We start from the raw sequence: 209,339 nt of genomic DNA on the forward strand, positions 1-209,339 counted from the left end.
GGACCTTTTTTCACCAAGCTGCTTGGCAATTTCCCCGTAGCCCTTTCCAGCCTTGTGGAGGTGTACAATTTTGTCTCTAGTGTCTTTGGACAGCTCTTTGGTCTTGGCCATGTTAGTAGTTGGATTCTTACTGATTGTATGGGGTGGACAGGTGTCTTTATGCAGCTAACGACCTCAAACAGGTGCATCTAATTTAGGATAATAAATGGAGTGGAGGTGGACATTTTAAAGGCAGACTAACAGGTCTTTGAGGGTCAGAATTCTAGCTGATAGACAGGTGTTCAAATACTTATTTGCAGCTGTATCATACAAATAAATAGTTAAAAAATCATATATTGTGATTTCTGGATTTTTTTTTTTAGATTATGTCTCTCACAGTGGACATGCACCTACGATGACAATTTCAGACCCCTCCATGATTTCCAAGTGGGAGAACTTGCAAAATAGCAGGGTGTTCAAATACTTATTTTCCTCACTGTATGTGTGTGTGTGTATGTATGTGCGTGTATGTATGTGTGTGTATGTATGTATGTATGTGTATATGTATGTGTATGTCAAGTTAAACTAAATAAAAAAACAAATGCTGAAATCTAAATAAGCAACTATAGCTGGAATAAAATAAGTTTTTGGATTTTTTATTTGTAAAAATTGTTAGTTTTAGAAAACAAATAAATGATTTGTTAGTTTTAGAAAAAAATTAATAACAACAGAAAATGTTATCAGAGCAGCATTGCAAACCCTCTTCTCAAAAAAATAAAAGTCTCTTAAAATATCAGATAATTTAACCTTTTATTAACAAGACAAGGTTAGTTCTCAAGTAGGAACTTTTCATGTGGTGTGACTCCCCCTCAAAATTGTAATGATATTTAGGAATTATGAAATTCATGTAAAGAAAAAAATATTTTTTTCAAATTCAAAACTATGGAGCACATTCTGCAACAACTGCTGCAACATCATCCACAAATACGCCACTAATGTGTGCATATGCAGTTACAAGATCAGTGAACGTGCAAGAGATGCTTATAAAGATATAGTTAAATATATAATGGAAAGGAGATTGTTGTTGGCGTCAGTTTGTAAGTGCATGTTCCACTGATCTTGTTTTACCATATGAGGTTGTTCATTCTCACTTGATGTCCACTGACTATGTCCAGATGGATTGATGGGTGACATGCCCATTTCCTGTCCCAGAAATCCACTTCCACATGGACAGAAATCCTGAAAGTTATTCAAGTGTGTTTTATCGTTTAACACCGATAAAGCCCATGCACTCCAACAACTTTGTGAAGGTCATGCAGGAACATTTCATTAAAAAATTATAGAACTCATCCATTAACGTCATCTTCTGTATCTGCTCATGGAGGCCTTAAAGAATGAGCAAAAGACAAGATGTTCTTAATTTCCAGCCCACTAATGTTATATTAAAATCATATTTCTCACAGACAGGAATGTATTGCCAGACCCTCCTGAATGTGACGATGAGAAAAGGCTCTGAATTATGCATGGAACACTTATGACTGTATTACTCCAACCAAACTCCACTGTGCCAGCCTTTCTGAGTTAAATGGTATTCCTTATACTGTCCTAAATGCCCTTAAAATTCATCAATGCTTTGCGTCATGAAAGTTTCATCGTTTTAATGTAGGATCCCAGGGATAAAAGAAAACTATAAATAAAAGAAAAGAAAATAGTACAGAAACCGTTCAAAAGTTTGGGGTCAATAAGAATTTGTCATGTTTTTGAAATAAATCTCTTATTCTCACCAAGGCTGCATTTATTTGTTAAAAAATACAGTAAAAAGTGTAATATTTTGAAACGTTATTACAATTTAAAATAACCGTTCTATTTGAATACATTTTAAAATGTAATTTATTCTTGTGATGCAAAGCTGAATTTTCAGCATCATTACTCAGTCTTCAGTGTCACATGATCCTTCAGAATTTTTTGTAATATGCTGATTAAGGGTACGTTTACACAACAACGATGTACTAAAAAACGGAAATATTTTTCCTTTGCGTTTTTCGCGTACAGACGACAATGTTGTGAAAACGATCCCCGCTCACACAGTTCCATGAAAATGACTAAAAACCCTGCATTCTGCTGCCAGGCCAGTAGTTGGCAATGTCACTTAAAGAAACACTAAGCGCCTATAGACTGAACATGTAATACGCATGCGCATCGTTTTTGTAGTTTACACGGAGACGATAACGGTATAGTTTTCAAAAACGTACACTTTGAAACCTGTTTTCAAAAGTTTGCGTTATCGGTCCCCAAAACGCCGTTGTCGTATAAATGAACGGTCAAAACTCAAAAAGTTTTACGTTTTTAAAACGGTGAAGTGTAAACGGCCCCTAAGTGATTGAGAAACATTTCATATTACCACCCATGTTGAAAAAGTTTTTCCAGCTTCCATTTTTGTGGAAATGTGATGCACTAAAAGTTGGGGGTTCGAAAGTTTTCAAAAATATATATATATATATATATTTTATATAAATGTTGTTCTTTTGAACTTTCTATTCATCAAAGTATCCTGAAAAAAATCTATCATGGTTTCTGAAAAAATAAGCAGTGCAGCTATGTTTTCAACATTGATAATAATAAGAATTTTTTCTTGAGCAGAAAATCAGCATAGAATGATTTCTGAAGGATCATGTGACACTGAAGACTGGAGTAATGATACTGAAAATTCAGCTTTGCATCACAGGAATGCATTTTAAAATATGTTAAAATAGAAAAGAGTTATTTTAAATTGTAATATTTCACAAAATTAATATTAACTTTTGACTGGTATATATACAATATCAAACTTGTCAGCTTTTCTGACTGTTATGCATATCAGCATATATCAGAGTAGCGTTAAATCGTTTGCATATTTTGATTTTTGCCAAATGTTTTTTCGAAGCATCTGGCAGTGAGTTTGAGGTTTGCCTCAGAGATGAAGATTTACCATCTGTGTCTGATAGAATTAGCTTGACTTAAAGTGTAGGAATAAACCTACAGTTGCCTACAGTAATCAGATATCATGTATGAAACCTTCCTCCTCCTCAATGCATGTGAATACTGTACTTGAGTCATATTTGCAGTGATAATATGCTCTTTTAGAGCTTAGTTGAGAACGAGAACCATTAATGGGTATGGAATTAATAAATGATGAGGATAAATGATGCCATGTTCTCTCATCCAAAGCAGGGGTCAAAGACAATAATTCTGAGAACCTGACACCATTATTATGAAGGTCTTGCTCCCGAAACACATTACTTGAGCATTATGGGATGAGATTGTGATCAGAGGTCAGGGCTCGACAGTGTGAGCATTTCACTTGCATTCAACTAAAAATAGATGTGAGCAAAAAATGGAATGAAAATGAAAATGCACATTCACTCTCTGACATGCAGTCGTTACACAGGTATCCATGTAAACAAAGCAGGCTGCGCTACTTTCTGTTTCTAAACAGTACTTACAATAAATGTTTCAAACAGCCATTCAGATTTATGTATTTTCTATCACCACAGCATTAAATACTTAATACTTAAAGACTTAACAGGCTATTTGTTTTCAAACATTTTTACATTTCAATCTGACCTAAAACATGCCCTGGATATCGACTGAAAATGTCTGATTCTTTATTATTGTTCAGTATACTTTACAATAAGGCTCCATTAGTTAACAAGAAGTAACAATGAAAAATCAATTATTGTAACAATTATAGTAACAATTATTAATCTAAGTTCATGTTAATTTCAACATTTATCCTAGGTGTTATATGAAATGCTTTACTCAATGAGTTATTGTGTGTTAAGTCTATTGTATACTGCTTATTGCATAGAGTGAAATAGAGCTAATGCATGTCGTACCAAAGTGTACGTCGAGCTATTTTTACGTCTAATTTTATTAGCGTTACTCAGTTGAATTATGTTTCTGCTACACAAACTATTTGAGTTGTGTTTACGAGGGAAATTGAGTTGGCATTACTTAAGTGTGCATGTTGAAGATATGTGTTTGACTAAATAGACTTTACATAAGTTCAAAATACTTAGAAGTCTGATGCAAATAGTTGCCTCAATTTATTTTGAGTAAAACCAAGGTGATATTTTTTTACAGTGTACATTATTAAAATCCAAAGTTGTAACTGCTAATATTAATGGACTTGCGCTAAAATGAACAGTTGTATTTTTATTAATTAACGTTAACAAAGAATAATAACTACTGTATCAAATGTAGTTATTTCTCATTGTTAGTTAATGTTAGCCTACTTAATGCATTAACTAACGTTAACTATTGGGACCTTATTGTAAAGTGTTACCTATTGTTCTTTATAGTTCTTTTGCACTTTAATCTGTTTGAAACATTTGTTTTCTTTATACATTTGTGTGTGTGTATTGTTTTATTAAATGTTGATTATTTTTTGAGTTATTTTTATTGTAAGAAAAAAGTTATTAAACCTGTTAGAAGGACAACACTAACCTAATTAAATACGTGATACAACATAGAAGCTCCAGCAATTATCGATAAATGAACATTTTATACCGTCACATGCCTATATACATAATTACATAATTATTCAAAACAGTTTGAAGCAGAAATATTTAAAAACCTTGTGTACTTTGTGTATTCTCCTTATAATGTCTCTTTATATCCACTTATTAAGCTAAAACACATTTGAAAAATTTGCATTTTTGCAAAAAACAAAGTTCTTAATGTGCTCCTAAATTTTTCAACTTAGGAGCTCATGTACTCCTAGGGAAAAATGTAAGTGTCAAGCCCTGCAGGTGTACAGACCTGGAATTAGGTCACCACCTGTTTAAAGCAAGCACATAACATGCTGGAAGTGATGCAGAGAACTCATTATGTCATCATTTGTCTTATTGTAGAGACTGGAGTCAGAGAGAAGCTTTAGTGTCATTTATTGTTGCTGGGTAGTAACTGATTACATGTAATCAGATTCCAAAAATGTTGTACTTGTAATTCTATTATATTATGGTTTAAAATGCTCATAATCAGATTAGTTACTTTTTTTATGGATTACACGTGATCATATATTATTCACTCAACGGAAGTAAATAATTGTCCCTCATTTGCTCGTTTAAATTTTCTTGTTGTGTTTCATATCGTTTAGCTTTGACTATATTCACAATATAGAATGGCCATGTACTAAATGTCATGTAAATAAATGTGTGATGCTTCTAAAATTGGGGACAAAAGCACCTCTTGCCACGATGTTGCTGTAGAGAAACGCACGACGAAAGAGTAGAATCAAAAAGAGTCTTTATTATAATCCTCACAGAAAACTCAGGAGATCGTAGGAGATAAACCAGAACTCAACCACATTCAACATAAATGATATTGGACAAATGAACTAGGGAAACTAATGCCTGCTACAGACTGTGCGATCACAAATCACACTGTACAACATGGGTCTAATAAACTTGGGTACGACATATGTAAACAGTACGATGATGACACCTATTGAATCGCAGACTACGACCAAGCTAATATATAGAAAAATAAAACGCCATCAGGATGAGCTAGTGGTAAACAAATAGAGCAGAATGAGTCTCACTTTGGCAATTGTGGTTTTTATGTGGAGGAAGAGGAGGAAGTGAAAGAGGAGAATAATGGTGTGGCCATGGCTAGGGAAAAGAGGCCAATTTGGCATGCTAATTTGGCAAATGGAGCTTGAGGTACAGTAAGTAGTTTTAAGTTTTAGTGCCATTTCCATTTTAGTGATTTGTCATCTTTAGTCTGGGACAGCCCGAAATCATAAGTTTGCAAGATGTCTGTTAAAGATCACTTCATCTGGAAAGCATCTGCTGTTTACAAACATCTGATAGACGTCTTTAAGATATCAGTTTTACATACATTCTCAATCATAAACATCTTAAAGACATCTTCTAAACGTCTATTTGACATCTGACAGGAAACGTCCTATAGACGTATTGCAGATGAGCAAACACTAAAATATACGTCTTCCAGATGTAAACACTCACATCAAATAGACGTCTCTGTAATGTATGTGTGCTATCAGGGACCATGTGTACCGGGGCATAAGGATATTAACGAGTAGAACAGAAACGTGTGTGGGAACTAATGAACAGCTAGGGAAACTAACTAGGGAACTAAGGAAAATGGGAAAAAAGCAGAGTGAAAACAAAACTAGAACAGAACACGTTACACTTTACCCAATTATCTAGCCTTCTAAACATAAAAATATATATATATTTTCACCTTTAGCCTATATATTTTTAGAGCAGAGCATTCTCCGTGGCTTGGGAAGTTCATAGATTATTATGTCAAACCTGCCAATCAAAATGTGACATTGCGAAACAGACTATACACTTGGCAATTGTGATTTTATTTTAAATAGTCTATTCTATATTATCATTAAAATCCATGTTCACATTCATCTTGACTGATGGGGACTTGACAGTCCGGGTGGGTGAGGCGACATGGCACCGACCCTAACTACAATTTTTGTCATGATATTTGTACTACAATTTGCAAGTAATCTGCCCTGCGCTGTATATTAATATGACAACTCAACACCTGATGTGATCAGACAGCAGCTGTCAGCTGCTCTTCAGCTATTGTGCTCAATGAGAAAACATTGCAGCCTTACAAATATGTCTTGGGAAAAAAATTCAAACTTTATGTCTGAGATTTTAGATCTATCAAGTTTAACAGAAGACATTACAGCGGACCTGGGACTCTATGGGTTCGTGTCCAACTGCACAGATGGCTGTTTCGGCGAAGGCTGGATTAGTTTGGTGCTTGAAGATGTGTTCAAAAAGAAGTTGTTATGTTGCCCTGTCAGCCTGCTATTATTTTTATAACGAGTGTTATAATTAATCAGTCATCCACTGACATAAAAACAAAAGCTTGTGTTTTTGCTGCTTTACTGACAGTGAAGAGTTAGGATGAGAGCCAGACTCGAACCTCCTTTAACCATTTGAGCTCAATGGCTCTACGTGTCAGAAGCAAATACATTAATCTGTGACACCGCTGCAACAGATCAAGTTTTCTATGAATACAAATATGCACTTTACATTGCAAAAGCATTTAGAACAGGGTTATTATAGTTTACTAAAACCAAAGACATAAAAACATTTTTTGTGTGTGTGTCTGAGAATCAACTGAAATAAAACAACAACCTAAACTCATTTAATTTTGTACTAAACAAACGAAAGAAAAAAATAATAATAAATACAGTTAAAACTGTAATAAGAATAAAAATATATATATATATTTTTAGATACTAAAAAGAAAAAGGTAAAAAAGGTAAAAAATCACTAAAAATGTGTGTAGAAATGTAAAATAAAACTGATTCAGAATATAATATAGAAACATTCTATGGTATTTTTTAAGCACTCACTCTTAGAAAAATGCCTTAATGGGTTTCTATAGAAACTATGTATCTTAACTAAATTCTAAAGATGTATACCTTCATGTTTAACATTTTATTTCTATTCATTTCTAGTGATAAAGTATGTTTACAAGCAGTTTAGTTAATAAAATCTCATTAAAAATGAATGAAAACAAAATGTGTGCGTGTGTGTGTGTGTTTAAATCCATAGTAATTGGATTTAATCCATGGTTTCATTTTAATTATTCATAGACCAATTGTAAGGTAATGGTGACTTTGTTAGGGAAATATATTTGTATCAACCTACATTACATTTGTATATTTAAATATTGATTGTATTGTATTGTATTGTATTGTATTGTATTATATTATAATTATTTTATATCATATATATTATATATATATTATAACACATCTGCTGCCAGGGACAACCGCAAATCATTTGATTTTCATTTTGGTCGTCGTTGTTTTCAATGCTAATTATCTCCAGCTGAATTTGACCAACTTGTCAGAGCGTTTGGAGAGCCAGAAAGGTTAAATGAGCACGTTTGAGTGAAATAACATCTAATGCTAATTGAAAGATTTCAAGTCAGCTGCTTGCATCTCATTCTCATGTGTTTCCCTCAATGCCATGTCCACATTAACTCCCATATTCTGCGTTTATGCCTCGGTCCTCAGTTACGTAAGCTCATCACACTTGATAGCTCAGACATTATCTTCTTAGTCTGCAGGCTACAATCCCTTGTACGCACTCACTATACAGTACAGTCAAATGTGGGATGGAGTCAGTGAATTACTGCCTTCAGCAAATGGAGCCAAATCCTTCTTTATCCTCTTGTCTGAAAGACATAAACTTTGTCTGGATGCTTAATTTCTCCTGTGAGGAGTTTTGCCCTCCTACGTGTTCACCAACTCCTCATTTCCTTTCACCAGCATTTCATTATCACAGCTTGGGTTGTAGACATTGATTGCTGATGTTTAATTTATTATGTTAATTATGGTTTCAGGAAACAGTTTAATGATGATATTACACTGTTTATTCTTCTTTTAATGGAAAATTTCTAATATACAAATATTGTTAGATCATTATTACAATAGAATAACTGCACAACATCTTGAGCAATACTGGTAAAATAGTGAAGGTACTGTATATTCCAGAGACTGTGTAAACGCCAGTTATTGCCATTCGAAACGCTGTCAACAGTGTCAAATCCCATCTGCTGGATTCTGAGCTGTCTTTTTATATATATATATATATTTTTATTTTTTTCATTTTCATTCTCCATGAAACAGTAAATCAAGCTGCAGCGTGGCAGTGTGTTCTCAGTACTGCCACTTGTGAGTAGCAAGCCTCAAACTGAAAAGGCATAGTGGTACGGTTGGCTATAGCAGTATATCATGCTATAGTAGTATGTTAGATCAAAATTCTAGTTCAGTGTAAATGTTACTGCTGGATCATACAATATACAGTGGCACCCCAAAGTATCTGGATACTGAAAACCCACTGTATGAATTTTACTGCATTAGATACAAATGTTGAAACAGGTCCCTTTAAACTAAGGGTTACCTCACCTTAATTTATTCTCTTTATACTTTTGAAATTACTTTGTATTAACTGGTCTAAAGTGTGAATAGCAGAGTCACCACGTGTTTGACAATAATCTGTGTGGTGTGTAGTCATTAATATTTTTAGTCAAATCCCATTGTTTTTTTGTTTTCTTTTTACAAAACTGTATGAGTTTAGCGCAATATTTGACCGAAAGAACAGTTATTTTTGTCAGTTAGTAAACAGCTCAGCCACTTAGATATCACCGCGTTATATCATGTCAAATCAAACTTGAAATGGCCTGAAAACATGATGACTGTGGGGTTTAGTGAGCAATCAGCTTGGTGAAATTAAAGATTCATCTTCGTGTATGTGACCAGCAGTGTTTACATGGCTGTTGATCCAAAAATAAGCTGACTATTAAAACGAACAGCTGAGCTTCAGCTCACAAATAACATATTGTTTAAATTTGTGCTGCCTTTAGTTAGTCCTATTATTTTGGAATAAATGTAAAAATGCTTAAAACACTAGCTTGATTTATACTTGTTTTGAATAAATAGAGCATTAATTAATTTTTTTATGTAAAAATACAAAATAGAATTGTATTTTTTATGTAATGTAAGGTTGCCTAATATTTAACCAGGAAAATGAGACAACATTAAGTGTAGCTGGGACATGAATTTACATTTGATTTATAAAAAATAAAAAAAATAAAAAATAGAAACTGTGAGGGCAACACTGCATGCATATATTTAAGCAGTTGAACATCTACATGATTTATGATTTAAAAAACAATACGAAAAAAATCTAAGTATATCTTTTAAAAAATAGCCCTTTTAAAAAGTTGACTACCCAAATGAAAACAACACTGTCCGCGAGAGCGCGCCTGACCGGTGACGCGCATCCTCACTGCATCAGACAGCAGCATCAGCTGAAGTTGTTTAACGCTGAACAGAAGAGCAACAGTCACAGTCTGCCCCTCATAAGTGCGCTACACACGGAGACACAACTGGAAACAAAGACTATTATTACAATGGAGAAGAATCTCGACAGCATCTCATCTCGAGTGGACTCGTCAAGTTCGTCGAGTGGTAGGACTAAAGGTGCATGAATCATGATTATTCTCTCGCGCACCTTCACATTTTATCATGCATGTCTCGCATGTGAGTTTGGCAACCTAACGGTCATGTTTGTACTTTTGCCGTTCTTTGAATGAGAGGTTCTTTATTACAGCTGCTGGTACAACGAGTTGGGCAATTCAGGCCACCTGTTACTTTACATTGGCCATAGATTTGAAATATTTATATTGTCATGGCATCTAGATGAAAATCGTGATATTGAAGCTTAAGTTCAGGCTTTAAGCTGTGTAATAGCCTAGGCTACTTTGTAGAGTAACTAGATGGACTAAAATGAGCTGTTGTGTTTTAAACATCAAGGTTTGTTCACTGTTGACGTGTTTCAGCATATATACATATATATATATATATATATATATATATATATATATATATAAAAATGTTTTAACGCATCCTTAGAAGCAGCTAGCAAGTGGGATGAAACTCACTGCCTGCGGACACAATCCCTGACCATGATACAGAGAATGTCTATAAAAAACTTTCTACTCTTATAAACTACAAACCCTTAATATTTATAGAACATTATGGGCTTTGCCATCCAGCAATCACTGTAAATCCAGCTTTACGTTCTTTTATATCAAGTCGATTTCGATTATTAATAAAATATTAATACCACTTCTGTCAAAAACCCTATTATTTTATGAAGTATATAGCCATTTAACAGAGAACCTTTTAGATCAAATCTGCCTTCATTATATAATTGACTCTTGCCATATGCATCCCAATGTGTCTGTGAAAACACAACAGCATTAATATAACCTATTGTGTGTTGCTGATGGTGGAATGACCTCAAGTGCATTGGTACTTTGTGCAAACCTGGAAAAATGTTAATTTCCCATTATCTTGCGTAGTATAAAAGATTAAGTCCTCACATATCACTGATTTCTTTGCAATAATAATGGCAGAACAATTGCGGAAAAGCATGTGATGGTTATCTCTGCAATAACAGGATTTGTACTAATGGTTTGTTGTCCAATAGTGACTTTTTATCCCCTGCTAGTCCATGTGTTCTGTACTAAATGACATAGCCTATGTAAAGCTTGTTTGTTTAAATGGAAGGAAACAATTTGATTCACTACACAATTACTTGCATTTGCTCTCTACTTCACAAACAAGTTATTAACATAGACAAAGAGAATAATTAGCATTTTCATGGCAAGGAGATGATATTTAAATCTTGAATCTGCAATGACATTAATGTGTTTTGCTCGCCTATAATGGATCTTAACATTCACTCTTTTACATAGAGAAATATTGTGTTTAGAGTGCTTTCAAGGGTAATGCCATTTAAACTTGTCTTTTAAGGTGAAATTCTTACAGCTGCTACAAATTAATCTTGTGAGAAAAGACACAATCAATGCAGGCATTAGTCAAAGGTTAACGAGGATGAGGGATATAAAAATGAATGTGAACTATTGTCTGATGCCATCAAATTTTAGACCTATTTCTAACCAGTAGCGTGGGAAGGGGGGTGCTGATGCTATGAGGAGGGCAGCCCCCTCCTCATAGCATCAGCACCCCCCTTCCCACGCTACTGGTTAGAAATAGGTCTAAAATTTGATGGCATCAGACAATAGTTCACATTCATTTTTATATGAATGTGATATAAAGTGGGGGGCTGTGGACTAACATAATATTGTACTTTAAAAACGTGAAATAAAAATAAATAAATGGACAGCGTTAACTAACTCTCTTATGCCTAATGTAGTGAGTGTTCAAGCTACTGAGAAAATGAAATAAAATTTTAATTTGTCATGCTTTGTTCCGATCAGAGCACGTGAGTGGAGAGCGCATTTCTGAATATTCCACTCCCTCGCTCATTCCACTCAGGGTCGCTCGCTCAACCCAGAATGGCCTGCTGGTTCGGAAATATGTGTAATAAGGGCTGCCTCCGACTAAAGTTTTTTTCTAGTCGACTAGTAGTTGTTCATTTAAGACATTAGTGGACAAATCGCCCCTTTATATTAATTTTATTACTTAAATAGTAATAAACTATAAATAACTATATACAGGATAATGAGCGTGTGTAGCCGCACTCAAGCGCACGGCCGCATGCATTAAGCTTGCCACAATGAACCGGCAAAAGTATGAATGTGTCAAAAATAGCAAGGAGACATTCAATTGTTTATTAATAAACTGCTGTTTTCTGTGTTGCTGCAAAAATGAAGTTAGCGATGCGGACTCGACGCCAGAGAGAAATGCATGTGAAATGCACATTGGATTACATAATCAGAGAGTAGCCTATTTCTTTTCGTTTTGAATAGTTTCGTTTAAAAGTATACATTTCAAGCTTTCTATAATATATAGCCTATATTTCTAAAATCTGTGAGGCACAAGCTGAGTTTCGGCGCCCTCCAGTTCACATGCAATGCAAGTGATTGTGCCAGCGCCTTATTACATTGTCTGCTATATATTTGCTTCTTATTTATTAAATACAGGCAATTGGTTGATAAAACATTGATTAAAATTAAGATACAATTTATACAAAACGAAAATCTTAAAAAAAAAGTCTTTCTACAAAACAAAACTCAATGAAGTGGTCAAAATCATGTCTTACCCACTCCATGTCTCCAGTCATATTGCCATCTCATGATGTATCTTTATCTTTCTTATGCTGCTTATGCTCACTTTTATAATTAACATTGATTAAATTAAAAAATAACATTAGCCTATAATATTTAAACATAAATATGAAACTAAATGTTTTCTTTAATGGCTACAACACATATACAGTACAGAGAAATGTCATGTTGTCAGCCACAACATAATGACGTCACATATTTTCCAACCCAGCCCTCAGCCCCCAGCCCCCCTCGCATGAAACAGCTTCCAGCGCGCCTGTTTCTAACTACATCATTGCCCAGTGTGAAAAGTGAATTAGTTGATTAGAGTAAATTATGTTTACTCGAAAACGATGTACTAAAAAATGTTCCTTTGCTTTTTTCGCGTAGAGATGACAATGTTGTAAAAACGATCTTCATTTACGAGGATCCGCGAAAACCATAGACAGTTTAAGAAGTGGACAGAGCCATCTCATTGGAACTCAATTGAGACAAGTGAAGCCCATTTTTAGCGATTTTTTTTTATTTATTTTTTTTAGCACTTCCGTTCCTGACACGCAGACTCAAACCGACTCAAACTAAGCTTGATGACGTGAGCAACCTGTCTGACAGATGTAAATCTTCTCGTAGCTGTGCGTGCAAACTGCCAACGTTAATCTTGCAGAGACGGCGAGCTTGAGCAAAGAGTTCTTTGGCGTGAGTGAGCAGGAGTAAGTATTCTGATTAATTATTTTGACAGTATAATGTATCTATGGGCTTCTACCTTGACGTCCCCCCGATTGCCTGCGAGCTTCTCCTCCTGTCTGTACGGTAATTTCTCTACTGTGCGACAGAGAGTCGAGTGGTTATGACGCAATCGTTAGCCTATTTTTACAAAAACTGTTTCTACGGGGCCATAATGTAACATAGAAGGTAATGGAGCCCTTTATACATTGTCGTGTTTCTTTAGAAATAAATAATGGACAAATGGAGTCTTTAAATGCCTCAGATGTAAAGTTATTCGCTGTCAAAGTGACGCCAAAATGAATGGGAGTCAATGGAATGCTAACGCAAGTGAAGTTCTGCTACAAGATGGCGGCACGCGGCCGGCTTCAACTTCCGGTCGATGGATTACCCGCCTGGCGAAAACTAAAAACGTTTTATTATGCTGCCAGGCCAGTAGTTGGCGATGTTATTTTGTAAAGAAACACTATGCGCCTATAGACACATATTACACATGTGCATGATGACACAGTTTTTACAAATATGCAGGTTTGTTTTTAGAGGAGAAAATAACGTTATCGGTTTCAAAAACTTGCACTTTGAAACCCGTTTTCAAATGTTTGCGTTTTCAGGCACCCAAAACGCCGTCGTCGTGTAATCGAACAGCCAAGATGCATTAAAGTTTTATGTTTTTAGTTGAAAATGGTCATGTAAACCCCTTAGACACCTGTAGCTTAAAATGTTTTATAAAGCTTTAAATAAAAAAAATTATGTACAAAAAGGTTTTTTGTTATTGACTCGCTCTCATGTTGTTCCAATCTTTTTCTGCTACAATTCTTCTGTGGAACACAAATGGAATTTTTGAAGAATCTTCATGCAGTATTTTAGCGTCCACACTAGTGGATGATATCATTCTGTTTATTCTAAGCGCGCACTTGTCTGTCACTTACAAATACAAATACTTAAATGCTCAAGCTCATTCCAGCAGGACGGATTCTGATTGGCTGTCAATGTTTTTATTGTTCTTCAGCTGGATAAAATCATGCTGAAAGTGATTCCAACAATATCGTTTCTGTGGCGTAAACTCTGCTATTCTATAACTATAACTATATCTTTATCGTTATCTTTATAGTTAGCGTCCTTTGTGTGAATGGTAGTTCTTACAGCTCCTGCGCTATATTTTTAGTCTTCTGAAACCGTATGATAGAGTCATGTGAGGAACAGACTGAAATGTAAGCCATTGTTCACAGAATCTTTTTGTAGCTCTCTCGTCTCATTCATTATCCTGCATATTCAAATGTCCTCAATGACTTCAAACCAGGTATGATGCGGCAGGGCGACTTTTTTGGGGGGGATCTGAACATGATAAAAACTATCAATGGATTATTGGTGGAAAAGAGCTGCGTAAAGATTTTTCGAAATATCTCCTTTTGTGTTTTATGGGGGAAAATAACATTCAAATTGGAAATAACATGAGGATGAGTAAATAATGAAATATTCCTTTTTTAGGAACTTGATATAAAAGGAAAAAAAACATGCAAACATTGATCATGCAGAGAAAGCAATCTGGCACAAATAAGAAGACAGTGCGTGCCAGTATTAGGTAGGCGACAATTTTACTTTGCAAGTTACTTAATTCTTAATTCCAAACCCACGCTTTGGAAACTAGCCACTCAGTTGGAAATGTGACTGTTGTGGCTTTGAACAGTGTTAATCTTTAAGTACATATTTACATATAGAAGAGTGTGAGTCTGCTGAGCTTAGCATGTTGAATATTTAAAATCCCGAATGGTAGACGAGACGGAGGAAGTAGGCTATTTTACATTTGGCATGCTGACTACAACGTATAATGAGACACTTGTTTCCAAATGTTGAGGCTTGAAAACTGACTATCATTTTTTTGCTTTTTTTATTTTCAAAAGGTCACACACTGTGCTCGTTTCATTTGCACTTGGTGAATGACTCAAACGGTGTGTTTGCTTTAGCATTATTAAATATATTTTGATCGGCTGATGACCTTGTGGCAGAGTGCAGCTTTCATCTGAAGCCAAAGGTCTGGTAGCCTTTTGTACGCGAGTCATTACCTTTAGATCCTTTAGTAATGCATCACCGGCCCTCTCTGTAGAAGTGTTGGCTTACGAATGTCCGTTTCTCAATGTGTCTTTCTCTTTTATTGTCACGCAGTTTTGTGTTGCATAATCAGTGGGTGGTACCAAAGACTTGCCAGGTGGACTTTGCTTGTTACTTGGGAAAGTCTTTATTTTAAAGGCTTAACATTGCCAACCAGCCGTTCATAATCAACATTGTCTCCATACATTTATAAATTCCTTGAAAAATAAATGTTAAACCAAGTGCGAAGTACAAGACTGAAGCTTTTCCCCTTTTTTTGTGCGACTAGATTGACAAAGCACCCCAGATCATCAATGAACATCATTGTACATGAGCATCAATGAAATTACAGTAGGGTGAGACAGCGGGGAATGGGAGCCAAGCAAAGCATAACTACAGTTATGGAGGAAAATGATCTTTTAATTGCTCTAGTTGGCAATTAGCTGTGCACCATAAAACAAGAAATTGTCGGGGGGGAATTCAATAAGAAATTTATAATTGTTTACATGAACACACTGTTCGTGTTTTAGCATCTTATTCACCAAAGGAATTAAGAAATGCTCTTTACCATAATTCACACTGCTTGTCTGGATGTGTTCTTGTTTATAATATTTTCTCTATCATTCTTCATGTTATGTTCTGTCATGAAGAGCTGTGTAGTTATTAGAGGAGGAATAGGCATGAGGCGGATATTCTATCTTGGATTAATTAATCTCATGCCTATTCAAGAATTATTCTCGTCTATAAGTACAGTAAGCAACATGATGACCTTTCATACAATGTTTTTACATATGTTGGCAAAGCAAATGCGCCGATTACGCACTGAGGTGCCATGCTGAGTTGCCAAAATTCTTTAGGAAATTCTTTAGATTCTTGTTGCAATGGAAACACTGACACAATGCTCATATCTTCACATGCACATACATTTTCTATATAATTTAAAATCTACTACTACTAATTGTTTATTTTCAGTGATGGCCACCGAATCTTCCTTTGGGTCACTATTTAACAGGTTTTTTCAAAATACAATATTTTTTTTCTTTTTAACCATGGCATTGCCTCTTACAGAAACAAATAATTTGTGCCATTATTAGTCTTCATTCTGTTACACAAAGCTTTTCTTGGAAAGCTTTTCTTTCTGGATGGAGATGGTGACCACATATGGAGCTTTATGCTCTGTTAGCTGGACAGCCTGTAGCTGTAGCGGTGATGATGAATATACTTTGCCCTGAATCTGTCATATGCTGGAGGTGGAGATCTGCTTTGGAAGTTGATGGTGATAATAATATGTCTGAAATTCAGATCGATGTTTGGAGGTCTGCAGTGTGCACGCATGGATATATACACACCAGTTTCACAGTTAATTAACTGCCGAATCATCACAAAAAGTGATAACCAGGCTATAAAAGTACCAGTGTAGTACTCTCAACTGTTTAACACTTTTTTTTTTTACAGAACAATTCTACAGAATTTGCTCTAAAAATCAGTGTAGATCATGTAAGTAAAGCAACCCAGGCTCATTGAAAAATACGACTTTGGCAATATCCAAAAGCCAATATGTACATTTTCACTGCAGTTTTGCTGCTGAAATGAACACTAGAGGCAGTATCACCAACAACTTTTATTCTTTTTTACACAAATTATGATTATATGGACAGATTATTGATTAATACAGACTTGGTTATACCATAGAACCAGAATACATGTTTCCTTGCACAATACCTCAAAACGCTTTTTACCAGTATGATTTGTAAACTAATACATGTTGACATTTACAATACACAACCAGCTCCATATGCATGGCTTTTCTGACAAAATAAACTTGTTACAGTGATGTGGAGCGCTTGGGTACGAGACCTATGAAAAACAAATCACGATAAAAGAGCTCAAAGCCTTCTAAATGGCATGGTTGTATTACAAATGTATTTTTATCTCACGTTTGCTTTTGTTAACACTGTCAGTTAGGTCTAGTGTAGGGTTTAATGTAGGTGTTTTTTTGTGTATTAACAACTGTAATAAAATATTCTCATTTAACATTTCACTTTTAAAATTCAGTGAAACATGTTACAAGCAATGCATTATCATTTAGCAAAGATTTTCCTACGGGCACGTTTTTTTATTCTAGGCTATAATGTAAACCCGCATCGTCAATAGAGAAAAAGACCTTCCGGCAGCCATAACCCTGTGGCCCAAGACTGGTTGCCCACTGAAGCTAAGCAGAGTTGAGCCTGGTCATTACCTGGATGGGAGACCTCCTGGGAAAACTAGGTTGCTGCTGGAAAAGGTGTTATTTAGGCCAGCAAGTCTGTGCTCACCCTGTGGTCTGTGTGGGTCCTAACCATGAAAGTGCATATCTATAGCACAAATTGTATTTATCGTGCAATTTATACGCAAAAAAGAGATTTTATGTGCATATGATTTTCAAAGATTTTTCTCTTGCATATGATGCGCAGTTTCCGCGTGCATATGAATACGCACTTTATGCCGTGTAATATGCACGTACTCCACACCACTAATCCTACCCAAGGGGTTTACAGTGCGTATCATATGCGAAAATAGATTCGCATTTTCATGAGATTGTGTTGGTCCTAATGCAACGTGTGGGTCAAAAAAGCACTGTCCTATGGATGAGATGTTAAACTGAGGTCCTGACTCTCTGTGGTCGTCATAAATCCCTGAATGTCCTCCGAAAAGGAGTAGGGGTATAACCCCGGCATCCTGGCCAAATTTGCCCATTGGCCTCTGTCCATCATCATGGCCTCCTAATCATCCCAATATAAAAACTGATTGGCTTCATCACTGTCTCTAATGTCACCAATAAGCTGGTGTGTGGTGGGCATTCTGGCACAATATGGTTGCCGTCGCATCATCCAGGTGAATGCTGCACTGCTCCCTTCCATATGTAAAGTGCTTTGAGTACCTAGAAAAGCGCTATATATGGTAAATGTAAAAAATTATTTTTAAAAAATTAGCACTTATGTGCTAGTGGACGAGTCACTTGATAAGTGAGCAACGTATACGTTTTGCAAAATTGTTGCCAGAATCCTGTATTTCCAATGAGAAAATAAAGTCATTCAATTCTTTCTTGGCCTGGTAATAGGCTGTGTTATGGCGCTTTTCCATTACCAGTACCAGCTCAACTCGACTCGCCTCGTCTTGGCTCGGCTCGCTTTTCGCTCCGTTTTCCATTGCAGATAGTACCTCCACAATAGTACCTGGTCGCCATAGTGACACCGCAGGAAACTGCCGTGACTTAATCTTCTACACGACACACACCCGCTACCCACACACACAGGACAATGGAGGAAAGCTAAGCAAGGAAAGGCTGTTTTTTATTCAGGATACTCCGTCTGTCGCGTGCAATGATGACGCAGTGAACAGTGACGATTCTCTCTGACCAATCAGCAGTCTGCCGTGATTTCACGTCAGATTTTAGTAACGCCTCAGCTCGCTCAGAACCTCGCCGGAGGTGATACGAAAAAAAGTACCTGGAAGCAGGTACAGGTACAACTTTAACACAGTGGAAACCCAAACAAAGGCGAGCTGAGTCGAGTCGAGGCGAGCTGGTACTGTGTAGTGGAAAAGCGCCATTAGAGAGAAAACAATGCTCCATAAAAATGTAGTACAAGAATCAGATTTCATGACGAAACACAATATTATTAAACAGCACAAACTCAACCTCCAAATCTTGGAATTGTCACCTTAAATATATTTATGCGGCTTTGAGCCCCAATATAGTGTGTTCATCCACTTCACACCCTTGGAAAATCAAGGATTAATTGCCACGAGTAATTCCCGTTGGTCTATCGGGCTTTTTCCACCAGGTTTTGTTTGCTGTGAAGCCAACTTGTGTTTTTCCCGTCGGGAGCTAGCGATGAGCATCTGCCAGGATGGCGTCCTGCCGTCGGAGCGAGGACAGGCGTGAGCGGCGGAGGGCCGAGAGCCCGCGGCAGAAATAAACTCACTGGGTAGAGCCAACAGAAGGCGTTTGTTTATGAACGCCTGGGGCCAAAAGGAGAACGGACACGCTTTCATGTTTAGAAGCTCCCTCCAGGCTTGTTTATGCCACATATTCTGCCATATATGTCTTCTTAGCTTACTCAAGTGTAATGCCAGCGATCGCGATGGAGAGCAGTTTCTCAAACGCACACTTCAGCATCCGTCTGCTGTGGTTTGAATGAATGTTAAGCTGCCATGAAGGTTAATGTTTCGGATTGGTCTTGGTTTCATTACTTGCCTTTTCCTTGTGAATTTGACCTGCACTTCATCCTCTCAATCGCAAAACCTTTGGGTGGTGTCATAAATGTAATTTATAATCCCGCAGCTCTCATAGACTTTTTGCAGCACTAATTGTCTCTGATGGACATATCAATATCATTGATCTTTTTTCTGATCATAAACTGTTAAGTTTTGATGCCTTCATATCTTTCATTCTCACTATCTACAGTCGAAGTTATATAATTCATAACTGAATTGGCCTATTGTAAGATCAAAGATATGACAGAATCTAAAGACAAGCGTGCAAACAGATCCGTCACAGATCAAATGCAGCCACTGATGCAACTCTCTTATCACCTGAATATATTAGAGCATCACTAAAGATTCCTTCCTTTTCTGTCACGATCAGAACATGTGCCCTCAAATCCACAAGATTTGAAGCCATATAAAGGAAGTTTTATAATAATTTAAGACCATATATATATATATATATATATATATATATATATATATAATATAATATATATATATATATATATATATATATATATATATATATATATATATATATAATATATACTGTACACACACACACACAGACACACACACACACACACACACACACACACACCGTATACGCAGTATATAGATAGATATAGTTCTATAGAAAACAAAAGATTTAGAGCCATCAGCATTAAAAATTAGTGACCTTTTATAACAGGTTTTTAAGCAAAATTAGTCCGAATTGCTTTTGTATTAACCAAGGTAACAGAACTGATATCTCTGCACTCTTCTAAGCAGTTTACCTTCCCTACCTGTAATCTCATGAAGTGCCAAATAGTGATTTTTGCATAAATCATCACCAATCTGGATAATGAAGTAGAAGCAGATGTGGGATTTTATTGGGCTTCGCAAAGCAGTAAAGTGTTTACTCAGAGTAATTTGAAGCTCATTCTGGTTTTGAATGTACTGATATACAACACTGGCATCTAGTGGCTAAATTTCAACATCATTTTATATAGTGGAGACCAGGGGGAAATTGTAGCACACTAAATTTCCTTGGGTAGGATGAGGACTCTGCACAGGCTCTGTAAAGTTCAGTCTTTTCTTGAGAAAAAGGAATGAATATTTGAAAAATATGTGCACATAAGCAATTCTGGTATTTTTTAATTGAAGCTTATATCTGTTTTATTAGAGTGTTGATTAAAATGTAACATGAATGATAGATGTAGATAACATACAAGATTTTATCATGGCTGTAAGTTTTGGACAATCATAATACATGCAATAAAAACTGTATAAGGCTACTGAAATGAAAAATGTAATCATTAAAATGCATTACAATTTTTTTTTTTTTTATCCTGTAATTGGGATAAACAATTTCACTTTTTATATTAAATTCAATATGATCTGTGTTTCCCATTATTAGCTGCTTTTCACAATTATAAACCTTTTTTTTACACACAAATGTTCCAGAAAGGATCTCCAGAATCAAATGTGAAATAAAAGTTGCATTTTACCTTCAATTCAATTTCTTTAAGTTTGATTTATGACCTGTATTTTATTTTGACATGCATTTAAGTGCAAATAGCAATAGACTCTATTTACACTATGTAAAAATAGCTGGGTTTTCTTTGCAGTAAGTGTAAATAGTGGTCAGATGCTATTTATACTTATAAATAGTGGCAGATACTATTTGCCCAACCAGACGTCAATGGGCGGAGTTTATGTAAATAGCCTCTGCCAACAAGTTGGGATATTTGCACTTTGCTTAAATCTACCCCGTTAATTTTAAATACTTCCTGCTATATTCAAAAACATTTATATGGCTAATAAAAATAAAAGATATAAAACAGAGCAGCGTGGTTAAAGCAGCGTTACATCATATGGCAGTAGGTGTCGACAAGTGTCTTTATTAAAGGTGCCTTATGTAAAAATAAATAAATTCATACTCCACATTCCATACCAGATGGGGGCAGTATACCTCCAGAAAGTGAGTTGGTCTACTCTAGAGTATGAATATCTTCAAGCTACTCCCCTTCACCTTTACCAGTGAATATGTTCATATTCGTTTTGTTCATATTACATTTTTATTGTTAGTTTGAATTACATTAATTTGACAGACAGCATTCGCTGATGTTGACCAAGCTAGCGCCAACGTAACCAGAGCTTCCAACTCTCACGCATTAACCGTGAGACTCACGCAAACACTTTTCACACGCTCTCACCCCACACATCAATTTTCTCACGCACAGAAAAATCGCGAAGCAAAGAGGACACGGAGACCGACAGACTAGACGGAGCAGGTTAGTTATGATATAAAAAAATCTCAGCTCTCAGATTCTGTCAATTAAATACCGTTTTGGCGCTTGTAAATGTTACACGACAGATCCCTAGCGCATGTGAACCGATCATCTCTACTAGCTAATAGTAAAAAAATCACGAACACTGAAAGATACAGTAACGTTAGGCTACAACTTACCAAAATGTATTCCTCATACATAATATCGACCAATCAGTGTTTTTTATCATCGTGAAGAGGTCAATAACACAGCTGGAGAACAATTATGTCAGATTTACCTCAGGAAAGCCATTTAATATACATAATATAGGTCACGTAGTTGGCAAGAAAAAAAGAGCAATAGAGATTGTGCTATGTGTACTATATTACAATACTGTATTTATGAACGTTATATACGTTTATCGAACAGCCTTCGATACATTTCTATGTTATAACTTCCCGAAAATCTACACAAACATATAAAACAAACTTCTAACGAAATACTAACAGCATCTTACTTACCAATCCAAACGAAATGTTGCAAGTTCGAAGTCAAACCTCATTTTTTTCATGTCCATTAGTTGTCTCCAGCGATGGAAAGCAGTGCCAATGTTTACTCTGGTTCTGTTCCTTTTTTATCATATTTTATTTGAATGTAGTAGTGGGCAGTAGGCTACTTTCCACACGATTGACATCAGGTTCAAGTACGCCCACAAGCCGTGCGAGTTATTCGTGTATTGCATGTTTGGCTGGTGGTTATGTTGCCGGCATACCGCCTCCCATGGCCGAAACTGGTATTACGACACCTGTCGGGCCGTGGCTATTAATGCTAATGCTAATTGAGGTTGATATCTCTGCAGCACTATAACTTGACATTTTTTTTAATGACATCATCGCCCTTATTTCTTCTCATTCTTTTGATGCATGTAGCTCATTTTTTGGATATTTTTACCTCAATTTTTACATAAGGCACCTTTAACGAGTCTCAGAATCATTTATTCAGCAGGCTGGTTGCTGGAAACTATTTCTTCCTTAGAAAATTATGCTAAAAATAAATCATATTCATTTCAGCAAATCGTCTTCATGAATGAGTCATTGAATTATTCATGGATTCGTTCAAAAATGCCGAATCGTCCAGGAACGGTTCTGCTTATGTCTGGATTTTGAACTGTTTTCCTCGGCGAAGCAAAAACTGATTTACTGATTTTTAAACTGATTGATTAACATATTGTTCATTGCACTACAATGGCCTACTGCACAATCGGACTGCCTCTGAAAGACGTCGTTGCCAGTTGAAACATGTCATGTTTTTGGATTAGTAATGGAGACTCAAGCAATGGTTGATTGATGTTCTGTGACTTAAATTCACAGAAGAAAATAGGGTTCAGCTTCTATTATGAATTGGCTATTTGAATTTGTATGTGATCTCTCAGGAACATGCTTTATATCATATATCGCAAATGAACAGGAGGGTCAGTTTAATCAATACATTTTTAGTCATATATCAAGAGTACTTGTAGGAGTAAATATTGTTTTACATTGAAGCACTAAATCAACGTCACTGAGTGTGTTTTTTGGGTTGTTGAAACAGGTTGACTGGCAGTATGTTGGATGTTATCTCTTGTTACTCGGTAGATTAGCTAAATAATTGATGTGGACATCCCCTCACATCGGCTCACAGTCCCCTTCAGGGGAAAGCAGTGGGACGGTGTGTGTGTCCGAGTCTATGAGCTTAAACTACCATTTGTTAGGGTTAAAACTGAACTATTATATTTGGTCTACAGTACACAGAGAAAGAAGTATTCAGAATAGATGTCAGCAATGCATTAAAAATCATAAATGTGTCTGTAACAAGCATGGAGATTATCCATTGTGCTTTATCATTCCCATACAGTAAACATCTAGTAAACACAGTGATGACATATTTTTGTAGGCAAACCCCCCTGGTTCTCTCAACAAAAACCCAATTAGATTTTTCTATTGGCTTTTGAATTATTGCAGAAAACAAGCTCTGTGACCAACAATAGTTTTCTGATTATCACATGTTTTGTTCATCATTATAATCTTCAAAAATGAATGCAGATATAATGAATTTTGAAGGCTAAATACTACTGGCAGACGTAAAAAGCTAAATGTAAGCTATAAATGAAGCCATTTTCCAAAAGCCAGTTTGAGTTATAATAATTTGCAAGAATTATTTTTGCGTTTTGAGGCTGTAAAAGCGGACTTGTGTGAAGATGAGTTTACTGATGACGTGTATTATCTCCGACAACTTCTATGGTCCCATTTAGCCACTTTATAACAACTGCCTTTTTGAGAAGTAAAAGCCTTTATAAAACCACAAAGGGGGTATTACTTGTGTGTTTTCTGATGTTGAATTAAAATGTGAAAATATCTTAAACTTGTGTTCATCACAGACCTCATTTCAGGCATTTAAAATCCCATTCAAAAATCCCATTGATTTTGGGACGATTGGGAATGATGGAACTGAACGTGCTAAAATGTTAACTTGTTTCTGGGTTTTTGGCCTACAAAAATACATCATCCCTGCAGTGCTCTATTAGATCATTAATGCAACGTTAATTTCACTAGAAGTCTAAGACTGTGTTTAAATCTCAAACTTAAACTCAACTCGGCTGATGAAGCTTTTTGCTCCACATTCACACGCCAGGCTGAAACAAATGGCTTTGTGCCATTCGCTGCTGTTTTGAAGGGGACCAAGGTTGCTGTTAATGGCTGCGCAGCGTTCAGCTGATGTTCACAGTTCTCCGTCTAGACCTGCTGAGTCCATAGACGGCAACTGTCAGACTCATGACCACAGTGACTTTGAAAGAGCAGTAGAGGAGGGACTAGAGACCTCCACTGTTCACAGTCATAATGAGTTATGATGAGACCTCAGAAAATTAGGGCAACACTGTGCAAACTCTTTGCAACTACATAAACAACGTGAAAACTTTGTAGTCTTAATGATTTCTTGTAGTTTATCTTGTGCTTGCAGCACTTTTTTTTCTTACCCAGTAGGCTTCTTCTTTTTTTTCTTACAGCATTATTTATTATAAATATACTTACTTAGTTTGGTTCATGTTTGTTCATATTACATAATCTTAATTTAGACAACTAAAATGTTCAAATTAATTAATATATTTTGATGTTAACATTGACCTATAGATTAATAAATACTGTAATTGTTTATTGTTACAAAATTGTATTTAACATGAGATAACATAAAACATCATAGCAGTGTTGTGGCTCAGTAAACAAATGATCTTTTTCTTTTGAAGATGTTAATGCAGACGGCATGCTGTTATCTTCTTATTTTCAGATAAACAGGCCCCTTTGGATAAGAGGAATGTATCACATTTTCAGTTAAATCCGACTATTGTGTTGTAATGGCACAGGATTTTGCTGTCTGTGAGTACTGGACTAATTAACTCTCTCTTTGAAGATATGTTGCGGTGATCCATGTTTTGCTTCTGAGTAATTGCAAATATAGTAAATACTGTACCAGCTGACTCTATAGAAATTTCTTGTTATCTTAAGAGTGAATATGTGCCAAATCTTATGTTTTTCGGCCTGATTTTACACATATATAGCCCTGCACTACTGAATGAAGACTATAATGTATAGATAATAGAAACAAACTAAAACACAGGTGGAGGCAAGTAGTGATGGGATGTATAGAACTAGCAGTTAGTTAAGCGGCTGTTGTTTTGTGATTTGAAAGGTTTAGATGAACACATTTTTCCAGAACTTTTGTTTAGAACTTTAGTGTTTGTTTTTTGATCATGTATAAAATTTAATTCACTGTATTTTTGAAAACAATTGATCATGTATTTAGATTAGTGCTGTCAAATTGACTTATCTTGATTAATCGCATCTAATCATTTTTGTTTATATAATATATGTGCATATATACATAGTTGCAATCGAAATTATTCAGCTCCCATTGCAAATCATGTTTATTGGCAAAATTTACAAACTTTCAGCTGTTTGCAATGAATAAATCAAACAAAAGTAATTGAAATAGCTCAACACAACAAATGTTTTAAGTTCCCCAAATTTAACTGAAAATGCAACTTTTAATGACTGCAGTTTCAAAATTATTCAACCCCTGAATAGAATCCCTCACAACAGCACAAATCTGGAAAAAAAGGTGGTGTTAAGCATCCTGATGCAACTAATCAAGGGCTTCATTAGTTGCAGCAGGTTTGCTTGAGCAAGAACACATGAAATATCTGAACTGGCTAGGTTTGTTGAGTGTCACGTTTGACTGCAAGTTAGAAATATGGCTAAGTCAAAAGAATGGTCCAAAAAGTTAAGAGAATATATCATCTCCCTTCACAAACAAGGAACAGGATACAAAAAGATGACACAGTTGGAAGCATAGTTTACAAGTTCAAAGTTAAAGGAACAGTGGTTACACTAATTTTGAGACTGCAGAACTCATTAAAAGTTGCATTTTCAGTTGAATTTGGGGAAACCACTTGAAACATTTGTTGTGTTGAGCTATTTGTGTGAACTTTTGTTTGATTTGTTCATTGCAAACAGCTGAAAGTCTGTAAATTTTGCCAATAAACCTGATTTGCAATGGGGGTTGAATAATTTCAATTGCAACTGTGTGTGTGTAAATGCGCACACACACCACACACACACACAAAATCTGAGATGGGTTTCAATTGTCTGCTATGTAGTGCATACAGAGGCAGCAGTTTTCAGCTTTCTGAAGCAGCCTTAAAAAACTGGACATTTTGAACGTCCAGAAAACATTCAGAAATAACGTTTTCATGACTTAATGGGATGGTTAGCAAAACGTTTGTAGAACATATTTTTGTTAGCTGGTGTGGTGGGTCAGATAAGAGGAACAGAGGAGCCTTAACACGGGTCAAAGCAACAGAATTCCGTATTCTGTAAAACAGGTTGCGTCGCTTCGGGTCCAGATCTTTTGTATGTGCTTCGTTAAATATAGAACCATTTTACTTGATGTCTTCAAAGAAGCAAGCAAAGATGATCGTAACCGATGCCCATCGCATATGCAGATTTCCCCCGTCTTCTCACTAACATTCAGATATTAAAATTGAATAAAACGGCAATAATAAAAATAACTATCTAGGTTAGCTGATTACCTTAAAATTCCATAGATATCATACCATTGTCACGTCTTGTTTGGGTCATGTTCATGTCAGTCATGTGATTCCCTTGCCCTCACGTGTTCCCCATGTGAATGTCATGTTGTCATTGGTTTAGTGTCTGATCATAGTGCACACAGGTGTCTCTTGTCATTAGTCCTTGTATATTTAAGCCCTCATGTTTCCCTTGTTAATTTGTCAAGTATTGTTACCTATAACCACTGTTTGTAAGTCCATGTTTTTGTTTTGAGTTTCATGCCATGCCTTTGTTTTATATTTGATCTTGTTTTGAATAATATTAAGCTGCACTTTCCTCCAGTGGACTCCATGTTACAACTATGTACTGTTAACACTTTCTCCGACAAGCTTATGCGTTAAGACCCGTTTTCCTGTTTGTTCATGTAGCCTTCTCTGCTGTGTAAAGACGCCTGCCTTAACAATACATTGTTGGGTGTCTTTTCAAAATGCTTAAAAATCTTGATTTAGTGCTTGAAATCATATTTTCAATAACATCAAGCAGAATTCACTGCAGTCTGTCTTTATATGTAGTATAACAGATGTGTGGTATCTATTGATTTCTCTGGATCAGGGTTCGCTTCATCTTGAGATCAATACAGGTTTCTAACTAAAGAGCAGTGGTGCATCATTTAGCTTGCATTTTCAGTTTAAATCACAGCACTAAGTGAACCATATGTCATAAATATTGTCGATTTCATTTAGTTAAAGGGATACTTCAGGATTTAGCATTAAGCTTTGTATTAGTAGAAAACCTGTAGTATTTTCAAATTGTTGTGCTCTGAGTTAACAAAACGCACGCATCTGATGACATTTTTGGTAAGAATATGTGTACCGTTAGACCCCTAGAGGCATATATATATATATATATATATATATATATATATATATATATATATGATCATGAACAAGATGACAGATACAGATGAGCAAGATAGCGGTCTCTGTCACAATCCTTGTGCTCTTGAGTGCCACTATCAAGGACATGAATGAGAATGAATGAGCTGATTAAATTACTGTGCACTGTGACTAAAATCGAATTGAAATAAATGGCAAGAGCCAGCGTCAACAGTTCAGTAAGAGACCATTTCAAAGAATATGCACATCTTAGTTTATTTGAAATGTTTTAATTAATATAGTATTATTCTTACTGCTGTTCTGCAGAAAGAATATTCTTAGTCAGGTTTTTGTCTCGTTTTTGATAAAAAATATCTTGCATGATAAATTTACTAGAGAAGCAAAATTGCAGGAAATATAAAGACTAGCACTTTTGTTAATTCATGTTTGTTCATAAGACATTACTGTTAATTTAAACAACTAAAATGTTAAACTGAATTATTATCTGGAGATACTAATTTTAACCTAAATTAATAAATGCTGTAAAAATACTGTTCATTGTTATTTGGTGTAAATGAATGTTAATTAATAGTACCGTATAAATTGTTATATATTTTTTTTTAGTTAGCTTTTTTCAGAATAAAGTCTTAAAGTTGTCATGAAACGGAAGTTGTGATAGGCGTTTCTTCTCTATTTGGACGCATATTCAAGTGAAACGGCTTCTCAAACAAGACAACATGTAGGACAGGCCTTGATTTTATCCATTGGGAATTGGTTTGGTGGTTGTGGTTTTCTATTGGTCAATCTCATGTGAGTGACAGGTTGCCCCGCCCCCATGCCAATAAACACGTCATTATAGAAGAGAAGAGATTTTGCTGCAAGAGAGAGGGGAAGCTATTTTGATTAAAGACTGAGGCACATGAATAGAAAATAATGATGTGTATGGCTAAGTCATTTATAAAAAAACACTGCAATATTCCATCATAAATTGTAAATAATTATTATAAAATTATTGTATAGCATCTGAAACGAAATCATTGCTGACAGGATCAAGTACGTACAGGGTGCGAGTATTCTCGGTATAGTTGTCCTTGTTGATTTGTGAAAATGCAGCATGCTGAGTGATTTTATGGGAGGTTTGGTTGGGGCGGGGGGTCTAAATGTTGCTAAATATGGCAGCAGAGCAGCAGGGGAATCTGTCTGTGATCCAACACTTCATTATAGGCTCTGTTTGTGTGTGCACATGTGACACGGGTCCTGTGAGTAAAATGTCCGTCATTTGCATGAATGATCATGCCGCTCTCTGATTGGCTGCTCTCAGGTGCAGATTCTGATGATGTTTTGCTGTCCCCTATAGTGAGAGAGGGGCGGATAAAGGCTTGAGCCCACCAGCAGACAGTCTGATCACCTCCCCTCCTCTTTTCTCACACGAAATAAGAGAAAGAGTTCAGTTGCGTGAAACCTGAGCATCTTTGTGTTTCTGTGAAGCCGGTGAAGGTCCAGCAGCTCCTCTAAGCCACAAGGTAAGAAAATACTCTCACTGGAGGAGAGAGTGCAGTACTCTTTTGTGGGTTAATTTTGCTGCTTCATTTAAAGCAGAATTAAGTAGTTCAGTTTGACCCTAAAGTAGAACAGGAGCTTTTTGCCTCGTGTACCTGTAGTTTGATGTATTCTTCAATGTTAAGTTCATCTGTTGCTAAACTCCTACTAGTTGCTATTATATTGAAGAGGATATTCAAACCCTTCTGGCATAGAACATAGTTTTGGGATCTGTATTGTGAATCCATACTAAGATGCAATTTTGCTCACACTTTATATTAGGTGTCTACTATGTACTTTCATTTATTTTTTACTTATTGTATTAATGTTGTATTGCTAAACACTTGCTGCTATTGAGAGGGGATTTGGTATGGTTATGGACAGGTTTGGTGGTTAATGGTAGGTTTAAGGTTGGGTTAAGGGGTAAGGGAAAGGTCAACAGTGTAATTAAATATGTAATTACAGCCGTAATTACATGCAGATATTTTAATGTAAGTAAAATAATGTATGTACACCAGTGTTTCCCAACCCTGGCTGTTCCTAGAGACGCATCAATTTTGGATGTCTCCTTTATCTGACACATATATTTCTGGTCTTGCAGTCTATACTAATGAGCTAATGAGTTTAATCAGATGTGTTTGATTAGAATGTGTTCAAAAATGTGTTGTGTTGGTGTGCCTCGAGTCGAGGAACAGGGTTGAGAAAGTATCATTTGATTCACTTTAATGTTTGTACATACTAGTTAAAGACACTCAATATAAAATGGGACCACAATCTCTCTGTTGGGTGAAGGCATAGTTGAGCAACCATATAATGCAAAGCGTAATAATATTTGGGAAGTGTTGTTATAGGTTTTTTTTGTAAATTAGTTATTATTGTAGAAGTTTCAATGACCGAACAGTAATATTTTATTTAGCCTCAGCCCACTGGGGGGGAAAAGAAAGTATAAAGTCTTAGGAAGAAACTGTAGGATCCAATGGCATCATTTTAACAGAAGCTACCGGATTTGAATAGTTGTAGTGTGACCATGTCCACCCCAGTCAAGAGGACTCAGTGGGACGAAGACCTGTCTCAGTTTGGCAAGGATCACGGCCTTTCCAAGAAAGTGCTGCTCAACTGCTGTCTGTTCAGACGGATCATCTCCTGGGCTTCCTCCAGCAAAAAAGGTAAATCTCTCTTCAAGAAAATGACTCGTTGTATAGTAGGCTACCACCCAGAATGAGAATGCTAAGTTTAGTCCATATGGGTATTTGGGAGAGTCTGATTGAACTAATGGATTTTTTAAATGTTTTTAAGTACTGTACTAAACAAAATTGCATAAGACATTAAGACTAGTTATTTTTGCAGCTGATCTTATTGTATATGCATTTGTAGGAGTTTCCCTTTTCAGGAGAGTGTTTAAATGAATCACGCGAGGTGATTTACTAAGGTTTGCTCTAGTCAATTTACTGGTATTTGTGCCATTTACCGCCCCAAAAAAAGTCTAAACGTCTTAAACCAGAGGCTAATTTGGAGTCTAGTGGAATTTTTAAAGTAGTGTACGACACAGTGCAGTGCATTTCTTAAAACCAGGAAAGTCCATCAGTTATTTTCTTTACACAGACTACATTTGCTTGAAGCCTTTTTTTTAAAGAACTGAAAACACATTAAAAGTGTATTTCAAAGGTATAGTTCACCAAAAATGAAAATTCTGTCATCATTTACTCACCCTTATGTCGTGTCAAACCTGTATGACTTTCTTTCTTCTGAGGAACATAAATGAAGATATTTTGAGAAACGTCTCCAAATTGTCCATACAATGAAAGTTGTTCATCAACATTGGGTGTGTTTAGCTCCACTTTTAGACATACACTCGCAAATTTCCCTAAGCACTTCCTCTCTGGGGAAATCTGTCGCCATTTTGAAGTGTGTTCAACTTCAAGTGGACGAAGGAAGTTTATTTGGACAGACACTCGACCCATTGATTCTGACCGAGGGAGCGAGTCTACTCATATACTTAAGACAGATCCATAGACCACAACACCTTTTTTAACGTGACACAACAGAAACTCGCATTGCTCGCACTTAATTTATCCATGAGTGATCAAGGGCTTAGGGCGTTCCATTTATAACCATTGCAAGGGTTCCACCAGTAGTGGGCACTCGTGCAACGTAAGCAATGACGTACTTCCTAGTGAACAAGGAGGGAAGTTGGTGAGGAAAGGACTTAACCACAGCCATTATTCAAACTATCTTCTTTTGTGTTCCACAGAAGAATGTCATTCAGGTTTGGAATGACATGAGGGTGAGCAAATTAGGATTTTTGGGTGAACTGTCAAGATCTTGCACCATATTTCCCCTGTCCTATAGGCATAGCATTTTTTTTTAAGTTCCGTTTTGTGAACCAGTTTGTTGTTTCCATGAAAAAATAATGAAAACACATTTATTTAGATTTTGAATCCAAAAAAAAAAAAAAAAAAGGCTACAGTTTGCAGTCAGTTAGAAAAAAAGGATGAGGATGAGGCAAATGTTTACTTCTGATGCAAGTTGGCTCAACAGCTGGTGATCTCATTTCAGAAAGCGACACTTGGAGCTCTCTGAATGATGCTAAAACAAACAGTATCATATTCTTCAAATCTCATTTGAAACTAATATTTGGCACCAATTTCACTCTTATAGACTGAGTTGGCTGAAAAGTAGAGTTTTGTTTCATTAGAAAACCTGTATGTGTCCTATACTCTTTTCAAACACTCTGTTTTACTCCTTTCTATTTTACCATTAAAATGATAGTTCACCTAAAAAAGAAAATTGAGTCATTATTTACTCTCAAACTATTTAAACCTGCCTGAATTACCTATTATTTACCCATTATTTTTTTTTATGAATTTTGGCAGAACCTCTTATGTTATGCTAAATAAAGCAAGTCATATAGGTGTAGAACTATATAAGGGTGAGTAAATGATGGCAGAATATACATTTTTGGGTGAACTATCCCTTTCATAGAGGGAATATTTTATAGTAAAAGTACATAATCTTTCAGATTTGCTGGGAATCTTTAGAACATTCTTCCTTCCTCTGCTTTTTGAAGTCAAGCCCCTTGACACATTTATGTCTAATCTGCTGAAAGAGCGACCTCGGGGTGGTAATGCTGATGTGATATTGATCATTTTACTGCTGTGTGTTGGATTTATGTTGTGTTCTGTGTTTCGAGTGATCAGACTTTATGGTCTCATGTGAAGTGACAGGCATATAAATCATTATATTACAGTGAAAGGGATATCGATGAATTTTTAGAGTTGTAAATTTACAGTTTCTCATTTGTTAAATGACTTTGTGGTGTTAGTCTCAAGCTGTGGTTTGCTTTAAATGTTACTGCGTTGGTTTAAAGTGGATTATTTCCATCTCATTCCTGATTACGGTCTCCGTACAGTGTGAAATGATGAAACTGCTTCTGAATGTAGCTCCAAACTACCAAGTGAGTGTTGCTAGCTAAAAAAAGACATTCTGGCAAAGTCCATGGAAACTGTAATGGAAACGATACTAATGAAAGTAAAGCAGATGCTGAGGGAATGTTGTTCAAAAAGATTTCTGAAATTCTCAAGTGGGGGTAATTCAGTATGACATGAAAAGAAATGGCATGCTTTATATAGATCCAGTATGTGGTTCATTCCAATATTAGATGAATATGTAGATCAAATTATTTGTGTGTTTGAATGTTTATGTTTGCGTGATGTAAGTGCATCCTGTGTTTTGTATGTGTGTATATGTATTTGTGTCTCTATTCATAAGACAGTTATTATCTAAGGCGCTGTGTAGCTGTAATCACACCGGCTCGGGAAACAGCTGGGCCCTTTATAGTGTCAGATGCTGCTGTCAGTGTCCAGCCTCGCTGAATGGACAAACTCAATGGGTTTATTTGGCTGGCTCAACACTGGCCTGTCTCTGTGCAGCATAATCTGCTTTGACTATATAATTGTATTCAAAAGCATAACCTTCAAGATGGATTAAACTGACACGGCAGAAAAATGCATTATTAAAAGTGGTTTTAGGCATCTAGCTTGCTCTGGATGTTATATATCTGCAATACAGATGCATTTCAATGTATTTGTATTTTATGAAGCTGTTTAATTGCAAGGCAGAGAAGGTTTATGGTCATTGCATGATCTCTTTATTGACTATTTTGTTTCGTTTTACAGCTGCAGATTTCCTTTATATTTATGTTAATGGCGATTTTAGAGTTAAACGGGTCTTGCAACAGAAGGGGCCTCCGTTTGCACCGAGCAGCAACCTTCCGGTCTCTCTGAATCCAACACGGAAGTGGCTTAAACTGCAATTCATCAACTGGCCTCTAGAGACAGCCTCCAAAAGAGAGTCAATCCCATAGCCCCCCCATGTTAATATGCCCAACTTTATAGGAGGAAAAAAGTTGTACAAAAGTTTTTTTTTATATAACTCATCCGTTTAAATTATATTAAGCTTTAAAGTTCTGCATAATTAAGTGCGTGGCCACTTGAGTGACAGGTGGATTGCCGCTGCTATCACTACTAGCCGTTTGTCTGCTGTCCGTTAGCCGTCACGTCACCTCAGCTAATCCCGCCTCTTTACCCATTTTTGGTTATCCTGGAGTGACTCGCTGCCAAGATGGCGACGGCTGGCTCCGCCTACTTTGGGCTTCAAAAATGCTCCTCAGAAACCTACGGTGATGTCACGGACACTACGTCCATAGTTTTTTACAGTCTATGGGTTACAGCCACGCACACACCAAAGGCCCTGTCCCAAATGGCACCCTAAACGCTCGCGTCTTCCTCTGAGTCCGCACTTTTGTGACGTCTATCGAGAAGAAGTCTGCTGCGGAGCTTGCATCTAGGGTGCATATCGACCGCAAAGGGAGCGCTCGCGAGCACCCTTCTGAAACCTAAAATGACAAATGGGACACCCTCCGGTCTCATGGACTTAATGGACACGCGCACGCAGCAGCCATTGTAAGAGCGCAAGACCGAAAATGCATATGAAGTGTGCCATTTGGGACAGGGCCAAAGTATGAAATTCATGGGGGCTTGGGGCACCAAAATTAATAAAAATGCCCCCAAAATTTAAGATATGGGCAAAAAATATCCCTGTATGAGTTCTTGTTTTTAATGTTTGTGACAGGATCATTTAGCAATACCACACAAGAGGGAGTGCTGTTTTCCCGAATATCAGCATGATTGCAAATGTAACTGATTTTATACAACAGTTCAATAAACAAGAAGTTAATTTTAGACTATTACATTTTAGACTATTAGAACATTGTCTGTTTTGCCAACGAGAATATATTTCCAAACAGATCCACAGTAGTAGAGCCATTGCACGTCTCCGAGCAACACAGTGATGTTTCGTTACTGAATGAATCTGCGTATTTGAACAAATCTGTGTAATGATTAATGACTCATGATTGCATACTCTCTTGGTACTTATTTTGAAATAAGTAATTACTTCACAACCACTAAGAAAATATGTGTTTAGAATGAAGGTACTACATTCTCAAAGTTGTCATTATCATGTGACCTACCAGTGTCAGGTGCGTCGCTTCACTTCCATTCATAAATCCTCTCCGGTGGCAAAAAGTGTCCATCATATGCATGAATCTTGCCGGAAGAAGTAGGTCATCCGGGTGCTTTTTTCCTACTCTTTTGTAAGTACCGTGAATTTGGACATAGTCTTGTTTTTTGCATATAGTAAGGAAGTATGTGATTTTTGGATGCAGCCAGTCGCTTGCTTCGTTTTGAACGAATTGTTTATCTGAATGATTCAATGACTCGCTTGTTAAGACAATGATTGTCTGAATTGCAAAGGCTGTCTTTGGTCATTAACCCATTATTTCATTTATGAGTAGTCTACTTACATGGATACTACATTGCAATATCTATTTGAAATAATTACAATGTAAAACAAACAGGACTTAAAGTCGGCATGACATTAAATTCACCTGTTTTGTACATGCATGTTATAGGTATTACTGTATTCATCCATGCACTTTTTTTTAATGACTCAACTCAATCTTCCATTGAAAACATCTCTAGTGATGCTTGCTGGAATTCTCCAATAACTTGTTCTGCTTAAATCCAGTCAAATGTAAAAGTCAATGAAGAGAAAAAGCAATATTGACAATTTGTCAGTTGTTCTTTGATGTGAGCTATTTTCTCTTGCTTTGTCAAATTGTATTTATTAATCAATTTAACACTTCAGAGAGAAGAAAAAAATGTAACAAAACGTGACAATGTTTTGAAGATTGTTCAAAAAGATTTTTAACATCTGGTACAGAATTGGTTTGTCTAAATCAGCTGTTCTCAACCTTTCTGACTAGCCCTATAGCCCTGGTTTTGTTTTCAAAACGTATTATAAATTATGGGCACTCCTATAAAAAGTTTTTTTTTTTTTTTTTTTTTTTTTAAGTCATCTTAAGGTCCCCTTGAAAGTTTGCTGAGGGCTCCTGATTGAGAAGCACTGGTCTATATATACTTATAAATACTGTACGAAATAAAGTCTAAAATGAGTCATTTGTGCAATTCAAAGCATCCATGGAATGATTTTTAGAAAGTTCAGATGACTGTGGTACAACTCTGACCACTGGATGGGGCTGTATCCATACGTTTCCTCATCCACTCAGCCATAGAATATATGACTAAACTAAACCAACAGAAAACCGAATACAATAGGGCTGTTGTCAGTCTGTAAGCCATACTGGAAGGCTAATTCACCATGGGTTCCATAATTCGCTATTGAAATGTCCCATGGATTTTTATGGGATTAGTGGTTAACATTACTAGAAAGATTTTTTTCTTTTTTTTTTCTTTTTTTTTCTACTATAAATAACATATAGTCATACTTGTACCTCTCAAACCACAAGTTACAAAAAGTTGTCCAGGTCATCAAGCTGATTTATTAAAGCTCAAATCCTTAGTTGTATACTTTATATAGCAACTTTTGGAGTTATTTGAATTATTATCATTATTTACTCAGCCTCATGTTGTTCCAAACGTATAACTTCTGTTCTGTGCATCACAAAAGCAGAAGCTGCTCTCTTCCATATGGTGAAACTATATAAAGAAGGAATGAAGGTGCCCTTGTGAGAAAGAAGTGTGCTTAATTGTATTGAATATGCACTTGTAGTGTACTTCAAAGATAATATAATAAGGCCACTTTCATGACTTTCCTAACACACTTTAAAAAGTGCACTTTGTAATAATATCAAGTTAAGTTTTACTTTAAAGTACATAGAAATCACTATGTTTTAAGAATATTTTGTCATACTTTAAGTACACTTATTTTGATGTGTTGGCTAACATGCTTAAGATGTGCTTTAGAACATAATTTCAACTCGTGTAGCCTAAATAAAAATGTATATATTTTAAATGTTCTAATTTGCAACTTCTTTATTACAAATACTGAAATTTACCATAAATGCTTACCATAAATGCTTGTCAATGCATTGGGCAGTACACTTTCACCACATTTCAAAGACAATAGATGTCATTATGATAAACAGATGAACTTAAGACCTACTTTAGTGGGTCAAAAAAGCACTCTGAAGTTTATTGCATGTAATATAAAATTAAAATTAAAATATAAAACATTTAATTGCAATTAACATGCAAACATTTACATTCAGTTTGCACTCAAGTATATTCCTTTAAAGTATATTAAGTGTACTATTTTCCACAAGGATATAAAGCTAAAAAAAACGCACAATAAAAGCATCATAAAAGTATATCATGATTCATTCAGATTATCCCTCTTCTGAAGCCATGATATGCTCTTTGTGATTAACAGACATACATTTAAGTTGTTATTCACAGAAAAGCTTGACCTCTTGCTTGACAGCTGTGGTCACCTTTCATTTTCATTGCGTTTCATTGTGTGCTATATGCTACTCTTGTTGCATGGAAGAAATTCAGTCATACAGGTGTCGAATGAGTTTTTGATATAATCTTTAACATTACATTTCTTTAAGTAGCCTCCCTTTCTAGGATATTTTGTATTTTTTGCCCACTAGTAGGCAATGTATTTATAATACAACTACAGCTTAGATATGATTCTAAACTGATTCTGTTCTTTTATAACTGTAGTGTACTTACATACTTTGCAGTGAATAAAATGTGGGAAGAAGAAAATGTTTAATGCATGGGTTGGTTTAAAGTGAGTCATTCATCATCTAAACCAAGGCCTAGTTAAAGTTCATTATTTACAGCTTTCTGTCTTTAATATTGCGTTTAGTAATGTATCCACTGTAACAAAAGTGGATTATTTTGTGAATACTTATTTGTGGAATGGAAAATCTGAATACTAATATACTAATGGTAATACGCACATGAATGTGTAAGGGAGTCATTCGCAGCTGGTTTTCATTTCATTCGACAGATTTTATCACACAAATGTATACTTTTTTAATTTTATTTCAAAGATTGAAAAAATATATATATTTTATGTATGTATGTATGTATATGTATATATAAAATTTGAATAAAAAAAATAATTTATCCTTGATATATTTATCTTTGATAAATATTTAATAGTCTAGGACATATTTTGCCATATGCTTTTTTCCCCTGCTATCATCGAGCAACTCTTGCAAGACAGACCTGAGACCCAGTTTGGCTTCACAAACTACTGGTGGAGAACCACTTGTATAATACAGTTTGCTTATAAAAGTCGTATTGTAACGTTACCAGATACTCAGTGTTGTTCTTTGCCCTGAGGTACATTGTCAATGTGCCATGTCACAAACGGCCAGGCACCACATGATTAATATCAGTATTTTTATGCGGTCTCTGCTGTCTCCCCGATTCCCCAACTACTTCTCAGAGCTCTTCATGTTGATGAATGTCCTTTGTGTTCAGATTAAGCTCAGTAGCACAAAATAATTAAATGATGCCATGAATATGGAGATATCATTGCCAGCCGTTGTCATTTACTCAACTGACATAAAGTGAATCAGTAATATTTAAAAAGTTAGGTGGTTAATTAGAATCAAGATCCTTTGGTCACACTTTATCTTAGGTGTCTTTACGATGTTGCATTAAAAATAATAATTGTAGGTACAGTGTTCTTATTGTGTTCATGTTGTATTGCAAAACACTTTTCTGCTATATATACTGAGGTGGGATATACGGGTGAAGTTAGGGAAAAAAGCTGTTAAGAATAAATTAAATGTTCTTTTTGTCAACTTGAATACAATTGTTAAAGCAAACAGGAGCCACTGACCTTTCGTCTCAATGTTTTTATTGACCACAGCACACAGTTAATGTGATTTATGTTTAACAGCAGGAGCTGGACTAGAACAGTTTGAATTAACAGCCAGTTCATTTTACAAGTATAATACTAGTGCAATGATTTTAGCATACTTGGAAAATATGCTTTAACTTTTCTTAAGTTTATTATATGAAATCAACTTGAAGTATACTTCTATAACTTTTTTTCATACTCCACTAAAAGTATGCATCTCATAAGCATCTGTTTTATATTGGTTTCTAAAATTCATAGAATTTATCTAGATTTTGTTAGTTAAATGTGTTGTTGGAGAATCTCTTGCAAATCATGGTAAATAGTCTGCTGATAAGTATTTGGGCACAGCGGTGCATGTAGAAGTATTCCCTCATGGTGTCTTCTTCATATCTTATCTTGTTTAAATGTTTATTGAATTATTTTAGTGTCACATTTGTTACCATAATGGTGTTTTGTATTTGTGGGTCTTCAATAGTATTTACCTCAGCTTGTGGAGAAGCTACTTGTGATGAACTTTTCATTGTCAATATATCATAAAAGTAAAAAAACGATTTTAGATCGGTATAGGTAAGTTTAATTTGAATCTATAAAACCTAAAATATTGCTACCATATTTTTTTACAGTAAATGTTTTTTTTTGTTGTTGTTTTTTTACCATAAATTTTCACTTTTTTTCATGTATTTATTGTTACAGTGTAGTATGATTTATCATTCCTGTCAATTAAAACCATGCCACATGTTATTCTCAACAGATCTGGGTAAAAATGCTGTTAAATACTTAACTACTAAAGTTATTATTATTTTAACATAATATAACTGACGAAAGCACAGTAAAGATCAGTATAGTGTCCCCATAATTAGCATTGTAGTTTAAACGTAGCCTTGTGAACATTAGCTGCCGTCTGCTGGAAGACTTAGCTAATGAATTTTCCATTAGCTCGAATGGCCTCATATGGTGGCAGTTCAATCTCTACAGGGGATGTAGTGGAGATGATGGATAGTATTAGCAGTTAAGTGTGGCTGTTAGCCAAGCATTAGCCCTGAATGGGCAAGCTTGAAATCGGCCTGTTGGTTGACAGACGGGATCCGTTGTCGGTGTCATCTGATATGTCACGCTACATGTCTTAAGGAAACTTGACACTGGGGTTGTGCACATCTATGACAACTGAAATGACCATTGACCTTGACATTGATCCTGTAAACATTCTTTTATTTGACATGAAATGTCAAAAATGTGTGTAAAATATGTATTATTTAATTAAATAATGTACACTCTACAGGTCAAAAGTTTGGAGTAATGAATTTTTTTTAAGGCTGCATTTGTTTGTTCAGAAATACTGCAGTCATTTTGTGAAAGATTTTTTACAATTTAAAATAACCTTTTTCTTTTTGAATATATTTTAAAATATAATTTACTCATCTGATGGCAAAGCTGATTTTTCAGCATCATTACTTCAGTCTTCAGTGTCACACAATATTATTATAGAAATCATTCTAATATGCTGATTTAGTGCTCAAATATTATCAGTTATTATTGGTGCTCAGTTGAAGTATGATTTTTTTTATTATTATCAATGTTGTAAACATTGCTACTTCATTTCATTGCTACTACATTGGTACTTCATTTTTTCAGGATTCTTTGATGAATAGAAAGTAAAAAAAACAGCATTTATGTGAAATAAAAATCTTGTGCAACAGTATAAATGTCTTTACTGCCACTTTTGATCAATTTAATGTGTCCTTGCTTAATAAAAGTATGAATTATTTTTAGTTTACAAATCCCCCAATACCCCTACTTATTTCACCTTGTTTCCACACAAGTATTAAGCAGCACATCTGTTTTCACAATTGATAATAATAAGAAATATTTATTGAGAAGTAAATTAGCATATTAGACTGATTTCTGAAGGATCATGTGACACTGAAGATGACTGGAGTAATGATGCTGAAAATTCTGCTTTGCATCACAGGAATAAATTACATTTTAAAATATATTCACACAGTTCTTTTTAATTGTAATAGTATTTCACAGTATTACTGTTTTTACTGTATTTTTGATCAAATAAATGGAGCCTTGGTGAGCATGAGAAGAAAATATTACAAAAAATGTAATTATTCCAAACGTTTCACTTGTATAATATAATATAATATAATATAATATAATATAATATAATATAATATAATATAGGCTAATATAATATAATATAATATATTTTGTGTATAACCTCCAAAGCATTTTCATTTAGCATTCACTATAGACTTTGACCTATAGGTTATTCATCTGTCAGTTTTATACTAGATCAAACCCTTACTTTCTGAAGGTAACCTACTTCAGCCATTTTTGTATTCCAGTGATGGCTCTGCGATCTATAAATAGTAGGAATGATTGATATGGCATATGGTGAACCCTTGTAAGTTCCCTTGCCTGCAGGCAGAGATGACTTTCAGCATTAAAGGTGACGTTGTAGTCACCTGTGCCTGTCATAATCTTCAATACTGGCCCAGCATCAGTGTCATGCAAACACAGCGCAGGCAGAAAACCGCTGTTAACGCACTGAATGGAAGACATGGAAACAATGCTAAGGAAGCAATTAAAAATGCATGTCAAATGTTAATGACAAACTGTTATTTTTTTATTTTGCCATGTAACATTTTTTTGAGTAATAGTAAACTGAATCAGTATTAGACCGAAGAATAATGTCACAATCTAAAATGAAATTCTCAGGGTCATTATTTTGGAAGTACCTGGGAGACTGTGCACCGTTACACTTCTGAACTTGACAGATACTGAACTTGTGGAAGACTTTTAACACCTACCTCTGGACATAAGTGACAAGAACAAGGACTCTGCCAACCTAGACTTCTACAGTCAGTGCCAAGCTACCGCATAAGTGCATGCCAGTCAATGCAGATCTGTCCCAACCACCAGAATAAACCAATATGCCAGAGGCAATGATGCTTCAGATACTTCAAGTTCTTACTTACAATTATGGGTTATTGCTCTAACTTCTAAAGTCAACATAAACTGGTTGAGCTGAAAAGTGAAGTAAAAATCAAACATATTTCAAGAATTAAGAAATGCATTTATAATGGAGTTAATGGAAACTGCTAAACAACTGCTAACAGCACTTTAGAGATATAGCAAAAAGAGCAAGTATGCATCTTTAGCATAGAATTATTCACATCCAGTATACTGTTTAAAAAAAATACAAAAAATTTTTTTTGAAGTTGTAAGTTAAAGGTGCTCTTTTAGGCCAAAACATTTTTTGTCACATCCAGCAAACATCTCCTCGCTATCCGCTAGCTGCCTGTCCCCTGAACACACTGTAAAAAAACGCGGTCTCTGTAGACAGCCCAGGCTCCACAAACGGCAAGAAAAACAAACTGGCCCAGCCTTGGCCACGAAACATAACAAACAATGTTCCAGCCAATAACCAACAAGAATGATTTGGGGGTGGGGGTTGAGTGGTTAGTGCGCGTGCACATGAAGGGGGTGTGGGGAGTGGAGGAGAGAGAAGCATGAAGAGGGAAGTTAGATAGAGCAGAGATGTCCTAACAACGACTAACATTAAAATTGTATATTCTTGAGAATTTTGATATGGCCGACACACGACCAAAGAGACGATGTTCTGATGAACAGATAACAAAGAATAGGGAAAAGGAGAAGGAACGCGAAGTCCCGAATTTACATTGGAAAAGCGTTCAAAAGGTGGCGAGAACTCCGCCGGCAGAAGGGCTTCCAATCCGACATTCAGGTGGCTCTGTTTTTGCTGGACAGGTGGGTAAATCCAGTTTGTTTTTTCTAAATGGTTCATGACTGTTTCAGGAAGCACGGAAGGGAGGGGGACGGGATGAGGAGGAGGGAGAGTCGAGCTAGCCTCCGTTTTGTTTGACAATACTTCGAACGTTAACAAGAATAAACGTCACCCAATATCGCTTAGAGCACCTTTAAACCAAGAGTATGTTTTTGGTCTTTCTACTTTAAATGTCATGTTTAAAGTTACACTATGTACACTAATTTTTTTTCCAAAATTAACCATTTAAAATGTGATTCAATACATCAATCCTTCTTCCAAAATGTGTTTTTGTCTTACCCTGATTCACTATGGTAGGCCTATAATAAGTTTATATTTTAGACCTAGTGGGATGTTTTTCGCAGAAAATTGTGTACATGCGTCACTCGTCCGTGCGTGTCTCGTCATATCCGTAAATGGAGAAAAGTTGCTCCTGCTACTTTGACACATGCGCAATGTGGGAGTTGCGTAGGTTATTTGTCACAGCGAGCGAGAAAGTTTGACATGGTGCAGCTAAATCTCAAACCTCCGGGGAATCACCTGTTTTAAAGAAACGCAGAACAGAGGAGAGTCTGCTGGCAAAGAGAACGTGACAGAGCTCGTAATAAAACAAGAATCAACATTGGCTTGGCTATTCGGATATTGCGAGAACTGAGGGGTTTGAAACGTTTTGAAATGCCGTTTTTATTACTCAGCAGGTCAGTAAGGTATTTGATTGAACAGATAAATTGTCATATGTAGCTCTCTAACAGAGTTCATTGTATCTATTGTGAAAGGACATTTTATTATAGTTATTGTAGCACTGTGCTGGAATTTATTGTCAAGGAAGTACAATGTCTATTAACAACCCGGTCACACTAAATGCGTCTCTATAGCACACATTGTGTTTATCGTGCAATTTATACGCGAAAATGAGTTTTTACGTGCATATGATACGCATGGGTAGGTTTAGTAGTGGTGTGGGGTACATGTGTATTATACATTTGGTTAGGATTAGTGGTGTGGGGTGCGTGTGTATTACACGCAATAAAAAACTTACGTAAAAACTGCATATCAAACGTAAAAACTGCATATCATATGCACGTAAAAACTCATTTTCGTGTATAAATTGCACGATAAACACAGTGCGTGCTATAGAGACGCATTTCCATGAGATCAGGCTGCTATTAAAGGTAGGGTAGGCAATTTCGGAGTGGCTAGCAATAGCAAGCTAGCTTTGAAAGCATAAGATCCCACCCTCCCTTCCAAACTTCTCCAAAGCCACGCCTCCTTCAAAACACATGAACATAAGCAGATTCTACAAAGCGTCACGGGACGAGAGACACCGTTAAATTACATCATGTCTCAAACCACATAACATATTATAATAATGAATGTAAACAACCTACAGAGGTCTAGAAGTACCACCTGACTGCTGCAGATTCGTTTCGCCATTGATAACAAACGAATAAATATGAACAAACGAATAAATCCGAGTCTGACGACATGAACAGATCCAGGTAGAACGTCACGGGTTGCCATCTCGTAATTACAGTTAATTACATGGTGGTGTGAATGCAGCATAAGCTTGTTGTTTTGGTTCAGGAGGAACTGTAAAAGGCTGATGACTGTCTCTCTAACTCTGCATAGCCTTACAGAAGGCGCTGATGACATGTGATGTCTGTGCGAGCAGGTGCGTGGAGGTATGGAAATACATATGTTGACAAGCAAGTTGGTAGGACATCGTATTGCCGCATTGGGATTTAATGCAGTGATTGGATGAAAAAAATTTAAAAAGTATTGATTGCTATCAGGATGTGAAGAGAGTTTTAACAGTATAACAAAAAATGTGTATAAAACAAATTGCCTACCCTACCTTTAAAGGGGTCATGACATGGATTTATTTTATTTTTTTTATGTTGCTTGAAGTTCACTTATAATTTTAATTTTTTTTAAAAATCACAAAAACAAAACAAATATATGCTGAAAAACCATTTACAGATAAAGCATTATGAAATCATTTACTTACGATTTGTGATGCTGTCAGATCCAATACAGCTGACTGCTTCATCTTTCAACAAAAATTTATTTGTGAACTCTCCATTACACTGTGCTTTATTTACAACCCAAAATGCTCAGAACGAACGTATAATAATATGAATAATAATGATAATAGTAATATAAATAATAATAATATGTAAACCATCCACTTGATTATTATAATGGGTTCTATTTGTTTTTGACGTGACACTACGCGATCCTCAAATCCAGTGTAGGCAAATGTCAGCCGTTAAGCGACTGAATGCCTAAAGAGCAAAACATCAATGAATAGTTATACATCATCACACTAGAGGCAGTCATATGCAAATGTATTTGCCCGTGTGTGATGTCACCGATCTCGCAATAACAAAACAAGCCATTTTTGGAGCTTGATTAAATAAATGCTTTGTTTATGAGGAGGATGTTTTATGCTATGAAACTTGCAAGATGTTTTAATGGTACAAAGGCCTCAACGTTCTTCCGCAAAATGCATGCAGTTTTTTTTTTTAACCACTAGAGAGCTAAATAGTTACATAGTGTATCTTTAAGTCTATGTGTTACTTGCTGTTTCTTTATTTATCTGTAAAATTTACTAGCAAGTCCTGAATTGTTTCAATGTAAATCCTTCACCAATTTTTTTTTTTCAGTGTAAAATACATCCAAATAAGTCTGGATGACTGTAAAATTACAACTTAGTTGATCATGTTTTTATTATATAGTTGCATTACATCACAAATAGGTGTAAATATCAGGGCAGCTGTGGTAGCGACAGTACTTTAGGTGTCAACAGGTTACATGGAACGTTTTATTAAGAAAGTATTTGCTTTAAAACCAATTTGCTGTGACACTAGCAGAGGAAAACCGTCCGTCTTTTGTGGCAAAAAGAAAAAACAATTTGTTAGATGTCAAAGATTATTGCTTTTGAAGGTTTTGCAAATAGCATAACGGCAATTATATGAAAGCTTTTTTTTTTTCAGATGACGAGCCACCTTCAGTTCATTGATTCAGTTATTGCCTAATTTTTTCTTGTAATGACAGTTTAATGTGTTGAAATTATGTTTAAAGAGGTTTGTTTATGCGCATATCAAGCTGTTAACCTAAAGCAATCATATGAATGCGAACTTGAACTGGTTATTGCAGTTGTATGCCATTAATGAGTCAGTAAATGGAATGAGAAAATTGAAATAAGTGTTTTAAGCCTAAAGGGATCCATTAATTGAGATGTCCTCTATATAAGACTTTTTGAGAGGAGACTTTTGAGGGTGAGGGTTGCCATGATGCAATGGAATGGAAACTATATTTTCAAAAGAATTCCAGAAGCTCTTGATCAGACTATTTATGAGGGCCCTTGTTTTGCAATTGTCTCAAAATCTTAAAGGAATAGTTCACTTAAAAATGAAAATTTTGTCATCATTTACTCCCCCCTTAAGTTGTTTCAAATCTTTTAAGTGAACTATTCCTTTAAGGGGATTATTAATTCAGCATGACCTGCCAGTGTCAGTGAACTAAAAATGAAGCTGTCAAAATTCCTTTAAATTCCAGTGAACCCAGGCAATTTAATGTTCATTCTCTTTTATGTGTATTAAATGCCAAAAATGCCAGTGTAAAACATAATAAATGACTGAGCATTGGCATTTTTAAGTCACTTGAATCCGAGTTTTTATACGTAGCACTTTTGAAATGTTGAATTAAATTTATGACGCACTACATCATGTCCTTTGAATCTATGAGAAAGTCTGCTGGTGGGAACGTTCACACAAAATTTGGCCTAATTGCACTGAAATCTAATATTCATAATTAAGTAAGGACAGACTCAAATAATTAAGCATCACAATTTGTTTACCCTTGATTACACGCCTCATCAGCACAGTTCCTAATGGAGGAAGGATGTTAACAAAGATGGAATAAATAGTGTTTATGAATGAAAATGAGACCTTGTTTTGAGGTCTTGATCAAGGTTTTCTTCTAAAACAACTGCTTCTTTAAAAAACAGTTATATACGCGCTATTCATCTGGGTATTAAAATATAACCCACATTTCAATACAAAATATAGTAAGTTGCTTATTTCTTTGGCTTATAAGAGAGCAGTACCTTTGCATCACGGCTGTGATTGATGCATTCATGCAATGGGTGTTGCTTCTGAATAATGCATCGCATTAGGTGTGAGCCTGCAATCAGTGAAAGAAGAATATAGAGAGGCAGCTGTTCACAAAAGCGAGACAGTGATAGATGGAGCTGCCGTGTGTGTGTCATTTTCTACAGTGAGCCATGCTGAGCGATTTAAAGGGGTCCATCTTTTACTGACACAATCTGTAATAGAATTTTCAAGTTAGCTTCCCCTTTTTTTTTACTTCCAGGAAATATGTTTGCTTCAGTGTGAAGATGTGAGAGGTTGATGTATGGTCTGTGTGTTTATGGCTTTGCCATGTATGGGGTTCAGGGTCGCTGTTTATGTAAAACTTGCGCTATAGCAGATATCATATCTGTTACTTGTAAAAAGAAAAAGGCAACATGGCTATTTCCCACAGTAAAACAATGTCTTGTTTTTATTATATTTGAAAAGAAGTTCTCTATAAATCCTGAGCTATATTAATTATGGCCATAGATATTGGTTGCTGATAACCACAATACGTATGTATGGCATAAAAATAAATAGATAAAATATTTCATCTTTTTTTTATTGTTTTTTTATTGTTTTTTCAAAGTTCCAAGTTTTCACAATTCCAAGTTCTGCACAACTTGGCCCAAAAATGATATTGTGATTGTACTTTTGCAAGAACTGACTAACATTACGGTACAAGTTACAATAATATTTAGCTTTTATTTTGGCTTAATATTGGTCAAATGCTGTAAATTATATACGAATGTGAACGTAAATAAAGGGAACCTAGTGCGTGTTAAACTCAAAGGTCTTACAGAGATGGAGTTCATGAGAAGCATCATTTGTTGTAAAAAAAAAAAAAAAACGCTATTAAAAGCTGCTCGTGTGTAAATAAACACAGTGCCGCCTTTATTCTGAAATACGCAGCGCAATGGACTTCTTTAAATTGCAGCCTCGTATTTTTTAATTGCGATTTGATAATATATTGTAGTTTAAATTTTACTACAATTAATTGTCCAGCCTATTTATTTATTTCAATGTTACATTCGATTTAAATAATTATTAGCTTTCCATCAACACACAAACCCTTGGGATACCCTGCCCTAGAGGGTTTGAGGTCCACCTGCTACAGTCTCACAAAATCCTGTTGGGGAAGCATGGATTTATGAAAATTTCCTCATAAAATATAATGGAAAACAGTCAAACAGATCTCCTTGGTGTAACACTCCTCCATCTTGAGTAAGCTCAAGTGAAGCGCATGATGAGTTAATAAGATACCTCTCCTGTGAAAGTACCATTCCATGAAACGCTGATAACCCCCAAAGTCCCTTTACTGTAAGTGGGTTCAGCTGGTTGTTGTTTGGGTTCTAGAGGGAAGATTAGTCTTGTGTTTAAGCTCAGCTTGGAGTCTGGTTTGAGGGAATGTAGGTCGACCGACAGCTCCAGACCTTTTTCAAAGGTTCAGCTAAACAAACCAGGCCATGGAAAAACTGTGTCAGCACCATAGGCCTTTGACTGTAGATAATACACGTTCTGTTTGGACAGACAAGTCCATTTTAGTTGATACAGCTGAAAAGGGAAAGGGATTGTGAATATCTTCTTTTAGGCTGGTTTGAACAATTAAAGGGATAGTTCACCCAAACATGAAAATGCCCTCATTCTTCCGTGAAATAAAGTCATTTAAACTACGGAAGCTTGTTTCTCCCGCAGAATAAGAAAAAGGTAATTGCGACTTCTAACTATTCAGTTTATATCTTACAATTCAGAACTGTGGGATATAAATTCGCATTTCTGAGGAAAAAGTCTGAATTGAGAGATATAAACTCGCAATTGCGTTTCTTTTTTTTCTTTTTTTTTACTATGGAAGCTTGTTTCCTCCATAGAATAAAAACATATATAAAGGGTAAAGGTCTGAAAATATAGATTTGTATTGTCTACGGTGCATTTCTTTTTATAGACTGGTCTAGGAGTCTGTCTCCAACATGAGCTGCCTTCTACTAATCTCTCCATACAGCTGTTTTGCAAACCTGTTGGCTTGAGCAGATGGGACCCAGTTTTACCATTGGTTTTGATCCACATTTAGTTTGTAACATTGGCGTCGGAAGAAAAAAAAAAGTGGGTGGGTCCTCCCCCAGAAAAATGTTACTGGAGTAAATACCATTTCATTCTGGTGCCTTTTAATTAAGTAAACTAAACTCCACTTAACGTCGGGCGGTTCTTTGCCTCCACGTCGTGCATTAAATGCACAGCTATCCGTGGATTATCCCCCTAATACGGTAATTTGCCAGCAATGACAACTTAAAGCTGTTATTGATGTTTGCAACGCAATATTTGACTGGAAAGGTACAACGGGCGGTTACTTTCGTCAGTTGCGGCTCGTTGAGAAATATAACGTAGCGATTCAGCGGAAATGGAGTTTAATTTATTAATTTTAATTAAAAAAAATATTTATTTTAATTCCTCAAGTGGAATGGATTTGACTGACGGCGCTCTAAGCGAACAGACAAATCCGCTGAATTAGAGACGTTAAAAGTGAGTGGGTAAAATATCATTGATCTTAAAAAGTGGGTGGGTCCTGTCCCACCCATATACAATGGTTCCGACGCCCATGGTTTGTAATATGACACAATTCTGATACCACATAAAGCAATCATGGCAGAAACATGCATTTAATCCACACACTGTTCTTGGATAATACTCAAGGCTTACAAAGCCACCAAGGTGATTTAAGTTTGTTTAATCACAAACCACTTGAATGTTGTTATTAGAAATGTTCTGTGCCGATTACTGTTGTATATACTGATCTCAACCAGGCCGCCTTCAGAGGTAATGTACAGTATTGTATAGTAAACTCAGATTGTGATTGTGAACGTGTTTTGTTTAAGCGATACATTTTACTGCGCATTAATAAGCTGGAAGGTCTAGGGGACAAACTCTTTCAGATTAATCTTGGTGCAGACTGACAGTTATTTTCTGTAGATTTATTACTTTATAGGACAAACATTTGTTGCAATTATAGTTATGTAACATCTCAGGGGAAAAGATGTTGATTTGCATAATATCCCTTGTGAAAACATGTGCTTGATTGTATTGAATGTGTACTATAAATCTTAAAGGTATATATTTTAGAAAAAAAATACTTTCAGATAGTATAGTGTTAATGAAATAAAGGGCCACAGTCATGAAAAGTGTACTCTGATTAAGAACACATAAGTGGCCTGTTGTTTTTAAGACATGCTTTTTAAAGGTTGCGAAGTAAGTTCAAATTCAAATGTATCTATACTCAGATAGTATGTGATTTTTGGACGCAGGGTTGGTTTGTGTAACATTATCAGCACATTATTAGCTGTTTGAGTGGTCAAACCAAAGGCTAATCATATCGGTTACCGTTGCGTTATATGTCTGACTTGTAGATGATCCTGTATAAATTGCTCTTCCTCTTTTTCTGAATCTGTTTCTGGTTCAAACATATATTGCTGAATTAAACCAATATTTGCATTTGCCATTGTGTAGCGTTTACTACAGTTAAAGTGGATCAGGTAGTCCGAGCTAGTGTGATTGAGTGGAGGCGGAGACCAATTTGCATATTCATGGTTCTACATATACTAAATGAAGCAAGGGTGTAGAGTAAAATTCAAGCTAATTTAAGGCATGAAGAAATTTTTTTCACAGGGGGAGAGAAAAAAACGTTTAAATATTTCATTTTGGTTATCAAAGATTTGTTTGGGATAAAAATAATTGACTGCAGGAGAATTTTAAGTCCTACTTAAGTGGGTCCAAAAAGCACACTGAAATGCATCTGAAATTGCATTTCATTTAAATTTAAGCTATCATATATTTTAATTGAATTTCAATTAATATGCAATTAAGTGTCTTAAGACATTATATTCAGTATATTCTTTTAAAGTGTTAAATCTGTAAAAAGTACTCTTTTATCATGTTTTTTTATTCATAATAGAAACTGAGACAATGCACATATAAAAACACCCTTGTCTCAGCATTTCTTATTCTGAAAATAATAATAAAAAAAGTCCCTCCAGTGGCTTGTGTCTTGATGTGACATTAATGCATTTTCACGATGACAAGACAGGTGAGAACATCAGTTAGCTCATCTCTGTGGGCCAGACATAAATGTCCATCAATCTTTCATTTTAGGCCAAAATGAAAGATAAGATGCTAAATGTGCTTAAAAAAAAAGAACATCTCTGACAGAAGCTTTAAGAAAATGCCACAACATTACATAAAACAAATCTATCCAAATCCAAACAGGCAACAGGGCTTGCTCCATCATGTGGAAAATCATTCATTTTACTATGTTGATGTGATTACAGTTTAATTTTCTTATCTGACAAGTGCCACAATGTGAACACCATTGGGCTATCATGACCTTTGCAGGATTGTATTGTGATGATTCAAATGTATCTTCCAAGACTTCGGTTTCTGACTCTGAGATAGCTTGATAGACAAGTGCCATGACAAACTGGAAACTTCTTAGGAGAACTAAAATTTTACACATCAGTGTTTTACCGGATATTTTATGTCTAGAGAAATGTTTTGTATTTTTTTTTTATTTAGCCCCATAACCCTATCAGTTAGACTTAAAGGACAAGTTCAAAGATTTTCATCCAGCTTTGTATTGTTACAATTTTGGTAGTAAATATGAATGTACAATGTTTACTTTCTCCTTGTTACCTGGACCCAGATACCCCTGTTTATTTGTCAGCAAAAGTCAGCCAAATGGTGGACTTTTGACAGGTCCAGGTCTTTTTTTAAAACTACGGATCAAACTTCATTTTTTTTTTATTGCTGCCTACTGACAATCGGATCGACAGAGGTGCCAAAATGAATAGTGAATTTTATATTTATAAAATTTTATATTTATTTATTTTCTTGGCAAAAGGGAATGCCACAGTCCTTTTTCTCTAGTCATGCAGCACTGGTTTACAAAAAATATTCATGTTTCTACTAGGGCTGTTTTTTTTGTTTGTTTTTATTACAATTATTCATTAATTATTAATTAATTATCTAACTACAAATTAATTGCACATCATATTTGGCTGAGAAATTTTCCCCAAAAGATAATTGAGTCATTATTGCGTTGAATGAGAAAAGCATCAATTAGATATTACAAAAAGTATCTTTAGTATCTTTTATCTTTTTTTTTTTTTTTTCAGAAGCTGCATCTGAATTGATCCAGTTTGGTTACCAACAGTCTTCAAAATAGCTTCTTTTATGTTACGCAAAATAAAGAAAGTTTGAAACGACATGAGAGTGAATGTAAATAAAAGAATTTCCATTTTTGAGCAAACTATTAGAAAAATGTAAACTGCCAGTAGGTGGCGCTACATGTCTAAATGAGTAAGTCATTGAATCAATCATTTGATTTGTTCAAACGGCTGATTCATTCAGTAAATGGCTCTCTTTATGAATGGGCCATTGAATCATTGGTTCACCCGATTGATTCGCTTTAAAATGCAAATTCGTTCAGAAATTAAACACAAGGCACTGCACAGACCAATTTGCATACCAATGTATGACGTCAAAGTTCGACTTCGATGTCGTAAACCGATCGGTCTGCTCAGCGCCACTTCAAGTCGAACACACTTACCGTGTTGCTCGAAGATGCATAACAGTTCTGCCGTGGCTTTATATGTAGGCTAATATTTTCAATGGTAAATTGAGCAAAAACAGTGCATTAATTGTATTAAATATATTTGTATTATTTTTCCATAACTAATTAATTAAATTAACACGTTAAAGCGACAGTCCTAGTTTCTACTGAATAGACGGCCAAGTTTTATTAAAATCCCATCTTGTCAACAATGAATTGCCCACTCCTTCATCAACACCAAACCAGAAATATAATTTACCTTATTTTATGGCAAGAAGAGAAATGGCCTGTTTATTCACTCTTAGAAAGAATATAACCCTTAAAATATTATGAATGCACATTTGGATTAAACCTGTATTGAAACCTTAATTATTGGAGAGTATCATGCCGTGTCTAGACCAGATGTGAGTGACGCAACAAAAGTCAATAAAACGCATTATATCCAGCGATGCTGTGACAAATTCCCGACAGTAAATTGATACCCTTTATTATTTCTGACGCACTCCAAGCGCTCGCGCAACTTCTGAAACAAAGGACAAATAGAGTTTAGAGTTTTATATAGAACCCTTTCTTCTTCCTTTCTGAATTTACAATATACACTTACTAATTGATGATCTACTGTATGATGCATGATTTGTTACATGTACAATCAAGTTACAGTAAGTGAAAACATCTCTCATTTTAATGGCTTTTAAGTCGATAGATTGGAAGGAACATTCATTTATGACAAAAACCTCTCTTTACCTTCATTGCTCTCATAGATTATATTTGATTGCGACCATTCATTATTTATCTGACTGATGTCACAGGTGCTAGTTTATCAGTGTCACAGACAAAACGATCCTGCTAGTTTCACCTCTTGTAACCTTTACTGTCTCCACATTAGACCAGTGATTGACTATGAGAGTTTTAGCTGCTCCTGTCTGCCATTTAATGATGACTTCATTCAGTGTCTAATTGATGGGAACAGAGCGGCAGTCATGCCTAATAATTCAGAAATGTCAAGAGAGCCAACTGCAGTTTTCATAACCTAATATTTTAATAGTAGCACACTGCATTCTAATGTGTTTCTCTATAACATTGCTTTGTAAATCACAAGCTTTTGAAATCTTCATAATTCTTATGCTATAACCAGTGTTGGGGAAGGTTACTTTTAAAAGTAATGCATTACAATATTGCGTTACTCCTTAAAGTAACTAATGGTGTTACTTTTTATGGAAAGTAATGTGTTACATTACTTTTGCGTTGCTTTTTCTCGCCTGGCCTGGGCTGGGCTTACTTGTTTGTTTTTTAATAACAACAAATAACTATTTTTGCCAAATGTAAAGGCCCTTTCACACCAAAAGTGATCTGAACAAGCCTCAGACTGAAATAAATGCAAATTCACTCCTGTACAGAAGAGGGTGCAGTTAAAAAAAAACTTTTCAGCTGTTCTGCCATTCTGAGTTGAAGAAGAATAGGATGCAGGAGAAGAAAGTTCAACACACTTCAGCAATCCTTTATTTTTTTAATGAAACACAAATGTGATGTTCATCTAAAGTCATTTTGTTATGGCTGAAGTGTATCATCGAAGGTCAGCAGCAAAGACATTGGTTAATAGTGAGATTAAATACATAAAGCATATTTGTGTAATTGTGAGATTGCATTTCACTGTTTTTATTCATTTTGAGTAATACTAAATTAAGTAATACTTTTTTTTTTTGCAAGTGAGATGAGTAAATGCCTGCTTACATTTAGTCTAAAACTACAATAACCATCATGTTTACACATTTAACAATACAGTGCCTGTGAACTTAGGATTTTTCTCAACATAGGGACAGGAGAGCTGTCAGTCAGTGAATGGAAAAATGGAAAAGTAACTTGTGTTACTTATTTGAAAAAGTAACTCAGATCGTTTTTTGTACATTTAAGGCGTTACTTTTTATACTTTTTTATCAATGTATCCTTGATCATTTTCATGGCAGCCATAGCAGTTGGTGTTAGCCCAAGACCCAAGAATATTCTGACTCTCATATCGTTCCAAACCTGTATTTAGTTTTATTTCTCTGTAAAAAACAAAACAACAACAAACAAAAAAACATAAGTATAAAAATGTTAAGAATCGTTATTCAGTTCCTGCCGTAAAACAACAGCTCCAAAGAAAAGTATAAAAATGTAAAAAAGTAGCCCATATGACTTCCGAGTGGTCACTATGTGTTCTCCCTTTGTGTTTACCAGGTTTAACAACATGAAGGGGAGTAAATTATTATTATTATTATTATTATTTTTTTTCATGGACCGTCCCTTAAACCCTAGTTTGGATATATAATTTCAAGCGCATTTTTGTAGAAACAGATTAATGAACCCACTTATCCTTTGAGTGAAATTGTATTTAATGTCTTTCATAGCTCAGGGATATGTAAGAGAAGTAGGATATTTGCTTCACATTTGCACTCTTTTTTTACCTTCAGGGTTGAGACAGTGAGTCCCCTGCTGCCACATAAAGAGTGATTTATGAAGTAATCATCGCTATTGCCCAAAGTTTCTCATTACCACCAGACTCTTTCCCTCTCGCTCTCAAACACATTCTCACTTTCTCCTTTTAGAAGCTCCTAACAAACACTAATCTGATTGTTTTTTGTACCTTTTCTTCATGTTGTGTTTATTATAAACAGCTCAAGGCTGAACTCTTTCAGGTCTCCGATGACCTGTGTAATGTGGCCAGCGCAGTAAATGGTCCCTCAGGGCTGTTCATGCTCAGCTGGGATATTCTGCAGTGCTTTCATGGAAAGCTAACACGGGCATCTGTTGAGTTAGTTTTGGTTGAGACTGTTAATTAAAACCACAAGCCATGATAAAAACACAATAATCACCGTTAAAAAAAAAACGTATAAAAGTTTTCTGTAGCATTCACGAATATTAATGAGAAAAACAGTCAGTGTTCCTTTCATTGACGTTATGGTGGATTTACAGTTTTACAGTTTTTATGTTTCGTCTTCCGGTTTTTGAGTCTCCATAAGCAGTGCTTCTATTTAGATAATTTCACGTCTTACATTTTGTTTCGTACTAGATAAGATTTTTTCGACAGAGAGCCTGATGTAACAAATCAGACTTCACACTCTTTTCAATAACTATTTGACATGGCCAAACTATTTATTAATGGTATCTCTCCTTTTTCTTGTCTCATTTCACTTTTGACATTTTTCAGCAAGTATATTGTTGTGTGGTCCTTGAAATGTTTCTTTTTTGGTTTGTCTTCAATTATGGGTCCTTAATAGCCTGGGCGCCAGCCCGAACCCCGCCCACAACATTTTTTGGTCGGGAAGTTCGGTCTGGACTCGATCCGTTGAGGAGTAAGTATGCTCGGCTCCCAGAAGGCTGAGCCAATCAAATTGCCAGGGCGGGCTTTAATCGATGATGGACAGATGATCTGCGGTTACGTAATCACCCACGTCACCAAAGAGCGCTTGGGTTGAATTGGTTTTCAACAGATGACTGCAGCAGGAGAATTGAGATGTTTAGATTCCGCTATCGCGTCTGTTATAAAAGAAATCGACAGCGCATTAATTTTAAAAGACGAACAGAGAACCGCAACCAAGGCATTTGTCGATCGGAAAGATGTGTTTGCCGTCCTTCCTACAGGATTCGGCAAAAGTTTAATTTATCAGCTGACTCCGATGGTCGCTAAGAAGATGGGATGCAATGAAAACCCTGTGGTCATTGTGGTTTCTCCTTTGGTCGCACTCATGGAGTGCTTTATTATTACTTTACTCATTACTTTACTACTTCTTCCTGCGTGTGTGCAGTTGAGCTCTGTTGACAACTATGTGTTGCTCACTGCGTTGCTCTGATTGGTTGTAGGTCTATCCAATTGAGTGCAGAGTTTGTTTTTTTCCTGGTTCGGTTAAGACACGCCTCATAATGAAAGCCCTATGGAGCAGTATCAGACTCACATTCTGCCTAGAATATGAGTATGATGAAGTCAGGCTAGGTCCTTAACTCAATATGCTTGCAATCACATTATTCTCTAGGGCACAGCTGATTGGTTCCTGCTGTAAAAGTAGCCAATGAGCTCGCTGCTTAACCTTCAAATACTTGGTCATTTGCTGTATCAGTTGCAGTGTGCTTTCAGAAACCCTCCACCTTCCCCAGCTCCACCTGCATAGATCTGCTACAGGTAATTATATGCTATATTGTACAGCAGCAGCATATTGTGTATGTATTGGCATAGCAAGTCCTGCACTTGCTCTGCAGCAGTAATCTTTGTTGCATTTACAAATTAAAAAAATATATATTTTTACAGTGTAGATTTCATCATATGACACAAATAATGGCAGATGTTCTGTTAACTTGGAAATTGTTTGTTTACAAAGGGCCTGAAAAATCGTGGCCCCAAAACAGAGGTAAAGTTTCTCAGACAAAATGAGAGGGTTCAATTGCAGTATTAAGCAGGGTTACAGTGAACTTTTCTTATCAGCGTCCTGTTCAAAACCCCTTCGTAAAATAAAGCATGGGCATTATGTCTTTAAATAGACAGCTATGCAGATTCCCACTAGGGAAATTCGGATTCATTACATCTAACTTAACATAAAATGAGAGGGAAAATTAGTTTAGAGAGGTCAGTGCTCAGTTACAATTCTCAAATTGAAGGGCAATACAAAACGTCGGATTCAGTTTTAAGTACTAACATTGGCACAGTGAAGTCATGCAAGGTTATCTACACAGAATGATATTCCCTTATGTTAATTATTTTGTTATGGTTTGTTTATTTCCTGTCATTATAATCAGAACCATTCACATCAGCTGTTTCTTTTGAAACCCCAAAGGAGCTTAAAAGTCTCCAAGATGATTCCCTCAGTAGTTTCTCTTGAAGCTCTCACTCTCTCTGAAAAATGTCTTCAGTTGATGTGAAGTTGCAGAAATTAAGTCACTGACATGGAACTATTGTGGTGATCCTTCACACCAAGTCTCAGCTCAAAGAAATAGCTGTCCTCAAAGCTTTTCAATTATAGACAGGATCTATTCCTGCCTTTGAGCCATACACTCAAGCAAAAAATAAAGATTGTTCAAATTACTTTTCACAAAATGTTCAATAATTGTTGCATCAGCTCATTTTAATTATGTTTAATACACTTACATTTTTTTAAATGAAAGATAACATAATCCTTTTATGTTAGGACTACATGATTTATTTGTGTTGATAATTAACTGGGCAGTGGATCTGTAGTTTCCAGCTATATTATGACAGTAAATTTAGAGATTAAAGGGGTTATTTTTTATAGAATTCAGAAACATGATGAATAATTAATTCAAGAAGGATTTTTGTGTGCTTTGTTAAACAATCAATACTGTTCAGTTATTATACTGTTCAGTTATTAGAATGAGTCTCAGGGTTCTACAGCACTTAGAATAGAGAATACCTTTTACATTCCTGTTTAGTTCCTGAATTTGAATTAAATTTCAAATAAGACAGAAAACAAGATACAGAATTGTGATTTGAATTTAGCGAAGTAAATCAAAAATGCAATGAAATTAAAAGGAATTTAAAGTTATTTAAGTGTACTGTAAACTTTTGCTTGGTTAAAGAACATTTTATTTCCAAGATTTACCCCAAATTGTCATGTACTCTATATAAATAATCACCTGTCCACCCCATACAATCAGTAAGAATCCAACTACTAACATGGCCAAGACCAAAGAGCTGTCCAAAGACACTAGAGACAAAATTGTACACCTCCACTAGGCTGGAAAGGGCTACGGGGAAATTGCCAAGCAGCTTGGTGAAAAAAGGTCCACTGTTGGAGCAATCATTAGAAAATGGAAGAAGCTAAACATGACTGTCAATCTCCCTCGGACTGGGGCTCCATGCAAGATCTCACCTCGTGGGGTCTCAATGATCCTAAGAAAGGTGAGAAATCAGCCCAGAACTACACGGGAGGAGCTGGTCAATGACCTGAAAAGAGCTGGGACCACCGTTTCCAAGGTTACTGTTGGTAATACACTAAGACGTCATGGTTTGAAATCATGCATGGCACGGAAGGTTCCCCTGCTTAAACCAGCACATGTCAAGGCCCGTCTTAAGTTTGCCAATGACCATTTGGATGATCCAGAGGAGTCATGGGAGAAAGTCATGTGGTCAGATGAGACCAAAATAGAACTTTTTGGTCATAATTCCACTAAACGTGTTTGGAGGAAGAAGAATGATGAGTACCATCCCAAGAACACCATCCCTACTGTGAAGCATGGGGGTGGTAGCATCATGCTTTGGGGGTGTTTTTCTGCACATGGGACAGGGCGACTGCACTGTATTAAGGAGAGGATGACCGGGGCCATGTATTGCGAGATTTTGGGGAACAACCTCCTTCCCTCAGTTAGAGCATTGAAGATGGGTCGAGGCTGGGTCTTCCAACATGACAATGACCCGAAGCACACAGCCAGGATAACCAAGGAGTGGCTCTGTAAGAAGCATATCAAGGTTCTGGCATGGCCTAGCCAGTCTCCAGACCTAAACCCAATAGAGAATCTTTGGAGGGAGCTCAAACTCCGTGTTTCTCAGCGACAGCCCAGAAACCTGACTGATCTAGAGAAGATCTGTGTGGAGGAGTGAGCCAAAATCCCTCCTGCAGTGTGTGCAAACCTGGTGAAAAACTACAGGAAACATTTAACCTCTGTAATTGCAAACAAAGGCTACTGTACCAAATATTAACATTGATTTTCTCAGGTGTTCAAATACTTATTTGCAGCTGTATCATACAAATAAATAGTTAAAAAATCATACATTGTGATTTCTGGATTTTCTTTTTTAGATTATGTCTCTCACAGTGGACATGCACCTACGATGACAATTTCAGACCCCTCCATGATTTCTAAGTGGGAGAACTTGCAAAATAGCAGGGTGTTCAAATACTTATTTTCCTCACTGTAGCATGTTAAAGTTGTCAATTTTTGAGGGTGAGCAAAAACGCACCGTTTTTGTGTCTGTTCCTTTAAATGCAAATGAGCTGCTGCTCCGAATACAGGGGGCGGAGCTTCAACAGCTCGTGTCCTTTTACCTCACGCAGACATGCACTGGAAATTTCTAAAACTTTTAGCCTTTTCATGTTCAAACCGAAGTCAGAAAGATGGAGAGACTCAAGAAGAAGTGACAACATGTAGACAACCTTTCTGAATGGTTAGTTGGTGAATTTATGTAGCTTATGTGTAGTTATCTTCTAGTCATTGATTAGCATATTCTGTCTTGATAATCTATAAATCGCGTTCAGGAGGCGGGGTTTATGTAAATTTTAGGGTTAGTGATGTCACTAACCCGGGAGGAAGCTCCTGTAGTCCCTACCAGCCGTTTGTTGTTGTCCTTAATTCCCAATTTCTTTAAAATAAAATATCTCCCTTTGCTTTGTACTTTGAGCATTGTAACTTTGCAGATGTTGTTTATGCTCAAACAGCAACATTACACACTAACTAAAGTTAAAAAAGTGAAATCATATTCAACCACCCCTTTAAAGGGATGTCTGGCTCGAGGTCATGGTGCAAAGGAACCTAGGTTGATTTTACTGCGAACCATCCCTTTAAAAGTCAACTATATGCGCTCTCATATGGCTTTATTTGAATGTTTCAGCGTCACATGCCATAACATACCAGTTGTTAGAAATATATTCTTGACGTCGTTACGCAATGACATAAATGAACAGCTGAATCGGTTTTTGAACCAGTTCATTTAAACAAAAGTTTTGTTCACAGAAATGAATCTGACTTCCAATCACTATTAGCGAACGAGTGGTGAATTAAGCCTTTTTTTCAAATCAACACAGCTAATCATTAAAGAAAAGCCTTGATGGAATCTAAACTGACTCTTTCCACACCCTCAAAATAAATTTTAAGCATTTCTATCCCTACTACTCTTTCTGCCATGCCTTTCCAGAGGATTGCACGCAGTCTGATATACCTTCCTGTGTCATTGAGAATGAATTGTGTCCTTGCAGCTAACCTTTTATGAGCAGCTCCCCGTGTTTTACTTCCCTCCCCATCCCACTTCTGCTGCTGTCTTGCCCAGAGTCTCCTCTCCTGCTGGGGGATTGATGTTATATTAATAGCACAGTTCAGGGTCATGTTAATAAAGTCAGAAATGTTCAAATAAATAAATAAATTCACTCAACTGCACCCCTTTTTATTGAAAGAAATATCTCAGCCCATGTCTCTTGTTTTTTGACCGTCAGGTCATTCTGTATTCTTAATTTGTTATCCACTGTAATTTTCTTACAGGGCTGCACAGATTTTTCAATAGCATCTAATTTTATGTTTTTTTTTGAAACTATTGAGTTTTTGTTTCTTTTTATGTGTGCACTACATCGAATCGGTATGCAATGTCTGTGTTTTAACACCCCATCTACAATGTGAGTGAGCGAAGCAACAGCTTCTTTGATTATAATGAGTTATGCAGTGAGCTCACACTGAACTGTGATTTCAGACAGACGTGTGAATACATTGAAAATGTGCACACTGCATAGACAGTGGTTTGGAGAGTTTTAGATTACAACTGTTTATTGTATCTATCTATCTATCTAGTTGGACAATGAAACTGAAGCACTTGGTTTAGACCACAATAATTTATTAGTATGGTATAGGGCCTCCTTTTGTGGCCAATACAGCATCAATTCGTTTTCGGAATGACAGATACATGTCCTGCTAATTCAACCTTCAGGCTCTGCTCTTGCAGATGGAATGTTAAATTGGCCACCAGGCTGCACATATATGGGTCCAACCTATATATATCTTTGCTTCATGCTTCATTTTCCCCCTTTGAAGTTTGTGTGAAAGACTCAAGTTCCAAGGAAAAACATCAAGGGATAAAAGTGAATTGTTTTTAATATTCCCTAAGGGTTTTGTATGCGTTTATCTAAAGACATTTCACATTGTCCCTTTTATTTTACCCATTTAGTAGCTTATGAAAAGCTGCATGAATTAGTTTTTTTTAATTAGCTCAAGAAGAGCATATGCAGTGCAAAATGGGGAATAATTTGAGAAGAATTATTAAATGTTTTAAGAATGACCAAAAACAACCTTCTTAACAGGGCTAGAAACATTCTAAATGCATAATTGGGTTCAACCCGTGATGTTGGCCAGTTAAGTTCAAATTCCAGCTCATTAATGGCAAAGGGAGCCTGTTGTTAAATTCTGAATTTTGTTCATCCCTGAATTGTTTCAATAAAGTCATCAGATTTGATGAACTCTATCAGCTTTTTTTGTTTGTGAGAACAATTCCATCTCTTTTATCTCTTTTTTTCCTTTGAAAATGGTTTGTCTTTTATATAATACTTTGATACTGAAGTAATTTTATTGAAGTAATTTAAGTATGTTGCTACATTGCATTCTTGGTGTATTTCAAACTGTAATCTCTCAAGTGACCCAAAGGGATGTGAACATGAGGTTGTGAACATTTATTTACGTCACTTTGTTGCTATACATTACAGTAAATGTACATTAATTCTCTGTATCAGAGTACTGTATCAATTACAGTATCCGTAGCTATTGTTCCCTTTACATCATTTATGTCTTGTACTTGGAGATCTGAAGTAGTCTGATCACTCAGTGCGCTCTCTAATGCTCAATCATCTGGCTAATTCCCAACGCATCAAGCACGGTTCCAGCACCAGGAAGCAAACACCATTATTCCTGAGGTTTATGAGGCACCGCAGCATTAAAAGCCTCATCTAATGGTCTTCCTTTCGAAACCAATCTCCATTGTGCTGCTTCCATATACTCTCAAATCGACTTAAGCCCATTTGAGGGCAGCCTTCACATTTTTTCATTAATTTTCATAGAAGTCACTTTGGCTCTGTGTTGGAGATTTATCGACTTCTATAAATGCATGTCACTTGCAAACTGCAAATTATTCTTTATTGTATGAATGTTTTGCCAAATGAATGCTAGTGAGACTGAGTTTTGATGTTGGTAAGTTTCTGCTGTCGATTTTAATATTAATTTTAAAACGCCCTAGAGAGTTGCAGCATTGCTCCTGTACATGTTTTTGTGTCTGCCAGCCATAAAACATGCCTTTTCTCACTCACGACTGAACACCTCAAGGCTGTGTATGTGCACTCACCTAGTAGGCACCAATAAAGACAAGGATTTGAAATAGAAAATGCTAGAAGGCACATACAGTAGAAACCGTATCAATAGTGCTTTGCAGATCTTGCAGAGAAGGGCTGCTCTGACTCCACGGCGTATTGACAGACACATCTTGCATTATGTATTAGAAAATTACGATTTCTCTTGGTGTATTTTGTCCTGGCTTCTTGCCTAGATGTTCAGCTAAGAATAGAGTATATCACATTGACTTCTTGACTTCTAATTGATCACAGCCCACTGATGAGAAGGAATTATTTAAATGTTTTGGACCTGAAGCCTGAACGTTGGAACGTTTAATTTGACATCAAATATCGACATGCAATATTAGCATTGTTATTGTTGCGGTAAAGATATTTCTGGATGTAGAAATTCTTATCGCATTTGTTCTGCATCCCCAGAGAATGTGAAAAGTGATGCAATCAGGCACATTTACTTGCAGATATGTAGTGGCACTTTTACTTAAGTGCGAAGATCAATAAAAGTGTCAGCACATCAAGACTTGAAGCCATCTCATAAAATTTCCATGGCCTGCAGCCTTAGCCGAGGTTTGTTTCTGTGTGGTAGCGTTGACGGTGCAGGATATTGCGATCATACTTGGAGTGCTTTAGCTTTTGGCAGTCAGTTCAATCAAATCTAGTTTTCTGAAAATGTCATAAGGGCTACTCCTCCTGTATACCAATGGGCTCTCCTCCCTACACAATTTGCCAAATGATGTTGACATTTATTGAAGTGCCCCAGGCAAAGCTATGCTATCAGAATGTTTGGCAGGGGAACTCTCTCTTGAGGCGTACAGGTTCATAGACTGTCAAGTTTGAAATTTTCCCCTGAAGTTACATTGTATGACACTTTAAAAATATGTCCTTCAAGTGCTCAGGTCACCCTGGCAATCAATCGTTTTACATTTTACAAAACATGTTTTCGTTGAATAATTAATTATTTTAATTTAAAGAGTTAGTTCACCCAGAAATGAAAAGTATCCCATGATTTACTCACCATCAAGCCATCCTAGGTGTACAGTATATGACTTTCTTCTTTCAGCCAAGCACAATCAGAGTTCCATTAAAAAATACCCTGACTCTTCCCAGCTTTATAATGGGAGTGAATGGTACCTTGTTTTTGAAGGCCAAAAAAGTGCATCCATCCATCATAAAAGTCATCTATACAGCTCCAGGGGTTAATAAAGGCCTTCTGAAGCGAAACAATTTGTTTTTGTAAAAAAATATCCATAACTTTATAAACTAAAATTTCTGGCTTCCAGTAACGGCCTAAGTACGCGAGTCTAGTTCCGGCTGAAGAGGTGACCCGACGTGTGAAGTATTGATGAACGTGGAAGCACAGAGCAAAACAAAATACCAGTCATGATTTAGAAGTCTAAAACGAGAATTTTTAAAGAGAAATGTCGGAGGAGCTTGAGGCGTCTACTCTCACCGAAGTCCTACGTCATACGCCAGAACTCAACTCTCTCGTGAACGCGTTGACAGACATTACAGAAAGCTAGTGATTACAGTTTATAAAGTTATAATTATGGATACTTTTCTTACAAAAATGCTTCAGAAGGCCTTTCCTAACTGAAAACAATGATTTGTATGACAGTGCAGGAACAAAAATAGTGTTCACCAAACCATTTCACATGGGGTCCAATCTGAATCTCAAATGTACACAACTGTTCAAATCTGCTTCTTTTTATTCGATTACTTTAGGAAAACCCTGCTTTTTCTTGCTTTCTCTTACGTGCCAGTCTCATATACTGTATGTATGTATGTGTGTCTCTCCCTGCCCACATCTTGATTTTCCACTATTTCTGAGCATTATACTCCCAGTAGGCCAGTGGTGTCGATGCGAGAGTCCAGCGACACATCTTCAATATTTCAGCAGCATGTTAAGTCAGGGAGTCCTGCTTCCTCTGCTCTGCTCTGCCCTGCGAGGGCCAAAGTGGAAACCAGGTCACACAACACTCAAAGGACACTGAAGGGCAGGCAGGAGATGAGAACACCATTAGCCCTGTGTCTGTGACTGTATCTGCAAACATTGTAGCGACACACGTCACATGCAGAAAATGTGAAATCTGCCTCTGCACTCCCATTGTGCTTGACCTTTGTGAATGTGACTGTTTCTCCTTATCAGCATCATCTGCTAAGTTTGAAATCACAAACAGGAATGGCAGGATTTGTAGAGATTTTTAGACAATTTGTAGACTAGAGTGGATCTGGATTCTGGATTTGTAGACAATTTTTGAATATGGCCCTTTTTTGGACACGAAAGAGTGTGTATGAAATGTATTGCATTAAAAACAAAATACCCCAAAAGAAGCAAATGACATCAGCAAACAAATTATGCTAGAATTTTTCTCTCTTCATTTTTGTATTGATCTGAACTGATTTAGTGGATGCAAAGTCAGTTCTCCTCAAGTTCACACAGAGTAACCACACGTGTAGTTCATCACATTAACTATCAGCTTGATCCACTCGCTAGGCTTTGAGGACGTGAAATAAATTTGGTTCGGACCCCACAACAAACACATTGTGTTTGGCCTGATGTTTTTAATAAATTATCAAATACAGTAAATGGCAAATAACCACAACTTCAAAAGGACTTTAGATACTGTTTGTCAAATGTCTATTTACTACTATATGAGTCAGCAGGTTAGGGTATAACCTGAATGCTGAAGATGAATTTACACATACAGTGTGTGTGCTTGTGCAATCTTTTTTTAATAGCTTGTGCTTATTTTTTGTCCCTAGATGTTCATAAGCATTGATTTAAAAGGAATTGAGGTCACTTTACTGTCCCTATTACTTTAATAATCCAATAACTGACCAACAGATTTGAATGTTCATAGTTTTCTGATGTTGGTAGTCACATGGCATTGGTATGTTTTTTTTTTTTAAACTGTTTTTATTCAACTATGCTCTGATTCAGAGAAAATGAAAGGTAAAAATGTATGTCGAATCAATCAAAAAATCTAAAAACTATTTGCCTCTGTTTCAGTGTTGGCATAGTTATTGTGTTAGGGCACTAAATACAGTAAATGCATTAAGGCCCAGTAAAACGATCAAGGAAGCACTTTCACAGTCCTTTTTAAGGATCAATAACTGTTTTTGTCTTTGAATTCACTTCCTTGTCTTTGTGCAACTAAATTTAAATAGGACTGTGTGTGTTGCTGAGAATAGGCTGACTTGATTTGATCTGATTTGTCCACAAACCTGAGGTACAGCACTGTCCATTGTGCTATTGGCGTCTTTCCTCTATCGCATCATCAGAGTCTTGTCACAGACACCCAGCTCAATGTAAACACAGCGGGCCCTCATGTCCCTTTACTGTATAAGGCTGTTGAATTCCTCTATGTGGAGAATACATTACACCAAACACGAGTTGGACTGCATGGGGAATCCATTAAGGTGATGTATGAGTTGGGTCGCCTGTCTGTAGGGTCAACGGTGAGGGACTGCAGTTGCAGCTCGGAATGCAGAAGACCGTTTCGAGAAATGCTTCCATGACAGTAATGAGAATTGAAGCTCAAAAAATATAATGACCATTGTGGATTGTCATATACTAGTACTGTGTCATTTACATCTACACTCCTGGGCAAAAACAAATTGGGCAAAACCAAAATTGGCAAAATAGTTAGTGTTTTATTAATGGTCTTAACCATTTTAACCACAAATCACTGGTCAGGAAATTAGTAGGGCTGCCCCCTAAAAGTCAACTATCCGTTAGTCAAATAAAAGAGGCTTAGTCGACCAAAATTGTATTAGTCGGTTAGTCTGTGGTAACAGTTTGTCGGGCTGGAAATCCAAGCGTTCGCCTATCATCCATCGGCCTTAAATGTGGATTATAATTTGAAACATGCAAGTAGTAGCAACTTTACTCGGCCGCTCGCTCTAATGTTAACCCAGACAAATGTGCGTTATTTTTAGGCGCATATCCAAGGGTTTTGCAGAGTGTGGAAGCTGAAGTATAGCGCGCTTACTGCATGACATGGAAACAACAGCGGAAACAATCTAAAATATGTTTTTGTACTAGAGTAATACATCTTTCAAAACTGTAAGGGTCTACTTTTATTTGTGTAAACTTACAATAACAAGAAAACGTTGTGCCTTTTGTAGAATAAAGAAAACACGCAGGATGTGCTATCTGCTGTCTCTGTCTCCCTGGCATCACAAAAATGAACCGAAACTTAGCCTATAGGCTACTTGTCTCACAGAAATACATCTATAGAATGCTTAAATATCTTCTTTTAAACAAACCAATTCAAATCTAAAACAAATACTCTCTGCTTATGTTATCCGTATGTTATGTAATCCGTTTCTCTCTATAGGCACGTTCACTGTGGAGATGACGAGTCAGCTTCGCCAGCTTTATCTTTGCAGCCGACATAGAAAACACTAGTTTATTATTTATTTATTTTTATTGTTTTATTCTTAATTAAGCTTTACATAAACAAGGAACAATTAACAGCAATACTTCACATTGCCCTCATTGCTGAATGTTACAGGTACAAGTCATACATGTTGTACTGAATACTCTAAAAAAAGACATGTAAACATATGAATACATAAACGTGAGGAAAGAGAAAAATAAATCAAATTAAATGACAAAATAAAATTTACTTATTATATTAAATTAAACATGCGTATACATGTTATATACATATATATACACATACATAAAGATAAACTATATGTACATGTATAATATACATATGTGCAATAATTATACTTACACATACGTATACACAAGCATATATACATTCATACATCTATGACCACGCATATTCACACACTCCTACCATGTGCCTACATGCAACAATCCACTTACATCTATGTTCATACATATGTCCGTAAAAAAAAAAAAAAAAAAAAAAAACGCTAAATAAGTAAAAGATTATATGAATGGAAAGAAACACTGTAAATGAGACTTCACTTATATCGCAAAGGATAATACTCGTTCCCTGTGACATTAACATGAACAAGAACTAAAACGGAAGGCAAAGTAATCTTTATTAACCCAACTGTCGGATGTACTATAGTTCCTTGTTAAAATAACAGACCATATTATAAGACTAGTCGAAGCAAAACGCTAGTTTATTAATAAATAATTAAAATGTCTCCTTGCTCCTTGAGCTTGTTTCCCCGACACATTCATAATCATTACTTTTTCCGGTGCTTTGCAGCAAGCTTTATGCATGCGCTTGAGCACGGAATAGGCTATATATGACCAGGCCAAAACATGAGCCTGATGGATTTGTTCTCAAGTTGCCACTTGGTTGTCTATGCAATTTGGGCAGGAGCATTGTCTTGTTGAAAAATTACATCTGATCATTCCTCTTTAGACAACAACTTTTCAGTTGTGGGAAGCAAGCCATTCTGCAATATTCTCCTGTACTCCAAAGCGTTAAATTACTTTTCACAATGAAGTAGCTCACCAATAGCAGCAGGTAAAAAGGCTCCCCACTCAATGACACTCTTCCTCCATGCTTCACTGTGCTAGAGATGCATTTATTATTATATTTCTCAGCAGATTTTCGAAGACACCGCTCTGGCGCATCACCATGCAACTTGTTTTATTGTGATTCATCACTCCACACAAATCTGCTGAGCCAGTCTGAATCAAACTTCCCAAATTCTAAAAACAAAAAACTGTCTATAATGTTTTTCTGAGTTTGTTCACTAGCATATTCGCTAACCACTACATATACGTAAATGCAAAAATATTTGCTTATCCTTATGAAAAAGTAGACTTTAGCATACTTTTAAAAAGGGTAATTGTGGAAAATATGCTTTAAAAGAATACACTTACAGGTATAGTTCACCCAAAAATGAAAATTCTGTCATCATTTTCTCACCTTCAAGTTGTTCCAAACCGGTATGATTTCTTTTCTTCTGCTGAACACAAAAGAAGATATTTTAAAGAAGGTTGGTAATTAAACAGTTGCTGGTCCCCATTGACTTCCATAGTATTTTTTTTTTCCTACTATGGAAGTCAATGGGGTCCATCAGTCGTTTGATTACCGACTTTCTTCAAAATAGCTTCTTTTGTGTTCAGCAGAAGAAAGAAAGTCATACAGGTTTGGAACAACTTGAGGGAGAGTAAATGATGACAGCATTTTCATTTTTGGGTGAACTATCCCTTTAAGTGAGAACTGAATGTAATGTTTTTGGACACTTAATTGCAACTAAATGAAAATGTATAATTGTGTGTGTGTGTGTGTGTGTGTGTGTGTGTGTGTACACAAATGTAATATTAAATGACACTGTTAAAATTAGAATAAAACACTTTATATGTGCTTCAGTATGTTGGTCAACACATCCAAATAAGTGTACCAAATAAGTTCTTGTTAAAGAACAACAACAGATTATTAAAACATGATGTTTCTAATGTACTTTACAGTTTAAAGTTAATGTTTAGATTGACATTTCAGTCCTTTTTGAGATAGCGTGTGTGTGTGTGTGTGTGTGTGTGTGCTTGTGTGAGCAGGTGCGTGCGGGAGGATGAATTCAAAGAGGTGCGGAAGCTAGTTCTCACACACGCCGGTAGCTGGCGAATACTCTTCATTCTCAGCAAGTCTATCACTCAAGCTGTGTGTGAAGCATGTCTGCAGCTCCTCAAAAGCTGCCTGGATTTGAATTGAAGGCAGATTGATCGTTTCAGAGGGTTGCGTAGCAGCTGCTAATTGGTAATGAGGAACATTTGCAGTTGCTTGCTTAGGTCTGGTCTGAATTATACAGATCCGCCCTAAACAGATACAGGCTAAAAATAAAGCTGAACTGAGACATTTTCGTAAAGCCTGTATATGGCATACATTTTAAAGCTCTTCCTAATACCCTTAATGCACATTGTAATCTCTTATATTACATAGAATATACAGATTATATCTTGTCATGAATTATTGATTATAACTAGATAATACATCTTTTGAAGTAAATGGTGGTGGTTGCCTGTGCAATCACCTTCATAACTCTAGGGTGTTGGAGATCATAATTTCGATTATTTATAAAGGTAATTTCACATGTCCCCTCAACAAATATCACAATTTGAGATTAATATTATTTTTTAATATTAATGTCAATAAAACAAACAATTAAAGACCATTTCTAAGTCATGATGAATACTGAAGTTTAAGGGTTTGTTAAAGTTATGAGTATTAGTATAAATTTGCCTTGATTATGTTTTAATATTTAGATTAAAAAATAATAATAATTTAAAACAAAATAAATAACCTTAAATAAGTATTGAATTAAAATGTATAATGATGTTTTTAAATATAACACAACAGATTATAAATACTTTTTAATGCATTAATTAGTTCAAAACGCATCATATTAACAGGTTTCATAGAAATTGTTACTATTTTTTGTAATTATATCTAAAGAGAACTTGTGATCTTTCCCTTGTGAAAAAATAAGTGCTTAAATGTAGTTAATTCTAGTGCATTTCAGATATTAAAAGTATAAATTTTACAAAACTACTTGCAGTTATAATATTAATGAAATATTACTTAAAGTCCCCCGTGGTGAAAATCAAGTTTTTAATGTTGTTTATATGTCTTTGTAGTGTTTTCAATATTCTTTAAGACAAACTATGTGCAAATTCACAAGTCAGTATTTTCTCCTTAAAGCGGCGCTATGCAGTTTTGGTAATTTCTCTATAGAGCTCCCCCTACAGCTTCAGAATAGATATTTGACAACACTGTCGTAAAAACTCGTTGCCGACTCCCACCGGCCCAAAGTTGCAAGGGTGTTTTTTCCGCTCACAGGCGCTAGAGGGAAGCGAGACGGCCACCATTCAACCCGAAAAAAGTCATATAACCATTCCAGTGACTCTGAAGCTGTTCAGTTAAGGTAAATTAAGCTAAAAAAAAAAAAAAAACATAGTTCCCCTTTAAAACTGCATTGAATCAAAGACAGTCTCGAAATCGCTGGTGTTTCTGACATAACAAACTACCTTGTAACCAATCAGGTCAACGTGTGATCGTCAACGAGTGGATCTCTGAGCTGGTGTGAGTGAGTGGAGGCAGAGCTAATTTGCATATTCATAGAACCGTGTAGAAATTAAATTAGAGTATGTAGAATTAATTATGAAATTACATGTAAAGAGTCCTATTTTAGTGAGTCAAAATGTAATACATTTTTTTATGTGTCCAGAAACATTATACGTATAAGTGTGAAATGAATGTATATTCTTTCAAAGTATATTATTTTCATAAAAAGGACTCTTTTTAAAAGTGTGTACTTTTTTTATGCTGAATCTACAGTAGTGCATGCAAATCTAATGAAGCTGCTTCATTGACCTTTCAAAGCACCTAGTAATGCTTGATAGTAAAATGCCACATGTCTCCTTAGATTTAAAACATGAAGAAATTAATTTGAGTTCCTGAATTATTATTATGCTATTCATAAGGTCATTTCAAACGTGTAGCTGTGAAGCAGCATTATGAACCATGCACTGCAGTGACAGTGTGCACACATTGTAGCATAATCTGTATGGAAAATCTGTTCTCTTCGCATTCACCCACATTTTTCTCTCTTGTCACAACAACCCAGAGCTCCTTTCAGAACAACACGCCTCTTTGCGGAAACGGCGTTCCTATTTGAGAGCGCCAGGGACAGAGAGGGGTCTAAATCTTCTGCGAGTCACTCGTGGAAAAAAGCTTTTGGTTTTGGAGTGCTCTTCCTGAAATAGGCCTGCCTGAACCAGGAATGACCAATGGGAATCAACTATTCTTTCATATACAAAACAAGCCGTTTCATCTGTCATCTAAATGGCTTGCCTCTACCTAGAGCTGCTATAATGAACCGCAGATTCCACCGGAATGTTAATGAAAGTATTTTACACATAAAAAGATCAACATTTTTTAATTTGTTTTTCACTGTAACAGATCACAGGTCAGAAATGAGGCTTTGATGGATAGATGATTGATAATCGCTAAAAATAGTAGGTGGAGATATTAGATTACCTCCCACACTAAAGAAGGCCTCTTCTTTAGTGTGGGAGGTAATCTAATATCTCCACCTACTATTTTTAGCGAACCAGAATATCTCCTCCTACTCTACCTGATATCTCCACCTACTATTTATACAATTAATTATTTGTTGACATCACAAACAATTAACATGCAGGTTTAATTAATGCTAAATATTAAATATGGTTGAAATCACCAAAATCATCAATTTACTATAAACTTACAATTAAGTATCATCAATCAACCACGTACAATATACACTTTCTAGATATGTTAGTCCCCCAGTCTATCATTTTATCTCTTAAAACTCACCTTTGATCACCAAAATTACATATTTAAACATTCTTTACTTGAAAAAATTCTTAATGTCTTAAAAAAGCTTGACTGTAACTCTACACCCTTGCCTCATTCGGTTCTATGAATATATGCAAATTAGCCCCGCCTCCACTCACTCACACCAGCTCAGAGATCCACTCGTTGACGATCACACTTTGACGTGATTGGTTACAAGGTAGTTTGTGACGTCAGAAACACCAGCGATTTCAAAACGTGTTTTTGAGACTGTCTTTGGTTCACTGCAGTTTTAAGAATACTCAGCAATGGTGTTGACTTATGAATTTTACACATGGTTTGTCTTAAAGCATATTAAAAACACCAGACAAATAAACAACATAAAACGCTTAATTTTTACCACAGGGGGACTGTCGGGGATCACACCCACCGACAAACTGCATAAAACTTTTAGGACACAATTCTACACCAAACTCAACAATAGAGATTCCAACAAACATTTAACAAACACAATTACACTGTCATTATCAGCACAAGTAATTTCCTCCATGTGTAAAATAAAATAGACTGCAAATCACAGCAGAATTTCTGATTTAATCAAAAAGATTTACACACCAAAACAAGACCATATACGAGACGAGATAGCGTGGTGTAAACGACCTTGTTGAACTGCAGTTTAAACAACATCTCACATCATTCATGTTGGTAAATCTCACAAAACCTGTTAAGAACATGACCAAACCATGAACAAATTTTAGCCGCAAATCAAAAGAAATTAATATAAATTGATATTTTGCTTAAATAAAAAAGCCTGTTTGTGGAAAATAGAAGAATTAGTTTACCCCAAATGTTCTTTCATTTTAACTGATATTTTACTTGCCCTCATTGTACAACAACATGTATCTGTCAAGCTCCAAAAAGGACAAAAATACTTTCCATATCTCTGCCAGGGTTGGTGGCTGTAGAAATCAACAAGAATAATCTTTAATAACATATACTCAGGAACACTTTATTAATAAATGAAATAAACACTAGTGATGTTATCCCTGATACGGAGGCTTCGAAGCTTGTGAGGAGAACGTCAGGTACTCCCCCCCCACACCCCCAGAGCTCCTTATTGAGGCTTGCGTTTGTTTCAGTGAAATGACGTCACCGGTGACCTTGGAAGCCTCGGTTGACTGCAGTGCTTCGAGAAGGGGTTCACTTTGGGGAAAACAGGAAAACACAACCACTACACATAAACGCAAACTAGACCGAACAAATCATGGGAGTTGTCGTCTTGACTCTTCACCTCCACAGATTCATGTAAATCGAAAGTATTCGCGCCAAGGACGCCCTTGAGAGTGAATGCTAATCAGAGAGATCTGCGCGAAACACCGGTCTCTGAGCTTTTATTATGCTTGTGCTGCAGTTGCCCGCTTCCGCTCTTTTTGCTGCGTATGTGGGGTAACGCAGCTCTGTTTTACATGGTTAAAACAATCATACTAAATGGCTGGTATGAGAGACTTGTTGCACTTTGCAGTAATCTAGATCGATATTAGAAAATCATATTAATAAAAACCGGATGACTGTTGCAAAGTGACATGCAATTTATTTTATAAAAAGAAAGCTGTCTCTGATTATGCTATGTTACGTGACAAAATAGTGTTGTCTCTGAGGCATGGTAAAAAATCAAGAAAAAAAGTGATTCAAACAATAAGACTAGCCGTGTTGCGCTGTATATCAATGATTAGTTTTCTGTTGATAAATGTATATCCAAACAGTTGCTCCCGTCTAATAAAACACATACTGTATTAAAGCGTCTTTGGTGTTTCCATGATTTCTACGGTAGCTCTGAATATTTCTATGGCATCGCTGTCGAAGAGTAATCAGCTGGTGAAGTGGACTTACTCATTGTAGAGTTAACGAAAGTTATCATGAGCATTGGAGCGGCGGATGTCATAACAAATGCCAATTGACTGGGAAGTCTTTAAAATGATCGCCTCATTCAAAAGTCCGCAAGATCTTCCCTTCATGCTGTGGAAATGCAAACCAGAAGACAGAACACGACGAGCGCAGCTTTGAAAAGAGGCGGGGCTACATAAGGTCTATAACAACATTATTTTTTACTTTTATTTTGGAGTAAAATGTTACCTAGAGCTGTTTTCATGGATGAGTCCCAGTCTTTTGATGTGGCTTTGTAAAATAAGTACCTCGGGCTGTGAGTCATCAGGACTGACCTTATGAACTCCACCTTTATTTCTACCATCTGAACACCTGCCGTTCGAAAATGTCAAGGTGTTTCCCATCAGTTTTAACCTCTCTCTCTCTCTCTCTCTCTCTCTCTCTCTCTCTCTCTCTCTCTCTCTCTCTGCGTTTCTTTATATTGCCTTCAGTCTGTCTGTTGCTTTGCTTCACGTTGCTTTTCACACCTCAGTCCCTTTGTCTTTCTGTCCAGATCTCTTTTCACTTGCTTTCTTGCACCTTCACCTTTATCTTCCTTCCCCATATCTCCGTCCCATTCACTTTCTCTCAGGCAAGAGCAGGCTGTCTCTGTAGTCTCTCTTATCTTTAACCTCGCCGTCCCTCCCTTTCTCCATTTCTTCCACTTTTTTTAAAATCCTTCGCCCTCAATACCGTGACACTCAAGAGATGCCTCACCCAGAGCGTCTCTGAAGTGTTGTAGCATTATAACTGGCAACACGACAGTTCCATAATCGCCTGTCAGTGCTGATTCCTTCTCTTTTTTCACCTCTCCTGCCCCTCCTCCTCATCGCTCTCTCTCTCTCTTGTGCTTTGGCTCCGAGGCCACGCTGGCACCGCCTTCTCAGAAACGGTCGTGGAGGTTGAAACAGCCACAGATGGTGCTGAGACACACAAGCAGCCACTCTACTACAAATGTGTGTGTGTGTGTGTGTGTGACAGAAAGAGTGTGAACGGCTAAAGAGAGGAGACCGCTTAGAAAGGAGCGCTCAGCACCTCTGGGACACACGAGCGCTCCAGAGGAAATATTTATGACCCGACGGCAGTAAGTGACCCCCCTCGCGCAGCTCCGTATGAGCCGACTCTCACAGACGCACGAGCTGAGCAGGTTCGGGCAGGAGCGCAGCCACGGGGAGGAAGTTTTCCTCTGTCTACAAACCTTTTGAGGATTAAACAGCGGGAAGAGAGAGAAACCTCAGCATGAGCAGCTGCAGGAAAAGATGCAAGAGGGAGATTCTGAAGTTTGCTCAGTACCTCTTCAGACTTATTACTGGCACACTCAATGCAGGTAAAATTGGCAATTTCCTCCTCCTCCAAAGTTTTTTATCTTGTAAAAACCAGGTTTGTTTTTTGTTGTATTTGCAATGGTGTATAAAATACTTTGGTGCAATCTAGCATTATATACAGTATTGATGTAGAAGTTGAGGCAGTGCAGCTCAAACAACCTGCAGGCATCTCTTAACCGGGTTTTGACCTTTGATAATCTCTATCTATCTTCTCCGTCCTAATCTCCTTAATCATGTCAATTAATGCCAGTCTACTGGCAATTAGGAGGAGGCAAACAAATTTTCCCCATCATTTGGCAAATATAAATTGATGTGTCAGCTGTTTCAAGGAGAGATGGGCTCTTCTTCGTGGATTGCAGCAAATTTAGTCATGTTGTCCTTGAGTATCCTGCTGTAATTTTCCCAGTGTGTCTTCAAATAATGTCAAATTGTGTGGAGATGATTTGGGCCATATTTCTGAAATGAATAGGCTTGTTGCAGGAAATCAGCAATGCATCAAAACAAATGCATACAGTGAGTATGCTGACCTTGTTAAAGGGTTTAATTGGTCAAGATATGTTTTTGCATTCTTTCATTATTTATTTATATATATTGTGAAAAAACAATTTAATTAAAAATATTTTGAAGAAATAACCTGAAGGACTCATTATTACAAAATGTTTGTTACAGAGAGAATGAATGGTCTAATAGTTGTTCTCTTTGCACTTGTTATGTTAATTGACCACCTCAGTATGAGGAAATTTTGTTCTAGCTAATCCAAGCAAGAAGTCATGGGATTTATCTGATTTGACAAGTTTATTTATTTACTCTTTCTCTTTCTTTATTTCACGTTTATTGATTATCGTGTATCTGTTGTGCTTGTGAGGAATATCCTGTGCATCTCTGCGGCATGTGAACGTGTGTCTGAATGTGTGGGTGCGTTTGACAACAAAGACCACGGATGGCAAAGCTTGGCATGCATTGCTTTGCTGGTCTTATTTTTTATGAATATGATGCATTAGAATGTGTTGTGTACATAATATGTGACCCTTTTGAAAGATAAAGAGACCTGCAGTGAAGACTTGACTACTTCTGGCGGACTGGTTTAAGTAGATTTCTGTAGGCGGGACTGATATAGTGTTTGATCATAATTACTGGCAACGAAAGAAAAACTTTCCCTCATTAAATCTTGTTGATTAGGGTTATGTGTTGATAGAAGGCATGTCTTCTGTGTTTGTGACAGGCTGGCCTTTTTAAGTTATTACTTACTTTTTTTGAGCATACATTATATTAGTCAAGCAGTTCATTTAGATGTCATTGATCGTAATCTGAAAAATCTGTTTTCCTATAAAATGATATATTCTATTCTCTTCGCATTCTCTTTTCAATGATATAGACTATTTCCTATAAAGATATAGGCTATTTACTAAGCAGAAATACTTAAAGGGATATTTCACCCTAAAATGAAAATTAAGTAATCATTTACTCACCCTGGTGTTGTTCTAATGCCATATTGCCTTCTTTCCTTTTCGGACCACAAAAGGAGAATTATTATTATTTTTTTTTAAATGTCCCGCTCACACTTGTCCATATAATGGCAGTGAATAGCGACCAGCATCATAGTTTTTTAAAAAAGAGGCAAAAGTATCAGGGAATGATCCCATGCAACACATGTCATATTTTCTAAGTGTTCTGGGGGTATAGGATAGGGTAAGGCTGGGCGATATGGCCAAAAATATTATCACAATATTTTTTTCCATATCATACGATGTCAATATTTATCACGATAATACTTTACCTACCATTAATGGGGAAGGAAATGTTCTCAACATACAGTACTGTGCAAACATCTTAGGCACGCTAGTATTTCCACCCCAAAGAAATGGTTTTAAGCCAGTTATATATATTGCTGTAGTGTTTCAGTAGGAAATATCAGTTTACATTTCCAAACATTAATTTTGCCTTTAATTGTAATAATCCAGTAAAATTTCTGTATGCACAAGGAGTCTGACAACAGCCGGTATGATCCACACGGAGATCTGATCTCACCATTATTGAGTACGTCTGAGATTACATGAAGAAACAGAATAAACTGAGACAGACTAAATCCAGAAGAACTGCGGAAACGTTTCCAACGTTTCCAAACCTTCCTGCATTTGTGATTTTAAAGGGATCTTGATATGATATCGTTTTTCACCAAGCCCTATGATAGGGTTGATGAAAAGCAAACCAAAATTGAATGTATTATTTACATGAACATCTTCCTTGGCCATTGGCACGGATATGCGAAGATAACACCAAGTGGAATACAATCCATGAACTTTCTTCTCTGAGGTGAATATATCCGTTGTGTTTGTCGTAACAAGAAGTCATTCTATTTTCATAGTTTTCAACTGTCATTCTGACTGTAATTAGACAGAGTTCCGGTCCAGAGATATTTAACTTGGTGAAGAAAGTACAAGGACACTTTTTGGGGATTTCTAGGCAGTATATTTCATGTTGTATGATTTCTCACAAAGAACTATGGCCAAGGTCAGGATTTTTGTTAAATTTTGTTTTTCACCAAACCCTATCATATACCTAGCCTGGAAATCCAGACCTAAATCTAAAAGATTAATGGTCTGGCGTCGACTAATGAAAATCGCCCAGCTCGAGGGGCGGCACCAAGCATGCATTTGAAAATCTCACTGCACGCAACTGGATAACACTACGACCAATCACAGCAATAAACCCCATACGCTTAGCTAGGGCTGGGCGATATATCGCATGACATTGTTAGGCGCATCTCGTCAGTAAAGCCGGTTCCTTGGTTAGTAGTAAATCGCCATCACCTGCTTTCAGATGAAGCGGCATTTACTACACAGAGCCGTAGTTCACTGACAAGCTGAGCCATATCGCATTAATTATCACGGACGTATCGCTGCGATAATTAATGCGATAGGCTCAGCTTGTCAGTGAACTACGGCTCTGTGTAGTAAATGCCGCTTCATCTGAAAGCAGGTGAAGACGCTTAGCTACCAGCGGAGCTAACTGGTAGATTATACTCTTACCGTACTCGGTCAGCAAAACAGCAAAAACGTCTTCTTGCAAAGGAACGATTCGAGCGGCGTCTTCTGTTCCTGTTTTAGATAAAAAGCCAAGTCTAACTCGTTCATTGTAGCGGCCAAAGCCGTTTCAAACAACTGGTGTTCATCCATAGCCATCTTGCAATGTTTACTAATGACTTCGACGTCACAGCGCTGTCGTCATCTGTTTAGCTCGCCTCTGGCCCGCCTATATCAGATAACCCGATGTGATTGGTGCATCTCAGATCGAGGGGCATATTTAATGAACACCATTACTCGACACCAGAGTAACTCGCTGAGCAAATTCAACTTGTGCTCTCGCGAGAACTCTGAATTACCAGGGTATCGTATACCCTCAGAACACTTAGAATATATGACACGTTACATGGGATCATTCTGATATACTTTTGTGGATTTTTAAAAAAGCTTGATGCTGGGTGCTATTCACTTTCATTATATGGACGAGTGTGAGCAGGACTTTTTTTTTTTTTTTTTTTGTGGTAAAAAAAGAAAGAAAGAAGGGAATACAGCATTAGAAAAACACAAAGGTGAGTAAATGACTCAAAAAAAGACATTAAGGTTTCAGAGCAAATATCTTGAATTAAGTTAATGCTTCTTTCTCCTTTGGCAAATCATTTTTCTTGTTTTAAGAATAAAGCTCAATAAATTTGTTTATGCTCATATAAAAAATAATAATTTATGATCAGTTCACTCAGAAATTCATTCTGCCAGTATTTTTGCTCATTATATCTCACATTCAATCTGTTCCATCATTATGAACAGTATTATATCATATTTGTCTGGTGTTGCACACTCTTCCACTGCGTAAATAGCTATATATATACTGCTCTCTTTATTAAAGCTTAACATTTGCCAAATAGTGATTTAATTGGATTAAGGGTCAAAAGCATGAAAAATTAATTAATCCAGATGTCAGCTGTTTTGTGATAATTACCAGGATATATCAAACGTGCTGGAAAGGATGTGTTCTTGGAACGAGCCCAATGTCAGATATTATGCTGAGTCACAGAAAATGACTTTTAATATTGATCGTCTGATAGACTGACAGCTTTTCTGACTCTAAGTAGCTGGAAACCGTCTTTCTGCCTTCACTTGAAATCCTTGTTACGGTGCTGTATTGATTCGGCTGACACAGTAAGACAGTCTGTCCAAACATGGTTGTAGAACAGTTTATTTTAGTCTTTCTTTTCTCTGTTTACACTTAAAATAATAAATAATAAAAAAAATTTTAAAAATACAGATTTCGAACAGGTTTAAATATGGTCACAATATGACATAATTGAGAAGTTATGATGTCACAGGAAATTTGAATATGACCATTAGCAAAGGAAATTATTTTGGTTGAATGCCAAAAACTGATTATCTTGTACTTTTCTAAGGAGCCATTTATAATTTCAATATATTCATGCTTGTATTTCAACCACCCTTGTGAAGGCAAACGCTATATCTCTTATCTTAGAAAGCAATGCACAGACACTGAATGTCAATATCTGTTGCTCAAGTGATCAGGATTGATCGATGACCTGAAAGAATCAGTTTATTCTAAAGTCTGACCTGAGCCTGATTCTAATTGGATCTGATGTAGAATACAGCAGAGGGACACTGGAAATCTGTGTCCTTGGAGATATTGTCTTATTCTGCAATTCCTAGTCAGTTATTGTGTATATTGTATTATTTATTATTGAGGTGGGACAAAGGTCTTTCTTCTTTTTTATAATGACGTGCTATAAAACTCCTGATGTACTTACAAACTTTCCAATGCCTCGTTTTATGAGAACAGAACCTATTTGTACTACTGTATAAGTTTGGTACCATGCTGGGCATTTTTAGTGGGGTAATTTACGAGATGCATCATAGGATCCATTAGTGCCTGCACTAAGCCATTCGGCTGATATCTCTAAATAAGCTCTAACTTTAATTCAAGTTTCAAGTTCATTTTGTTCAACCAAGGGAAAAAAGGCTTCTGGGGGGGTGTTTGGCTTGAGGTCATGGTGGAAAGGACCCTAGGTTGATTTTACTCCGAACCATCCCTTTAATATGCGAAGTGAGCTATGCTATCTTTGTTTCTGAATGTGCATTCACCTTGCAAAGCAAAGATATCATCAGACAACTGTGTTTGACTAGTTGGGCTTTTATGTAGTTTCTAGTAATTCACATGTCTCAGTATTTGTGACTCAAAGATCCAGTGAACTGGAAAATGTATAGTTTCTATTTTTTTTTTAACCGTGTAGTGTCTTTAAAAATGTCTTCTCCTTTCTTTATAGTCCATTGTCTTGATTTAAAGATCATAAAGAAAATTAAATCCTTGTTTTATCTCACCAGCAGTATAACACCTCTTGCGATTTCATTGCTGTAAATTACTTTGAACAACCTACAGTATTACATTTTGTACCGAAATGTTCAAATGTCCCACAGAAAGGACAGTGCGAGCTGCATATTTCTTCAGGCTTTTGGACCCTGAAGACTGTGAATTGAAAGGCTGATTTTCAAGCTACATGGAGCCAGAGGGCTGTGTCCATCTATTTGTCACATTGTGGCCTCGCTCTTACCGCCTAAACGCTCGAAATCTCTCTCTTGTGAACAAATGACATTTGCCTTTTTGTTTCCCCCCAGTTTATTGCTTTCTGCTGTCACACGCGTCCACCGCTGCAATATATCATCCATTTTTAGGGGAACCGGTTGAAATACTTGGCACAGGATCTGGAACAACGTCTGCTTTTTGTCTTTGAGGAAAAAGAGACAAAAATGGCCTTCATATTTCTAATCTTGCCTGAGAGTATCTGGAGAACTTTCTCTTCTGCTTTATCACATTTTATTTCTCACGCAAACCTCTCAGGTGCACATAGACAATTTTAGCATGCAGCAAAGTAGATGGTTATAGATTTCAAGTGATTTGATTAGGTTTGTCAATGCAATTTGCGGAGGTCTCACAAGGCCAAAATCCTTCAACTCGTTGACATTAAGCTCTCTCTTTGAGTATGAGAGAGGATCAGATGCTCTTACCGGTCATAATTCGCAATTAAACAGTTTCTAGCTTCCATTTCTTTTTGTCTGTTTACTTGCAAAACTGTGCGTCTTCGCGTAAGGAAACGGTATCGTACTGCGTGAAGGCTGAGCCTGTAGTCATGTCAGTCTGGTGTGTTTATTCAGACAATCTCTGCGACATGAGTCGTGTAGGTTTCGTCTCTTTGGTTTCTCGACAGCTATTACCAGGTCATGTTCCAGCTGTCCTCTGAGATGCCGTTCCAGGAGCCCACATAATCCTTGACCAAACACTGAATATTTAATCCAAGATGCCAGCTCATTGTGGCTTATTATGCCCTATCACTTCAGTTTGATAGACAGACTCACAGCTGAGCTGCTATTAAACAGTGTTGTCGGGAAAAGCTTAGCTTGGATAGTGGTGCAGTACTTACTAGTTTTTAGTATAGGTTTGTGATCTGAGCATGCATTTCCATTAAAAAAAAGTGGGAAATAGTTCACCCCAAATGATAATCCTCTCATTGACTCGGCCTCAAGGGTGCGTCTCAGAACACTGACTGTTTCTATAGCAGCCGGAGCTTCTAACGGCAGCTGCAGTGATGCAATGACTTTACCAATCGCCAATTGGCTCTTTTATTTAGAAGGCGGGGCTTATTCCACCATTTAGAAGGTATGTGCGTTACGTCACCGTCGGCCGTAGTGACTGCGGATACGCCCACTAAGTGGCAAAAAGACTGAGCGTCAGCATTGGAAAGACAGCAAAATGTGGATTTGCAGTTATCATTTTGTGTCAATATGCTGAATTTAGGAGTAAAATCATATACCTATATATTGTATTGTTATATATTGTATTGACAACTCATCAATTAAATATTTACCATCGTATATTCTGCATAATTGGACGTTTTTAAATGAACACTGACAAAAACGATACAAGTTTTAAGGCTGGATGATATGACGAGAACATAAAACATTGATATAAGTGATCACATGGATTTAGACTTACTTATATTGTATTTATATAAAGCGAAGCGTTCACAGGCAAATGTGCTTTATTTATTTCCCTGGCATCGCAATCAGGCACATATAAATGTTAGGAAACACGATTCCTGGCTGCATGTCAGTATCCATGGATCGCTGGATCTTTGGTAAGTTGTAAGGAACACTATATCGAGTCCAACCTTTAGTTTAAACTGATACTCATTTGTTTCGCAGTTTCCCCTATTAAATCCAGTCACGCAGCAGCTCTTTTGCCTCTCAGTCCGGCTGAGGGGGGTGTATTTGGTACACTTTCTCTCATTCATAGTAATATTAGTGCACTGTCTTTCTATATAATGTCTTTGGTACAAGTAAGCACACTCTTTTTCACAACGGCAGGGCTGGCAAGAAAAACTTAACATTACAAACAGGAAGACCCTGAACGTGCATGAAAATGGTTGTTCCCAAAATATTTTGAATGATGTTGGGGTCCAAACAACATTGGACCCCACTGACATTCATTATATGTCAGAGTCAGAAAAAAAAAAAAAACACTGACATTTTTTTTCAGAATATCTTTTTATCTTCAGAAGTAAGAAAGTCATACAGGTTTGGAACGACATGGAGGTGAGTAAATGATGACAGAATTTCCATTTTTTATGGAACTATCCCTTAAAGAGTGTATCTAAAGATATATTTGATTTAATTTTTACATTTAAAGTGAACAGATGAAAATAACACACCTGTATGACTAATTAAATATTTAATATATCCGCTAGGTTCTGTTCTCTGAAGGTTTTATTTACTTGTCAAATTGTCTGTCATCACTGAAACCACACAACACATTTCAATGAAACATTAATCGTGTCTTTGCTTTTAAACTCAGCAGACACTTTAAATGAACCTCAGGCTCTAAATTCCAGCCGCTCGATATCTGTCTCCCAGACAATGTAGAGGAAGTAGGGCAGCTTCTCCATATCATATTCTCACTTCCACAATATAGAAAATAATCTTCCTCGATCAATGGCTCACAAACATTGTTCCACAATGCTTGAAGAAAGAAGCTGGATGAAAACCAAATGCAATCTCATTGGTATAATTCACTTATTCAGAGACTCTTCGACTTTCCTGCTGTCTTCTGTCTGCATTGGGGAAAAGTCGTTGTTGTTGTTTTTTACTTTCTACTCCTGACAATTTCATTTAGACCTGAAGAGTATAGAGTCACTGGCGGTTTCGCAGGTCACCATGGCAATTATAATGGAGTGTGTCTTACTGCCATTGTGAAGAGACTTCTCTTCTGGCACCACGACATCGATTCTTTGTCCTAAAGAAATGTGTGTTAATTATAAGGTATAAATGTTGCTGAAGATGGCCTGTACTGTAAAAAAAAAGTTTAGATTTTAGTAAACTAGACTTAAAGGTTTAGTTCACCCAAAAATGAAAATTGTCATTAATTATTAATTTCGTTCCATCTTCGGAACACAAATGAAGATCTTTTTAAGGACATCTGAGAGCTTTATGTCCTTTCATTGACAGCTACGCAACTACCACTTTCAAGCCCCAGAAAGGTAGTGAAGATATCATTGAAGTAATCCATGTGACTCCAGTTGTTCAACCTCAATATTATATATAATAATATTGTTTTATCAAAATTTTTCTCAACAAGGCATCATAATTAACCTGACTAGAAAAAATGTTTGCTGGTTTTAGCTGATTTAAGCTGGCCTCAGTTGATTTAAGTTGGCTAGCTTAAAACCAGTAAACAGACCATTTTGGTTTGGCTGGTTGACTGGTTTAAGCATTTTTTGTCTTTGTGTCGGTAGTGTGCATTCTGTACTATATAAAGCCTCCATTGGCAGCTCACAAGGTTTTAAATCCAAGCAATAAAATAGGCTGTTTCTTTTTTCTTTTTTTTTATAATTTGTCTCAATGTGCTGTGTGATCTCTGCATCCCCTACTACTGCTGTACACTTATATGCAATTACTGATTATAATCGCTCAGCTGCAAGCTGACAATCCCATCACATGCCTTTTTTTTTTTCATACAGCATCACTGCTTGTATACTCCCACATGAACTTTTAATGAGTTCAGTTACGTTCTGCCTAGTTTATTTGAGTAAGAGCCTATGGCCTCCAGCCTGTGTCTCATTAGTATCACATCAGTCACAAGCAGTGGTGGAGGAAGTACTGAATCTCAGTACTTAAGTAAAAGTACAAATAACCAGAGACATATTTACTTTAAGTACCACAATGAAAACCCTACTTAAGTAAAAAGTAAAAAGTACCTGATTTTAAATGTACTTTAAGTATTAAAAGTAAAAGTACTTGCATAACAATTTATTCTCTTAATGTCTATATTCTAATAATTAGGGCTGTACCAATATGCTATATGAATCCGAAATCGCTACACTCAGATCTACGAACCGCGGTGTCGCGGTGTGAGAAGGCAGAATCGCGACACACCCCTTTTTTGAAGTTAACATTATACAATATGTAGACCTACACCACAAAACTAGTTGAGGATAAATTATTTAATATTGGGCAATTCCAGCATTATAAACGGGACATTTGCAGTAAAAACTTGAAATATAAATTCTCAGAAAAAGCATTTAATACATATTGAAAAATATCAGTATGCGTTTTATATTTAATATGAGGGAAATAGCCTAGGCTACACATGCGTTACGGGACACAAAAAATCTTTAACTTTTAGGTAGCAAAATATTTTTTTGTAATTCTATGAATTACACTGCGCAAACCAAAAGTAATAGGCTACCCACTGGATGAAGAAGGGTTGGCTCTCCACAGAACATAAAATATTCATTTTATTTTATTTTTCGTGTTCCCATTTATGAGGAAAAAAACAATGTTACAGACGTGACCGCTCTGAAAGCGGCACTAAAAGACTGCTTTAAAACTTTCACAGAAACCTCAAACAGAAAGCACAAAGCCTTTTTTAAAGTGAATTTCGTTTTGTATTAATTGTATGTTAATTTTAATCAATGTTTCGTCAACCAATTGCCAGGATTTAATAAATAAGAAGTAAATATAGTAGAAAATAGATAATCACGACACGTAGGCGCCGGCGTGTAAACTGAAGCGCGTCTCATAAATGAACCGAAACTCAGCGTAGGCTATAAGGTACTTGCCTCACAGACCTGATAAATATATCTTTAGACAGCTTTAAATGTGTACTTTTAAACAGAAAAATTCAAAATCCGTATGAAATGTGCATTTCTCTCTGGCGCGTTCACTACTGCGAAGATCGCGTATCAGTAGCCTATCGCCAACTTCATCTTTGCAGCCGACACAGAAAACACTTGTTTATTAATAATGAATTAAAATGTCTCCTTGCTATATTTGACATATTCATTACTTTTGCCGGTTCTTTGTGACAGCTTTTATGTGCTTTATTGGCAGCGCCAAACAACGCAGCACCGAAAACATGGAGATTTTTTTCAATCTCTGTTTTGGCAGGGGAAAAACTGATCATAAAATGTAACGAAAATGTAACGAAACGTTGTAGAAATTTAGTGGAGTAGAAAGTATAATAATTGCTGCAAAAAGTAACGAAGTAAAAGTCAAAAGTATGCACTACTGATTCTACTTAAGTAAAGTACAGATACGTGAAAAATGTACTTAAGTGAAGTAACGAAGTATTTGTACAGTACTTCGTTACATTCCACCGCTGGTCACAAGTGATGTGAACACTAGCACACTGACCTTAACCTGTGGCCCTTGTGCCGGAGTTCACTGACCTTTGAATCCAGAGCCACAGGAGATGAGTCTGAAAACAAGCATGTGTTGTACTTTTGTTGTTGTTATAGCGTCATCACTCTTTTATGTCTGACTGCATAACACTGTCTTTAAATGTTTTTAATCTTTAAGTTTCAAAACTTAAAATTCGGTCATGTTGTTCCAATGATTGATTGATTGACCGACCTTCTTGAGTATGTGGTCACTTACGTTGTATGTAAAGTTATTCTTTAAATATGTCTACTTTTGTGTTCTATTTCAAAAATGTACATTTTCAAAGTGTGTAGAACTGTATTTGAAAAGGGTAAGAAAATATTTCTTGGCCATCCAGAGCCCATTTTCCCATTTTAATTTCATTTGCATGTGTGTAACCCACATTGCTGTTTCAAAATAGATATTAAACGTAACCTAATTAAACGCTGCATGATTAATAGGATGTACAGTGAATAATTAGAGGATGATGTTGTCATAATAATGTCAGCCTTGCATAACTATCCCTCTTATGAGTCTTATGTACAGTACTTCCTGTACGGTATTTGAGGTTATGAACACTATGAAAGATACAATTAAATAACTTCTTAACTCTTGTTACATCTTCTACATGCTTAAAATGTTACATAGGCTATATAGGCATAGCAATATCTGAGTATTACGCCCCAGGTCTGGGTGTATAGAGAGAACGTTCTAAAGGGCAGTGGTCGTGGAATCCCAAAAAAACAAATCACTCCAGTCGATAATCATACAGATACACAAGAACTAAGCAGAGAGAACTGTAATATTAGAATAACAAGTAGGTAGTGGAATAAGGAGCAAGTCCTTCAGTGTTAACAAAGGCCAAAGTAACAAACCAAATGAATACTTAGAAAAAAGTGATAAATTAAAAAACCTAATAAAATATAAAAATAAAATACAACTAGCTTACTTTACTCCCTATCAAAAACAAAGCACAAACAAGTTCACCAAAATAAAGAGGCAGGAGACCCCTACGCTCCAAGATCTTTTAACATGTTTGTAACATAATTGAACATGATCCACTTGTGTAACAATCAGAACAACTTTCATTGGGACTACACAGGTTTGATTATCGGGATCAAGGAGCTCTCAACTCGATGAGAAATGAGCTCTGTGTCGAGTGCCAGCGGCGTCTTTATAAAGACCATACCTCGGCTGAACAGCCAATGATGGTTGTACATCCCATCATTGGACAACCGTGCAACAGCACAAATACAAGTAAGGCAGGTCTTAATAATACTGCTGTTTCTTACACAGAATGTGATCTTGTTAAATGTGTATGAAGAAGATATGTTTCCATTTTGTTGTTGGTAGCAGCTTTCAGTGGTGTTGCTTGCCATATCCTCAAGGTTATATCTCAGCCAAATAACATTAAGAATGAATGGTACATGCTCTTAGGCTTATCTCAGAAATTCTTGCCGTCTTGGCCACAATGCAATCATCTGAGCCTTTCCCCAGACCTTTGGGAGCCCAGAGCTTTATTGTTTCTCTGCCATTTGATTCAGACTGCAGCTTCCAGTCAGCCCATTTCAGCCGCTTCCATTCCAGCCCCTACAGTTACTGTAATCAGTTTTCTCATTTGCACTAATGTTTGTAAATGAAAATCCCTTCAGTCCACAGAATGGAGAGGGTATTTTTAGAAGCACCCATGCTTTCTGGACTTCATATGAATCCTTACATTGAATAGATTAACCACTTTTAGCGTCCATTTGTGCAGAAATTGTTCTGTGATGGTGGATTCAGGAGACTAAACCGAAAGAAAAAACTCTTAACCTTTACCCAGCGCTTAATGGCTTTCTGAACGCCAAGGCCACTGGTCTGTCAGCAATGGAGGTGGAGTGTTCAGTCAGCTCATAAATTGAGTGCACTTTATATGTCTGTGCGCACTTGGTCCTTTTAATTTCTTTCAATCATTTTATTACTCATCCATAAGACTTGTGTCATTTGTCACATCTGCCTGCCGCATACATTGGAAAATGGTTTGCGACAATCTCTTTAAGGTCATCCGATTTCTGTTTCTTGTTCCTGTAATTGCCCTTTCCATCCTGCTCTGAGGGCGGGGGTGGGACAACCTGTTACTCACATGAGATCGACCAATAGCAAACCAGAACCATCCAATCAATTCCCCATGGACAAGTCCCACCCTCATTTTTAGATGTTACACTCTTAAAATCACTGGCCTCTAATTAGGAATCTTTAGGTACTTCACGATCCGATCTGATTCACAAAACACACGTGTGCATTTGAAAGAAACCGTCTGTCAGTAAGTGAGTTTCATGTATTGAATATATAGGCCTAATGCATTCCAAATGGCATAAACGATGCCTTTGTAAAGCATTTGGAAGGTAAATCTACTTTTCGAACTCTATGGAAGATTATTTTATGGAAGGTTCAAGGGTGTGTGTGTGTGTGTGTGTGTGTTTCAGGTATACAACCCCAGGTATACTGTTAGGTATACTGCAAACCCCAGGTATAAGTGTCCTCACAAAGATGGCAATATCCTAAATCCTTGTCCTCATGGGGTTATTTTTGGTCCCCATGAAGAAAACAGCTTATGAATCATACTAAGTGATGTTTTTATTTTAACTATAAAAACTGCAGAAAGTTTTCTGTGATGGGAAGTTTTTTTTTTTTTTTTCTCCCACCCCTAATTCAGTGCTGAATAATCTATAGCAGATATTATAAACTATAATAGTTGCACGTCTTTTGCTGCCTGCTTCATCAATAGAATTGTGTTCTGAAGATTTTTTTTTTAAAGAAAGTATTATTCATGTTTCAGTTTTTATTGTACTTTCATTTCACTTTCATCTATTTTCAAAGGTATCTGTCTCTTCTCAGGGTGAACACAGGCTTCCATGAATACATTTTCAAGCCGTGTCAAACACAATTTAATGCAGAAAGGATTTTACACTAGATTTGCATTAGTCAGTGCTGTTTAATGTTAATGCCTCTTTTCGGTTTCTTTCTTTTCTCAGCCCTAACTTTTTTTGTTAAAAATAATCATCAATCCTTCCCAAATGTGTTTTTGTCTTACCCTGGTTCGCTATGGTAAGCCTGTTATAATTCTTTATATTTTAGACCTGTCGGGATGTTTTTCGTGGGAAATTGTGTACATGTGTCACTTGGCCGTGCGTGTCTCGTCTTAGCCGTAAATAGTGTATGTGGTGGGGGAGTGGCATAGTTGTCACAATGATTGAGAAAGGTTGACATAAACATGCTCAAACCTCTGGGGAATCACCCGTTTTAAAAATAAAACTCTGTACAGAGGAGAGTCTGCTGGCAAAGGAAACTTGGCTTTTCGGAGATGGCGAGAACTGAGGGATTTGAAATGCTGTAAAAGCGATGTGGAGATCTTGTTTTTATTACTCGACAGGTGAGTAAGGTTATCTTATTGAACAGAGAGTTCACTGTAAAGCATTATCTATTGTGAAGGGTCATTTCATTATGGTTGTTGTAGTGCTGTGCTGGAATTTCTGCAAGGAAGTACCGTGTCTACTGTATTAATGGGTAAAGTTACAGTAACGTCTTCAGCTTTTCAGCTTGAGATTATTTCCATCTAAACTAGTTATATCTCTTAAGCCTAGGTGAATGTTTTATGAGCAGTAGGAGAACCATATTCATCTGCAGTCAAGCAGAGCCGAAGCACAACCAAAACAATGTTCTTCCGCAAAATTCATGCAGTTTTGTTTTCTTAACCACTAGAGGGCCAAAAGTTACATAGTGTATCTTTAAAAAACTTTTTTTTTAAGATAAGATTTTTTATGGTTTTAGCTTGTGTTAGTTTTAGTTATCTAAAATAAACCTGAATTGTATTGTTCTATAGATTGTCAAAGTTTGAGCCGCAATACACACACTGATATACAGTACTGTGGATGCCATGAATGTTGTTATTGCAAAATTTTACAGAAGTCAAGTCACCTTTATTTATATAGCGCTTTTCACAATGCAGATTGTTTCGAGGCAGCTTTACAGTGAGAATTGGAAATTAATGAAACCGAGATTTTGTGAAAGTGAAGAAAGACTAAATGCAGTAGTTTGAGTGAAGAAATTGTAAGTATATAAATTTTATGGTTAGCATTTGATAAGAAGGACACTTGATTATTATTTTGCAATAATGTCGAGCTGACTGTAATTTATCCCTTACATAGAATGTACCCTATTTCAACTACTATCAGTCCACTGACAATGAGTATTTCAAAAACAATAAGAACACATTTTTCACAGCTGAAACATCCAATTGAGGTCAGAAATGTGAACTCCGTGAGACTCTGGAAGCCATTTATTTTACAGTAATGACTCACCTCGGCAAGGTCAGCTGATGTTCAGGGCACAACTGCATCCCTAAGATGTCCAGTGACCTTAGTTTTGCAGTAAAATATATGCTTAATACAGATTTATCAATAAAAAGACATAGTATTTAAATAATATAACCCCCCTATAGACCATGAATCTGAAATAGAGCACATGATCTGAGCCATCCAGCGGCTGTATTAGTAAGGAACAGTTTGTCAAAATTAGACTTTTGAGAAACTAATGCCATTTGCAGATTCAATTTAAATGCAATAATGCCAATAATATGTATTTAGTCGGTCTCACTGCATTAGAGACTCAAGGCTTATGGTCGTCTTCTGCTGAAACACTCTATAACAATGCCAGTGCATGTTCCTGTAGTGAGATTGGAGCATTGACTTTACCTCCAAACTGAAATACTAATTTAGTTTATTGGTTTTATTTGTCTTTTATATCCCCTGTGTGCTGATTTCAGTTTTACAGTGAATTCACAATTGATTTCCTTGTCAGCCACGAAGAGTATCCATTTTTAATCTTGTTCGTTTACCACAAAATGGCTTTTTTATGCAAACCTTTAAGTCTGCTTACTGTATGTTTGAGTGAAGTTAACAAGCCTCCTTTAGCACCACTAGATAATTGAATTAAGCCCCACACCTTCACAACAAGACTCAGTGAACAAGGGAACACAGTGGCACCTGCATCCACACTGATTTTTAAACAAGGGCAGATACATCACCAACAAAGAGATTAGAGATCAGAGATTGATGCGCAAAACCTCATTACATGAGGCCAAATTGCTGATTACATTTTTGACATTGACGCGCCACCTTTGGTCACTGTGTTTTGTGGGGTATACATCTTCATGGTGACTATACAAAGCCACACTAGCTAGCAAGGAATTCACAGCTTTGCTTGACTGCTTAATAATGAGAATTACAGCCATAGATCTCCATGACAGATGCACTGCACCATAAAGACTGCAGGAATAGAATCTCTCTCCCCCATTTTTCTTATTAGCAAAGAAGTATTCTCAAAGGAGCCAGGCAGTCGTTGTAAAACACAGCAATGCTGGTGACAAGGACTATGACCAAGGAGACTTTTTAACTGTGAGTAACTTGTGCCTGAGAGGCCTAAATGTTCCTGAATTTGCAGTAATTTCTGGCCACTAGTTGCTTTACCATGGTCTACCATAATAGCCCTTTTAATTACAAATGAATGACCGTCATAGGCTATACTGTGAACAGGACCATGAAAATACTGCAATATGGAATCACTATGATCCTCTGTGTCTGTACAACAGTCATCTCTGGTATATTTCCATATGAACTGTAATAGTATTGCAGAGCATTACCTACAAAGCTCATTGTGGGTAATGTAAGCCTGTTTCAGCCCTTTTTTGCTAATTTCTGACTTTTTATCTTACAATTGCGAGTTTTTCATAATTTACATTTTATGTCTCCCAATTATGACTTTATACAGTTTCTTACAAAATGAATTTATATCTTGTAATTAAGACTTTATTTGGAGACACAGGCGCGATTGTGAGAAATAATGACTTTATCTACACAGTGTATCTTTATATCTCACAATGTGATTTGATAGCCCCTTTCACACAGTAATCCAATTAAATTACTTGAATGACTTTATTGGTAAAAACACAAATATGCTGTTCACACAAGAAATGGCATTCTGGCGTTTTACTGTTTTTTACACATCAGCACCAAAACAGAGATGGCCTGTCCATGGCTCTACCATTGGCGAAAGCGTAATCGGTAACTTGGGTCAGGTGTGCTTTATTAAACCAATCACATTACATCCTTCACATCATTGAATTTAGTTCAGAGCGACGGTCGACGGTCAATCACTGTTGGCAGATACCATAGAAATGAATGAAAAGTGCACGGAATCATACCTGTCACAGAATTGTCCGTGACTTCTTATGAAGCAGCATTTAAACTCTAAAAATAGATAAATCCAAAACAAATGTTTAAGAGCAAATACGTTAAAGATAAGCCGATAGGCTGTCGATTCATTAAAAAAGCGGTAGTGAATTCAGCGTAGTGAAGCCTCCATTGACATCCATTCAAAAAAACTGCCTCTTGTCAGGTTGCAGGCTTGCCTTCAAGTGGTTTTGACCGAAATACAGGTAAATTCTGTGATGTCAGTCATCGGAAATTATCTTCAAACACGCTGTTTAAAGCGCTGTTGCCTTCATTCGCCCGCATGAGGAGAAGCGCTTTAGAACAAATTCTATCTGTTCAATTTGACACTTTCTTTTTTACTTCTGAGTGACAGGCGTAAGGGGATGATCACACAGAACGTGTTTTTTCCCTTAAAAACAAGAGATGCGCATAATAGTATCCAACTACAGGGTCGAAGCGCTGATGAATAGAAAAGAAGGGAGGTTCTCGAGCGCAACATGCTGAAAAAGCGTCAAGATGCGGCGCAACGGTCAAATATGGCGATCTAGTGCACATTTAGAAAAACTATTAAAAACCAGTTGAACTTACTGTAAATGTAACTGTCATAGTCCAGGTAGAGCTGTGCGTGTAAACGGAGAGCGACTGACGTTAGAGCGCCCGCCTCCCACGCCGGAGACCAAGGGGTTACATTTGGTGCCGTGACCCGGATTGGAGTGAGGTTTAGGGGGGTGAGTGTAACTGTCGTAGGCCAGTATGAGCTGTGCATGTGAACCTCACTCCCCTGATCTCAAGGCGCTCTAGCGACTGGTGTTAGAAGCTGAGATCTTTAGCCTCCTTATTCGAGTGCCAGCCTTCCATGCCGGAGACCAAGGTTTCATATCCTGCTCGGAGCGGGTCGAGTAGAACCAGTTACATAAACATTGCGTAGTAACCGCGTCATCTCTATAAGAACTTTTTGATTGGCCCAAAGCAGTTTCCTTGTTTCCTTGCTCCTCTGTCCTCCAGCCCGTGACCAGGAAACCGATTGAACTCAGCCAACTTGAATCTCAATTCTCTAATTGCACCGCAAAGGAGGCGAGAAAGCTTCCTGAGTCATGAGAGAGGATTCACAGGTGTATCCTTCCCTCGTATCCTAAGGGGGTGGAGCTAAGACGCTAGGAAAGGAAGCAAGGGAAGGAAACAAGTATGCACAAATAAGAAATGAGAAGCCCCCTGTATGTCAGCGCGTTCAGACCTCATACCAGTAATCCTCATTCTTTGTTCACACAGAGCATCATACCAGTAATTTACTGGTAGTCACAACTTCTCAAACTGGTAAATTACCAGAAACAATTTACTGGTATTTTTGAAAAGGTCCTGTTCACACTCTTAACGGTAATTTACCGTTTAAAGTGTGTAAAAGGGGATAATATCTCACAATTGCAAGTGATTTTATGTCTCCCAATTATGACTTTATACAGTTTCCACACTTTATATTTATATTATGACTTAATGTCTGGTAATTGACTTTATTTCTTAAAACCGTGACTTTGTCTCCCAGTTATTATGACTTTATTTTACGTTGTACCTTTATATCTCACAATGCGACTTTTTATCTCAGAATGTGTCTTAATATCTCATAACTGAGACTTTATTTCTCGTAATTGCGACCTTTTAACCCAATTATGACTTTCTCACATTTTGACTGTCACCTATCTTGTAGAGTTATTGAGACTTTGTCTCATAACAGCAACTTTATATCTCACAGTGTGACTTTATCTCAGGTTAATCTGTGACGTTATATCACATAATTGAGACTTCTAATAATTGTGAATTTTCTCCCAATTATGACTTTATATCGCACAATGTGACTTGATATCTTGTAGAGTATTTGAGACTTTTTCTCGTAATTGCGACTTTATACATCACATTTGCAACTTAATATATCACAGTTTGAATTTATTTCTTATTTTATGCTTTTTGATTTTTAATTTTTTACTCTGAGAAACAGACTTCCATAGTGTGAGATAACATACATGTGCTATGTAGCGTATTATATTCCCCCAGCATACTCACAGTGGAACATGTGTTCATTTGCAGTGAATTTAATTATGTTAGTAAAAAAAAAAAAAACTGATTATAAATGAACAGGGTCCAAGTTAATCTCCATAATGGAATTTCAAATGAAATCCAACTATTTACAAAAGAATTACATCAGCAGCACTACCCACAGATCTATTAATTCTAAATAACATCTATTTATAAATCCTCCCTATGCTTTGCCCAAACATACCTAATTAAATTATTCCAGCGCAAGTGCTTATGGGTTATGGGATTCCACAATGCATTTTGTCATTTGTTTTGAAGAAAAAATTGACCTAGCCTGCATCGATTTCAAAGTATTGTACATCCTGTTATTGTGAGAGAGAAAAAAATGTATGATTTATCTGACTATAATGTGAATATGAACAAGATCTACTGAGCATATAGTGAATGCTTTTATCAGCATTAATGGTCTCATTGATTATCTCATACATCTCGAAGAGCTGAGCTGCATCCAATACACTAATTACACACTCTACTTGCTTTTTTCCAATTACTGCACTTTCATTGTCTCAGTGATAATGGCATGTATTTTAATGCTCTCTGGAAGAAAAAAAAATAGAACGATTGTCACTTTTAAGTTTTTTGTCGTTTTGATCCATTGCTCTTTTACTTGTGTGTGGCGCACTTGTTAAAAAGCTTAAAAACAGCTAATGTTTAGCTGGAAGCAACACATCTAAACAAGCTCACCCTGTGTTAATTGCTACCCAGATAATAGCAGCTCTTATATTGCTTTGGCAGAGAGAGGTATTTCAGTAAAGACAATTTTTACTTGCCAAAACAATGATAAAACAACAGATGACCGGGTGAGATGCTATTATTAAACTAGGCATTTGGCCCCTAGAAACTGCATTCTGGTCATTTCAGTCAAATTAATGTTCACATACTTCCATCACCAATTATAGAGAAATTACTATAGAATTGGTATGATGGAAGCGTAAGTGAAAATTTTAATTGGCTTCACAGATGTTGGACCGAACTGGGTGAACTGACATGTTATAGCTAAAAATATTTCTCCCTTTGACCTCACAGAACTCTCAAGTGCTCTCAAGTCAAGGATTCGGTCACATTCACTAATAAAAGTCTATGATGTCATTGGCACAACACTTTTTTTTTTTTTTCACACTGTCAGGCCCTGTGAATAAATGTGGCTGAAGGATATCTGAGTCTTCTACTGTACCTCTTTAGTGACATTGAACAAATTTAGGGGCCTATGATTTCTCTGATGCAGAAAATGCAGATCAAATTGTTAATTGTTATATTTTCATTTGACTACACATTTAAAACATTGATTGTGAAGTTCAATGAATTCAGTTGATTATACAGCTGATTAATTACAAAAATCAACTCTGAATTTGGAAGAATAAAACTAAACCTGAATTTAGTCAAAAATAATACTGATTTTATAGGGCCCTATATATTCAATTAACTTCATTTTGAGATTCAGTTTTACTTCAATGACAGCCAGTCCTCTCATCACTCAAGTCAATTTTCATTTTAAATGCTGATAAAGCTCTTGACCTTGTCGAGGTGTTATCTGTTCAAATGCTTATCAGTGTGAAGTGTTTCAGCTCTAACCTTTAATCCATGATGTAAAACACCAGTCTCGGGAGATATTCATAGTCAGCTTTGCTCTGTGCACAATGGAGCTCAACTGCACCTCCCACTGCTCCATGCTTAATGTAGGAAGCTATTTGAATTGAAAAATATGCCTCCCATGATGATCTGCAAAAACCAAACCAGCGTTTCACAGTGGGCTATAAAAGCATAATCACGTTGCAAAAAAAAAAAGCATTAGGAGAATAGATAATGCCAATAATCATATTAGTCGTTTAGCCTGTGAGGCGCAGTGTTGAGAGATATTTCACATCAAGTGTCGAGCAGCAGGAAACGCATTAACAAACTGTCAATTCTGACGGAAGTACGTTGCGTAAGATCTTTTTTTTTACTACACGACTCCATGATGAATTCCTCTAGTTATTGAGGCTGATCGCTGAATGGAGTCATTTAAAGTAAAGAAACGTGAATGACTCTGATGCTGTTTTACTAACAAATGATGTTGCCATTCGCTTAATATGATGCAATATACTGTACATTAACTGGCTGTTAAAAGTTGAATATTCCACAAAATTGGTTGATCACAAAAGTATTGTTCTCTGTGATTAAATGGTTAATCATTTATCAGTTGTTTACAGGAATGAACTGTAGATTGAACTACTCTGACAAAGAGAATCATATTTTTATCCTCATTGTTTTATTTAAAAACAACTATACCGATCATTATTTTTCTATCCCCCAGAAATACTCTACAAGTTTAAATAATGCTCTTTTCTTGGGTTTGGACCCAGATTCTCCACTTAGATCAAAATGTCTTTCATGTTAAATGAGATTCCGTTTCCATCATTTAATCCAAGAGACGCTGCACATTCAAAAAGCCTTTCATCAATGCAATCAGCATTGGTTTCTTTGCTTAGAAAAGGCAGAATAGACCTATATATCATTAGGAGTGTTCATATTTCCTTTGGGCCCCTCAAGCCCCCAGACAGAGTGATGCTAGGACAAATTGTACTTGATGAAGGCCATTTAAAAGCCTAAGTCACCAACAATTACGTGTTTTTATACCAAGCAATCAATGTGCTCGGCCAGGGAGAGAATGTAGCACTGTTGAGAATTAGACAGTAGATACAGTCTCACTTTTTGGAGAGATGACCAAACCAAGAAAAATGTATCTAGAGTCAGGGGTTTCCCTGGAGGTCTGTGGACAGATGCATAGAACATACTGGATATTTTCTTTAAAAATACACTATATTGCCAAATGTTTTGGGACATCTGCATTTACATGCACATGAACTTTAATGACATTCCATTCCTGATCCATAGGGTTTAATATGGAGTTGGCCCACCCTTTGCAGCTACAATAGCTTCAACTCTTCTGGGAAGGCTTTCCACAAGGTTTAGGAGTGTGTTTATGGGAATTTTTAACCATTCTTCTAGAAGCGCATTTGAAAGGTCAGGCACTGATGTTGGACGGGAAGGCCTGGCTCGCAGTCTCCGCTCTAATTCATCCCAAAGGTGTTCTGTCGGGTTGAGGTCAGGACTCTGTGCAGGCCAGTCAAGTTCCTCGACACTAAACTCGCTCATTCATGTCTTTATGGACCTTGCTTTGTGCACTGGTGCCCAGTCATGTTGGAACAGGAACATCCCCAAACTGTTCCCACAAAGTTGGGAGCATGTAATTGTCCAAAATGTATTGGTATGCTGAAGTATTAAGATTTCCTTTTACTGGAACTAAGGGGCCAAGCCCAACCCCTGAAAAACAACCCCACACCATAATCCCCCCTCCACCAAACTTTACACTTGGAAACTTGGAATATTTAGTCATGAGGAATTTCATGAATGGACTTATTGCACAGGTGGCAACCTATCACTTTCACTGAGCTCCTGAGAGCGACCCATTCTTTCACAGATGTTTGTAGAAGCAGTCTGCATGCCTAGGTGATTTTATACACCTGTGGACGTGGAAGTGATTGGAACACCTGAATTCAGTGATTTGGAGGGATGTCCCAATACTTTTGCCAGCATAGGGTATCTGTATTTCTATTTTCAGGCCAACCCAGGCTCATTGGAAAAATGTGCCTGTGGCAACATTTTTGCAAAATGATATGATGTTGCTTCTTACACGTTTTGCTACACTTTCAAAGTGAAATGTCCAGTGAGTGACGTTAAAAGCGCATTCCGTTGGTCGTTGTACGGAAATGAAATGTCCGGTGAGTGTCGCTTAAAGGTTAATGCTATATTGCGATTGAAAATACTGTACACATAACCACCTCTTTATAGGGAAACGCAGAAAAATAAGTGTTTATTAATTGATAATCTGCCCGATAATCATAATCTGCATGAAAAGGAATAAAAGTTGTTGGTGTTTTACTGCCACTAGTGTTAATTTTTACTAGTGTGAATTGTGTCTGTAGGTATTTGTCAGTGATCCTATGTTGTTTTAAGCATTACAGATTGTGAAAATGTTAGTTAATAACTTCTGTTTAATTAACATTTTATATATGCAAATTATTATTAATAGTGAAAAAAGAAAATGTTTCCTTTGACTATAAAAACTCTACACTAAAGGAACACAATTTTCAAAACACCATTCACTAAGACTTTGGACAAAATATTTAGTAGTTTCACCTGTTATACAATACGTTTACATTGCATTTATTCTGTTAATATGTGCTTTTTCTTTCGTCTCATATTAAGTCAATAAGTGTCCTTCCATTTTCCGTGGGTTTCTTAAGAGGCCACGAGTTTGACTCTGAAGTGTCTATATGTCGTAATTCTACTGATTGCCTGCTTTCACTTTATATTGCAGTACTTGTTTAACCGATGCTGAAGATGCCGCTCCAGGGTTTAGTGACTTGAGTCTACTAAATCACGTGATGTAATGGCCAGTGAAAGGCAGCCATGAGTCATTGTGACAGGACACTGTTTCCCTGCTGATGCCCAGTACGGTTAAAAAGAGAAGAGTGGAGGATTATAAAGTGGTTCATTATAATGTTTGATGTGCAAAGAATGTTTGTTTGTTTTTTCCTACTCATCAATTATAAAAGGAGTATGATAGCTTTTAAATGCGTCTATCAACTGACAGAGTTCTTAACCTTTTAACTACTATATATAGCAGTGTTATTAAATTTTTCATGTTTGAATGTTCTGCACATTTTTAACCATGACTGCACAAATTATGCTTTAAGGCAAGGCATGTGTTTTCCATTTGTAATTCTGTGGATTTTTAGGTTGGTAGTCATATACCATTAGTCACATTAATATATAATAATATTATATTAAATCAAACTTAAGATATTAATAATATATACGATTTAAAAAAAAGTAACACCACATATGCATGATGTGAGATATCTGTAACAGTAATGCTCGGTTTTGGTTTCATTGTGATTCAGTTCCTGTTTTGCCTGTTTTAGTTATCTATTTAGTTTCCTTTTTTCTTAGTTTCCCGCCACTAGTTTGTTACCATGGTTATTCATTAATTAGATCACACCTGTATTCTGTTTGTTATCTTGTGTTTATCTAAGCTCTCCTGATCCTTCAGGTCATCGTCTGGTGTTTGTGCGTAGGCACGGTGTTTCATTGGTTTTGTACCTTTGTACCTTTCATTTTTCTTATTTTGATTTAATAAACAATTATTTTGATCTCCTTCGTCATCCTTCATCTTCGGACCCATGAAGTGACAATATCATTCGTGTCTGTAGCATAAATGTGCAACAGTTTTGGTTGGAAGCATAATAGGTACAGTTTGAGCAATAATAATAGTGATGCTTGCCATAATAAGCATTTCTAACAAATTGCACCTGTTTATTTGGGATTGGTTCCCTCTTTTTTAATCCTAGTTGGCATTCTTAACCTCATTTTAGCCCAGTTCCTGAGCCACAGACGCAGGATATAAACTCCATTAATTTTGAATTGATCTGATCACAGAATGACTCACTCCCCATCTGACCTGTGCACTGCATGATAACACATATTACAGCACATCTTTTGTTTGAGTGATGGACAATCCTGTATACATGGATGAATTATTTAGAGACTATAATGTACAAATAAGATACTATAAATAAGCGGTGCGCATAATTTATGAGATGTGATCCTTGTTTTTATTATATGGTATTGAATAAGAACCTGAAAAAGCAGGATCTGCATTATTGGCTTTCATATTTTTTTTTGTACAGTTTTGAGAGTCTAAGTTTGGAGGTCAAGTCATTTATTATTGTCTAGCAGATGGCACTTTAGCACCTTTAACACCCTCTTAACACCCCGAATGTTTCTTCAGCTCTTGTTTTCACATCACTGCAGACCAAAGGCCTCCAGCTAGATTCCATTGACTTCCATTGAACAGCAACACAAAATATTACAATGCTTATCACTCAAGATCCAGGGATATCACGATTTAAAGAGCCAGTAAACTCAATATAGTGGTGCATTCATCATTTATGACAGGTTCTCCTTTGGGTCCAGGTTCTGTAGAACAGACTTTCTCTGAGCTTTTTAAATCAAAGACTTTTTAAAAGCCTGTGTAAATTCAGCTTAATTATTCAAATAAATTGTTAATTATTAAAAAGAAGTCAAATTCCCAGTGGAGTACTACACAACCCACCACTCAGAAGAGAATTCCACCAATCAGAACACACTGTACTTATACAGAATAAAACTGTACTATAGCCTATTATTTATATACTTATCGCTATAGTGACTTAAAGTCAGTGTATCATCATTGCTGTTTTTGCTCTATACAATGATTTTTGTTTCAGTGCAGTGTTGTGAAATAAAGCTGAAATAAAATAAAATAGAAGTATTAGGTGAAAACTTAAACTTTAACATTTAAAAATGTTGCACTAACTGAAGTAAAAATAAGTTTGAAATGTAATTTAAAAAAGTAAAAAATGAAAAGTTGAAGCACTAATATTACTGAAACGAATCTTATTGTAAAGTGTTACCAAATAAATGAACCTAAACAGAAATAAATTAACCAAATCACACATTTAAAATTCCGTGAGAGATATGAGACCGCTGCGTCGCGCAGGTGTCACTCATCATTAATCTCGCCACAATATGATTAATCACGATAAACACACACACACATATACAGTATATATATATACACTACCGGGCAAAAGTTTTAGATCGGTAAGATTTTTAATGTTTTTAAAAGAAGTATCTTCTGCTCACCAAGGCTGCATTTATTTGATTAAAAATACAAACAAAAACAGTCATATTGTGAAATATTATTATAATTTAAAACAGCTGTTTTCTATGTGAATATATAGTTAAGTGTAATTTATTCCTGTGATCAAAGCTGAATTTTCAGCATCATTACTTCATCATTACTTTCATGAACTTCAGTGTCACATGATCCTTCAGAAATCATTCTAATATGATGATTTGATGCTCAAGAAACATTTATGATTATTATCAATGTTGAAAACAGTTTTTTACATTTTTATTTCATGATGCTATGATGAATAGAAAGTTCAAAAGAACAGCATTTATCTGAAATCTAAAGCTTTTGTAACATTAAACACCACCCTTCAAAAGTTTGGGGTTAGTAAGAATTTTAATTTAATTTTTGGGGGAAAGAAAGAAAATGAAAGAAAGAAAATAAATCAATACTTTTATTCATCAAGGATGAGTTAAACTGATCAGAAGTTACAGTAAAGACATTTATAATGTTAGAAAATATTCTATTTTAAATAAATGCTGTTCTTTTGAACTTTCTATTCATCAAAGGATTTTGAAAAAAAATTGTACACAACAGTTTTCAACATTGAAAATAATAATGAATTTTTTTGAGCATAAAATCAGCATATTAGAATGATTTCTGAAGGATCATGTGACACTGAAGACTGGAGTAATGATGTTGAAAATTCAGCTTTCATCTGAGGAATAAACTACATTTTAAAATATATTAAAATAGAAAAGTCATTTTAAATTGTCATAATATTTCACAATAATACTGTTTTTTTTTTTTTTTATCAAATAAATCCAGCCTTGGTGAACAGAAGAGACTTCTTTTAAAAACATAAAAAATCTTACCGATCTAAAACTTTTGACCAGTAGTGTATATACACACACACACTCAGATAGATAGATAGATAGATAGATAGATAGATAGAATAGTGTGTTGTGTAAATAATTCTACAACATTTCAGTGAGATTTTTGTTCAGTTTGAGGTGGAGAAATGCTGTTGTAGAAGAGGGATGCTGAAAAATACATATCCTTATTATAATGCGTTCACGTTTCCCCAGGAATCTGACACAGTCAGAGAGGTGTGTTTTGGAATGTCAGATATTGCATGTTCTTTATCATGAAGACGTATCGACCTGTTAGTTTTGACGTAATGCACATACTACCCTGAATCTCTTTATCAAAAATAAATAAATAAAAACATTATCTCATCCCCTCCAAAAAATGTTCAAACACATGTAAAGTTGACAGATTCACCCTCACTGGGTGATCAAATGTAACACAGCATCACTTCAATATTAATAAGCTTGATGCATAATTCAGATATGCATTTCTGCCAGTCAGGTTAGCCTCATGATTAATTCATGGCTGGCTTTACATACATCTCCGGCCTCATTTTGTGATCTCACAACTTTACTGTCCATCATCAGCTGGGTGTGCACTGCATTCATTTACTGGATTCGGCTATATTAGTACAGATAACAGCAGCGCCGCACTCTTCGCCCAACTGTTTGCACCATTAATCATCAAAAGGTGTCAACATGTCCATCATGGACGCTTGTAAATAAATTAAGGTTGTGTCATTCTGGAACACACTGTCAATGCAGCCAAGGCTGGAAACACTCCGTTGTCCCTGTCATCTTTTGAGCGTGTCCTGAAGAAGAAGAAAGGACAGAACACAGGCACATAACACATCAGTCTGTGCAGTATGATTAATTTAGTGCTCATAAACCAAGGTTTACCCACAGGAGTACACTAGATGTTTGTATGTAATTAGGGAACCGAATATATTAATAAGATGAATAGACTTTGAAAATGTGGAATATGAAATGGTACATAAATGAGCAAATAAGGAGGTGTTTGGCTTGTAATTAGAGGAATATGGAGGGAGTTCAACTGGACCAATAAGGGATAATCTGGAAAATGAGAACCAGAGGGTAAACCACTATTCAAGATCAATAGCTGGCTCTTTGCTAAGTCTCAACCCAGACAGCAACATAGTGTCGGCCCAGATCCGGCCCACATCTTGTGGACTGCACAGGGTCCGGAAGTGGGCCATATCTGGGACACTATGTTGTCGTTGGGAACCCCCTTGGTTACTGTTGCTAGATCTGACAAGCTTTCTAATTAGCGTTTCTTCAACTGTTGTCAAATGTGGCGATAGTAGTGATTGGAATTTCCTGAGGAATATAAGACAATATGAAATCAAAACTGATGCTATGCACTTTCTTTCGAGTCTTCTTGTACTTTTTTTTTTTTTTTTTTTTTTTTTATCAGTGCTCATTATTCCAAATAATTAATTGTATTACTTTACAACTGTTTTGATCAAAGTGTTATTTTAACTTACTTATCCACTTTAGGTACTACAAATAATAATAATAATAATGTTGTTTTTGTTGTTGTTTGTATTGTATTAATAGCAATAATTCAATATTATTACTATTATTATTTAATTATTATTTGTTGATTGATGCCAATAATTCATTATTATTTATTTTATTATTATTACTTATTTAGGATTAATAGATATACAATTCATAAGGTTATATAAGGTTTATAAAAAAAACCTTTTTACAACTATCCAAACACAGGACTCCCCTAGACTTATGTTAGACAACAATATCTTGTCAGACAATATGATGGATATATGCTTATATATGTATAATAATAATAATAATAATAATATTGTTGTTCTTAAATATTTAATAAGTTTTAAAAAATAATAAGTCATTCAATTTTAAAGAAATCTATTTACAACCAAACACAGGACTTATGTTAGACTTATGTTAGACAACAACATCTTGTCAGACAATATGATGGATATGCTTATACACTCACCTAAAGGATTATTAGGAACACCATACTAATACTGTGTTTGACCCCCTTTCGCCTTCAGAACTGCCTTAATTCTACGTGGCATTGATTCAACAAGGTGCTGAAAGCATTCTTTAGAAATGTTGTCCCATATTGATAGGATAGCATCTTGCAGTTGATGGAGATTTGTGGGATGCACATCCAGGGCACGAAGCTCCCGTTCCACCACATCCCAAAGATGCTCTATTGGGTTGAGATCTGGTGACTGTGGGGGCCATTTTAGTACAGTGAACTCATTGTCATGTTCAAGAAACCAATTTGAAATGATTCGAGCTTTGTGACATGGTGCATTATCCTGCTGGAAGTAGCCATCAGAGGATGGGTACATGGTGGTCATAAAGGGATGGACATGGTCAGAAACAATGCTCAGGTAGGCCGTGGCATTTAAACAATGCCCAATTGGCACTAAGGGGCCTAAAGTGTGCCAAGAAAACATCCCCCACACCATTACACCACCACCACCACCAGCCTGCACAGTGGTAACAAGGCATGATGGATCCATGTTCTTATTCTGTTTACGCCAAATTCTGACTCTACCATCTGAATGTCTCAACAGAAATCGAGACTCATCAGACCAGGCAACATTTTTCCAGTCTTCAACTGTCCAATTTTGGTGAGCTCGTGCAAATTGTAGCCTCTTTTTCCTATTTGTAGTGGAGATGAGTGGTACCCGGTGGAGTCTTCTGCTGTTGTAGCCCATCCGCCTCAAGGTTGTGCGTGTTGTGGCTTCACAAATGCTTTGCTGCATACCTCGGTTGTAACGAGTGGTTATTTCAGTCAAAGTTGCTCTTCTATCAGCTTGAATCAGTCGGCCCATTCTCCTCTGACCTCTAGCATCAACAAGGCATTTTCGCCCACAGGACTGCCGCATACTGGATGTTTTTCCCTTTTCACACCATGCTTTGTAAACCCTAGAAATGGTTGTGCGTGAAAATCCCAGTAACTGAGCAGATTGTGAAATACTCAGACCGGCCCGTCTGGCACCAACAACCATGCCACGCTCAAAATTGCTTAAATCACCTTTCTTTCCCATTCTGACATTCAGTTTGGAGTTCAGGAGATTGTCTTGACCAGGACCACACCCCTAAATGCATTGAAGCAACTGCCATGTGATTGGTTGATTAGATAATTGCATTAATGAGAAATTGAACAGGTGTTCCTAATAATCCTTTAGGTGAGTGTATATGAATAATAATAATAATGTTGTTCTTAAATATTTAAAAAGATAAAAACAATATCTTGTCAGACAATATGATAGATATATGCTTATATATGTATAATAATAATAATAATAATGTTGTTGTTCCTAAATATTTAAAAAGTTAAAAACAATAATAAGCCATTAAATTTTGATATCTTGTCAGAGAATATGATGGATATATGCTTATATATGTATAATAATAATAATAATAATAATAATAATGTTGTTGTTAAATATTTATAGTCATTAAAATTAAGAAGTCTATTTACAACTATCTAAACACAGGACTCCCCTAGACTTATGTTAGACAGCAATATCTTGATGGTGAACAATATGGTGAACGAAGGTGCGATTGGTCAGTAACAATTGTAAGGCATGGATTAAATAAGGGTCAGTTGGAGTCATTTTTACGCAAGAAAAGTCTGAGCCAATTATGTTATGATATTCAACTCATTTGCATGGCAGAGCATACATCATGAGACATGGCAGTGATGTGTAAAAAGAGCGCGACAGGAGCATACCCAGGCTAAGCGCTCCGTTACAGGGTTGAGCTACAGGCAGGCATATTGGTTTCAGTCAGTAAGTTATCTCCAGAGGAAAGGGTTTCCCAAGTGTGCTTGAATTGCACTGTGCTATGAATAGGTAAAAAGGCTACTGTAGCCTGTGAGGTCTAAAAGTACCTGTGGAATTTGTGTTAATTTTCCTGAGAGAGGCTCAGCTGTGCCTGATGGTGGCTGTTACCCTTTTACTGATGGTATTTAGTGTTTGTCTTTAGGTTCATTTGACTTCTTCCATTAAACCTTAAAGCGTTTGACCACCTCTTGGGTATTTCTCTCTCTCTCTCTCTCTCTCTCTCTCTCTCTCTCTCTCTCTCTCTCTCTTTCTCTCTCTCTCTCTCTATCTCTCTCTATCTCTCTCTCTCTCTCTCTCTCTCTCTCTCTATCTCTCTCTCTCACTCACACGCAACAGTTTCACACTGCAGACGACATTTTTCAGTGCAGCTTTGCTTTGTGACAGCTCAAAATCTACAAGGGCCACAGCCACTTACTGTCAAACCCAGTGAATTATACCCATGAAGAAACTGTCAACAGTGTGAGTGGCTCTGTAACACGGTAAACCACGAACGAATGCCGTATTATACTGCAACATATATCATCATGTCTCTGGATATTCCACATGATGGATGTGGCTGTCAGTCGATGTTGTGCTTCAGGTTTTGAATCAAATGAAACTGTAGATCTTTTTTTACATCAGAGAATTTTAAATGGGACTTCTTTTTTTTAATCAAATGCCTGCTCTCACAGATTTATCGGTCAGAAACAAAGTGTAAAAGGTGCAAGATGGTTTAATAAAATTGGACAAAACAGGATTAAAGTGTTTGCGAAGAGAAATAGGAATGGAGATTTGCATTTATTGCTTAGTGCGAAGCTTTCCGTGATGAACAATAACACTAAATTGACTTCTGAACTAATATTGCTGTGGATTATTTAGCTGCAAGAGAACTACGTAATTATAAACGCATTTGCATTTGATATTAGACACAGAGATTGTTCAGGCTTTTCCCAGAACTCATTTAACACCAGACCATGAACTAAGGAACCTGAAGGTCTTAAATACACAGGACAGCAAACTCAAATACAAACAGGTGTGCTCTAATGAATCATATAATGAACAACCATGGTAACTAATGACTAGTGGGAAGAAACATAGGAAACAGGAAACAACTAAACTGACAACTAAAGCTGAAATTAAATTAAATATACATATTAGATTAAAAAAAACTTAAGCGAAAAATTGAAATTTTGCCTTGGCAACTAACTGAAATAAAATACATTTAAATTTTAATTACTGAAATGACTTACAGTAAACTAAAATGGAAATAAAATAAGATAAAGGTAAATATAAATATTTACTGATAAACACTAAAAACGTACTAATGCTTAAACTGATATTAACATGAAAACTGAAAATATAAAAATAAAAATGTATATATAAATAATACAAAATCTAAACGAGTATATTTGTTAAAATATACTTTTAATGAATATTTTTAAAGTGTGTTCGAATGTGATGTTTTGGGCATTACATGTTTATTGCCAATTATTGAAAATGTATTATAGTTTAAATTTATATTAAATGCAATTAGTTTGTACTTTAGAGTGATTTTTGACCCACTTAAGTTGGACTTAAGAACATCTTTATATGGAATTCATAATGACTTCCATTGACTTTGAGATATTGTTAAAGTGTACTTCTGAATATACTGAAAATCTTGGTATAAATTAAAATATATTTTAATATAATTTCTATTTAAACTTGTATGTCATGCATTTAAATATATTTGTAATTTCACATTTGTAATGAAATTGCAATTTAGATTTAAAGATATTAGCTTGTGTATGTCAAGGAACAAACTGCAATTGAAATTATAATGTAGTACTTTACATGTGATTTAGTATGTTAGTCAACATTTTTAAGATTAGTGTACTTTAAAGCATGACAAACAATTAAAATGTACATTAAAGTAAAACTTTAAATTTGACATTACAACAAAGTGCACTTTTAAAAAGTGTACTTAGTGTGTTAAGAAACAGTCATAAAAGTGTACTCTTTAAGTACACTTAAGTGGCCTTTTACAGGTTTTTTAAAATATATACTTTTAAGATTTGAAGTACACTATAAGTGCACTGCACATTCAATAATATACAATTATCTGCACTTCTTTTTCACAAAGGTCATCCTTTACAGGACATTTTGACTTCCCTCAAGGCCTCCATTAGGAGCAGTTGTGGACCTAAACAAAAGATCACGTGTAAAGCACCTGCTTCTGAGTGTGTGAAGTCCCTAAATGTGTGTCCTTTGAAGGCCACTGTCTTAATTTGGCTGTAATTAGAAACAGCAGGTCATTATTCTCATTAGCCAAAGAGGCATCTGTGTGATGGCATAACAGTGTCTGCCTGCCCAGGGCACATGCTGCTGAGAGCAGTTGGCAGTTAATACTAACAGCACTAACACCAGCAATGCCAGTCTTCTGGATTTACACATTGCACTAGCCAGTATGCTAATCATTTCAGAACTTTTCTGCTTGTCCTGTTGGGCAAAGCTCTGTTTGCTGTAAATTCATATTGTATGCTAACAGGTTTCAGCATTTTGTGGAGGTTCCACGAAACAGATTTTAGTAAATAAATATTAAGCGATGTTATAAGCCTTATTATATGTACACTGATGAGCCAGAACATTATAACCATTCACAGGCAAAGTGAATGTCGTTGAGCATCTCCCAGTCCTAATGAGGTCATGTATTAAGGTCTGGGTAGATTAGATGGGAAGCAAACAATCAGTTCTCATAACCAACGTGTTGGATGCAGGAGAAACGGGCAGGAATAAAGATCTGCGCGACTTTGACAAGGGCCAAATTGTTAAGGCAAGTCGACAGGATCAGAGTTCTTCCGGTCAGCAGTGGTGAGAATTTACCGACAGTTGTCCGAGGAGGGACAAACCACAAACCAGCGACAGGGTGTCCAGGGCTGATTGATGCACGAGGGCAATGAAGGCTATCCCGTCTGTCTGACCCAACAGAAGATCTGCTGTGGCACAAGTCACACACAACTTTAATGATGGTTTCAGGAGGAATGTGTCACAACACATAGCGAACTCTGGTCCTGTAGAGCAACAGTCCAGCAGAGTTCAGCTCCAACCCTGATAAAAACTCATCTTCCTGCAGTGTTGGGGGTAACTCATTACAAGTAACTTGAGTTACGTAATCAGATTACTTTTTCAAGTAACTAGTAAAGTAATGCATTACTTTTTCAATTTACAACAAAATATCTTAAGTTACTTTTTCAAATAAGTAACGCTGTAATTTATTGACATACAGCTCTCCTGTCCTCATGTTGAGAGAAATAAAGTGAGGTGTTGTGTGTGCTGTGTAAACATGATGGTTATTTTAGTTCTAGACGAAATGTGAACATGCATTTACGCATCTCACTTGCACAAAAGCGTTCAGTATTCCTCAAAGTGAATAAAAACAGTAAAATGCAATCTCAGAATTTTACGCAAAACTTTTATAATTAACTATGTATTTAATCTCACTTTATTAACCAATGTCTTTGCTGCTGACCTTTTATGGTCTAATTCAACCATACTAATAAGCAAAAATGACTTTAGATTAGATTTAGAAATAAGAGAGTTGAACTTCCTTCTCCTGTATCCTATTGTTCTTTAATAACAGTTGAAAGGTTTGTTTGAGCGGCGTCCTCTACTGTACAGGCGTACATATGCATTTCCTTCAGCCTTAGGCTTATTCATTTCACTTTTGGTGTGAAAGGGCCTTAACATTTGCCAAAAATAGAACTTTTTTTTGTTGTCATAAATATAAAAATAAAACAATCAAGCCCAGCACAGGTGAGAAAAAGTAATGTAATGCATTACTTTTCATAAAAAGTAACTAAGTAACGCAATTAGTTACTTTTTGGGGGAGTAACGCAATTTTGTAATGCATTACTTTTAAAGGTAACTTTCCCCAACCTTTTCCTGTAGTGTTTTAGTAACCTGTCAGACCTTGTTTAGCTTGTTCAGGTGTGTTTGATTAGGGTTGGAGCAAAACTCTATGTATTGCACTCTGCTGCGTATGGGGCTGAGTGCCTGTGATGACCCCTGACCAGCGTCGAAAGCACCTACAATGGGCATATGAGTGTCAGAGCTGAACGTAGGAGCAGTGGAAGAAGTTCGCCTGGTACGATGAGTCCTGTTCTCTTTTACATTCATGTGGACGTAAATTTAACACATGCCACCTGCCTAAACATTGTTGTAGATCAGGTAGACTCCTTTTTGACACTGTGTTCCCTGGTGGAAGTGATGTGCTGGAACCTAGAGGACCTGAAGGAACTGTTACTAAGTATTGGTACCATATACCACAGGACACCTTCAGGGCTCTTGTAGAGTACATGCCTCGGTGGGTTGGCACTGTTGCACGTGGAGGACTAACAGCATATTAGGCAGGTGGTCATAATGTATTGGCTCATCTGTGTACCTAAACCCTCAATTCTTCAAATACGACATGAAGGGCAGTTAAAAAGATAGTAATACACAATAAATGTTGGAGATAGTGAAGGAGGTTTTATATACAGTTTGTATGTTACATATGTAGAGTAATTAAACAGTTTTCATGAAGATCTAGATTAAAAAACAGAAATAACAGGGGAGAAAAGGGTTTTAAATGTATGCATTGGTGTTACAAGACCGCCCTCTGTTGTCTAAACTGAGCCTTGCAGTGATATAGAAAGTGCAGTGCTTTGTTCACCTATTTTTTCCCCATCATGGAATGAGTTTTAACAATAAAACAAATGCTACTTTAGAAATGTAGGTTTAACATGATGTACACAGCCATGAGAACTCAGTCACATCAGTTGTCTATTTTAAATAAACAGGTGCAGGTCTCCTCATGGACCCTGTAGTTATTCGGCTAATACCTCATGCAGAGTTGAGCATATTGATAATAATATAGATTTATTATTTATTATGTTCTACTCAATTTATCTCTGTAACCCTTCCATTACTACACTGTCGTCTGCACATTTCTACAATGGCGTCAGTAAATCATGTGGGGGAAACATTACTTTTTTGTTGTTCCACTGCTTCAACACTAGAACATAACATTTGTTTTAATGGAATTATGAATGTGTACCTAAAATCTCATGAGTTTTTAATAATATTATGACAAAAAGACAGTTGTGGTTAACCCAGTCAATAATAATTCATAGAGCTGTGCTTATGCTTATGTTTATGGAACACAACATGGATTTTCTCAAATATACCACATCTTGTCTCATACTGCCACTGTGTGGCCATATAGTTTAGTTCTTTTCAGCTGTTAGACAATTCCTTGTTGAAATGAAGTAAATAATTTATTCATTCTTCATTCATTCAGTCATTCTTTTTATTTTACGTTTGACAAAATAACAAGGTTACAGATTTGAATATTGTGCTTTTCCTTTATCCTGTGAGGCTTAGTGTTTGATAGCAGCTAACTTCAATACTTGGTTGGGTTTGTTTATTTATTCATTCATTCATTCATTCATTTATATAATCAGCTTATTAAAGAACAGTCTTTTTATGAGGAAAATACTTTTAAGATAATACAAATCTGTTGCTAATAATCAAATTGCCAACAACAATGGCAAACATATTGGTGAAAACAGTGTCAGAAAACACTCCAGGTCTTCTCACTTCTCACTACACTTCTCACAGACTGTACATTATCCTACACAGCCATGTTTTCATTTGTGAAAAATGAAGTATGGCATCTACCTCGACTAAAGTACATGGACAAACATGTATTTTGGTAATGCTAACCAACATTGACCGTCTGCTGGTCACGTACAGTAACTACTGTGCCACTGTCCGTGGTGCTGAAAAAACTAATTCTACCTCCACCACATATGAATTTCCCTGCACACAGGATTAGCTATTTCATCGCATGTTGATTACCATCTCTGTGACTTTGGTTACTTGAAGTAAGAGGATACAACCCAACCAGAAAGATAATAATGATGCCCCCTCATAGAAACAGCACCACAGATTTGATAGGTAATTCAGTTATCGAGTCTTGTGCTGCGTCCCAATTCGCCTACTTATACTACGCCCTAAAAGTATGTACTCTTTTTGTGAAGAAAAAGTACATACTTTTGAGTGTGTAGCAAAAGAGTAGGCAAGCTTTGGGACATACTACTTTGTCATCTTAACGGACAGATCTGTCGCGTGCATCCTGTCACCGTAAACTGCCCTGTCAATCATTTGGTCACAGTTAAAATCCTCCATTCAATCTAATTTAATTTCCTACAGTTTCGAAGAGAAATGTAGTTGCATGTTCATCTGCCAGTCGTGGGTCTTTCATGCGGAGACTCTCCTCGTGTGTTTGCAATTTGAATATAATGATGCATTTAAAAGTTAATTGCTAAACGTATTTTTACAAAAGTTCACAATGCTGCTGCAGATGCAATATAATGTAGACAACATTGAATAAATACATTTTCGTCAGGTTAGATACTGATAATAATCACTCAACCCCCTTTATCTAAACCATAGACAGTAAAAGATCTAAACCTCTCTACATAACCACCGGACTCACGCGTCCTCCAACACTTTTCACTCGTGTTTGTAGTTCTAACCGAATCCTCGTCCAACGCGCGATGGGTTGTGGGCAATATTAGCCGTTAGAGTGCGCATCGATCTGCACTTCGGATTCTGACCGGAAATAGTAGACCAAAAGTGCAAAGTACTTTGACAAAGGTGAGCTGGCATCTGATAGGCTCTTTTCAAACTAGTGCACTTCAGCGAATAACAGACAGGTGACTCAGGGGCAAAACCAATCAAAACTGGGGCGGGGCATTCAAACCGCGCTTTGACATTCAATCACTGACGCTCGCATTGAATCAGTATCGCTAACGTTTCCTATTTTAGTGAATATAAGTGAGGTGAGCTATGCTCATACTCTGATTTTAAATTGTAATTTTGGCCGCTCCTGAAATGGGTCACACCATTGATATACAGAGCACTGAGCAGTTGAAGTAAATAGAAAACTCAGCTCATACAAGGACACAGTTATTGCATGGACGGAGCAAGAACAATGTAAGTGCCTAAAATGCACTCAGTTCAGTTTAATGGTAAACAGGGACGTCGTTAGGCCTATTTTAGGGGGGCTGAAGCTACCCCAAAATGTTCCTAAGCCCCCCTAAATGATAATAAGAACAACAATTCGAATTATCAATAACCGAATCCTCATTCATATTTAGACGTAACATATGAGATATATCCATCTACAAAAAAATAGCCGAAAAGTCGGAAGTTGGATAGAAGTACAAAGAGTAAGAGCTGCTAACTCTCACGCATTCACTGTGAGACTCACGCGATTGACTTTTCACACGCTCTCACGCCACTCATCCATTTTCTCACGCACAGAAAAATCGCGAAGCAAAGAGGACACGGAGACCGACAGACTAGACAGAGCAGGTTATGATATAAAATAATCTCAACTCTCAGATTCTGTCAATTTTATTACGAAATTCAAACAATAAATACAGTTTTGGCGTTTGTAAATGTGACGTGACAGATCCCTAGCGGCACGTGAACCGATCATCTCTACTAGCTAATAGTAAAAAAACACGAACACTGTTGAAAGATACAGTAGTAGGCTACAACTTACCGAAATGTATATTCCTCATACATAATATCGATCAATCAGTGTTTTTTATAAGCGTGAAGAGGTCAATAACATAGCTGGAGAACAATTATGTCACATTTACCTCAGGAAAGTCATTTAATGAACATAATATAGGCTATAGCACATAGTTGGCAAGAAAAAAAGAGCTATAGAGAGTATTTTGCTAAATATGTGTTCTGTATTACATATTTATTATATTTTTACTTTTATCATTAAATAAAGTTGTTATTATATTAAAAAAAAAAACACATTATATTTAATTTGAGTTATTTTTAACCTTAAACAAATACTACCAGCTGATAGGGCTCTCTGTATTTTTACAGCATTAGGTGATTTTTTTTTCCTTGAGAAAAATTAATGCCCATCTTGTGTACCTAATATTTATCCAAATGAGTGAATATTAAATCAAATCACAAGAATTGAATTGAAATAATAAAAAAGCGTAGCTTACCAGAAATTGTACCATGCACCATAACATTTACATATAATTTTACACTTATGCTAGCCTGAAATGGGCACTTTTTGTGACAGCAACCCTTTCATTTTTTATCAAAGATGTGGCTTAACTTCAGAATTTGAACTAACATCAGTATTCTTATGATTGCTCTGAACATTTCTGACTAAGTTCAACAAACATTAAATTACTTATTCATAAACTTAAAAAAAAATTAATAAAAATGTAGGTGTGACGGGTTTGAGACTAGGGTAACGGGGTTGAAGAGACAAATACAGCTAAACATAGGCCTATACATAGTTGTTTTTTACTCAAATTCACTGTAAGATTTTCTATAAATAAAGTTACAAATACCCTAGGGGCTAAGCCCCCCTGGTCTTTCAATCTTAGTGACGTCCCTGATGGTAAAGCTTGCCCTCTTTAACAATGCAGTTAAACTAAATGTACGAAGCAAACTTTATACGAAACTGAAACAACCTCAACATTAGCAATAAGATGGCATGATTTATCTGTAAATCAGATGCACGTATAAATGTAGTTCGTTACTATAGCAACAGTGGGCTCTAGGCACATTTTCGGTAGAACGAAAAAATAGCATTTTATTTAATGTTAACCCACCCCACTTTATTTTTTTTACTGGTACTTTTATATTAATATATATGCAGTATTCAAGATAGTGTGCACGTTCAGGGAACTGCACTTTGGCATTTTTTAGACACGGGACAGTCTTGCGCACTTACTTCCAGTCGAGTGCACATACTCTCAAGACCGCAAGTGTGGGTATTTGGAAAGGCCCTGCATGTTATTCAGCTGTGGCGATATCTGATGTCCATATAAAGGATATCCTGGAACGTCATTAGTTTGATACTTTTATGAATCTCACTTGTCTACTTTCGTGAGGGCGCCCTCTGGCTTCCTGAAACAAAAATTACATGAGTGTTTAGTGCTCCATATTGCTAACATCACCTTGTTTTGGGTAAAAATAGACAAATAATACTAAAGTACTTTGTAACATAGTAACTTGAGTAGTTTTTCAGCAAACTTCTTATTTTCTCTTACTTGAGTCATATTATTTTGCAGTACTTCTACTTGTAATTGTTCTAAATTATTTATTAAGTAGCAATACTTAAGTACAATTTTTTTGTACTCTTTCCGCCACAATGCAAAAAATGTTGTCATGTTCTCTTGCGTTCGTATTCCTGATGTTAGTGAACGCGATCATGTGAAATGCTTCTGAGAGGTCTTTATACCACATCATTTTGATGACAGACTTTGGCTCAGGCATTTCAGACTGACATCATTCAAGATGTTGCTGTGCAATGCGATTGGTCCGCCTGTTAGTCCAGTTATCCAATCACATGCTCTGCTGATGCAAAGTCATATGAGTTGTTTCGTTGCAACTCCAGGGATTTATTTGGTAAATGTGTTTCCATCGTAGTTCATACGCATGTCTTCCTATAGGATAAAAAAAGTATCAGACTCAAATGAGCGCATTTAGGGCCCTATTTTAACGATCTGAAACGCAAGTGTCAAAGCGCAAAGCGCAAGTAACTTTGTGGGCGGGTCTTGGCGCTGTTGCTATTTTCCCAGCGGGATAAATGACTCTTGCGCCAGGCGCAAATCTAAAATGGGTTGGTCTGAAGTAGCTTCATTATTCATAGGTGTGGTTTGGGCGTATCGTGAAATAAACCAATCAGAGCGACATCTCACATTCCCTTTAAGAGCAGGCGCGCTTTGTTCTAAAGCGGATTCCTATTATAACGGCGGATTTGCCAGGCGCGCGCCAGGAGCGGTTCACAGCCGAGGAGAGCAACGCTCTCGTCAGGGACGTTGGGGATGGAGAAACCCACCCAAATTAACTTCGGTTAAAAAGGCGTATGATAATTTGGGTAAATGTGTAAGCTAGATGTATGCTTTTATAACAAATTGTCTATCTATATTTCTATCTATCTATCTATCTATCTATCTATCTATATATCTATATATCTATCTATCGTAATAATATATGATTTGCAAAAATGAAAACTGCTGCTTCTGTGTAGATGAGAGAATCAAAGTGTATGCGCGTTGTGCACACGCTACATTGATTATGGCCAAGCATGCGCCCTTAAAATAGCATATGAATAACATGCGCAACCCGCCACTGACTTTAAACTATTTTTTCCTGGTTAGTGGCGCAATTGTTTTCTAAACCTGCAAAATAGCATGAAGGAACGTTTGCGCCGGAACACGCCTCCTTTTTTGCGCTGAACCGCCCAGGGAGCGCAAGTTCATTCCCTAGTTTAGCGACGTGCTTTTGTGGAGGGAAAAGCGCGCTTTGCACGGTTGCAAAATAGGAATGATACATGCGTCGGTGTACAAAGTCAATTGCGCTGGGTGCAAGATAGGGCCCTTAGAGTTTATGAGCATCTGGGCGTTTCCATCCAGCTTTTTTTTAAATGCAATATCCCAAAATTCACAAAATAATTAGGTCGATGGAAACATGACTAGTGATTGCTTTATCATTTGGGACTACAGAAAGCTGGTTATTTTAAATGCTTTCAACCTATGGAATGAAGGTTATTAAATATTTGCTTTTCCAAGACGTTTTTCAAGCCCTCTTCCCTTCACCTCTGTACCAAAGGAAGCTGTTCCTGTGTTACTGTACTCAGTTTTATTGAAATCTGTCATAAATCTCAATCAATTTTATACAAATGGGCACTGAAAGAAGATCAAAGCGTGCAGAGTGAGAAAGGTGCCTTCGTTCTGTTTTGCAGTGGAGATCATTTCCACACACTGAGCTTACCAAAGTGGCCAGAAAATTGGCCTTTGATGACGGTTCTCTGTATTGAATTGGCACAGGGTCGCTGGGTTCATGGATGAACAGATGTGTGGGTGGAAGAGAAGGATGGTTTGAGCTCTGCATATGCGTGGGACTTACTGTGTTTAGAGGTTAGCTGAACTCTCGAGGTGCTTCAGGGAAAGCTCATTGTGCTTGGTTGTGTTGACAGGCTTGTGATGGAGATTTATATGAAGTTTTGTGGCACTTTTGATAGGCACTGAGATACCTTAGAAACTCAAATATGATAAATATAAATAAATAAGCCAGTGAATGGTGATAAGCCGGTGAACCCATAAAATGGGTCCCGGGTCTGCTCTGATAGGGTTACAATGCTGAATAAAATGCTGAATAAAAATAAGAAAAAGTCATTGAATATGGCCAAATAAATTAAATAAATAAAATAAAAAGGAGGAGAAAATGTTTCCCATGTTTATTTTTGTAGTTTTTGCTGTTGTTGAAGTCAAAGGCAACAAGCGTTGTGATATTTGGAGCCAAATTAGGCAGATGCCAACATGGACAGCTTGTGTTGTGACATGAACAAACTAAGAGAAGATACAACCTGGTTACATTAAAAACAGATTCACTTACAAAATAAGGGTTGCACCAACCATGCTAATCTTAATAATCTTGCATGCTTGCTTATTTACTTTATATTTTAACTTTACACTTTTTTTTATAAATTGTTTTACTAATTTAGATTATTAATAATTAATCTTAATTAATTACGGAGCCCCTAAAGGGACATGGTGATGGAAAAAATATGAGATGGGAGTAAAAAAAAATCAATGCTTTTGCGTTCCCTAGCAAAAACTTTGGCATTCCCCCGTGAAACTTCGCGTTCGCTCACAAAGAACTCTAAATGTTTGCGAGCAAACACAAAGTTTCTTGGGGGAACGCAAAGGTTTTGTGAAAGAACGCAAAGTGTCTCGGGGGAAAACAAAAGTTTTTACGAGGGAGCGTAAAATTTCTCAGGGGAATGCAAACATTTTGTAAGAGAACGCAAAAGCTTTGAAATATTTTTTCATCAAATTTTTTTCCCACCATCATGTCCCTTTAAGTACTTCGTAATTAATAATAATTTATTATTTGTTAAGATTTTTTTATGTTTTTGAAAGAAGTCTTCTCACCAAGGCTATTTGATCAAAATACAGTAAAAACAGTAATATTGTGAAACATTACTACAATTTCAAAGAACAGTTTTCTATTTATATAATATATTTAAAAATGTAATATATTTCTTTCAAAAATCATTGATTTGAACGAAAATGATCAAAACTACAATAAAAAGATACCACCAGGTTACATTAAAAACAAATTCACTTGAAGTATATGGTTTTGCACCAACCACAATAATCTTGATTTTATATATATATATATATATATATATATATATGAGGACTTCAGATGCAAAAGCCTCTGAGTGCCATCTGAAATTTTCTTCTAAAATGAGCATTTTTATCAAGCTTGTATATTTAAATTCAGTAATTTCACTTTAATGACAATTAATAGATAATTATCATTGCCATTAAAGTGAAATAACTGAACATAAACATACAAGCTTGATAAAAATGATCATTCTAGAAGATAGAATGGGGGGGGGGGGGTGATAAACAATTTTGGTACTGTTTTTGGTCACTACTTGATGTCCAATATAAAATCGCAGTCCTAAAACTGCGTCTCAAAGCACAACCAGTTGAGAACCACTAAAAGACACCAGCAGATTTGAAATGTCAAAGTACTTTAGGCTATAGAAAAAGAACTGAATAACGTTTAAGTGGTTCAAATGTACGTAGCAGATTTCCTTTTGTCAGAAATTAGCTGTCATCTTTCAAATGCAAGAATGAGTAGGAAACGGCTTGAACTGTGTCTCAAAGCAAAGGCTCTTTACGTTTGCAATTTGCACACCCACACATCCTCATTTCAGCACTTTGTGCCGGCTAGTCTCTCATCTTAAAGCGACTGATTAGCAAGACATTCTCATGTGAAACACAGTGTTCTAGATTAATTTTCTTGATGCTCAAGAGCCTTTATTTCTGTTCTCCAGCCCCCGGTTTGAGTTTCCATGGAAGTCAGTGTTGACCTCACGCAGCGTTACTTTCTGAGAAACCCCCGTGTGACACTGCCTCCTCCCGGATTCATGATTAAGCGCGCTCTCGGATGCTCACTACTCTTAAATTACACCTCTTGTGATTGCAAGAAAGCAATTACCACGCCAATACGTCTTTGTTGATTAAGATCAAATTGTTGTTTACACCGCAATCTCCAAAAAAACACGATTAATGTGTTTTTCAGAGAAGTCACTTCACTTTAGCAGCAGCCCACCAATTTTCTAGTCGCTGTGCTTTTTTGCATTTCTCACAGGAGAAATATGAGTTCTACCGAAGGGTGTGTGCCGTTGAAAAGACTTATTATTATTCATTAGTCTCTGTCGTTTTAATGAGCGCCGGCTTCGCTTGCTCCAGCGCCAGCGAGCGAACAGAACTCAGAATCGACAGCAACACTCAGTCGTTCTCGGGCAGCAACAGCTAGTGCTCAGTTCACACTGTGCCCTTTTCTCCTCCTCCTCCTCCTTGTTCTGCTCCCCTCCCGCTCTTCCTCGTTTCCTGCGAAGAAGTGTCTGTTGAAAGAGTGGGGGCATGGCAGCGGAGCAAACGACGAGAACTCGCTGAAAGCACAGAGAGCTTAATTAAACTGCTGCTCAACTGTGCCAAAGTGGAGCAGCTTGGAGGCATTGGTTCGAAAGACTCAAAATCTCCACCGGTTCATCTGAAACTGGTGAGGCTGCTGGAGACATCTTTGAGAAGCTCCACGTCCACGACTGAATTATAAAGCAGGACTCGAACTGCACTTGAGGAGAGCTACAGTTGTTCCAGGAGAACTCTGAAGAGAAACATCCACGACTGGATTTCTGAAGCGCTGAGAGGGGGCAACATGGGCGCTTTGATGGTGGTGTTTTCACTTCAAACCAAACAAAGGAGAAAAAGGACAGGTAGGCGGTAAAGAGCACTTTTATTATGTGACGACAAGTCACAAATGCTGAATAGTTTTGCAACAGATACTTGTTAAATTAGACAGAGAGATGCTGTAAAGTGGGGTTCAAATGTCTAAGGATTTAAATTAGTTTAAACCTGGAAAAGAGAAAGTTTCAAGATTTTGAAAAATGCGATTAATCAGACTTCCATTGAAGCTCAAGATGCTCGTTGGATCATCTTAAAGGGTTAGTTCACCCAAAAATTTAAATTCTGTCCTTAATTACTCACTCTCATGTCGTTCCAAACCTGTACGACTTTTTGAAGCGTCAAAGTGGTAGTTGTGTAGCTGTCAGTGGAGGGACAGAAAGATCTCAGATTTCCTCAAAAAGATCTTCATTTGTGTTCTGAAGATGAACAAAAGTCTCACGGGTTTGGGACGACAAGAGGGTGGGTAATTAATGACATAATTTTCATTTTTGAACTATCACTTTAAATCATGCTGGAGAACATGATCATCAGGTTTTACACGCTTGTGCATCTTGTGCTGCTGCCATTCAATTATTACCAAATAATAAGACAATGTCGGGTCAGTTTTTGTGATGTAACAATTAACAACACTTTGTAATAAGGTCCCATTAGTTAATGTAAGATGAAGCATTAATTAACTAACATTGAGCAATACATTTGTTACAGTATTTATGAATCTTTGTTAACGTTAGTTAATAAAAATACAACTGTTAATTGTTAATTCATATCAGCTCAGGTCTATTAACAAATATTAACAGATACAATTTTTGATTTTAACTATGTATTAGAAAAAGGTGAGATTGATCGATGCTTTAGAAGTATTTTTCATTGTTACTTCATGTTCACTAACAACAAATGTTAACAAGGGCAACCTTACTGTAAAGTGTTATACCTAATATTCTGATTTTTTTAACAAATGTATAACATTTTCAAAAGAATTTTCACTAGTCCTCTAAGAGCTTTTAACCCTCACTGTGAATGGTATTTTCAAATATCTTTTTTTTTTTTTTTTTTTTTTATAAGATAGCTTACGTATTCTTCCTCCGGTGGGTGTTTTTTGTCTTTCGCCTTGAGAAAAGAGTACACTGACACACAGTGATGATTCATGGTTTTATGCTTCTTTGTTGTGTGGCCAAAGGACTCCAAATGGAGGGTTTCTCAGAAATGGTGTACAAGGGGCTTTTACAAAGAAGAACAGAGGATTGCTTATATAATAAACAGACAGAGGAAATATTACTTAATTACTGAAGGCTTATCTTTATTTCTGCAGTTTACTCTGAACAAATTTTGGTGTATGATTTATAAATTTCACTTGGCTAGTAAATTTCACAAATAATTACGCAGAGACGACATTACACATTGGATTAAACATGACATTGTGAAGTAGAATGACTGAAATTTTCTCTTTGTTTACTTACAAAATATTCTTTTACAGTGTATTCTTTCATTTTTCAATGTGTATAAGCACCTTCAAAATTCTAAATTCAAAGGCATGAGGACAAACGCTCTCCTGTGTTAACTTAGTGAATGGACCATTAGTGATGTGGTGCTTGATTTTATAGGAACTCTTTATGGAATATCTACCAGGCCATCAGGCTGTGAAATTAAATCTCATTCACCTTCCACATAATCCACATAAATCTGACATCTCACACTCCTTCATGCACTGTGGTCTCATTTCAGTGGAGTTTAGGATTGTGCTTTTACCCAAAAAGATCTTGAAGGTTCTTTCACTGTTTTTCACCAGAACCAGCAAATCGGCACTGTCATAATGTCCTCTTTACTATCTCTTATCTCTCTGTTAAATCTGGTTCATGCCTGTAATGATTAAGGTTAGTCATTCGTACATTTACATAATGCGAAGTAGTAAAAAGGGTGAAAATAGCTGCAAGTTTCTAAAATGCACACCGTCCTGATTACCTTATTTACTGCATCCCAGCTAATCGGGCAGATATTTCGTTTTGTTTGATATCTCTTACATGAAACTGCATGTGTGCCATAGAACGTTCCTGATTAATGTGTACCGGAACATAGTTTCAGCGCAACTGTATCATAACATTTCATCATCGTAGAGAGAGAACACATAAGTACATGACAGTTTTATGTTGTTGCGTGTGGTTCATGAGACCAACTGTACCGACTGTTTTTACACAGTGGGTGTAGTAATAGTTTTGGCAAGAATCTTTTTTTTTTTTCTTTTTTTTTCATTTAAATGTACATATTTGCCATATGTGTAAATAAGTGTACCATTAACATAAATGTACCATTAACTCAGGTATCACTCTTAGAAGAAAAGGTTTTATATAGAACCTTAAAGGGTTCTGTCTGGCACTTCATGTATTGAACCTTTAGGGATTTCAATCATGGGATCATTTAATGGATTTCACAAGTTCACTCTTAGATATAAATAAATAGAATTAAGGTTATGCGTATTTGGCGTGCTGTCCGAGGGGAGGGCTCCGAGCTCAGAATATGGCCCGAACCCAGAGTACTCCCCCATCCCGGGCTGGGATAGGAATAGAAGTGAAGAGATGGGGTGGAGGGATGCTGTAAAACTCATGGAACAGAGGTAACTTTGCTGTATATATATACCTCTTATCTTGTTAATTGAGTTGATTAACTGAATGTGCTCCTCCCATGTTAATTAAGTTAATTTTCTGCTCAGTAACTCTTAGAAGAAAAGGTTCTACATAGAACCTTAAAAGGGTTCGTTCTGGCACTTCATATATTGAACCTTTCGGGGTTTCCATCATGGGATCATTTTATGGATTTAGTTTTAATTAATTTTGTTTCAATTTTAATTTTAATAAAATGTTATGATTTAACACATTATCACTGGAATAAAATTGAAATAACCCATTAAACATTAAAGTATTATGCAATAATTTAAGACATTTCTCCTTATATAGAACATTTTTGGCTTAAAGTGTTCTTTAAAGGTTCTTTAACATATAAAAGGCCGTATCATACACCCAGCGCAATGCAGCGCCAGGCCCGACGCAGTTATCATTTTCACGTCCTGCGCTACGCTGTATGTGCCCATCTGTTCGCCCATGGGCGTGCTGGTCTGAAAATGAGGTGTGTTCAGGCGCATTGCTATTTTGGGGCAACTGAAATAGACTGCGCCATTGACCAACAAAAAACAGTTTTTTTGCACGTTACGCCCAAAACACACCCATTACTCATTAAGAGTATAGGTACCCTTTTAGACCATGCACACCAACCATTTTAGGCCAGTGTTAATTTTGGCAGCCATTTTTGATTTGGTCTTAGTCTTCATCTTCAGATGAAAATGCGTATTGGTCTTAGTCACATTTTAGTCATTTTGTCTTTCATAGTTTTAGTCTAGTTTTAGTTGATAAAGTCTTTGCATTTTTTGTCAACTTTTAGTAATTACTTTTAGTCAAACTGCAGTTACCGACTTTAATTTTGGTAGCTATTTTATATGTAGTCTCTTTAGACAGAAAATGTCATTATAATTATTCTCTCTAGGCCTAATTCAATTAAGCTTATAAGAAATTTGAATCAAGGTAACAGGCAGTATTGACACTGCACTCTTTAACAGAAGCACTTGTGCAATTCTACATATCCCTTTTCCTTAGTTCAGTGGTTCTCTAATTTTTTAGAGTGCCATACCCCCTGGGACCCCCCTCTCTTCCACTTAGACTGCAGTCACACCTTTTCCATTAAGGGACAATATTTGCCCCCTTTAACCGATTTTTCGCGATTACTCATGATTACTTGCCACTGCCGGCAGATTTGAAATAATACAGCCACCATAGGAGTTAAAACGCCCTCGGAATGGGAGGGGCTAGAAAGTAATATTCAGTTGGTAGTCATATACAATTTCACCGCTAGATGGGAGAGAATCATACACAGTTTAGCTTTAATGTATTTCTATTGTTGTTTTTTGCAGTTTTACACCGCTTCCATTAAATGCACTTCAAGTCAACTCTGTCTTAGGTACTTTTTGGAGGAGTGTTAAGCTTACTGCATAGCTATGTATCCGTACACATAGTGAGGGCAGTAAATGTGCAGTAGCGAGTGAGCGTTGATAATGTTTCCTATGCAATGATGTTATCCAATCATAACAGTGGCCGTTTACTGAAAAGCCTTAAAGGAGCTGCCCCTTAAAAACAGATCATTTCAGACAGATGGTCAGAATGAGGGCTGAAAACAAGAGTTTTTCTGCATATATAACTTTATTAACATTATAAGTGAACCTCAAGGAACATATTAAAATAATAGAAAAATCCATATCCCAATCGCGTTTGACCCCAGAAGCGTTATGAAAATCAGAACAACAAATCATAACACCACTGACCTACTGCTGACCATTGAAATGATTTTGCTGTTACGCTTTTGCAGGTCCAAATGTTTTATTTGGATGTCCAGGTAAAATTCTGAAACGCTGTTCTGATATTCCTACAGTGAAAACCTGCATGTCATTTTTCTTCGTAGTTTGAGCTGCTTGGACTTAGGTTGGCGACTTTAGGCTTAAGTTTTTCAGTCTATCCCATCATAGACATACAGATGTAAACATAGGACAACATGTACTGGAATTTATCATAATATTTTAGATGAAAAAATGTCCGTAATTGAATGTACTTGAAACACAATATAGTTACAGCATTAAACTGACGATTGTTTTCCAAGTACACCACTGCTTAGATAAGCAAGTTCTCTCCAGCTTTGGGATATGAAGGTCGAAGAGTAGTGGGTAACTTCGCAGCAGCTATATCTATGGAGATAGTTATATTTAGTGTCTCATTCCCAACCTATATTTTATGGATGGTTTGTGGAACAGGTTGGGAATAAAATGAATGGGCAGCCGTGGTCCTTCTAGTGGGCAATATATCATAAAGAAGACAGTTTTGTGCATTGTAAGCAGAAATTAGAGGAACCCAGATTCCCACACTGAGAGCTGAGCAGTCTGTTTGGAGTTTATTTTAACTGTGTCTAGCTTGTTATTGTGGAGGAATTTGAATGCTAGGAGTATGTTGTATGATTTATTACACGAACAACAAAATACTTAAAGGTACCATGCTTTTAGTATGATCTATACATTGCAAAGGAGGTGTATCTAAGGCGACATATATACCACAAAGAGGTTCATTTACAAATGTTCTACATGAAACAATGATGCCCTTGAGGAAAAGAAGTACACGTCACTTTCATGATACTTTAATTTTGATCACTCCGGTCCAGCTCCACTCCAGGATTTCCATGTCCCTCTCATCCCTCTCTCCACACTCACTGGTGAGAGAAATCCTGAGGGGTGAAGGTTTTTCTGTTTTTCTTTGGTTGGCATGGCCCTAATAGACCCTTCTGTAGATGCCGCAAAAAAAAGATTTAATTTTTTGTAATCAATATTTAAATGACAAAAAAACTCTTATTTTAGTAGATGTTTCACCAGTAATGATGTAATTCTCCAGCAACTCCAGAGAGGGTAGTCAATAGATATGTATACATCGATGCCACATTTGACCGCTCCAGACACGTCGGCGTGCTCGTCATCTTGGAATAATCAAATTGTTGTTACTCACAGTAATCAATGCAACAACATTGCGCAGCTTCTGGTTGTAAAACCGGCAATTTAAATTCCAGAAGAAATGGGATAACTTTTCTCAGGTGAGAATGTGTTGGTTTGCGTTTTTATATGTACTAACTCAATTTACAGGTTTTAACTATGGTACCGTTTTTGCGTTTAATATGGTAACTTTTTTATTTCGTGTTAGCTGATGCCTGTGTTTTGTTGTATTGTGTTAGTTTAGCAAAATAATCTGCTAAAGTAGACATACGAATGACGACGACTTACATATTGCGGCCCATAGAAACAGCTGGTATTGATGCATCTATTTCTATATATGACCTGAACAAACTGTTAATTTAGTATTAAAGCCTAGCGGGGCAGCATTAAATTAACTTCCCTTATGCTTCTCTGAAATCTTAAGTGTCTATAAACATAATTATATGTAAAAGCATGGCAATTATTTGAGACCAGACTTTATGAAAGCCCTTCATTTTTCCATTTTTTGGTCCCCGTTTGTTTGAAACAAAATGGCAGCGGTCCCCTGTGACATTTTCCATAGCAAATTTTTTATATTTCAGAGTATTAATCAGTTTCAGAAGGGCTTTTGTGTGCGTGCTTCTATGAGAGTGACTCATGAGCATGAAGTCCATGTGACGAGTGTGTTTGCATGTGTCCACTTGTGAGGAGTATTTCAGTCCTCAGTGTCCCGGTGTAAGTGTGTATCCAGAGGGCTTTGATGATTGTGCCTGCTTTGCTTTCAGAGACATTGAACAGACGGCTTTCCAGCCACTCCAGTCCCACTCAAATGCTTGCCATTTATTTAGGAGCCTGCCAGTCCGCCATCACAAGAGCTTCTATTCAACCAGCGCCGCTCTGACAAAAGCCTTCTTCACCATCCCAATACATTAGGGGGAATATACTTGTGCTTTTGAAGTGCACTAAGAGGACACAGTCCTACTTCATCCTGATCAAGCGCTGGAAAATTCTTTGATTATGAAGTCCACTCCAGAAGAGCTTGCGTGTTTGTGTGCCATCATACATTGCAGAAGGATCCGGTCTCAGCTTCATCAGGGGACACGGGCTGTTCTCTCACTGTGTTTGCTAATTGATTTTGTGTTTTCTTGTTGTCTGTGGGGGAGTGAATGTGCTGTGCTTCTCGCTCCTTCAGTCTTGGCCCTTCTGGTGTTTACACATATGAACAGGGCAAACAGAAGGAACACGATTCCAAACTCACCGCCGGGAGAGCAGCTGTCACTAGGAGCGGGCGGTGGTGCTACACATGAATCTCCGTATTCACGCAGACTTACGCAGTCAAACATGTTACCAAGAGTCAAATTAACATGTTGCAAGCCACGATGACCTGTGGAAAAGATGTAATCACATCCAGTTTACAACCACACCCAATCCAAAAAGAAAATACTAAAAGGGATTTATTCAATTTACAAATTGTGTGTCACTGCAAACTTGTCACTTAATGCCTGGTTAGGACACAGCGTAAGAGTTTCTCCTCTGTGTTGTTAAAATGAGGCAACACCTGTTCAGTATGACCAATGATTTCTTAATAGCCTGCACCTGTTAAAACTCAGCAAATCCTTAAGCTGGCCACACACTTGAAGTTTTTAAGCCTGATTTTGGGCTTGATTTGCAACCCCCAATGATCTGGGGTGTGTGGCCCGATTCCAGACTTCTCGCAATCGACTTTTTGTCCAAAAAATCCTCAATTGTGTGGTGTCATTAGGCACGTTTCCATTACAGATTTGCGCCAAACTTTTGCAATTTTTTTTTCTATATGTCGACAAAAAACTTTAGCAGAATGACGGCGTTTCCATTAACCGATGTTATGCGACTAAAACTTCATTTTTTCCTCTCGCGATAAGTAAAATCATTCCAAAAACCATTGCAACGGACGTTGGTAGGATTATGTACTATATCCCAGCCACTGCACTAGCCATTATTATTAATCAAAGGAGACGTATGTGTGTTTCCAAGTATTAATGGCAAGGAACAACCCTTATTATACTTGTGAGCGGCACATATGAGGTGTTTCTGGGTGTTTCTCCCTCATTTCTGCTTCGAGGTCTTGATTGTGGCATTTATTTGAGGTTTAGAATCCATTATTCCTGTAATTATTTTGTCTTATATGAATTTAACAAAGAACTCTGTCTCGTATTCTGTCCAAACACACCGCGCCATCTACGTCAGCTGACCTGTAAATGCGCAAAAACTGTTTCCATTGCAGTTTTGCGAAATATTTCTTTTTCGAATTGGCTGAAAAACCTCATGCGAGCGTAAAAACTTTTTTGCGATAAATGTGAGTTTTTGCGAAATTGACGTGTTTCCATTGGGCGTATTTTCAATTCGCAATTTCAATTTGCACAATTTGAAGGGTAATGGAAACGCGGCTATTATTACGATTATTTTATTGCTCCCGATCGCGTCAGAGCTCACACAATCATGCCACAAAAGTGGAGTATTGAGAAAGAAGATCACTCATATTATTTTTTCTCCTTTGTTTTTACTCCTGTTAAACAAAACTGAGTTGTTGACAATGTTGACAGAACAGCTGACAATGTTGATCGTCCTCCATTTGTTTTTTTTCTCAAGTCCCGTTTGATCTCGTGAGTCTCTGTGAGATTTCGTCTTACTCTGAAAATGTTACTACAATCGACAGGTGTGTGGTTTTGCGGTCCGGACGAATCTTCTAGTGTGTGCATTCGGAGGATTATAAGTATCCCACAGTTTTAAAATCGGTTAAGATTTGAAAATTGTCTAGTGTGTCCCAGGCCTTAGGCAGCCTTTGTAAAGTGTTATCATAGTACTAAATGAATACCACATTCATGTATCATGGTATTTTCGTAGCATTCCGAGGCACTTCAAAGAATACCATAGGCATATTTTACCTTTTTTGGGTAATGGGTAATGAATTTAACTATTATGATTTTTTTTAATCATTCTGGCTCCATGAACAATTCTTTTGAATTTGAGAAAGAAATATCATTTCAATAACACTATTAAAACAACAAAACACTAAAATATTTGTATTTTTGTAATAAAAAGTAATATTTTTGTATTTTCTATATATAGTGTTCAATCTAGTTTTAGTAATTTTGTTTTGTGCTTTTGATTTTTATTTGTTTTGGATTTTTCAAAATATTTTTAGATAGCTCTTATTTATTTTTATTTCAATTTTAATTTTAGTAATGTAATGACTTCCACATAAATATATTTCAGTTGGTTGCCATATATTATTATTTTTTTTAATTTATATTTTTAGTTTTAGGTTCAAATGTGCAGAAATCGATTTCTGAGAAATCACATATTTGAGATCATCAAAACAAACACGCCCCTACACAAAAGGATCACACCCCTATCTTGATAGCTCCGCCCCCAAATTCACGACCACTCTATGCAACACAGGAACCTCCCCCCTAATGAGTGTAACCCTTACTGCTGATTGGCTACAAGTGTGTTTTGGCGCTCTGTCTGATCCACTTTCAACAGTGTTTCTCAGAAATCGCTTACTGCAACTTTAATTATCAACACATTTCATTCATTACTTTAAGAACAATATGCTGTAACACATCATCAGTTATATGTATTCTGACATGGTAAAATTCATGACTTGCAGCTCAGTTCATCAACTGATAAACGTCTTTTGCTAAGGGATCAAACCTCACTGGTCGCACTGTATGTTTTTGATTTAAAAAATAAACCTGATCATTCACTCAGGAATTGGACTTCACTGGTCATTCTTGGTTTTTGATTCCATACTAAATGAATAAAAATTTTGGTATCAGACGTTGAGCTATATGTTTTTGATTCACTAAAAGAACAGGCTCATAAGAGCCATTAGCTTTAGAATCAGACAGTGGTGGCACTTTATTGATGATTTCAGATGAATATTAATATAGGCGTAGTGAACACTTTCAGATTGCTGTTATTTTATGTTCCATCCACATCGGTGGAAAACTGCACATGTGAGCGCCATTAACGGAAACCAAATATCATGAAAATCATTCTATTCTGGTATTTTATTTAAATGGTTCTCGGTTTCCTTGTCATGATCCCTTTACCTTCTAACTGTATTTTTTTTTCTAGCTTGCATAACTCTGAAGGTATTGACTTAATTTATCGTAACCGTACCTCTTGTATATATGTTAATGAAGTGGATTAAGAATGTTGTGGTCTAGAGAAGTGATTAAATTAGCATTTAAATTGGGTTGTGCTTAAAGACAAAAGCCATTTTAGTGCTTTGGTTTAAAGCCTGTGTTAATTCAATCTTTTCTTTCCCATGTGACTTTCAAATGTATTTCGTTTTAGAATGAAACATGGCTATTCATAGAGTTCAGATAGAGGTCTTTTAATGATATGTTTGGCTCTGGATTAACGACTGTAATCTCGCTAAAGCGTCCGATCATGTACATATAGAGGGACTTGGGGGGGCTTTCACACTGGGCACGTTTGCTGCGCGATTGTTCCGGTGGACTGGTTTCACTGTGTCTTTTATTAATTTGGTGCTATTATACTCAGCAGAGTGAGCTACACTTGGTTTTACTGTATGTGCATCACGTGAAGGTGGATTTCTGATGCTTGCAAACGGACGCTTTTGATTGCGAGCCATTTGCTGCGTCCCAATTCAGACGCTGCATACTTTGAAGGGTGCATTCGAAGGCTTATTGTGTCACCGTGGCGCGACGAAGGCTGTCCCAAATTGAAGGCTCCTTATGCGGCGTCCAATGCGTCCTTCGTTTCCAGTGAAATGAAGGATACAACAGATCATGGGCTGCATCCAAAATAGCATACTTCTCCACTATATAGTAGGCGAAAAACAGTATGTGACAAAACGAGTATGTCTGAATATGAATATGTGGTTCAAATGGTGACTTATATCTTACTAAGATGCGATTACATATAGTTTGTTTATTATATTATATATTTATATATTTATTATATACAGAAATTGCAAGAACAAGAACAGTCCTTCGTAGGCTAGACCGTCCCATTTAACAATCACAGCCTTCGAAGAAGAAGACCTTCACGGCCTTCGAAGGATGCAGCCTTTGAATTGGGACACGGCCATTTATTTGCCACTCTGATTGCACTCATTATACACGCTTACATTGCACGCTCTCTCTCTCTCTCTCTCTCTCTCTCTCTCTCTCTTTCTCTCTCATTAAAGGTAAATCATCACCACTGTCGTGTCATGTGTTTTGTTAAACTAATGACGTTGTCATCGGCTAAAATACATGTGCATGTTACTTTACTTCCTGAACAAGTGCGCACCAGAGTCAAGGTTTGTTCTTGTAACAATTTACAGACACATAAATCTGGTCTGGTGGGTGCAGAATGTTCTAAAGCGACGCTTGTATCTGGGTTTTAATAAGCCCTGGATCAGTACATTCTTTCTAAAAATGTACAGAGACAGCAGCAGACTGTCCCCTCACAGCTGTGTTTAGTGACTTTGCACTGGTTGTTGTTTGTGTGCAGGATTAAGACCTTTTTACACCACTAAAAGCTTGAAAACCTTTCTAAACCAACAGCAGACATGCTCAAGTAAAACTGCTTTTAGCGTCTTCTCCCTATGTAATCTTTACAGAGCTGAAGGTTTCTCAAAGACTGATTGTATGCAGTGTTCTCTAAAATGATTTATATTATCAAATGATATCGCTCTTCCCTGTATTTGTCACTCGGGGGCAGCAAAGTCCTGTTGCACCAAATCTGAATCAATTCAACAACTGTGATGCTCAATATAGAGTTCATTATATTTGACTGTTTAAGCTCACCTTTCATTCACCTTTATTCATATTGTGTTGTTATTTGTTATTGATGATATTCATTACTTTCTAAAGCCAGCAGACTTTCTGGTTGCAGGCACATTCATCAAGTGTTAAGAATCCAATGCTAAGCTGATTAGGGACCACAGAGCTAGAATAAATCATTTTTGTCTCGGACATTTAGGTGCTATATGCCTATAGAGTATGCTTGACAAATAAATAGTGGCTTCACACAATTTTTTTTTTTTTTCATTTCCCAGAATGTTTCCAGAATGGCCACATATCTGTGTGTTTGTATGTGTGTATGAATATATATGTACGTTCTTGAAACGTCTGGAATCAAAAACTGAATTGTTGTTAATAGTATATCAATACTCCCTTTTTCTGTTAATGGAAAAACGTTTGAAAACAAGCACCTTTGTCATAATTACAGAAGAAATATTTCAGTTAAAATGGTGAACTGGACCTTCAGCCTTCTTATTCTGGTGAAACAATCTCCTGTTAAAGTGGGTGCTGAGTGAATTATGTCTATTAAATGATTCTGCCAATCCAGATTCAGGCTGAACGTGTTATTCACTTAGCGTGCTTCTGATGACGTTTACATCCATTTGTCAATCTTCAGCCTTGCATTTTTTATGATGGAAAAAAAATGTAATCATGTGCTGTTCATAGCAATGACCTCTGTGTAGTGTGCTTGCGGCCGCTGCCATTAGGGTCCTATCTGTTACCATTTTATTTGTAGCAGCTGAGCTCCCTCTAAATATAGCTCAGGGCACTGATGGCAGCCTTTGTGCGGCTCGCTAAAGTAATCATTCAGACAAGACAGCCTGTGTGTGTGTGTGTGTGTGTGTGTGTGTGTGTGTGTGTGTGTGTGTGTGTGTGTGTGTGTGTGTGTGCGTGCGTGTGTGTGTGTGCGTGTGTGTGTTATCTGTTTCTTTCCTTCTCACCTGTGTAGTGAAAGGGGAGTGTGAATGAAGGATTCACACATGAGCATATTGTGTGTATGAAGACACCCCATCTCCGCACTTGTGTATGGATCCTTTTGTTTTCTGTGTTTCTATGGATACCGGACTTTGGAACAACTTGATTTGTAGATGCGTATTTCATGACCTCAGAAAGCCGTCTAAATAAGATCAAATGGCACTGTATGTGTTCTGTCATGAATGCATACCCAGTATGCACATGATGTAACGTACTTGAGCACAATAGGAGGAATAATTAAATGCATTGGGTGCTTGTGGAGCGATCAGAATCTGGTCGTGCTAATCTTTAGTCTCAGTTTGTGTCATTCGCTGCACATGATTGGCTATGTTGGAAATTATTATATGAGTGAAAAAATTTTCATATTTATAGTGTCAGTGCATAAGACATTTATAGTGTCTTGTGCATTTTTGACTTGTGTGTTCAGTTCAAGTGATTCATTGGAAATAATATATATTAACTCCTGTGCACTTCTCTAGTACACTGGGGGGAAAAAACTTGTCTAAATTCACATATATCTAAATTTCTTTAGAGATAAGTATTTTTCAGATTTTTACCCCAAATAGGATGATGTGAAATAGGGTTATTGAGTACACACATGTAATGTAATGTATGTTGCATTCATACTGGAAGCCAGAGGGCGCCCTCGCACAGAAAGTTAAAGGTCCCGTATTATGCCCCTTTTCACAAGATGTAAAATAAGTCTCTGATGTCCCCAGAGTGTGTATGTGAAGTTTCAGCTCAAAATACCCAACAGATCATTTTTTACAGCATGTTTAAATTGTCATTTTTTGGGGCTCAGAAAAACACGCTGTTTTAGTGTGTGCCCTTTAAATGCAAATAAGCTGCTGCATGGCACAGGGGGCGGAGCTTCATTCATTCAGTCTCTCAGGACAATTTCATCTCACGGAATGATGATAATATCAGAAACTCTCAGTAACGGTGTTCATTTCGAGTCGGACAATAATGCCTACAGAGTCAGAGTGCTGTATAGAGATGGAACAGGTATAGTTTAGTAGTTTAATTACGGTTATTATAACGTATTTGTCATCTGCTTGTATGTATCCATTATTTATTAATAGCCTTCAAGTCTGCTGTTTCGGACCAGGTCCGAATGATGATCAAACATATAACGTTACTGATGAGTTTAATAAAGTTTATTGTACATCACACAAAAGATGAAGCGTCAGTTTTACTTCAGAAAATCACCGTAAGAGCTGAGCAAACACAGTAAGTTATAAGAAGTGCGCAAGTACATAAACGAATTTCGGTAGAGTTGAGGGAGCATTCCTGTGGGCGGAGGTTAGTCAAAAAACGGTTCTAGTGACGTCATTAAAGAAGGAAGTAGAGGGATGTAGTCCAAACGGGCCGTTCGATGTAGGCGACTTCTGTTAAATAAAATATCTCGCTTGGCATTGAACTTTGAGCTTTATAATTTTACAGATATTATTTATACTCTAACAACAACATTACACACTAACTAAAGTTTAAAACATGGGATCACGAAGAACGGGACCTTTAACAAGTGAGACTCATAAAACTTATGACGTTCCAGGAAATCCCTTATATGGACAAAGTCATCCAGATATCGCTGCAGCAGCAGCTGAATAAAAGGCAGATAGAGACGTTTTGACCAATGAAACATGAAGACAATAAACATACGATTGCTACAAAATGGTTTATCTGTGTTCAAGGCATCTCAGGTATTTTTATAAGAATAAAGTATATTTATAATGCAATGCTAATCGACATAGTCTTTACCACTGTATAGAATACTATAAAATAATATACTTTCAGACTCTTTCTGTGATAGGAAGCCACACAATGATGCCAAGTCCGCGGTTTTCCCATGGAATTGGGCTACTTTTAAACTGTTGCCACGGGTTGTTTTTTCAGTCCTTGGGTTGAAGCGACAGCACATAAGAACTCGTTTTTTAATTTATTTATTTTTTATCCCCGGAACACAATTTGTACCGGGAAACCCATTTCCTGAATATGATTGTGCTGGTTATGAATAGCAATTGGACTGGTTTTGTTACGCAAACCTGGCAACCCTAAAGCTACGTCAGATCACAAAAGGAAGTTACTTTTTTTTTTAAAACTCAGCTGACGTTATAAAGTGTGTGTGGAGTAAAAACATAAATGCATGTTGTAAGTGACTCAAACCAAAGACTATACAAAGATGGTTCACCCATATTACTCTGAATGGGTAAACTGCAACATGCAACATGGCGGAATAAGTCCCACCTTCTAAATAAAAGAGCCAGTCAGCAGTTACAATCATTGCGTCCCTATAGCTGCCATTCAAGGCCCACTGAAGTGCCTTGACAAAACGCAGCATTATTCAATGTATTGATGTAATTTCCACTAAAACAGGAAGACAAGGCTGGACATATCAAACAGCTCTTCTCCCTTTTTAAAAAAAGCCAATAGCGTTTAGTTTACATCACAGCTCAGCCAGTGCTGTTGAGCTCGGTAAAACCTCAGTTTCCTTCTAATCTCTAACAGTTTCTCCTCCTAATCTCCTTCATATCGCTTTAAAATATACCATTCTGTGAAGAATTCAAATGGGTCCGATACGTTTTCTAGTCTGCATCCACTCGATCATTATGATCCGCTCTGTGCTATCGTGTCTCTGGACCGGAGCAGACTGTGTGTGCGCTGCGGCGGTTCATGTGACACTAACGTTAAACCAGACTTCATTCGCCCTAATGGAAAGCATATTTACACCGTCTGAATCGTTCCCTATCCCCTATATAGTGCACTATGTGCCATTCACTATGTAGAGAATAGTAAATGTGTGAACAAGTGACCGATTTCAGCCATAGCTTCAGCGTCTATTTATAATGTAGGAGGCGGGATGCTTTAGATTCTATAGAGTATTTGATTGGACAGAAAATCTGATGAGAATCTGAAGAGTGATGTCATCAAAATCCTTGATCCATATTGGCGAAAGTGAGAGACTGAAATTTTGAATGCTTCTAAATGCGAATTATGTCATTGTTTTAGAGCACACTATAGCTTAAAGATAACAGTAAGGCTAACATATTCATACTAAAAGCCAAAAAACTCCAAGACTCGCGCTTAGGACTGCACATGTGCATTGGGTAGACCAACCTGAAATAAACAGGGTTTTTTTAACGCCACGTGGGGAACATTTATGCAACGCATTTCAATTTCTCTCAACATGAGGGTAGATAGCTGTCAGTCACTAAATGTGAAAGCAAAGTAACTTGCGTTACTATTTTGAAAAAGTAACTCAGAATTTTGTTGTAAATTTTGAAAGTAATGCGTTACTTTACTAGTTACTTGAAAAAGTAATCTGTTTATGTAACTCGAGTTACTTGTAATGAGTTACCCCAACACTGGTTATAAGTTTTAATATAGTGTTTTATATTTCTATTTCAGTTTTAGTCATTTTAGTACTTCAACTTCAACTTTCAATTAGTTCCCAAAGTTTTTTTTTTTAAGTTTACGTTTTTAATCAATTTTTTTTGTTTGTTTTTTTGTTTTAGTTATAGTTAACAATAACAAAACTGGATGAAACTTTCAAAGCAAGTTTCACTCTTCAAAAGAGCAATATCTAGCCAATTATTTTAGAGCAGAGCAAAAAAAAAAAAATCACCACAGATTTATTTCATGAATCCTATAGAAATATTATTATATGATAAGTATAATATAACAGTATGTTTATGTTATTTTCTGTCATTGTGTAATTGAGGTGGAGAGTTTCAATGCGGTTGGAGATCTGTGAGCACAGGAAGGTGAACCGCAAGAAGTCGTGACTTTAAAATGACCCTTTAATGCTTGTTGGGTTCAGAGATACCAAATCCAGGTAATTCCATCATTCTCTCCTATAAACGCAATCTTCTATCTGGCACGTATTCCAGGTTCTCATTTGTAAAGGAACATTATGTTCTCCTTGGGCTGGTATAATTGATCCACTTAAAGGGGTGGTATAATGCCATTTTCACAAGATGTAAAATAAGTCTTTGATGTCCCCAGAGTGTGTATGTGAAGTTTTAACTCAAAATACCCCATAGATATTTTTTATATACAGTAGCATATTAAAATTGTCACTTTTTGAGGGTGAGCAAAAACGCACCGTTTTTGTCTGTCCCTTTAAATGCAAATGAGCTGCTGCTCCCGGCACAGAGGGGCGAAGCTTCAAGAGCTTGTGTCCTTTTGCCTCACACACTGAAAATTTCAAAAACATTTAGCCTTTTATGTTCAAACCGGAGTCAGACAATGATGGAGAGACTCAAGAAGAAGTGACAACATGTAGAAAGCAACACAACATTTCTGAAAGGTTAGTTGATGAATTTATGTAGCTTATGTGTAGTTATCTTCTAGTCATTGATTAGCATATTCTGTCATGATAATCTATAACTCGCATTCCCGGGGGCGGGGTTTATGTAAATTCTAGGGTTGGTGATGTCACTAACCCTGAAGGAATGTCCTGTAGTCCCTACCAGGCATTTGTTCCTTAAAAAGCAATTTCTTTAATAGAAAATATCTCCCTTTGCTTTGAACTTTGAGCGTTGTAATTTTGCAGATGTTGTTTATGATCAAACAGCAACATTACACACTAACTAAAGTTAGAAAAGAGAAATCATAATCAACCACCCCATTAAAATTAGACGGTTCATTTTGAGTTTTTTTTTTTTTACATTTTTATTCATAATTCAGATGACAATATTCAACATTCCCTCTTTGCCTTAGAATGAAAGATTTGCTGTGCAATTACCAAGAACTCTTTTTTCCACAGACAGCGTTTAGATTAAGCCAGGATTAGACCTCAGTTCAATTAGGACATTTACGTAGCTTTTAAACGTGCCTTAGAAAAAAGAAAAAAAAAACATTCCTGGTGTGCATCTTGAGACAAAACAATGGCAGTGACATATTTATTTCAAACATGAGTTTTAGTCTGGGACTAGGCTTAAGCCTTGTCTGTGAAACCCAGGGTTAGTGTGCAAACCAATCTTAATTCACACCATTCAGTGCATCATGGGTCAGAATGTAGATATTTCAACATGGCAAGATGTTGAAAATAGCATTCAAATGGCATTCAATTTCAGGCATCTCAGCCATTTAAAGTTCTGGTCTATGTTACAAGCCTTTTGTTCGGGACGTAATGTGCAAAAGAAAAAAGATGAATAAATCACAGTTTACTGACATTGTGACCTTGCCATTTCTGGCAATTATGTGCTAGGCGGCAAGCCTAATTTAATAGAAACAATACACCTTCATTAGCAGGCGAATCAAAAGGCCTCTTGTTTTAATCAAATCCTCCACGATAATGTGATTAGGACCATTCTAAAGAAGAAAAAAGAAGCCATTTACAACAATCACTTACCCACTAGAGCCAGTGGCTCAAATAATTCATGTGGATAAGGGGATACCTGTAAAGTTAGAAAGCAACGCCTAAACAATAGAAACGTTTTGTAGTTTTGAAAAGGCCGTATGGTAATCTGATGACTGACATCTCCTCACTAATCAGCTTGATGAATGATGAATGACATGATGAATGAAAAAACATGCTGTATAAAGCTTTGCATAACAATGTTTTTTGACAAAATTCATAATTTAAGAATTGGTTCGCTTTCAGTTCATTTGTTGAGAAATTCATTGGAGTAGTGGCAGGAAAAAGAGATTTATTGCAACTGCATTTTAAAGAATTTCAACTGTCACACAACGTACCATGACGGTTTTAATATTAATTAATACTAACTAACATGTATTATTACAAAGAACAGCTCTTATATGAAATTATTAGGATTTATTTCCATTTAAATTCTACCTCTTTAAATTAAAATATGAAGCTATGTGCGTCTAAATAAAATTTCCTGAATTTAATTGGAATTTACCAACACACTCTTATGGGAATTCGTAACTATTTTACATTTTGACCAATTGTTGGCTAATTCATGTTAATTAGTTCAATTTGTACTAATCTGTACAATCTTATTTGTAAATTTTCATATGATCTGCTTAGTCCCCGCTGATGGTTTGGTTCAAATTTACCTTAATCTTACCTTCTTAACCAATGTCTTTGCTGCCGACCTTCGATGATACAATTCAACCATACTAATAAGCAAAAAGGACTTTATATAAACATTACATTTGTGTTTTATTTTTTAAAAATGTTTTATTTCTATTCTTCTGTGATTCAGAATGGCAGCCCAACTGAAAGGTTTGTTTGAGCTGCGCCCTCTACTGTACAGGAGTGAATTTACATTTTCTTCATCCTGAGGCTTATTTTTTTCACTTATAATGTGAAAGAATTTGCCAACAATAGATGATTAAAAAACAATCAAGCTCAGCCCAGGTTAGAAAAAGTAACGCAAAAGTAACAATGCATTACTTTCCATAAAAAGTAACTAAGTAACACAATTAGTTACTTTTTTAGGGAGCAACACAATGTAACACATTGCAAGTAACTTTCCCCAACACTCGTAGTTACGTTTCCTCGTGAGATCGGGTGGGAATGCACAAGGTTTTGATGCCGTTCTGAACGGTGCACAATTATTTCCGCACACACCTGCTTTTTTGCCAGGAATACAGTCATTGTGTCCTTTTGGGTTTGTTCTTCATGATTTGATATATAAAAAAAACCTGTTTCCTTGACAACATATGGTCTACGTGGCAGAGCCTGGAGGTGTTTCCTCTGACGGACACATGCTGTTTTTGTGTGAAGACGAGTTTCACGGGCCCGGCTATGACGGTTCGTTACATGCGCGTCAGGTGTTATCAGCACAGTGTCTGTCTGTAGGAGGAAGATAACTGGAGAGTGATGTTTCAGAGAGATCTGCTGTTTTTCACCTGCTTTTAGGGCTTAAGATCAGGCTTTGCTTCTCTCCAGATCTTCCTCCCTTTTTCTTTTATTGCCATTATTCATTGATTCCCCTCGTGGTCCCTCCTTCTGCTCGCTTTTTCCCCCCGTCTTTAATTTGGCTCTCCGCCCCCCTCTGCTCTCCTCTCATCTGTTCTCAGTTAGAAGATGCAGACACTTTGAATGATGTTAAGGCAGAGCTCTCTGTCCAGTGCAGCGGTCAGAACATGACCTGACCCAGTCAGCATCATGAACTTGGAGGGACTAGAGATGATTGCGGTCCTGGTTGTGATTGTTGTCTTTGTTAAGGTTCTGGAGCACTTTGGACTTTTAGAAACAAGCTATGATGGTAAGCACAAAGAAGCTTTCTTTATGCTTTATTTTTCCTCTCGAAGAATTTCACAGTAGAGATATTGTGTAAGGTCTGAATCATTTGTAGTTTCTGAAACATATGTTCAGTTGTATGTAGGTCTGGTGCTTAATGGTTCTCTTGAATTTGCACTCTGAATGTAAGTTCAGAATAGAAACTTGCAGGATTCTAAACATAGTTTTATCCTGCACTTTTGTCCATATGGTTTTCAGTTATGCTATTTATTCATTCATTCGTTCGTTTGTATGCTAGCCTGCAATTAAATAAAATTAGGTTACACTTTATTTGGTAACACTATTTTACAGTGTCCTTGTTTCACATTACATGTAGTCTCAATAGTAATTACTATAAATTATGCATAATTACATGCAACTAATCCTAAACCAAACCTAATCCCGGTAACACTTTATATTACAGTGTCTTTCTTACATATGTTACATGTAGTTACTATAGTAATAACTATAAATTATGCATAATTACATGTAACTAACCCTAAACCAAACCAAACCCTAATCCTAACCCTATAGTAAGTACATTAATATCACTCAGTACTTCAATGTATAATTACAGGGTAACAAAGACACCTTCAAATAAAGTGTAAGGCCAAATCCTAACCCTTTAGTAAGTACATGTAGTCAATTAATATTACTCAGTACTTAAATGTAAAGACACCTTAAAATAAAGGGTTACACTTTATTTTAAGGTGTCATTGTTACAGTGTAACTATATATATATATATAAGTACTGTGTAACCCTTTATTTTAAGGTGTATTTTTACACTGTAATTACACATTTAAGTACTGAGTAATATTAAGTAACTACATGTAACGTATGTAACAATGACACTGTAAAATAAAGTGTTACCTAAAATTAAAATTATTTGGTGCTCCTGTGAGTTTTTGTGACAAAGTTTACCCTTGTGAAAAAGTATAGTTATTATGGAAATAATATACTGTAAGATATACTTAACTGAATGTAATGTTTTTAGATATTTATTTGCATATCAATTGCAAATAAATGAAAATATATTTAGCTGAAAATACAATTAGTAAACTTGAGTAGGAATTAAGCATATTTATATGTAATTTCAGAATTACTTCTATTGACTTTGAAATATGGTTAAATTATACTTCTTAATGTACAAGGATATATGCTAACTGAAATATACTTTAATGTAAACTCAAAATATACTTTACAGTACAAGTATTAATTTAAAATGATTACAAAGAGCACTTTCTAAATGTGTACTTAAGTGTGTTAAGAAACAGTCATGGAAGTGTACACTCATTAAGAACACTTAAGTGGCTTTTAATTTAATTAATATTAAGATATTTTAAAATTGAAAGTGCATCAGTGTATTGAATCTACACTTAATTACACTGCAATAATTAAGTCCACTTTTTCATATAGTAAGATGGGTAAAGTTTAGTGTATAGTTTCAAGTTAGTGTACTTAAGTGTTTTAGATAAATTATGCATCATTTATCTCATTAATAATGTGAGATGTATTTCTTTATTTATTTTTAACTAATAAAAATTGTTATAAGTTTACTGAATTGTAATCAAATTAACAATGGGATAGTGGAATAGTGTTTAATATCACTGAAAGATGAATAAATGTTCTAATATTGCACAATAAAATAAAATATCACCTTCTGGATTTGAAAACCTGTTGAAGAAACCTGTTGAAAGTATAATTTTCATGTGCAGTAAAATCCTACCAAACTAAAAGATTGTTCTCTGTTATTTTGAAAGTCTGTTGAGACTATAGACTTTCTACTTTCCTTTTCACAGGTGAGCAGTGTGTTATTTTGGCATGTATTCCCTGACCTTAGTCAGAAGTGCTAGATTCAATTTTTGACAGGAGTGAAAACAGGGCTGTGAGGTTTGGAATAGAATAGTTGTTTAACAACAATTCGATTGTTCATCTGACGAAATGTCTTTTCGAATAAAAAATTCAATATGGCATCTAACCTACCTGACTAAGGTCTAAAGTGTTTGTCATGCAGTAGCTTCGTCACGGACTGTGGCTTGGCTGATTTCTAACCTGCATTTGGGTGCATCACTTTTCGTGTGATTCCGTTGATTTCTGCCATAAATTATTTTTAATATTAGATCAGTCTGTTAACTCGAGGTCTGTCTTTGCTCTGAGCTTGTATCATGCTTTATTTTCACAAACATTCTCTTGTAAGAGATGCTGCAGACTCAGAGCACATGGTTTGTTTCATCATCTCTATTATTAACCTACACGTGCATATGAGTTATTGTGTCTTATTATGAGTGGACTTACTGGTTTGATAGAAAAATGGTAACACTGCTTCATAATAAGTGACAAATTTGCTTCAAAGAAGTTTAATCACTCCCTATAGAGAGATTTTATAAAATTTCTATATTTGTAAGATAAAGTTTAATGCCATACACATACCAGACATTATAAATCAAATGGCATCACTAATAATCAGTTTAAAAAGTGTGTTGAAACAGTTTGAACAATGGCTGCTTATGTTAACATTAGCATTAATACTGTGATTTATAGTCTGTAGATCAAGCTAATTGGACGGTTGCAGTTGCAGTGCATTATTCAAATGAATGTAATGATGGCAGCGTTCCCAAGCCGAATGCATCAGGCTGCCAAAGCCACTGGCATTTCCGCTGATTTATCATTAATGTTTATTACAATGTTGAAATCACATTTCCTCTTTCTTTCAAGCCATGGTGTTTGGTTACCATGTTTGTAAAGACTGGATTTATTATGTTTTATTTATTTTAGATCAGATCATTGTGAACACCATTTTGACACATGACCCTTTATGACCAATGCAATTATATATATATATATATATATATATAATCACTGTAAAAAAGTTTAAGTACAATTAACTAAGTAATTTCAACCTAAATTACATTAAACTGACTTTTTTTAAAAATGAGTTGAACATTGTATAACTTATAAAAATGTTGAAAATTGCTTAACTTATTTTGACGAGTTAAAGCAACGTAATAAAAAAAATGTTGCCATAACTTATTGATTATATAATTTTTACAGTGTTACGTTTTATTCTTTTTTTCTACACTGTAAAAAAAAATTACATCCCCAAGTCAAAAATTTCAAGTGACCGATAACATCTAAATTTTTCAATTAGTCTGAGGTATTATTTCTCATTGAGCCAATGTTAACAGACTATTGCAACAAGAATTTCACTTGGGCCAATTGAAAAATGTAGATGTTATCGGTCACTTGAAATTTTTGATTTGGGAGGGTTAGACATTTTTTACAGTGTACAAAAGATGCAAACATATATTTATAATATATGTTATTTATAACTAAATAACAAAAAATACACAAAAGCTGCAGAAAAGTTATTCAATAAAAAACTACATTAATCTGCCCAAACTCACTCTTACATTAATAACAGTAATTGAGAGAAATGACGATGTCGGATTAGTGAACGCAGGGTCAGATCTTTTCAGTGAATCAAGTTATCCAGTTTTGCAAATCAGACTGAATTAATGCAACTCAATGACTCTCAGTGGTTACTAGTTCACTGGAAGGAAAGATTATCAGTAAATAACTTAAATTTAGTTCTTTTCTGTTCATTTATGGTCCATGAGAGAACTAAAATCGACATGAGGGTGAGTAAATAATGACCAAATCTTTCAGGCTGTATGCGTGGGCAAGCTGTCCCTTTTGGACACAGTTGTGGCTGTCTTTAACTGGCCAAGAGATTTTAGGCTGCAGTACACTTAATTTTGACGGTCCCCTTTAGATATTCTTTTGGCGTAACGTTGGACCTACATGTCAACTAACTCTCATTAGAGTATTAGTTTAGTAGTAGACTGTTAGGGGTATAGGATTAGGGTTAAATCAGTTGACTTGCAAAGTTACTTATAGACAACAGAATGTCTAAAGGGGACCATCAAGACATTTGATTCATCTGAATCTGATTCTGAATCTCGTGTTGTAGTTAAAAATAGATACTTTGCACAGTCAGATGCAAATGGCTTCTTTCACCCAAGTCACCTCGTCTCTGCTGGAGTGACAGTGAGTGAAGGCAGTGTGCCACCAAATGACACAGGCATGATATCAGATGGCATGAGAGCAGAGATGATGGCTCTGACGGGATCTTAAACAGAGGAAACTGAAGCTAGATTTACTTTTGGGATTGCAGCAGATTAAAGTAGAAAGTGAAGTAAGAACTCCCAGTGTGCATGCAGTAAATTGAACATGACAGCTTTGATAACCCTTGTGAAAACGAAGTGCACTTAATTGTTTTGATTGTGCACTTGTAGAGTCCTTCAAGTATATATATTTAAACTGTACTTGCAAGTTTAAAGGCCACTTAAGTGTACTTGAGTACACACTTGAGTACACTTTTAAAGTGCTTCTTGTACTGATGTCAAATTAAAAGTTTTACTTCAAAGCACATTTTAAATCAGTGTTTTAATAAATCAGTGCTTTGAAGAAGTACATATTTTCATGTTGACTATTGCAAATGTGTAATTGACATATAAGTTTCTACAGAAATAAAATTAAAATATATTTTGGATTACCATTAATGCTTGTCAGTACATTCAACAGTACACTTTAACCATATTTCAAAGATTTAAGAACCATTTAATTTCAAATTACATATAAAGATGTACTTAAGTCCTACTTAAGTGGGTCAAAATAAGCACTCTAAACTTCAGCTAATTGCATTTAATATTAATTTAAACTATAAAACTTCTTCATGTAATTTCAATTAACATGCAATTTCATGCCCAAAAACATCAGTCAGTTCACACTTAAGTTCTTTTAAAGTGTAAAATAGTGTAAAATATGCTAAGGTGTCCTTCTTTTTCCACAAGGGAAGGTAAAGTAAGGGGGGAAAAAAGTGCATTTACAGCCATCACTCAATTCTTGATCATTGAAAGCAGACTATTCTGTCGGATGGATACTGTGATGACACTCTTTCAAAAGAGAGGGTCAGACAAGTCTGTTCGTGGTAGTGAAGTGAAGGATTCGAGCAGGAGGGTATTGAGAATGGTCTTAGTCCATGTGTAAATCAGTGTGAAACCAAATGCTCACACACTGGCACAAATCAGTCACCCGTCAGGCCCAAGACCAGCGCTCTCATGGCCATCTGCTGTCCTTCTGTGTGTACTGTACATTATGCTTTCAGAAGTATATTGTTATGACTATGGCTGATCTGCTATGTTTGTAATATTATCTGATATTTTATCTGCACACATGTTGTTATATAGTTATAGACAATACAGTGAGATTCTTGTTGTTTAAGAGAGTTGTTTGAACATTTGTTTTGGGTCGAGATTTGTTTATGAATGGTCTTGCAGTAATTCATTTCTGCCACTTGGTGGCAATACATGTTTTGTTAAAATGGTGATTTAATGCATAAGACTATAATCATGGCAGTCACTCCTCATCTATTTCCTATTCATTTCTAATATTATTTCACAATATGTCCTAAAGCCTGAACTAATACATGCATTAAGGAAAATAGGTAGAAGATAATGATGTCTTGGCATATATAATGTGTTAGCATAAACTACAATTTCACAGCAATAAATTGCATTTTAGGATCCTGGTTTTGACTTCCAGACTAGGATTTAAATTAGGTAGCTAATCAGTTTTTCAACCGCAATGCCAAAAAAGTAGAACAAACTACTTCTACACAAAACATACTTTTATATCCTATTATTTTGTGCTCAAACAGATTCTGTCACAATAATAAACTGTGGTCCCTATTTTAACGATCTGAAACGCAAGTGTCAAAGCGCAAGTAACTTTGTGGGCGGGTCTCGGCGCTGTTGCTATTTTCCCGGCGGGATAAATGGCTCTTGCGCCTGGCGCAAATCTAAAAGGGGTTGGTCTGAAGTAGCTTCATTATTCATAGGTGTGGTTTGGGCGTAACGTGAAATAAACCAATCAGAGCATCATCTCACATTCCCTTTAAGAGCAGACGCGCTTTTTCCTTGGCGTATTGCTATTATAACGGCGGATTTGCCAGGCGCGCGCCAGGAGCGGTTCACAGCCGAGGAGAGCAACGCGTATGCGTGTTGTGCACGCTATACATTATGGTCAAGCATGCGCCCTTAAAATAGCATAATGAACAACGCGCGACGCGCCACTGACTTTAGACTAGGTTTTTTCTGGCCAGTGGCGCAATTGTTTTATGGAACAGTAAAATAGCACCAGGGATTGTTTGCGCCGGAACACGCCTCCTTTTTTGCGCTGAACCGCCCAGGGAGCGCAAGTTCATTCCCTAGTTTAGCGACGTGCTTCTGTGGAGGGAAAAGCGCGCTTTGCGCGGGTGCAAAATAGGAATGAAACATGCGTCGGTGTACAAAGTCAATTGCGCTGGGTGCAAGATAGGGCCCTGTGTGTGTGTGTGTGTGTCTGTCTGTGTGTGTGTGTGTGTGTGTGTGTGTGTGTGTGTGAGAGAGAGAGAGAGAGAGAATATGGTCGCAGGTGTGCTTTTGATGGTGTGGATGCTGTGACTGAAACCAAATGAAAGCGAGATTACTGAAATGAGAAAAAAAATAATCCTGTTAACAGAAGGAAGTTTAGTTTCAAATATTGAGCATAATTGCAGTTTTAAATGCAAAGCTATGGAAATGTGCTTTTATCAGTCATGTTTTATCTATTTAATCAATTTGTATTTGATTTGGCCAATTGATAGCATGAGTGACAATGCTGCCATGCACTTGAATTGTCGGCACAGACATTTAGTTTCCATTCCTGTGGCAAATGAGGCAAGAGTGTAGAGTTACATGCAAGCTATTTTAAGGCATGAAGATTTTTTATTAATTTTTTTCAAGAAAAGATCTTCTTGAAAAGACTTTCAAGACTTTAAGATTTGCAAAGTTTCTGTAACTGTTTGTACGAGCCGTGTATTAAGCACATGGATCATGCATCGACATTTTCAAATGTCTGTCTGAATAGTTACATTGAGAAAACATTTAAAAAGTAAAACTTGATTTGTTGCTCCAGATGAAGAGTCTGAAGCAGCAGCCACAAAAACACACAATCATTATCTCTTGTCATTTTGACTGATAAATCAGTTTTCTGGATGGAAATGCTGCCAGTTGGTAATATGTCAAACTGATTATCCTTCTCATTCTTTGTTTGAGTTTCATTATTAGTTCATCTTTTTCAATCCTTTTGTCTAAAGGCATGCCTTTTTTATTCCGCCCTGCACTAGGTTGTTGTTTTTTCTGCTTGAAGAAAATTATAGTAATTTGATAGGTCATTCATCTTCAGTCCAGAGTTTTTTTTTGACCAATTATTTTCCACAGGTGATGGAATATAAATACTCTTGACATTTAAAAGCTACCCATATATCTGTGTTGACAACATGACAATGAAATGCCATGCAATTTTCTTCAAATGTTCCTGTCTTAGAAATGTCAAAAACACTGTGTCCCAACCAGGTGCAACACGAAAAAGTTTCCAGTGACAAGTAATTTCTGTGCCAATCAGAACATATTTTGTTTAATAAATCTCTTCCTAAAAGTTGGCAAAGTGAACTATTAGCAAATATATACGAAGTTCTGTCATGGAACTGTAGATGGCGCTGGCTGATAGGTCCTTAACTCAATTGGTAGCGATTGCATCATCATCTACATAGCGCAGCTGAGTGGTTGCTGTTGCCCAAACTCTCTACCTTCCCCAGCTCCACCTGTATAGATCTGCTATGGGGGTTAATTCATGTATGTTATATGTGTCTGTGAATTTTTTGGCAGTAGAAAGTCTCTGTACTTTCTCTGCAGCAGTAGCATAGCATATATTCCGCCAAATACTAACATTGCCATATCCATTTCCATGCCAATCTCTCGAGTTGTCATGACAGAAATACATTTAATATTTGCAGTCTTTCTTTTCTGGTAAAATAAACAAAAAATAACATTAACAAAAAGGAAAAAAGTTGACATTCTTATTTGTTGATATTAATATGTTGAGTGAAATATGTTAGACTATTCTTGAAAGGTCCTTCTTATAGTGCACTATTATTTTGTAAAATTCAGATTTACATCTACAACATATTAAGCAAGTAAACTGCCATGTTCTTCTGTCCTTGCTGCTGATCGATTGCTCCTGTCTGCCTTGCTGCTGGTTTGCATCTGTAAGCTCTGCATAGCTTTCTGTTTTGAATCTCTATTTACTATCATTCCTTTTTGTTTATGTTGCAAATATACCTTACTCATCAACATATATTATATATAGTCTAATATTGCCCATCACATTAATCTGACATCGCTAGCTTTTATCTAAATCGTTATCGCTAGCACAACACGGAACACGCTATTATCTTGCTAGCCTGTTAACCTGCCATCTGTGATTGGCTCGCTGTCTTTTTTTTTTTCTAACGCGCGCTCGAGCTTTTAACGAGTCTATCAAACAACTGTGGTAAGTACACTGTAAAAATAAAAGATGCCTGGTGGAGGAACCTTTTTGGGTTCTTCACTTTGCCACACCGGCGGAACCGTCTGTAGATCCTCTTTAGAAAGGGCCGGTTCTCTGAAGAACCACACAGGTTTCCTGAGGAACTCTTATATTGGACACTGTGTGGAACCGTTTTGGGTGCCTCCAGACACTTTTTTTATTATTAATTTCATGTTGTTACTATGGTTACCATTAACTTCTATTATAATAAACAAACTGAACCAAATACAAAATAAGAATTTTTTATTACATATTTTATATTCATTTTAATACATACACTTCCATGCACTTGGGGAAAAAAAGCTAGTAATAGATTAATATCAATGAATAGAATACACAAAAAAATAGTATAATACATAAGCAACATGAATAATCAACCATGTATATACAATAGGCTATACAAGAAAATACATCTCATCAATGCTACCCTAATTAAAAATGTGCATCTTCACTTAACGTGTTAAGTCTGACGTCACTATTTCCAAATCCAAAAGCTCTATCAAATGCCAAAAACAAACAACAAACGGTGCTAATATACACTCATTGTGCTGTAATATTCCTGAAAATTATGATCCTAACATTTATCTCTGTACCGAAAAATCAGATGGTTAGTTATTCAGCTATTTTGAATCGTAAAATATTGAAGTCCGGGATGCCGTGAGACTGGAGACCGTAATGTACTTTGGCATTTGAAAAGCTTAAATGTGTGACTTGAATCAACAGTGCTCATAAATGGTTGTTGAGTATTCTCACTAGAAACAAGATAGAGGAAGTAGAAGTAGAGGCTTCGACCCGGAAACAGAATTCCTTATTTGTCACAACAAGCAGAAAACATTTTCCATTACAGAGTTAAGGTGCAGTAATATTAGCTGTTGTTCTGTGAATGTTCACTGGTGAATTCCTGTCATTTCCATAAGAATCCACACGATCTGCAATTTCGCGTGTGGTCAGAAATTTCACTATGGGACCAAGCTGGTCTCTGGAATCCGCTGGATTTGACCAACAGAAACGTTCATACATTATGTCGCTATACTGCTGACAGTAGTCAATGGACCTTTTTGCCTGTGTAATTTCACGAAATTCACAAATGTGACCGCAACTTTACTCGCTGCAACATAAAATGCAATCAATCAAAATCTTCACAAGGGACATGTGAGGTACTTAAATAGTTAGGAAAGTGAAAAGATGCTGCAGCTTAATTTTCCGTTTGTTTTTCCTCTTTTCTGGTGGATGGTCCAGGCACTTGCAACACCAGGCAGTGATTTTTAGTTCTACAGGAGGATTTTTATTCTTGTTCAAACTTGTACTTCAGCTTACCGAGATCCCTGCAAAGTACAAAATGTACTGTTAGTAAGGTTATTAAAGTGATAGTTGTGAAATTAGAATAATTTCCTCAGCCTTGTGACGTTCCAAACCTGTTTGACTTTCTGTCTGTGGAACCCAAAAGCAGATCTCAGGCATAATGCAACCCCTGTCACCATTCGCGTTCACTGCATTAAACACAAACAGAAACAAATTGTGTAAATCATTCATGAAACCATTCTTATGTACACTTGTCTAGTTTAAGTCAATGCAACAATTTATGTAAAAATTGATAAATATTTTGTTAAGCTCCAAAAATGTCCCAGAAAAGATCCTGAAAATAATCAAATGAGTCCACAACTCGTGTTCTATGGGTTGTGTTGTAAGTCTTCTGAAGCCATATAATAGTTTTTTTTTTTTTTTTTGTCTTATAATTCAGAGTTCAAATGTCTCATATTCAAATGCAAATGATTAAGGTATAAGAAAAAATGCATAGCATTATTGGCGCAGATTCGCCAAACCTGTGATATTATTTTACATGTAAAAATAACATGAATGAGATTTGAGAGCATGAGGGAAGATTTTCAGAGAATAACCGATTAAAAACACAAGTACACTGTCAAACAATACAATTTCACACAGTAAAGTTCATAGTAATAAAGTACTTGCATGTGGTGCAGGTAACTTACTGTAATTCAATGTTGCCTCTGAAATGTTCAGATTATTTTAGAAATGTAGGCCTAATGTTACTGGTTGTTCTGGGGAAACAATAGAACAAAGCTGATTATATCCATTCACAACATAATATTTATTGGCCAGTAAAGGGCTTTAAAATGGTATTTGAGAGAATGAGGGCACCTCTAGTAAATAAACAAAAACAGAACAAACTATATTAACCACTTGTGTTATTCATAACAAACGCCAATGACGACAGCAGGAATCAGCTAAATTAGTTATATCAGCAATTTGAAGACACAGTTGTATATACAATACGTTGAATTGAATGACTAAAGAAATCTAAGTCAGTGATTTCCATTTGTGGCATAAAGTTCATTATATTAGTTAGCATCGCGGCTACTAGTACTAATGCTTTCTTTTCTCTTCTCTTCTACTTTATATCTGTTTAAAAAAGTCAAGTCATCTTCATTTATATAGCGCTTTTAACAATGTAGATTGTTTCAAAGCAGCTTTACAGAGATAAACGTATAATTTAAGGTAACAGAGATTGTTTTGGCTTTATAGCGGTTCTTTAATAAAGTTATTTTCCAGCTAAGGTTAGTTTTGATTGATTCGCTTCCGTCGCAACGATCATTTGTTATTAAATTAGGGGCCGCTAAGACGACACCATTCTCTCTACACAGACTTTAAACGCGAACCTGTGATAAACGCTGATGGCGTTCACATGCACATTAAGAATTGGTTCTATAGTTATGTGCGTTTGAATATATGTGCGCAGGTTTGTAATTCTCTACAAACCAAGCCTAAACAAAGTACTGGTGTTTCCTTATAAATTTTGATACAGAATTTTATTTTATTTTATCACTTCGGGGTAGGTACGCGAAACGAATTTCCCGAAAACGCTTTATCTGTAGAGTGGTAAAGGGATCCTCCATAGGGAGAGACTAGTTGGCACTTCAGCACTGCGTTGTCATCGGGTCCAGGCGAAGGTCCTTCGTCAGATCTGGATACGGCCTGGATCCGGCAGGCTGCGGGAAAACCTCGGGATAAACAAAGACACTAAAATTGGAAGAAAACTAGAGTTTTTTTATTAACTAGAGCATTTCATGGAAAAAGAGCACGATTACGTACAGAGAGGCCTTAAAAACTGCTCGATCTGCTTATTTTTCAACCCTATTAGAAGAAAATAAACAAAAGCCTAGGTATTTAAATGAAGGCCTCCTTCCCTTTACCTCAGTACAGATGAAACGTTGACAAAATAGTTCCGGTTCGAAAGTGATAAATAATTCTGTATTGTACATTTTTAAGGCCAGACAAGTAATTTGTTTATGTCAATTTGTAAGGAAAGACTACACGCCTGCACACAAATATATTCAAACGTGCATACCTATTATTAATTATTATTATTATTATTATTATTATTATTAAAAGCGCTATATAAATGAAGGTGACTTGACTTGTTCTTGACAGATAGATGGAAGTGCCAGTTGTGAGCCATCTGTCTCAGCCAATTGCCAGCAATATAATTCTTTCCAACCACATTAGCCGGCTTTCCTGGACAAAGGCCACAGACTCTCATATCAAACATCAGTTTTAACAACATTGCTTTTCTTACTGAATATTGCATCATTTTCATTGCATCAAATAACATGGCTGCAGCTTGGTATTTGGTCCTCCAGTGTCCTGCTTGAATTAAACCTCAGTTAAACCTCAATTTGAACCATTAAACAATATTGCAGGGATTATAATGAACACTTTGGATAGCAGGTATAGAGCTAGACACCTGACAACTTTTCTCATGGTTTGTGGTCTGTGAGCATAAACTGTTATTTCACCCTCAATTGCGTATTCAGCACTGCTCAGGGTAGCCACGCTTCACAAGCTTTAATTGCTTATATTTCACACAGTGCTTTGGGGAATTTGAGGATATGATGGGCTAATTTTACTGCTTTTTACATATTGGAAACAAACATTGGTTTATGTGGTATAGTGGATATTGCTATAAAGCATGTGATTATAGCCTACCTGAGGCATTACACGGCTGTTTCAAACACCTTTATCACCTTTACACACACACACACACACACACACACACACTTACATACATGTGTGTGTGTGTGTGTGTGTGTGTGTGTGTGTGTGTGTGTGTGTGTGTGTGTACGCAATAAGGTACGAGAGGCTGTGCTGCACTAGCCTCGAGTACCTTAATGCTTTTATAAAATGGTTACCACACAATACAAATATTAAAGCCAATAATATATATCAATGCAAGTTTCATGAAATAAAATCACTAAAAGCCTTCCTTCCACTGGAAAAAATAGTCCCTGACCATGAACAGCAACAGTAGTAAAAAAAATTCGCCTTTAGATGGCGGCAAAGACTGTCTTTATGAGTGAGTCAGTCAGTAGAGAAGACTTTTATATTGAAAGGACTGAAACTTCTGTTGATTGTGAACACTGATAAGCAAGATGCAACTAATAAATGACTAGTGTGTCAGGGCACGGGGAAACCCCAACTGTTAAAAGGACAAGATATTGCAGCGGACATTCAAATGGATTTTTTTTTTTACGAATAGGACTGACCTGAAGGAAAATGCTATATCTACTGTAAATGCAGGTACACTCGTTTACTCCATCTCTCAACAATACTCTCTATAAGCTTCAATGAACAATATTAATGAGAACATAATGTTTACGTTGCTAAGAGTGGTTGCTTGGGGTGTTGTGTAGTGATGCATAGAACCGTTGGGTGAAGCGGAATAAAACACAGCTATTGACCAATCAGAATCAAGGACTGGAACTAACCGTTTTATAAATATATTTATACAACAGTTCTTTCTGGTTCTCGAATCTGATTGGCTGAGAGCCTTTTCCAGCCATGCGATATTCACCCAGTAACAGCACTCTTAACCATTTCACCGTTTTTAATACTCCGCTTGCAGCGACTGTCATGGCGGTCGAGCAGATCCGCCATATTTTTTTTTACAAATACTACTGTTGTTGTGTCACGAAATGTAGTTTTAAGAGGGTGAGAAGTTTTAGTTTTAGTTTTAGATGAGAATGTAGTTATTTATACCTCAAATATGTGACTAATAGATAATCATAGTGACTATTTTATAATCATAGTGCCTATCTTACAATCTGTTTAGGTGTTTCAAACAGCTTTATATCAGACTTTTTGTAAATATATAATATGTGAGTGTGTGTGTGTGTGTATATATATATATATATATATATATATATATATATATATATATATATATATATATATATATATCGCGATTAATAAATTTGACAGTACTGATTTTTATTTAATATTCAATGGGTCAAAAAGCAGTGGCCTAAAATAAATCTCTTTCCATAGATTTTCACTATGGTTACTGAAAGAAAGGTTTGAGTTGCTCTAAAAGGATGGTTTTCACCTCCCCCCGGAAAAAAACCCCCGAAAATCTTTTTTTATTATCATGCAGTCCTTCTTTCATATCGCTCTGTGACTTCAGAGTCTGAGTTCCTCCTGTATTATTCATAAGGCGTTGTCTTATCTTTAGGTAGGTATTTCTGCACATGATGTCATCTACAAGCAATAATCACAAATGTGAATGTGTGTCGGACTTGTGTGCTTCCTCACTGTCAGAGTCTTAAGCTACAGGTCACCGTCGCTACGTCGCTCCTCTGACACTTTAAATGAGGATATTTTTAAAAGGCTGAATTGCGAGCAGAGCTTGTGTTGCTGTGTGAATCAGGACAGGCTTTCCTCACATAACCCTCCGTTGGACAGGCTTGATAAGAGTCCCCACAGGACAGGGAGGCTCTGACCGTGAAAAGAAATATGTAATCTCTCGCTTAAATCGATTTTATAACCAGCAGAAATCGAAGAACAAAGAGCGTTCACATCTGAGGCACATCCTATGCTCGACAGAGATAAGAAATCGACCCAACTAAGCGCTCTCCATCAACACTCTCTGACATTTTACGTCACCTTTAAGATTTCACAGAAAGACAACACAGAACAGGAGGCGACTGCCATTATGACACTTGCTGTAGCTGCCGATGGAGTGAATGCTGGTGTCTGTAGTTTCCTTTGATTTATGTTTGTGGTTTACTGCGGTTTTTGATACAATTTGCAATTTGTTTAACCTTTTGGGCAGAAACTATAAGTTGATAATTATTCCCTCTGATTCCCTAAAGGCTAGTGTCATAGTTTTATTAAAACCATGCTATTATAGGCAGATGGAGGGGGGAAAACACAATGAGCAAAATTAAAAATGGCTGAAGGCATAATCTGAATAATTACATGAGCCACATTAATAACCCTTCACTAAATTATTTGCTCCAAAAAAGGAATAAAATCATTTGGTACGAGACTTTTAAGCAGTTAGAGATATGGGGAATTGCTATATTAACTGTAATACATGCAAATGGCACTGTTTATGAATTATGCTGTATAATGAATCTTGTAAGAGTGTGAAATCAATGAGTTTAGTGTAATGTTACAATCCTTTGGCATCGCTCAACTGTATGTTATGGGCCAGAAGGTGGCAGTAGTCATGCATTTTTATGGAGGAAGCATTAGTAGTAGTTTTAAGGATGCTATACTGTAGTAAATCCACAGTCTCTTTGAGTCAATAAGCACAAAAGTAGTAGCTCTAAGCTATAATGACTTTAATTTTGTTTGCTTAAAGGGAAAAATGGAGTTGAAAGTAATTTGTGTCATTATTTACTCGCCCTCATCAAGCCCATATGCTGTGATTTTGTAATTGTATAGAATTTTCACATAGGTTTTTCCATAACCTTGTGGAAAAAGAACTACAGTTTAACATACCTTTGAAAAGAATACTTTTTACAAAAAATAATATACTTTAAGAATATAATAAGTGCACCTGAATGTGATGTTTTTCATGTAAACTGCAATTAAATGATAATGTGTTATATTTTAAGTTTGTTAAATTCAGTCAGCTGAACTTTGATTTAGATTCAATTCCATTGAAACTTGTATTGATGTATTTAATGACACATTTGTAATGATGAAGCTGCATTTTAAAATATATTAACTTTAAATGTAACACACTACTGTAATCAAGTACTTTATATGTGCTTCAGTATTTTAGTCAACACATCAAAATAAGTGTACTTCTTTAAAGCACAACAAAAGATTATAAAAGCATAATGATTTAAAATACTTTCAAAGTAAACCTTTTAATTTGACATTTTTACAAAGTGTATTGTTTTAAATGTGCTAAGTGTTTGATTTCATTAAATTACATTATCCGCAAGTACATTTTTGTTAAATATACGTTTAAGATTTGAAAATACACTACAAATGCATTCAATACAGTTAATCACACTTCTTTTTCATAAGGGTGTGTATGAATGAATGGTTTATTTTGAGAGTGAATAACTCTGTTCTTCAAACAAATCTATGGTATGACTTCAGAAGGAATTCCATGGTGCTTTCTTAGCCTGTGGTTACTGGGAAAAAAACGTGTATTTATTCTTCACAATTCGCCTTTTGTGTTTATCCTGAAGACCATAGAAGCAGTGTGGATTCAGAAGGGTGAATAAATAAAAAATGACAGATTTTTTAATATGGGGGTGAACTGTCCCTCTAAGGGTTATTTATTGAGTGCGCTTTATTGAACAAGACAGACTTTCCTCTTCAGTCATGTAATCAATGTCTTTCCTTAGAGTGTAGACATTGTGCAAATAAATGCACAGCCAAACTGTTTAAAGGATGAGTTCATTATGCATTGATTTGTCCACAGCATGTTGTGTGTTGAATGTCAGGTCATGTTTCATGCTGGTCTACATCCATAGGAAATGATGCAAATTAGATGATAATTAGTTGAAACTAGTTTTAAGTAAAGGAAGTGAGGACATGAAGAAAGAGCAGTTGAATATTACTCCTCACTTTTCATCTATGATTTTGCTCTCCTCATCTCATTTCCTTTCCCTCCCCTCCTCTCTCTCTCTCTCTCTCTCTCTCTCTCTCTCTCTCTCTCTCTCTCTCTCTCTCTCTCTCTCTGTCCCCCACCCCACACACACTCCGAAACCTCTCGCACATCGGCACACATTTCAAACTCACGCTCTGGTCTCTGACTCTTCTGTGTTGGGAGACTCGCATCCCGAGAGTTGAACCTCAGCCTCCCAGGCTGGATTTGGAGCAGGAGTGGAGCGCTGCACCTCGAGGGTGCCTGGGGCGGCCCGGCCAGTGCATGCTGGGGGCTGGACGGAACTGGAGCGAGGAGTTTGGCACGGGGTCAGGAGAGTCAGGCAGGTGGCATGAGCAGGAGCAGGAACAGGGGGTCGCGGTGAACGCCATGTGGGAAACGGAGGGTCTGCAGACGCTCGGCATTGTGTTGATCGTGTGCGCTTCGCTCAAGCTGCTTCATCTGCTCGGGCTTATCAACTTCTCAGAGGGTAAGAGAGAGAGTGAGATGATGAAGAGTTGATGCATTACGATCTTTTTTTGATGTCCTGTCAGAATGACCTTGACTAATATGCTTCTAGGATTATAAAGCAACTGTTTAGAAGTTTTGGAAATATGTGAGAATTTTGGTGTGCATGGAAAGATATTAAATGGCAAATAGTCTGCTGCTAGGTTTGTGAATGCAATAGAAATATGGCTTTGGAGACAAGTTGTTAGTGTTTATGTGAATACGTCAGGAGTAGTGCGTCTTTTGAGAGCCAGGTGGACACGCATTTGGTTATCCTAATATATTGCTTGGTGTTAGTTGATGCTTTAACTAATGGGACCTCATTGTAAAGTGTTACCAAATATTAGATTCAACAATAACAAAAAACATAACATTTTTCAATAGCATTATTTTTTATAATAACATATGATATTATTTGCTTGCCTTTACCATAAAAGATGCGGAATCAGTTTCTTCTCTTTTAATTCTGGGTTCAGTCACTAAAAACAACATAGTTTCATGTGAAACATGTATTCATTTCTGCATCTGTTCACACGCAAGCTGTACATTTCTTCCAAATTGTAATTTATTTTCATTTTAATTCTAAACAATGTATACAGAATGAAATAGTTATAGTTCTCAAGAAATGACATTCTGTCATAATTTACTCATCTGCAAGATGCTCTTTTACATAAAAAACAGAACTGAGGTGTTCATGCTCCAAATGTACAACAAGAGTAACCCATGTGATTCGTGCACTATATTCATCTGATTCTGAAGTCATTCAGTAGCATTCACATGCATCAAAATCTGGCACATTCAAATCTGGCACATTTATGACACAAGACTGAACTTGCAGAGAACAAATCCTGCTCGCTGGAGGACAAAAATATGCACATGAACTTTACCAAAACAGGAAATTTGAATGTGGAAATCTGAAAAGCTTTACAAAGGTCTTGTAATACAGCATATACCTGCTTTTGTGTTGCACAGAAGAAAAGAAGGGAAATTAAGTGATGACAGTTTCCGTTGTTAAGCATGCCAAAATAAAAAAATCCCAGTGATTAAACTGAAATATGAAAAAAGGGATAAAGAGTGCGTGTATAATGAGGGTATTGACATATTTCTGTTTTGCATATTTGTCCACAACTTTTGTCTAGTATTAGATAGCAAGCTATAGCTGTACATCTAATTGGTTTGTCTCAATGAAAGTAAAATTGTTTGTTTTGTACAGAGGTTTGTCATCCCTGCTGAAATTTCCATCTTGAATTCCATGCTGGTCCAGGCTGGTTTGTGCTGGGTAGAGCTGATATAGTGGTGTTCAAACTGGTGGACCAACGTAGTCATGCTGTTCTCAAGCAAAACTGAGCTGGTATAGCCGGTCCACAAGCAGCACTCCTTCTGCTTCCCATGCTGGTGAAGACGAGTAAACCAGCAACCAGAATCCCATGCAAAATATACCTTATGCTGGTGATCAGCAATTGGGTGTATGTTGGGTGCATCTACACATAGAGATTTAGAACACGTACACACTGTAAAGTTCCATCTTGTTTGTTTGTTATCCGCTGTTTTTGACCAAATAATAATACAGCGATCAAAGACTCATAATGTTCTGCAGTTTTAACTAAACTGCTGTCTACAGAGTTTGCTTTGCTGAGCGTGCACTTGAAGTGTTGCCATGTCCACTTATTATAAGCCTATTTTGGGCTTGTTGTTTGAGCTTGGCTTATAAAGCGCCGCGGTCCAGTTTTTGGAGTTCATAAAGTAGACAGGTTCGGGTTGCAATTTTGGTCCTTTTTCAATATAAAGTATCTGGATTTATCTCGGTTTATTATGTCCTTGTTCGCTGTTTTTTTCTAGGAAGATCTGACAACAAAAATTAGTTGATGAAATTGCATACTCTTAATTTTGAATAATTACTTCATGACCACTAAAAAAAGTATGTTCTATATAGTATGAATGTGTGTAGTATGAATGTAATCTGGATGTACTACATTCACTATGTTGTCATTATCACGTGACCTACCAGCGTCAGTTGCGTTGCTTCACCGCCATTCATAAATCCTCTCCTGTGGCCTCATGGATAGTAAAGTGTCAAAATGCACACTTCAGAATCTCACCAGAAGAAGTAGGTCGTCCAGGTATTTTTTGCCTACACTTTTGAGTACTGGGAATTCAGACTTCTTTTGTCACATACTGTTTTTCACCTACCCTTTCGCATACACCGTAGGGAAGTATGCGATTTCGGATGCAGCCGATGACTCGTACCTCTTTCAGAGATGGTTTTGCCTCTATATCCTGTGATTTTCTTGCACCACACACACGCAGAAGTGAGGTACATCTTTGATGCGTGTTAAAATACGTCATTAACAACTAGTTGCTCAGTTCAGATCCATACACACTGCAGGGATATTTTTGGGGGAGATCATTTGTTTTTAGATTACTGAACAGTACAGAAGGGGATTATACACTAAAATGTGAACTGACAACTGAATTTAGCTGGAGTGTGTACACTGCCTTACAGAGTCACCTTCCACATTGATATCATGCTGTTCCATTACTATGGGAGGCTTCAGAGATCATTCCTTTCTGTGCTTGCTTGCTCTGGTGATACGTACATTTCTGCGATCACAGACTCTGTCCAACAATTGTACGCCTTGCAATCCACTCAGTTTGCTTTTAAAATGCTTCATTTTCCAGGTTGTGTTTTTCCATGTCTCTGTGGGTTCCTTTCAATGGCTCATTTACTGTCAGTATTAGAGCTAATAGGATGTCGGCTGAACAATGGATCTTATTACTAAAGTGTTTCTTTAAGTTTATGAAATGTCAAACACTACAAGCGTTTTAGGATTATATCACGCTGCCTATCTAATGCCACTCTAAATGCCAACATCTTTTCCCAGCTTAGTTTGAGCTTCCATCCCTCTTTAACATAGATGATATCTGCCATGAACCCCAGTCACAGACGGCTACTCTCAGTAAATGTTTTAGCCTTGATCTCAGTTATGAGCTCACAGGTGTTACTGACCCTAGATCAGGGGTCATTTAATCATTAAGGCTGTAAGCACTGTGGAACAAAAGCCCAGATAACAAGAGGTCGCACCCAATCAGTGTGTCCGTGAAGATAAATATTGTTCAGTTGACCTGCACTCACACAGGTGCACATGCACTCGACGAGTGTGACTCAGGGACTCATAACTTTCCCGTGTCAAATTAACAGCGGCGCCAACCATTAACACAGAGAACATCACAGCCACAACTGTGCGGTACCCTCACTTCTGGCCTTTGTCTTTGACACGTATTTGTATGAGATTTACAAATTTATAACAGCTCTGAGGATGAAATTTAGTTCAAAAGGACAGGGCGGAGGTTCTATGATAATTACAGTGCCTTGCGAAAGTATTCGCCCCCCTTGAACTTTTCGACCTTTTGCCACATTTCAGGCTTCAAACATAAAGATATAAAACTGTAATTTTTTGTGAAGAATCAACAACAAGTGGGACACAATCATGAAGAGGAACGAAATTTATTGGATATTTCAAACTTTTTTAACAAATAAAAAACAAAAAAAATTGGGCGTGCAAAATTATTTAGCCCCTTTACTTTCAGTGCAGCAAACTCTCTCCAGACGTTCAGTGAGGATCTCTGAATGATCCAATGTTGACCTAAATGACTAATGATGATAAATAGAATCCACCTGTGTGTAATCAAGTCTCCGTATAAATGCACCTGCTCTGTGATAGTCTCAGAGGTCCGTTTAAAGCACAGAGAGCATCATGAAGAACAAGGAACACACCAGGCAGGTCCGAGATACTGTTGTGGAGAAGTTTAAAGCCGGATTTGGATACAGAAAGATTTCCCAAGCTTTAAACATCCCAAGGAGCACTGTGCAAGCGATAATAATGAAATGGAAGGAGTATCAGACCACTGCAAATCTACCAAGACCCGGCCGTCCCTCTAAACTTTCAGCTCATACAAGGAGAAGACTGATCAGAGATGCAGCCAAGAGGCCCATGATCACTCTGGATGAACTGCAGAGATCTACAGCTGAGGTGGGAGACTCTGTCCATAGGACAACAATCAGTCGTATACTGCACAAATCTGGCCTTTATGGAAGAGTGGCAAGAAGAAAGCCATTTCTTAAAGATATCCATAAAAAGTGTCGTTTAAAGTTTGCCACAAGCCACCTGGGAGATGCTCTGGTCAGATGAAACCAAAATCGAACTTTTTGGCAACAATGCAAAACGTTATGTTTGGCGTAAAAGCAACACAGCTCATCACCCTGAACACACCATCCCCACTGTCAAACATGGTGGTGGCAGCATCATGGTTTGGGCCTGCTTTTCTTCAGCAGGGACAGGGAAGATGGTTAAAATTGATGGGAAGATGGATGGAGCCAAATACAGGACCATTCTGGAAGAAAACCTGATGGAGTCTGCAAAAGACCTGAGACTGGGACGGAGATTTGTCTTCCAACAAGACAATGATCCAAAACATAAAGCAAAATCTACAATGGAATGGTTCACAAATAAACATATCCATGTGTTAGAATGGCCAAGTCAAAGTCCCGACCTGAATCCAATCGAGAATCTGTGGAAAGAACTGAAAACTGCTGTTCACAAACGCTCTCCATCCAACCTCGCTGAGCTCAAGCTGTTTTGCAAGGAGGAATGGGCAAAAATTTCAGTCTCTCGATGTGCAAAACTGATAGAGACATACCCCAAGCGACTTACAGCTGTAATCGCAGCAAAAGGGGGCGCTACAAAGTATTAACTTAAGGGGGCTGAATAATTTTGCACGCCCAATTTTTCAGTTTTTTATTTGTTAAAAAAGTTTGAAATATCCAATAAATTTCGTTCCACTTCATGATTGTGTCCCACTTGTTGTTGATTCTTCACAAAAAATTACAGTTTTATATCTTTATGTTTGAAGCCTGAAATGTGGCAAAAGGTCGAAAAGTTCAAGGGGGCCGAATACTTTCGCAAGGCACTGTATCTGTCTGGTTTAATTTTTTTAAAGGGGTGGTATAATGCCCCTTTTTACAAGATGTCAATAAGTCTCTGATGCCCCCAGAGTGTGTATGTGAAGTTTTAGCTCAAAATACCCTACAGATATTTTTTTATAGCATGTTAAAATTGTCATTTTTTGACAATCGTTTTGTGTCTGTCCCTTTAAATGCAAATGAGCTGCTGCTCCTGGCACAAAGGGCGGAGCTACAACAGCTTGTGTCCTTAGCAGCTCCGCTTACTTCACACAGACACGCACTAAAATGTCAGAAACTGTTCTGCCTTTTATGTTCAAACCGAAGTCAGACAATGATGGAGAGACTCAAGAAGAAGTGACAACATGTAGAATGCAACAGGACCTTTCTGAATGGTTAGCTGATACATTTTAGGGTTGGTGATGTCACTAACCTGGGAGGAATGTCGTGTAGTCTCTACCAGCCATTTGTTGTAGTCCTTAAAAAGTGATTTTTGTAAAAGAAAATCTCCCTTTGCTTTGAACTCTGAGCGTCGTAACTTTGCCGATGTTGTTTATGCTCAAACAGCAACATTACACTCTAACTAAAGTTAGAAAAGAGAAATCATAATCAACCACCCCTTTAAATAATTATTTTAAAGTATTTTTTTTTTTTATGTATTCATTTGTTAATTGTATTTATTTATTTATTTTGGCCCCTTAGTAATCAAAGACTAGCAAAACACCTACACAGTTGCACAATCAATTTTGTTTGTTTGCTTTGCTAAATACTGCTTTCGTATAATGATGAAAAACAGGAGAGCTTACCCACTCAGTAATCAAAGACTACCAAAACACCTACATAGTTGCACACACACACATTTGTTTGTTTATTTGTTTGTTTTGCTAAATGCTGCTTTTATATAATGATGAAAAACAGGAGAGCTTACCCACTCAGAAATCGAAGACTACAAAACACCTACATGGTTGTACACATGTTTGTTTGTTTGTTTGTTTGTTTGTTTGTTTGTTTAGCTAAATCCTGCTTTTATATAATGATGAAAAAAGGAGTGCTTAACTTCTCAGTAATCATAGACTTCCAAAACACCTACATGGTTGCAAACACGTTTGTTTGTTTGTTTGTTTGTTTGTTTGTTTGTTTTGCTAAATACTGCTTTCATGTAATGATGAAAAACAGGAGTGCTTACCCTCTCAGTAATCAAAGACTACAAAAACATCTATATGGTTGCACACACGTTTGTTTGTTTGTTTGTTTAGCTAAATACTGCTTTCATATAATGATGAAAACAGGAGTGCTTACCCTCTCAGTAATCAAAGACTACCATTCATTTATTCATTAATTGGTTAATTCATTCATTCATTTGTTTATTCATTCATTCAAACAAACATTTATTTATTTAAACATTTATTTATTAATTTTGCAAAATAATGCTTTTATTTAATGATGGAAAAACAGGAGTTTTTACCACACTTACCCCAAAAAAACTTTAGTGGCAGCCCTTCAATTTCGATTTATTTTGCTGTAGACAGCGAAAGTCAAATAAAAGTGCAGTGATCTTCAAATATCACTGAACTCTCAAAATTCAGAATGTGCCTTATCTCTCTTTTACCCTCTCTTGAGGGTTGGATAAAATCAGAAGGTTATGACTCTGGTTTAGTGTCTGTGTTCTCAGAGTTTGAATGTCGGACAATTTATTTGCTCATGTTTGTGAATGTATACACCGTTCTCTATTGTGGCTACAGATACTGAACTGAACATCAAGGTTTTATGATTGTTTGTTTTTTAAGTCCCAATTAAGATGCAAGACAAAATGATAATCTACTTGCTTCACAAGCTTTATGTTGTATGATTCAGTGTGGTCTGATCCCAGTGCAGGGAGTTTCTGTCAGTCAGTGGCTGTGATTCAGCACATATACTATTGAAACTTGGATCCAAGATGTTGTTTTTCAAGTCAGTCAAATCTCTCAAGTCATGATCAAAATTTGACTTGCGCCTCAGGTTACATGGTTGTAGTTGAGCCAAGACATAAGACTCCAGAGGGCTTTATGCATTAATCTCATCAAAATATATCATGCTGGTGAAAAATGTGTTTTGGTATAATAAATAGACAATACTGCAAGCATGGGCCAAACTTTGTAGACTCCCATGTGAAAGCAGCAGAAGCTCGTCATATTCCAGTGATCCTGCAGTTTAGTCCCTGTCTGTCCTTGCATCCTTTGAATATGCATAAGTGTGTGTAAGTGTATTAGTGTTGTCACAATACTGGAATTTCCATCTTCGATACGATACCTTGAAAAATATCGATATTCAATACCATTTTCGATACCACAGGGAAAACTGCAATATATACCTGACATTTTGACATCATTTTGTATGTATTTGCTCGTTTAAGCGCAATAAGCCACAAAATAATTCGGCATCTGAGAGAGTGAGAACGTGTAGCTGGTATCGTATCAGTGTATCGATACTGCAGAAAAGGAGTATTGGAACAGTTTCAGATATTTTAGTATCAATATATATTGAAATATCAATACTTTTGACAAAACTAATGTGTATACGCACTTGTGTTTGCGAGAGTACATGAAAGAATAACATTCTGTTAGAAACATTAGCTTATTAACTTGCTTGAGTACTATAACTGAGCACAGGGGCGAATTTGACAGTCTTTGATCATGAGACATGCTTACCAATAGACAAGTTTTTCAATGAATCATTCGCAGACTTCTACAACTGTCTAATGAAGAAACAAAAGAGTGCAGCAATTAATGAAGTGTGTATGTGTTACATTTTTAATGGGTTTGTGTTTCTTGGTTTTAATATATAGACTTTTATTTTGAAGTGTATTTTCGGTTTTCCTTGTTCCAGTGTTTCACTTCCTGTGTTTAGTTCCTGTTTGCCTTTGTTTCCTTAGCCTCATTAGTTTCCATAGTGATTCATTGTTCACACTTGTTCCTTGTTTTCCTGTGTATTTATACCCCTGTGTTTCAGTAGTCTGTTGTTGTCGGCCATTTTCTTTGCATGTCTCTGCATATTTGTAAAGCTGTTGTCACCTCCACCTCACGGCACAAAACACAAAGACAAAACCAGGGAACATGTAGCAGTATGTGTATGTATGAACGACAGAAAGAGACATTGATGTGAAGTATCAATGCTTGTCTATAATATGCAACTTAAATATATTATTTCGCATTTTGTTAGCATTATTATAAACAATTACAAACAACCCTCTGTTCTTGGCAAAGCCCACCGTTGTTGGCAAAGTTGAGATATAATGTATGCTTTGTGGTAAAAGTTTAGCTTCTAAGCTTTAGAACTAGTTAGAAGGAAATGGCAAAAAGTTAAACTTGCGCTTATTTTTAATTTGATGCATAAAATTGTTTTTCATAGTGAGTAATAGAGAATTTGTGTGGTGCATATAGCAAAAAGGGTCTTCCAAATGACAACAAAATTATTAGACATTTTGGTCACTTTATATTAGGTGTCTTTTTTTAAAAGAATAATTGTTAGGTACAGTGTACTTGTTCTGTTGATGTATTGGATGTATTTTTCTGGTTTGGATGGTCTGAGAATCTCAGTTCACAGTTTTGACCTTGTATATGTCTGAGCTGCCTACTTACTCATTTGTCCAAGCCAGGTCACACAGCAGAAAGGACTAAAAGCTTTTACCAGCTTCTATTTCAAGAGGACAGCTATAAGTCTGACCTTTTCTTTTAAGTGCCCATAGTGATCACACAGAAGGAGGATATTTCATGATATACATGATTTTTTCTTTTCTTCCTCTACCTCTGTCAAGAAGAAAATGCAATACTTTGATCAACAGAATTTTTGTATTGTAATCTTATTGAGGGTTTGGGGTGAAAGGAAACATCACATAAGGTCACTTTCAAATCCCTTGTGAAAAAAAGTGCACATAATTGTATTGAATGTGCACCTGTGTACTTGCAGATAGTTTAATATTAATGATTAAATGTTTTCCATTCAAGTATTCAAATCACTGTGTTGTCGTGCTTTTAAAAAGCACGCTTATTTTAAAGGCACACTGTGAAGGAATTGTGTTTTTGTCAAACAGCGACCCCTAGAGTCGCTATGGAATACTTGCACTGTCGTAAATACCCCTCCACCCCCCCACCTCCCACCCTGTACACCGGTACCTGCATCGGGCATGGAATAGGCACAGATAGACTCCAAAGACATGATTATTGCAATTTATCATAATAGTTTGCAAATTGTACTCGTTTACACTATTTACAACCTCTACGTTAGGCTTATTTATGTCCTGATAATTATGTGAGATAGTAAAAACTGTTCTCATGATAATCACAAGAATCAACGTCAACAGCGTCGTCTGATATCCCTCAGGACTACGTGATAAATACACCTCACAACACCTGAGTTCAGCTGGCAAACTAGTTCGTGAGGCAAGCTATAAAACATAACGCAAAAAACACGTAAGAGAAACGAGTGTTTTTTTAGCAAGTCTGTTAACAGCTCTGATAATCGAAAGCTAGCTAGACATATGTGGAAATTATTGGACTGGTCTAATTATCAGCAATAAATGAATGAACAGCATATAAAAAAAACATACTACAAGCAAGCGCAACAATACAACATAGAATGCAAACAAGTTTACAAATAAGAGATTTATTTACTGGCCACTTCATGCGTTTTCTCAGATCGGATAGCTATCTGATTTATCAAAACAATTCAATTTACACCTGGTCACATAAATGTGTTTTTGCGAAACGGATTTAAATCCGATCTTCAATTCTCGCGCTATATGCAGATTTAATGGAGTCCACTTCACCGAAAGCAACAGATATGAACAGCATTTTATTGATCATCAGCTAAAATTTCAAAATCAAAGACCGCAATAAGAGAGAGCAGTAACAGCCCTGGTAAGATAATTTCATTTCTTTACTTTTAATGATGATGATGATTGTGTGTTAAGCGTCTGCGACTTACTTTCACTTTGATTTGCGATAGTTTGCACGTTCTCTTGATGACTATGCTCAGTTGCTCATCTGCGGTGATGTGTGTTCCAGTAGCGTCGTCATATCTGTCTATAACATATAGCCTATAACACGCTCTCACACAGTTTTATTTTTAGCATTTTTGGGAGGAGTACAATTTACATGTGGTTTCAACAACCAGATGCATTTACACTTGTCCAGTTTCGTCTGGAATGCGGCCAGACCTCCTCCTGAAGTGGTTTGAGCGATCGGATTCAAATCCGTCTTGAATGCGTTTCGGAGGGCATTTACACCTGGTCTTTTCACGATCAGATAGCTTGCCCCATGACAAAAACATACGCACGAAAGCCGAAAACAAACGCTGGTTGGCCTCTCACGTCCAAATTTGACGAAGTGGTGGGGGAAGTGACGTATGCCGTAAAGCAGTCGAATTTTGTAGTTCTTTTTGTGCTTGGGTTACTACCCGAACCCCGAAGTTACATAGTGCCAGTAAAAGCGATACAGACCCCGTCAGGCTATGGCAGACGTGTCATTCAACCTATTGTAAGTCGATGTACCATCACAAGGGTCTTGGAAATATATTATGAAGGTTGAAAAGTTTCACAATGTGCCTTTAATAATGAAGAAGCACATGTAAAGGCTACTTGATTATAACTTTATTCAGTATTACATTTAAAGTTAATATTATATTTTAAATGTTTCTCTATTATATTTTTTAAATTCACTTTGCACTGAAGTACATTCTTTAAAGGGCACCTATTATGCAAAATTCACTTTTACATGGCATTTGAACATAAATGTGTGTTGGCAGTGTGTGTACACAACTACCCTATAATGATAAAAATCCACCATTTTTTTAAAATCCCCATAAATCATAAGAACCGTCTCATCTCGAGGATGGAGTTCGTGAGCCAGCTTACAGTCTCTGGAGTGATAGGCCTAACGTTACTGATCACGGCAGAAATGAAAGTGAGAGCGCGCACTTTATCACTGCTCATCGAGTTGTTTTAGCCTACGGATATAACGTTTAGTTGTAACAAGTGTTTTGTGTACTTCGCTGTGTATGTTGATGATAAGAGAGAGAGTTTATGGATAAGACTTTAATGCGCACTTCTTATACTTCTTATACTATACTGATACACACTAAAACGGCGCTTTTTTCTGAGCCCCAAAAATCTCTGTGTGAAATCTGCAATTGCAGTTATTCGAGTAATTATCAACTTTACGTGGGTTGTGCCTCGGCACGTCACAGCGCGGATGAATCCAATGTTTTGAGGAGAATGTGCGGCTGTCAGTCGCAGCGCCGGTGTGGATACTGGCATTTGCAATCACAGATTCTACTTTTTGGAAGTATGACCAACATAAGAATTTTCACCGGAAAATGTCGTCTGAACAAATAACTAACATCCACTTTTGTTCTGACCAACTAAGTAAACTAATCGCACTGATTAAATCTAACGATCGCTTATCACGTCAAACCGTGCAAATTATATTATGTTCTCAAATTATTAATGTTAACAACATCAGCATTGCGTGACTACATTTAATGTGTATTAGGGCTACCTGTAGTTAAGTACAATGTAACTGTATGAATTAAGCGAACAAGTGCACTACGGTTACATAATTGAACCACTGAAATGTCTTCCGATATTATCCTTGTTTTCGCATGGGCCCGGTTGCAGTCTCTTTTTTTCTGTAGCCACTCCGAAGTCTGAAGTCTTTTGCATTTTACAACGGGTGAATCTCCAGTTGTCATTGGTGATTGTCGTTTGAACCTTTCTGGATCCGCCATCGAATTGATAAGTTTAATTATATCAAGTGCAGTGAGAAAAGGCTATAAATCTCCACCTCCAACATCCTCACACTCATAGCCTACTAGCCGAGACTCTTCTTTATGTGTTCAGATGTGACGTAATGACGCAAAGACATGCTCGAATTTCCCGCGGAAATCCACCAGTACTGGAATTAAAAACATTATTACAAGCTTACCATTTTGAATCGAGCTAAAGCAAGCAGATAGTTTTGAACACTGGCTGGTTATGTACTTGCTCAAATTTATTTTTGATCATTTTTAAACCAAAAAAGTTATGGACTGCAGCTTTAAACATGCTGTAAAAAATGATCTGTTGGGTATTTTGAGCTAAACCTTCACATACACACTCTGGGGACATCAGAGACTTATTGTACATTTTCTGAAAAGGGGCATAATAGGTGCCCTTTAAAGTATATTATTTCTGTAATAAGTACAATCTCTGTGTCTCTGGTTATATAGACAGTCTCTGTATTCAAATATCTACAGTACAGATTATGTATATAGAGCTCATAATTTTTCTTCAGTATGAGGGCATAAATGGCTCATATTTACAACATTAAATTGCTTGTGCATGTTTTTTTAAAATATGAGGATTTCTTTCCTTTGTAGATGTAAACTTCTGGATCTGGTTGATGCGACTAAATCTCACATTTGGTAAATAATTGTTTTTTTAGCAAACACCAAACACTTATGATGTGGGAAGCTTTGTTAAAAGACTTTGTAATTAGTGATACTGTTTCTCAAACATTTTCTTTTTCCTATTTTCACTTCATTGCTTTGAAGATGATGTGGTGCATGCAGATGAATACAGACGCAAGGCTCTTTAATTCATTATTTTTCATCATAACAATGCAGGCAAATATCCTCCATCAGCATTTTCATGACTTTAATTAATGAACTGAATTATACCAACTAATCCTGCACCAGCATACTGTATGATTATTCATAACACGAAGATGCACAGCCTCCAATATTTATGAGCTCACATTTTTGTACAATATTTTTTTTCTGCAGTGTGGTTATCATTCTTAAACTTGCGTGTTTGTTTTGTTTAGCTGTAACAAATCCTCCATTTAAAGTTGCTCAGGAAAAGAAAGTCTAATTGTATCCTAGCTTAGCTTTCCAGGAGCTTCCCTTATCTGCCGGTGGAAGCTTGACAGCGCTGACCTCTTCTTGTTAGCAGCGGCTTCATTAAAGGGGGTGTCACCAATGTCAGGCTTCCTATCTTAAATGATAGATGAGGTACATGGAGACTATCAGTGGCACAAAGACAAACTGATAATGTGTTTGATCACAAACAAAGAGATCAGTGATAGTCAAGTGTACCTCATTCATCTGCTTCCCGACTGGCTTTAGCCTCAACATGACTTCAACAATTGTATCCGCCCAGAACTTACACAGACTAACCTTTTCCTTCATAATTGCTTATCAGGTTTTTACAGCAAGGAGCACATAAATCATATTGTCACTCTTGAAGCGGTACCAAGAGAACAAATTCTTTAATTAAAGCATGTTCACCATTATGTAGAGCTGGATGGGGAAATTGTGCTGGCGGTGTTTCAGATATCAGGGGATTGGCTGTAACTGTGGGGCCAATTGTAAGGCTAATTATCCACTCTCATGAATCAATACGGTTTCATTCAGGGTAACAAAATATCACTTTAAACATTATATTCATTAATTAATGCCACAGTCTAAAATAAAGTTTCTGGAGGATAAAACCACAGCATTGTGCAATATTCTGTGTCAAATCTGCTCCTTAATATCTGGTTATAGAATTGTGTTTTGACCAAGCGGCAACCTTCCAGTCTCTCTCTTGAATCCAACACGGAAGTGACATAAACTGCAATTCATCAACTGGCCGCTGTAGACCACCCAACTTTACAGCCGAAAAAAAAATATGTTTACAGCCTGGTTTTGGTCTATATAGCTAATTTTGCCCCTCATGACAACTGTGAGGGGGGTGAATTTGTTTTATAACTCATCCGTTTAATTTATATTAAGCCTTAAAGTTCTGCATAATTAAGGGCGTGGCCACTTGAGTGACAGGTGGATTGCCGCTGCTATCACTACTAGCCGTTTGTCTGCTGTCTGTTAGCCGTCACATCACCTCAGCTAATCCTGCCTCTTTACCCATTTTCTGTTATCCGGGACTGACGCAAGGTGACTCGCTGCCAAGATGGCGACGGCCGGCTCCGCCCACTTTGGGCTTCAAAAATACTCTTCAGAAACCTACGGGTGACGTCACGGACACTTCATCCATAGTTATTTGATGCTATTAAAATGGGGAGTACTGCGCAGACTCGGGCTCCGAACGACATAACGAACGACCGTTACTGGGATATTTTGGCTTAATTTTTCTACAGACGAGCTGAGCTTTTTTTTACAGTCTATGGTTGTGACACACTCCATAACCATCCAGAAAATTTTGTGTGACTTGAGCCACAGTAGACCTTCTTTTGGCTATGACCAGACAGGATAGCCTTCGTTGCCCTCATGCATTGATGAGCCTCGGCCGCCCGACACTCTGTCGCCGGTTTGTGGTTTGTCCCTCCTTGGACCACTGTTGGTAAATTCTCACCACTGCTGACCAGGGTCAACCCACGACTATTGCTGTTTCTGAGATACTCTGACCCAGTCGCCTTGCCATAACAATTTGGCCCTTATCAAAGTCGCTCAGATCTTTATTCCTGCCCGTTTCTCCTGCATCCAAAACGTTGGTAATGAGAACGGATTGCTTGCTTACCATCTGATCTACCCAGACCTTAATATGTGGCCTTGTTAGGAGATGATCAATGATATTCGCTTCACCTGTGACTGGTCATAATGTTTTGGCTCATCGGTAAGATTATAATCAAGTACTTTACATGTGTACTTTATCAAGTATGTTAGTCAACACCTCAAAATAAGGGTATTTCTGTCATGACAACTCTCTGAGATATTGGCATGGTAATGGATATGGCAATGTTAATATATTTGGTCTTGGCATAGTTGATCTGCTACGCTGCCACAGCAGCCAATCAGCTGGGCTATGTAGATGACGATGCGATCGCTAAAAAATTGAGTTTCATGACAGAACTTTGTATTTCTTTAAGCATTACAAGATATTATTAAAGCGTAATGATGTAAAAGTAAAACATTTAATTTGACATTAATACAAAGTGCACTTTTTAAAAGTTTTAAGAAACAGTATACTCTCTTTAACCCTCTGGGGTCTAAGGTGTTTTTGAGGTCCTTGAGATGTTCTGACATGCCCTGACATTTATGCTTTTTTCAGTTGCTTATAAACATATTAATGGCAAAGGTATAATTACACTCTATTTAGCACAAACAGGGCTACCATAATATGTGAGCAACATGTATGTACATGTTTGTATTTTTGAGAGAATAATGTTTATGCATGGTTATTGAAAAAACTAAAAACTAAAGTTTCTGAAATAAGGCCACAAAACACATACTAAATATGTGTCCACAAGACTTTTGACTAATGGATGTCGTCGCCTAGCGTGACTACGTCAGACTTCCTACTTCCGCTCAATTTCATTTCGCTTCTGTATTCAGTCTGAGAAAGCGTAATAGCTTTCCGTTTTCCTGAAAACAGCCGGCCAATCAACGAACAGAGGGCGGGCTGAGAGCCGTGACGTAGACGCTGACTGTACCGTGGATGCGTAGATTTACTTCACATAATCTGCAAAAGTCGTTCACAGCCATGTTCACTCCGGTATTTCGCTCGATGGTTTTGTTTTCGCATCATACATGTGTTTACAGTGGAAGTTAGATGCGGCTGAGCATGCGCATAACACACGCCCTAACCAAACGTTATGTGATTGGCTTACGGGTAACCAATGATTTTAAACCTCCGACAAGCGCCATGCATATTGAGTGGTTCACACCTGAGGAGACAATGGCCCGCATAATGGGGCTGCATACATAATGAGCCATTCATTCAGGTGTGTGACTGAGCCACAAGAAAGAATGCAAGAGCAATATATATATATATATATATATATATATATATATATATATATATATATATATATACAGTATATTCTACCAAATTGGTTCACAGTTGGAAGCATCTCAATTTCTTTTATTTTTCCACAAATTGTGCTTGCAAATTGTATAATATCCAAGGTAAACATGTCTAGTAATTGTGCAGTTAATTCTCATACTGTATTTTCAGTTTTGGAATATGTATCCTCTCCCCAAATTTGTCACTAATAAAACACAACAAAAATTATTTAAAGAAAAGGCTTATATTTACCTTTTAATAGTTTGTTTACATCTACCTTGTAAATATATATTTTTTTTATTAAAAATGTTACAATTACAACAACAATTCAAGTGTAATCTTTCTTTGTAAAAACTAAAGTATACATTTTATCATACATATTTCAAAGTTAAGGATTCATTACTTTGAATATAGCCTACATTGGAACAAACACTATAATAACATATTATTTGATTATTTTTGAAAAAACATACTATATTTAACATATGACCAAAAATTGGCAAACAAAAGCTTATTTGATGTGGCAGTCTATTTTACAGTAAAAATTTATAATCTATCCAAAACTAGTCAATGAAATGTTGTGTTTCATATGTCTGTAACATATGTCTATCGTTTTTATTATAGGGAATATAAATGTTAATTTGCAGTTTAATACGTTGCTTATACAAATACATTTTATTTCAACATTTTATTCGATTTTTACTCATCTCACTATAGCAATATAGTTTGCTAAAAGCGGATCATTCATTCACACACAGAAACGCGATTCAAATTTAAACCGTCTTTTTGCAAGCTGTGGTAAACAGCGCGCATCTCTGCCGTTCATTCATTCACACACAGAAACGCGATTCACTTGAGAATGAAAAAAACTTACTACAGTATTCCTCAGCTCAGCTGGATCCGTTGCTCCTTGAAATACCAGCACTTCTGAGGTACATTTTCCATTATTATTATTACGATAATATTATTCCTCACAGCGCCGCGAGACGGTGTAAACAAGTACAATGATCTGAATAAACTTGATGTGTTTTCTCGAGCTGATATGGGGGCGTTCACAGTTTGCATGGATTAGCTCAGATCATTTGCGTTTGAATAGCGCGCGCTCTCCGTGGGCGGGGTCACATTAAAAATAATTAGCTGAGATGAGAACGACTGACATCTCTCTCTTTTCATACAGATTACATAAACAGAGAATATTTGATTTAGTTTTGAATTAGATAATTTAAAAGTACACACTTGAATGATTATAAAGATATATTGCTCGTGCCTGGGTGAATAGTATTCGCTGAGTTTTGTTTAAGTTTAGAGACGTGCTCCAAAAAAAGTTCACCGAGACGGACAGACAGAAAGCACACCCTGTTTATTTTCTTTATTTTACAAGAACACAATGTTTTTTTTTCGCTTGTAAGTGGACACATAAAAAAGTAGACATTTAACAGTTTATTTTTTTCATATTTCTTAAGTCTGTATGACCATAAATGACGGAGTATTTTAAGTTTATTTTGCTGCTATGTGAAAAAAATCTAGCAAAATGCGCAAAATACTTCAATGTACAAAATCTCCTTTCAGTTCAATTTAGCTTAGCTTAGCTCATTTTCTGTAGAGCAGTGGGTAGCTACATTTTTGTGTAGCTATAGTCCATCACTAGGCTTGTTCCATTACAAAGAAAGCAGCTATTTTAAAGCAGTCTCTTAGACAGCTCTCAGAGAAAAGCAGACTGAATAATGGCAAAAGGAGACATGTTTAGTCAGACTCGGTGGCTCTGTATTACAGCAGAATAGCCTGTGTCAGAATCCAGTCTTTCTAAGCACATGATTGCAAAGAATTGCTTTAGAGATCATCCATCTCCAGCTGAACTCTTCAAACAAAATGACCAGAAATGATCTGGACATAGATGACTGTATGTGTTGTCTTTTCGTTCTCATTATCTTTCAAAAAAGGCTGTCGTTTCATGTCTTCTTTTCATGTCGTTGACCAAATCACAATGAAGGTCATTCAGGAGCTATTCACAGTTGTTTTGATGCTGCTCTCTCCTAGTAATGCCGGTCTTGAGTGTGTTTGTGAGAGTATTGTTTGTCCCCGATTATGCTGAGGGAAGAAAGACCTGTCCTTTGTGTCTACTGGCCATCTGTGCTTCATTAGTGTTTCCTATTTGGCTGCTCTTTCAACTTTTCAACTTGAAAAGCCTTTCATAAAACACCCTGAATATAAATGTGGAGAGGGAAAGTCATTTATACTGGTGGGTTTACTGGGTTATTTATTGTGTGTACCTCATTACACACAATATATCAGATATTTATTCTGATGGTCTAACCAGTACTTATACTAATTTTCACATTAGCTGTTTCCATCCAAAGTTGCGAATGTAACTTGTGCACAAAATCAGAATATCGCATAGAAAATTTGTAAATAAAGCACCGTGTTCAAGAGAACAAAAACGTCACTTCCTGGGAAACTGGCCCAAAATATCTGTAATATCCCCAAACCTGTTCAACGGAAGCTCCGCCCCACAGCTGATTCTAAAGATTTCATTGGTCATGTCAAACAAAATGATTGCCTACACCAAACACTAATCTCTAAGGGTGACATGACAACGATGCTTAAAACGGAGTTTTTCCTTAAAATTTTCCACGTACAGACGACACCATTGTCAAAACGATCCCCATTCACACGCATCTGCGAAAACGACTAAAAACACTGTTCTGCTGCCAGGCCATTAGATGGCGATGAAACACCATAGATTGAACACGTAATATGCATGTGCATGACGTCATTGTCTTCAGAGATTCGTGTTTTCGCTGTTTATATGGAGACCCGTTGTCAAAAGTTCCCGTTTTCAGGCACTAAAAACGCTGTTTACGTGTAAACGAATGACCAAAACGCTTAAAAAGTTTTACGTTTTTAGTTGAAAACAGTGTTGTGTAAACAGCCCCTTACTCTACCCATCACCCTTAACCTTAACCAAAGAAATGAGCTGTAGGAACGGAATTTCGCTGCACTGGTTTGGAATAAAAAAATCACACCAATGTGATTGGTTCACTGTTTAGACAAACCACATCCACTGTTGAGGCAAAGTCATGTGAGTTGTTTGTTGCGCATCAAGGGATTTATTTAGTAAATGTGTTTCCATCATAGTTTACATGCATATCTTCTTTTCTTATGCACATTTTTAGAATTTGTGTGTATCTTAATGTATTTTCATCCAGTGTTTTTTTATTTTATCTTATTTTTTTATGTGATAATAACCCAAATTTATCATAAAAATAGGTGGATGGACACAGCTATTGAATTATTGGACAACCATTGGACAACTGTGGCTGCCTCATTCTGCCTGTAAACCTAGGCAAACAACACAAACCATTCATTCAGAGTGTGGAATAGCATAAAATAAGCCACCAATTGTCTCGGGTAGATTCAACCAAACGGGAAGCAAGCGGTGTGCTTGGTAAAATGGTAAATGTGATGTCAGGTTTGGTTGGTGTTGAAGCCAAGGTTTCTGGCTGAAAAGCAGACAAAGAAGATATCCGAAGCTTCGTTTTATTAGCATCTAAACATACGCCTCACAGCAGTGACCTATAATAGAGACTGAATGCCTCTGAAAAAGGTATTGACGTTAATAGTTAGTGTCATTACAGATGAAAAGGGACAGCTATTTCCCCACAGTGTTGCCATGTGCAAAATAAGAATACAGAACAGCTGGATTGCTGATGTATCTAACAAGCATACAGATGGGTTTGGAGTATATGTAGATATTAGGGCTGTCAGTTAAAGGGATTGTTTATTCCGAAATGAAAATACTGTAATTATTTAGTCACCCTCATGTCATTCAAACTAACTTTCTTCTATGTAACACAAAAGAAGATCTGTTCTGTTTTGCTAACCATTGACTTCCAACGTATAGACAAAAATACTGATACATTCCTGTAACACAGTTGAAAGAAATTCACAGTTTTTGAGTGTGAGAGGGTGAGTGAAGACTTTCATTTTTCATTTCTGGTTAAACTATCCCTTTAAAACAGACTAAACTCAGGATGTGCCTAGTGCCATATATGTTCTGTAAGTTCTTCTTTAAGTCAACATGTCAAGTAGTCTGACCTCGTAATGTAAGCATGAAACCGGCTATTGTCATCATTGGACACGTCACATGAACTTTTCACTGTTAGTTCGAAATAAATATTTTTTCAAGGTTTCATTCTCTTATCTGATCATTTATTCATGAAAATATGTATTTATTCCTGTAAAGCCTATTCAATATGCAAATTAATTCTAAGGTCTCTAAATCATCAACATGATCAAAACGTGTACACAAACTGCATGCCTTCTGTCCTCTGTTTGATAGTTTAAAGTTTTTTTAGCAAATAAAAAGCCTTTAGTATCATTCTAAAATTGTGGTGTCTTTTTGCTGTGAAATCTTTGCTGATTTGCATAAAGTAAACATAATAACTTTTATATTGTTAGTGATATTTCAAGATGAACACTTACTGACTGAAGCAACGTACATTTACTTGATTAGCCATACATCATTATTTAGAAAAATCATGTTAAAATGTGAGTATCAAATATGATTAGTACACAAATATGACATTGATTTACATTACAAGCTAACAGAATTTCATCTTTTCTGCCATATAAATATCAGCATTTGCACAAAATTACATATTTTAGTTTGTGCATCTGAATAAAAAGTAGATTAAGTTTTTGCTTCTAGTATGAGCTCCATATTGTCCTATATCATACTATATGAGCCATAAAAGCATGATGTATCAAATAAATATATATATATTAGGGATGGTAAGATTCACCGATTCGCATCGGTGCATCGGCACAAAAGCTAACGATGCGATGCATCGATTTAAATAAGTGTGCATCGGATAAGTTGGCATTTGTATCGCGATGCATCGTTCCTAACATATTTGCATCGGTAAAAAACGATTTATTCATTTATATTTATTAGTAGATGCGCTATACTTCTACTATTTAGAAAGTGATCAATCATTTGTGACCAATATTTTATTGTGTAACTGCTGCGTCCACAACGAACGCGAATAGAGCGTCTGGAGCTAGTGGTTTCCATGTTAAAAAGACGCGTTGACGCGCGTCTGGTGGTCTTGCGGCGCGATAGACACGTTTAGCACGGCGCGATGGACGCGATTTCCTATGGCAAGCCAAAGTATTCATAAACGCCTGGTCAGGCGTCTGATTGCACACTGACACGTCAAAAGTGTGCGTTTTGACAGACAAACTTTGCCAGATTTGCCATAAAAGCGCGCGTTCTTATGGTGCGTTCACACCAAACGCGAATATGCGTCTGGCGCGAGTGATTTCAATGTTAAGTCAATGGTAAGACGCGTTTACGCGCGTCTGGAGGTCTTGCGGCACGAATGAGGCGTTTAGCGCGGCGCGGTAGACGCGAATTCGCCTCATTTGCGCGAACTAGACGCGAATTGAGCGTCTGGCGCGTTTCGCGCGTTAAGCGCGAATTGTGCTTTTTGTGCATCATGCGTTTGACGCGAATTCGCGTCTGCCGCCCGAGTTGAAAAATCTGAACTTCTGCGTCAATTCGCGCCGCGTTAACCAATCAGGAGCCTGCCTGCTTGCTGCTGTCACGTGGTGAACTGACAGTTTAATGTTATTTTATGTTTGGCCTCAATAAATTATTTTGTAATATGACTAAAATGCACAACAAAGCAAATCTTTCACATAAAAACTCGATTTCAATATGAGAGATAGCCTACTCATTTGTATTTAATGCTATTTATTCCATATCTATTCTAGATTAGCCTATATGAAACTTTATTAATCTAATGTAAAGACACCAAACACAATTAAGTGTATAATTAAAAAACAAGGCAATTTTATTTTTATCTAAATTTTGATAAAACTGCAATTTAAATATATTATTTCTATAAGTTCTACAAAAAAGGACAAAATAGATAGGCTGAATAACCTGGGCTGCGTTCAGCCCCGACAAAACGTTGCACAACGTTTTTTAAACAGAAACGGTGATGCGTTGAACACACTGTTCTGATGACGCAAGAGTTGCAACTATGGCAGCTGAGAAGGCCATTCTTTGTGTTTTTTGTGAAGAATTTTCGGAGCCTGATGAAGTCGGTATAAATATGTGTTTAATACTACAAAATATGCCCGATGTTACAGTTACTGCACTTGCCGCCCAGAACAAAAGAGAACATCCCGAGTGAAGGGATGGTTGAAACTGAAATGGAAGCACACATCTTACCTAATTCAGACTAAAACACATCTATTTAGCCTCACATACTGACTTTATTTGTAGTTCATACTGTTTTAATACCCTGTATTTTCTTTCTCATTTTTAGGAAAAGCACTTAATTACCATTGTTTATTTCTATATCAAATGTTATTTGCAATGAAGCTAAAAATATAAACAACTAACATCATTATGTTGATATCCTATATTTTTACAATAAAACTTAAGACAAACATGTCTTCTAATATCCTCAGTTGTTGCGTATACCGAGCTGCATTGAACACATTTGTAAATTACTTTCCTTGAACCCATTGTGCGAGTTCACTTTAAAACCGCGTGCTTTATATACATGTTGCTGTTGATTGGACTGCAGTTCTGACACACCCACCAAACAAGAGAAAACGCATCTCAAACCCCGTTGCACACCGGTGCACGCCGTTTCCAGGAAACATGACGTTCAACCCGGAAACCGTAGCAAAACGTTGCGCACCGTTTTGAACTTGAACGTGCCCCAGGCGTTTATGAACACTTTGGCTTGCCATAATTTCCCCTCATTCGCGTCTCATCACCATCACTCAACTGTTGCTCAAGCGCGTTCTCTCATCACCACTGCTGCAGCTGCTACGTGAATATGACGCATCACAACACTACGGAGTGCGAGGCGTGTCATGAGAGTCACCTACAACCTTAAAGTAGGATATATATTTGCATTTGAATACAGTTATGAACGTTTATTTTTTTATTATTGTTTGTTAAAACAGCATCTTCTTTCAGCTGAAAAAAAAAAAAAAAAAAAAATTGTTAAACTTTTGTTTGTGAAAGAGCCATTAAAAGTCAGGCACTTAAGCTACTTTATGATTTGCTGTATGTCTGATATTTATTTTAAAATAAATAAAAGTTAACTATCTATAATTGCATAGCATCATATTACATTGAATCGCATCGTGCTGAATCGCATCGAAATCGTATCGCACCGCATCGTAATAGTAGTGAATCGTATCGCATCGCATCTGTAGCTGCTTATATGTATCTTTAATGTATCGTATCGTTGGCTATGCATCGAGATGCGTATCGTATCGGCCTTATTATGGAGATGCCCATCCCTAATATATATATATATACATACTGTACAATGTATATTGTCTAAAGGTTCAATAAACTTTTTTCTGCCTATTATTTTATATTCCAGGCTTTGTATAGTTAAATATGTTACAATATGTTGTTAAATACTTGAGCTGAAGTATATTTCTGCGGCATTAAACAGAATCACAAAAATAATGACGCATATATGCCATAAAATGCTTTTGGTTACAGTTGAATTGAAGCACTGAAATTGAACCTTAACTCACTGTCGTTGTCCATCCATCGCTATCATGTTTGCCATTTTCTGCGCCATTACCTGCTAAGGTGTCTGATGCCATTTGTGTTGCTAAATGTGCAGAAAACATATTCAAGTCCATCTTTGAGCAGCAGCAGATGCGTTTCTGAGCGGTTCATTACAGCACATCTGCACATGTGTCCATTACTGCCAGTGAAGTTCAGCAGGTGGATGTGATGGGAGGGGAAATGTGCTCACATAACAGCTTTTAAATCAGCACTGCCAAAACCAATGAAATATGCTGGTGAACTTTTCATTGGCCTTCGGAAGCATTTGTTGCCTGAGTCCTTTAAACTTTATGATTTTCTGGTTGTCTGCATGCCAGGCATAATGAGAACATGAGCCAACATTGTCAAAACTGGGAAAAAAAAAAAAAAAAAAAAAAAAATGTTTTGCTTATCTAGTGTTTCAACTCTTGTCATGACCATGTAAATCTGTAAATCTTGTACAACACACACAAGGATTCCAGAAAAAGTGTACATGAAGAAAAATCCAATGGAATTACAGTATTATTACAGTACTATATTATAACAGTAACGCCGCTAAAAAGATAATTTAGACATCTTTACAGTTCAAATAACACACATGTGAATTAAAATATAATATGAGCTTGTCGCATAGACTGATGTTGTAAGCGCCTGACGATACAGGGTTACAGCATGGTTTTATTTTGTTTCTGCAAACTGAGCGATTAATCAGTCACTCTTTTCTGTGGTAATTGACAGCAAGGCACAGATGTTTTCAAAAGAGTTTAATGGAATACTCCAGGTCCAACAGAAGTTAGTCTCCATGATATCAAAATTGAAGGGTTTTTTTGCTTTTAGTATGAATATGTTAGTCTTATTGTTGTCTATAAGCTATTGTGCTCCAAAACAAAAACTTTGTATTTAGAAGATATTAACATTCAAAACTTACAGTCTCTCACTTCTGCCAATATGGATAAATGATTTTGATAACATCTCTCTGCACTTCAGCTTCTCATCAGATTTACTGTCCAATCAAATACTCTCTAGAATCTAAAGCATCCCGCCTCATACATTATAAATAGACTCTGAAGCTACGGCTGAAATCGGTCACTTGTTTACACATTTACTATTCTCTACATTGTGAATGACACATCGTGCCCTATATAGGGGATAGGTAATGATTCAGATGGTGTAAATATGCTTTCCATTGGGACAAATGAAGTCTGGTTATACAATAGTGTCACGTGAACCGCCGCAGCGCACACACAGTCTGCTCCGGTCCAGAGACACGATAGCACAGAGCGGATCATAATGATCGAGTCGATGTAGATCAGAAAACGTAACGGACCCATTTCAGTTCTTCACAGAATGCTATTTTAAAGCGATGTGGAGGAGATTAGGAGGAGAAACTGTTAGAGATTAGGAGGAAACTGAGGTTTTACCGAGCTGTGATATAAACAAAACGCTATTGGCTATTTTTAAAAAGGGGAGGAGCTGTTCGATATGTCCCGCCCTGTCTTCCTATTTCAGTGGGCCTTTTAGCTCAATCCCCACAGTATTTGTGGTTTATAATGCTTATACATGTTTTAAGAAAACGAGGGACAAGTCAAGGTCAGTTGAGCTTAACTTGTACTGAACCCAAACCCATAGTGAACCAATGTGTACCATTTCAATACTGTGCGAGTTTGAACCCAATCAGTAATTCCTGTGCTATCAACATCCTTTTACGCTTTAGTAGCCACGCATATAGTAAGTAATACACCTTCAAGACAGATCATTTTATTCATGTCTCTGTTTGTGGGAGCTTGAATTGCCTCTACTCTTTTGACCTTGTCAAAATCCATAATAAAACTGATTTAAGCAGTGTCTAATGGAGCTCCCGGGTGTGTTATTTTATGTGTAACTTAGAAAGCGTGCTTGTCGTTCTTGAGTTGTGGCCTCTTTGGACAATGACCTGTTTTTTTCCTTTGTTTCTGAGGCTGCATTTTTGACGCCACGAGTGGGTGGTCATGTCTGGGAGCAGACTGGAAAGTAGTGAGGTGTTGACTCTCTGAGGGACAGAAAGCTGTGAAGTGTCCAGGCTCATAAAACCGCACTTGTCCGGGCTGAGGTGCATATACATTATAGATGTGGAGAAACAAAGAGAGATGTGATAGGTGGCAGCAGGAAGGAGGAAGTCATAAAATGAGTTGTAAAATCATGCAGGACTCTAAGGGAAAATTTTGAAACAATGAAACTATCCAGACTTCATAATATACTCAACCACATAAATGTGCTATATTTTTAGAAAATTGATATAGTGTTATATAATGCTAGACTTTTGTTGCACATGGGTGAAGTGCTGAAGTGTTCCATTTTCATTAATAACGCTAACTACACTGTACAAAAAAGTTGTAAATAAAAAATATATTGGAGCACTGTATGATTTACAAGTAATATTATTTCAGTGTTTCTAATTCCTTCCCTTTTGTGACGTAAATTTGAGTGAAACGGCTTCTTGAACAAGAAGGCAGGACTTGATTTTGTCCATGGGGCATTGATTGGATGGTTGTGGTTTGCTATTGGTCAATCTCATGTGAGTGACTGGTGGCCCCGCCCTCGCGCCAGTAAACATATCATCAGAGAAGAGATGTCGCTGCAAGAGGGAGATATTTTGGTTAAAGATTACGAGGGCACATAAATTTTAAGAAATAATGATGTGCATGGATATATCATTTATAATACGACAATATGCCATAAAAAAAACAAAAACAAGAATTGTCATTTAATTCAGTGTGTTCTTAGTTTTTTACTCAGAAATTGCTAGTAAATTTCACAAAAAAATAAAATTTTAAAGTAAATCCTACACCAATTTTTTTTTTCAGTCTAGAGTTTCTAAAGACTATCATTTTCTGCCTAAATGTACCGCCATGTTGCTAAGGTGTTGTAGGTGGTTACTAGGGTGTTGCTATGCGGCAGTTAGGCGGTTCTGGGTCATTGCTAGGTGGTTGCTATGAGTTAAAAAAGTCATAGCAAAAATGCTATGACATTTTTGAAAACACACACACACACACACACACACACACACTGGAAACCATGGACACACACACCCGGAGTAGTAGGCAGCCATTCACTGCGGCGCCCAGGGAGCGATTGGGAGTTAGGTGCCTTGCTCGTGGGTATTGAGGGTGGAAGAGAGCGCCTTTCATCAAAATTTATGGGACGAGAGTATTTAAATGAACCACGCGAAGTGATTTACTAAGGTTTGCGCTCATCAAATTACTGGTATTGCCCAAAAAAAGCACGTCTTAAACCAGACGCTAATTTGCGCTGCTCTTGGTAGATTGTGTTGGTCATTATGGAAATGATCCAGTGTTCTTTAATTTGCGCGTCATCAGTAGATCATGCACAGAACTTTCCTGTCCCATCTGCACTTTTTTGGAATTGCGCTCTCATGCTAATTTGCTCTGTTTTGTAAATCTGGCCCCAAAGCTGTAGATTAACCTTCAGTATGAGCAATAGTAATATTGGGAACCCTATAGTAGAGGGAGAAACTTTGGCCTTTCCAGACAACAAAAACAAAAAGGCAGAATTTAGCTTGATGCAGTACAGAATTAGCATTGTAGACCCACATCTCTGCCAATAATCAATCTTCATCACTCTGATATGAACCAGTTCTGTACTGTACCATATGGTGAGCAGAAGTAACAAGCCCTGCATTAGAAACCTGTGAACATTCAGTTAATTTGGGAATTTACTGTGTGACCACTGCATAGCATATGTCCTATGTTTTACAGATGTATTTTTGTACAGAAACTGGATATTAATGTCTCAATTTCTATTAAGCAGTTTTTATTTTTCCTTTTTTATTTGAGCCTTTTTTAATTGATCTATTTCTTTATTCAGTGATAATATCATTTAATATTTAATATTCAATGCTCTTTAATGCGTCTCATAAATTAGCCTACACTACTGGTAAAACATTTGAAATAATTAAGATATTTTATCTTCTGCTCACCAAGGCTGCATTATAGTTTTATCATAAACGCAGTAAAATATTAAAAATAACTGTTTTCTATTTGAATATATTGTAAAATGTAATTTATTCCTGAATTTTCAGCGTTACTCCAGTCTTCAGTGTCACATGATCCTTCAGAAATTATTCTAATATGCTGATTTGCTGCTCAGCTATTATCAATTATTGTTGGTGCGTATTGTAATGATCCGTTGAAATTCAGTGTTTATGAATGCCACAACTCGAGACTTAAAAGGCGTATGAATCATAGGAATGACCCTCAAGCACAAACGTGTTGCATTGGTTCATGAGTCTCGTTACTGTCTTTCCTGTGGTAATCGTGCTGAAACTTTTGTTGCACTCCAGAGAGTCTACAGGCTTTATATGTGAAAAGACTTGAAGGCATGTTTTCGGATAGATATAAATCTCACATTTGATGGATAAATGAGCCCACTGTCACCCGCTGCGCATATCAGAGTTTTGTTGACCTCAGCAAGAATTTTCCTGAGAATGGCAAAAATGCATCATGACCGACTCGCCTTGTTCTTGCATTGATGGAATGATATCAGGCATAAAGCATCCTTATGTATTAATAATCTCACCTTAACATTGTTTTAAAGATGAATAGTTTGTCACATTACATTTGAAGTTATGTTCTAACTTAACTTACTACTATGGGACTCCTCCAGTGCTAGATTTGGACATTTTCCCTGCATGGCATGTTTTATAGTTATGTTAACCTACAGTATACATATATTAATAGTTAAGAATGAAATCCCAAGACTTTATGAATGAGATCTGAGACATCATTGCATTTATTATGTGCATGCTGAATGATCATGCAACACTGCACATACTGTATTTTTCTCATGGCAGGGCCGACATGCAGCATGGTATCATGTGAAATAGCTACTTATGTTATTTTTGGGTGGATCTTTAATTTACGCTGAGGTCTTTATTAAAAGTACCATGACTACCCAGCAGCCTACATGGTGACCACTGCTGTTACCACCCAGACACATCTTTCGGAGCGATAACTGCCCTGTGCCGCTGCTAGATAGAAACTCAAGGGCACCGTCTTTCAAAAGAAGTGTTTTCTCCTTACAATCATTTCCTCTCTTGCTGAGTATCAAGGTCTTCTTCTGAAATAACTGAAATAATTCTTCTGTTATTTCATAAGTCAGCACCGAGAATAATCACCAAGTAGTTTGAAGTATACTGCCGATCAAAACACTGGACAAAAAAAAAGCAAAAAGCTTACTATAATTTTATCATCCAGCTTTATGAGATGCATCCTGGGATGCTTCTTTGAACCATATTGAAAGATTCTCAGTGTATGTTGGACAATTTTTGGCTGCTTTTCCTTCACGATCTGATCCAACATCCATTTAAAAAAAAAAAAAAATCTAAAATTATTATTATTATTTATTTATTTATTTTTTTTAAACTTTTTTAAGAAATAAATATAACACTATTGTCTACAAAAGTATTTTCAAGCATTTAAGCATAAACATTCAGAGCAAAAGATTTTTATAATAATAATAAAACCTTTTGTCAAGCTTTTTTTGTCCGAGCTTTTAAAAAAGAAAATCTAAAATTGTTTTAGTTTATGTTTGTAATTTTTTTTTTTTTGCAAGAAATTAATACAAAGCTACAAAACATTGTCTACAAAACTATTTTCAAGAATTTAAGCATAAACATTTAGATCTAAAATATTTAAAATATTTTTTTTATTTTTTTTTTATGAAAATCAAAATACTTATTTGCTTTCGATAAATAGATGGGGTAATAATAATAATGATTTATAAATAAGTGCAAATAAGATAAAAGGTTGATGGTACATGTGGTTTAACCCAAACCCTAACTTTAGTTCGTTTATTTCATGATTGCTCTGTTTATCTCATTTACCATCATAAACAACGTAAATGGCTTTACACACCGTCACACTGCTGCCATTCAGATAAAGCACAGAGTGTGTAGCCTGCATGGTCCTGATTTAAGATCAGATGTATTGACCTCATCTGTGGCCCTCGAGATCCGCTCAGCTTCTACCCACAGGAAATTCAATCTTGCTACATAAGCGTACGTGTGTTGAAGGGAAGGCCACACTCATTATCTGTAGTGCAGCAATAGGCATGTTTTGTCCTTAATGAGAAACATGCCTCAAGAAATCAGATTACTAATTGATTATTGGACCTTGAGATACTTTTTGAATTGCTGTTTTGTAAATCTTTATCGTACTGACAAGTGATTTTATTCATAAACATATTTAAAGAGGACCTATTATGCTTTTTTCATTTTCAACTTTCTTTAGTGTGTAATATTGCTGTTTGAGCATGTAAAAGGTCTGTAAAGTTATAAAGCACATCGTCATTACAAAGAGAGTTATGCTCTATATCATTAAAGGGTTAGTTCATTCTTTCACACTCGCCCTCTTGTCGTTCCAAACCCGTAAGACTTCCGTTCTCTTCAGAAAACACAAATGCAAATCTTATTGATGAAATCTGAGAACTTTCTGTCCCTCCATTGACAGCTACACAACTACTACTTTGACACTTCAAAAAGTTCATGAAGAGATCGTAAAACTAATCCATATGAATTAAGCGGTTTAGTCCAAATTTGACTGAAGAGACACGATGAGGCCTGATGGAGGGAAGACATTATGTCCCTCCTGCCACAACCTTGAACTCCCCGATGTATGGCCGGGACACCGTCTCAGCTCCTCAGCACAAACACAAAGAGTGGATGCACGCCGCCATCTTATATACCCGTATGTATATTCGATTTCAAATTTCATTGTCCGTCTTTCTAAAACTCAGAGGTGATTGGGGCTCCCAAGTGAGACCCCTAATATCAGTCGGCATAATGTTGACGTGACTGACAGAAAGGGAACCATAATTCTAACGAACATTCGCAAACTTACACGGTCGAAACTACAGCTCTCGAGCTGTGGTTAGAAGCATAGTTTCTTACATTAAATAAAGACTTACAGTAAATAGGTCATGCTCTTGGGCACAATAACCATTTTAACGATCTAAGCGCATGGTCTAAAGTGCACGGCGCAAGCACACTTAGGGCGTGTCCGAATCCACTTTTGCTAGTTTAACGGCTGGAAAAATGGTCTGCGCCCGATGCATGGTCTAAAAGGGTTGTCTCTATTCTCTTAATGAGTAATGGGTGTGTTTTGGGCGTAACGTGCAATAAACCAATCAGTCTCATCTCCCATTCCCTTTAAAAGCCATTTGCAATTTGCAAGCGGAAAAACTGAACGCTTCTCTAGGAAACGGATCTGCTCGTGCGCGAACCTAAGTGTACGCACGTTGTGGATCCACCTATAGCCACACATTACTAATGCGCTCTTAAAATAACAAAAAAATTATAGTCTATTTCAGTTGCCTCAAAATAGCAACGCGCCAACAATGCGCCTGAACACACCTCGTTTTCAGACCAGCACAAATGGGCGCAAATGCATTTGCTACTTAAACAACGTGGCGCGGGACGTGAAAATGATAACTGCGTCGGGCTGATAGGGCCCTATATCTTTCATTGTATATACAATTTAAGTTCTATTTTAGTGTGCCAACAGTTACTGTTTTTGAAGAGTGTGCAATTGCGTAAAATGCGCAAGGGAACTACGATGAATCAAACATCAAATAAAGCAAAATGACTCGGAACAATAACAGTGAAGTAGTCATTAGGTGCCATGATTGTTACAGCAGCATCTTGGAGAAGTTATTACTCTTCCACCTACTGTACATGTGTCGTTATTAACGACAGTAATATATTGCTGAATCAATGTGGTTCAAACGACAGAGGAGCGACCATGTTCCTACAATTTTGAGAAACAGTCATGACTAGTTGATTAATTTCTCCAACGATGCATCATACGATGGTAGTTAATCAGCAAGTTACATTACATGGCAGGGATCTAATGTCTCCACAAAGACAGTAAAACCTCAGATCACCTACTGTACATTGTGAGAACCAGCAAAGTGTACCCACAAGGATACCAGCTTAATAAGCCAAGTCTTTATGAAAATCAAAGATGTAGAAAGATTTATGTGATAGCTGGGTCGAGGTTTAGAGAATAGAAAATATCATTCGCTCAGCAGCATAAAAAAAAGAACAAGTCATCAAGTTATTCTAACAGACTGACAAAGCTAAAAACTGATCCTGGATCTGCACGAAACTCAAACTGCACATCCATGCCTCCTTTGCTTCATGAACTCATGTCAGCATGCCGCCGCCCGATGCTCTGTTCGACCATGGTTACTGTGTTGACACTCACGCTGTATCTCCTAGGTAACGCTTGCCTTCCGAACGGCAGCAGGCGTGGTGTTACGGCACGGCTCAAGAAGCTGTTCCTATGCTCTTCTACCAAAGCCCCATCCATCAGTACACAAAGCAAGTCCTCTTTCAACACAAGTCTCCAGTATCTTTCCTCAAACAGCTCTATTTCTATCAGCGTATTGGCCATACTCTTGTGAAAAAGAAGTGCACTTGATTTATTAAGTTTAAACTTATAGTGTACTTCATATCCTTAAAGTATATTTTTAAAAACTGTACTTGCAGATAATATATATATATAAATTTGTAATATTGTCACATTTTACTTGAAAGTATTTTAAATCATTAAATATTTTGTTGATATTTAAATAAGTACACTTATTTTGATTTGTTGAGTAAACATTATAAATCACATGTAAAGTACTTGTGAACTGTGTATTTTTCAATATCACATTTAATATATTTGAAATGTACTAAATTACAACTTTATTACAAATGTGTAATTACAAGTATATTTTCAAATACATACAATTTTCAACAGAAATGACATTAAGGAATAATTTTAGTTTATCATAAATGCTTATCAGTACATTCAACAGTACACTTTTGCCATAATTCAGATATAATAGAATTATGAAATAGCATGTAAAGATGTCCTGTTAAATTAATGTAATGTTGAATCTAATTTATAATTTAAACTTATATTAAATGCAATTAGCTGAAGAGTGCTTTTTGATAGAATTATACAGTAGGCCTATTCTTTTAAAGTGCATGCCTATTATTTCCATAATAAGTACTCTTAAAAGCGTACTTGTTTTTCACAAGGGTAATTTCAGTCCTTTCATTTCTTTTTATTTAACTTTTCTTAACTATTTCATGTTTGACCTCTCTGTATCTCTCACTCTTTTCATTATTTTTATGTAATCCAAAGACATTCTGCTGAGTATTATACTGGATATGTTATAACCGCTGAATACCTTCTGCAACATTGTAGCGAATTCTAAATATCAATTGTATTGAATTCTTGAAGTAGACTAGCAAATGATGAAATGTCATATTAACTGCTGATTGTTAAATGCTCTGTTTTGTGTTTTTAACGAACACATTTAGATGCCAAAGAATGCTGTTATTGAAATACATATCCATCATTTTATGAAAATGGGGCTGTTAGCATGAAGTGGTAATGATGCTACAATTAGTCTATCACATTTGATTGCTATACACCCAGAGGGCCGCTTCTGGGATGAGAAAATGATGTTTATACGTGTCAGTTCTGTTTGCCAAACGGTTGACGAGTCGTCTTCTGTGGATCACAGGGTCATATGTCTGCCATTTGTCTTCCACGCTTCAGGTGTCAAAGTAATCACTGTGCCTTCCATAGCCACCATCACCTCCCATTGATTAATGTTGTATTGGCTCCTGCTCCACAGTGATTATTTTTAAAGATTATTTAGCCTTTAGGGGTGTAAATAATGTGTAAATCTCAGGCACAAGTCAAATCATATGCTAGATGATCTGAGCTAGAGAAACGCAATGTCCGAAAGGGCCGTTCAGGGTCCAAGAACGATAACTATAAAGATAACCATAACGATAACTGTATTTGCATCCACACCAATGAACGATAACGGTCTGTTTATTCTAAGCTCGTGTGCTGCGGTTTCAAATTGTGTGCAACGTTATTGGACATGTTTTTGCGGTTCTTGTTGCATTTACCTTGCTTTAACCAGCAGATGTCCTCAGCATACTATGTTTTGAGTGAAGTTAGTGTAATCGATCTGATAATCTAACAGTGAACGTAAGTTAGTCAATATAGTGGAATAAAAACAACACCTTGTCTTTTTTACCACAACTTCAAAGGAAGCAAGACAGTGTTGTCGGAACGAAACGAGACCCACTTCTACCATTTATTCAGAGGGTATGAACGATTGTTTTCCATATACATTTTCTTGAAAAGGGGCTTGACTTGTCATACAGTGGACGATTTTTCTGGACCTCGGCAATTATCTTCTCCACAATGTTGTCTGCCGTTTTAAATGCGTGAGCCTTTAAATTACAATGAATTCTGATTGGCTTTCAGTGTTTTATCGTTCATCAGCAGGAAAAAAATCGTTCCGAAAGTGATCCCAACGATATTGTTTCTCTACATTGTTATCGTTATAGCTGTGGTGTGAACTCTGCTATTCTTTAATATTGAGAACTATTTTTAGAACTATATCTTTATCGTTATCGTCCTTGGTGTGAACGGGCTTAAATATGAGCTGAAAGCTTTTTTAGATTTAAGGCTAATAAGGTTGAGACACCAAGACCTGTTAAGATATGGACAGATGGAAAGTCTTAGAACAGAGCTTAAAACATGCTTTGGATATTTGAGGTTTCATCTTAAACCTCTGCAGGAACATATTTGAAATATTGAATGTGTGATGCTGCTTTTATACAACAGTTCAACAAGTTAATGTTGAGTAATGTACATTTTAGACACAATATATCCTCAGTTACTTTGTGTATTTTTACTTTGACAAGGAAAATTGTTTCAAACAAAGCCAAAGCATAATGCTGCAAGTCTGTGAGCAACACACAGTAGTGGTTCTTTGTTCCTAAATTAATCCGAGTTGTTCAACAAATTGGTTGAGTGAACGCTTCAGTGACTCACTCATACAGACATTCACTTGTTTCAGTCATAAATGAATCAGTGTTTTTAAACAAATCAGTTGAAGTGATTCAGTGACTCACTCATAAAGACTGGCTGTAACTGAATATGCATACTTGCCTACTATATAGTAGGCGAAAAACAATATGTGTAAAGAGTAACATTCACAGTATTTATAAAAATGTGCAAAAAGTAGCACTAGCACTGAGATTTTAAAGTTTGCATCAAACTTTCACACTTTTCTATACCATGAGGCCATGGAGTAGGATTTGTGAATGCCTGTGAAGCCTATGACGAATGTAGTACGTCCAGATTACATTCATACTACACTCATTTATACTATATAGTACATACTTTCTAACAGTTGCAAACTACTGACTCAGAGAGTATGCAATTTCAGATATAGTCAGTCACTTGTGTTTTTTGAACAAATTGGTGAAGTGAATGATTCAATGACTCACTCATACAGTCACTTGTGGCTTTAGTAATTAACGATGTAACTATCATTTGTGTCAAAATTGTTTTATAAGTACTAATGTAGAAAAAATATAGATTTTGGATCTCATTAAATGTTGTACATCTAATATCCCCTGTGAAATATAAAGTCCTCAATTGTTTTGTCATTATTTGGTACACTAATTATTAATTAAAAGAAATCAGATCAATGCTGTTAAGATGAGTAGTTGAATCATAACCGGGATGTTTTGTGTTTCTTTACAGATAGTGTTGAGGATGAACTGGAGCTCTCTGCCGTACGGCATCGACCGGAAGCTTTGGAGCTGCTGGAGGCTCAAACGCGTTTCTCACGCAAAGAGCTTCAAATCCTCTACCGGGGCTTCAAGAATGTGAGTTAATGCTTCTAACTACATATCTGATGTTAAAATACAAAGTTTGATTCCTATTTATTCTTCTCTTATTTTGAATTAAATGGTAAATGGACTGCATTTGTATAGCGCTTTCACAGACCTATGGCCACCAAAGCGCTTTACATATAGCCTCACATTCACCCATTCACTCACTCATTCATACACCGACGGCCGAATTAGATTGCATTTAGTTAAAAGTTTTCCTTATGAATGTTGGTTTGATGTGGAACATGCCAAACTTGGCAGAAAATCTGTCACGCTTGCTACAATAATCAGGTCAGGAAAGGTCTCTAGAGTGTCCCTGAGGCATAAATGTCCTTTGTTACCTCTGGTGCACAATGTAATGAGACAACACCGAATTAACTTGACCCAAATTGTCAGGTGACAGAGCATGAGAGTGGCACAATGGTCCTTTATTATCAGACTCTCAAGGGGAGGAATCAGAATTCTTCCTTAAGACCACACACACGCCGCTGACAAGTGACTACACAGTTTTGCTAGCACCCTGTCTTATAGTTAAAGTGATGGCCACTTTCGAAACACTGCTTTGTGAAGCTTTAAAACCTTTGCGAATCAATTGTTTCTAGCCAGTTATTCAGGGCAAAATCACATGATTTCAGTAAATGAGGCTTCGCTATATCATAACTGTTTCAAAATGTTTCAATTTCAATGGTTCGCCACTAGGGGGCAATGATCTCTGCGAACCAGTTTCTATATCAGTGGGTTTTTAACCCTGGTCCTGATTAGTCTTACGTAGCCAGACCTTCAGACTGACAGCAGAAGGTCTGGACTCCAAAGCAGGTTTCATACATTTCAAATGTAACACCGATGTCCCTACAATAACAGTTTGATGTGTAAAACTTATTTTAAAGAGTCCATGCTGCGAACTTTACAGACTTGACATACATTTTTAAATCCAGCGTTTAGTTGCTCCTGATAAGCGCTCATTGTCACAGTTGTAAACACGACAGCCTTCTTTTTCCATTTGGAGGTTTGGCGTCAAGGCATCTTTGATTGGCGTCACGATGCCTCGTGCATTTTAAAGTCCACTTAGGGAAGCGATGCTATTCTGATGCTTATTGTTTCTCTTCTTTGAATTTGCAGCGCACAAAGTCTGCCAATTTCATCAATCCACATTGCCGTTGAAAGCTTTAAGATACAGCCTGTCTGAAAGTTGCCACCATGGCAAGTGACAAAAATGCGTTCCAGTGTTGGAAATTTACAAATCTTTTCATCCAGAAATCAGAAGTTGCCAGTGAGAATGAAACTAAAATGTATTCTTGCTTCTGTTAGAGAGAAATCAATATTAGGCTAACCTCTGTAACCCATTACATTTCTATAACCTTCCCAACACTATTCATTTTCCAATGTTGTGTCCTGTATTGTAAATGTTAAATCTCTTTGCTTTTTTATTATTTCACGTTTAATATCACCTGACATTTCCACTTCACGTTTCTACATGTTTGATTTTTGACTGTGAAGTACTAAAATCCTTCAAAATAGATTTAATTAGTAAATCATTGTCAAGGGTCCTGTTCCAAATGCCGCCCCAAGGCCTCACGTTATTCCTCTGACTCCACACTTTGATGGTGTAATTGTAGAGCTGAACAAAAGGGCATATCGGGGGCACGTGAGCTCCTTCTGAAACATAAATTGTCCACCCTACAGTCTCGTGAAGTTCACAGACACACACACGCAACAGCTATTGCAAGTCTGCAACTCTTCAAGTGTGTCATGTGGGACAGGCCTGGTTCACTTGTTATTCTTGTGTTGATGTGTTGCTTTGTTGGTCCATGCCTGATTACAGAGGAAAAACACACAAAGTGAATAAATAATTGGCACTTGTGTCCATGATAACAGCCTTCTGAACAGTTATAGTCAGACCCTTGCCATTAGAAATCATTTTCTATTCATCTATTAACATCTTTTTCTGTATTTCAAAGTATGCCAGTGTTAGTCAAAGAGAATTTTAGTTTTTACTGGAAACAGGCATTCAGCACTGCTTTTTATTACTGATCCTTAATTTCTCACTATTACTGGTACTTTTGTTTATACCAGACAGAGAAATATTAAACACGGATTGAGAGCATGTTCATTTGAGCTTTTGGGGAGAATCACTGTGTTGACTAAACCCCTCCTGTTTAACTTGCTATACAATTCATTATTGGTATCTTTGCTAATAATGTTGAACAATTAGGTAAAAAGCATTTGTTAAAGAACTGGCAGAAATCATCCATTCATACACTATGGTTTGAGAGTTTGGGGTCAGTAAGATTTTTATATATACACTACCAGTCAAAAGTTTTTGATCGGTAAGATTTTTATTGTTTTTAAAAGAAGTCCCTTCTGCTCACCAAGGCTGCATTTATTTTATTAAAAATACAAAAAACAGTAATATTGTGAAATATTATTACAATTTTTAAAAAGCTGTTTTCTATGTGAATATATAGTAAAGTGTAATTTATTCCTGTGAGGCAAAGCTGAATTTTCAGCATCATTACACGTCTTCAGTAGAATATTGTTTTCATTCTTCAGAAATCTTAACTGTTGTAAGCCCGTCTATTGGTCCAATGGGGGTTTCCAATAATACGGGGAATGTTTCTCTGCGTGATATGTCTTTCCTTTTCGCAACACAACAAGATTAAATGCAATATATTTTCTCACATGCAATAACTCGTTTCATCTGACTCCATAAATGAAAAGGATTTTAATGATATCTGTGCATCATTAAAATGAACGAATATTTGATTATTTTTTTAAACTCTGATTATATTTTACCCGCTTAGATCAGGAAACTATATCGCTTTGAGTTCCTTACCAGGTCTCCGGCACAAGGGGCCAGTCCCGAAGATCAGAAGCAGAGGTAGTTGGCTAAATATCTAGGATTTGCCGTAATTCCCACGCACACAATCGAAGATATATTCATATAGCCCCCGTGGATGCCCTTCAGGAACTTAATTCAATCGTTTACTTTAGTAGCGTTTTTTGACCACCATTTAAAGACGTTAGTCGATCAACTTTACCTTTCTTAAAAATGGCTTTGTTTGGCCAAACTCGTGGCTTGTTCCACGTATACTTATCTAAAGTAACATTAAATTAGAACAGAAGTCATCAGACGCGTCCAAGCTAGGTTGACCAACCAGCTTCTTGCTGATTCTAGACGGACAAACCCGTCTTCTCATCCAAGTACACTTATTTTCTGATATCAGTTATCAGTCGTCACTAATCTCTGACGCAACATTGTGGAAATATACGGATCCGTTAATCTATTTGGGAAAAACAAGTCTCAGAGTCGTTCAGAATAAAATCAAACGTTTACAATTTTTTGACCAGGTAATGAAGCAATAATTCAAAATCCAATTCACAAGAATAAAATCATCAGTTAAGCATAACAATTCAGAAATAGAGGAATTTGTAGAAATTATTACCTGGCAACAAAAATTACACACAGCGGTTGTGTGGGTCAACCTACAGACTCCTCAAACTTTTCTACACCTTTTCCTTATATACCCAGATAATTCAATATTCTTACCAAATGGTGGCGTCTGTCATTATAATTGGATTTTGGTTCCCTATTCAGGGATTCACACTGTGAGATCAGAATTTGAACTTGAATAGGTTCTTGTTTTACATACAGGAGGTATAGTCTGAATGGAGGATCTGGGGGAGGGAAACACCTTTAAGGGGGCTTTAAGGTTTACTTTTCTCATATTTTCTAAAACTTCTAAACTTCTTTTAGCTTTTCATTATGGTTGGGAGAATGAGACCATTTTACCAGGCACACTGAGACACTTTAAATGATATCAAACATGCATAGTTACTTCTTGTACATACATAACACTGCATAGGTTTTCAGTGTATTTTAGGTGAGGAGGAGGGGGGAAGAAGGGGAGATAGTGTGTGTGAAGTGTGAGCTGCACTGTGTGCTGCGTCTCGGAAGTCCCTGTTACATATGCAGGAGATAGTTCAAGTGTTCATTTTCAGGAGGGCCTTTTGTTTCATCGAGGGGTCGACCAGACATATACTGGCACCAGCCTTACACTGTTTTCATTCTTCAGAAACCATTCTAATATGATGTTTTGAATGTTCAAGAAACTGCATAATCTTCATCAATCTTGCAATCTTTGCAATCTTCATAATCTGCAAAATAATCTGTTCATAGTGGATTTCACAGATACTTTTTTCTTACTAGGTTAATTACACTCTACAAGTGATCAGGATCTAAATTAAACTTGATTATCTGCAAATAACCTGTAGTATATTTTACTCCTAACAGAGTATTTCACAATCTTCTCGCCTCCATTAAGACTTTTCCTGTGTGTCATTCCAGTTGTATTATCCTTTGACTCCAAGGAATTAGTGGTAAACTGAAACCCAAATATGCCAGATAACCTGTCTCTGATCCTCTGTGTGCAGTCAGTGAATGAACATGGTTCAGTAAGCTGAAAAAATCTTTTAATTACTGCCTGTGTATCTTAACGGTGTTAATGAACCCTGCATTGCTCCTGGAGTTTTGATAATGTTGAGAAGACTTTGGCAGTGATGGTTTGTGATGTGTCTCTTAAAAGGTAATTACACAAGGTCTCTCTCACGCTGCGTGCACAAGAGACAGTGGATGACAGCAACACAAAACAATCTCTTTTAATTAACCAGAGCTCACTGTAACAACATAGAACTTTCTCAGACACAGCCTTTTACGTCAAAGATGTGAAGTCAACTTCCTGTTGGGCTTCTTTCGTGTACCACAGCCCGAGGTAACTGATGGTGCACAGGACACATTTCTTACTATTCTTGTTGTTATTTATTTAAAAAAACAAATCTGGATGCAGAATGTTGTGTAAAACATGCATGTTGTGACAATGTACTGTAAACATTAAGTTTAATTTAGGTCAGTCTAACCCCGTCACAAATAAAATAAAACTAAATTAAATTTTAGAAGGATCTTCAACATTTTAAAGGAATTTTGTGTCAATATTTACTCGCCTTTATGTTTTCCGTAGCAATGCAAAAGGAGATATCAAAATGTTAATCTGCTCTTTTCCATTAAAGAAAATGTGCAATATTCATTGTGATCACTATAGCTGTCACGTTCAATTGTTTAAATTAAATTAAATACAATTCCTACATTAGATTTTCATGCATCAAAGGTCAAAAATCACGTAAATTTTCTCATAATATTGCACATCACCTCATCACTCAAAGAGTCTGAAAACGGTTTGTTTAAAGATTCAGCCTCTCCAAACCCCTCCTTTCTGTGAGCCTACTCTGCTCTGATTGGTCAGCTGGCCCAGTCTGTTGTGATTGATCTACTCTGCTCTGATTGGTCAGCTGGCCCAGTCTGTTGTGATTGATCTACTCTGCTCTGATTGGTCAGCTGGCCTAGTCTGTTGTGATTGATCTACTCTGCTCTGATTGGTCAGCTGCCCCAGTCTGTTGTGATTGGTCTGCTCTGCTCTGATTGGTCAGCTGGCCCAGTCTGTTGTGATTGATCTACTCTGCTCTGATTGGTCAGCTGGCCTAGTCTGTTGTGATTGATCTACTCTGCTCTGATTGGTCAGCTGGCCCAGTCTGTTGTGATTGGTCTGCTCTGCTCTGATTGGTCAGCTGGCCCAGTCTGTTGTGATTGATCTACTCTGCTCTGATTGGTCAGCTGGCCTAGTCTGTTGTGATTGATCTACTCTGCTCTGATTGGTCAGCTGGCCCAGTCTGTTGTGATTGGTCTACTCTGCTCTGATTGGTCAGCTGGCCCAGTCTGTTGTGATTGGTCTACTCTGCTCTGATTGGTCAGCTGGCCCAGTCTGTTGTGATTGATTTACTCTGCTCTGATTGGTCAGCTGGCCCAGTCTGTTGTGATTGATCTACTCTGCTCTGATTGGTCTGCCGGCCCAGTCTGTTGTGATTTGTCTACCGCTTACAACGCATGTCAGAAACAAAACGCCTATTTAGGGGTGTTCGATTCCAGTTTTTCGGAGTTGACTCCAACTCCCGACTCCCACTGTAGGAGTCGATGGAATGTCAACAACACAAACCAAACTCCTCCTGTCTCAGCTAACTACAGTGTTTGAGGGTCAAAGCAGACATTGTTCGCGGGCAGCCAATGAAGACCATAGGCTGGCCTTATGCAATTGGGTACATTGTCATGTGGGTATATAACAGGAAATGAGACTGGAATTTCAGAAACGATTCTTTCTTTTAGGAGACAATGGCTATTTCACTACTTTAGTAGGCGAAATTCATTATGTGACAAAAGAAGTATGTTCAGAATTTACAGCGTCCAGCGTGAATCTGAAGTCTGCATACGATGGACACTTTACTATCCCATAAATAGTCAATAAAAAGACCATTACACCCTGACATGTTTAAAAGACATGTTTATGGCCTTGTGGTAGTTGTCTTTTAGAAAGAAAACTGACAATACATTTTGTGTAATACTATTAGTATTATACTGGTATTTAGTCCATCCATCTCCTTAAAAATTTTGTAACAAAAAGATGAAGCTTATCATCTATAGCCTATGTATGTCCTAAATGTAAGTCTCAAGGGAAAATGAGTATGAACTGAATGTGTTAAGAGGCATCAACTGAGTCCGATTTGTTCCAGAAAACTTGATAAATACAGTTTTTTTAGGTCCTAAACTCTTAAGAGCACACAGCAGAGATTACATTGGCTTCATCACTGTACTCGGATGAAATGCACAAAGGGACAGTGGAAGTTCATCACGAGGTCAAGCTTTCACAAAGTCTTAATACTGCATATTAAAGATATACAATGTTTCTGTACAGTAAATCCATTAATGCATGACTGAATCCCTTTAACCGGGCCAGCAGATTCAAACTGTTTTCTGAAAGTGTAACAGACAGTTTTACAATGTATTTTATTGAAGAATGATCAAAGAACAAATCCCTCCTGTACTGTGCTTGTATCAAAAACTGCAAGATTTTCCCAGCTCAGCACACACCACCTCCCAGTCCTCCTCCTGTAGTTGCTCAATACACCGCAAAGGGAATACTGTAATGAGGTTTCATATCTGGCTCTGAATGCCCAAGGCTGGTTTCTGATTATTTGATTTTCATGTTATTTTATTGCTGAGAGTTTTGCCATGTTCTGTTACATGTGCACACTTTATAAACTTCAATAAGTTTGCCCTGCAGACGGACTCCTATTCAGCTCCAAACATTACAATGTGTCTCCCATTGTGAAGTCCTTAAAGGGATAGTTCACCCTAAAATGAAAATTAAGTAATTATTTACTCACCCTGGTGTTGTGCTAATGCTGTATGCCTTTCTTTCTTATGAGCATTTTTTTTTTAAATGTACCGCTCGCACTCGTCCATATAATGGCAGTGAATAGCAACCAGCATAAAGATTTTTTTTAAAGACTCAAATGTAACCGGAACTACTCAACCCTCTCCGAGCAGGATTCGAAACCGGCATCTCCGGCTTGGGAGGTGGACGCGCTAACAAGGGTCCTAAAGAGAGTACTCTCTAGCGTCAGTCACTAGTGATGCCAGGGGAGTGAGGTTTACACCCACAAGTCTAGCTTGCTTCCGTTACACAAAAGTATCACAGAATGATCCCATGCAACACATGTCGGTCGTATATTCCAAGTGTTCTGGTGGTATACAATAGGGTTTGGTGAAAAAAAACCTAAAAATGAATGTATTATTTAATGACATTTTTGACTTTCACCGCACAACATGCCACAGTCCACTCCATCTTGCCTAGAACAAGCAAGCTGTGAGAAACCGAGATGAACAAAAACGCGACATGAAATACATGCCTAGAAATCCCAAAAAAGTATCTGTGTACTTTCTTCACTGAGGCCCTGTTTACACCTGGTATTAAGATGCATTTTGGTCGATCGAATCGCAGGTAGATGAGGGAGACACATTCTCGTTTACACCTGGTGTTTTAGTCCGTTTCTTTTGTCCACTTTCAACCACTTTATTTCTTTGAGGGGAGGGTCTATTGGCGGGTAAATGTGCGGGCTTTTTCAGATCTTTCGATCAAATGGACAAAAAAATTTGACAAATGTGAATGAGAACTTCTTGCGATGACAAACACAACAGATATATTCGCCTCAGAGAAGAAAGTACATGAGTTGTTTTTCATGTGTTTTTGTTCATCTTGTTTTCTCAAAGCTTGTGCGCTTTTTCTGGGCGAGATGGAGTGAATTGTGGCACGTCGTGCAGCTGTGCAAAGACCAATGGGCAAGGTCAAGAATGGTGAAATTACAAACAAAAAATACACATTCTGAGACATGGAATTAATAACTGTGAATTTTAATAACATTAAATCGTCCCTCTTCCATTTTCACCTCAAAATTCTGGGTAGGCTGTGCCTCCCTTGCCTCCCCTGATGAGCTGCCACTACCATTTACTCTTTTTTTTTACTCCACTACCATTCCTTTTTTTTTTTACAAAGATAGTTTCTGTCATTTTAGATAGTTCTTATCACAGTGATGTATGTTCAAGCAAGCGTTTATTTTTCAAATAACTTTGGTTTTAGTTAGTTATTTGATGCTATAGGTGTAACGTCATGATTGACAGCTGTGCTTGTGTTTGAGTCTTTGGGGGCGGGCTTCACCCCCCATGATCACTACTAAGCTGACTCAGACTCCAAATTACGTCAACGGCGCATGATGTCAACGGCCATTTCTGGGACATTTTGGCTTCACTTTTTGACAGTGAAAAGAAAATGGAGATGCTTCGTCCATCTTTTTTTACAGTCTATGGTAAACCTGGAAATATCAGGCAAGGAAATGAAAAGCACAATTTTCAAACTGTGCTTTTCAGTTCCATGAGAAAAACAGGGGAATTAATAACATCTTACAACAGACGTACATGTACATTTGTACAAGATGTACATTTTTCTATGCTCAACTCTGAACTATTTCCGCTGATAAAATTGTTCTTTGTGAGTGCAATTGTGAGTGCAATCTCCCTCTCTCTCTCTCTCTCTCTCTCTCTCTCTCTCTCTCTCTCTCTCTCTCTCTCTCTATATATATATATATATATATATATATATATATGTATATAAATGAAGTGGATGATTTAGATTATTTAGTAACTTGTGATAATAACTGAAGACAATGACTGAAACCTCTCTTTATTGTGGATTAAGGACATCTGAGCAATTTTCCGCAATTACCTTGCTTAAAATAGTTATACTTTAAAAGCGTATTTCTTAATTGCTGCAATTCCCAAACCATTTGTGATAAAGCAACAGCAATCATCTTGAAAAATCTAATTCCTGGGGTCCAAATACAGTTCCAGACATTTTAAAGTTGGATAGTGCCTTTGGATTGATCATTTGTTAAGATCCGACATACAGAATTGTGTGTTTATCACTGCAGGAGTGCAGTAGAATGCTTAAATTATGCCATTTATGGAACTACAAAATATGTTTTTAAAGGACAAAATAAATAGGACACAAGTTCCAGGCATAAAAGCCCAGTTAAAACAGCTGATAATGGTCAAAATAAGAATAAATGGACATAAACATCAGATTTGACTTTGTTTTCCACTGTGTGAGATGTTTTGTATTTATCATCATATAAATGCACAGCTTGTCAGCAAAAATGACACCTCTATTACTCACTTTAAATTGCAACAGGCAGGATGAATACATGACCTCAAATTGAATATTAAAGCTACTTTACTGCTACTCTTTCTTTGCTACTTTACTCATCTGTTTCTCCTTATAAAGTTAAATGTAATATAGATGTCAGAAACCTGTATTGTGCTTTCCATAAACTAGTTAAAAGAACATTAGAGCTCTCCGTTCTTTTGGTATAAACATGTGAATTAAAACAATACATCTAACTATTCAAAATAGAAAGCGGTGGCATCTTCCTCGAGACAAAGACATTATATTGTTTTCATGTCTGTCATCAAGGGAGATGTATTGTTAAAAAAGTGATTTCCCTTTGTTTTAGCTGGTTTATCATATCAGGGGAAGCACATGAGTAATGCTGAAACTGGCTAATAAAGGTTTGCTAAATACAGGTCTTATAAAGTTTAGTCTGTAATCACTTTATCTGTCAGACTATCACTTGTTTATGACATTTGAATAACAACACTAATGTACATCTGTTATATCTACTGCAATTTCGAAAATAATAAAATATGTTTTTGGCTTCAGTAAACATCTTGGATAACAGCCATCGCAATTCCCTTAACAAGAATAATAAATAAACTGCATTGCTAATGTTCTGAGGCACCAGCCATCCTCTCATAATGCATGTTCAGTGCATGCTCAGGCTTGAAAGGATCATTTCAGAAGAGCCACTCATAAACGTGTTACTTAACTAAAACACGTGAGACCGTTTCATCAGACGAGTTTGACAGCTTAAACTATTGGTTGGTCATCTTGAAGAGGTCAATCTCATTTTTCAGAGCATCGTTTTTAGTGCAAGTCATCAACTAAAATCAAATGCAAACTTCAATGTCGAATGCTAGACAAATCGTATATGAGGTTTATCATTATCTAATGATAAGTGATATTACAGAGTGGGCAAAAAGTCTGACATGCATTTGCTATCTCTCTGAGCTCATTTATTCGAAATGGAGAGTCATAATATGATATGTTCAATGCAGCAAATGCACTTTCACTCTCATTTTCATTTATGATGCACATTAGAATGCATCACAATGGCGAGAATGGACAATGGATATTGTGTTTATTGCTTAGGAATGATGTCTTTTCATATTTGGATTTGTATGCGCATAATGGCTCTCTTGCTGAAATCACTCCACAATATCATCTCAATAAGATTGTAATGGAAATGCCTGTATCTGTGTTTGCAGGAATGCCCCAGTGGTGTGGTCAATGAAGACACATTTAAGGAAATTTACTCTCAGTTCTTTCCACAGGGAGGTGAGTGTGTTTAAAGTCATATATTCTCTAGTACTATTTCCTTTACAGTTACACCACATACAGTATAGTGTGATTTTTAATATAACCTGATCTGACCTTTTATTATATTTTGTTGGTGTAACCTGGAGTACTCTCAAAAATATTTGGCGTAGGATTTACTTAAAAACAAGAATTTTCTTAAGGATTGCTGGTAAATTTCACAAATAATTAAAGTTACACATTGAATTAAACTCTTAGAAATACTTTTTATATATATATAAATACATTTAACAGTTTTAATGCACACCTTCCAGCCAATCATAATCGAGTATTCAGACAGACCATGGGATAAAACCATTTAATGCACATGTAGTTCCAGTATATTAATGCACTCGCACACAGAGATCGGAGATTTAGCTGCGCGCACACAGAAACATTCAGGAGCACAGAAATTTCTCAACGCTGCCCCGCGACTATAAATATCTTCGCTACTGAAACGCTATATTATATTTCTTAGCAGAGAGAGGGTAACATCGCTGTTTTTGAACCTCACAGCTTCACTATTAGTAGAAAGATGCTGCACAGACGCAGGTAATTCACACACACATCTCTCTCTCACTCTCTCTATCGATAATTAATTTCGATATTTCATTCATTCACATAAATGTAATTTTACTGCACTACTTTATTGCTGTGTCTGATTCAAAGTGAGCAGAATGCTAGATCTAACAAGATGTAGCTGACGAAAATAACCGTTATAATACCCTTCCGGTCAAATACTGTGCTGCAAACATCAGTAACAGCTTTAACTTGTCAGTGCTGGCAAATGACCATGATAGCTATAAGTGGGATAATCCAAGGCTAACTGTGCAAATGCACTCTGCTTCATGTCGGGCAGTTCTTTGCCTCCACGTTGTGCATTAAAATCATGTAATGCATACGCTAGCTGTGGATTATTCCTTAAATAATATAATATAATGTTTTGTTATTAATAGTGTAAGGTGAATGATGTTCCCCATGTCTTCAACGTAGAAACTGTATAACATAAAATAGAAATCAAACATGACCTTATAGGACTAAAAAGCCATCATTTCAGGAGTCCACCACACACACCACTGATCTGATTGGAAGTCTCTCAGAGGAAATGGTGATTCTCTTCTCTTTCGAGTCACATGATTTGTGCCACTGCACAGTCAAATGAGTAGTTTTATAATTATAGGTTTGAGCTTCTCTACATCATTTGTCAGGGTTTGTGACAAATCTCTCTCACGTGACCTTACTCATTTCCTGCCCATTCACATACACACACTATTTGTATTATTTATAGTATAATGGATCATAGCTTATGCATCCCCTTGGTTGTTGAACATAATTAGCTGTGCAATGAGTTGATGACATTGCTGTGACTGAAGCTAAGCAGTTTTCTGTTTTATTTTTCAGATGCATCAACGTATGCTCATTTTCTGTTCGATGCATTCGACACTGACCACAATGGCTCTGTCAGTTTTGAGGTAAGTAATAATACTAATGGAGCATTCTGACTGAATGCAATCTCTCTTGCATGCATGGCATTAATAGTAAACCTAATAATACAGCATTTATACTGGATTGCAGTTTCACATTTGGACACACACACACACACACTGTGTGTGTATATATATATATATATATATATATATATATATATATATATATATATATATATATATATATATGATGTTATGTTATTTTGTTCCGTTGTATATTCAGAATCGTGGGAGAATAGTGATCTCTATTTTAAAATGTGGGAAAAAAATTAAATCTCAATTCTCAATCAAGAATTGTGCAGCTCTACCAGACAGAGCACCTAAATACTCTTTCCCCTATTGATTTTAACCTAAAATCCTGAAGAAAAAAACAAAACAGTGGCATGTTATGCACCAACTACCCATAAACACAATTGGAGCTATTACAGAAATAAATGATTTGTTCAAGTTGACCGCTGTTGCATCAGTGTCTTGACTGACAACATATTGTGCTATTTGAATCTTACTGAGACATTAGGAAATATTTTAAACACCACTGAACCTTCAATTTGCACATAACAAGGATTTCATTCTTTGGCTATAAACAAACATCGCTGGTCCCCAGCGATACAGTAATTAAACTAAATGAGAATATACTCATCTTGTTTTTTAATAACAACGCTTGGCTTGTCCTTTAGCCGTTTTGCTCCCACTAAGACTTATTGTGTCATATCTGGTAATTAAAAACATTGAATTCTCATGTGAAAAATTCAGCCAGAAAGAATTTCTCTCATCTTTTGGAGAAAAATGGTTATGTGGTTATTAAAGACATTTATTTCCATTCACATAAGAGAAATGTGAACTCAAACCATTCATTATGCCCTTTGAGTGCCGACTGAATAAGTGAGATAATACAACCATTAAAATACCATGAGTTATAACATCATCTTGTGAAATGAAACAGTTTGTTTAGCAGAATAATCATGAATCATGTTCTAGCTGTAAATTACACATTTATGTTGTGATGCAACTTATACTGATTTCTCAATGTCTTTCATTTTATCACAGGATTTTGTCATGGGTCTTTCCATTCTCTTACGAGGCACCGTTCAAGAGAAGCTTAACTGGGCATTTAACCTGTACGATATTAATAAAGATGGATATATAACTAAAGAGGTAACATGAAGAAAATCAGTAAAACTTTATAATAAGGGTCATTTCATTAACAAATTAATTTGATAGGTGACATGAACTAACAATGACCAGCATTTATTGTTCTAGTTTAGAGTTTCTTTTAACATACACAAATAGTTTTAATATTTCAGGTTTTATAAATTAATATTAAAGCTACAGGATTTCCTCCAACATTTAGTGAAACACCGCAGGTCACGCCATTTCGACATGCCGAAATAAATTGAGGGGTAACTCACACCATACATTATTAAATAACTTGAAAACATCTCGGTTTACTGGTGTTAACCCCCGTTCCCTGATGGAAGGAATGAGGCGTTGTGTCGATTGAGACACTAGGGGTCGCACTTTGGAGCCCCAAACCTCTGATGTTTTCAGAAAAGGCCAGTGGAATTGTTATGTGGAATTTGCATGTCTGGACACGCCCCTAGATATAAGGCATGCATCATACACTTCAGGTTTGTTCTGAAGAGCCGAGATGGCGTCTCAACCCCTCAATGACAGTTCAAGTTGTGGCAGGAGGGACACAACATCTCATTCCCTCCACCAGGGAACAGAGGTTACACCAGGAACCGAGACGTATCCTTTCTGTCGCTCACTTCGACATTGTCAAATGAGAGACACAAGGGGTGCTTATAATAATTGCCACAAATGAACTATGTCACGAGACATGGCGGTGCAGATGTGGGCAAGCCTCCACGTGCCAACAGCAAGTACAGCTACGCTAACTCGCAACCTACCAACTCCTAGGGTAAATGACATCAGGTCTCCCTAAGAAGGGGACCTCCTCATCTCTAAGAAGAGGTCACTCCAGCCGTAGGGCCTCTTCTGATTCAAAAGAAGTTTTATTTCAAGGCCGAAGTACACCTGGTTAAAATTGAGAAGCGTTCTCTTTCTCATTGAGAAAAGAACACTACAGAGACCACATCCTACCCAAAAGGGGAGGTAAGTATGTGGAATACAAACAGTGCTTAATGATGGAGAAGGGTGGCCCAGGGTTCACCACTCAAGGGAAACTCTAACTGGACCAGTTGCCCGAATTTTACCTGTTGTTACCTAAGACTCGAGAAGAAACTGGTTCCATACAGAGATTATAAATCTTGCGGAGGTGTTGGGTGTAGCCCAGCCTGCAGAGCACTGTTCGCCAGAGCTGACGTGGCTGTGATACTCCAAGTGGAGTGAGCTCTTACTCCCAATGGGCACGGTACACCTTGGATCTGATAAGCCCGGAGTATGGTGTCCATGATCCAATGGGCCCGTCTCTGTTTGGAGACAGTCTTCCCCTTCTGTTGGCTTCCAAAGCAGACAAATAGCTGCTAATATTTCCTGAACCTCTGCATGCAGTCCAGGTATATGTGCAAAGCGTGCACCGGACACAGCAAAGACAAGCTCTCATCTTACTCATCAGGAGGGAGTGTAGGACCAGAGAAAGATCCAAGAGAGGATAAGGCAAGGTCTTGCAGGATTCAACCTCTGTGCACCTCACAGGAACCTAACAATCAGGTTGTGCTTCCCCAAAGACCTGCCACCCACCATGTCGTGGTTACCCGCTATTGTGCTTGAACAGTTTCAAGCAGTTCAGCACTGACTGTTCTCGCTGTCATGGCGAGTCCAACTCCACACCGAAAAAAAGAAATGCTCTGCACTGGGGAGAGCTTGGTCTTTTCCCAGTTGACCCGAAGTCCCAATCAGGCTAGGTGATCTAGGACCAGGTCCCTGTGTGCACACAACAACTCTCACGAGTGGGCTAGGATTAGCCTGTCGTTTAAGGAAAAGTATGCAAATACACACGTCCCTTAGCGAGGCAAGGGCAGCCTCTGCGATCTCCGTGAAGACGGAGGCACATACCGGTATAAACATGAATATCTTTGGGTTCAATATGCATTACGATTAAACATGCGTCATCATTTTCAAATACCTCAGTTTTCACAGTCCACACCCGCACGAAAACAGCGTTTTCAAATTTATCCACTTTGGAGAGCGCTTTCAAAAAGCTTTGTTTTCATGAATGAAAATGCTGTCTCAGTGTGGACGGAAGGCCAAAATGGAGAGGAAAAGACCCCAGGAACCAATCATCCAACTGCGACCGGATGAGTCCACTTGAGCCCAATGCCGAGGCGGCCCATGAAAGCACGGCTACCAACTGCGTCAGCCTCAGACTGTACTGTCACACCTGAAGGTGGAAGCACAGACGAGTCATGGGCGTGGCCAGAGATGTAAATTCCACACGCCAATTCCATTGGCCTTTTCAAAAAAAAAACGTCAGAGGTGTTTGTCTCTCATTCGAAACAACGTCGAAGTGAGTGACAGAAAGGGAACTATTATTACCTAGATTAATAAATGCTGTAATATTTTGCACACTGTAAAAATTATTGTACTAATTAGTATATAAAGTAAATAGTATATAGTACTATATAGTACTAATAGTATATAGTACTATAGCAATTTCTGAGTGGAAATGTTTCTACACCATGATTTTTCCAGTGCAATTTCGGTTCATGAAGATGCATAAACTAATGTTGTCAGAAAATCACTCACATGACAAGCGATTATGTAAAAACACCAACAAACAACATGCCTGTCTATTGTTTGGTATTCACAGGAAATGTTAGATATCATAAAGTCTATCTATGACATGATGGGAAGATGCACATATCCCACACTTAAAGAGGAAACTCCACGACAGCATGTGGAGATATTTTTCCAGGTGAGATTGATTATTTGCAGTATATTCCATATCTAATTTATTCCATCTTGATTGTTTTTCAAATAGAAATTGGGCTCACACTTTATATTAGGTGCCTTTAACTACTACTACTACTACACACACACACACACATTGCTCATATATATATGAGCCTATTACACGAGGAGCAGTGCGATATGGCTGTATATCAGCACAGCTGTGATTCGGCCGTATATATAATTATATATATACTGTGTATTATATATTGCATTAGAGTATGTACAGTTAAAGACACTTTAATATAAAGTGGGACTGAATAGTACTTCACCACAGTATTTACTGGTAAAGCAAGTACATTTCCAGAATGTTTTCCTATCTATGTCTTGTTATGCATCACAGTAATCTTACAGATCTAGTTTCTGCTAATGTCATCATAGCTTGTCTAGATGTAATTCTAAGCAACTATGAGCAAGCTCAAATGAGCACATTGACCTTGTGACCCTTTTTGTGTCTTGACAGAAAATGGACAAAAACAGGGATGGAGTGGTCACTATAGATGAATTTATAGACTGCTGTCAAAATGTAAGCCTATTTTTGGTATGAATGTGATGTTCTGCATGAATGCCTTTCTTGAAAACATTTACAATAGGTTTTGCTTGAGTAAAGAGAAAAGCTTCTTATTCATTGAGCCTGCGGCAGAGTGTCATCCTGAGGACTGTCCATTATTAAAGTGTTTACCTGTGTCCATTTGCTCCCCACAGGATGAGAACATCATGAGATCAATGCAGCTTTTTGAGAACGTCATTTAACGTCTGAATGGACTCTGTTGGCGGGCCAGCTCATATAACCACCTTTATACTCCACAAACTCCGAAGTCCTCGATGAGACACGTCTGATTACTAGCAGTGGTTCACCCATAAACCAAAATTTACAGCATTTTTAATATCAAAGAAAAATTACTTTTTTTTATAATATAAAATTATACCTTCATTTAGAGTACAGCAATTTATGAAAAGCCAATGTGAAGGTAATTGTCTATGAAAAGGTAATTGTGACTTTTTATCTCACAAATCTGACTGAAAAGACCTACAATCCCATGAATCATTTCTAACAGCATAATTTAAGTTTACTGCAAAATATGCATATATATAAACAACAATTTATGTATTTTAAGAGGCAGACTCGATTACTCGGGCGGAGCTAAAGAGCTCTTCTGATTGTTTTGATCTCTGATTAGTGGATTTTCTGTTCAGCATCATGGATAATGTAGTTTTTCACCACAAATTAAACAATATTATTTTAAACAATATTATTTTATTTGATTTACAACCTCGTAGCTCACAGTAGGTTTCTTTAAAAATGATCATTAAAAATCAATTTCCCTATGGAGAAAATGAATGGAGTTTTTACTTGCGGAACCCAGAATTGTGAGATATAAACCTGCAATTGAAAAATTTACTTTTTTATTTATGATAAAAAATATAATTTTATTTATTTATTTTATCCATTCTATAGATTCATAAATCAGCTTTTTCTGAAAATTGAAAATGACTAGAAGCCATTTTACATTTAGAGGTACATTTCATACATTTGCCCTCCATTCATAAATTGCAGGAATTTACAAAGAATATTTGACAGACAATTACAATGATTACTCATTGATTGAACAACCATTTGGCCCTCATGGTTTAACACTCATTGTCACATCAACTCATTTGTTAATTTACTAATGTGCCACACATAAAGGTACATGGCATAGTACAAATTCATCACATAACACAGATTCATGGTGTTCTTAAGCACAACAATCAGTAATAATTCATACTTCTTGCCTTCTTTCTTTCCATAAGTACAAACGTGAATCTGCAGCCTTTAAATTTCTACAGAATCATTCCAGAATGTTCTTATTACAACAGCGGGTCCAGCCAAAACCGGTGGAAAGATTAAAATAAAGATGTTTGTTTTCTAAAATATATTTAAAAAAGATCTTTACAGTTTTTTTTTTTTTGTTCAGAATCATTTGCCAACTAGAACAAGATGTTATATTATAGATTTGGAAGCGAATCAAAGCACACATGTTGTATTTGTCTTAGGAAACACTGTTACAAAGTAATGCTGCTTATATGTATCTTAGTTAAAGTCCTTGTGAAAAATGTCACATTATGTTTACATGTTTCTAACACTGTATCACTGTTCTCAAAGCATCTTGCTGTGTGGGTTTATTTATAAGCGTATCAGGCTGCCTGTAGCCGTACAGTAGTCTGTGTTTTTATTCTGTTTGACCATCAGTATTTGTGTCTGCAAAAGAGCTCTGTTAATGTCAAAGAAATGTCTCGTGTCTTTCGGTGCATTGTATAAACCTCTGTCTATTAGCATCTTCAGTTGATTTCAGGATGTTAAAACGTATTACCCCCCCACCGAATTTT

General features: G+C 36.7%; 1 protein-coding gene across 6 annotated transcripts; it reads left to right on the forward strand.

Moving 5' to 3' along the window:
• Positions 1-9,729: 9,729 nt before the first annotated feature.
• Positions 9,730-208,880, forward strand: kcnip4a (potassium voltage-gated channel interacting protein 4a). 6 transcript variants are annotated; one of them, XM_084109433.1, is made up of 9 exons: positions 9,730-10,009; positions 187,178-187,283; positions 190,534-190,654; positions 201,483-201,552; positions 202,972-203,042; positions 204,105-204,212; positions 206,830-206,934; positions 207,433-207,495; positions 207,675-208,301. In XM_084109433.1, the coding sequence occupies exons 1-9, from the start codon at positions 9,763-9,765 to the stop codon at positions 207,720-207,722; spliced, it is 939 nt and encodes a 312-aa protein (XP_083965559.1). In that variant the 5' UTR covers positions 9,730-9,762; the 3' UTR covers positions 207,723-208,301. The 6 variants fall into 6 exon arrangements, with proteins under 6 accessions (XP_083965559.1, XP_083965554.1, XP_083965556.1 ...); XM_084109430.1 differs by lacking the exons at positions 9,730-10,009; positions 187,178-187,283 and adding exons at positions 29,395-29,414; positions 30,445-30,596 and having other exon boundaries at positions 190,530-190,654; XM_084109428.1 differs by lacking the exon at positions 187,178-187,283 and having other exon boundaries at positions 190,530-190,654.
• Positions 208,881-209,339: the final 459 nt, after the last annotated feature.

The sequence above is a fragment of the Abramis brama genome (assembly GCF_963993115.1).
Source record: "Abramis brama genome assembly, chromosome: 3".
NCBI lineage: Eukaryota > Metazoa > Chordata > Actinopteri > Cypriniformes > Leuciscidae > Abramis > Abramis brama.

What these genes read in the sequence shown, in the direction of transcription:
- kcnip4a (XM_084109433.1), top strand. Translation starts at nt 9,763, where the DNA reads ATGAAAACAACACTGTCCGCGAGAGCGCGCCTGACCGGTGACGCGCAT. An exon ending in ATGGCTCTGTCAGTTTTGAG is followed by an intron (nt 203,043 to 204,104) that starts GTAAGTAATAAT and finishes ATTTTATCACAG; the next exon opens with GATTTTGTCATGGGTCTTTC. An exon ending in ATGTGGAGATATTTTTCCAG is followed by an intron (nt 206,935 to 207,432) that starts GTGAGATTGATT and finishes GTGTCTTGACAG; the next exon opens with AAAATGGACAAAAACAGGGA.